The following is a 287558-nucleotide window of genomic DNA, read 5'->3' on the forward strand; positions in this document are numbered from 1 at the left end:
TCCCTCTTGTTCAACCTGTCAATTGGCGATTTGTCCTCGCTTGTTTTGTTTTTTTTCAGAGATGACAGGAAAAAAAACACGAGTGAGAAAGAGAGAAAAATGGAGAGACATGAGGAGAGAGTTTCCCTTTTTATGTGACAAATAAAGAAATCAATAAATCATTGCGGGCCTTTGACAGGTTGTGGTGAGGAGTGGCCGTTCGTTCCTCATGGACTATTTATGAAGCTGTCGCCGCCGTCTGTGTGTGTGGGTGTGTGTGTGTGTGTGTGTGTGCGTGTGTGTGTGTGTTTGTGTGTGTGTGTGTGTGTGTGTGGTGGCTGGTTGGTGAGCAAGAGTACAGTCTGAAATATTTAAATGTTTGCGTGCATTTCACACCAGACCTGTGGCCCTGCAGAGGGGCTGGTGGCTACATGGGGGGGAGGAGGAGGGTTACAGATTCAGTATGTTTGGTATTGATGCTTGAGACAGAGATTTATTGTCCATGACCACCAGCACTCATCCTGAAACATAGAAATACATATAACATAGTTGCTTGAACTTGAAAATTGTTCCTTCCTTTTTTCCTTTGTGTAGTAGCAAAGTTATTTTTCACATTGTTTTGTACGTCTGATATCGGCCTATTTTAACTCCTTAGAAAAGAGATGTATTAACGTCATATTCTTTAGATATTTCCTTAAGAACACAGTTTGGGGAAAAAGCACAGTGTGTTAGCCTATGCCTTGTTAGTGAAATATCAGGTATGATATGACGCAAGTTCAACTTGTTTTAAATTCTCAAAAGACCAGGAATAATTTCCATGATTCTTTAAAAAAGTCAACATCTCGTTAAAGTATAAAATGTGAATTAATCTGCTGGTTTCAAGGAAGATTATATAGGGTATATTTGTTTGTCATTATGAATAATTCAAGACTTTAGCAGGCTTGGGTTGTAAAGTCAAGACGGAAACAAGTTGATGATTTTTGTCTTTTCAGAAGATTTGCTGCCCATAAGAAAAATATAACAACAGCTTCCCCCTTTTAAATAAAGTTATGTGTGTTAGAGCAATGCCTTTCTGTGTTTAGACAGACACAGTGGGTTGAAGCTCCCTCTGTGAGAGCTCTGCTCCCTCGCGTCTCTTAGCAGGCCTTGAATGGGCATTATTTTATTAATGAATTAGAGTTTAGATCCAGAGGAGGTCTCTGCTGAAGAGTTCAGTCTCTTCAACCTGCTGTAATCCAGCTATTACAGGCAGATTATCCTCATTATTACATTAGTACAGGCTCACTAGGCCCTGAGCCCAAATTACCCAGAGGAGTTGGTTTAAAATGTGTCAGTTTTTACTTTGGAATAATCCCTAAATAGGAGTCATTATCCTGTAAAGCTGAACTGGATGTGGTAACTGTCTAAGGTGCCACCCTTTTTTTACAATGATGAAATTAAGTCTAGAGATGAGAGGTTAGAAATTGTCAGGTAACAAATTTGATGACAGATTTGGAGTTGCTGCTTTTCTCTTTTTCATATCAATATCATTTGAACATGTTTTCGATGTCTCATTAGACTCTGATGTTCACAACTGAAGTTCATAGTGTATTTTCTAAATCTCTCCTCAGTTTTTGTCCAATTTAATGCCAATCTTGGAGTTTTTTTTGTCTTCCTTTCTAATTTTTGCTTTATATATGGCCAGTAATACCCATGGCCATTTTTTCAGTGTGTTTTACAGTTAAACCAATATGGTTGGGTATGTGTAATGCTGTCTCTACTTGGCTACTATTCAGGAAGATAATATGATGATACATTTATTACTATGTTTTTATTCTTTTTACAAACTAAAGTAGTCAAAATTAGAAAGGAACACTCATTTTAATGCTTAAGGACTAATATAAAGCTTTAATATCTATCAATTACCACCATGCTAGAGTGTTACCATTATGATCCTTGTCCATCCTACGCAAACTTGCAAAGATGATCCCTGAAGACTTGTATGCTTTTTTTCTCCTTTATTTACAGGATACGCTGCTCTTACTGTACATTTGGCTACACTATTATGCACTCTGCGGCCCAATATATGTAGACTCTCTGTCCACTTTTGGTTTAGCCTTTAAGTTCCAATGAAGGGGGATGTTAAACCTATAGCACAGCCTGCAGCGACATCCAACTGTTCTAGTGTGCCTGAATGGGAGCAAATCCCTGCAACCAGGCGGTCAAGTCAGCAGTAGAGTCTGAAACTAGAAGAGTGGATAATTTAGATAATTCAGGTTTAACATAAAGGTGCAATTGGTGTGTATATTCTTCCCTTCCTATGAAGGTAGCAACTTAAAGCCATGCAAACTTCTGTAAAAACACCATCTTTCATACATTTGTGTAACCTATTGTACTTCTCACTTTAAGTGTGTCTGTAACTCTGAATCCCAATATGTGCAGTGTACAGTAAGAGTGTGTGTATGTGAGGTGAGAGAGAGATTGCAAACAGTAGATGAAGCAGTACGAGAGCTTGTGGCGATGCTGAGATTTAAACTCATTCTGTCTGCGGCTCCATCAGATAACGAGCTGAATCAGCACGCACCGTGGATATGCACAGTGGGCCACACACACACACACACACACACACACACACACACACACACACACACACACACACACACACACACACACACACACACACACACACACACACACACACACACACACACACACACACACACGCACACAGTTAAAGTTAGCATAAATGTGACATTCCTAGAGATACAGGAAGAAAGACAAAGACTTACACCAGGTGTTATAATGAGCAGAGTCCTTTTAGAGTCCTTTTTTTCATTGTTTTTTTCCTACACTTAACTCTCCCTCTTTGTCTCTCTTTAATCTTCTTCCTCTATAAAGTACTGGTTCTCGTCGTCGGGATGGGGAACCCAGATGAAGTCACAGGATCAATCAGACTGGTTACAAAATGGACTCATATTCTCTGTTTAGCTTTCCTAAAACCAAACAAAGGTATATTCGCATTCAAAGTTTCTCACCAAACATATAGTCTGTTTCCTTGAGGCGTAGAATACACAGTTTTTGTCATAAACACAAAGCATTGCAATTCTCTCAAAGTGAAATAATAAAAGCAGTTTAGATATGGTCACATATTTTTTTAGGATACAGGGTTGTTGGACAGTCGGCCCACCCTTGCTTGTAGTTTATTTGTTATTGTGACAAAACACATTTTAAATTTCTGCCTAAAACCAAGTTTAAATCCCTTTTCACTTTTATCATAATAAAAGTGCAATTTGGCCTTTTTGTATGAAACATTGGACCATTTTCTCACCTCTTCAGGAACTAAAAGCAATTCAAATAAGTGATCATAAGCCATAAAGTTCAAGCTCTAATGTTTCCCATCATCCATATAAACTCTCCTCTTCCAACCCTGCTCCTCACCTTCTCGCCTACCTCCCTCGTTTTCCTCCTACCTCCCCCGTCTTGTTTTGTGCCTCTCTGTTAGCGCTGCTGCTGGATCACTTTCAGAGCCCTGCTGTCAGTGCTAACCACAATGTGACCTCGCTGACCCCTCTTATATCCGCTGCCTTATCTCCTCCAACCCACCACAGCACCCTGCACCTCAGCCCTCACCAAATACACTGCTGCTACTGCTCCCTGAGGAGGAGGAGGAGGAGGAGGAGGAGGAGGAGGAGGAGGAGGAGGAGGAGGAGGAGGAGGTGGTCAGTGACGCGCTGAGATTCAGGCCTGTCCCTGCTCATTTCAGGTTAGCCCGTCTGCATTAGCACCAGTCAAAGTGACAGCTGTCAGCGCCACCGAGCGTGCTCCAGATGCTCCCCCTCCATCCGTCCTTGGAGCGTGGCCAGGGGAAAGGAGAGGACAGGAGAGGAGAGGAGAGGAGAGGAGAGAGGAAAGGAGAGGAGAGGAGAGGAGAGGAGGACCACAGACATTTAGGAAATAATATTATAACAGTAGAGGAGCAGAGATAAATGAAAAAGAGGAATAAGTATAAAGCAAAGGATAATGAAGAAGGGAGGAAAGAAAGGAAAATGTGAGGAGAGTAGAAGAAGTCAATGGCAAAGAGAAGAGAAAGAAAAAGGGAAAGAAAGGGAGATTAGGAAAAAAATTGAGGAAAGTTAACAGGAAAAGAGCTAAAGGAGAAGAGATGTAAAACAATAGAAAGGGAGAGGAGAATAAGAAATAAATGGTGAGAAAAAGAAAAGAGAGAGGGGACAGGGGGAGGAGAGCAAAGTAAGAAGCATGAAGGGAAAGAAAAAACAACTTGGAGGAGAGAGGAATTAGAGAAAAGTATGGAAAAGACTTGAAAGACAGGGAGAAAACAATGATGTTATGAAAGGAGAGGATAATGAAAAGGGGTGAGGAGGAAAGTAAGGATAGGAGATAAACAGGGAGAAAAATTATTTTAAAAAAGAGTAGAAAGGGAGAAGAAGTGAGGAGAGGAGGTACGATGCAAGAGAAGAGGAGGGGGTAAAGGAAACAAATTAAGAGTGGAGGAAAAAAGGATACTTAGTTTGAAGATGAAAGAAGAGGGAAAAAACGTTTATTAGGGAGTGCAGAAAACAAGAAAAAGGCAGAGGCAAATAGAAAGAAAATGAGACTAAGTACTAGCACAAAAAGGAAATAAAAAGTGATGAAGTGAGTGCACTTGGCAAACTGTTGTTGAGTTTGGACGTAGTTAAGTAATACTTTGTTAATAACCAAAGATGTGTGTTTGTTTTGTTTTACAGGACAGTTGTGACCTTATGGAGTGTGAATCTGTGGTTATTTGGCCCAGTTTTAGCCGGGTTTGTGTGCGAGCAGCGCCGCCTGCTGGCCGGAGGATGATCCGCAGCCCGGCGGGAGCAGCAGCATCACTCTGCCGCAGTGCTCGCTCTCTGCTCCGGTCTCATCTGAACATCACACCGCTGCTTTCTACACCGCACAGAGGAACACCAGAAGGAGACCAAATGTTTTGGTGAGACAAAAAACTGTTACTTTACTGTAAATGTGATCTCAAAGTATTTTAACGTGTATTTTCTGTCTTTGTGAGTTTAAAAAGATATGAAGAGAGTTTGAAAAATTAACCGAACATATATTACATTTGAGCACCGTTTTTTGGTAAACACAAATGAAACGTGCTATTCATGGATTATTTGTGATAAAGAGATGTCATGCCGGAAATATTGTATTTCAATAAATAATGTTTTCTGTCTCATCCTGGCCTGATGTAGCCTATGCAGTAGGCTTTTCAACGTTTGCATGTATAAATCAGTCAATCATTTAAAATAAGTGTAATTATTACCTCCAGCTATTATTTGTAATGCTTATTTAATTCAAAGTCGAATTAAGGTCCATCAGTATTTTAAGCTTGAAAAATAGTTAAAGTTTGTGACTTTCCCATTTAATCTTCAAACTTTGTAATTAAACTGATATCAAACAAAACCTGAACTTAATTTACAACATTATTATATATTGTTATATTTTAGAAATGTTTGGGCATGGCTGATGTCAGACGGGTTGTTTATTCTCACTTTTAAAGTAAAGTAGGTGGATGGTGTCATGTCCACCCCTACGGGTACAGAAGAGGTGCCAGACAATAAAGGACAATGAGTTTAGCCATAAAGGTATACCTTCAAGGCTAAAATCATGTACTATTATTCACATTTTCTTGAAATTGATTACTGCGCTGGGTATTCAATATGCCGACAACTTGTTTTTTTACTTAAGCATAATTTTATTCCTGCATTATCTTCACGAATTTCTCTGGTTCTCTATGTGCTGTTGGTTCACTGTTTCAATCAGCTTTTAATTTGAATGCAATGTTGAATATCTCTGATCCATAAAATAACGAAGGAGCAGACAGAGGAAATTGACCCGTTTAAATAGAAATCAAGTGCATACCCTTTCACATCCAATACATCATATATCCTGTGTTTGTCATTTTCTTTGCAAATTTTAGATGTGGTTTAAAGATGTAAATAGTGTGAGTTTGAAGGACTAATCCCGGGTTAGAGGTCAAGTTAATCAACATGAAGGGGACCCGAAACCTAAGGATAAAGCTGCAAAACATTCAGATTTCACTCAGCGTTTTACCGCTTCCCTTTGTGTCCAGTTAGTGAGTGATGCTGGCCACAGTATGCCTTTGAAACTCATGTGCATGAATACATAACACACACACATGTATACACACCACACAAACACATACAGAGAGATCGGCTGAGCAGGAGTGCGGGTGTCTTGATTCCCAGACAGACACACTCATGCACTTTTAATGGGATCCCTCTCTAAAACCATGGGATTCCTCTGCCAAGCTTGACCCTCTTTCACTGAGTGTGTATGTCAGTGAGTGCTTAGCAGTGTGGGTGGGTGTGTGTGTGTGTGTGTGCAGGAGGTGTGGATAAGGGTCATTCACCGGCCCTGGGGTGCGATTTCAGCTTGCCGGAGGGAGGGTAAGTGAGTGGTCCCAAGACCCCGAAAAACCCCAAGGCCTGATATGAACCTCATCGCACAAGTTCCACACTGACCAATGCCAACACGGCAGACAGAGATATCACTAAGCTCCTTTTTTGAAACAAAATACTTTTTTAATGTATGGAAGAAAGAACATGCATTTTGAGGGGTGTCACATTTATTTAGCCTTTGGTTTTCCCCTCAAATTGTACATCATGGTTCCTTAAATTAAGGGACTGTATTTTTGTATTGTATTATTTTACACTGTACAACAACACCACATATTCAGTGTGCTCTGTGTCTCCTTGTGCAAACCTTTAATCATTATGTTGTCATGTTATCATGAGATTTAAGGTTTTACCAAAGCATGCTGCAGCTAAAACAAAAGAATGTCATTTAAATCCTAATGAACCAAAGTGTCCAAAAATATGAAATACATCAGGTGGAAATTCGAAAGAATATTTCACTTTTTTGATGAATGCATCCATAGAAAATAGAGATTTTAAGAGGTTTGTGTCCAAATATACCTGGCAGATACTGGATACAGATATCAATATCTTATTCCTGGGCAGCAGAATACAGGTGTAATCCCATCTATTTTTACAAATATTATTTTTTAAATTCTAGAAAATGATTATGAGTAATTATCCATTTGGTCTCTTTAAATGCAGAAAAATGTTTTCTTTTTCCCACATACATGCTTGAATTAATTACCCCAACTCTCATCAAGATAAAATATTATTAGTTTTTTTATGTTTCAAATAACCGGTTAATCTTTCTATTTTTATATAATTGAAAAAAATAAAGAAAGTGGCAGTGCTGTAGACAGAATTTTAAAAATACTGAGGTCATGAATCCAACATTACCCAACATAATACACATTTGGGATACATATTTGACAAGATGACACAAAACTGTACAGGTTTAGCGTTATTAAAAGAAACATCATAATTACGGATTTTATTTATTAATTGAACTGTGAGGGTTTTCACTACCAGTGATTTAGCCTGATACAACATTTTATTTTAATTTATTCAATTTCCTGCCGAAAAAAACATGGTTATTTGGTCTAAAAATGTCAGTATCCTCTCTGTAATCACTCAATGACTTCTACCTGTCATTGAATTCCCCCAAATCCTCTAATATCGGCTGGAACCCTGGAAAATACAAACCACAGATTACCAGAGCCCAATACGTTTAAAATGTTCAGTTTGCAGAGAAATAAAATGGGGAAATGCAGCACATCCTCCCATTTCAAAAGCTGGACCTCATAATAACAACTTTTACAACTTTAAATCAATCCTCACAATCTTTCTAAATATTGTTTTTCCTCGTTTGACTCCTATTTCAGCTACTACTGGCTGCACGTTATGAGATTGCGATAATGGACCAGATTGAGAGTTGAAAATGTTAATCTCTTTTTGAATGTGTTTTATTGTTGTCTAGGTGTGTACCAAAGATGTCAGCTTTGAATAACTTATATTGTTCTTAAGGTAAAAAGATCACCCTGGATGTGTGAGTCTGTATATTTGTGAAATACTTTGGGAGAAGCCGATTAAATAAGAAATGAAATGATAAAGCAGCTGTTCCATATTTATTACATGGAAGGCACTTAAAGGCTGAACACAAGAGGAAATCTGTGCGTGTGTGTTGGCCATTGCGTTACATCTCTGAGCACGCAGGAGCAGTGTACCAAATGTTTGTGGTTCTTGCTTTTGCTTTATTTATTTATTCATATATTTATTTGTTCTCTTGTGAGCGGGATTACCTCTGAATTATGGAACAGTCCCCTTTCTCTCCTTAAGTAAAAAATAACATCTGTCCGGCAAATGGAGAGCTTAGTGTTTCTCTATAATTAATGGTAAAAGCCTCCAGAGCCGCACATAAAATATACATCCTCCATGCAGGACCCCCATAACAAAGAGAGCGAGAGAATACAGAGAGGAGGAGGAGGAGGAGGAGGAGGAGGAGGGCAGCAGGTCAGTGAGAGGAGAGGAAGAAAGAACTGAAAAGGAGAGAAGAAGAAATAAATCAGTGTCAGAAATTTGTTCACAGTCACACCTGACACAAAATAACAACATCATTGTTTGGCAATATTATATTATATATTGATATTCATGTGTAGATTTTCCTTTTTTTTTAATGCACTTTTAAAATAAAAAGTCGTATTCCTACCTCCCACTTAAATAAATAAATCGTTCTCAGATTTCTCAGATTTGTGTGTAAATCCTGGCAAATAGATGTACACCAACATGAATGTGATGTTCAGTCATCAAATGAGAAGTTATACTGAAAAGATATAGAGTCAGAACTGAGGTCTAAATCAACATTTTTGCTAGGGTTATTAATCATTTAAAGTAGTGAAATCTATTTTCAACTCAATTTGGAGACTTTGTCCCTTCCTTTGTGTTCTTATGCACAGCTCTTCAGGTGCAGATGACAATGTGAACTTCATTTGAGCCTGCATTGCAAAAAAACAAAGCAATAAATAAAGACATCAGCACCAGAAGACTGTACAAAACTATAACAAATTCAATGCAATTCAGTGTGAAATGTTTAGTGAGAATAATCGAGGTGTAGATCGGCTGACATGTGCACACATGAACAGCATGATCTGCTTCACAGTGAACATCTTGTCGCTTATTGATCAGTAATGAAAAATGATTGGCTTTGGAAAGTAAACACAGAAGCACTCAGAGGGTCATCAGGGAAACACACGTCATTACATTTACAGTCTGGTGTCTGTTAGTGCACACACACACACACACACACACACACACACACACACACACACACACACACCAAAACTGATTATACACAAAGGTGGGAAGTAACTAAGTACATTTACTCATGTACTGTACTTAAGTGCAATATTGAGATACTTGTATTTGACTTGAGTATTTACATTTTATGCTACTTTACTTCTACTCTACTTCTATTTGGATAGGAATCAGACTTTGGATACACCTGGTGTAAATTCACAAGCTACTATGCAGTATAAAAAGTCATTAAAACTAGCTGCACCTTTACCAGCTTTGATAACACTTTAATACATCAATAATTATAAGCAAAACATACGATATATAATATTCTGAAATGGACCAATCTGCATAAAAAAGTACTTTTGGTACTGTACTTTAAGTATATTTTGAGCCCAATGCTTTTGTATTTTTACAGGAGTAACATTTTGATTGCAGGACTTTAAATGTAACAGAGTATTCTACACTCTGTTAGTTGTACTTTTACTTAAGTGCAAGATCTGAGTAGGCCTACTTCTTCTATCTCTGAATACAAGACATGCACCTTTCCTACATTCATAATTGCCCCCTCTATGGTTTCTTGTCTCTTTTGTAGGGCTGAAACTTACGCTTATTAACATTTTTGATGAATCCTGGTGTCTTCTTGGGATGTCACACACACACATACACACACACACACACACACACACACACACACACACACACACACACACATACACACACACACACACACACACACACACACACACACACACACACACACACACACACACACACACACACACACACACACACACACACACACACACACACACACACACACACACACACCAAAAGGAAAAAGAGTAGCTCAACAGTAAGTGACTCTGGAAGGTGGAGCAGATTGTTTACTGTACTTATTTGCTCATTTATTTGTGTTGGTTGGGAAGAGTGACCTCCAGTGGTCTGAACGTGGACATCATCCAGCCAGTTGTTCATCATTCACTCTTGCTAAGGAATACTCTGAAAACCCCCCACAGTGTCCCTCAAAGTCATTATTAAATAAAGCAGAGAAAGACTAAACGTGTGTGAACAGACATGACTTTTTTCTTGGTCTGTTGTTCTTGATTTGGGCAACTATGACAACATGATATACACTATGGTATAAACTATTTGCTGTTTTTGTTCTGTTTCATTTCATGTTTTCATTTAATGTGAAATATAACAAAAACTTAAATCAGACTTTAGTTACACCTGGAGTAAATTCATAAGCTACCCTGCAGCATACAAAGTCATTAAAACTAGCTGCACCTTTACCAGCTTTGATAACAATTTCATGCATCAATAATTATAATCGAAAGCATGTCATATTTATTATTCTGAAACGGGACAATCTGTATAAGGAGTACTTTTACTTTTGGTACTTAAAGAATATTGTGATGCCTATATGTTTGTACTTGTACATGTTTAAACATTTCATTGCCTGACTTTTACTTGTAACAGAATATTCCTACACACTTTTACTCAAAGATCTGGCTATTTCTTCGATCACATTGAACAAATAAATGAAGCATCCTATCTTATCTCATCAGTGCTCTTCATTTGATGGTACCATGAGAAATAAATGAATAATTAAAACCTGGCGCCACAGCCACAGTAGTCTACCACCGTAATGTAAAAATGAATCACTGAACGGAACCTATGTTTGAAAGCAGCTTCCCGCCGGAGCACTTTAGATGTTGCAAGAAAGAGATGGAAAGATGGCGGCGGCTTTGGTACAAATGACATGTTTGTACCGGGGGATATTAGCGGTCAGGGTCCCTGGCATCAGGCCGCTGATCCCTGGGCTGGTCCCGTTGCAGTACCGAGCCTTCTCGGTGCGAAAGGAGCCGGAGCTGGAGGAGAACCCGTTCTTCAACAAGTACCAGGACAAGATCCAGAAGCTCCGCAGGTCATCAGCTAACAGCAGCAGCACAACACCTTCACCATGTCTCCGTTAGACAACTGTCATTTTATAAGAAGTTGTATACTGGACCAGTTTAAATACAATATAAACCAATGTCAAAAACGTAATGGAAATTCTGATCAACTAATGATGTTTTCGGGGTACCGGCAGTGTGATTTTGTATGACCAGAAGTCTATGGTAATGTTGAGAGGTTATGTGGGCTGGTTAGAGGGTCAAATATAAGGAATTTAAATAAACAAACAGTGCTTGGAACGCCAATTGTATGCCGGACATCTTACTAGGCTATTTAGATAAATAGGAGTATTGGAGGATGGATGTGCAACTTGTAGTACATTTATACAAATAATAAAACACCCAAACAAAAATCACATGATCACATTGGTGATTGTTCTACCTTAATCATTTGACCCCTTTGACTGAGTATTTCAGAACCATGATTTTCTAAATAAATGATGTTGCATTTAAAAAGCCAATGACTTGCATGTAAAACAATTGCCCCATTTCGCCACTGCAATAAATGCAATGTTCTTTTTTTTTTTAATGAAGACACGAACAGCAGGCACAACTTGTAATTGATAAATCAAAATAGGCCAAACTATCAATAAGATACCTTATCGAGCTGAAGCTTGAGTTAGTTAACAAGCTGTAAATGATTGCTGCGTTTTACCTTAACACAGAAATAAAGTTGATTTAGCGCATTTCTATCTTTCTCTTGTTTTACTGATTTGATGTCCGTCTTGTTTTCAGCACCAAACCACAGGAGTTCAAAGCCAAAGTGGAGACACGTCATGAGGCCAAAAAGGAATTGCTTGGACACTCAAAGCAGGCGGAGTTCGTCAAGCTCATGGAGCAGGAGGTGGAGTAACAGCCAGGCGCAGTAACAGAGCAGAACTGCATGAAACTATTCTGGAAGTTTTGAAATAGCAGTACAATAAATTCAGAAATGTAAACGCATTCTTTTTCTGGGCATTATCTGATGAATTTGTAACGATGTGCATTGAAATGTCTTCATAAATTGGACAAAACTTAACTCTTGTGCACCTATTTACATAATGGAGAGGAATTATAGAATATGTGTCTTTGGTTTTATTCATTTGATGTCCTTGGCAGTTGGATAAAAGGGACAAGATTGCTGCTTGCGAAGGAGAGTCAGGAGGTTTCACAAAGAACAAGGTGGGGAACATGCTGCAATTAAAATGTATTTTCCTGTAAAAATGTTTTATTTCCTACTAAATTTGGTGTTCAATCCACACGCACGAGCTAGCAAAGCATTACATAACTCTCATCAAAACATACCATCAAAGTTAACGTGAACAGCTGTTAAAAATATTTTTGTCTTTGAATTTATTGTAATACATTCAGATACAGTGATTTGACAAATAAAGTGTTATGTGTTGTTCTGCAGACGCTGAACTCCATCCTAAACCTGGAGAAGATCCGGGACATGACGGGTGAGGAGGTCGCAACGGTGAGTCGACCTCAGCTTCTGTCCTTCAGTGCAGCCTCGCTCCAGTTTAACCAAAGTCTGTTTCCTGTGACGGTTTGAACTGCATGTTCCTTGCTTGACCTTTTGTGTTCTTCTCTCAGCTTTGGATGCAATATTATTCCACTAAGGAGACGATCAGCGCTGTGATCCCGGTGAGTAGAACACCGGAGAACATGCTGATACATCAGAGTCTCTTTTTTTCATCTATGCTTGGTTTGAATTTATAAAGAATATTACTCCCCTTTTCCAAAGTCACATTTTACTTACTTTTTATATTTATTTATTTATTATTAAGATGTTAGTTTTCTTTTAAATTCCATACACGTTGATATATGACCTTATAACCTGTCTTTCTTTACTTTGCAGACGCAGATGTATGACTTAATTTCAAGCAGATCAGAGGCTTCCCCTATGGTGAGATCACTGCTGCCTACACTCAAAATGCTGATGTTAAGATGCAGATTCAAAAACAGAAACAACATTCTGCTATATTTCACACTTATGAAGCAGGCTTTTGGCCGAATGGCTACAGCCAAACTGTGCATCACATTTCTCATCTTTTATTTTTCTAACTCATGTCTCTCTGTGGTTTCCCTCTTCTCAGTTTCTGTACGCTCTGCCTCAGAGAGAGGGATACGAGTTCTTCTTGGGTCAGTGGTCCGGACACGAGCTCCACTTCACCTCCCTCATCAACGTCCAGGTAAGACTCTGACTTGACCCCTTCAGATGCTGCTGGGAAAGTCTAATGCTTATGCACACATTGCCATCAGTGCTCTAACTTTAATGTGCATAAAGCTATGAACTACACAGCTTTAACACCAACATAAACCATAATGTTTCTGTCTTTCTGAAGCAGTCAAACATGCTGTAATAATTTCAGTAGGGTTGCAAAAATATTTTCAGACTTTCACCTTTATTTGAAATAGTTCCAGGTTAAAGCTTTCATTCAGTTCTGGCATGTCTGTTTATATATTTTTTAATCTGGAAAAATAGTAGAGATGAGAAGTTTAAACACAACTCTTGAAATGTACTTTTCATTTATGGAAAACATAGGCATAACCTTGCATATATTCAGAGGGAAAATTAAGTCAAATGCTCTATCTATTAGCACAACTTTGAAAAGTCCATATTAAACCAGAGCTACTTAATGGTTTGCCATTACAAATAAAGTTGGATTTGTAGTCTTCTTTTCTTCTTGTCATTGTAAAGACTGTTAGTTCATATTAACTGGAGGTGTTAATTTTCTTCATATCCGTGTGCAGACGATGGGCGAGCATGCTCCCAGTCAGCTGATCCTCTACCACTACCCCGACCTTAAGGAGGAGAAGGGCATGGTCCTCATGACAGCAGAGATCGACCCCAAGTTCATAGTAAGTCCTTCACATGCTAAGGTTTACCTATATGTACTCACTGCTCGGAGCTACACAGTTATTAATGCACCTTACTGTTGCTTTTGCAGGGGTTTCATTACTATTTACAGATATATATGTATAGAATGTACACTATTCTGGATATTGCCACATAATTATGCACACATACTGTTCTGGCTCAATTTTTTGTGAAGGCTCTTATAGAAGCATGTTTTTGCTGATGTTATAGAATAACTAGAAGGGCACTTTAACAGTGCTGACCTCTGCCAAATCTGTTTTCATTAGTGCAAAATAATATACAGTGGGGCAAAAAAGTATTTAGTCAGCCACCAATTGTGCAAGTTCTCCCATTTAAAAAGATGAGAGAGGCCTGTAATTTTCATCATAGGTATACCTCAACTATGAGAGACAAAATGAGAAAAAAAAATCCAGAAAATCACAATGTCTGATTTTTAAAGAATTAATTTCAAATGATTGTGGAAAATAAGTATTTGGTCAATAACAAAAGTTCATCTCAATACTTTGTTATATACCCTTTGTTGGCAATGACAGAGGTCAAACGTTTTCTGTAAGTCTTCACAAGGTTTCCACACACTGTTGCTGGTATTTTGGCCCATTCCTCCATGCAGATCTCCTCTAAAGCAGTGATGTTTTGGGGCTGTTGCTGGGCAACACGGACTTTCAACTCCCTCCAAAGATTTTCTATGGGGTTGAGATCTGGAGACTGGCTAGGCCACTCCAGGACCTTGAAATGCTTCTTACGAAGCCACTCCTTCGTTGCCCTGGCGGTGTGTTTGGGATCATTGTCATGCTGAAAGACCCAGCCACGCTTCATCTTCAGTGCCCTTGCTGATGGAAGGAGGTTTTCACTCAAAATCTCACGATACATGGCCCCATTCATTCTTTCCTTTACACGGATCAGTCGTCCTGGTCCCTTTGCAGAAAAACAGCCCCAAAGCATGATGTTTCCACCCCCATGCTTCACAGTAGGTATGGTGTTCTTTGGAAGCAACTCTGCATTCTTTCTCCTCCAAACACGACGAGTTGAGTTTTTACCAAAAAGTTCTATTTTGGTTTCATCTGACCATATGACATTCTCCCAATCCTCTTCTGGATCATCCAAATGCCCTCTAGCAAACTTCAGACGGGCCTGGACATGTACTGGCTTAAGCAGGGGGACACGTCTGGAACTGCAGGATTTAAGTCCCTGGCGGCGTAGTGTGTTACTGATGGTAGCCTCTGTTACTTTGGTCCCAGCTCTCTGCAGGTCATTCACTAGGTCCCCCCGTGTGTTTCTGGGATTTTTGCTCACCGTTCTTGTGATCATTTTGACCCCACGGGGTGAGATCTTGCGTGGAGCCCCAGATCGAGGGAGATTAGCAGTGGTCTTGTATGTCTTCCAGTTTCTAATAATTGCTCCCACAGTTGATTTCTTCACACCAAGCTGCTTACCTATTGCAGATTCAGTTTTCCCAGCCTGGTGCAGGTCTACAATTTTGTCTCTGGTCTCCTTTGACAGCTCTTTGGTCTTGGCCATAGTGGAGTTTGGAGTATGACTGTTTGAGGTTGTGGACAGGTGTCTTTTATACTGATAACGAGTTCAAAAAGGTGCCATTAATACAGGTAACGAGTGGAGGACAGAGGAGCCTCTTAAAGAAGAACTTACAGGTCTGTGAGAGCCAGAAATCTTGCTTGTTTGTAGGTGACCAAATACTTATTTTACCGAGGAATTTACCAATAAATTCTTTAAAAATCCTACAATGTGATTTCCTGGATTTTTTTTCTCATTCTGTCTCTCATAGTTGAGGTGTACCTATGATAAAAATTACAGGCCTCTCTCATCTTTTTAAATGGGAGAACTTGCACAATTGGTGGCTGACTAAATACTTTTTTGCCCCACTGTATGTATATGCCGCGCATAACATTTTTTCCTAATCAGACAAACAAACCACTCAAAACGTAGGGAAATGCTCATATATGTATTAAATCATATATTGGCTACATGTCCAACTGTATTCCTTCCCCTCCACAGACAGTCCACCAGGCTCAGTGCTTGGCCAATCAGGTGCAGCTGTTCTACGGCTCGCAGAGGCAGGAGACGTTCCAATTGGTGGAGAACTTCAACCACCACCCTGCAGACTTCAAACACATGTCGGTGATCGCAGAGCTGGAACAGAGCGGCCTGGGGTCGGTGGGGGCCCCCATAGAGAGACAAGAGAGGGACTGAAGACGCTCTCCTGCAGTCGGCCCCCCAGGAACTTTTGTGTTTCTTTAAATCACAGAGAGAAATGTGCTTTTTCTTAAAACCTCTAAAAGAACCTTCGCATGAACTCTGTCAGAGATTTAATAATTTCCTCTGCCCCACATCTTTTCATTGTGCATACACGTGTAAGTAACCACAGGAGAATAATGTGGTATTGATCAGTTCTATGATAAATACATCCCACTACATCCCACCATCCGCATCCACAAGAACTTCATTAGCCCAGTGGTGATACTTGAAAACCAACTTGATATTTAATAAATCACCTTCAAAAACATAAATTTTGACTCTGATTATTTTAGTATTGACTGTCGGTATGTAAAGCAAATATAAATATAGTTAATAAACATTTGTTGTAAAGCTGACGGTCAATATGGATTTTTTTGCGGGTTGTACTTTGTGAACGCAGTGTCTCTCGTGTCCTGTATCAGTGGGACACGGGCGATAGAAATTTGTCACTGAATGTTTCAGGTGAAAATAACTATCCTTGTAGTTGATCATTTCAGTAATTTACTCACTGTGTTCAGGGAATACAACTCGTACAACCTACCCCATGTCTCTGTGCGCCCAGATCACAGTGTTGTTGATGCAAATACTGTTGTTTGTATCTTCAATCTCTACACATAAGAGTAGAGTGTGATGTTGTATTCAGCCAGCTGTAGTGACTAATGCAAGTCCAAGGCCTGGATGTGCCATGGTGAGTAAGTCCTTCATGATCAAAACTGCCCTTCACTCCGCTCAAAGGTAAGAATGCTTTCCAGTACACCTAATTATTACCAAGAAAGTGCCTTACAGTACGTTGGAATAAAATCACTGGCTAAAATCACCTGTAGGGCCTGAGCATTTGTCAGCATTAATTTATGTTTTACTGCCCTCTAGTGGACATACATTTAAAGAATGATAACTGCCGTAAAGTAATGTGGACCTTTTTAAATCTCTACTTGTATGGCAGCCATTCCATTCCAGTCTCTGTTGAATTCCAACACAGAGAAATGTTGTCAGCAGTTTTATAGAATAAATTCTACTCAACAACAAACCTATAAATAATAAAACCAGAGAAACTGAGAATGCTGCAGTAGTCTCTTAATTCTTTCCAGAGCTGTATGTTTAAAACGTAAATGTCAGATAACTAGGCTACTACTGATAGTAACCCACAACTAAAAAGTACTACTGTTAACAACTACTATTATATAATGTGACTTCAGTTTTATACACAATGGGCTTCAACGTTCTTCTTTTCTTTTTTTTACATTTCTGATTCAACCAAGATTCAAAACAATCCTCAAATGCAAATCTGCTCTTCCCTACGTGAACCATTGATCCAGAGAATCATCTGCTGTTTATTATTTGCATCAGTAATGCTGCCTAAACAAAAGGCAGGTGTTATGCTGTGTAAAAATACTGGACAGGGGCCAGTAAGATGGAGAAGAAGAACTCCAGCAGTAGTGAAAAGAAGGTGATGTTAAATAACCATAAACAAAGGTCATGTGATTTGAGGAGTACTGTATGAGAGTGAAATCAAAAAGCTATTTATGGCAGTATCTGAGCTATTGAGGAGTGAAACATGCAATATCAACCACGTTTTTTGGTCTCAATTGATATTAATTTAGCCCACATATGGAATATCCAACTATTATAATTGATTGATTGTCATGATTTCTTTTGTTTGTTTTTCCCCACAAGAGGGAGGAGTGAGCTCATATTAAATCAGATGCAGCTGATCGTTTTCATCATTCACTTTTATTGTTTTCCACATGAAAAAAATACTGTGCAAATCCCCAAATGCTGTTATTAAGGGATGGTCAGATATTCAGTTACAAACACCAACAAGGAACAGAATACTTTCACAATAATCTGGACAAACATTTACTCGCACACGCACACAGCACAGAAAGCGGAGTAGAAAAGATCGTACCAGGGTTTCTGAATACAGAAACACATCACAGAAGAATTGTGAAAACAAAGCGTGTGTTTGTTCCCTGTGGCTTTCTGTTCTCATCACTACGGACCGCCATGGCACAAACATGATACAAAAATAAACAAAAACTCACAGGCCATTAGAAAAAAAAACAGCCTGATTTTTTAAGCTGGACCAAACAGTTATGTGCTACAATTCTCACATTTCTAATCATAGCGCAGAAAAAATAACATTATTTCCCGCTAGCATCCTCATCTATTGTTCCTCATATTGGCGGACTGTAACATTACAGAGGCATTAAACATTAAGGGCACAACAACACAAAACTCACACGGGCAGGCTCAATAACATTTCATTTCCAATACACACATCCTCTATGTGTTCAATCGTCAGAACTACATTATTAACAACAGACTCAATCTTCACAGTGCATTTTAGAAATCCTAAAACTACAAAACATTACGTCTGAAGTGCTTTCAATCATCTAAAAATGACAAAACTAAACAAAAAAACATTTCTCCAAGAACATCCATAGTTCTTTCATACTTTTAACGTAAAGTACCGTGTGATATAACAGTGGGAGAAGTGAGAGCACTTCAGTGGTTACACAGGACAGAGACCACTTCAGGGTGATATAAGACACAAGAAAAAGAATACTTGCTTCTCCCTCTCGATTAGTTTTGTTTCAGTTCCATTATTGTAAAAATACAAAGATTTTGTAAAGAAGCTTTCAGCTTTCAGTAAAAATGTTCTTAATCTTCACAAGATGTTGAAGCCAAGATTTGACAACACAGGGAATGTGATGAAATTGCCAGCTTTTTTAAATTAAGTTAATATTCAAAAATATTATTTGTTTTTCCGTGGCTTCCTGTCTCCAAGAACAAACGTAACGGGTCAGCATTGTGCTTCAAAAATCACATGTGCATCATGGATTATGCCAGCCAAATCTCTGCACTTTGATTTCACAGAGCAGAAGCAACATGGCCTTCTGTACATTTCAAAACCCAGTCCTTTCTCCAAATTATTCTATATCATCCTGCATCTAGAATGTTCCTCAGGTTTTTTCCTCCAAGGCGGCTCACAGCACTGCACACATGAGTATAGAATTCTCCCTGTGGGCAGGATTCTTCAACTCTCCTGGACTGTTATAACAAAAAGAAGCCAAGGACAATTTCACCAGACTAACCTTGTGCTTTTTTTGTCAGATCCCCCCCGCCCCCCTGTCAGTCTTTAATGCCTTCCTGGTCGTGCTCCCCTATTGTGATTCCCTGAGTGCTTCCTCTGCAGCCGTGTCTCAGTACATGGCCTCAGGGTCTCGTATGCTTCCGAACGACAAACTGAAAGTGCTTCCTAGTCTCTTATTGGGCCCGCCTCCTTCCCGCTTCTTCTTCCTGTTCCAGTTCAACAAGGAGGCGGAGCTCTGGCCCTTGGCTCCGCCCAGCACTCGCTGCCGAGTGTTTTCCTTATCGCTGCTGTGGGACAGCGCAGTAGCCCTCCTCTCCACCTTAGGGTTATGACATAATGAATGAATACAGACTTTCAAATTCACACACAAAAACTTCAATAGACATTTGGTACAACCTCACCAAACACACACACACACACACACACACACACACACTGTCACGTTCCTACCTGTGTGTCGTGTGAGTGTAACGTGACCACGCTGAGCTCCACTCCTCGTTCACTACAACTCTTCAGCATGGCGACCACCTCGCCATGTTTGGCCCACTTACAGTCTTCTCCGTCCACAGCTACTATGTAGTCTCCTTCCCTTAGTCCCGCCTCCTGTGCCACACACACATTATGAGAAGAATGAAAATCCTTAACATTTGTGAAGCAGTCAATAGAAACGCCCCCTCCCTTACATGAGCCGTCATCCTGTCTCCTGATAAGACAACATGTCCTAAAGCCTTTCAGAGAGCAACGTCGATTACAATATGCTCTAAGGTCAATATGAACTGTTGGCCCAAAATGATTCTGCCTTCCCCGCCTTTTACGAGTGGATTTGTAATGATGCTGGTTATAAAGTCGATTCAACAGAAGTCTTACAGTAAAATGAAAATAGCCAGGGGCAGATTTAATTTAATTCAGTTTAAACTGATTTCCAGCTGGATTTTATGTCTGCTGAACAACGATTCAGTTTCCTGCTGGCCCCGGATATTGTTTACTGCATTTAGCACGGCTCAGACATTTTTCCAGCAACAGAAAAACATGAGAATTGAGATAAAACTCAACTAAGTATCATGGATTTAAAAAAGAAAGAAAGACTGCATGGAGGCGATGCATTTTCTTTGTAGTAACGTTTGTGTTTCTATCCACCTCATAGTGGACAGGTTGTGGGAGACACGAGCATGGGTGAGGGGGTTTGTCTTACCGCTGCACAGCCTCCAGGCACCACTCCAGCCACCAGGACGGGGGAGTCTCCTCTGAGCGTGAGACCCAGTCCCCCCTCCCCTTTCTGGAGGCAGATCACACGCACCGGACCCCAGCGAGCCCGCGCACAGAACACTGACAGAGGCCCCTGCAGAACGGGAGGGAGTCATCAGGAACAGCAGGTGGACAAGATGCATATCACGTATTTCTGATAATGTATATTTCTTACGAGTCTTTGGAAGATATCGGTGACTTGGACCGTAGAGAAGTTGGTTGGAGTGATTTCTGGTTTCTGATGGGTTTGAGCTGTCGAAAGAAGAAGCCTCAATCACTTCCTGTTACTAAATCATACTGTGGTTTCATATTACTGTGATTTAAACTCTTACACTGGATCTCTGGAGCCTCTGCGGTCTCATCGAAGTCGTCCTCTCTGTCCAGCTCTGAGTATTTGTCCAGCGAGCGCTTGTGTGTGAGGGACAGCACGTCCTGCAGGATGTCCATCTTTCTCAGGATCTTGCACAGACTGTGGACACGCATGGCCTCCTCGTGTCTGATCACCGCCCGCCGCAGGTGAGCTTTCCCTGCACGCATATAATCACGCATCATGTTAAAGATCACACATCAACATTTTCACTGTTCGGGACCTTAAATGTATGAAATGCCTACCAACCCCTAAAATGTGAAATAAGACCACCCAATCAGGTTTATTCGTAGGAATATAGGTATAGTGAGATAGACAGCATGAAAATATAATGCTTAGAGCATGTGAATATCTTAGTCATAGTGGAAACCCAAAACACAAATATGAAACTTAAAACCGTCATGATTTGTCCCCTTTAAAACATGTGAATACAACATCTACCTAGATTGGAAATCTAAAACCAGATGTTCAAAGTCAAAGGGACATCAGTTTAAACAAACAACATTGCTGTAGTACTAAAATATCATTTGTACAAATATTTGGACTATACACAAGTAATCTGTATCTGTATTAATATTAATATCTCCCCGTCTGTCCCACTCACATAGACACGTCAGTACGTCAGGTGTAAATATAAACCTATTCCTTGAACTCACCAAGCTTTCTTCTTTTCTCAGGGTCTCGCAGAACCTGGCTTAGCGGGGGCCCTGCAGGAACGTTGACGTAGAACTGGAGGAAAGCCTTCTCAGCCTCCTTGTCACCCTCGTCCTCCTCAACGGACACTACACAAGAATCATGTCAAGGTAACGTGAGTAGATGCAGTGGGATGTAAAGGTTGTGTTCTGTGCAGCACTTTGGTCAACGTGTTGTTTTTAAACTTGCTTTATAAATGAGTGTGAGTGATTGAAAGAACTGTTTTGGGTACGGGATGACTTTAGGGCTGAATCCTCAGACATACCATAATATTTGTAAAAGGTACTCATTGCAGAGGTTTTTACCTACAAATATTACAGAGACCCTATCATGCTTTTGAGGTTTTTTCCATTTCCTGTAGGGTGAAATATAGGTTTGTGTGTATGTTAATGGTCTGCAAAGGCTAAAATCCCAAAGAGTTTCTCTCCCACACACTCCCCCCCCCTGCCTGAAGCGCCTCAATTGGACTCCTTCATTTACTTCCGTAACATAATGAAGTTATAATGTAACAATCGCTCTTCTATTGGACAGTGCCCCTACACATTGTATGTAATAGGCTAAGGGGCGGGACATCTCTAATCGGTTGACAGAACCAGATATCCAGTCAGACTGGGCTCTGGTTTAAGACAGAGGGTGAAAAGAGGAGCTGCAGCACAGGCAGTATGAGAAGTATAAAGACAGATTTGACAGAACACAAATCCTGAAATTAGCATAATGTGTCCCCATTAAAATATTTGTGTGTGACTCACATGTGTGATCGCAGAGTGCGACAGCAGCGTAGTAGTGCGAGATGGCACGGAAGTGTTCAGATTTGACCTGAACCATGGACGCCCAAGAAAACGGCACGTAGTCCTTCATCAGGGGCTGCGCCATGGTCTGCAGCACCAGCAGGTAGACATCTGACACCTGCGGGACACACGTGCACGTACGGTGTGAGACTCACAGGATGTCAGCAGTTACATCACACCCAGAGTCGAGATCACTCACCCGTGCCGCCTCCTGAGCCAGGTGGAGTTGTGAAGTGAAGTGTGTGTCCTGAGTGGTGAGTGTGACGCGCTCAAACACACACTCCTGCACCTGGGCAACCATCAGACGAACCAGCATGCACAGCGAGGGACTGCTCATGTCCAGACTGGGAGCGTTGGAGAAATTCTCTTTAAGGTAATTAAATGCTCCTGAGAAACAGGACACAAATTATGAATTCATTTATAAAAAGACTTCCTAGGCTTTTATAAGTTCACCACACTATGACTTTATTCATGACTAATGTACGGCATACTGAACTATTACCTAATTCATGACATTGATGGAAAATATTGTATACTTCAAACGTAATAGCATTATTTACCATGCCTTTACGAGAAGGACCTTTTTAGCTTACTATACTGTCAAAGGGCACACAGCGAGGTTACTATTATAATGAATAAAATAATGGAGAGATTAAATGATGAGGAAAAAGATTAGTGCTACAGTGCTGTCTCCCTACCTGCAGCTCTTTGGAAGGCGTCTATAGCTCGGTCTATGCCAGCGGTGGCAGAGCGGTCCTGCCGGGCTCCGATCTGCGTGAACAGGGCCCCGAGGTTGAACAGCACGCTTCCCTTTTCAAATGCAAGCGTACGCTGACACGACGGGACGCCTGTCAGAGAGTCGTACCTAAGGGATGAAGGAAGAAAACAATTATCATATCAAATAAATGCTCATACTTTACATGAACTATGCAGGAGGTTTCTATGGCCTTGCCTGCTATTAGTTTACTATATTAAGTTTGACTTTTGTCTACGACATGCTTTACTATTATTATTATTTTACATTCGAGTCGTTCGGATTAAAAAGCAGGTCAGCAATAGTTTGAGAACAGCTCTCACTGCCAGAATGGTAAACACATGCCAGCACTGCGAGTTTAACCATGGGGTAGTAAATTATCATTCTACCTACAATTATGAGCGCCACCAATTTTGCAATAGCCAGCTAGATAGCCAAGATTTGCTAGCTAGCTTGTTAGAGAGGTAGCTAACACATGCTAGTTAACTAGCCGGATAGGGAACGTTACCTAGCATGAAAAATAGACAGCCAGCGTTCTCTGATGGATAGATGGCTGCTGTTTGCTAGTCAGCTTGTGAGATTGATATCCATCAGACAACCAGCTTGTTCTATAGCTTTTCTTATGGCGTAAAATACAATGACAGACAAAAAAATACATTATATTTATGACTATTTAGGACATTTTATGGCATACAATACCATGATTTTTTAGGAAAAACTCAAGTTTTCTACAATATTTTTATGGCATAATTTACTAAGGCTCTTGAATGACATTTAGCCAGCTGTGTTTTTGTCCTACATTTGTATTTTGATTCTGCTCAGTAGCAAATAATTAAGTTGTCTGCTTACACGCCTGAAGATTTTGTTTCCGAATTGTTTTAAATATTAAATAATTTTTTAAGGATTCAAGAACCTCCAGGATTGCACATGAGGAAAAGCTCATGTCCTACCAGTGGAAGTGTGCGCCCAGGGTCCTGTGAATAGGGAAGAAGCGCTGGTCCAGGTAGTACAGCTGGTTGTAGTACTCCATCAGCAGCTCCAGACCGGCCTGGTTACGACTGGGTGTTCGCATGGCCTGGCCCAAACAACATCACGTATTAAAATAAGTCAAATGTCCCATAACATTAAAGAGACTGCAATGGTTCAACATTGTTGAATTGAAAACACATTTTATTTGTATTTATGAACCTGTCTGAGATCCATTAGCTCTTTGATCTCCTTGTCGTAGAGGGAGCTGTCCTCTCCGTAGTGCTCACAGATGAAGTCCTGTTAGGGGAGACGGACGGTCATGAGGACAAATGAATTTGACAGGGAACTCTAATATCTAAATCATTTTTGAAGACTGGATTGAGCTTTCGGTGCCTCTGTGATCTTTCAACAATTATTTCATGCTAAAAAAAAAAGCCAACTTAAGAGTAAAAAAGTCTCTACAGATCATTGGCTTTGTGTTTTTCATATCAAAACGGTTGAATAATGAAATGTCATGTTCACCTGGATACAAACTGTGAAATCCACCTCCTTGGTTTCTTTTAAACCGAGAGGGATCATGGGAACGTTGATAGCCTCACTGTGAACAGAAATAATAACATCATATGTATATGTGTGTGTGTGTGTGTGTGTGTGTGTGTGTGTGTGTGTGTGTGTGTGTGTGTGTGTGTGTGTGTGTGTGTGTGTGTGTGTGTGTGTGTGTGTGTGTAGTCTTTCACAGGTAACACTGCTAGTAAACCACCCTGTGAACACAGAGCAGGATGGAGCAGTCAAGTCAACAATGCCATCTGCTAGTCTTCAAGCCCCACCGGCTAAAGCTGAGTATTAACCCTTGTGGCCCTGACACCCCCACCTCCCCCCCTGCCTCCCATTCACAATGAACCGAAACACGTACGCACTCCATGGGGCCATTAATGACACTCTAATCAGGGGATTTATCCTTCCCATGAACCCCGGCTGCAGAGGGAGAAACCTCGCTGTGAAGGACACACACACACACACACACACACACACACACACACACACACACACACACACACACACACACACACACACACACACACACACACACACACACACACACACACACACACACACACACACACACACACACACACACACACACACACACACACACACACACTTCCCTAGCCAGGAAACACTCAAAGAACATCACATGGGCCGGCCTGCAGGGAGGTGGACGAACCAACCATTTTTAATTCAAAATGAAAATAAATTTATTCACAAAGTTACTTTTCTTACTTTTAACGCAGTGCACTAGACTATATTAATAGACTACTAGAGCTTGTTTTTTTAAATCCCCCCTTCATTGGTCCCCACAAACATATAACACCAGACACACAGTGCACCCTGTGGATACACACATGTACTGTAATGGATGCTTGTTTTCTCCAATTATATTTCTCATTAGACTAATGAGTCTGGCCTGGAATTCATTCAGCAAATAATAAAAAAAGGGTCATGGTTTATAATTGGGCCATTGTTTTCTGTGTGTGTGTGTGTGTGTGTGTGTGTGTGTGTGTGTGTGTGTGTGTGTGTGTGTGTGTGTGTGTGTGAGAGCTGTGTACCTGTCTGTCTGGTAAACCTCCATGTTGCTGTTGAGCTCCTCCAGCTCCTCTTTGAGCAGCTGCAGGTTGGAGTTGACGAAGCTGAGCTCCAGAGCCACCGTCTCCTTCACCTTGTTGTTGGTTGTTGCTCTGTGGGGATCCACACACACATCAAATCTCCATCAAACCATCATATTACAGACTGTAACACACTTGCATTTCTAATGAAAGAAAAGTTGTTATTGTCTAGAATTTACTTGTCAACATACCAACAAATTTATAAGGCAAATGTGAGATATTGAAACTGGGTATGAGATGGTTGTGTTTCCAACATTACAGACACTCCTAAACTACATTTATTCCAGCTTTAAAATGTCTTTAAATAAGGCAACTAATCAAGACCGAGCACTATATAAATGAAAGTTATTATCATTATTATTATTATTATTATTATTATTATTAAGATTGGCTTTATGGTTAAACCCTTTGGCTCTGGGAACTTGTCATGGGCATATTAGCCTCTTTGCAGACATGTATAGACTAATTGATTAATCACAGACAATCAACTGTGAGTTGGAACCCTAAACGTTTTATTTGATGTTCTAGAATTGATAATATAACTCAACCCTTGTGTTGTGTTAGAAAGCTTATTCCGTTCATGGTGTTCGCGGGTCAATTTTGACCCATGATTTAACTCACTCAAAAACAATGAATAATCATCCAATATTAAGAAGAATCTTGATTGGGCCACATTTGACCCAGAGTCACCGACAACAATGCACTGCTGGGTCTTCCCGTTCCGAAAACCACATTTTTTTTTGCCGAGACCTTCACACTTGGCTAAAATTGTCGAACAGCGTTGTGTAGCGTTTATAAAGCAGTTGAGGAGGATATCATGAAGCCTTGTTCCAATAAAAAAAACTAAAGGGTAGCTTTTATATCATTTAACCCTTATATTGTGTACTGTCACAGGAGACCCAAACACAACATAAGGGTTAAGTAGATGATGTATAAACTGATCTTCATTGTTTTATCATTTTTTTTAAATACTGTGAATGAATAACCGGTTATGCATCTCCCTTCTTCTCAATGTGTTGCTTACAATAATGATCCTTCTCATTTGAGAATGGAAAACACAAAGATCTCGACCGAAATAAAACGTACCTTAGTTTTAAAAAAGACAGGGCGACAAGTCAGTTGAAATCGTCACTGTGTGTCTTCCTTTACCACACAGCTTAGTACCATAAATAACACATCGCACTGAAAATCTGCATTAAAGGACGTGAACATAATGAACCGTGCAGTTATCTCTGGCAAAAAGCCTCGTCTTTAATTTACGCAACCATCCTATCCCTCCTCCCTCTGCTCCTCACTTTAAGACTCTCCACTCCTCCAGTTATACGGGGAGGGTCTAAGTGCTGAGTAAGCCAGTTCACACTACTAGTGGTGGTGGTGGGGGGGTGGTTCCGAGGTCAACGTCACACAATGTTCCTGGAAGTCTGGGGCATCACTGGATTCCTCAGACTTCCGAGGAAAAGATAGATAGAAGTACTTATTGATCCCAATTTGGGAAATGTTTTTGTTGCAGCAGCATAAAAACAACACAATTAAAATAAAATAAAATAGCATTTAAAAAGAAAGTAGAACATATCCATTTGGGACAAAAAATGTACACAAATTATACAAAATTAACTAAATATAAAGCAGGATATTATGTACCCTAATTATGCCGTTATTGAATCCCGATGCTCAAGGACGAGACAGAGCTGTGTGCCTAATGGTGCGTTCACAGGTAATCTGTAAGCTAAAAACAAACTCATATTTGCCAGCAAGTGTGTTCATTTCTGGTGGGAAAGTAAACGGACCAATTACTGAATTTCATCACAAAAAGGATTGTGATTTAATTATGACTTTAAAAGATGAACCACTTATACATCCATTGTGAAATCTGTTGATGAAAATGATATTTGATCTGTAAAACCACGGTATCAGATACACACACACGATTGGCTGTATTTTCCCAGATGAATAGGTCAAAAGCTGTGTATCCAAGTCCTTTCAAATGTGTGTGACAGCGACTCCACAGTAATAAGCCGTCAATCGAGACGGTCTTTACCTGCTCGATTTGTAATCCTGCTGATAAACATTAACGCTGATGCTTGTGTCAATTGAAGAAAAAGTAACACTTTCCCCAAACAAAAGAAAGGGGTTGTGCGATTTTGTACATGACATGATAAACTGTACAAACCTAGCAGCCACTTGAGATAGGAGCAACGTATGACCCCTCCTGTTGACCCTGCTTATATAATGTTTACTTTTGATTCCCTGGCTTTTGGATATCTTCTAACTTGCATATTTATGTGCCTGCAGGATGTTTCCCTGGTTCATACTAGTACTGGAACTCACAGCTGCAGGAAAAGTTCTCTTATCAGTTTTATGAGTCAAATGTTCCAAAAGCAGTATTTTATAAATGATGGGATAACTGAGGGAAGATATACTCGCACACTTAGATCCATGAGGGGTTTCAGCTTATTTTCAGCCTTTGTTTTATAAAGACGAACAGACTAGCATTCTAGTAGATTGTTTTTGATAACATTTTTGCTATTGTTTGCTTTTGACTGGAGTAACTGGAGCCGAAAGTGGTTTGGCTTTAATGCACAATCAAAGCCCCTGCAGATAATATGTCCAATTGGACCACCTTACCTTCACCTTTCTCGTCACTGCCACACACACACACACACACACACACACACACACACACACACACACACACACACACACACACACACACACACACACACACACACACACACACACACACACACACACACACACACACACACACAGTATATCAGGGATCAGTCCATGGACAATCTGATTAGTCAGCTTTAAATGGGCTGCCAAATATCCCCCTCACACACACACCCACTTGCACGCACAGCATTCTGCAGCTTTAAAAAAGGAAAAAATAACTCCCTAATTCAGAGAGTCTGAACTGACTGGAAAACAGGAAGTATGAGAAGCTAAATGACTATATTTTTTTAGTAACCTATACGATCGTTTCATAAGAACTGACCAGCTGAATTCCATAGAGAAACAACCTGCAGCACATACAAATGACATCTTAATGAGCCAATCACAAAGTCTGATTAGTAACAACCCCTCTTTTATGTGTAATTAGCCCCGCCCCCCATTCCACAAAGTGTCTGAGGGAAGGGAAAGTGAGATGTTTTGTATGTGCCATCTACTCCAATTGACCGGAAAGGGGGAGGACAGGGAAGAAAAAAAGAAGGTCTGACAGCGCCAGACAACTAAGTGGGGGGGGGGGGGGATGAGCCTGCCGGGGCTCCATTTGGGATCTCTGCATGAGAACAGGACAGGAGGTGGACACAAAGTCGGCTGATTACAGGCCGGCAGGCTGTGTGGGGGGGCCCTCTTTGTCTCAGTGACCTATCGTCCCAATAGAAAGGGCAGGAGCGCTTGTTTTATTTCCCCTAAACTGAGTCATCAGCTTTTAGAATAACAGCCTAAATCCAGTCATAAGTGGAGGTGGGGGGGGGGGGGGGGAGATCCCCAAAAAAACAGGAAAAATCCCTACCTGTCCAGTCTGCCTGTCAGTGCCACATGAAACATTATAAGTGCAGTACCGTGTTACTTTATTTACTCAGCTCTTTATAATGCACATATTTCGTAGACCAAAAAAAGGTGCAATGTCCTCTTATCAAATATCACGCAGCCCTACTTCACCTTATTTCTGGTCTAATCAACAGTCCATAACCGGAATATATTCGGTTAATATTAAAAAAGTGTTAAATTGTTACATTTCAACAGATGAACAAGGTTGTGTTTTTCTTTGAAAAGTTATGACTCAAATAATTTCATCTTTAGATTTTTACCAGGGGTGTCCAAACTTTTTTCACTGCGGGCCACATGCAGAAAAACATACGAAGGGCTGGGCCCCTCACCCGATGTGAGGTATATTGCTGTATATGTTAGGTTCAGTTATAAGTTAGCAAAATCAATCAAATTATGCTTGAAACCTGAATATGCTTTAAGAAGCAAACAGCCTCCTTACAGCTCTGCGTAGGGGTTTACTTTATTTTGTTACAAAAAGTGTTGCAACTTATCCCTTCAATCAGAAGCCTCAGATTGCTTATGAGAAGAAGAAACAAGAAGGGTCTATTTCAAGCTTGGTATGTAAATAAGATTTTTTATCAACTAAGATTTTTTAGAAAACGTTTTCAGCTTTAATTGACTGAATTGATTTGAAAAAAGGGCTTATTAACCCATGAATACTACTGTGTTATATATGTTTACATACATATTTAAGAAGTACAATATAAGAAAAGCACAAGTTTCAGTTGTGGGCCATATTCCATTATCTTTTTGGATTGGCTGAGGGACGAATCAAACGCATTTGGCCCTCAGGCCGTAGTTTGGACCCCACTGTTTTAGACTATCATAGTAAAGCAAATATTTGAAGACGTCATCTTGAAATGTAGAATCGTACAAAGGAAATGTACACTTCTTTTGTCAACGTAAGTACTCAAATAGTAAAAGAGAGACTGCGGAATAACAAAACCAAATATAAGGAGGAGCAGCTGTGCTTCATCAGCTGTAGCAAACAAAGTCCTGGGATAAAAATAAGACCTTTGATTAATTTGGATTAAAAGACACTGTTGTTTTCTGTGTGGATCTTTGTAGATTCTGACACAGCAGCGGGAGGAAAACAAACTCCTTGCTTTAATTAAGAGGCTCTTCCTCCTCCTTCTCCTGCTCCTCTGCTTCGAAGTTGCATATTCAGGAGTGTGTTTTCAGAGAGTTTTGTAAAGTTCACTATTGTTGTTGTAAATGTTTTTATTAAAATCCTGATTCCAGCCTCTGCCGTGCTCTACCTTTAAGTGCATGAGAAACGTACGGAGCCTGAGAGCGAATGCACCGACACACGGCTGGGAGTTGGAGGGGATAAAGATGACACTAATATTCTCAGAATGAAGACTTTGATGCTATGCCACCATTTTTTTCTTTTTATTCCCACATTTCTACCCCAATAAGACTCTCGTGTGCAGTGGAAATGACAGCTAAAGAGCAGGCACAGTTCAGTTGGCTGATAAGCCATCATACAAAAAAAGTATTGGTGGCAAAAGAAGGGTGACTCGAACTGGCTCAACAACAACAAGCGGACATCAGTCACAGCGGACACAAACAGAGCCATAAAACTAGCTGGTGCTGGTATGTTTTTGGAGGGGAGTGATCTCTGACCTTTTCCCATCACAGGACAACGCTACAACTGTGACAGTTCCAACACGCTGACAAAGAGCAACCAACACAGAGGGAGAAGCAGACTCGCATTTATCATCCCATCTGAGAGGCAACGGTCTGGTGGAGAAGAAGGTTTGCCCTTTCAAAATAAAAGAAACACAGTGAACAAAAGGTCCGTGTGACTACGTTTGACACAACACGTACCTAAAACCCTTTTACTCGTGTTCTGTCTTGAAATTCATACTTATAAATGGGTAACACCATCGAAAAGTCCAGTTATTTCTGAACTAATTCACTTGTTAAATGTATCAGCTGGCGTTATCTTGACAGTGATATCACTTTTTTTCCCCTCGACAGACACAAACAAACTTGGGCAGCAGCTCACCTGAACAGGTTCTCCGCTCCGGCTCTCATGCGCATCTCCTTGTTGATCTGCTGGTTGATGCGGGATCGCCGGTGCTGCAGCTTACTGCGCTGAGTCTGAGCGAAGGGATCACATCCCTGCAGACGGAGAAAGAAATAAAGAAGAGGCCATGTTAGACGATGCAATCATTAATAAGGACTATTTTAAATCACTGAAATGTTTAATCGAGTGGTGCAGGAATGAATCCTTTGGTATGTAAATGAGTTAGCATTTCAGTACTTCTGGTTCCCTCATGTAGAAGTTAAGGGGTTTTTAACGTGTTTTGGGTTAGCTGCCTGAAATGAGCTAAAGAGACTTTAATTTGTGGAACACCCTGCCAGGAAATATCAGCGCGGCAGCATTTTTTTTAGCTTTTTATAGTGACACCCACCTTTACTGTAAATGGTCTTTTAGTCTTTATAATTGACCTACTTTTATATTGTTTTATTCATTTTATCGGTCTGAAAGGGTTTTAACTTTTATTATTTTTTGCAACATTTCGATCAAAGTTGGTCTTTTAATATTTTTACCCTTTATTATAATGATGAAGGCTGTCTAAAATGTCTAAAAACATCATTGTGCCAAAGTCAGACATTATTTAGAAGTTAGGTCATGTGACGTGTTGTAGTTTGTCTATAACCTAACGTAAGCCTCTGGCAATTGTATTTAAGTTTCAACAATGATAAAACGGTGGTAATATGTTGAGGTCACTAGCTGATAACACGTGTTAGCATCATAAATGTTTGTTTGCCACTGTTTTGGCCTATAATTAAAAAATGATGGAAAAATCCCATTGCCTTTTTGTAGAGGGAACTAGGGGGATGCTAACATCCTCCCTGCACAACTCTATAAAAAAAGGGTCTATGTCAGAGCTGTGTATCTGTCTGATGATTTAAAAGCCTCTAAATCTCGCTTCAATAGGCAGGTTGCCAGCGGAACCAAAACAGCTGATTGTTAAATGTCTGCTCTATCACACAATGCACCACTGTTTCACTACAAGGTAAACAGCCGCACGATAACATGACAGATGCGGCAGCTGTTCTGTAAACAGACCGATACTCGCTCCTTACCTCACCTTCTAATCCCCCCTCTAGTGAATGTATCCAGTATATGGACGTTTCTCATCTGCTCACTCTTTATCTTGCTGTTTCCCTCTCACCCAGTTAAGGTGTTTGTTTAGCATGCGCGCTTTAACTAATCCTCAGAGTGCCAGTGTGGATTACCATTCTGGCCGAGCTCCCACTCCTGCTCAACCATCAGGAAGGCTGGGAGGATGGATGCTGCTCAACATCAGTGCAGATAAAGCCTAAAAGCTTGTGTTGAAAACCTTCCCAGTGCAGGTGAGTTTCTCTAAGCAGACCATGTTTTTTAGTAACATGGACACTCGATTTCATCATCAATTAATCTGCCAATTATTTGGGGATTTTTCCATTAAATCGTATGGTTTTGAAAAGTCAGGAAACAATGAAAAAATCCATGCCAGTATCTCAAAGTCCAATGTTTAAATGTCTTGTTTTGTCCGCCCTAATCAATTCTGTTAAACACGATATATTAAGAGAAAAGCAGAACATTTCAATATTTGAGGGGCTGAAAATTACTATTGTCAAAATAATTATATATGATTTTTCTGTCAAGCAACTCATCCTTTAGTCAACTAGTTGTTTTAGCTGTTTAGGAAATGCCTTGTCAGTTATATTTTACCCATTCAAGGGATTAGATATAGGCTACCGTGGGAATGCAGACCGCCTGATTTACCTGATATCAGCGTTTGTACGAATGCAGGTGCCAACTCTTAAAAGTCTCTTAAGATAATAAAAGGGTGTGCTCAAAGAAATGACTAAATACATTTTCTCCATAACTTCTAGGGAGACAATTTCAGTTTTATATGTTTAGGTTTTTAGCTATATTTCTGGTGCTTAAATCAAATCAAATTAAATGTATCATCTCAGCTGTATCGTGTGTCTTTTTTCACTATGTGAAGTAAGGCCACATTGCTCTTAGTGCATGGTTTTGCCTGAGGGGTTCTTAAAGTGGTGTAAGTACATTTACTAAAAGTGAATTTATAGGTGTATTTCCATTTTGCAGTACTTTGTTATTCTACTCCAGTACAGTACAGAGGTAAATATTGGACGTTTACTCCACTAGATTACATAGTACCTTCAGTTACTTTGCAGAAGTGGATTAATGATAACAAATATAAATCAACACTTAAATAAGACTTTAGAAATGAAATTCAAATGCTACCCAGTAGTAAAAACAATTATTAAAAATGTATTCCACATTTACAAGCTTGATAAAAACATTAATGAATATAATGACAACATATGATTCTGAAATGGGTCAATCTGCATACCGAGTACTTTTACGTTTGGTACTTTAAGTATATTTAGGTGCCAATACATTTATACTTTTACTTGAGTAACATATTGAATACAGGAGTTTAACTTGTAATAGAGTATTCCTACACTTAGGTATTTCTAATTTTAAAAGTACAAGATTTGTCTATGATGGAAAAAAGTAAGAAAAACAACAGATGGAGGGTTTACAGAACGGTAATAGAAGTTATTCTTGTACACAGTTAAAGTAAAAGTCCTATTTAACATGTTACTCAAGTAAAAGTACAAAAGTATTTGCATCTTGATAGTACCAAAATAAAAATAAGTAAAAATACTCATGCATATTGGCCCAATACACAGTCCTATATATTATACTGTATATTTTGATTACAGTAATTGATGTATTAATTTGTTTATCAAGCTGGTAAAGTCAGAACTCATTTCAACTAATTGTGAATTAAATCCATGTGTATATAAAGTATTTTTTAGTAGCTAAAGGTACATAGGCCTACATGTAGTGGATTAAAAGAACAATGTTCACCTCTGAATTGTAGTTTGATTAGAAGTACAAAAGTAGCATAATATGGAAGTACCTTACAATTGTACTTAAGTACAGTTCTTCAGTAAATGTACTTAGTTACTTAATACCACTGCTCACATACCTAATGTGTGAGTAGGTGTGTGTGTTCAGGTGTCTCACCTTTCGGATGCTGCCACTGTGGCTGCCCTCTGCGGGTAAACTTAAGGGCATGTCGTCGTCCGAGGTACCGTCTGACAGCGACATCTCCAACTCTCTGTGGAGGGTAATCCTGTTATAATTCTACTCAAAAGTGTCAATATTTTTAACAGAATTGGCAAACATCACAATACATTTAAAACAGAACGCACAGCCCTTTAAAGATAATGGAATGCACAGTTTCAATATTATTTAACAGAAAACGTTTAGTAAGCTAACTAGTCATGGTTTTACTACTTGCCTTGTCGCAGGTTCCTCCATCGTGGGGCAACGACAAAGTCGGCCGAAGTTTCCCTACATTTCTCCCAACTTTGTATATTTCCAAGTAAACACTGAGCTCCAAGTTCAGCCAACAGTAGAGTGAAAAAAACAACTTTTTACTCCTCAAAACAACCCAGCTTCAACTCATTATATTATGCTAGCGCCTCCTCCGCTTGCTTTTTTTCTGACTAGTGTGCAGCTGCAAGAGCTTATTCATAGAGGCGGGCCGCAAATTGAGAAACCAGCCAATCACGTTTGGATTTGTAAAAGGGACTGTTGATCTGACAAATCAGAGGGCGGATTAGGGCCGAACAAGAGCCTGATCTGACCAATCACAAGTCGCTTCAAGCGTCGTCCCCCCCCCCTACTCAGCAGGCCGTTGCTACGGTAACGTCAGCACCGTGGCTTGTGTGTGGGCTCCGAAAAGATTGTAAAAGCTCCACCTCCTCCGTGGGAGTGAAAACATGAATATAAATGATTAAAACTTGTTTTTATGTTTTTGTTTAACCAATCTATACGAGTCGTCCATTCCAGGTATATAAAAGGGAACACTTAACGAAATTCATGCCACGTTTTTGAGTTTTAAAGTTTTGGGGGTTTTTTTCATGTTAAAAATATTTTTCAATTGCTGTGACATGACATAAAGGACACTTATTGAAACCAGCACCCACGGTGTAAAACCTCAGCTCAAGCTTTCAAAAAACCAAACACATGATCAGTTTGGCACCCCATTTGCAATTTAACAATGCACTTTTTGCAAAATACTGGACACAATTCTTTAAATAAAACAAAGGAATCTTACTTAAAGTTACTTGTTTGCCAGTTCAAGATGTTGGTAAGTGTACAGAAATATGTTAAGTTATAACATTTACTGCAATATTTTGCTATGATATCTGCCTATTAAATTGGAAGAATGAAATGGAATACAAATGTAAAGTATGTCCATCAGTTACAGCAAAAAAACAGACACAATTGACACTAGACATATTTACTATAACTTACTTATGACAAACTATTTTAACAATTATTTGTAGTGAAATATTATAATATTATCATTTTTTTAATATAATAAATTATTTTTGATGAAATACTATACAATCATGAAATACATCATTGTGTGCTTGGGTTGAACTATTTGTAATAAAAGGTCTTAATGAAGGTCTAACCCTGGCTAACCCTAACCCTTTGGCAGGGTTCCTTCCAAGTATTTGTGAGTGAACAAAAAAAAGAAGTGAAAAAACGAAAGGTCGGTGCCTTTTCTAGAAAGAGAGAGAGAAAAAAAAACACAGGTATGGCAGATTTGAAAAGTGAACAGGTTCAAAAAAGTGAAGCACTTTAAATGATAGACTATGTAATAAAGTCATTATAGTAGACTGTAGGATCACTTTTTTAAAGTGTCAAAAACTGGCTCATAGGCCATGGCAAATACGAGAAAGCCAACAACAGATGCAGGTACATTTAAGGTGAATTTATTGGAAAAAAGTATGTTCATCACTAAGAACAAAAAAGACCAAAATGTGCAGTTGCTGGCAGGGATGATCCAGGAGAAAGGAGGGAGCAGGTGAACCCTGCAGTGGAGCTTTTCCTCTGAGAAACCGGAACAGGTGCTCTGAATCTGGCAGCTCCTGTGACACCTTCAAAGACAAATGGAGAAAAGTGACCGGCAAAAGCATTCCTGATATCAGAGGTTAGGCAGGGCTCTCATAATGGCCTTTTCTACGACATGAGTTTAAAACGACGTACTGTATTATCTTTATTTATGGGATACTATACTATGATTATTTGGACAAACTATATTATACATTTTTATATGCGTTCGTAACTGTGACTGTTTACAGACAAAGTATATTATCAATCATTTTTGATATACTAAACATTTCAGGGCTAGTGCCTTTAATATAGAGAATGATTTGAAAGGGGGAGACAGAGGGGATGACACGTAGTACATGGTCCCATGCCGGATTCGATCCCGGGTCCTCTGCTTGGGGACCTAACCCCCAGTATACGATCTGTCAGCTCTACCAACTGAGCTAAACGACAACCCTATAATAGGACGTGTAAAATAAATACTGTAATATACTTTTGCATACTATACTTTGAATGACGTACTATATGATCAATTATTTTATGACATTTTATACAGTGACTTTTTTAGTGATATTTTTTATGACATACTATTATTAACTATTTTTTATGACTTTCAATTTCACTATTTAAAAACATAACACTTTTTTGATGGCATACTTTACTTAGACTTTTTTAGACCTACTTTTTTATCAATACATTTTTAAGGTATACTACGCAATGTCTATGAGATACTATAATGTGATGCTATTATTTATTTATGAAATAAGCAATTATTTGTTTGATGTACTTTATTATGGTTTCTCTAGGACATAGTATTATATAATTGTTATTTGTCTTTATTACTATATTATTGATACTGTATTATCGTGTTGTGCACTCCTGACCTCTAGTGGCGGGGTTATACTCCGGTTAATGGAATAGATTTAATAATAGATAACTGCTTTAATTCCTAAAATATTTAAAACCTACATCTTTGTATGTTCTAGATGCGTGCATGGGTGCATGTGTGTGCGTGCGTGTGTGCATGTGTTTGTGATACTGTTTCAGCAGTGCAGCTCTGTCTCCTGCAGGACGCTCACATCTCCTGGTTGAAGGGAGGGTCAGACATCCACGCCACCATCCTCTCCAACACTGCAGCAACTGCAACAGTTACAACTTAAAGGAATAAAACATGTTCAAACTTAACAACACACTACTGAAGAATAAAGAATGTAAAACTTATCAAAAAGTGAAATACTTAGCTACGTTCTAAATGATCTATGAACTTACAAGGAATTAAAATCAGATACTTAAAATGTAAATACTTCAACAAACAATCAAAAGTGCTTCAAACTTATCTAAAAACTACTAAGGAGTTAAAAATGTGTTTGTGTGTGTGTGTGTGTGTGTGTGTGTGTGTGTGTGTGTGTGTGTGTGTGTGTGTGTGTGTGTGTGTGTGTGTGTGTGTGTGTGTGTGTGTGTGTGTGTGTGAGGTACTGTTTCAGCAGCTCTGCACCAAGCCCTGTCTCCTGCAGGACGCTCACAACTCCCTGCTGAAGGGAGTGTGAGACATCCAGGCCATGATCCTCTCCGACACTGCATCAAAATCAGCGGGGGAGAGACCAGGGGGCTCGCACAGGTGGGGCAGGGCCGTGGCAGCATCAGGCTGGGGGCCCTCCACAGGCTCCTGAAGGGGTCCAGGCTGAACCTTTAGGAAACAAAGAGAGAGGCTTGGGGTCAGACAGCTACACTGATACCAAAACAAAAAGCAGGTGTTAAATGAAACATCTGGAGGACTCACCTCCAGCTGGACATCCTCCAGCATGGCCTGTGTGGGGTTGGAGGTGGAGGGCTGTGGGCTGGGGCTACCCTCACGGAGTCGTCTCTGCGGGGGCTCCTCAGGGCCTCTGCTCTCACTCCTCTTCCTCTTCCTGGCAGCCTGTTAGAGAGATTGTGTTGAGTGTGTTTTAGGTCATCTCAAGTGATCACGAGATGACGTGAACCTCGGCAGGCCTTTTCAATAATAACTGGAATCCGACTCGCAACTCTTCCACTCCACACTTCTCTTCACACAACCAGTCCCACTCGTCTCTCAGCACGCACCGACACACCACATTAACTGATTACTTAGCACGTACCAAGGAAGAATCAAAACGCAAGGCCGACAAAACATTAGGTCTTCATCCAGGCGGAGTATGAAGACCTTCAGGAGCATGAACGTCAGTGGGTCAGCTTCCTGCAGAACAAACAGCCAGAGAAACTGAAGACAGGCTGCTTCCAGCGGAGGGACACTTCGAGGGGAGGAGGCTAGACTGTCAGGATATCTGTGCATCTGCACCGGCCGAGGTGTCCAAGCTTCCAAAAAGACATCAGTCTTCATGTGTTTGAATCTCCTTTCAGGAGCTGCAGGTCTCTGTCTTCTCCCGGTAAGGGACATGATTTGCCTTTCCCTCATGTTACCAGTAGGGGGGGACAATTTTCTATCTTCACTGACTTTCAAGTCAATAGCAAATGTGCTGCTTTGTGCAGAATTACAAGGAAACGCCCGAGTATAATAAGTAAAGTTAAATAGGCAGAGGTCACATTTGCTCTCTCTGTTTCACGTTTACTACAATGCCAGTGAGGATTTCTTTCAAAGACACATCCAGAGTCTACTTTTGTTAGGTTAGTTAAGATGTAAAGGCGCATGGTTTCAGCTTTCACAATGTGGCAAACTGTTACTGTAAATGTGTATGCAGTCTTAAAATATTCATGGTCAGGTCGAATACAGTTAGAGTAATATACACTTCCTAGGTATAAAAGCAGTAAAAACTAAGTATAATATTCATTATAACATTTCAAAATGCAGAAACTTTTAATTAATCTACAGGATATACACTTTCAGGTGCAAAGTGTAGCCTACCTGGCGGGTGGTGGTGCGCTGTGAGCTGCTGGGCTCGGTCCTCCAGTAGTTGTGGTCGCAGAGATGAGACATCTGGAATGATTGACATATGTTTTGGGAATGAACTTAATTCAACACATCATATTTTAACTTTGATTAAATATGTGAATTCCTTTAACCTGCTGATATTAAGCTCACTGATGCTTTAACCAGCTAGTTTCTAAATGTCCGTTTCTTTTTGTTTCTTTAATTGTCTGCAATGTCACATTACAACTGAAAAAGTCAAACTGTTAAAATATTGATCACTTAATCATCAATAACGCGTTGAATATGGACAATATAATCAACAAAGATGTAATGATGAACCTGATGTCTTACAATAATTTGGTGTTTAGTGTAACTTATATTTACAAAAGGTAACTGCTTATGTTTCAATAATGCTAAATTGTATTTTCCAAAGAGCTAAAACAAGCTAGCGCTGCAACAAATAGCTTGAAAAGCAGCCATTTTTACAGAATTGATCGTTTATGTTGTCCCCATATTAAAGTTATTAACAGCAACAACTTAATTGGAATTAAATATATTTAATATTTTATACTTTAAGTGTTCCTTTATATGAGTCAGTTGATGGAGCTGCGGAGGTTTGACGGATCAAATCGTCAAATTAAACGGCCTGGAAAAAAGTCAATTACATAAAATATATAAAATTCTCACATTTGCCTCGATAACTTTTTAGTACAGTTTAACTGGGTTAATATGGGGTCGTTTTTTCAGTGATAGCTTGTTCAGTTTTGCAGAAATCGTCGAGTAACAGCTTTCTCCTCCAAAGTCTCAGAGTGAAATGGTGATTTTGGAATCGACCTTTTCGAATATAAACTGTACGCAGCTCCATAGCAACCTGCGTCATGCGTCAACGTAACGTGACTGGAAACTTTAAGTATTGATATCTTATTTAAATTTCGATGTGTTTATTGAAATTAAATCAATTTGGTATTTCCTGCTCGTTTTTAACCATTCATTTTTTGTACCAATGTATGCACCTGTTTTTTAATTGACATGCTTTATGGACCGCAATGAGTATTACTTCAGTTTCATCTTGATTAAAGAGTTCAATAGTTTCAAAGCAGAGATGATGTGAACATCAAATATACGTAGCATTAAAACATAGTTTAATAGTTGAATAATTGCTGAATGGTTAGATAGGCATTTTGGCAATCTATTTCTAATGAAGACACGTGTCTGAGATAAAGTAGTCCCCTGGTCTGACCGAAAAGCCCTATTTCACCAGTTTATTGAAAACATTCAATTTAAACGATGGTTTACATGACTGTTAGTCATACTTTATGCCACTCACGTACCTGCAATGACAGCAGGTGAATTGGGTCAAAGGACGTCAAACTGAGGTGAGAGGATGCATGAAGAGATTGAAAAGAGGATGAGAAAAATAAAAGAGTTACGCTTGGTTTGTCTTTCGCCTGCTGGTGAACTGCAATACAACAGCGACAACAATTTTAATAGTGTGTGAAATTTCACAAGCAGTGAAAATGAGATTTGTGAAGAGGGACTATTTCCTCAGTAGAAAGTTGTTCCAAACCTGCAGAGGAAGAACATATAACATTCCAAATTGTATTTATTTAAGAAACACCGTCTGTGTTACCTTAAATCAGGGGTGTCCAAACTTCGGCCCGTGGGCCAAATGCGGCCCGCAGGCCATTTTGAATCGGCCCTCAGCAAATTCTGAAAGTATAATTGAATATGGCCCACAAATTAAACTTTTGCTTGTCTTATATTGTACTTCTCAAATATATATGTTAACATATATTAATGAGCCCAATTTCAAATAAATTCAGTCATTTAGAATGTAAAACATTTTTTACCAAATCTTAGTTGATAAAAAAAAAAGCCCAATAACTTATTTCCATAACAAGCTTGAAATTTAACCTTCATATTTACTCTTATTATAAACAATCTGAGGCTTCTGTTTTAAGGAATGAGCTGCCAACAAAATTAATGAAACCCTAAAGAGAGATGGGATGTAGGCTGTTTTTTGCTTAAACCATTTGAAATGATCGCGCATTATTTGCCTACATTTGATTTGTTTTGCTAACTTGTAACTTAACTTATGAGGCAATATTCACCTCTATAAGTGGCCCAGCTCTCCGTGTATTTTTCTGTATGTGGCCCTCGGTGAAAAAAGTTTGGACACCCCTGCCTTAAATGATGGGGTTTGAAGTTCATTCTGGACTTTAGAAACATACATAGCTCACCATCACTGCTAAGCTGTTGTGGAGGAATATTTGGATTAGTCTTTTCGGTATTGTTTTTGGACAGTTTATTGATGCTGCTTTCAAAACTACAATGAACTTTTATATCAGAATGAATAATAACAGAGAACTATCTTTGATTCAGTCGTTCTATTCTGGGTCATTCAGGATGTAATGGTTTCCCTTGCCCACTAGGTGGAACTGTTTAGCCGGGTATGATTGATTATGCTGTGTACATTTTTATTGGGAGAAAGTTATCCATAGGGTTATAGTAAACAAAGTTTTAGGTTCCAAATCACTCAGTCAACCCACATTTATCAAACTATATACAAACACTATATTAAGTTGTTATATTTGTCATACAGATGGCAATGTGTGTGCAGTCTCTGATCCATACAGTAATGGACTTCTGAAGGGAAGACAAGTGAAACTCACAGCTCAGCTCTTGTGCACTCTTTGCTGAGAGCACTGCTCCAAAGGTAAGTGTGAATGTATTAACTGACTCTGCAGTTTTTTAGTTTGTAAGGCATTTGTTTATTTTTCCTCAGTTCCTCTGGGAACCCCATTAGACTGGTCTCCCAGAGGAACTGAGTAAAAATAACAGGGATGCATTTGATCTAATTCAGTAAGTCAAATAAAACGTCATATTCCCCTTGTGGCAACTCCAAATAAAACTTGATTTGCATTGAAAATAATAAAAAACAATCATAACTGACAGGTTTCTGTTTCTCTATCCTGAGAAAAACAAGCTTTTAATACTTAAACACACTGCTTTAAATGGTTTGTTAAAATAACTACTTTTTGCAGTAAAACCTCTGAGGCCAGTTTCACTGCACAGACCAATTTAATGTTGCCTCAGTTAACAGTCTGTCTGTCTGATTGTCTGTGTGTACATCCCGCCACTCCCATCATGTTGAGAGGGCTTTCTCCTGACAGCCTCCTCTCATAAAGAAGGGCTTGTCTGACTTTGAGGAGCTGTAATAGACCCTTAGATGACAGATGGATAGATGAGGTATGGAAAGAGGGAGGTGTAGATTAGATGTACACAGCAGACCTTTTTCTCTTCTAAGACATGCTGTCTTTTGGTCAGTCATGAGTGAACAAAAAACAAATGGTAAAGTCAGTCAGGAGTACTTAGGCTATGAGAGACAGGAGCAGTTACTGTTACAGAGAGGCAGAGGAATAAGAAGAGCAGGATTGAAATAACAGTGGAAAACCATGACGTTTTTTGAAGGCAGTACAAATACTGTCATTTTCACCTGAATGCCCCATGTTTAAGTCCCTAAAAAGAAATGCACACATGATTGAAAAGCTGGGAATCTTGTGGATCCAATGAGCCCATTTGCATTCATGTGTGATGATGTTAGTCCGCACAATAACCATTTGTTGTAGTGACACCATATTTTGAGCTGTTGTGACTTTTAGAATAATAACAGCCTCGCAAAACGTTACAAGCAGAAACTACAGGGCATTTAGAGGATGTAAAGCTTACCTAGATTTATTGTCAATAAGAGGGTTTCTTAGCATAAATATTCATCTATTCTGGAAAATTCCATGATTAATGTGTAAAAGTTTAGACCAAAGCACTGTTTTGTGCTCTAGTGAATCCTCAAATTAAATTCAAATCCCACGAGAAATGTACATTAGAGGGTGTTGAACATGTTTTCTTCAGTGATTGTAATGTTTCGTTAAATGGAGATTTTGAAAATGGAGCTTCAGTGATGCAAGAAAAATGTCCGACTTTTACAAATGAAGCATTATTGTTTCAATGATGCCCTGTCCCCCTTCCCTCGAAAAATAAATAAATGGTTAACGTACTGACTTTAACACAGTTAAACACAGACTTTGCTATTTTATTTTAAACATTGTTTATTCCCCGAATTTGAGTTGATTGACCAGTGTTTCGGAAAACTATTTTGATGCATATTCAGCTTAAAAGATTAGATTTTGCTTTTAGAGACTTGATGAAGCTGTTGTGGTGCTAGATTGGCTCTCAGGTTGTCTCCCTCACATTCACACACAAACACAGAGCCATAATCTTTCCCCATGCTGATCAATATATCTAATAAGAACTTCATCTTGCCAGCCGGCAGTGACTAATGGCTGACCCCAGAGGGTGGAGAGTGCTGTCTGTGTTTGAGGGAGACCGAGAACGTAAGGGTGACTAACCATGGATAGGTGTGTGTGTGTGTGTGTGTGTGTGTGTGTGTGTGTGTGTGTGTGTGTGTGTGTGTGTATGTTGTTCTGTGGGATGGTGGTACCTGTGGTCGGTACACACAAAGAGACATTTTAACAAAAGTCAGGGAGAGATTGAGTCACCATTTACTCACAGTAGCTCCACTCATATTCCATGTACTGAATTACCATAATAATAACACTAATAATAGTGGTCCTGTCTTTTAAACTGGAATCACAGACACTTGTCATTTGCAAAAACTTATAATTGAGTGCTACAGACTTTAATGTTAACTAATAGTGAACAAAAATCATGATGTGATCAACAAAAAAACGAAATGCAGTATAGATGAGGGTAAAATAGCATTATATTTTGTTAGGCTACCCCAGCACCGTTGCGTCCTGTTCCAGCTTTTGGTAAGCCCTTTGAACATGTCATTGCGAACTGTGTTGGTCCACTGCCGAAGACCAAGGCTGGTAATCAGCTCTTCCTAACTGTAATGTGTGTCTCTACCCACAGCGGCTCTTCTTCCTCTGCAGGCTGCGGAAGTTCAACATGGACTCCAGGATACTCTGTAACTTCTACAGGTGCACCATCGAGAGTATCCTGACTGACTGCATCACCGCCTGGTATGGCAGTTGCACCGCCCTCCACCTTAAGACTCTACAGAGGGTGGTGAAAACTGCTCAGCACATCACCAGGACGGAGCTGCCATCCATGGAGGACCTCTACACCCAGCGGTGTAGGAAGAAGGCCGGTAGGATATTAAAGGACCCCCATCACCCCAGCAACAATCTGTTCTGTCTGCTGCCGTCTGGCAGACGGTACCGCAGCATCCGGACAAAGACTACCAGACTCAGAGACAGTTTTATACCACAGGCTATAAGACTGCTGAACTCCTGAGCTGTGTGAATGTCTACTCACATCTGTTCATAGTACACACATACATATATATATATATATATATATATATATTATACACATCTGCCATACATATCTGTTTATAGTACACATATCTATATATTATACATATCTGCCATATACATCTGTTATACGTAATATATGCATCTGTCCATACCTCCTCATTCAACAGTGTAAAGTATTTAAATACTTTCAATGTATTCCACATATGTATATATTTCACATCCTTAAATCTTTATTGTTGTTATTGTAAATATTCTTCTCTCTTTTTGCACTATTTTATTTATCTTATTTGCACCATGTATGTTGAGTTGTTGGAGGAGCAAGGGACCTAAGATTTTCATTGCCAACATATACGTTGTATATGCTGTGCATATGACCAATAAAACCTTGAAACCTTGAGAACATTTCATAGCGTAAAATCACTACAGCAGCTACAGGTTCTTCTGCGTCTACATCCCTGAGGACCTGACATGGACTCATCACACAAACACCATCACCAAAACAGCTTGACAGCGGTTTTTCTTCCTCTGCAGGTTGCAGAGGTTCAACATGGACTCCAGGATACTCTGCATCACGGCATGGTACGGCAGTTGCACTGCCCTCAGCCGTAAGGCTCTACAGGGTGTGGTGAAAATTGCACAGCACATCACCAGGACAGAGCTGCCATGCATTGAGGACCTTTACACCCAGCAGCTCAGGAAAAAAGTCCAGAGGATTATTAAAGACCCCTAGCAACCACCCTAGCAACACACTGTTCTATAAGCCTATTCAACACCCAAGCTTGCACTATTTTTTATTGTTGTTGTTGTTTTTTTCTCTGTTGAACCTGAGATCTGCGTGTTTTGTGTTATAATAATAAACCTTTGAATCTTGAATCTACACCTGCCATCACTAAAGTGTTGACCACATTTGGGTTACTGAAAGTTGTGTAGACTGATCAGTAAGCTAACTTCCTCCCCACAGGCTTTAGACAGACTTTTTCGGTGGTTGGGTGTTTCTCCTTCAGTCTCTAGTGCCAAGCATCCAGAGACACAAGGTCGCTTGAGCGTTGGCATCAAGCATTGAAATCAATGCTTGGAAAAGACTTGGGGGAGGGCTTCCCACTTTTACCTACAGTGGGGCAAAAAAGTATTTAGTCAGCCACCAATTGTGCAAGTTCTCCCTTTTAAAAAGATGAGAGAGGCCTGTAATTTTCATCATAGGTATACCTCAACTATGAGAGACAAAATGAGAAAAAAAATCCAGGAAATCACATTGTAGGATTTTTAATGAATTAATTATAAATTCCTCGGTAAAATAAGTATTTGGTCACCTACAAACAAGCAAGATTTCTGGCTCTCACAGACCTGTAACTTCTTCTTTAAGAGGCTCCTCTGTCCTCCACTCGTTACCTGTATTAATGGCACCTTTTTGAACTCGTTATCAGTATAAAAGACACCTGTCCACAACCTCAAACAGTCATACTCCAAACTCCACTATGGCCAAGACCAAAGAGCTGTCAAAGGAGACCAGAGACTAAATTGTAGACCTGCACCAGGCTGGGAAAACTGAATCTGCAATAGGTAAGCAGCTTGGTGTGAAGAAATCAACTGTGGGAGCAATTATTAGAAAATGGAAGACATACAAGACCACTGCTAATCTCCCTCGATCTGGGGCTCCACGCAAGATCTCACCCTGTGGGGTCAAAATGATCACAAGAACGGTGAGCAAAAATCCCAGAACCACACGGGGGGGCCTAGTGAATGACCTGCAGAGAGCTGGGACCAAAGTAACAGAGGCTACCATCAGTAACACACTACGCCGCCAGGGACTTAAATCCTGCAGTTCCAGACGTGTCCCCCTGCTTAAGCCAGTACATGTCCAGGCCCGTCTGAAGTTTGCTAGAGGGCATTTGGATGATCCAGAAGAGGATTGGGAGAATGTCATATGGTCAGATGAAACCAAAATAGAACTTTTTGGTAAAAACTCAACTCGTCGTGTTTGGAGGAGAAAGAATGCAGAGTTGCATCCAAAGAACACCATACCTACTGTGAAGCATGGGGGTGGAAACATCATGCTTTGGGGCTGTTTTTCTGCAAAGGGACCAGGACGACTGATCCGTGTAAAGGAAAGAATGAATGGGGCCATGTATCGTGAGATTTTGAGTGAAAACCTCCTTCCATCAGCAAGGGCACTGAAGATGAAGCATGGCTGGGTCTTTCAGCATGACAATGATCCCAAACACACCGCCAGGGCAACGAAGGAGTGGCTTCATAAGAAGCATTTCAAGGTCCTGGAGTGGCCTAGCCAGTCTCCAGATCTCAACCCCATAGAAAATCTTTGGAGGGAGTTGAAAGTCCGTGTTGCCCAGCGACAGCCCCATAACATCACTGCTTTAGAGGAGATCTGCATGGAGGAATGGGCCAAAATACCAGCAACAGTGTGTGAAAACCTTGTGAAGACTTACAGAAAACGTTTGACCTCTGTCATTGCCAACAAAGGGTATATAACAAAGTATTGAGATGAACTTTTGTTATTGACCAAATACTTATTTTCCACAATAATTTGAAAATAAATTCATTAAAAATCCTACATTGTGATTTTCTGGATTTCTTTTCTCATTCTGTCTCTCATAGTTGAGGTATACCTATGATAGAAATTACAGGCCTCTCTCATCTTTTTAAATGGGAGAACTTGCACAATTGGTGGCTGACTAAATACTTTTTTGCCCCACTGTATATGCTATTTGTGATGCAAAGCAAAAGCTCCTTGGTTCAGCCTGAGTGCATTATGACTTGTTTAGGACAAAAAACTCAAAGTTTCTGACTTTGGAGATGACTTCAGACTGGCTTATACCCTCCTCTTGGTAACAGGAAATCTTATCTTTGATTCCTTTTTACACATTTATCCGCCTCTTCATCTGTGTTTCCAGTCATCCAGCAATCATTACACGTCTGTTCCCATCTCCGCATCAGTTTGACATTCACCCCCTCATCTCCTGTTTCATCTCGGTGAGCTGACTATCTTCTCTTTGTCTGGGCGGCAGGAACCATGTGGAGGAAGAGAGAGGATATTAAATATTTACCTCATTGCCTCCCACTCCAAATGGGGCTTATATCTCACAATCACGAAGAACATGTAATTATTTATTTTCATGCCGCTCAATAAACAAACCTACCCAAGAGCTCATTTACTTTGTTCGTTGTGTCTGATTGCTTAGCTAAATTGCCTTTCAAATCTCAGTATGCTTGTTATATATATCATTATAACATGATCAGAATGTATTCACGTCTTATAAGGTGTCATATAGGCCTATCTAATTGTTTTTGGGGACTTTTAAACTCCACACTGTCTTAAGAAAGAAATGCTGCAAGGTGAAGGGCAGTGAAGTTGGGTTCATGATACTTTTTTTTTGTTAATGTAAAGCTAGAAACTTAAAAAAGTAAATCATGCGCAGAAAGGTGTTTAACATGGAGGAAGAGGAGGGAGCAGGGTTATTGGGTGGAGTTGCTTATGATGAAAAATGTTGATCCAACATGTGCAAAGTATGAAAAACTAGGACATTAAAAAACTAATATCTTCACGGCAGATTTATATATTTTTTATTTCTATCCTCACTAGGGATCAAATCTCACCCCTGAACAGAGGTGGAAGGAGTACTCAGTTATCGTACTACGTAAAAGTAGAAGTACCAGAGTGTAAGAATACTCTGAAACAAGTAAAAGTCCTGCATTCAAAATGCACACCTGTTCAACTGCTCCTTAACGCAAATATCTAATCAGCCAATCACAGGGCAGCACCTCAATGCATTTAGGCAGGTTGGTCAGGATGACCAGAATAAAATATGATTGTTATTACCAAATGACCAATGCACTTAAATTGAGTAATATCTTATTCAACAAAACTAATAATTTGAAAACATAAAAAAAAAGGAAAAAAGATTTGACTTATTTTAATTGGATTGAAATGTAATGGGTAGTGCTTGGGACATCGCAAAACAGCATTCTTCCTATTATATAAAACTGAAAAGTAAGGCATTTTAATACAGAAAACTTATGACTACTTAACCTTTAAACTAATATTATGTTTATTTTTTGATAAGATAACATAGCAACTTGATGATGTATGTACAGGACACCAAAAGGTACCCTACAGTGAGAATCCCCCCCATATATTTAGTTTCACTGAGTAATATGCAAAACAACGGAGCTAAAGAGTCTCTAACTGCAATCTTACTAAGACTTTGGGCCAATGGTGACCAGGGGCTGATTATGTTGTCATAAAAAAACAGCTTTACTGATTTTAAACATACAGCTTAGTTTAACTGGCTCTAAAAGTTTGAAAAAGTAATCCTGCTGATTTCACAGAGATTTATTGGGATTATCCCTATGAGTTATGCCAATGAGAGGCTCAATCTTGGCTCATCACTTCTGCAAGAAGAGTCCGCACTTTAGTTGTGATTGATCATGATTCACGGTTCACGATTCATGGTTCGTAAGTCTGAAGGAGAACCTGGGTCTGCAGCTTCTACAGCCTCATGAATCCTGATGTACAACACAAAGAGGTTTTAGCAGATGTTGAAAAGGATGAAAACAACACACAATATCTTGAGTCTGAGGGGAGTCAACCTTAAGACGGTCAGATTCTGGGGAAGAGGAAGAGGAGACCAAATGGAGAGTGGTGGATCATAGAAGGACAAAAAGTTAAAGACAACCAGCCGACACGGAAGAAGGAAAGAAAACACGACCAGCAGCCTCACGCAGCTTCACCTGGTAAAGCTAAGAAATCAGACACGCAACCTGCACCATCAATCAGTCAGAAGACAAAGAAACATAACAAAAATACAAGAGGAGGAACCACAGGGGAGGTGATTCACACGACTCAAGCAGAGCCGTTTGAGCAGCAGAAGGAAGAGGGGGAAGAGGTACAGTCCAGCACTTTGGTGTTTTCACACAGGAAAACTAGGCATTTTAGCTCCAAAACGGCCCTAATTATTATTTTATTAATACAAATAATTACGACAAAATAAATAAAGCCATTATACTCCAAGAGCATTCAGATGTTTTCCATTTTTCAACTCCAGAGTATGACATCATGTGAAAGAGGGATTTTAATCTCATCCTCAAGCAATAATGTCAGGAGTTTCCATTTAAAGTTCTGCTCTCTTCTATTATCTTTATTCATTTTTTCCCAGAACACAATTTGTTTTGTTGAGTTTTAGTAAGTTGTTTTGAAACTGATGAACTGTGTTTACTGCAACACTTGAAAATGGTGTTCATGTTTCTGGGGAATATTCCACACATTAGCCAAGAAACTAATTTCGGGGAAATGTAATACAGAGAGTTGTTCAAACAAAGCTAGACTTCATCAAGGCTGGCCTCACACGCGGTGATTTATCATGCATAGAAGCCTAGATTCCTCTGTGGAGAATGAATAAATGCACCACGTCTGAATCATTAAACATTGACAGGACCTTTGTGTCTTAGCTGATTGGCTGCTCAGGAAGTCGGGTCAATAAACATCCTCATCACGCTGTCCTGTCTCCATTCTTGGACCCTACCTCCGTTTTATTCCGGGCGGGCTTCAGCTCAACTCCACAGAGCAACAAACAAGAGGCCGGCGACACTCAGAGACGCCAAGAGGAAGAGCAGGATTTCCATGAATTAGGACAAACACAGATGAATTAAACATCAGAGCAGCTTCTAATTTTTAATTCCCGCCATCGCCATCTCTCAGTGTTTGGTTCTATGCAAAACAGACGATCAAACAGAGACAGGACACCACACAAGGGCCTGACTATACCGAACACACAGATTCAAAGGAAACCAACAAGGATATAAGACAGTAAGTGTGGTGACCACTGTCACAGATGAGATGAGGGAATGATAGTAAGGAATGAATGAAGCCCTTTTTCTACACAGAGTGAAAAAAAGTCACATAGATCTTTAAAAAGACAAAAAAAGCGATGATTAGATCTATTTTTCGTTTAAAAAGATTACAGTCATAACAAGAGTTATTACATCCCCACTTGAAAAAAAGATACATAAGGAAACAAAAAAAAATCATTGATTCACTTTGATTTGTGTAGCATATTTTCATCACATAAAATAATTAAAGATTTCATTTGCAGCAGTTTTTAGGATATAAATCGCTAAATGTCCCAGGTTTGCTTAAGCGGGCCATTTGTGGCTAAGAAAAGCTTTCATGTGCAGTGTTTACCTTCCTTCATTCATCATAATTGTTGGAACTATTACACAAAAACAAAAGATTAAACAACATAAACAATACAATCATTTTTTTTCTTTCATCAAATTAATCCAAGGCATCTACATAACACAAATGGCCATAACTAGATTCTATGACTGAATATCAAAATAAATCACTTTCCTTCATTTGTTTTGAGCAAAACCCAATTTGCATATTCACAGATTTGTAAAAAAAACAACATTTCCATAAAATATACAGCACTGTTCCTTCATCAGAAAATACAATAGAAATCTACTTTAGTGGTGTAGCGGCTGCTCTCATTGTCTTAGAAATGCATTCAGATTATTTTCTTTCCTCTGGCGCCGTCTGAGCAACCTTTCATTTTATTGCGCTCACCCTCTGACTAAATGTCAGTTTAATGACTGTTTACTCATTATCTCTGACACACTTCCTCATCACCTGAATCCTGAAAACAACCTTATTGTCGCTTCAAATACAAGTCGGATTCAGGTGACACACGGACACATCCTCTTTTTAGTTTCAAGTCCATGAAAACACAACATGAACTGAACATTTCTGACAAAGTTGGACAATTTTTGGTTGATCAATGGGATATTTGTGGTTCACACTGGTGTAAAATGGGCTTAGTTGAGAAAAAAGGCAACATGTACTTTCTATCAACATCATTTGAGTCAAATCAACAACATTGTCAATTCAATGTGATCAAATCGGAGCTTTTGACTGTTCAAATCTTTATTAATAACACTTCAGGATGTTTTTTCAAACTTGATTGTTGCAGATTTAGTCATAAACACCTAATGGTATTAGAATGCAAGAACAAATTGAAGTAGGTTTTCAGGGGCTTTGAGATAAGTACAACACAACTGAAGCCTAAAAGTAAAATACAAAAAAAATATTTTTAAAAAGGTGACTCGGTCTATATTTTGGTTTATAAAAAGTTTCCACTCATGTCCCACAGATATTAAAGGGCCAATTACTTTGAATCATTTTCCCACTTATCCAGAAATGCAAATGATTTCATCTTGAAACATCTGCCGCCCTGATATGGTGGAGATACCTATATTGAGTTTGGGCTCCTAAAAGCACTAAAACATGACATTTGAAAAACTCAGCAGAGTGATTTCACAAAAGACCCCTCTGTACAATCCACAGACAGCTTTAGTTTACTAAAGACTTAAGGTAAAATTTATAATTGTCTAAAAAAGGTCTTAAGAAGTCGGTTTGATGCGTAGGGGGCGCCAGCTGTTTTGTTACAGCTTTAAATTAAAGGGGATACTTGTGGTATGTAAGAGGGAGTCAGAGAGACAAAGCTTCCTTTCTCTTACAGAGTCCAGCCACATTCCTCTCATACTGCTCACCATGACCTGACCGCAACTACAGCTGGCTCTGTGTCCCTCTCAGTGTCTTCTGGGAACTTTCGCCCTTTTATTTTGAAGTCAGGAAATCCTTACGAGGACACAGCGGTCACTCACAGAGGCCACTTGAGGATCTCACAGAAAAAAATGATTCTTTTTAGAGTTCGAGATTAGGGATTTGTGTCCTTGCTCGGCACGTGCCTTCCATAAAGTGAATCCTAATAAAAACGCACTAATGCTCTGATAATGGTGTTAAAAAAATACATCATTTCAATAAAAAAAACATTACAGGTCCTCTAACAGACGCACAATGATTAAGTAGAGGCAGAACATGCAGCAGCAGGTTATTTAGTGTTAATATCAGCTCACCTTTAAGCTGCTGAACACCTGACTGGTGAGTCGGAAAAGTCCAAAATATCACAAACATGCCTGTGAATTGCTATTCAATATTTGAAATCCTCTGACTTTGGTTTTAACTTTTCTATTAAGTGAAAATTAAGGAGAAAAATAATATATTCCTCATGAAATATTGCTTCCTTTCCACTCAAAACAATATGACAAAAACAAGTTGTCTGACCGAGCCACTAATTTCTGTCTTTGGTCTGTCACTTAGTGATTAAAGACACCTCTTTCATCTCTCTGTCGACAGCTCATTATCTTCTCTGGTTCTTTTGCTCGAAAACAGCTTTTCAGCTGCCCGGCTATCCTTTCATCCAGACTCTGTCAGGTTTTGGGGGTGTAATAAGAGTCTACTTTCAGTTCATAAAATTAAAGAAAAGTCAGCAGAAATGAAGCCTGAAAGTAATTTTCATTTTGGAACAGAGATGCGCTCATTTGAATACTTTCAATCTGGCCCCACAAATTGCTCAATTTTGACCGAACCAATACGCTCATTAAATACGGGGTCCAGGGCAAAAAAAGCTGCCTCATTTTTTATTGTAATATTCCAGCAGCACACAATACCAACATTTTCTTTGTGAATTAGTATTGGTTTCCTTCATTCATCTCATGCTGTTGCCAGGGAGCACTGTTTAATCCAAATCCAGCAAAAAGCAATGCATTTCCAAAAAACTACTACATCTTATAGGGTCTTATATTGCGTGGTATTGGCACTCATTTTCTTTTGTTTGCTGGTCGAGATTCTTACTTGCTGGGAGCTTTAAAAAAAAAGGTCATTTTCAGGATCACAGCCAGAGTCCAGCGTAGGAGGTAAATCTGTATAACCCCTTCTGGACAAATAGGGGGATATATTATTTAACATGAATAAAGCTACAGTACGGGTCAAAAGTCTCCCAGTCCTGACAAACTCTGAGAAACTGCTGCAAGACATTTGGTTCAGAATGAACTGAAAGTGAAGCCACCCCCCCCAACCTTTCCATCTTAAACACATACACACTCCATGAGCCTCTCCATCTGTTTTCCCTCTTTTTGCCTTCATGCTAGAAATTACACTGACGTAAATCTGCTTTAACTTATATTTATATTGAATGTTTGTAATTGTTTTTTATAGGAGAAGCTTATGTAGAATATGGACTTACAGTGTGACCATTATGAGGCAAATATCCCTTTTAAAATGAATGGCATGGTACTATAATAACTTAATACATTCTTTAAAAGTCATAATGTTTGTCAGAATTAAGTTGTTTTACTTATTCCGCCCATTAAAGGGATATTTCCTTACTTTTAATTATCTGATATTTCTAAATTAATAAAGCAGAGGTTACATGATATACAACTTTGGAAGCGTTAAAACACTAAATATATTTTGATAAAATGAACCCTTAATATATTTTATAGTTTGAAATGTTAAATTAGGTATTTCCTCTGCACCATAACGAACCTCACCCCCACAACATTTTCTCTCTTACTATTCATTCATCACCCGCTGCTGGTCGGCTTCTTATCATCAGGAATGAGCTTGCAGTGTCTGGAGTGTCTCGGTAAAAAGTTCCTAAAGTTCCGGCCCGTGTCCATTCCCTTTCCCTAAAGCAAACCCTGGAGAAGGAAGTATTTCCAAGTGGCAGTGAATGTTTGATCCGCAGTACTCAATCAGTCAGTTTGAATTACCTCTTAAGTTGAAATGAAGAGCAAAAACTCTTGAGACATACTGATCTGGAATCTGGCTTGTTACTCAAACGACAGCAGGTCAGGGTGGGGCTCCGAGTCTTCAGCGCCTTTACTGCAGGGGGCGCCGTTCCCCAGCAGGATGTCCTCACCCAGGCTGATGCGGCAGGAGGTTTTCCCTGAGGGGGTGGAGGCCAGACGGGACTCGGGGCCCGACGCCTTCTGCCAGACATCGCAAGGCTTGGCTCTTGGCTCCAACATCGGGGGGTCTTTGTTGATGAGGTCCGGCACAGAGAGCTGCAGCTGGGGCTGATGTTCCTCCTCGCCTCCTTCACTGCTCCCATTTTCCACCTCATTTTCTCCACCACCTATGACTCCATCGACTTCGCCGTTGCTTCCCGTCTTCTCCCAGCGATCAGCATTCTTCTCTGCCGGGCCCGGCAGGATCTCCTCTGACCTGTCATCCTCCTTTTCGTCCCGCTCCTGCTCCTCACTGTTCCTCGGCTCCTCTGGGCCGATGAGAGGCGACTTCTCGGGAGAAGAGAGGAAGGAGGAAGAGTCAGCGGGGTCTGGTGAGGAGACCACGGGGTCAGAGGAGATCATCATGTCCTGGGTGGTTTTCAGCGCCCGAGGGAGGCGCTTCCTCCCTGTTGGCGGTGGTGGGTCCAGCCGGGGGAAGGAGTCAAAGGAAGAGATGTGACTGGGGGAGAAAAATTGATACAGACATATTAGCAGTTAGACAAACAGTATAAAAAGTGAGCAAAGTAATCCAGAAAAGTTATTTTTTTAAGGGACAATTGGATAAAACGTAAGCTTGAAGTGTGGATTTGATTTGAATGACTTGGACTTGAGACAGACAAAGTCACACATTTGAGGACTTTAGACTGGGTTTGAGACAATCAGTAAAGGCCTGCAACCCAACTTGGACTTTTAAAGAGTCTTAACTCGTATTGGACTTGAGCTTTTTTGAAAGATACTTCCACCATAGATACATTCCATCAAGCCCAAATATGACTTGGGCTCTAACTTTGAAATGCTTTGCTAGTCAAGTTAATTTTTTTTCTTAATTTCATTCAGAATTTTTGTCGGGTCTGCAGTGCTGATGTAGTCTTATAGTTTTTTAACATGCTATCAACAATTCTGGAATAAACAACATGATGGGATGAATGAGGTCATGCTATAAAAGACACTCTTACATGTTCTGGGCTGGAGTATGGCGCATATTTTATCCCATGTATTTAGGTTTTTAAGAATAATTGAAAAATAGATTCACCCCCTCAGGCCAGTAAAAACCAAGTCTATTCACAGAGCTGCTCAAACATCACTTCTACTTGAATGATTTTCAGTAAGAGAGACAAAAGATCAATACTTCTGGAACAAATCCTTAAATATGATCTGCAACACAACCAGGAAATTAATACACAGTTAAAGGCATTACCATTTTGATTAGTAAGAAGCTGAATACTTCACTGTTATATAATTTCAGACTTCTCACTGGTGACTTTGTTGTCTTTATTCATTTTATAACCCAACACCATCCATCCATCCATCTTCTCCGGCTTTTCCGTCAGGGTTGCGGAGGTAACAGCTCCAGCAGAGAGCCCCAAACTTTCCTTTCCCTGGCCACATCAACCAGCTCTGACTGGGGATTCCAAGGCGCTCCCAGGCCAGCGAAGAGATATAATCCCTCCACCTGGTCCTAGGTCTACCCCTCGGTCTCTTCCCAGCTGGACGTGCCTGGAACACCTCCCTAGGGAGGCGCCCAGGTGGCATCCTTACTAGGTGCCCGAACCACCTCAACTGGCTCCTTTCAACGCGAAGGAGCGGCAGTTCTACTCCGAGTCCCTCCCGGATGACTGAACTTATCACCTTATCCCTAAGGGAGATGCCAGCCACCCTGCAGAAAAATCCCATTTCGGATTTGGAGCTTACAAATAAACAACTTAACTTTCTGATAATAAAAACACATGAATGACATGGAAAACAAATTATTTTTTTACTACACTGCGCATTGAATAGTTTTAGTAGTAGTTTTTCATTCAATGTGTGCGGCCAAAAATAATTCACAAGTGGAGCAAAGCGCTCGCAGCCCCACTGAAACATCATCTCATAAGTCAGAGCTGATTGGCTGTAAGTAAGTGTGCGAAAAGTGTAGTTATGCAGAGGAGATGACAGGGCTTAGACTACATCACCAGCGGTAAATAATACAAACAGAACATAAAAGAAGTTGACCATCTACTGGAGCTTTGGTGAGCGGAAGTATAGTTTATGTATCGATGGATCGATTGCTATTGTAACCACGGTGACGAGTGTCTGTGTTTTCCTACAGTCTGATGTTTTCATGCTGAGGCATCACGGTTGTTGTTATTGTTAAGTTTTGCTTTGTGATAGCGCTCTTTACTCCATGTATTAAGGTACAAAAAGCCTTTATAGATCTAAGTTGTTCGTGCCCCACCAGTTTTGTACAATTGCTACAATGATGATTGCATGATGCAATGATGACATGTTAGGTGCGCGTAACCAATCCAAGCTACAAGGACTAATGCAGTTCAGAGCCCAGACCACCGCTCTGACACTTTTAAAGCAACTTTGAGATTTTAAAAGTATCAGGGAATTACGGCCATGGTGGCCGTAAGACGTACAATTATTTTCGGGGCATCATGGCCAGACCGAGGGGCAGTGAAGGCCATGGCTGTCATGGCCGCCGTGAAATTCCCACCCTGGTCATGACCCATCCTTCATGACCATAGGTGAGGGTAGGAATGAAGATGGCCCGGTAGACAGAGAGCTTTGCCTTCTGACTCAGCTCTCTTTTCGTCACAATGGTGCGGTAAAGTGACTGCAGTACCGCTCCCACTGCTCCGATTCTCCGGCCCATCTCACGCTACATTGTTCCCTCATTCGAGAACAAGACCCCGAGATACTTGAACTCCTTCACTTGGGGTAAGGCCTCATTCCCTCATTCTTAACCCAATTTCAGTGGAAAAATAATAAATCCTTCAGCTTTTCTGCCTTATTTACAGTTATAGACACTGCTATCAGTAAAGTGCATTTCTTATTTTATGAGAACAGAAAATATGTCTTTCAGTGGTTTAATCAATAATAATTGAATGCATGGCCTTGGAAGATTTTTCTTTTTTTAAACATATTTATCCACAAAAAAGGAATACATAGAGTGCAATAAAATAAGCTTTTATATGGTCTTCTGAAAAAAAAACAAAAAACTGTCTTATTGAATATGTGAATCAAACCACCAACCTGTGAGGGACGAGTCTGTTAACCACTTTGTGATTGTCTGAAGTTCAGGATTAAAGTTTAAATTAAGTTTGAGAAGTTTAAACTGACCAAGAAGAAGTACCTTCCTCAACACCAATACAAAAAGAGAAATATTTAAGTGTGTGTGTGTGTGTGTGTGTGTGTGTGTGTGTGTGTGTGTGTGTGTGTGTTTACCTATTAGCAGTGGTCTGATTGAGCTGCTCCATACAGCTCCACACCGCATCAACGTTCTTGTTGACCTCTGTGACCCCAATGTCCCCCAGGTGGCTGGACTCCTTTCTTCTTAACAAGTCATTGACCTGAAAGAAGGAAAGAAAGAGAGCGAGAAAAAGAGGGGGCAAATATTGACAAACAGACAGAAAATAGAGAGCGAGGAAGAAGAAAGAAAGTCAGAGACAAAAAATACACCTGATACAGCAGTAAAGAAATTACCCAAATATCAAGCGTCTAAAGAATAAATGAGGTCTAAAGAACTTAATCATTGTGCCAAGCTCACCTTTGCCCCGACAGCCTTGCCCAGGTTTATGGCATTCTTAAGCCTCTGCTGTCCTCCGGAGGAAGGAGAGTCGACGGAGCTAGACCCCAGGTTGTTATTAGCTGATGCTGGGGCGCGTCGGGCCGAGGGCGGGCCCTGCCTGGAAGTCTGAGGACTCTGCTGCTGGGCAACGGAGTTCTCAAACATACTTTGATCAACTGGAAAAAAAAGAGGGAAGGAAAACGGATAGATTAATACACAACAGGAGTTAACAGAAGATGTGCATCTGTATTAACAGAACATGCTGCAGACCCTCAAGCATTAGACAATACAAATGGGATGTTTGCTTTGAACTTGAGATAACAAAATCAGTTCTTGGAGGGCAGAGACAGAAATACTCCACTGAAAATGCAGATGATGGGTTACTGGTACTGATTTATTGCTTATATATAGATGCTGTTCTCCATTAAAAAAAAGCACTTTTCAAAATGTTAAAAAAGCCACCTCTTGAACCTAGAGGGGAACAAGAACTTGATATGTGAAGGGTACACTTTTGGTGGAGCATTCCAGTGACCACCTCAAGTTACTCTGGTGTCACTGTGTAGGTTTGCACCAAATAAACCGACGTTGCATCATCACAGCAGTTTCAAGGATATTTCGTGAGAATGCATAATGAGGGCCAGACAGTAACAAGGTATGGAATAATCACAGAAAAATATCTTTAAAAAAATAAAGAAAACGGCAATGACATGCACAAAAAAACTACAACACATGAAAATGAAGCAGAAATTGAATACAATGCAGGATCAGGAACATAAAAGGTGAACTCAGGTGTTAGTCATTATACTTTATCTTACCTCATGGAGAGAAACGGTTCTCGGAAGGCATTTAATGAAACATAGAATTATCAAATTCGAGATCAATCTTCTCCAAAAGATGCACATTATTGAGCTTTTACTGCTGAAAACAAGTCAGGGGAGGTAATGAGTAGGAGTGCCGCCTTAGCTTGCTTACACATACAGTATCTGAAAGGTACATTGTCTTGGACAGATAAATGGAGAGAAACTATCGCCATTTGGAATCAGATAGAGCGTCAAACTCTGGCCTGAACAGCTAACCTTGACTTCACTTTGCACACACGCATTTTACTACACTTACTGTACCAATCAAGAGATCTACCAAAGCACATTAGCCAGGGGCCAGAGAAAATGTGAACCGATATTATTAATCAGCGGGAAACAAGAGGGCATTCACGGTAACATAGAGAGAGAGCAGAAGAAGAACAGAAAGCAAAATAAACATTTCCTTCACAGCATGCAGTTATTAAGCGACCTTGGGTACCATGAAAGGCGCTATATAAGTTTAAGTTATTATTATTATTAATACAGGTCATCAAAGCAATAGCAACAGCACAGAGGTGAAAGGTATAACACAGTGGATCTTGCAATTCATTTAATTATACTATGGAGTAGATTGTGTGTGTGTAGGCACATAGCCACTCAGACCTGTTCTAATATCTGTTCGCATTTGAGATTGTGTCTTAGAGTGCCCTCCCACTACCTCAATGCAGCCGCTTCTTTTTAGCAGTACTTAACATCCCCTAGGCCACAATATTTGACTGCCTTATATCTCATACTTGTGGTCTATTACTATTCAATCTTGTGCTATGTGTGCACATAGTTGTGATCTAGATGGGCATTAGCAATTGATGGATGAATGTCTCTGTGGTCTTTTTTTATTGTTGTATTGCTGGGATTTAAAATTGTGGACACTGTGATGTTCAAAGCAAATTTCCCACTGGGATAATAAAGTCTATCTTATCTTAAACTGATGTATGCAGGAACATGGCCTTAGTGCAATTTGAATAGTGGGAAGTAGCACTGCATTTTAAAAATGCCAACTGCATTAGTGTGGAGGTAAGAATAATACATCCATTCGTTTGATGTCAAAACACTGCAGAAAAGGTTACAAATATAACAAGGCAGCTATAATAGGAATGGAAAATGGAACTTGAGGATTCAAATCAAATCCTCTTTAATCTTCAAAACATGGAATGTACACAGCACACAGAGACACACAGAAAAGTTTAGATTTTGCCTGCTGGCACCTTGCTTAAGGGCACCTTGGCAACGAGATGAAAAGGCACCTCTCAAAATACAAGTCTGTACTTTTGGGACTCCAGTTCCCAAGTTCTGACAGACTGAACTACAGCCAAAATGTATGTCTAAGCACTGATGTAAACCAATAATGTTGGTGGTATCCTCCCCAAGACTGTCAATTTATGATTCATATTGAAATGACGCAATACAGTGAAAAGAACCTCAGAGAGTTATTATGACTGACTTGTGCTATTTGGCTAACGTGTTAGCTTGACAGCTGGAGTTAACTCTGGTTACAAACAGTCTTTACATTCTAAAATACTTTGATAAGTGGCTAAAATAAATGTTGTTGTTCTGGTGTTTCTTTTTCTGTGATTGGCTTCATAAAATGTTGTCTTACTTTGCTACACGTCCTTGTGAGCTGGCACAGCTGTAAGCTAGGATAGCTGTTAGCAAGTATAAATATATTTGCCACGTCTCAGCTGTTTCTGATGGATAAAGGTCTCATTAAAATGTGACTTTTATTAATTAAAATCTTCTTTTCTTTTAGCAATACAGTGATAAAACAAAGCATTCAATAGCCATACATGTTTTCATCAGATTTTTCCTGCTTAGCACAAAGAAAGCATATGGTATTTAACTAAATACCTTTTCATATTTTGATCGTGTGATTCAAAAGGCACTTAATTAACATGCTTTGTTCAATGTTCTGCCTTTCTGTCAAGGTCTTCTAGGGTGTAGTGACTGTATACCGAGGTCATTGAGCAATCTCAGGATCAATAGTTTCGCATTGCACAGGCCATAAAACATCCTTATTGATCCCACCAGACAATGAGACCACATACTGTATTCCCCGTATTTTAAGTCCTAATGGAAATGTAATGGATGGAATCTGTAATGTATTGCCCCCTTGGAAGGCTTTGTGAAGGACACTGGAAGGGGAAGATGTAGGTCCGACATGCCTAACAATGTGCTCTAGAAAATGTATGCATAAATATAAACATGATGGCTGCTTATCTCTCAAAACTATCAACCCATGCTATTGAAAGGGTGGAATCTGCTGTTGGAAATGAGCCCAGGTGTCTCAGTCTGGCTCACTTACACACAGATATGATTTATCTTTCACTATTTATGATCATTTCTCTGCTGGGCTGTCCCTGAGCCAGCTCTCAAACTCTCAGCTCTTAAGGTTTCTGTATACTCCAAACAAATGCAAATCTGTTTTCCTCCCAATGTTGGTTGAGTTAAGTGCTACGAGCATGTTCCAGTAAACTCAAATTGACTGGAGTTGAGCCTGTCCTCACCAAAGTGAGTTCCAGTAAAAGAGTTGAGTTTTGAAATATACATTTATGAAATCCAGAAAAACAGAAGTATGATATACGGCTAATTTCACAGACAGAAGATGATAATTTAGATATCGCACCAACAACTTTAAACTGTTTGGTTACTGCTGAAATATTTATTTACACTCTACAGTCTTTTAAAAAGTTGCACTTACCCACACTGTAGTTGTCCCACATTCAGGTGTGTGAATATTTTTAAAGATTCAGACACAAAATGTAAGGAAGGAAGGGGAATAAGGGATGAGATTCAACAAATATCAAACAAGGGATTTAAGAATTACATGGCATGTGTTTTTGCCAATCGACTGGGCTGTCCCAGTTACATATTTTTTAAAATAATAACCAAAAACGCTTTCTATCAAATTGAAAAAACCCAACCCATGTTTCCTTCAATCCTTTCCAGTTAAAGGAACTTATTTAAAGTCTGACTACACGCGATCAGTGGTAAGGACTGTGTTAGTATAAGTGATCAGAGTTTAGCATCAGCAATTCCCAGAGAGCCACTGGGATATTTAAAAAGTAAAACTACTATTAAAGCTTGATTGTAAAGTTCCTTTTTACCCCCCTCCGGCAGTTAGAGTAATTACCATATGAAAGAGACGATAGTGACTGAGCAGCAGTTAGAAATGTGGTGACGGCTTTGTTGGAAAATCCTAAAAATGCTGCAAATAAAAAAGAAACTTGGCATTCAGAGGAAATAAAGTAAAATATTAAGTCTAAAGCTTTGTGTGAAATCATTTAGTAAGAGCTTGGATATAATCGACATTCATATACTGTACATTTAATAGTCCAGCAATCCAGTTTTAACGACTATTAGTGAATTATTTATTTCAGTTTTACACAGAAAGACCGAGCAATTATCCTATTTCAATCCCATGATTCAGCCAAAATTGCTTTAGAGAAGACGTAAATTGTTCTTTTTTTGTGACTAAAGGGCAGAGGTAAGGAAACAGAGAGGCACATCAAGAAAACAAATCCCTCTCTTTTAGGTTGAGTCATTAATGAAGCCAATCCTCTCTAAAGATAAAAGTATTTCAATACCCAGAAATTGAAAGATCTAATGTTACTGAGTTCCATTTCATACTGACGGTACGCTTATTCACTGCTGTTTGATTTGTTACTTCCTGTGTGGAGAATTCCCAGCAGCGCCTGTACCTCACAAGTGGGGATTTCATTTGGCAAACAGTTAATCTATGTCCTCCCAATTTGTGGAGATGGGACATCCCTCTGTGCTGCAGCCCCGCTGTGATTTAGTCTAATGACTAATGTGGATTTTTTCTACAAATCTAGCCTACCGAAGCAATACAATTAGAGAACTAACTGTTAAATCACCCCACACTGCAACTTCAGCAGAGGTAATATTTCATAAAGACTGTTCAAAACCAACCTGTGCCTTGCATATATTAGCTTCACCGTGTCATATTTTTCTTTTTAAACAAGGCAAGGAATGTGACTTAAATGAAGTATTATTAATGGAAGGTTGTTTATAGCAATGAAAGGGCTCTGTGTCCTGGTTTTATTAAATATACCAAAAGATACTCATCTTTTCAGTGAGTTTGAAAATGAGGAACACCTAAAAAATGGGGCGAAGCCTGCAAGCTAGTTCAGGCAGTCAACTCGAGCACCAATGATACATTCACGTATAACGCCCCTCGCCACTCTTGCGACCAACCAAACATAATCCCCTGAATCTGGCGCTCTATTTAAGCTGTCAGATCTGCCTACCTCTGCCTCGCTAAAGCTGCTGCTGCTGTTTCCATACTGCTAATGCGTTCACCTCGCTGCTGCTGCATTCACGTTTTCGATACTCGCCTGCCCCACGACCACCCCAGCTTCCTCCCCAGGGGTTTAGTTCTCTAATCATCACTCAACGTTCTATGTAAATATGTGGAGTGATGAAGCCCGAGCCTAGACGCCAAACTCATATACTGCTTCTAATACACATATTAATAAAACACGTGAGTGGTCTGATTGAAATACCAATATGCACTTCAAAATGTGTTGATTTCTGAATGCAGTGATAATGGTGTGGTTGCACCTCATAAAAAAATGGGGGACTAGTTCAAAAAACAGGAAACAAAAACATGTCAGATAAAATATTTGCATAGAAACTGCCAAAACAGTGAACTGTCAGTATTACTACAAACTAAAATAGAGGTATTCAATGTCTGACACTCCCACCTCGATATCTGAAAACTGAACCCCAAACCCAGAAAGTTCATTGTTGCCATGATCACAAATAGTTAGATAAGGCTTCAACTTGGAAGCAGTTCTTTAACGTTTTGAAAAAACACATTATTTTCTCATAATAAACTTTTCCTCTTTCACTTTTACATCATGCATAGTCATTGTTTCAAGAAGCTACAATCAGAATGAACACAAAAGCCCCAAAGGACTTTCACTACAGAGCACTTCTGCAGCTTGTTTGTTTACTTCTGTGTAGCACTGTGTATGTGTGTGTGTGTGTGTGTGTGTGTGTGTGTGTGTGTGTGTGTGTGTGTGTGCGTGTGTTTTGGTTTTGTTGTTAGTCTTTTAAGTACAAGATGCCAGAAGGTATCCATCTGTAATAATTATCGTTCATTAAATGAGGATTTTTGTATTTCTGCTTTTCTTCAGGAACATTTGTGGATTAACTGCATAATTCAAACAATTGCAAGATCAGAAACAAATACAGACACCAACTGTCTGAAAAAAAAAAAAATAATGTAATTAATTACCTGAATCCCTTGTGTTTCAAATGATGATGAGGTACATTAGGCCAAAATCCTGTATAAAAGATGAGGGCTTCTAAAAAAACCTAAAGACCTGATTGGCTTATGTTTGTCATGGACAAAGCAGGGTCTTGGGTAATAGCAGAGTAAAGACATATGTCTTTGCAACAGATGAGCTAGCAGAGCTGCAGCTGACCTTTAGACAAGGGAAAATATCAAGCACTTATCTCTCTATCGCTCGCCCTCTCTCGAAAGGCATTTCTTATTTCAGGGTGGAATTGTATATCAGCCACAGCAACAGCAGAATAACATACATTATTCACTCCGGGGTCATTTTCTCTATCTTAATAAGGAATAATGATGAATCACGACATAATTATGATTACAATTGCATTCATGTGGAACTGGTAATTGACCAAATCAGCTCCAAACAGCCTCTCTGTGGCTTCGGCTCACTCAGCTAGACAGCAAGCCAGCGCAAGGTTGTAATTAGCTCAGCTCTGGCATCACCGATCAAAGTGCCAAACTCTAAACTTTGTTCTGAGCTGAGGGTAACCCACTTCTGTCAGCGAGACGGAGCACACACACGGAGCCCTGCCCGCCTGCAAACAACCACATTCACACTAGCTTTTTTTATTTTATTGATTTGTACTGTATAATTAAGTTTATTTTTTTTGTTCCCAACATTGTATTTTCCTACAAATCTGCAAATGGAGTGAACTACTTGCACAGATTTACAATGAAAGTTCAGGACCTCTTAGGAACTTTGATGTAAAACATGAAATGTTCTGATGTGAAAAAGCGAGTGTTTTGAACTTGAGTTTTCCCCTTCTAGAGACCCTGGGAAATATCTTCTGCACACAAACAAGTGGGACAATGGGTGTGCTCCAATACCCATTCTAACATAGTATTTATTACGCAATAACGTATTTTAGTATGTTCCAATACCTGGTTTGTCAAGCGCAGTATGCGAAAAAACAACAACATGCTTTTCTGGCTATACTGACCCACAATTCTTTGCACAGTAGATAAATGAGCAAGAGGGTATACATTCAAGGCATCATTATGGCAAATTCTAAAGGTTATGAATACTACATGCAACAGTACATACTATTTTAGGGCACCTGCTGTTTCCAAGGTCAAAAGTCAGGCTCAATCTTTGAGTCCATATGAGAAGTACAATGAGAGTTCCATGGCAACTGGGGAACATTAAAAACCTTGCCAACCTTTCTTTTTCTGACTTCAGTTCAGCAAAGATACATCCTTAATTTCCCTTCCTCTATGTCCCTTCCAGAGACCTGTAGAGACTGTTCTGCTTACAAAAAATGTAGACAATTTTTGTCTTCCAATAGCCATACTTTTATACTTAGTATGCAAGGAAGCATCTGTGCCAGCACATGCTTTTAATAAATGAAATATGCTTTGCAAGGGCAGCTTCATTACCTAATAAAATAAATTGTATGCTATTAAACCATTGTTGCTTTGCTGTAGAAGTTATAAAACATATTTGAGAATCAAAGAATATTTTCGATCCCTCCATGCTGATGATCATCCAATTTTTGCGGTATTCAACTAAATTCCTTATGTTTTAGCAATATTTCCCTCCATTAAAACTCTGAATCGATTCATCCCTTGAATGTTGACCGAACAGCAAGGCGTAGTGATGTTGTGAGAATAGGAAGAAGCTGCATCAGAGCGAGACGCTGTGAGGGCAGAAAGTATGAGAGAACAGTGACCTTAAACACACTCACTTGAACACACAAACACACTAATCCTCAGGCCAGACAGGGTCTTTATCACTGAAGTATTAAATTAGCACACTCACACAGACACACACCTACACACGGAGAGGTAGAGCTGCTCATCAATTTTTCACCCGGGTTCATTATAACATAAATTATTAAAGTAAGTGGGCTCTGGCGGGGGTCTGAGTCTGACTGAAGAGGGACCGGATTAAAGGAAGAAGTTTCTGATTTATCAGACTGACACGCTGCATTTCGCATCACAACTTTGTGCCGGCTTTTAGACATTTTCTGCTCAGAAAGTGGGACGTGTCTAGATTTAAATTTTATGGAGGATAAGATGTAACATTTATGACTTTCTGCACTTAGGAAACTTAGTGTGGAGTGCTTTTTCTCAGTATTGAATAACCTAATACTGTAGATTGTACTTTCAGAAATTTGATGGTTTTATAAGAAATGATGTGAACATGTATCCTGTAGGATACAAACTGTATGTACACAGGTTACTGTATACAAGGGGTGGGCGATACTGCAAAATTTGGTATTGATCCGATACTAAGTACATACAGGGCCAGTATTGCAGATACTGATACTTTTTACTTAGAAAAACAGCTACTCTACTTTTGTGAAGGGGACAGCAATGTGTCATCAATATGCAAATTTGAATGAAAATTAAGTTCTCTTTAGGGTGTTTTCAGGTGTTTGTCACAGTATCTTATTTTTTTTCTGCAAACATCGCAGCTTGCAGTGTTTTGATCTGCAACTAAATAAAACCAAACAGCGCTCCTCTCCCTCTCTGCCATCATGCAGCCATCAGTGCACTGCTGGGTCAGGTGACTGCACGGCGACAACACTCACAGTATAGCAGGGGAGGGGCAGAGGGAGATGAGCGGTGTTTGCACATGCAAAACCACTAAGATACAAAGGGAGAAGTCTACTGAATCTAGAGAAGAGAAGCTGAAACTAAAGTATCGATGGAATCGCGCAAGTATTGATTGATACTGATACCAACGCTGGTATCGATACATTGATATTTTAGATCGATCCGCCGAACACTAGTTTATACTGTATGGGTTTCAGGAGACTGGGTGCAAACCACAATCTCTGGTCTCAAAGTCAGTTGCTTTTTACAGCCCACCACCTCCTTAAAACTTCCCTATTATGATCATTTTCAGCTTTCATTATTTTATTTTCTGCTTATACTGTGGCATTTTCTCTCTGCCTGTGCTGCAGCACCTCTTTTCACCCTCTGTTTCAAACCAGAGCCAAGTCTGCTCTGATTTGTTAGCAGGCCAGCTCTGTTAAGATTGGCCAACAGCTTAGAATAGTCCAACCCCTTAGGCTATCACATACAAACTGTCGGAGTGCTAGCCATAGAATCACGAGTGTTACAAGATGATGTCACTATGTTACGGAAGTAAACAAAGGGGTCCAATGGAAGCAATCCAGTCGCGTGTTTGGTGAAAAAATCCTCTAAACACATATTTAAAAAAAACATCTTATTATAATTAATATCGTAGAAATGTATAATAGTCCCATTTAATTATATATATGTCACTGCAAGTTTCTTTTGCAGTTAAGACTTTCCCACAGTTTCAATCCACATCAAGATGCTTGAATATAGAATTTGTAAGAAAGACAAACGGCTGTCTCTCTTTAACCTCTGTTAACTTGTAAAAGAGCAAAATGGTTAGCTTGTAATTACCATGTTTGCCTCTCTGGCCAACATTTACACCACTGTAGTGTAAATGACTTTGTTGACTACAGTCTGTCTCTGTGCCCTTTGACTTAGCTCCCCCTTTCCCCTCCCTCTTTGTTTTAGTATCCTGTAATGTAGAATTTGATTGGCTGTTCCCCTTCTTCTTTCCCTTTAACAATCTGGTTTAAGGTTTGATCGGGGTCAGATACTACTTTAGTTGTGCAGGTTATCTGGCCTCCAGCTGGAGTATGATTCTGTTATATGCTCTACTTTTAATTAAATAACACAACTTTGATTTGAAGCTTGAAGATTTTTTCTTTTCTTACCAGAAGGTGATTAACTGTGGAATTTCCACAACAATTAAAATATAATATTTAGATAATTCCCGCATGACTGTAAATGTTCTTTTGATTTAATTGATTGTTTTATCTTCAGAACTCAGACAAATGTATCTACAAACCTTTCAAACTCACTACAACTTTCAAGTGAATCTAATAATTAAACTTTAAAACAAGCCTTTAAAACTCTCCATCATAACTAATACAACAAAGCTCTACTATAGAATCTTAACTATGCGATGATTGATCCCACATTATCTTCATTGAATGCAATACTGATTACATTTTTGTAAACAGATTGAGGTGAGCCGACCTGTGCTGATTGTTCAATAGAAGAGCAATTACTGCAGCAGACCTCAGCCTCAGCCTTTTGCCTTCAAATCATCTTTAAGGCTCTTCAGACAGCGGCTGCTACAGATCCCCATCGCAAAAACAGTTTTCATTCTTTAGTGCTAAGTATTTTTGTTAAAGTAGGAAGATCGCGACAATTCTTTTCAAGCCTGTGTATCTTCCTTACTTGCATGGACCACACAAATGCTTGCCTAATTTCCAAAGTAAATTACTGTTAAACTCTTACTGAAGAGGTTAACTTTCCCATTGTTTGTTTGTATTTTTCCAGGGCCCTCATTAATCATCATGAATGGCCCATGCGTCCAGTAACTGTTGGTATCAAACGACCTTACAACACTTCCAGAAAACATTGAAGAACGGTGATTTAAATGGCCACTTAGATGGTCTACTTATCATGTACTATAACTTCCTCGTTCCCTTCAGCGTTACAGCTTCTAATGTTTTGCTTAACATTGAAGCCTCTTTCCTACTGCTTACAAACAATAGAACTCTTGTCCTGTCTTGATCTTGCAGACCCCATTAGATACCCGAGATACACTTCCTCCGTTTATAAAAAATGAGATTAAATTATGTTGCAATTCTCTACAAAAGGAAAAGGGCGACTAGCGTATCCTCGTATCTCACTAATGTGACGCTCAATGACAAAAATATGGAGGCTGGCTAAAGTGTGTCCTCTAGACGACAAGTCGGCCATTCAGGTTAAAAAGGACAGAGCAGAAGATGGAATAGGGAAAGACAGATATGTTATCTACGCAATTGAGCAAAAACATTCCATGGACTCATCTTCAATACTTGGGCATTTGTTGAACTATGGCTAAGAAATACAGTCAGGATGCATATATTATATACAGTGCTACTGGACAAAAGTCAACTCTCCAGGATTTACAGAAACTGAGAATGTAAGGTTACATATTAATTAATAAGACTTAGAGGGTGAGATTTGATATTTGACAGCATTCAAACTAAAAGATTGATGGTGTGAGGACACAATCGTTTTATGGGAATCATAAATGTCTGTAGAAAATGTTGCTCCAAGCCAGGATAAGTGAAAGGTTTTAGGAGCTGGTATCACTAAATGATGGTATCAAGGCAGTACGATTCACCCTTCAGGCCTTATAGGTATATGTCCCAAAATTCATGGTTATCCATTCAATAGCTGGTAGTTTTTCCTTACATGCAATGTGAAGTAATCCGTCAAGCGTCAGTCAAATAGTGCGTGTGCAGAAGCATCAACAGTAAATGTCAGTTTTATTGACATTCCTTTCCGACTTACTACTTTTTCAAAAATAAATGACACATCGAGAAAACCCGTACATAAAGAGGCCGCACAAACTCCTCTACTTACTTTGCCCTCAACACACCACATTGCATTTCTGCCACAACACGTTATGCTCTAATTAAAGAGAACCCTCTCTTCTACTTCAATAAAGATAATATCATGCGCTCCCTCTCCACATGTTTAAACCCACAGCCACATGGCATGAGTTCACTCCATTTGCTGGCACTAGTTCATACAACATCCTGCGAAAACCTTCATAAGAAAATAAAACTTGAAACATATTCAACATGTCAATCGAAGTGATTTTTTCAGACCACAGAACACTGTTTATCGGCATTGATATCCAAATAAATGCAATTTATAATAATTATGTTGAAAATGCTAAAGTTGGGCAGAGTTGTAGGACCCACAAAACGGGAGAGCAGAAAAACAGCATAACTACACACTGCAGGTGTGCAAGCCAGACATGTTTGGGTGGCCTCAGCCTTCTCCCTATGAAAGCCATCAAATCAATAATTCATTTAGCCATTTGCCATATCACGGTCAGTCTGACCCAAAGGCTCCCCGGAGTGCGAGCGTCTGAGACACAGGAGTACATGTAGCTATGAATGTAGATGGAAGGGAAACGAGACAACTGGAAAATAATACGTCTCTCGCTCCGGACACTCTGCCTTTGTCTTCCCTGATTCTCTCTGTGTCCGTCAGTGTCTTTATGTCTTTGTTCTTGCACTTTGCTTGTAAAAAAGCTAGCACTTGGTTTTTCCTAAGGCAGAATTCAGAATTTGGAACATGGATTTAATCGAGCAAGTATTATATTTATGGTAAGGGTTTATGTATATTTTATGTCACAAATTATGTGATAAGTCATAATTCAATATGCTATTATTAAACCAGGTGCCTTCAGGTGTTGTCTCATCTGTTCTGGTTTAAGTTTTTTTTCCCAAGAACATTTTTGTAATTTATGCTCCCATTCAGCCAGAAGAGGTTGGCCACTAATGTTAGGGCCTAAGGGTTATAAGGTGTTGAATGGGATTAAGGTCAATTTCTTCCACACCAAACTGGGAAAATAAGTTCTAGCTAATGCTGGCTTTGGGCATTGGTGCATTATCACGTTGAACCAGGAAAAAGAGGAACGTTGTTGAAAGAAAGTTGGAAGAAGACTTTTGTCAAGAATATTATTCTTTGATACAACATTAACATTTCCCTCCATTAAAACTAACGAGTTTGGCTCTAACCATATAAATGTCTCCACTTGGAAAAAACGTACACGCAATGTGGGTGAGTGTATGTGTCCTCCTATTTTTGGGCAGTAAAGCAGTTTATCGAAGGCATCACATCAAGTGATGCGTGTTTTTTTGTGGGTTCAACACTATGTCAATCACTTTGCTCTTAACAATTTCATCAGGGTATCTTCTATGTGCCTGAGTCTTAATACGACACATCAAACAGTAAAGAGCAGAAATACTACTGACTGAAAGCTCAAATTGATCAAAGGCGTCTCTTGTCCTTCCCCTTCAGTTCCTTCTTCTTTCAGTGGGAGTTCTATAGAAGCCTTTTTAGACTGACATCCACCTACATTTTGAATTAAGCAAGTGTCAGCTTTCTTTTGTCAGCGCACATGGAAAGAAGTAACACAAAGGAAGCAGTGAAAAAAAGGGGAGAAAAGGGACAAGACAAACGGGTAGACAGACAGATGTGGATGAGACAGGCCTTCAGCTGCGCCGCGATTCAAAACCATTTTGCTCTTTTAGCCTTTTTACATCTGGAAACCACATGTTCTGGATTAAGTACCGAGTCAGGCCACCGCTCAGCATGGCCTCTAGCTCCACATCATGGGAACATCAAAGCAGATTGCCACCACCTCCAGATGTTGACGCACAGCAGAAATCTAGTCAGAACATGAGCACAGCTTTGAGTCCCTTGTGCCTCTAAATGTGTATACATATTTGTTTGAAATTTGAAGATAATACAAGAAAAGCGCAAACACGAGGAACTGTTATCCGACTCAAATGGAATGCCCCAATGGGAAACTGCGGTCAAAAATTGTGGTTCTAATGCTGTAAAGGGTAGCAATCACTAATATAGTATAAAGGATAGCATAATTTGCCTTCACTATCATTTCCATTATCGATTCCTCTGTCAATAATGTTTTGATTAAACTATTATTTGGTAAAAGCAATGAAATGAGAACAAAACATTTTCACAATAACCATCACAAAGCCAAAGTTTCAAACTGCTTGTTTTGTCCAAATTGTATAAAACTGAGAAAAAAAACATGAAATAATAGGGATTTTAGTCAGTAAATAACTAAGTATGCAGCCTTAAAGTATACCGAAAGCTGAGGAATACACAGTTACTGAAGGTTAAGATTTTCCAGATGCAAATGAAATATAAAGACATTTAAACTAATATACAGATTATAAAATTGTTATTTTGTTCATGTGAATCATGGCTGTTTGTTGGAGTTTTCTTTTGTGGAACATTGATCCTCAGATGAGAGGATTAATTGCTCCTGTATTGCCTCTGCTCTTCTGGTGCAGACATGGTCATTAATTTGCACATGGTGAAGGTCTGTGTTTGTTTGTACGTGACCCGCTACCTCCCTGTGTCTCTGTCAGCACTAGTTCAGCCTAACAAAACAACCTCAGCCAACTCTTCACAAACACAGGTCACACTAAGTTAAAACTAAGTAGCAGTTTGTGAAGTGCTTGTTTTTTCAAGCAGTACACCTTGAGTAGTGGTCAAAACAAGACATTATAAAATGCCTTTTTAGGTTTCGTTAAATACTGTTCAACATTGTTAACACGTTTTTAAAATTGGATTAATTATAACAGTAAAGAGTGGGGGGCTATTCAACATTGGAAAACGTTTGTTTTCAGCATTAAAATACATAATCAGCCAGACTGACATCCTGTGACTTACTCAAACCAGTGAATAACAAATTGGCCCCTAAAACATCCTTGGTTTCCATATGTGTTTAGGGTCATTATCCTGCAGACATGTCCTTAAAATGGGTGAATGTGTTGGAAAAAGTCCCTAAACCCAACAGGGATGTAACACCCTCAAACGATTTTACTGTAAACTTTCTATCATTGTAAAGTTACCAAATACCAAATATAATTGCTGGAGGGCAAGAACCAAAGCAACACAATTGTTCATCTGTTTTCTTCCTTCAGAAAGGAACCTGTCATAACCACATATGTGTAGGTATGTCAGACAATGGTTGCCTAGGTCTGAGCTAGGCATGTGCGTGTGTTTACAAATGTGTCCTTGCAGGTGACAGACTGAGCTTGTAAAGAGGCATATTGATTTGCGCTGCTCCCTCACTGTCCCAGTCATTAACCCCAGTTTCAACAACACATGCCTGTGATGAGGAGATCGATACAAGTCACTAAAGCCAGCTTTGCTTGGTTGGACTGGTTGGCAACGTGGCCCTCAGATGGCAATGCCAAGCCCCATCAGACAATTGATTAATGCTGAGAGGAGGGAGGAAACCACGGAGTGTGTGAGACAGACAAACGGACACAGAGATAAAGGCTTCAGATGGGACTGGAGTCAGCAATTCAGCAGTATAAAGGATTGCGTCTGACACCGGACAGAAGTGAGAGAAAGACATTTAATGATTTTAAGGCCTTTCTACAGATCGAATACAAGGTAAACTCAAAGAACAAGTAAAATGAGAGAGCACAATTTTTTAAAATAAATGAGGCTCTTTGTAGAGGCTATAATTTGTTGATGGTGGCCAATTCAAAGGCTGAAATGAATCCCTTATCAACTGATTTCTAAAGTGGCACAAAAAAAAAAAGGTGCACTGTCACACTCATGATATAAGCAAAATAAACATTAAAATCAAATAACCAGGACATGCTCTTAAAGAGGTTCAAGTAAGATGAAATTGCCACTTACTGAAGCCCGTCAAATTTGTACGACATTGCCATTGGCCAGTATTATTATGGCTTTGTACTGTGATTGACAAAGCGATTCCACAGCGTCACCTCCAGTAATACTAGGTTCTAGAAACATATTTTTCTGAGAGATTGGGCTCAGTAATGCTGAAAAAAAAAAATAGAAAAGCATGTGAAAGCATCCTTAAAAAAAGTAAAGGCAGGATTTCAAATTGTACCAACCTCTAGTGCAAAAGTACCAAATAATCTTACAGTATTAAGTATGTGGGTTAGCTTTTCAGATGAACAAGAGCAAACCCATTGATTTCCAAAAGCAATGGAGGCGCTCTGCTTGTTGCTACCCAATAGCCCAGGACAACAAATATGTCTGCTGTGAATGAATCCCCTAAATTCATAATCGCTATTATTTAAAGATGCAGGAATGATTTCAACATTTCCAACGTTATTAAATCTGCCACACAAATAACCTGTCTGCTCAGCGTGTGATGCCACTACAAACCCCTGAACACGGGCCCTTCACATGGGGATTACAGACCTTCAGCATCACTGTCAAGTTAAAAGGCAGAGGGCTGTACCAACTTTGGCAACTACACAGCAGGAATCGCTAATAGACACATCAGCAACAAGAGACCCTTTAGAAAAACCTGCACCTGACATTTTGAAGAGGTCGGAGGAAGATCTGCGTTCAAGAGATGACAGGAGAATAAGGTTAAGGTTAAACACGTGAGAGAAATGAAGAGAGTTTTTACCCCAGGTTTATAACAAGTTTCGAGAGTAGGCTGGGAACGGAAAGGAAAGGTTCAGAGAAAAAGAATGCAAAGCCTTTCAAATGATGGTACATGATTATGTATGGTGATTGTGCAAAATGCAAAAAAGGTAATGGATACAAATTTCACGTAGGAACAATGAGCTCCATTACCCCCCCCCAAAAAGAAGAAAATTATGCTTACCGGCTATTTGCATTTAATGGATAGAAAGCAAAAATATTATTTTGGGTTCACCCAATTTGACTCCAAAAGGTGATGGATCATGAGTTTCAGTAAAGCAGCAGCACATTTAAATCCGGCAACATTTTAAGGAGCTTACAGGGTGCTCGCCCCTCAGCATGTGGTGATGACTAAGAAAAACTACATAACTGAATGTGCACTAGGTTAATTAAGAAATTATTCCAAAATCACTCCATTACTTAAATGATATTGACCCCAATTTCAATCTTGTAACGTCTCTGAAATGCCCTTGGTGATACTAAAAACAGCAACCGCAGACTTTCTTTCTGTGTTTAAAATTGTCACATTTTTGGTTCGAGGTCACAAATAGGAGGAGATAAGTAATAACAATAAAAAACGGACTGATAGCACATGCAAATCATCTCTTTTATAATGCCATTCTACAGTCACGCCCTCGTCTCTACTAGGCTTCCGGGTCACCTCTCTCTGCATAAGTCAAAAATGTGATTAAGCCTGATATTAAAGTCATTTCTTACCTGATAATGTAAGAACATTCTACCATTAAATCAAGAGACTTGAAAAAAAGTTTACATTTCACCTTTGAGATATGTTTAACTGCCGAGTCATCTGAACATCTGAGCTGTTTTATTACATTTGAGATCATCATATTATCTGATGTGTTATGAATCAGTTGCTGGACGGGGATTTAAATGCATTTTTAAAGTTCAAAGATGCCGGTTGAGGATGAAACATCTGTTTATTTAATCACGTAGCCCTGAGCTACTTCTTATTTTTGCCCAAATCGTAAGCTGACACACCTGCCTCTCTAAACATAGTTATGGTAATGCCATGGAGATGATAACCATCTTATATTAAACATATTTAAAGAAAAGAAACAAGAGAAAAGAAAAGAGGGGAAAGGGTAGATGTTAAGAATAGAGAAAATGTCGGGGTGAGCATGTCAAACAGAACACATCCTTCACTCTGACATACCCGTCTGATCTTTGTCTTTCCTGTCATCCGGGTCAAAAGAGAAGCGGACACTTCATGGACGCTCACAAATACTTTCTGATGGCCACAGAAAGAGAGCGAATGCATAGTACGGTGAATGTCAATGCGGGGGATTTTTGATTGTTTGAGATGAAAAGAAAAACCCTTACAGTTGAAAATGGAATCCATTATCCACCTGCCGCTGTTCATTTCTGTAAATTCTGTTATAAAAACCATAATAAGAAGGAGTCAGGACAAATCAAATTTCTGATAAGTGTATAGTGGGTTCCTATTTTACTTCCCCAGTTCTAATCAAAGCAAATGCCAACTCTAATGGGATGGTGCGTTGCAGGTGAAGCACATATCTTTTGATGCCTTTCCACTCTGGTCGAAGGCTGGTCGTCAGTTTGTGGAGCGTCAGGGTAATATTGATGTTGGTGTTCTGCCTGGATTCAGGATCCTGCCTCGTTATCCTCGGGTCCCTTACAGATTGAGTCCTTTCTCATTTTTTATTGTAATTAATTTATGCTCCCTGGGGGGAGGTTTTCCATGGATTAATTTCACATCCAAATTTCAGACCCATGAGGACATAAACCTTGGAATAAATGTATCCTTAAATAGCGCTCATACGTCTCTGAATATAGACGATAAACCCACTCATTCCAACACTCTTGACTGAGACTGATTTAGAAAAGTTGGTACAAATTTCCAGTCAAACTTTTGGAAAAACTCTGATTGAATCTCTGTATCCTGTAATGCAAGCATGTCCAGATAGCGAGTGGCTAACTGGGAGTTAGTTTACCGGACTCTCACTAGATTGGTTTGATCCTATCATGCTAAAGCTCTTTATAAAAGATAGCAAGGCCTCCGAGAACTAGCCTGAATCTCTGCAGCATGAACCTTTGCCAAACATAGGCAGTCTGCACCCGTTTGACAGGAGTGCTGTGATAAACTGGCTGAAAGAAAACTCAGTGGCTTCGAAACAAAAATGAACACTTTAATACTGCATTGTGCTTGGAGGCCATACACAGAGCTGGGTTAAAAACAAATGAGATCGATTTTGGCTGTCATCCGTTAGCTGCTGTTCTGGCACGAGGGGAAAGTTTTTGTTTACGAGATGAATAAAAGAAACAAATAGCGTTCCTCGAGGTCCAACTAATCCTGGCTTTACATAAATTAAAAAGCCGGGGGGGAGATGTGTGGACACGTGAAAAGAGTGCAAACATGCTCCGACTACCAAGTCAACAGACTGTGAGGAGACAAAAAGGGGGCTGCCTGCAGGGTTCAAGGATGGAGCAAGTCTGCGGGATGACATAGAAAACATAGTTCGAACATATAGTACAGATCCAGAATTTTGTCTAAAAATAGTCTTTGAATTAAGAGCTCAAGAAAGGACTCTCCCTCTCCAAACATGGAGACAGTGATAAAGTTCCTCCCAGGTTTTGGTTGAAGTGTTCATCTTTGCTCGACGGAAGAGTCACTTTTCACTCCAGCAAGGACACGAGCTCATCCGTCTCTCAGTTCGCAAACCCTGTCGTCTTGTTCCTGACAGCTCCGCTCCCAGGCCTGACAAATTGGAAGCTTGCCCCTGAACTCACCTTAACTTTTGGTTTGATTTCATGTTAGAATCCTGACATCTTCATGGTAAGACTTACAGTTACCATTGGTTTCATGAAATAATTAAAGACCTTTTAAGGTAAACTCCCTGAATTTTCTCATATACATCCCAAACCTCAGAATTTAAATTCAGCAACAGAGAGCTGGGAGGAGAATTTGGGAGTGTGGGTTTGATTTATGGATAAAAACCTGTTTTCATAAAGTTATGCGAGTGAAATACAGAGAAAAAGGATATAGAAAAGGAAGGAATCAAGATTTTAAAGAATAGGTGTGTATGCATGAGTATGCATATAGATCAGAAATTAGATCAACACAGCTGCCTCTGCAGACAGAGACAGGTGTGAAAAATAGGAGATACTTAAGCCATACAATAAAAGGGACAGTTTCAGAAACATGCCTGTAAGTGTGACAGCTTGGACTAATTTAACACAGTCCAGACACAACTATGACAGAGTAATAATAAATAATTTAATAAATAAAATATATTTATCTTTAAGGAGGAGTATTTCAAAACAGACACACTAGAGGAAAGGTAGGTCCTAGCAAATTAATCAGTAAAATAAATGATTAAATAAATATATGTGACCCATAGTGTCAGAACGGAACGCATAGCAGCCCAGTCAGAAAATATTTAATTTAACAGGGTTAGTATTCTGCAATGAAAGTCACCAAATATTTTTCAAAGTAATTAAGATTGCTTTTTCGTCGTCGAGTTAAAATGTTATTGTTTCCACGCCTGAGTGGTTGATATGTTCAGGATCCCTATGATAGCCAACTAAACTAATGTAGTTCTACTGTTTTCCTACAGTGAATTTTCCTTTAATTATTTGACTCATTCCTTCCACTTATACACCAATATATCGGTGTAAGTACTGTTTATATAACTGTGCATGTCTGATGGAGGTTAGTTTGCTACATGGTTATCGTACAGGGTAGTTTGAGACATAATAAAGGTAAAATCGTTGGTTCCTTAGGGGGGCAGGTTAGTGCGTTACACAGCTATTTCATCTCCCAGACAGTCAGGAGTTCCCTGACTGTTGAGAACATTGAGCAGCCTCAGCGTCTCCTCGTCCCTCCCCCAGCCAAAGATCTCCATCCCCTCCTCATCATCCTCCCCCTCGTCCTCATTGTCGTCACTGTCGTCCGTATTTGACTCGTACTCCGAGGCGATGCCCGACTCGCGAAACTTCGCCGCAAAGTCCAGGCAGCTCAGAGATTGGACATCATGGGACAGCATGCCCTCTGATGCCTCTTGGACTTTGCTCTCCGGCCTGTTGGCCTTGAGCAGCGAGGGAGGCGAGGGGAGTTGAGGAGGCGGAGGCCCAGGGAGGAAACGGAAACAATCCAGTTTGAGAAGACACCTGTCCCTACCTAGGGGGCTTCCCAGATTCCCGTTGGAAGAAGTGAAGGCGTTCCCGTCAGTGGAGCCCAGCCCGGGCAGGTTGAGGGTCGACACATCGGGTTTGGGCGTCGTGGCGTCGCAGATCACCGGAGGAACCATCGATCGGAAAGTGATCTCCAGAAGACTGTCCTGAGATCCCACTGGAGAGGAGGAGGGACAGAAAAAAGAAAAGTGAAGAATGAGCAAAGGGAGGTAGAGACAAGAGCTAAACGACCGATAAAATATTTTATACTACTGCACCATGATATAAATTCATCTGCTATTGCCCTTTCTGTTGGATCATGGCGGAAGAATAATGCTTGAGATATACATATCTGTAAGTGGTGGCCGATAGCAGCTCCTTGAAAACTCTAACAAAATCAATCATTCAGTGACAAATAAATGCGTTTTGTATTGGGAAAGCAGGCATAAAAAAAACATATTTCTAAGCATTTCATCACCTCGCAGGCACACAAACATGTTTTGCCTCTTTCTTTATGAACACAGACTGCATCTTTTCAAATGCAAACTCCTCGTACGCATGAACGATGACTTTGAAAAGTTTGTAATTTGTTCCTTTGTGGAGGACAACAGCGGCAGTCAGTTTGGATTCACAGCAGTTACCACGTCCATAAATATCCATAGAAACTTTTCAAATCTTCTCCTGCAGTATCATTTGCCTCCTCTCTGTTGTGCGACTGAAATGTAAAGTCTGGGAACAGCTGGAGTAAAATCTGTGGCACTGTTTTGTTGGACACACATGGAGCGTGAAAGACGCCAGTCAGGTTGAAAGAGCGAGTGAGAGAGAGAACTAATTAAAAGATACATTACAAAGTTAGTGGGCGATTCGAAACTGAAAGCAGCTCGGGGGCTGCGTTGGTGGGGGCGTGTTCTTTAAAGTACCAGTGAGACAATGAAATATGATCCAGGAAGTCCAGCTGGAGTAACAGATTTGAGTGTTTAATGGCTCATCAGACGCAATACCCACAGAAAGAATTGTACCACATCTTGGAGCTCAAAACATATCTTTTTATGGTATCCCTTCAAGAGATTTCTATTCAAGCAATGAACTGTGCTTTAACCGTCAGCAAGGGATCCCCACCTCTTCTCATCTTCAGCCAGAACAATTTCCAAGCTGTAAAATTCTACTACAAGCTGTGAAATTCACTTTTTTTTTATCCTGGTAGACATTGTGATTGGAGGAAAGGCAAACTAATAATATGAATAAAGGCTTGTTCAAATAAAACGTGTCAATTGCAGATGCTGGTGAGGTAGTGTCTACAAACTCACCCTGCGGTTGAACTGCAGCCATAACTGATGTTAATCGTTTTTTTTTTAAAAACGTGTCATAACTACGGTTTTTATCTTGCAATTCATGATGAAGGTCTTTTACGATTTCATTGTATATTCTATAGTGTTCATTAAAAATGTCCAGCACGCAGAGTTGTCAGTGACTCGTATATCCCCTGCTGGATTTGTGAAATGTTGGCTGATAAGCTAACAGATTGCTTCTCGCTGGGTGACAATTGGAGGGCAGGCTGAACTGCAGAGGAGACTGTCCCTTTCTGAATAGCCAATACGAAAGGTTTATAAATGTGAGAAGCTGTGGGGATGGTGAAGACAGATTGGAACGATGACCAGAACATGTGTGGAGCATAATAAATCCGTTTCATATATCGGTGCTCAGAGGATTTAATGTGGGATTTTGCACGTAGAAGCCTGTGTATGTCTGAATCCACACAGTTGCTCTCTTGGTGTAGGTCAAGGTGAGTATGGATGCGTGTGTAGCTGGATGTTTGCTCTTGACACATGCAAGGATTAAACCTAACAGTGGTCAAGTTTGTTGACGTAGGCGGCTGTGTAAAATGGAACATTTCTATATCTTTTGTCCTGCCATGTCCAATCCAACGTCCAGTGTGTACGTGCATGAGTTTGTTTTAAGTGATAAACTTACTGGAGTTTGGTCCGGCCATCTTGGTCTCTAGCTCCTGGATCTGTTTAACAAGCAGGGAGATGTGCTGCAGCAGGTCTTTGTTCTGCAGCAGCAGCTGGTGCACTCGAGCCTGGGCCTCCAGCCGAGCCGTGGCCTCCGCACTAAGCTGGTCCTTCAACAGGTGGACCTGGGTATGGGCAGAGGGTTAGAGAAGATGCTCAGTGCAGGGTATACAAACATATTCCCCAGGTCAACAATTCCTCAAACACAAGCCACTACACTTGACTTTGTTGACCCTTCGAGCACACTTTGATGCCGGGGAAATCAAATGTGAGTGCTGTTTGCTTCAAATTAGAGCTAGGGTTAAAAAAATAACACCAGCAACCAAATGCGATAGGTCACGGTATCCACTAAGCTTTAAACACATTGATAATACGGACACTTACAAACTCATCACTTGAGTCGCAATTGATACGTTTGTTGCATACCCTAATGTAAGTTATTGTTTGAAGTTGGCTCATTTCCATCAGTTTTGACCTTAATGAGGTGTTGGCTCAATTAATTTAAGAGTTTGTTTCTTAAAGCAAATCGAATGTGATTAAATGTTAAATGATAATTTATTGAGCCATATCTTTATCATTGGTGCAGTATTTGTCTTCCAGTATGTGAGATGTATCTGTTGCATCTCATATATGGGAGAATATTTAGTAATTACAGTATTATTAAATAAAGTGACACATTTTCCATCTCAAAAACCTTTTATTTTATTTTAACAAATAGCCCTTTTTGAGACCTTCACAGATGAACAACACTGATCCAGAGATGGGAGGCTTTAGGATGTGGCTGATTCAATCCTCTAAATGGTAGCGATTGATCAATAACACTGATTTCTTTACTCTCTGGTAATTAATCAAAGCAACGCTGAAGAAAAACTGCAAAACTCCAGAGTGTTTTTCCAGTTGTTGAGAGATCAATCAGTGTAAATCTGTCGGGATTGAGAGAGGCGCAGAGTGTGGGTTGTGATGGAAGTTTGATAATCACCATCTGGCATCATGTTTCATGTACATCATTAAGTCTAAAAAATAAAGATAAAGATAACATATGTTGCTGAGCAGATGAGTGAATACATCGAAATATATAGGCTTAAAATGTTTTGGGGACTTAATGATAAGATGATTGTGGTTGTTTCTGGTTGGATCCTGTAAAGCACTTTGAACTTTGATTTGAAAAGTGTTTTATACATCAAACGCATTACGGACATTATAAGAACAACATTTGACTATTTTGATAGTTGATACAATTTCAAGGGCAGGCCTGTAGAATATTTCGACAGTAATGTGTACTTCAAAAAGTGTATTTTTAAATGTGTACATGTTTTTGTGAATGGCATGCTTTGAAATGTGTGTGCTTTATTTATTTACTCATTGTCTTTTAAGACATGCCTGTTTTTTTTCTGCAGCAACAAAATCAATCCTGACCTTTGTTGATTGAACTACTTTTCAAGCAAAAATGCAAATGCTTTTCTTCATCTTATATCATGTTATCTCTGAGGAGATGTTGTGGACACTTTTTTTAAGCTTTTCTTTCATATACGAAAAATACAATCTGCTGATTATTTTTTTATAAATATAAAAAAATAATCAGCAGATTTCTTTTTTTTAAAAAAGTTGTATCTCTCCGTGTACACTTGCAAATACCTCCACTTAGACAGGCTCCAAAGTACTGAAAAAACCTTGGAAAGATTATAAAGGCATTATATCCTTCTATTACATATTTATTACAGGAGTAACAGAGCTCCAGTGACTGCTCTGATCCTCGTGTAACCTTAGTGCCGCAGTGTGCTGCGGTCTGCAAGATTAAAGCATAAACTCTATTTCAATTTAGGACCGAGAGTCTTAGTCTTCTATAACACTCTGAATCATTTATATATAGTAGAGAGAGGAGCGAGGGGAGGGAGATACACTCTGTTCACTCAGTGCACACATGTCATAATACACACACTCTTGCAGCTTTTGTAACAGCAATGACTCCTCGTTTCATTTCAAAGTACTCTCCAAATCAAATGTTAGTGGCCCCACCTCCCACCCATCTACTATCCTGAGCATATAATTGCTTTCAACAATTTCAAAAGAGGAATTCTCAAGGTTTCAAATCATAAGAATGGTTGAGAAAAAGCTCATAGTGTTGAATGAGCCCGCTTACTAATGACTTTCTGACAGGAGGGCCTCTCAGTAGTATGATGAAGCATTACCCTGGAGTTTGAACATGGGCCAGTGGGACTTCAAATGTCAGCTGTGTAATAGGCAAAGAGCTACTGGAGGAAAGAGTGTCAAAAATGCTTTTCTCCAACAACACATGTTTCCCCGAATGGCTTCTTGTCAAATAACATATCCACTCTTTTGTGAAGAAATAAAGGGCTTAATCAATCCTGAAGTGTGCCTGAACAGGTGCCCAAAAAATGTCTAGAAGGCAGCAGCAACAGGGCCTTGTCTGAAGGTAAGAGTCATTGAAACTTGTGATAGCTCCCTGGTTTCTCATTGCAATCTGATGAGGTAACCGTGGGTACCACATAGGCACATGGCTTTAGATGTCAATGGTGACACAAATCAAATGAAAAAGTAGTAAAAAGTTTTAATGCACTGCGGAAAGAGCTCCACATAGTCCTTGAGTGTTTCATGAGGGGTCTGCAAATCAACGCTAAGATGAGGTTGACTCTAGATGTTTAATGTCCATTTTTTTAGTAAATTCAAGTCATAAAAAAACAAAACAACCGGTGACACAATTAAATCAGATCTTCATACATTCAAATGCACACTGGTTAATACTTAATTACCTGTAAAACATACACCTCTTATTACAATTGGAGTAATTCTTTGTTGTTTGTTATTTTTTAATTGAAATATCTAATTATTTGGCTGTACATTATCATAACAAATTCAAAACTTTCCATCATCAGTTTCTAGATGGTGAATAAATGTATACTATTCAAATCTCTTTTTTTCAAGAACATTTGTCCAGTAACTGACTTACAAAACGTTAGTTATTGTAATGTATTCATATTAGCATAACTTTTTTAATCAACTAATAATTTCAGCAGTCCAGAAGTCTCCAAAAATGTGAATTGGTATATTTAAAAGATAAAGACCTGAATTTCAAGCACAAGTCAATATGGGGCTGGGCAACATGTTGATCCTGAATTGATAATGTGTTATATTTAGTAGATAATAATAATATGGCATGTGCTGTCTTCCCTTGGTTTATTTGACTTACTTTACCGCATATTTACCGTACAGTAGAATGATTTATTTTCTGAAATAAACATACTGTTTTAGTTGATATAACAAATGATTATTTCTCAAACTATTATTTAAACATTTTGTGAAAGCACCAAAAGCCAATCCCACTATATTCTTGCAATATTGACATCAAGGTATTTCCTTTAAAATATTGGATGTTCTACACATCTCCCAGCCCTTCAGCAATATCAGTATAATTTAACTGAATACAAACACAAAATTATTTTAGGGAGAAAAAATGGATATTCATATTGTTTAAATAAGGGATTGATTCAGTTTACTCTATTTTTTACAATCATTTGACTTGCTTTTCTAAAGTCATCTCCACAGTCCCCTTTTTCCTCTCCTTTTTTAGAAATAGGGAAAGTTTTCAGTATTTCTCTTCAGTCCATCCTCACGCTAACAAGGAGCCAATGAGGCGGAGAAACACGAGATGAAGTCGCAGTCTCCGTCCCAAGGCCTTCATATCGCCTCTTCTTTAACATCTCCCCAACAGAAAAGCAAGTTTTGAGTAAGAGTCAGCCACTTCCATAGTACGTGCAGTTGGCAACACATAGAGGTGATCCCAGATTATGTTGGGGCCAGGCTGACTCTGCAGAGCTCATTTGTAAAGACTGACACCCTGATGATGACTCATTTGTGGCTGACAGGACCTGGTCTTGAGCTATGGAAGAGCACAGCTTGACATTGACATAATGCTGCCCTGTTGACAACTCTAATAGCACATCAGCCACTCCTGCATGGTCTGCACAGCGGCAGTGAGGGCAAGTGTCACATTTGTGCTGAAGCTGAACTTCTCACTCAGCTGCATTGCCAGGTCAGAGGACAACAAACCAAAGCAGAAACCCTAGTGTTCAAAATAAGATTAGAAATCTAGAAAATAAATACATTTTAAAAGTCAGACCTTGGCTTTGTTGTCTGAATATCTGATCAAAGATAGCAAATCGTTATGTTGGGATGCAGCCACACAAGGTTTCATTTGGTTTCATTTGGCAGATGATCCCCTTTCTTTGGAAACAGTGGCATGGATACAATCTAATGAAAAATAGATGAGATGAGAGTTAATAAGTATCAAATGATTAAAGTCTGATCTCCAGAGGCTGATTCCTTTTGTACACAAGTACGTCTGTCAGAGGCCCTTGACCTGTACTGATTCAAGTTCAACATTTTGGGCGATAAACCCAATGACAGAATGTGCTTGTCCCTGCCCTGTAGAACAACACATGGAAGAGTTTTCTCATATGATGCCCCTACTAGAAAACACATGTATTTTCCTCCTACCTAGGGACACTCATTTGTTAATAGCGTGTGATTGTTAATTTATTTTTATAACTCTTACATGTTGGTGATGAGATTGTTTAATATTTCCTTTATCTTCCAACATCTTAGGACCATTATGGATATAAGTGGTTTTACTTTTACCATTTATCCTTTGGAAACTTTATTTTTAGTCTGATAGTCCATAAAATCTACCAATCAATCAATCAATCAATCAATCAATCAATCAATCAATCAATCAATCAATCAATCAATCAATCAATCAATCAATCAATCAATCAATCAATCAATCAATCAATCAATCAGTTTATTGTTGGTGATCTTTGTTAGTGAATGTTTCATTGTTTTATGCATTATTGTCTCCTTGAAAGCTATAAGCAATGTTACAGAAGACACAGTACTGCACCAACGCTTAATGTTTGCACGAATATTGCAAAAAGTAGTAGTACGTACATTTAGACCTAAAATGATCAAGATTCAATAATGTATTGTCATAACTCATTTTTACGTGGATATGTAGCCCTGTGATGCTTCTTACACTCCATTGACCACATTATCTAACCCATTGTCTATGGAGGTGTACATCAGTGCTGCACCAGATTGGTATCAACACTAACACAATCGAATTGCTCATCTAAAGATAACATTGTAAATGCACATAAAGGAAGAATGAACACACTCAAACCGAACAGACCAGCATGACAATCCAGTAGAAACAGCATGGTTGTTATTCCTTCTAAAACTTGAAGAGAGACGTTCTGAAAGCTTTTACTAAAAGTAGAAACCGAGACAAAGGGCCAATTAAAAAGGTGCTCTAGTGCTGCGCTGCGGTGGTCCCCTGGTAGTAAACCTGCTGCTACCCAATATTTTCTGCTCTCTTATCGGAGTGTTGTGAAATTGAAGGAGCTCCAAGCGAACAAAATGGCTCCTTAATGCTCTAATTAGGCGGCAGCATCTCTCTCCCTTTTTATTGCTTTCTTTTGTTCAAAACTGCTCCCCAGAACAGAGCGGCACCCGAAGACAAATTTCTTCCCAATGTTAAGATGGTTCGTACCTTCCAGTGAGTTTTAGGAGTGAATAATGTAAAAATAAATCTGCACATCAAAAAACTAAATATATTATAACGTAAACAAAACAGTGTAAGAGTTGTATGAACTTTTATACTCATTTTAATTAATTGCAGTGTTGAAATGTAACTTAGTACATACTGTATTGAGGTTACAAAATGAAGTAGATGTATTTTACTTTGTATTATCACAACATGCTACTTCATACTTCTATTCGACTACATCTTGTAGGCAAATGTTTAACTTTTTACTCCAGTACATTTATTTTAAGGCTTTACTTACTAGCTACTTTGCAGATTTAGATTATCAATACAAACAAAATCAACTAACACATTATTACATATTATTATGGGTTAAGCTTGCCAGCAGTATACAACGTGATTCAAATAAATCACATTTTTAACAAGTGCCACATTGAAGTGATGAAGACAGTAATTTAAAACGTGTAGTACATTAATGGGCTATTCTCCAGAATGAGTACTATTACTTTACTTTTGTACTTTTACTAAATTACATTTAATGCGGTGCAGTAATTTTTCCATCACTGCTTTATTGACATTTTTCCTTCCTCTTTTAATTTAGTTCTTCAAATATTTGAAAACACGGACGCATTAGAGCTTAGAAAAATAAACTAAAAGTTAAGGTACTTTATCAAATGTTTTTTTAATATTATTTGTATTAACTGTTAGTAGTACAAAATGTTTCCATAAGCTCTGCCTTGTAAAATCTGCACACCGGCTTTTAGTGTATGATCCATGTATTGAATGCAAATGTAACTCTTGTTTTGGAATTGCAGAAATGTTTTAAGATCAAGACTAAATTTAAAGACAAAATGATGTGCGTTGTCTTGGGCATTTCAGCCTAATCTTAAAATGCAAATATGATAACAACTGTGTGACAAGGCTTTTTTAAAACATACCAGTTCCCTTTCAGACACATTTGAAAAACAGCGACACTCCCACTGGGAACGTAAAGGGATTAGGCTTGCTGTTTCTCCACAGGGTTGGTTGGCGAGGGTGTACTCTTCACACAGGATTACCATCATCACATTCCTGCCCACGCCAGGCCTCTTTGATTTGGGAGCGTTTGAAGCCCCTCCAACACTTGTTTTTTCTCTATTTTTATCTCACTTTTGAAGGAGAAAACGAAAAGGGGGGAATGATCATTTTGCTGGTGCAATGATAAGGAAATGTTTAGAAAGGCACTTATTATGGTATGATGGGGATATAGTGATTGAGGTGGTGAGAGGGAATCAGACAAAAGTCCAAGGGAAGGGACGGTGTGGGAGGGAGAATCAATGCGTAGGGACAAAAAGAAGAAAGAAGAAAACGGAGAAGGACAAATTAAGGACAGGCTGGTGAATCAACTAAGAAAAAGAAGGACGGAAGGAAGTTGTAGGTGGCAAGGGGGGAGAAAGAAATGTTGCAGGGAGGACAGGAAGGGGATCAAAAGGAGATGGGGAGATACAAAAAAAAGGAAGTATCTCATAAACGAAAGAGAGGATGAATGGGAGGAAAAGGAGTGAGGATGAATGGGAGGAAAAGGAGTGAAGATGAATGGGAGGAAAAGGAGTAAGGAGGGAATGAGGGAAACAGATCATTTTTGTCCTTTCATTTCCCCGACTTCATTAAACGTTTCCACATCCTCAGTTAGCTATGATTATAATTGGCCTGTTATATAATTTACCGCCATTTACTGTGCCCTCTGCCCGGCCTCTGCATAGTTTGCTGATTTTGGCAAAAAGTCCCAACACTTTCATCAGCATAAGGTCAGAAGTGAAAGTCAAACGCACTTTTGTCCCTTCCAAATGAGCAGAAACTCATGCTGCCAGATTGCAAAATGAACTTTAAATAAAGCTGCTGAGATTATAAAACAAAGATTTATATTACTGACATTTCAATATTAATAAAGAAAAGGGGAATTCAAAATATATATGGCTATTGCATAACAAGGATTAAACTTCATTGTACTCTTAAGGGTCATACATCTAAATCAAGAAGTCTTACTGATGTTCCAAATAAAAAATAAGTTTTTCCCAACTGAAATGGTGTGTGTTGTCTCAAAATCACATTATTATGACAGATCTGCCAACACTTGACAACTCTGAAAAATCAGCGGGGGCTTGCTGTTGCCAGTATTACAATAGCAATATCTGTTTTTAAAATAACTAAATTGGATGCTTTGGGATCCTCTGACAAGTTTGAAACAAAGAGTTTCCCCACTCAAATGTTCTGGTGTCACACTGAAGCAAAGACACCAGGGAAGTCCTTTTTGTTTGAGGGTGAAAACAAGTGTTTTACTTTTGATACTCTCTTCTTCTATGTGCGTTATCTGGGCGGGGCTGATCATGTTGTTACTGTCTGCTGTTTGAACATCAGTGGTGGAGTAAGTGCTCCTCCCTCATTACAGCGGGTTAAGAGCCTCAGGCAAGTGTAGTCTCACCTGTCATAGGGAGTTTTGGTCTGAGAGGGTGAGGGAGAAATGGGAAGGGTATAGAAACAGAGAATCTTTCTTTTTCTGTAGCCAATCTATTGTTTTTTTCCCTTTCCTTAAAATATTATATATATTTTCGGAATTTTCACCATTTACTGGGCAGAGAACTATATAGTGGTTGATCATTTGCATACTTCATATATTTTTTTGACAATAGACTAGTTGAATGATGATACAAATGATAATTAGGAACTACTATTACTGGCTTAGATGACAGCAGGGCTGACCAATATATGGATGTTATATCAATTTTGTGATATGTAACAAACTATTTTCAAAGTTTTAGGATATTATAATAAATAAGTGTTGTCTTTGCCTGGTTTCAAAACAACCCTAACCCTCTTATTCTTTTCAAGGTTTTTCCCTTTCCTGTAGTGTGTGATATAGGTTTTTATGCATGTACTGTATATGGCATGCAAAATCCTAAAGTTTCTCTCCCACCCAATCCCCCCATGCCTGAAACACCTCCATTGGAGAGCTTTGTTTACTTCTGCAACATAATGACATCAATATGTAACACTTGTGCTTGTATTGGCTGGCGCTCCAACACATTGTACCTGATAGGCTATGTGGCAGAACATCTCTAAGTGGTTGATCACTCACAACAGAGCCGGCGAGCTAACAATCAGAGCAGACTGGGCTCTGGTTTCAGACAGAGGGTGAAAAGAGGTGCTGCAGCACAGGCAGTATGAGAGAAATAAAGAGCTTTCTGATCTGAACATTAAAGCATGGAAACATGTCACAGTATCGGGACAAAATACACATTTGAACCCTGCAAATGAGAATTATAGGGCCCCTTTAAAGGCTGCGTTACAGTAAAGTAAAACATTGGAAGAAGAGCCGGGGTCAGGTGGAACCATCTCACGATAGCTCATCCTCATTTGAAATACTCCACATTAAAGTACCTCCTTTCGTGTGCCAAAGCATAACTCATTTAAAAAATACACACCAGTGTCTCTGCAGCGACCTCTGACTTCATCAAGGTATTATTAAAGGCATTTATGTCTGGGCACGCTCAATCCAAACGCATGAACTACGACCAGTGGATCCTTCTCTGGGAGAACTCATGCATCTGTATTTACCAGTCTGAGACACTTCTCAGTCAGGAGTGTGTGTGTGAGTTGCATTTTCAAGTCTTGAGGCTTTATTGCAAGCAGGCTGACAAACAGTGTGTGTGTGTGTTTTCATCCAGCGTAAAGCTATTGGTGTCACTAGCCGGTTCTCTGGCTGCAGCCACTCAAGCTGGGTGATTGATGGCTGATGCTGTGTGCACTCGGATCTAACTCAGATTGGATTGCAGGCGGGTGATGATCTCTTTCCCTCTGCCAATGATCCTTGAGTGTTTCTAATTGATCAAATAAGTAGTTTCCCTTGGTAGTGTTGTTAAGCAAAGATTGTGTCAATCACTGCTTTTGAAGTCAGATCAAACCGTCAAACTAAGCATTGCTGATCAGAACATATTCAAGTATAGCGTTTAGCTGTTGAAAGAGAACGTTTGGGACCCAGACACAATATTGTAAACTGTTGAGCTAAAACTGAACACTGCCTACCGGTCAGATTACGTTTTCTTATCAAATTAAGGGTGGGTTTGTGTGCGAAAAACATACCTGTGCCACCGCGACTTGTGTCTGCTGCTGTTGCTGCTGGAGCTGTTGGTTGAGCAGTTGGATTTGGTGGTGGGTCGACAGGGGGCCACCTGGAGGCAGTGTGCCCGATGCAGGGAGCAGCATCCTGGGGCTGGCAATCAGGAGCGAGGCCTCCTCTGAAGCCTGCAACCAGGGAGAGAAGAGAGACATGTTGTTAATACTGAGTGACAAAACTAAAAACATTGAATGAGCATCCAGAAAGTAATACGCAATATTCGACACAAGTTTGGCACAAGCTTATTGACGCCTGGTAGTGTATTATTGCTCTCAGTGGTAGTCAATTAGATACACTTTCATACATGATGTATATATTTAATCAACTTTTGTTTGATTTTAAGTAAACTGAGTCAAACATACGAATACATTGTTTTCAAAGTTCTCAGGATTGAGGATGCAGATACATGGAAAATGGAAAATAACACACTAATGAATAAATACACATAACCAGGACAAGCAGCAACATCAATAAAAAGCCTTGGAGAAAAAATGTGTCATCAAAACAAGACTCTGTTGTGGAACTGCTGATTAGTTGCACCAGTGTGGGATGAGCTGTTCTGAGAATGAAAATCAGCAGCACTGAGACTCCGACTATAATGAGCTTTGGGACTCTTTCCCTCTGACAAGTGACACTATCAAGCATCCTAATTGTTTCAAAGCTATAGTAACAAGTGACAAATGCCCTCTCCAATATCTAACCAATCAGAAATATGTCTTGTTATGCAGATATAGTGCCTTAATAACAATATGGTTCAAATAAAGCATCTGCATCATTAGGTATTTGAGGGTGATGATGACATTTAAGCCAATAACCTGGAATTGAGGGAGAACCACGTATTACTAAATACAATAAAAGGGCTACTAAATGGACACTTTAATTTGTTACAACTTCCTGCCAGTTTTCAGTGAAAAGAAGACTGTATTGAGGAACATCCATACTTCCTTTCAAATTTGCTTGTCCTTGTTACGTGCACTAGAAGGCTGTAGTAATACTTGTTATAATAGGAATTTTCCACCAGAGCTTAGACCAGGGGTGTCCACACTTTTATCACTGAGGGCCACTTACAGAAAAAAACAAGTTATAAGTTAGCAACATCAATCAAATGTAGGTCAATTATGATTGATACTTGAATATGCTTATCCCTTAAACAGAAGCCTCAGATTGCTTATAATAAGGGGGAATATGAAGGGTGCATTTCAAGTTTGTTATGTAAATAAGTTATTGGGCGTTTTTTTATTAACTAAGATTTGTTAGAAAATGTTTTCAACTTTAATTTACTGAATGTATTTGAAAAGTAGGCTTGTGAACATGTGAATACTACGGTGCAATATCTGTTTACATATATATTTAAGAAGTACAACATAAGGCAAGCTCAAGTTTCAGGTATGGGCCATATTCCATTATACTTTTAGAAGTTGCTGAGTACCAATTAAAAATGGACCCTGGGTCGCATTTGGCCCTGGGCTGTAGTTTGGACACCCCTGGCTTCGACCATTTCATGTTTTTAATCCACGCAGGAGGTTTGACTATTGGTGGTTTGTGGTCAAATGTTATTATACCGTCCAACCGTAATATATTTACATTTGCATTTGCACTTATCAAAAAACACTATACACTGACTTATACTTAAGCATTTCATTCTTCAATCCATCAAATAGTTAAATCAGAGAATGGGTCATCAGTAAGCAAGTATGCTGTGTATTAGTCACAGAGTGGAAGCAAGCAATGGAATCCAATCCAACCTTGTTCAACAGGCAACGAGTTGATGCAACAACAAGAAACCCTCAGATTAAAAGAGGCGGTTATGAATGTAGATTATATGGTACAGTTCATTGATTGAACATGGCACAATTCCTTTTTTCTCTAATGTTGGCTGGCTAGATCTTGCAGCTCAGTAGTCTTTTATTCAAACACACAATGAAAGAAAGACTACATGTTTTCTTACTTTATACGTGATTGCTTGTAAAACTCTGAGCTTAATCGGTTTCTGTTGGTGTCACCTCTCTTTCCTTTTCAAAGCAGCCATGTTTGAACAATTAGGTAGCTGAGTGAATACAAACTATGTCACACCTCTAATGGGCAACACAAGGTGCTTCAAAGGGACTGGAGTCACAATGCCAAATAACGGTCAGCAAACAAGTTGGCACCTGATTAGATTGGACCTGGACCTTCCTTAAGGGACCCACGCCAAAACACTTTACCATCTGTCACACCTACTGGTGTCAACGAGACAATGATGCACACACACACACACACACACACACACACACACACACACACACACACACACACACACACACACACACACACACACACACAGTGGAATATGTGACTGATGGCCTGTCTTAGCCAGATCTCTTGGGTTAATGAGAGCAAAGGATCTAAGATGACAGGTGTTTTGGTGACATCACATAATGAATAGCAGGCAGAAGAGTGTGTGTGGAGGGCCGGACCAATGTGCTGCCCTAGGCAAGAATAGTTTGGATACTGCATGAAAACAGACACTTTTTTCGCCTTTTTTATTTCATATAAGCTACTTTCAGAAAGCTGAGGCAACACTCTGCCTCTAAGAAAAGGATGTAAAACAAGACTACTGTTTTGTAACAGCGACTGTTGTCGGACAAATAGAGAGTGGGAGGCACTGAAGAGCAAATAAGATGATTCAGCAGTCAAACTAACAGAGAGGATAACTTGTTATACGTTTGGCCTTCAAGCACTGTGGGTAGAACTTTTCTCATCTTTCGAGAAATAGAAAAATAAGACAAGAATTAAACTGACTCAGCTGCAGCAGAATAAGAAGCTACACAGATGGAAAAATAAATCCGGTTGAACATTAGACCATTGAAACGTGTCTATGTATGGTGTGTGTGAGTTTTTGGTATGCTGAATGGGACCAAAGGACGTTTTGTATGGAAAAGAAAAAACTTCAACAACATGTTGTCAGATAATGTCGGATATCGAAAGGGTTTAAATTGCACATGCAAAGTTGAAGGTCGAGTGAAGAGCCAGTTTAAACAGCGCACACATTCAGTCTCTCCAGGAAAAGCAATTATGGCATTGCATGCACTTGTTTGTGTGGAAAGTTACAAAAAGAGAGCTGAGAGATGAGAGATGAGTTCAAAGCCCGGTTGCTCTATCGCCTCCACACAGCAAACAATCACGTAAAGTGTGTATATGTCAGAATGTCGGGTTTCAGAAGTTGCAGAAATGGCCGGACACACCTAATACGATTTTGTAAAGGCGTGAGGAAAAGGGGGTTTCCAGGCAATTGACTTGTCTGACAAGCAGTTCTGAAAAACACACTGTCAGCATCTAGAAAAACACTGTTAGATCCACTGAGAACTACCACACCACGACTCTGTGCAGCTTTATGCCTCTTTTAGCCGTTCATTAGGAGTTTGACAGTATGGTTGAGTCCCACGGACCTCATCAACAACCCTATATGACATTGTCAGCAGCTGTTTCAGCAAAAAAAGCTGAACCAGCTCAGTATATGACCATTCCTGAAGGAAAGCATTAGAGAAAACATAGCTATCCATAATCCCCACTTCAGCAGCTAGATGCAAAGACCACTATGTTGATAAAATGGCCTGACATTTTTTTCACTTTACTCATTTGAATCACTCAATTTATTCAAGACGATTGGAAGCAGGCAGGTACAACCTAAGCAGAACTTAAAGGCTATTGAATTTTGGGCTTTAAAAAGGCAACCAACAAATATAAAGAGTTAACTAAATGGGAAGGCAACAGGGAATATTTTCCAGTTTAGTGCCAAACTGAATTTGTTATTGAAATATGTCACCTTGTTTTGAGCTGTTACTTGTTACTTCCTCTTGAGCCAATTACTGTTAACAATATGGACGTTTGAGGGGTTTAATGCATAAAGATTAGTGAGAAACACCACAGTAATAATCTGGTCGGGAACATCTATTCATAAAAATGCTTCAGTAGCGGTGACATCCATCATCTTTAGAGATGGTTCCATGGAAGACAGATGACTGAGTGATTTACTTAGATGACGGATGGATGGATGACAATGATCCACGGTGACTAATTTTCAAGACAAGCACAGAATCCAATATGAATGCAGAAGTACATTCACGCCAACACACTTTCCAATACAGAGTAAGCAGTTGGCTGAGTGAATACTTGCATATTCAAACACTGTTGAAGCCTGGCCTGGAAGCTTGTTTAAAGCAGCCAAAGTCAATTACAGAAGACAGTAGAGTGGAATATTCAAACTATTGCGTAGGAAGTAAGAGAGGTTGGAGAAAAAACAGCTAAATCTGAAATTCCTCATGATAACAGCTCGAGACTGACCTGCCAGACAAAAGTTATCCCTATTACTAGGGATGCACCGATCCAACTTTTTTGATTTCGATACCGATTCCGATATCTGGGTTTTGCATATCGGTCGATACCCGATACCGATCCGATACCATTGTTGAATTAAACAAATGTATACCTCACTATGTAGAAGAGACTTAAGGCTTCAGGTTTGACTTTAACATTACTTTATAAAATAAACTTTACTTTCCTAACATCAAAAAGCACATATAAATATAATGAACCATTATTTATTTGTTATTTAAAAAATAAACTGTTGTGCACCACCAGCAAATTCTAAATAAAATGAAATCAGTCTTCCATAACATGGAAACAAACTTAAATATAAATTCAAATAAATAAAATACAGCAGCTGAAACAGAATAAGTAACTTCTCCAAACATTCTTCAATCACTAATCAAACATTGTAGTCAAACTTATTTGTAAATATTTAGTGCAAACTCTAACTATAAATACAGTAACTATAAATATATTACATGACAAAATATAGCAGCTGAACCTGAGAGTAAACAAGTAAATTGCTCAAACTAACAAACAGTAAGCATTTGTAAACATTTAGTCGCACACCACTCATAACCTCTGATTGGTCTGAATGCTCACAGTAGCAATGGCAGATTATTTTTCGTGATAACAAGCATTTCTACTCTCTCTGCTGTCAGTCTGTTTCTCTTCTCATCCAAGATGTCGGAAACTGTGCTAAACAGTCTCTCACTGTGTCTTGTTGACACCCCAGTACTGGTATGGGTTGTCTGAGGTAGCGATTGTTTTCTCGGTAAAAAATCCTTGCAGCTCGACAGCAGGGCTTGACCTGCTTGCTGCATCAGGATCCTCACACTCCTCCAGTATTAGGTCAAATTCTTTCATGAAACTGCTCTTGCTTGATGATGGTGCTGCTGCTTCCATCCGAGAGGCCTTTTTCTAGTGGCTCTGCAGCCCCTGAAGCTCCAGCTTCAGCTGTGCTGCTCCTCAAGTCTTCGTCCTCAAGTTCCTTCAACAGTGCATCTTTTGCATGCTTTGCAGAGTCTGCAATTGTAAAGTATCTGAAACTGAAATAAAACATTGCTTAAAACCTCATGGGAACTTCTTTGATTTGACACTAAAACTTGAAACTCCTGGTTGATCAATGTAGTAAACTAATTAATAGGTAAACAGAATGATAATCATATATCAATTACCATTTAAAATGTTCTACATAAATGTACATCATAGCATCTTATCACATTCATTGCACAGTACTATTGGTACTATTATGGAGAGACGGAAGGATTCTATACAGGCCTACAATAATAGGTTAGTTTACAATCTTACCTGTCTTTGTATCTCGGGTCCAACAAGGTGGCAAATGTATATAGGGGTTTATCTTCCACAGTGCGTCTGTCGAGAGCTGGAAGCAGGGTCCTTTTCATTGTTTTAATGCCAGTATCTGCATTGCCTTTGCTGGCCAGCATACGTCTGAGGACAGTAACAGCTGGAATGACATCGGCTGTGGAGGCGGCGGATGAGCTCACCTTCCTCGTTAGCTCTTCAAATGGTGTTGTTCAATGTTAGTTGTTTCCAGCAGGGCCCACTGGTTAGCAGTCAGTATTGTTGGCAGGTCATCATGGTCAGCAATGTAGGCACAGAGGGCTCGTTTCTGTTCCAGAAGGCTTTGTATCATTAAATAGGTGCTATTCCACCTTGTTCTGACGTCTTGTTGCAGGCGTTTAGGCGCATTTGGAGCTGAATGTCTTGCAGGTGTGAATATGCAAGTTGAGAATGTTTAAAATGCCCCACAATTTGTCGACAGCAGGCTATGGTATCACTCATACTCCGTTGTGACAATAGTACCTCGTTAACTACGAGCTGTAACATATACGCAAAGCAGCCTAAGTTGCGCACGCCCATGTTGGCCATAGCCTTTTTCATATTTCTAGCGTTGTCTGTCAGAATGACGTGCACTTTGCTCAACGGAATATGCCACTGAGCAAGCATTTCCTTTAAGGCAGTCGAAATCGTGGCGCCGGTGTGTGAACCATGAAAATGTTTGGTTTGGAATATCGCATTCTGAGGTTTACAACTCGTGTCCAACCAGTGAACAGTTAAACATAAGAGAGACATAGGACACACGCCAGAGCTCGAGATATCAGTGGTGAAACTCATTGCGTTAACATTTTTCATCTCTTTTGAGATGTGTTCGCACACTTTCTTGTTCTGGCAGTGCGGTCTCAGAAAAAATACTTTCGTGAAGCCCACGTTTTCTACCACTGACAAAGGTTGGCCATCCAAAACAATAAATTACATAACTTTCTCCGATATCTTTGTGGCTTTCACACTGTTTGGTGGACATTTCTCCCGTCTCTGCAGTGATTCTGACAGAGTTAACTTTGTCTCCTGCTCCTTTACTTTTGCTTAGCTGCAGGAATTCTGCGTGCTCCTTACCATGGTACTTCTGGAGATGCTTGATCATATTTGTGGTATTATATTTAGCGGTGCTACCACCACCCCTTGCAACATTACTTTGACATATATTGCAACCAGCCGTAGGACTATTTGGTGTAGCCAAGGTGAAGTACCGACTACAGCCGACATACAGCCGACTCTTTAGTTCGCTCCATGATGGTAGCGATTGTTGTCACTTAACCAGCGTGCTGTGCATGTGCTGCGGACACATGCCATAAGACGTCGCAAATCAACAAAGTTAATGGATCGGCCAAAGGATCGGCTAAACTTTCTGATAACAGATCCAGCTATTTTGTCAATATCGGGACTGATATCCGATCCTAATATCGGATCGGTGCATCCCTACCTATTACCATCTAATTCCCACACATGCACATGCTAATACTGGCTCTTAGCAGGCAGCTGGGTCCTTGTGTATCTTTTAGAATCTTTTATAGTCATTGAAGGGAAGCAAGAGGTGAGGGAACAGCCAGAGAAGTGAAAAAGGGTTTAAAAACAGCAAGGTGAAAGTGAGACAGAAAGGGAAGATGGATGGACTGGAATAAAGGAAGTCTTTATTTCCTGTCCTCCAGCTGGGATTATGCTTGCTGCCTTCTCTCTGTCAAACACTCTGTCCTTCACCACACACATGTACACACACAATAAAACACCACAATGTTAGACACTGTCTGGCTTCCTTCACTGCTGACAGCCTCCGCTACAGATTTACAACTTTATAAATGGCTCTTGAGAAAAACCCTGCGGGATCACTCTACTGAGGCACTGCATGTAATATCAGACTGCACCATCAACTGTAACATCATTAGTAGTAAAAGTAGTGGAGAGGAACTTGGGAATAAGTTCTTGTTAACCCTTAGGTGTCCCTGTTTATATGAATAAATCAGTTAGCAGAACGCAAGACTCAGAGACTACATTTCAATGATAAGAGCAGGTGCTGCTACCTCATTGAGACGAGTGACATCCAGCTGTGCATTTTATATGCATGATGTTTAACATGGAATTTTTCTTGTAGCGACAAACCCACAGGGAGTTATCACAAGACTCTGCAGATCTCTTCTCTACAAAGCACTTCAATGACTTTCAACATATTCAGTGTAATATGGTAATTCAGTTTTTGCTGAAGAAACTCCTAAAATCTACTGTAGACATAAGACGAACAAACTTGGCGCCTAGTTGTTAAATAAAGTGAAACATTTAGCAGCTCAAGAGACACCTTTTTTCCTCAGGAGATGGTGGAAATCAGCTCCAGAGGTTGAACTTTTAATATGTATTATATTATAATTGTTTAATTTACCTGGTACACAGACTGTTGGAGCCGTAATGCATCATGTTTTTATTTTATCTACACAAGTTCATTAACCTGCAGTTCTGACATTTGACCACAAGATAGAGCATCCATTGCAAAGTGCATAAATGTAATCACCTGTTAATCAGAGTCAGGTGTGTGCGGGACGGGAAAGCAAACTGTCGAGACAGTGTCGTGGAGTAGAGTCGAAACCTGTGTAAGTGTATATACCAGAGACATTATTCACTGAATGGAAACAGGCCGAGCAAGGTTGCTGATTATGCTGAATTACAAATAAATGGATCGAGAGATTCAAAGACACATGCTGATTGGACATTGTTTGGTTGGACTGGAGCACGCGTCCGAAGAATTTCTCCCGTTCGCATTCCTCAGTGCCTTAAAGTATAGATCATACTTAAAGGGCCCTACACAGACTCTTAATCGATGCTAATGTGTTTCTCGGTCTGTTAGATGTGTCAGGAGGCACATTTGCTAACTCAAGTGTGAATGTAGTGTTACATTCACAGTTTATTTCATGTGTGTCCGAGGGGCAAAGAAAAGGAAAATGCATTATGGCTAAAGATTGATAAATGCATTTCACTTCATGAGTGTCATTGTTAATTTGGTAAGTTGAGACATCAAACAAGTGGTAACCAAGAGCTTCCAAATCTTCTCCCAATTATTTTCAACAAGAAGGCTTTTGACTTGAGATGTTCTATGTAGCACAGATAACTTTGCTTTCCGAGTTAACCAGTTTGGTACGTCCAAAGAGCTACAGCAACTCATAGATTTGTTATTAATTCAAAATCAGAATGGGCTTTATTACCAAGTAGGTTTACACATACATGTACGAGGAACTTGCTTTGGTATATGTGGTGCATACAAAGCCAAACACAATAGAAATAGAACTGTTATTTTAAGACTATTATAACAAAATATCAATATTAACAATATTAAGCATTCATTACTTAGTGCATTTGTCAAAACCTTTCTTTTGATAAACCTATACATCAGGTAGGTCTGAAACTTTGGGTTGTATATGACAAAAGCATAATCAGCAAGATTCTAAGTTAAATCCAACAGCCATAGAAAAAACACAAACATCTTGTGGCTGCTCACAACATGTTCTTCAACTTTAGATTACATTGCCATTAGGAGCATGCTGTCAATTAACAACTTCATCATTCATTCATATGATTTGTGAATTTTCTCAAGTTTTTTAGTATTGAAAGGAGCAATATGACTTTTTTATCAACTTGTTTTAATGAAGGAGACTCTTAAAGGTCAACTCTCTTTTTAACCTTGTGAGGTAATTTACATCAGTTTGGGTTTTTATAAAGATGAGGGGTGGATTCTGATAAAGTTCAAATGTTGGTTTACTTGGTCAGAGCAGGTATCAACAAGATGTTAAAAAGAAAAAAATATAAAAAGCATCTCTTTAGATTCCCCGGTGCGAGCTGGCCTTTTTGGTCAAACTAAGTCAAACATTCAGTCGCCAACAATCTGCCACACTAAAAATACCAGGTTTGCGTGACCTTTCCATTTCCTTTTTTTCAGGGAGGGTGGACACACATAGCTTGTTAATGAATACTTGCACCTGTACAACACAATTGAGGATGTCTGTGCCCTTACTATCACAGCTGCCTCTTCACCACACCAATTTCATTCTAAATTCTTGTTTTCTTAGCTGAATGTTGCCTCATTAATTGCTTCAGATGCCAAGAAGTCACAGTTTCCATTCAAGCTAGTATTTAGAGGTCTGATTAGCACTGAATAAGAACCACATACCACATATTACAACCTGTTTAATTCCGATTTGTAAATACGCCTTCTTAGCAGCACATCTTCCTAGCAGGCCGCCAATTTACTATTTCTGAAGGCTCTGATGGAAAAGGGTCCTTTCAGTTAAAGTCAATATATGTATACAGTATATATATTGCTGCTTTTGAGTGGAGACTTCATTTAGCCATTGGTGACCGGTAGTTAAATAGCAGCAGTACTATTTATTAAAATGGTAATTTAATGTATACATCTTCAACGAGATATTGGTAGCGTTCCATTTGCAAATTGACAATGGTTGTTTGAACAAAAACAAAATGGTTTTGTTACTTTGCAACATCCTGACATCATTTATTTCCCCAGCTCATTGTTTTTCCAAGAGGATCTTCTATCACACTTTGAGTTAGTTTTTCCAACACTCTTCATATAGGAGTGAATCTGTGACTAGACAGAGTTTAAAGTCCTCGGTAATTCATCATTTTTATATTTGGTTTTTATTAACAAAGAAATGCTGCTGACTCATTCGGAAGCAGATGGTTTCCCAGAGTGAAGAAACACAACCAGAATAAAACCAAGCCTGGTGAATAAACCCAGATTCCAGGTCTCCCTCATAACTGTTACAGGTGCTGTGTGTATATATTCTGGCATTAGCAGGTGAAAATTGACACCAGCAATATAGATGGGCACATGCGCTTGTTTGACCACAGTCTTTCTCTTAAATGATATCCCTATTGAAGGACACAAACCATCTTTGTTTAAACAGAATGTTGATATCAGACAAAACTCAGTAATGTGTCCTTCAAATGTGTACCCACCATTTCTGATGCCTCATCCTATTTGCATGCCTACTCATTTGTCACCCTCTGTTTTTAAAAAGTGTTATGCCATCTATAACAGCAGCTGCTGTAAGTATCCCACAGTTTAACAACTAAACACATGTGGAGGGTAAACTGTGAAATATGTTCATGACTCTTGGTTTGTGCGGTGGAACATGAGTGCATGAATCTTCTGCATTGAATACTGGAACAATCCTGGTATAATATATTGAAAGTCAGCACAACATGCAGGCTAATGGAGTGGAAAGTCAAATGACAGAGGCATGGTGAGAGAGACAGAAGGGAGAAACAAGGACTTTGTGTGGAGGTAAAAGTGTGTTACGATTGTCTTTTAACCAGCCCCATGAAATATTTGTGTTGACTTTAATGACAACATTCAGGCTGATTCAAACCCGTAAAAAACATGATTGATCCTGGACTGACTCAGCTCTGCCTTTAGATCAAAAGGTCACTGTTGTATTACATTGCTAAATATGCATGTAAGATAGCAGAAGTGGACAGAAACACATAAGAATGCTAAAATGTGAATTTATTAAATACTCCGGTCAATAAAATCAAAGGGTATTCTTTGACTACCGGCCTTCGTATCAGATCTTTACTCAACTTCACAAGAGAACACCTACACACAAAACAACTTCATCAGACTGCAGGGCTATCACGACAAGTGGCTTTGACTCTGTATCATCAATGTAACTGGAACAAGTTAAACCCACTGACAAGTTTACCATCCGCTGAGAGGATGCATTTATATTGCCTTTTTGTGCATGAGGGCTATTGAGAAAATGAGTCTGTTTTTCCACAAAAATATTGTGTGTGTCAGTATTGTGAGTTATGAGAAGCCATGGTTATTTGCGATATGTACTGCTAGGGTGCTGTGTGTTGCAGGGGCTGGGACCAAACCGAGTCTAATTTAAAATATCCAGTTTTTAAATTATACGGAATTAATATGCTTTGAATACCATTTTCTGTCTAAGATTGGTTGTGCTTTCCTTCATTAGTATCTATGAATATGCAAATGATTTGGAAAAAGGATGCTCGTACTTCACCAGGACATTAATTGTCTCCAGTGTATGTGCACCACTGCCAACATTCTTCATCTGAGTTTTCTTGGCACCTTTTTTCTAGATCGGTGGCTGCAAAATGTGAGTCAACACACATCCATTTCCAAGCCACACTAAAAGGGAAAGTTTTGATTTCTACCTTTTCAGGTTAAACTCAACTCCCTCCTACACAGGGTCTTCAAGTCATCGTCATTCAGGATGATACGACCTCCCTGGATAAAAGCAACGACTACCTACTGTCAGCTTTAAACAGTGAGGGACCATAACACTTCCACCGGTAATTGAGAGCTTAAAGAAGCGCACTGTAAAAGTACTGACATGATCAACCCTTAGGATATGATTTACACTACAAAAAAGGGTCTTTCAGTTTTGACATTTTACCTGTGATGCAAGTACAAAAACTGCATACTCAATAGTAATGAGACAGCTCACTGATCCGTCCTTGTTAGGTGGTGCTTGTTCGAAAAAACAACTGAATCACTCTGATGTTGGGACAAGAGAGAAAAGAGCAAGAGAGTGAGCCGTGAGCGGAGGGCTGCCTGTAGCTCTCATGGATCAGAGTGTTTACCTGACAGCATCTGAAAGTGGGCCAAAGGCAAAACCTCTATCAAAGCGTTTGTTGTACTGCCTCACTTCAAAGCATATAACACACACACACACACACACACACACACACACACACACACACACACACACACACACACACACACACACACACACACACACACACACACACACACACACACACACACACACACACACACACACACACACACACACACACACACACACACACACACACACACACAATTTAATTCACATACAAAGAAACCAGCTTATACTTAACCCAAAAACAACAGCAACAACTTGTAAAATTATGACTTTCCAATTTGTCTTGTAGTGACACTCCCTCTGATCCTGGAGGCAAGCCCCTTCAAAAGTTAACGTCCTGACCCAACCACATGCACATAAACCCGGAGGTAGGATTGATGTGCGCTCTGCGAGTCCTGCGGGAGCGTTTGAACGCAGAGTGCAGAGGGATTTGTCAGTCTAACGGGAGCTGACAAGAGGAGAATGAACTTTAACACTCGCAGGCTGCTTCCCCTTTCATGAGCTTCCAGGGAAACCCTGTCGAGAATGAAATCCCTCCGCTCCGGAGAATACACATGCTGTCGTGTAATAAAAAAAACGCACAGGTTCTAAAGCAATGGCACACGCATCTTATTCCACCCATTTATCCCTGTGCTTACTCCATTTGATCTTTCAAGTTGTTAAGAGTGATTAATGTGTTGGATTAAAAAACAGTAAACAAGAAGACATACAGTAGTGTACGTGGAAAAGCATCTATACACACACTTCCTCCAATGACCTGCGAGCAGGGGTCAATGCTGAGATCTCGTTGTTTCAGTGATTTCACGCCGTGTTGCTTTCAATCAGTGGCTGCAATGAAAGGTCTTATACCTCTAACGCTAATGGGGCCGCCAGCCTGTTAAACAGCTGAATAGCTTGGCTTTGTAACTGACTTAGGACCCAAAATGGCGCAAAAAGCCATGCTCTGGTGAGAAAACTTAACATGTCTCAGTTGGCTTGGGGCCTAAGGTGACATAACATCTGGGATAAAAAACCTCTGCACTGTTGCCTGCCTGTTAATTATTTTGCCATTATTTGAGACTGCCTAACTTTTTCTGTAGGGGGGTATTTTGACACCTTAAAGTTAGGAAGTGAAAAATAGCATACACAAATAAAATCCTGAGAGTTTAATGAGTCTGCTCTGTAACTGAGTATAGCAGCAACAGAACAAGACATTTTGTTGGTTGAGCTGGCAGATATGCCCCCTGGGATAATTGCTTGGCTAAAAAGCTGCAACTTTGTCCCAAAAATTGGAAACTTGGCAGGCAGTTCTCTTAAAAATGGGCAGAGATTATTTGTGGTGGGTATTTTGCCTTATTGTGATAAGAAAGCAGCTGCCTTGATGAGTAACCCCATCTGACATGACATCTGTTTTTATTTAAATTCAATACCTCCGCCAACATGAAGGCGGCATTGGCATTGGTGGAGGTCTGCGCTTTCAGTGTCATGCTATTTATCTATAATTTAGTTGAATTATTTAAAGAAAAGAAGACACACTATAAGAATTTAAATAAAATAAACACTACCTCGGATAAAACTAACAGAGTAGCCCATAAATTCAAACACGTGTGAGGTCAGATAACGATCAGCCAAAACACATTCGTACAGCACTTATCTTCTTACTTGATGCATAGGGAAATAATCCTTTTTGCTGTACAAGGAGCAGAACTTTGGTGCTGTAGTGAAGCAACTCCTGCTGGTTTCACACTAACTATGTCATTGAACATGTCATACTGCCCTTTCTGAATGCAAGTGATAGCCTTTTACTCAAAGGCTAGGCAAACTGCCAAGGCTGGCAGCTCTGATATATTTAAAAAAAAAATCAGTTCAACTGAAGTCTCAATGTTTTATATCAAACAAATGTAATAACTTTAAAAATGATGAAATAAAGCATTTTATACTGATTAATTCTGAATATTGTACTGGAAAATAACAGCACTTCATGTAATAATCATAATGTAACTCACTTCTGTAGAATTAGGTAACTTTATGAAGTGGCTATGACCCGTGGTTGACAATCAGCGTTATGAAGGGGGTGTCTTTGATGACGTGCCGTAAAAAAATCACAAGCAGTGCACAGTGATGGGGGGGAAGTGACATCCAAAAACAAACCTGCAATTAGCACGTATCAACACAGGTGCAGCCATGGAATCGCAATCCCATTGGGATTGGAACTCTAAGAGAAGCTCAAACCCTACTCTTGTAAATATGCACATCTGGTAAATGGCTATTTAAAATGGTTTGCACTGTGTATGTGTTTCAGAAAGGTGAAGGGTTTTTTGGGTAGTTTTTGGACAGTCCAACAAGCACCTTATTTAACAGTTGTGCTAAAACCCGTTGATAAGCTTATGAAAACAGTATGACTTATGCTACAAGTTAGCGTTGATCTTTTCTTGGAGTTGCCAGGATAAAATAATGACATGTATCTATAGCGAATGTTGTGTTGGCTCTTTAAAACTTGAAAAGCAATAATTTCTCCAATTGGTTTGTGAACAAACAAGAATGTTGACTAAACTGCAGAAAGCCAGAAAACAGGCCCATTTGCTTGTCCAATACCTCACTTACCAAAGCAAGACGGTTGGAAGTTATACAAAACAAAAACATAGTCAAAGGATTAACATACAACTACAGCAGAGCCCAAAGTTATCAAGGCTAAAAGTAGTGTAATAAACATCACGCTACACTCACTCTCTGCCCTCGTCCCCCCACAGTAGCATTGGTTGCACCTGTGATTACAACTGTAAATCCAGACAACAGATACTATGCTGCTCTGAAAGCAGAGCCAAACAGCTGCTCCTCCAGACAGGAACGATTCCTTGGTTATATATAGACTACTACTGTTGTCATGTTTCGACAGGACGACGTGCAGGCAGTTTGAGCTAGCTGTATTAAATCTCAGACACTATGACAACGTACAAACACGTAAACTCTATGACTAGCATATTAGCGTTGGAGCTCAACATACTGCTGACAGCTTCCAAATAGAACATCCAATAGTGCAGGTTATTTCTCACACATACAAAGACACTACTGGTGGTTAATACAGGCACGTATATTCAAATCACAGGGAAAATAGTTCCAATACTCAAGGAGATCTTGTGAATTAACCTTAAAGAAACACAACTAGAATATCTGAAAGCTTGTGCAAACGTTGGATATCCTTTGTTACACTAAGGGGTCAAACTGACCCGGGGCGACAGGATGGATGTTTAATTTCCTCCCAAGTTTTCAAGCCATAACCGTGACCAGACTGTATTGTAGTTTCTCTTTTTTGAACTTTCTTTCCTAAACCTCTGGGCCACTAATGCACTTTCATTCTTATTTTTGTTCTCCCTTGTTTGGTGAAGTTAACTGGGCAGAAAAGTCAGCCATAAAACATTAACATAATTGCCAACAATAAAACATCTTGGACAATTTTTAAACTGAACTGAAAAAAGTTCCTGAACTACCAAGTTTTGCACAGTTTTAGGTGTGTAGCACTTTCTGGTTTTGTAATTTGTAAAAAGCTCCTGCAGTACCATGTTGCTGCCACACATGGAGAGAAATCCTTAGAAATTTTGAAAAGAGCTGCATACAGATACACAAATATAATCTCAAACTCTGGAGGATTTACCTTAGTCTCTGCTTGGTTCAGCTCAGGTGTCTTGGCTGTGGCGTCTAAATCGGTCACCCCTCTATTGGGGTTCAACTCCTCCGCTGACGGCACCTGTGCCGGCTCTTCCGCATCGATATCTGTCTCCTCTGCGACAATTTCCGTCGTCTCCACGGCCGTTATCTCCCGAGCTGGGCCGAGGAAAGTACACACACATACAGGTGGATAAGCACGCACGCCTGCATACACACATGTAGGTATGAGCATGGCCACACGCACACATGGGCGGACACACATGAATACATACAGTAAGAAACATTATCCACAGAATTGCAGTATACTCTTTGCATGATTATGTGCTTGAATAATATTGCAGGCTTCATATATTCTCTTAATGTTCACAGGTAAAACTGCAGCAATTGAGAGATTGAATACAACACGTGGCCTGCATTCTTGTCACCAGGGAGTTTTCATTTTGAGTTTTAACAGCACTCATTACTGTTAATAGATTTTTAATGGGATAAATTGGACCAGATTGGACCAGATTGGACACAGGTCCCTTTTTCACTAAAGCAGAGATCATTAAAGAGGACCTATTATGCTCTTGGTGTTTTCCTCTTCCATTTCCTGTATAGTGTTGTATAGGTTTTTTCCATGTACATTTTCTGCAAAGGCTAAAATCCAAAAGGAGTTTCTCTGCCACACACTCCCCACCAGCCTGAAACGCCTCGATTGGTCTCCTTTATTTCCTTTGGTAAAATAATAACATCACTACGTAACACTCATACTTCTGTCAGCTAACGCTAAAAGATATAATAGGCTTAGGGGGTAGGAGGTTTCCAACACATGTCAATCACAACAGAGCTGGCAAGCTAACCAATCAGAGCAGACTGGGCTCTGGTTTCTGACAGAGGGTGAAAAGAGGTGTTGCAGCACAGGCAGTATGAGAACACTAAAGAGCTCTTTGAACATTAAGCATGGAAACATGTCACAGTAGAGGCAAAAAATACACACATGAACCTGAAAATAAGCATATGTCATCTTTAAGAATGACAACAGCTATTGTAAATGGAACAGACAAAGGCAGTAGAATTGTCTTTCTATTATTCTTTTTCACTCCATACTTGTTTATTGGAATGTTTTGGAAAAATCTCTAAGACAAATCAGGTAAAACTTGCGGTCAAAATCTGCTGCAATGAGCAACAAACTATATCAATTACATTCATAAATGGAAATAAGAGTCTCTAGGAGACTGCACATTGAGAAAACAGTGAGATTCATTTGACAAACAAAGTCTGAGATCCAACACAAAGGTCCAATGTTAATTTGACTAAATAGATCCTGAATAACCCTCTCAAAACTTAAGAGTGTTTTCTTTCTTCAGCAGACTGAATCTTGTTGAATAGGAGATAAAATCAATGCAGTCGAGCATTCTTGCTCTTCTTCTTCTGCCCTGTGATAAGAGTTTTGAATAATCTCTCGCCGTAGAGACATTCATTCAGTTCAGTAAAACATGCCGTTTGTACCAGATCGATCCATTAAATTCCCTACATTATTCATTAAACTTTAGTCTACAAATGGAGTTATCTGACATTTACAGCACCACATAACAACACAGAAAATTCTAACAGTCTCATGTTGATTTCTCTAAATAGATGCTGAAAACCTTCCAAGTGTTTTTTACTTCAGCACTCTGAATATTTTACTATTTCTATTTAGATGTTCCTTACGAAGCAATCCACTAGGAAAAACAACTGTAATACTGATTGTCACAGTTGGAAACGTTTCTCCCCCCTGACTACAGAGCCTGAGGTTGTTTATCATAAGCACACTCAATTCAAAGTAAATTGTGCAACAGGGGAGATGTATAGGTGCCATGGGGTTGGTTATGATTCGTTTTCTAGTTTGAGCACAGTTATTGACAACGGCCCACTGGATAGAATTGCGTTTGCTTCCTGGCAACTCGGCTGTACTAGAAATAATGTATGATTGCATTCACAGCCGTTGGGAGAGCGCTCGCTTCAGTGGTGAAAATATTTCCACAGAGAATAGATGGCAGTGACTAACAACCACTCAAGGCTGCCTCTCACAAGGCAAGTTTCATTAAAAAAGCAATCATCTGTAACCAACAAAGAAAGCATTTAAGTGGGTATCATTACTGACTTAATCTGCTAATTGTTATGGGTTTATTTATGAAAACGACAAAATCATATATTCAATTGAAGTACTGTACAGAGCATTTAATAACAGCTAACAGTCTCCACCAAATTTAGTTCAGTAACTCTTGGCTGCAACATTTTTCCGAAACACAATGGAACATGATACTGGGGTAACAAGTAAATACATTTGGATGTATTGCAATACTGTTAACTAAGCGATTCGCAATATTTGAAAAATCTTATATTAGGAAAACTGTTGTTGAATAAAGAACACATGTCTATATGTATACAATCTGGTGATTCATTATTTTTTTTAAGCCGTCAGAATAGTACAGAATAACACACAATATGAAAGCACAAGGGCACACAATGATGGCAAATAAAATTAGTTAAATCTTTATCATTTAATGTGTGAATCCTCATGATTGATTGGTGGGAACGTGTTTTGTGAGGCCACAACTCCCTCTGACCACCAGATTCCTGTCAGTTCATATTTTAGTCCAAGTGTTTTTTGCCAAGATTGAAAAAAGTCCCTCTTGGCATACCTGGAATATTTACATCAATAGCATGGGATGCATTTGATGTTAAAGGTGGCCTTTACCTTTGAACATGAATACATATATTCAGTTAATCCCCCAGGTGGAATTTCCTCCACCGAAATATCCAGTTTACACAAAATCAGACAAACAGGGCATACAACCTGGCAACATATGCCTTTGGCCACAACTCTTGCAGCTGTAATGGCATGAAACAGCTTGGTCAGTCCTTTAAAACATATTGGTTGTATCTTGTTTGTTTCACCAATAAACATCCGAAAGGTAAATGCAACAGTTTGTGGTTGTAGGGGGAGTTCAACCTTGGAACTACTTTCTTAAAAACAAAGGTTTGACCATCCGCCCAACTCCTGTACGCACCATCTACACTGGGAGTAATGTTTTACATGTCAAATTATTCAATGTTGGATTGTCCTTGGTATGTTTTTTTTTCAAGCATATACATTCCATTGACTGTATTTGGAGTTATCTCTTTTCAATATTTTGAACTGTGCCATGTCTGTCTATTTTTGTCCGGCCGCACCTTTGATTAAACTTTGTTGGAGATAAACTCTGATCAAGTTTTCACAGTACACTTCTGCCCGCATTCAGTTGTTTCTTCCACCTCCACTCCTTGCTTTTAAGTCTTCCCTCCTAAATGCCGCTTCACCGCTCCTGGCCTTCAACTGTTCACTTCCACTGTCCGTCCCACGTCCCTGTTCATGCTCACCCATCTCTTTTTCCGTTTAAACTCTCGCTTCTTCCTCCTGTGCACCCTGCTATTAGGGCTGTCCTCCCACCTCCACTTAAATGTCACACTTGACAACCTGCTGCCAGCACTACCCTCACCTCTTTCTCCATTAGCACTCCCCTTCCTCATTCTTTCTACTCGGCTATCAGAGCTTTGCAGCGCTGCCCTTCCTCCCGCCCTCTGCTGTCGACAGGTTTTTCTCTTGTTGTCTTCCTTTTCTTCTCACTTGTATTCTCAGGTAAAAGGTTTTTTTTCAAAACAAAGGTCAGAAGATAATGAACCAGTTCCTTTCTGCAGTGACTTATTTTGCTACATGGCAGTTACACATTTAAAGATATTCAAATCAATCTTTTATTTAAGGCTTTTGTTAATGCAAGGTTTTTTCACAATTCTAAGCGTTGTGTTCTTATGTTGCTGGGTCTGGCGACGTCATGAATCCTATAAAGTGTTTTTGACGTCAGGCCTTCATTACTGGGTTATGTATCACATGTATGCTCTTGTTTCTGGTGCATCGCTTAATTTGAGTGAAACCAACATGGGTAGAAAAAATGTGTATTACAAACGTCAATATTATAATGTTAGAATAACTTATATCTGCAATATTATATAGTTTATAACAGATCCAGTTTACCATTATTATGAGTATCAGCTGCAGTGATGTAAGCCATTTTTACACAGATATTAAAGTATGATGTTAAAAGATTGAACTGCTCATTGGTGTTGTAGCACTCTGTACAGCTGTTCTGAATTGCAAATGAACTTTCCTTTAAGAACAAAACGTCACTTTCTGTCTCTCCTTTCTGCTCGCTTCCATTTCTTTAGACTTTAGGCAGAATCCATGTCCTCTTTTTCTCTCCAATGAATTTCTACATTTCCTCTGTCCTTGCTCGGTCTCATCGTCCATGATCTGAAGTCGCTTTTTTCCCTTATTATCCATCTCTTCTTTCTCCTCTCTTCTTCCATGCATTCTTCCATTTCCATCTCTCTAATTCCTCTATCTCCTCAATTCCATCCCTCCTCATGATAATTAGTTCTCCAGATAAGCTCATTGGTTTTGCCTGACGGCTCTCGTGTTGCTTAACTCACCGTGACAGTGAGTGTGTGTGTAGGCCTGAGTTTGTATGCACGTGGGGTCCACCTAAAACGTGTGGGCGTACAGTTATAGTGAGTGGGTGATCTGTAGGCTCATCAGCATGTGAAAGAAAGCTCCTCTCGGGAGGGCTGGAGGGGGACGTGGAGATATCTGTATCCTAGTATGGCGCTATTAGATCTGGTTGGGGAGAGTATCTGATGCTGGCTGCAGTAAAGACTGGAACGAGTGTGTGGAACAGCTTTTAATGTGGGCTCTCCAGCGGCTGAATTCCCATGTGTGTGCTCACAGAGCCACGTGTCCCTGGGCAGAGTGAAGTCCACCCTGGCCAGGCACGAGGCAGAGGATAATAGCAGCTAAGCCCACCAGTGTGGCCTTCTTTCTTTGGGTTGACTCATATGCAGCATTCACTCCAGCACTGCCCTCTCCTGCTGGCCAACTCAGGCACAAGGCAGGCGGAATTAATCACATCTGTCTGTGGAGTGTGTCTACGAAACAATCTGAAGACATATGTGAAAAGTGTAGGTGTGTGCACTGGGGATTGTTCTGTCCACGCTTTGCTTTTACATTATCACTTAATAATCAATTTCCACCTTTTTCGGACAGGATTCCTTAAGCTTTGTTAGGGTTTTAGGCTCCACTCTTGGCATCAAATGTGATGCCAGTAGTATGCCTCAAAAGAGGCCCCCTAAAAGATGGGGTTCTACTATAATCAAATTTGGTTATTAACAATTGTTAATGATGATTAATATTATACAAATCAGCCAGGGTTAAGGGCACTTGCGAGTGGAGACACGGAAAGTGGTTTTGGATTTTCAAAATGAAAGAAGATCATGTGAAAATAAGATCCATGACTGATTTGCCAAAAAAGGAAGACCCAACCCCTTCTGGAACTCCAACCTCCTCTCTGTCCTGAACTCAAAACCTACAACCATCACTTAAAGGAGCCCTATTCTGCTCATTTTCAGGTTTCATATTTGTATTTTGTGCCTCTACAGTGATACGTTTACATGCTTTAATGTTCAAAAAGCTCTTATTTTCTCACACTTCCTTTGCTGCAGCTCCTATTTTCACCCTCTGTTTGAAACCAGAGTTTTTGCCCCCAGTATATCACGTACAATGTGTTGTAGTGCTAGCCAGTAGTAGTGAGCGTTTTACATAATGATGATATTATATGACGGAACTAAACAAAGGAGTCCAATGGAGACGTTTCAGGCAGGGGGGGGGGGGGGAGAGTGTGTGGGAGAGAAAATCCATTTGGAGGGAACTTTGGGTGCTTTTTTAATTCCTTAAAGGTTTACTACAGTTTAATACAGCTTATTTGTTCACAATTTTATCTGTAATGATGACATTCTTTAACAAAACAATTGCTGTGATTATCATTTGTGGTGACGCTAAGATAGAAGTTCAATGACATGACAAATATGAGCTGTCAGACAATAAGACAAGTGTTTTTCATTGCCATCAGTACACTACACCTACGTCCCCCTGACTCCGTAATCGTTCTATAATTGAGCATGTCCATAAAGCATGAATCACCAGCTGTTTTGTTTAAGAGAAGGGTTAAGAGATGTTGCTGTGCACAATGAAATGCATAATTTCTGCCTTTAGAAATATTGTTTGACCCTCCACATCTGAAATATGCATCAGTGTTTAGCGAGAGTCCAGTAATACAAGAACTGACAACTTTGGATATAGGTAAAACAACAAACAAACCATTATAGATGTTTTTTTCCTCTCTTTCTTCACTACACTGACTTTGATAAAATGGCAGCGATTCTCCTAGAAACATTCGCCCTGAACTATGTTGTCTTTATGTTAATGTCCCATTGTGATTCTTCACAAGAGAACAAGCCATAAGGGCTTCATCTTTTGTTAAAGGCAAACACGTTTCATAGTTTTCAACAAGTAATGGAGGGCTCTGCGGCAGTGCTTAACATTTAAACACAATGCAGGCTAGTGAGAATGTGTGAGTGTTTGTGTACCTGTGATGGAGGAGTCGTTGCCGTTCTTCTCGCTGTGGCAGTCCTCCTGTCCGTCTACATTAGGCAGTGTGTGATGCAGACTCAGTTTATGACAAACTTCAAATGCCTGGCCGACTGTCCGAACAATACGCATGGCCTGACTCTGTGTGGGAGAGAAAGAACACATTCTAATATAATTGCCAGAACACAAATTGAATCACTTACTACATGTTGCCATTTGGTTTGAAAACACCCATTTCTGTGCACTGTTTTTTTACAATGTTTTTACATTTCTGTCAATTTAGGGGCGGCAGCAGCTCAAGGGACTGGCTTAGGAACAGTTGAGCCACTGGTTCCTATTGGACCCAACATACAGAGTGTGGACTGGTAGCTGGAGAAGTGCCAGTTCTCTTTGTTAGCACTGCCGAGGTGCCTATGAGCAAGGCATTGAACCCCAAACAGATCCCTGGCACTGGGACACTGGCAGCCCGTTCACTCTGCCATCTCTCCATTAGTGCTTGTCTATAGTTCCTATTTGTGCCTGTGTGTGTATTGCGTGCCTATGTGTATAATTGTATATTTGTATTAAATGATATTGTACACTATAATTGTATTTCCCCACGCAGATTAATAAAGGTGCCCTAAATCTTAGTCTTATTTTCATTGGATTTCCTCGACTAAGTTTGAGTTTCTGTAGGCAGTGCTCTTTTCTTTCATTTATTCAGTTTAATGCAACCAAGATTTAAAAAAAGAAACCAGACAGGTAAGCGTATCATTTTTTTATGTACCAGGGAATTTTTACAGGAAAGTTAGAGTCCAGATGTTTTCCACTAGTGTTGAATGCAAATTGAAAGTAGATATGCCCCAGAAATATTTGCATCTTGTATCAAATAATATGCAGGAAATGCAGTTTCAGAGGATATATTTCATTCACAGAGACCAACAAAGTATACTACACAGACCAGGTTGTCTGTGTGCAAACTTAGTGGAACATCATTCCCTTTTTTTATCTGGAATTTCCCTTTGTCCTCAGGAGCAAAAAGCTGACTGTGTCTGCTTATCTCTTTCCGCCATGCTCCGAAGAGGCAGGTCAAGTGTAAACAACTGTGCTTACTTCTGTCTGCTATCAGTCCTCTCTTGTGTTGCTTGTCGCAGAGAGGTATAGAGGCAGAACAGATGTGATTTTATAGCACCGAAGCCTAGCCGCCAAAGCACCGCTCGTCCTCAGCTGAATGAGCAGAACAGATGTAGTCTGATCTAAAAGCCAGAACAAAATGAAGACTTTGCCAAAAGGACATCCAATCCTTATTTTGCACAGTTCAACTTTGGCCAGGTCTGAAGTCTCAGTGCTGATTGGATCAGGACATTATGTGACCCTAGGCTCAGTGTCAGAGGAGAAATATAACTTATCAGGAACATTTTGGCGTAATACTACATTAAAAACTCAAACTGATTATGGTATTCAAGTGCTGGGCCTTGGCTTAAGTCCTCATACGTTTATGGTTTTGGGATTAGAAAAATACACTACATCACTGTGCGATAGGGAGGTTTGGTAGTAGTGTGATTCAATTAAAACATGGTGCTTCAGCTTCAGTTACTGCCTATGGTGTTTCCATAGTGACTAGCCAGCAGCTGCCCATCTCAACAGAACACAAGTCATGATCTAAAAATGTGCCCACACCGAACCTACTCGAGGTTTTCCACCCCTGGTGTTTAGTCACCTCGGTAAAGTCACTGACAGCACGTAGTACTTGTATTTTACATGATTATTCCCAACCCTAACCCACCAATCTAAGAGGGGATATTATTCCCAAATGGTTCCTTTATGTGATGACAATTACATCCAATGCATGTCAGGTTGTTTGAATCAACTTATTCATTGATTATTAAAAATTGTTAGAGGTACCAACTGACCTGTGGAGCTCCTGTACCAGACAGTGTAACACATCAGTGTTAAATTACACAAATTCAAACACTTTGAAACCGTACAAACTCTGACCTCACAAACATCGTAATGACAGCAAACTACATATTGAGCATTAGCATGGGAGAGTCTAACCAAAACAAATACATACAGATAGACATCAAATCTAAATTAATTCTACACCAACTTCAGACCAAACCATCTGGTTCTTAACTTGTATCCCTCTGACATCTTTCTTTTCTCTTTTCTAATTTACCGCAAAGCATTAATTTCCTGAAACAGATAAGACCGGTCGCTTTACCAGCATTAAAAAAAGCAAGATTAATCATCGTCACTTATAAACTCTTGTTGAAATATCAAATCAGGCTTTAGCTAACAGAAAAAAAGATAGTGTTGGAGATCATAACACCGAGGCAATCAGAGATGGCTACCTGCAATAAAACTGATAGAGGTATCATACATCAGAAGGAAGCCTTATATAATCATCTCTTGTTCTTTTTCTCTTCAGATTCATTTCCTCTCCATTCTCCCCCATCCGTCAATCACCCCCAATCCTCCCTCTCTGTGGACCCCCTGTTCATGTCTCTTGACTCTTTGCTGGTACTTAGTGTGACAGTAAACACTTGTGTTCCTTTGAATAGTTTCCAGAAGGCAGTAAAACAGGGGATGAGGACAAATGCTGGTGTAATTGAACACCAAAGGATCAAGCTCCCCTGGCTCATACACTCGCTAATGGACGAAGAACATCAAACATAAAGCCATGCAGGGTTTTCTTTCCCTCAGCACTCTTTATGACTCCCTTTCTCTTCTCAGTTTGATTGAATTAGTCAAAGGCCAGTAATGTAACTAGTAACACAACATCAAACATACATTGTTTTGCTCAAAACAAACCTTTTGCTTGGCTGAGAAATAGTTGAATGCTCAATAGACCTACTATGTTGGCAAGGTGTTGATGAAATTAAATACTCTCAGAAACACTTTGCTGATGGATTGCTTTGCAATTCCAAGATTTACTTAGGAGATCATCACAAATGAAAGGACCCGTGCTTTTAAGCCTTTCCAGAGTGGTTCAACCTTACATTGTTGAGGTCTATGCAGTGTTTGTTTTTTATTTGATACGCATTCAAGTTTATGGATCTGTTACTCAAATTGGATTAAGTAGATCATATTTTAAATGTCTCACTGGTATTTCAAGCAACACACCAGACCAATGCAGTCATTTGTCTTTTTAATGTTAGGGATTTTAATGGTCTGAACAGCTACACTACTTATGTCAAGAAAGCATGCAACTTTGACAGCAACAGTCAACACAGGTAACATATAACCAAGTTAACATCCTTGCACCTTACCCCTTAAAGTGACCACAATGATCTTTTAACAACAATCAGTTGTTTTAGTTGGTTAGACTTTACCACATCTTAACCAATGAGGTGACTGGAGTACAAACAAAAGTTATGTTTTGAAACAGCTATACTGCTATAAAAGATACAAAAAAAAACTGTTTAGTTTTGGTGGCATATTTATTGTAAATCCTTTCCAAACGTGGAGCAGATGAATAAACAACACAGAAAGGCAAAATCCTTGCCTGTGACGCTTATATGTGTAGAGCGCTTGTTGTGGAAGCTATTACCAGAATCAGTTAAACTGTTCTTTGCTGCCATTGTCAAGTTTGAAAAGGGGACTAAATTATGACTCTGGACTAAAGAGCCAGCATGTCATTGTTTTATAATAATCCTAAAGTTAACCTGTTCTGCAAACACAGTTGGTAAATATTGATATGCATATCTATCAAATTAGTCCTCTGATGTGTAATGGCATTAATAGGCAACCACTATTCCTTTATAAAAGTGCCTGTCGGAGTCTTCAATGTAATTTGATACTTTTGTTGAAAGGACAGTCCCTTCAAACACAATAATCTTTCTTCAGTTCACTCACTTTTTATCGGTACAGTTGTCCTGTATCTGGACATGTTATGCCCTGAGCCAATTCTCTAATGGATCTCCAAATTTGGCAGCTGACATGCCTTTGAAGAGATTTGTCACTCAAACTCAAAGCCTGTCTATCTGGCTGTAAAGACAGAAACTAGTTCTTAAGTTGGACATATGTCACCATCTCTGTCTAGCCCCCTTTCTCTGTCTCTATCAAAGTCCCTATAACGTTTTCTCTATGTCAATTTAACTGAGCAAAATGACATTCTCTGTATCTTAGGCAGTCTATCTCTATCTTCTCTATACATCAGGCTGCCAATGAGCTGGATCCCTGCAACAGTCAGTGGCTTTAGGATAGGGCTGATCCCAAAGAGCGATGCATTATTTACCCTCAGATGTTCAGCAGTGCATTCACTGTCCTCTAGGAAATCTTGGCACAAGCAAAGACACGGGACAAAGGGAATATAATGCAATCTAGAAAAAAGAGCAGGGTAAACAATGACGATGGCAGGGGAGTTACTTCTGATTAAAGCCTTGCTTAAATCTCGTGGATGAGCTCATTAATTATATTTTCCTGCGCTAACATATTGACCACATCCCTCAAAAAATGTACACACTCGTGACAAACAAGGTATTTGCAGTATAGACATAATATATATAATTTGCCTTAACCTGGACTTATTGATCCACAGTTAAATACACTGATTATTGGGGGCAGATTAACGTGATGTTCACAGAACAGTTAATTTGCCTTGTGGAATAGCGAGGAAGAAAAACACAGAGGGGCATTTCACAAAGACTGGATTGCACATGACATTTTCCCATCTGAAGTTCCTTATCACAATGTATACTGCACTAATGAAATTCTAAACAAACATTGCCCTAAAGTTTTGGAGCTGAGGATAATTCAGCCATCTTTTGCAGAGGGGTAAGGGAGGAGTTATTATGAAATGTGTTAACAAATAACATTTTGCTTTAGTCATTTATTTTACATGATCTGCTGTCATTGCTTCCTGTCACTGTATCCCAAAATAAATGAGTTTGTAATGGAGCATGACGATGCCTTCACCTGGCTTCAATCAATGCTGCCATGATCACTGGAAAGTCTGGGCGCACCACTCCCTATAAATGGGATTCATTTACCACCAAACTCCTGAATTCAAAATTTGATATGGCTATACGCGCTGATCTTTGTAAATTAGAATGTTGTAATAAAGCTAATTTGCAAAGCAATGTTGTGTCAAAGGTGAGCACATAACTTAATTTAGAATCATGCAAACTGTACAAGCGCACCAAGTGGCCATGGCAGCACAGATAGGCTGCATTGCAATTTCCATGGACTATTTTTGTTGTGCTGTGCCTTAAAGCTAAACATAAAAAAAGAGGTTTTCTGAATTGGTCCCTTTTTCCGCTAGAGCAATCCATGCGGGTATTAGTAGGCCATATTAAGTACTAATCAATGACGAGGTTCGAGAGCAACTGCAAGGGTGAATGAGTGTGAGAGCATGAAGTAAGTGGAGTGTGATAATATTAAGTTATGATGCCTCAGTGACTCTTCAGGGCCATTAGCTCACTTTCCAGTCGGTGCACAAAGCAATGGTTCATTGTTAAACCACACCAACATTTGCACACTCCAACACCATGCTAAAGCTAGGAATCAAACCCAAATGTTGTGTAGAACTGAAATGTGTTTATCTTTGGGTATGAAATAGTAGGTCAGATTCTCATTTGCTCTACTTTATTTGACTAGAACATTCTTTTTTTGTTTGTTGGGGGGTTAAAACCCTCATGCAAAATCGGCACATTTTGTGAAAACATAAGGGTTCAATAAACATCAAATTCATACAGCATTCACAGCAGAACATCACTCTACTGAACAAACATTGGGCCCATATTTATATATGACAGCTGTCAAAGGGTAATATGTGGTTGTCACTGTTAGCAGAGACTCCACTCTGCAGTTTGGTCCATACACTAAGAACCAAACTACACAGAATTGGTTGAATCATAACCAAATAACAGTTTATTTCTAATTGTGTTTGAGTGTCCTTTTTTGGTTTCAATGGTATTTAAACTCAAATGCCTGTTTGTGCTTTTCTTTGTGTGGAAATAGCAATTTTTTTAACACATGCATGGGTTTATGTGTTTTTGTTTCTTTCACATCCACATCAATGCACACTTTATGAATGTTGATCTGTCCATAAGAAATGCAGGTATAGCAAATGATGGTGCTTTTCAACTGTTGTCGTTATAGAAAGGGTTCAGGTGTAGCTACACAGGCGACTAAACAGGCGTCAGGTCAAATTGTGTCCCAGTTTACAGGCTGGATAAGGACACAGTTCACAAATGTTTGTCCTGCAGTAGCCCTGAATGTCAGACAGCAGCTGCCTCCCAAACTCAGATGGAATAGTCTAGAATAACAGAAACCAAAACTGCAATGTGTTGGTTTCATGATACCACCGTTCACAGTGAGAGTTGTAAATAATCACAGCAGGAGACATAAACACTGGAGCAAGGGAGTGTGTGTGAGACAGAGCCAATGGTGTACTTGATGTAGAAAATAAACCATATCTTGTTTAATAAAATGGCACACCATATTGACTTCGGTCTGTGTTTGCATCTCAGCACTGGCATCCGATGATTAATACATCACACCTATGTATGCTGTAGCTGAAAAGAAGCAATCCAAACACACACCACCTACACTATGGAAACAATCACTTGTTCTACTGTAGGTTATTTCTGCCTCTGCTCTAAACGCACCTCAGCATTTACAGAAAGTTAAACAATAAACTTGATCAAGAGAGTAAGAAAGAGAAGGTGAGACAATAAAGTTCTAGACAGACGAATCATTTCAGTGAGATATGGATATTTAATAAAAAAAGTTCTGAAAGGCTATTAAATCCACTTATTTCAACCAAGCCGAGTTGAGAATTACTATTGACTTTACCATTGATGTGACGATTGATCCTCAGTGAAATTGTGGAGCTTTATCCAGGCCAACTATATTTAAACACCAATGCCCATGTTGAGATATAAATACCACACTTCTTTTTTCTTATAACATCCTTTCAGACAACAATAAACTCCTTGAAACAAGTTTAGTTTATGCTGAAGCTTAATCAGTCCTCCTCAATGCAACTACTTATGAACAGATTTTTCTAAAAATATTGTATATGCATATCAGGGATATTTGGACTTTCCAATCATACTTGAAATCAACTAGCAGCGATTACCTGACACTGAATGATGCCACACGATTGAGAGAAGTGAATTAACACTTGACACAACCAACACAACGCTCCCTTTTTTTCATCACCTAGCTGGGAACGAGATAAGTTGTTTACCCATCATAACCCAATGAATACATAAACAACCTTCAAAAACATTTTCTTTCCACCCACATAGGTCCATTATTTGTTGCATTTGTCATCTGCAAAGTGTTAAGTGCAATTGCATTAACTTTTCTTTCCTGGAAAACAAAAAGAATCATGCGGCCTATCAGTATAAGTATAGCAATAACAACATAAAAATGCTCAGCTGCCAGCTTTAAGATTTCCATTTAGCAGCCATAATGGGAAGTGTCGGGATGGAGTACATTAGCAGGTTTAAAAGACCATAACCAGGTTTTATGCACCATCTTTATTATCTTCATGCATGTCTTTCTTTAGGCTTGGATTGGTAATATGCTACTGCCTCACTGGTGATGATATGGGAGATTGCACAGATGGGGTAATGGTACCATCAAACAACAGAACCCAAACCCATCTCGGAAAATGGTCTGTTGAACAAAATCCATGAAGTTATTATTTTCTTAAACATCTTAGTTAAGGTTCCTTCTAAACAAAAAGGGTTGTACAAACATCCCTTGCAGTTCTCCTTAAGTTTTTCTTACGATAAAGTTTTTTTTTCTCACAAAACTCACTTAATTTAAAGTTGAAGTAAGTGGAAATGTTTACTTAAGTATTAACATTATTTGCCAAATCCTGATCCGATAATAAATGAATCCCAAAAGGAAAATAAAAATAAAATAACTCAAGGTAAATTTGAGTTTAGGGAAATAAATGTAAAACAATAATAATGCATCCCCGGAACAGGAGAACCCAATGCATATGCAAAATAAGCAATCGATTACACACTGGATTATGAAATAAAATACCCACTATCTCTTTTTGGTTTTCTTTCATTTTTTCTTTTCATTGTGTTCACGATTTGACAACTGAGAAGACAACAGGTAAGTGGTAGCCAAGCAACTGTCTCTGTGGTAACTGTAGATTGTTACCGCTGTAAAATGTCTTTCATTGAAGTAAATGCCTTAATGTTTGTATTTAATGCATTTACTGCAACGCTCTTATATAAGTAAGGAGAAAACAAGGCTTCAGTGTTATACTCAAGGAGAAAACGTCAGTTTGTTTGTGTAACCTCCTGGACCTCATCCCTTCCCTGACCCTACGCTCTGACCGTTTCTCCCCTAAAACTGTCTCTTCTATTTAGACAAAAGCCACCAAAAATAAACATGTTTCAGACACACACACACACACACACACACACACACACACACACACACACACACACACACACACACACACACACACACACACACACACACACACACACACACACACACACACACACAACACACACACACACACACACACACACACACACACACACACACACACACACACACACACACACACACACACACACACACACACACACGTTGACCTCTTAGCAGCATTCGGTATTCCATGAACACTTTCCAGGCTCTGCTCTATCACTCTCACTTCAATTCTACATAATAGAGGCCGGGTCATTCATTAGCCCCCTTCAAACCATCAATCATGAAGAAGGGGGGGAAAGGGAGAGAGTATGAGTCAGAATGGGAGAGAGAGAAACACACACAGCCCGTCCCCGTGTTAAAACTGATAGGCTACTAAAGCCTTTTTATGTGACTGTGATCTAAAGCGCGGCCATTCTTTCACTGCTGGTAGTTAAGAGGGATATAAAGTCTGCTTAATCTTCTCCCTGCAACCTTCCACATGTCAAAAGACACAAAACAAAACTGCTTCAGATGACGTTTTTATGACATGCTTGATTTGTATAAGCCTGTTCTTTTTTTCATTAGAGTGTTTCATTCCGTTTTTGTCCTGTTTAATCTTCTATGTCTTTCTACGCTGTCTTTGTGTAGCCTTTTTTCTATACTCTTGAAATCACCCACTACAAAAGCTTTATTGGGTAGTCAGATGGCTGAGGGGTCTTTCTTGTGTTTCAGTTGAAGAAAGTCCTCTTTACAAATATTTTTTGTATAAAGGGGTTTGTATCGTAGCTGGAATACAAACTACGGTATGATGTTTCAGACAGATTGGCAACTCAAACGGGAAGAAGGAGACAAACGTACCTCTGAGCATCAGTTGAAAAAAGAATAAAAGAAATAGCAAGTCATAGGTAAAAACAAACCGGAGGCTTAGCATCAAAATATGGTTGAAATAAGAACAGCTTCCTGTTTCAGTGTCAAGTGCACAATATGCTTCTGATAACAGGCAATCTGTTGCTATAGGTATTATGCTTCACATAACCAATAGAAAGTTAATCTAGAAATATAATTTAGCTATACAACATAACCACTGCAGTGTATCTGCTGAAATAAATTAACCCCCAAAAATACTTTGGGTCCAATTACATTGTGTGGTTCAATAATGAACCAAATTCATGCAACACTGTGGGGAAGTTTAAAGCATTTCATTCTTCCTATTATGGGCAAAAACATGCTAAAAGTCAACAATATTTTTGATGGCTTAATTGCTTTTGTGGAGGAAATTCTACAGAAATCAACCTCTTTGGTAGGAAATTAACAAATAAAAGGAGTTTAAAGCAACATTTTGTTGTTTAACAAAGTCCAAAAACTCAAAGCATTTTACAGAGTTAATCTATTTCAGCTGAAAGGAGAGCAAGGTAGTAAAAGATCTGACGAAATTACAACAGAACATACAAGTACTGCATACACTTAACAACAAATAGTCTAGACGGATTTCAGAAAAAAGGCCTTTTATAAGAAGTAAGGAGCATTTATGGGTACAAGTCGGGAACCGGCCTACCTTACATATTTCAAGGGTGCTGAGTCCAAAAAAAACCGGTACCCGGGTGAAATTTTGAGGTTTTGACCTTCTAATTTGCATATTAAAATGGCAGCCAAATTGCCCATCTTGCACAGTTATTGGACCATTTCCTCCTAGTTTTTTTTGTAAGTAGGCAATCAAGATGAGGAAATTAAGTTTCTAGATCGATAGTCAAGGGTCAAACAAGGATATAGTGGAGGCTCAGTGCCTTTTTTATGTATATATATATGCAAAATACCAACTTTTAAGGTGAAATTAAGCATTATTTGTGTCATTTTTTAAGGCCGACATAAATATTAAATAAAAGTTACTCTGAAATTTTCCCTGTTGATATGACATATGATGTACACCATATTATATGATAACAAAGAAAAAAATCCATTGCAAGTTGTCTGAGATTTCATGTTTTTTTTTTTTTTTTTTTTTTGCAAATTAAGCATTTGTTCTCTAAATTCTAAGATGGGAAAAACCCAGGTGAATAGGGAAAAATATTCAAAAAGAGACCACCATGAAACGTACCAAGTTGAATATTTAGATCAGTACATAGCATGGTCAGTCCCATCGCTGAGGACCCTTTGCCTGAGGTGAATTAACAGCAAAGAGGATCGTAACAGTTTCACACGCTTTGGTAAGTTTCCTGCTTTTTGATTTTTTTAGACAAAAAATGTCAATATTCCTTAGTTATTGATTGAGCTTGTTAACCCTATTTATCCAAAATGATACTTTTTCAACCATAGTGGGTCAAAATTGTGTATTTCAATGATATTGAGATGGCTAGCAACTGGGAGAAAACTAGCTAACAGTTAGCCGTACACTGGTTGTGCCAGATGTCCTGGAGAACCTGCACCACGTCAATGTACATTCTGCCACAAGCAAGCCAGTATTCACATCACATGTTAACAAGACCTGGTTTACCAGACCTAAAGGAGACAGTGAGTGTGTGAAACAAGCACAAGCAACAGACATGGCTTTCTTCCTGCGACGTCAGGATTCTGAACCCAAACCTTCTTGGACCGTTTTCAATCAGTCAGTCTCGTCAAAGGAACCAGAGCAGACAGCAGTAGGATATTTGCCAATAGTCCTTGCTCCAGCTCATGAGTATGATACGCTCAATACAGTTGTGAAGAGGTGCATGGCAATATCATCACATTTGGCCAGGAGCATACAGTCATAACAGTGGACCAAGCTCTTTACTGCAAGCTCATGGAACTGAAGTGGTGTGTTGAGGAATATCAGGGCAAGTTAATCCCTCGGCTTGGTGGACTTCATATTGCAATGAACTTCCTAAAGACTATCGGAGATCACATGGCTGGGTCTGGTCTAGCTGAAGTGTGGCTGGAGAGTGGATTGCTGGGGGAGGGTGCTGTCATGCTTGTCATGTCAGGGAAAGCATACAACAAGGGTATGAGAGCTCACAAACTGACCTTGCAGGCCCTATGGCAGCTTTTGTTGCCAACATTCCTCGCGTTTGCTGCAGAATCAAACAAGGAATGCCATGATGAGATCTCTGCTATGGCTGCTGATGAAAATCCTGAAATGATTCCTCAGTTGATAACATATCTGAAGCAGGAACAGTTTGACAGTCTCCTCAAAGATTTCATCGCAAGTAAATCTGAAGATGTCAACTTTGTCTTCTGGTGGAACTACATGGATATGGTCTCAACACTGTTGCAGTTTACACGAGCTCAGCGTGATGGACTCTGGGAGCTTCATCTTCACTCCTTCAGCTGGATGTTGCCGTACTTCATGCGATATGACCACCTGAACTATGCAAGATGGGGGCCAGTGTATATTGCTGAGATGCACCTACTCCCAGAACCTGTACTATCTGAGTTCCAAAGAGGCAACTTTGTTGTGAAGCGGTCCGATCAACGATTCAACCAGGTCGATCCAGACCAAGCAATGGAGTGGATCAACGGAACAGGGAAAAAAGGAGGGGGGATCATTGGCATTACTAAGACACCTTCAGCCCTTTCCAGATGGACACTCTCCTACAACATGAGGTCCCATGTAGCAGAAGAGACACATTTGATGTTCAGCAACACACCTGAGAAAACCTACGTCCACAATGAAGCTACCAAATCCCGTGAAAAGAGAGACAACAGAGACGAAATGGCATTGGTTTTAGTCTTCAAAGGGTTCAAGGTGTTTGATTCAGTCTCCTCAGGCTCATTGCAAAATCTCGCCACGAAAGACGTTGCCACAGAGGCTATCCAAAGCTCATTACTTTCTGCCAAAGACCTAGGACAAGAAAAAGTGAATTCATTCATTGAGAAAAGGATGATTGTTCCTGAGGACAAAGATAAACCAGAGGTCCCAATCCATGCAACCCTACATAAGAGCAAAGCTAAAACATTTGCATCTCTGTATGAAGTGGCCAAAAATCCTAAAATCAAAGACAACAGAACTGTCATAAAGGCTGACCGAAACATTCTCAAACGCCTTGTTACGGCCTATGAGGCAGGTCGTCCAGTTGACTTACCAGCTGTCCTAAAACACGAGCTTCTGCCAGTTCCCATATCCCTTGCTGAAATGAATGGGACACTTCGCACTGGAAACAAGTCTGTATTAGTAAATAAGTTAACTGAAGACATAGTCTGTCCTGAGGCTATTGAACTTCCCGACATGTCATCTTGTCTCATCATAGATGGACAGGCACTTGTGGTTGCCCTTGGAAAGCCAGACAAAGCAGTAACATTTGGGGATCTGGCCGACACATTTGTCAGAGCAGTGTTGAAAGCAGGATGTTACTATAAAAGGATAGACGTTGTGTTTGACAGATACAGAGAAGAGACCATCAAGGGTGCTACCAGGACACGACGCACAAAAGCAGCTCAACCAATCAGACGACTTGTTGAGGGTCGTGATGTGCCTCTTCCAAAAAACTGGACCAATTTCCTGTCCCTCCCTGACAACAAAGCTGATCTTGCCAATCTACTCTCTGAAGAACTATGTGCTCAGGCACCGGATGATAAAGAGATAGTAGTTGCTGGTGGGTTCAGAGACGAAGAGACGGAGGTTAGGTCATCAAAAGCAACAACCAACCTGACTCATCTGAGAGCCACACACGAAGAGGCAGATACCCGATTGGTATTACATGCAGTGCACTGCCAGTCAGACACAGTAGTCGTGTCATCTAGAGACACTGATGTACTTGTGATTCTCGTTTCCCATTTCCCACACGTAGCATGTAAAAAACTCTGGCTGTTGTCTGGTACCACAAGGAAGCCACAATATATACCAATTGATGCTGTTTTTAACAAACTGCCAAAGGATTCAGCACCAAGCCTTGTAGCATTTCATGCACTAACTGGTTGTGATACCACATCATACATTGCAAGTCACACCAAAAGTACATCATGGAAAGTCTGGAAAATGCACCATCAATTGCTCAGCAACCTCGGAATTGGTGATCTCACGGAGGAGACTCAAAGATCTTCAGAGGCTTTTGTCTGCAGAATATATGATGTGCATAAAACAGACTCTGTTGATGCAGCAAGGCATATACTTTTCTCCAGGACAGGTAAACCAGAAGCAATGCCGCCTACAAGCGATGCGCTCCACTTCCATCTGCTGAGAGTACACTACCAGGCAATGGTTTGGAGAAATGCTCACTATGCCACACCTGAGCTTCCTTCACCCTTGGACATGGGATGGAAAGATGGTGATTCAGGACTACAGCCCATTCTTATGTCACAGAACCCAATACCTGAAAGTTGCCTGGAAATGATCAGGTGTGCCTGTAAAAAACAATGCACAACACGCCAGTGCAAATGCCGAAAATCGGGGCTGTTATGCACTGCAATGTGTACATGTCAGAGTGATGACCAATGTCCTTGTTTAAATGTGGAGTTGTAGTCCTCAAGCATACCAAGGCAATGGGTAACCAAAGAACTTGGAAAAGGACTGCAGAAAGAAATACTAATCAAAATGAAATTCCAAAGACAAATGGCACACAAGCAAACTAGAAAGGTATAAAAACAATTTACCAAAACAAGTGACCTATGGAACTTACAGAAGACAGATGAAAGCAAAGCAATTCAGCTAGAAACATGAAAGAAAATATACAGAAACAAGATGTGATCTGTAGAACTGTTCAAGGGAAGTTTCATGTTTTTTTTTTTCCCTATTCACTTGGGTTTTTCGATGTTTGAATTAAGAGCATTATGCTTTGTTTGCATAAAAAAATGAATTCTCAGACAACTTGCAATGGTGTTTTTCTTAGTTATTATGTAATATGGAATACATCACATATCATATATACACTGGGAACATTTAAGAGTGATATTGACTGAATATTTATGTCGGCCTTAAAAAATGACACAAATAATGCTTAATTTCACCTTAAAAGTTGGTATTTTGCATATATATATACATAAAAAAGGCACTGAGCCTCCACTATATCCTTGCTCTGACCCCAGACTATAGATCTAGACACTTAATTCATCATCTTTGATTGCCTACTTACAAAAAAACTTGGGGAAAATGGTCCAACGACTGAGCAAGATAGGGAGTTTGGCGGCCATTTTGATATGCAAATTAGAAGGTCAAAAACTCAAAATTTCGCTCGGGTACCGGTTTTTTTGGATTCAGCACCCTTGAAATATGTAAAGTAGGCCGGTTCCCAACTTGTACCCATAAATGCTCCTTACATTCACTTTTTGGGTACATCCCGTCTAGTCTAAAAGGAAAGGGGAAGGTCTCAGCTAGGGAATTTACATTACAGGCTATTGAAATGTTGGCCAGACGGGCGACACTTGCATAAATGGTTATTACAAACCTAACATCAATCTTAACAATGGTCTCTCTAAGGAAATGGACATTTAGTAGCTAGATGTGAATTCAAACTGTGGGAAAATCAAACCAGGTGATTTAAAAGAGAAGGAATTGCTTTAAAGAATAAATGACTAAGAGCCAGTAATATATATATATATATATATATATATAATATATATATATATATATAATTAAATGAGACTTGCAATACAAATCCAACAAGAAATAATCTCTATAGCTATAAGAATAAACTATATATAATCTCTTATATAGCTTGTATTCTTTGTTAGTGACTAAAGCAGGTGTATTCTAGCTGGGTTTTGGTCAACATAAACAAAGACATTTTTTGTCCATACTTATAACTGATACAGTATAAGAAGGTTATCCAGATGCTGAACATATTTAATTAGATTTTAACTGTCAAATATAAGGGTGATCTCATGGAAAAAGAAAATAAATGTTGCCCAGAAATCCTCCCAGCCACCTATGAACACACACACACACACACACACACACACACACACACACACACACACACACACACACACACACACACACACACACACACACACACACACACACACACACACACACACACACACACACACACACACACACACACACACACACACACACACACACACACACACACACACACACACACATCCAGCCTAATGGCCTCTAATGGTCATGGTTGCCGCAGAGCATTTTTGGTATGTGTCACTTTCCAGTTTGTCTCCGGAACAGAATGTGTGTGTGTGTTGATAGGTCCGTCTCTCTGTAACAGATAATGAGGCTGTGTGTGCTTCACCCTGGGAAACTGCTAGCACATTTTATGACTGACTTTGTCACATGGCTGGACTGTTTTGACGCTCTGCCCCGCTCAGCTCTGCGGCAACACTTCCACCCCGAATGGGTTACCAAACCATTCCTCAGACCTCAACAATGACAAGCCTGTGTCGCTGGGTGGAGTTATTGCTGCCCGACAGCCGTGTTTCTGTTTATTGGATGTTGTCAGTCTGTGACTCGGACAGATGATTTAAAAGATGAGAAGGAATTGCTTTAAATAATAAATGACTAATAGCCAGTAAAATATAGAAGTTTGATGAATTTGCAACTCATGCGGAACACAACCAAAGTCCATCATTTTTCTCATACATTTTAATGTGGCATATCTAATTTAGTTTTTACCTGTTCACACAAAGCCCTAATAACGCCAATAAGAATGAGATTTATTCTTGTTATTTTATAATAAAATAAAGTCTAGATTTTGTTATGTCAACAAAAAACAACATCAGTGTGATTTACTAACTCAATAGCTTATTTAACACAAGAGCAGTGAGAGAATCGCTGAGTTTTCTTTTAGATAAACTGAATGCGTTGCCCTTTTTTCAAAATAAGTTGGAAATTGGTTTAAAATTCCCAAATGTTTAACAGAGTTTGTATAGGGTGCAGAAGGCAGCTCAAAGCTCTCTTTTCACACATGGAAGCCTCCTGTAGAACAGCAATCGAGCTGGTCTCCTATCCACACATTTTCAGAGGTATTTTAACTTAAAAGTCTGAAACTTTTAAAACATGCTCACTGTTTTTCTTACCTTCTTCTTGGACTTGAAGACGTTGCAGCGGAAAACATTACTCTGTCCGTCTCTGGCGATGTAGCTGAATATCTTCAGATCCTGCGAGTCATGAGAGACGTAGAATATCCTGAAAGACAAAATAAAATAGGTCAGAAGATTTTTTTAAAGGAATGTGAATACGATGCAGAACAGAATCGAAGCCTGGCAGCGTTTCTAAATGCATCCTCAGATGCAGAACAGGCACTCAGCCCATTTCTCTGGGGTTTCAATGTGACAACGATAAATACTTTTTTAAGCTTATTTTTAATCCAAAAGCATAAACACGAAATCAGGCTAGAAAAAGGAGTAAATAAATCAAATAAAGGGAAGTGTATTTTGAATACAATTAACTGGCTGGTGCCGACTTCCTCATAATTTCTTTGAGTCAGTGACACACATTGAAAGTAAACTTTTGTTCTAAGTAAAAAAAAATAATACATCCAGTGACAACAGTGACAAGGAGACAGAGGAGGTAATACAATCACAACACAAATATCCTGTGTGCGGCTGAAGGGGGAAACTAAGATAGAGACAATAATAGAGTTCTGCTGGCAGCCAGAGAGTGTGTGCAGCCTCAGCAGAGAGACGTACAATATCCTGCACAGCGGGTAAATATGAAGGAATAAGTCGTGGAGCAAAGGGGAGCGCAAAAGAGATAATATAGTATAACCTTCAGGAGAGAGAACATTTTATGAGTCAAGCGCTACACTGGATCTAATTTATGTAGAGAAAAGAACACTTCTGGAGGGTAAAGCTTTGCAGTAATGGACCAAAAGCAACCAATCTGGAAAATGTTCGCTCACTACAAAAAAGATGCTTAAAAAGGACAGGGTGTTTTTGGTTTCATTCAACAAAGAACAAATCCTGAACTAATGCACTTTCTTTAATGTTCTAAAGATGAATGCCTTTTCTATAATATCTTCTTTTCAATGATATTTGCCAGCGCAGTGCTCTTCCAATTCCAGTTCCACAGGAGGAGGTTGAACATTGTAGCATTGTGCTTCCTCGTCAGATTTGAAGTTAAAGTTCCCTTTTGTTCATCTAGTCACAGTTCACTTTCAATATCCATATGATTTTTTCCCGAACACTAGCTCAACATAACCCAAAAAAAAAAACACATTTTAGTGTTCAGCAAAGCCTGGAGTGGATTCCGGATTGTGTGTTTTATTGTATTTATTGTTCGTTATTCCAATTAGTTATTTTTGTTTGAGAGCGACTTGATAACAAACCATATCAATAGCTTTTTGTTTTGTACTTTCCTCGGCATCATTATCACATCATCATCAAAATGTTTGTTTAATTAATACAAATATTTGAAGTTTGCAGAACTATCTTATTTGCATACTGTTATTCTTAGTTAATGCACAGTTTCAAATCAAATTAATCAATATATAGCTTATGCGCCGTATAATCAACTTATAATTATGAGAATTGCAGACTCCATCACAGTGTCAATTCACACAACAACCGAAAAGAGGGCTGCCTCATGGAAAGTATTTCAAATATTCATCGTGATGATATTAATCTCTATTCATGTTGTATCTCTGTTAAATCATTAATAAGTTGTGGCTGTAAACAAACATATTTTTCAAATTGTGCAACCTATTTGCTTTCTCCTGATCATTATGAATCCTGGAGGATTTTTCAGATAGTACAAGTGACTGCAGACCACATCACTACCTGGGGATGAGGGATTTAATGAGTGAAAAAGAAAAACAGTTTGTTATAAACCTTTATAAATTAGAAAAGCATTTATTCTTTTGTGTTTTGGCTGTCCACAAAACCTTAATAATTACCAAAATATGTTACCTCTTCACAAGGAACACTGCACTTCCTTTTTGTTTTGTCAAAATAAAGGTTAATTAGTTGTTGGTGTTGCTAAATATAATTCAACTTGAAATATCAACTGGTTCAGAGAAGAACCAGAAAGATACCTCAGGCAAAGCTTTGTAATTGGCCAATTATCTCCATATTAAAGGGCTTGGTGGTTTTGGGTAATTTATCACAGCTTGACAAGGGCAAAACCAGGCAAAACCACAAATGAGTTGTAAACTATGCAAATGTTGTCTCTATTAACAATGTGTCTCTGGGTGTGTTTGTGTGCATGCCTGTTTGGTATATATGTGCCTGTTTGTGTGAAGTGTTATCAGGGGTCTCTTCTATCCCCTCAGTGACATTTCTGTGGTATTTGTGTTGTCCTTTACTGTAGGAGCCAGACTGGCTGAGGTCTTGTGGTAAAGAAGATGCTGTCTTTCTCGACCCTGCTTCACAGACTTCCAAAATGCCACACACTGCTACCTGTGGTGACTCATACATCACAAACACACACACTGCTGCTGCAAAACTATAAGAAGAATATATTCCTGCTTGCACCAGAGCAAGTATATATTCTTCTTATACCAGATTGCTTTTGGCAACCAATTATTGGCATTTGATTTCCATCATGGTCCACAACTTTAACATATAAAACAGAGAAAACATACAGAAAAAATGTTCACGCCTAAATGTATGTATTCAAATAATTATTTAAATAGTGCTGATATATGTGAGAGATGATTCAGCAGAATCAGGACAGATTGGAGGTCATAGAGACAATGGACTGTGTGATGTTGGGGTCACTTGAAGGAGCCAAAACCAACACTTTGATTCTGAAGGGCCAACAGTGGAGGGTATCAGCACCAAGGCCCAGAACACCAACATGGTTATTGTATAACCTCATTTTAAGGCTCATATATGTATTTTGTGCCTCTACTGTGACATGTTTCCATGCTTTAATGTTCAAAACGGCCTTTACTTTTCTCATACTGCCTGTGCTGCAGCACCTCATTTCACTCTCTGTCTGAAACCAGACCCCCTGCCTGCTGATTGGTTAGCTGGTCAGCTCAGTTGTGATTGGTCAACCCTTGAGTGATGTCATGCCCTTCAGCCTATCAAGTCCAATGTGTTGAAGCGCTAGCCAATAGAAGCCTGAGTCTTACTTAATGATGTCACTATGCTACAGAAGTTAACAAAGAGTCAAATGAGGCATTTCAGGCAGAGGGGAGAGAAACTCCCTCTCAAGGGAACTTCGGGATTTTAGCCTACGGAGTCCATTCCCAAGCACAAAACTTATACAACACGCTACAGGAAAAGAAAAACCCCCCAAAAGTATAAAAGGACCCTTTAAGATTTAAATTATGTAAGGTATCAGATACAACACAAACTATAAAGCTTAGTTTGGGTATTGCAGTTAAGCTGTTACTATTGTTTTACAATGTTTTATTGTTAAGTTGATGTAGAACTGCATGGAACCCTAACTACTCATGATATAAACTCAGCCTTGCAACATTTCAAAGTGAGAGTTAGCATCAATAGCTAAATCCACGACAATCACAGATAATGAGCTGCTCAGAAACTTTTACTTATTTCTGAGCATTTCTTAAAAAAGGCGGCATTATGCACCCGGATGTTAGTGAGGTTTGAGATGTTGCTGGGGGTTAATGAGGTTAGCAGAAACATTGCGACATATGTTTATGTCAACAAACACAGAGGGCTAGCAGGGTCTCTATTATCGAGCCGTGTCATCTGCTGAAGGGAAATTGGACCGCTCCCATCCGGCTGTAGAAACCTTTAAGTTGTCTCCCCTTTCAACTCTTCCTCTAAAACTACCCTCAGACCCAGAGTCACTGTGATAAAAATCAGTGTCCCGAAAGATTTCTTTCTTTGACATCTAAAGCAGGGGGAAAGATCGTGTGTTCTGTTTAAAAATAACTGCATCTTATTCAAACCATGTAGGCAATGATAAAAGAAAAAAAGAAGGATACCACGCTGCCAGACAAGTAAGGCCCAGCCAAGAGAGAGTAAGAGTGAGCTTAGCAGACAAATCCCCAAACAGCACAGTGATGAAAGCTCAGATACATCTCCATCAACTTCCCCAGTGGAGAAATGCCAAACATCGAGGTGAGGACGCGTCAGATGAATAAGATCTCAGAATACTAAAGCCAGGCTCAACATAAAAGCCCCCTAATTGTAAAGGGCTGAATAAATCAGACAGCAAGTACGGAGGAGTTGCATTTCCTGTTTAACGTTCCAATCTACGACATTTTCAAATGAATGAGTCGGTAGAGTTGAACAGATTACTTTTTTATCCTTGTTACGACTCTACCCTTTTTGAGTGTTCTCCTCTTTTTTGTTGCTCTCGTGATATTGATCTGTCCTCTTCCCCGATATTTAGAGAAAAGTTGAAGGAGGCTTTACTTTTTTTTTTTTGTGTCCAGACCCAGAAGTCCTTTGACAACCTTTGTTTGGTTTATTTGCTCTTTTTTTTTGTCGTTTTTTTTGTTAGTTTCATTTGAAGATGGAGGTCCTAGGGCCCAAAAGTCCAGCATCCTTTGTTACCATTGGCCAGTTTCCGACTCTCATTGTTTTGACTTAATTAAAGGTTATCATAATGGAAAGAAAACAAGGTTCAGAGATCTGATCAAATATTTGGACACAAAGTTTTTATTTTATCCTTGAGGCCATAACAATCCTTTAATGCAAGCGGAAATATATCTGTAATCGTTTAATCTATGGCCAGAAAAAACAAATTCAGCAAAGACATAGATGATCACAACACAGAACTTGTTGATAAGCCATAAAAGGAATAATGGTTCTTTGAAAGTGCAAGGAGTCAGACATAACTCAGAATGACTCTGTTAAATATGTTCTCGCTCTGTAGCAATCAATATCTATCCATTTTACATTAAAACAAACATTTAAAAAAACATGTACACCCATGATTTAACATCAGGATGAAGAGGTGCCTCTCTGTTGACATTTTGCAGAAACAGTTAAGAGTTCCGACAGTTAAATGCTGGACAGACAAAGTTTCTCCACCAGAAGTCCGATTAATTATTCATGTTATCACACAATGGAGACATCAGAGGCAAAAATCAATCCAGTTAGATTTTCTGTAGTGTTTGATAACTTGGTTTGGACATAATAGTAAGGACACTGTGGTCATATCCTGTACACGTTGGGACATGTTGTACTATACAGCTAACATCCAACACTAGGGGGATATTTTATAGGCTGGGTGCAAGTCAGTACTTAAGTAGGATTTTTGGGTGCTTGTACTTAAATTCAATATTAGGGTTTCTTCTAACAGTATAATTACAAACGAAATATGAAAGGCGTGTCAAATAAACGGCATACATAGGTTTATTTTCACAGAGCTCCGAAAAAATGGGGGGTCGACGTCTGGTGGCTCTGCCGGTGGAAAAGTTGGCAGGCAGCAGGCTTACACTGAAACTGTGATTTCTGAATTAGATGGTTTCTTTTACTTTCCTTTTTCCTGTAGAGAAAATAAAGAAACCACCACTCAGGATTTTGTTGTTGTTTGAGATGCAAAATATGACTCAGCATCTTAAGAAGACATTAAGAAAATATTATTTTCTGCTTCGCTATTATCCATTATTTTCACCTGAAAGTGGGCAGGCCCGTTATTTTGGCTGGAAGTTACGTTAGTGTCATCATACTATATTTTCTAGAAAACCCCCTGAATATTAAGCAATTTTATACTTCTACTCCACTACCTTTTATAAGCCAAGATTTCACTTTTTACTTACACTTATTTGAGTAAAATTAATTAGGTACATAACGTAATTAGATTATGAAATAATACAAAATGTCAATAAACGAATAAATAAGCTATGTTATATAATTATAGGTTAATATATGGAGCAGCATTTTATAAAGTAAGTTAAATTAGGACAAACTTTACCAGTTGAGATGAACACATTAATGCATCAAATAATAATCTAGTAATTTAATTCATAATGATTCTCAAATGGGTATTAAAGTTTATGTTGATGTCCATAATTAGTAAGTTTTGAGTGTCACCAGGATTGTATTCCTGGCCATGAAGAGATAAAAAAAAGTGATGTTTTATATATGTTAATATAAATATGTCAATCTGGGAAATTTAAAGTGTGCTGATGTAAATATATATATATTACTATATTTTCCTTAAATTGTTTACAACTTGGGCTTAATTAGCACGTTTCCTACTTAATTTCTGACATTAATTTATGTTGCTTATAAGCCATCATGACTGTCGCCTGGTATTAATTTATAGTTACAAGTTATCATGTGATAAAGATTGCAGAGTTTGGTGTTGTGAAATAAAGAGATAAAAAGCCCAGAAAAGCGTGAGAAAAACACAGTGATGGACAATCAAAGTAAACGAGTGTGTGAAGGACTATAAAGGAATATCTAAAAGGAGAGAGACGGCTAGACGGCGGCAGCAAAGCAGATGATTCATGACTCATCGGTGAGTTAAAGTTCAGCGGTGCATTAAGAGTTTGACAAATTGACGGTTCCTTAAAATTCACCTGCAGCAAAAAGTAAAAGTGCACGAATAAACCCACGTTTGAAACCAACATAAGTGAAATGGAATTATAAGTCGTTATTTTATAAGACTCTCAGTAGCCATATACACACAGGCTGCTAATAAGCCCTTCTTGTTAACAGTCGGAGTCTATCGTGCGGAAGGCTGTGATGTGATGTCTGAGTGATGAAGCGGGCTTGTTTTAGAAGGCCACTCTCATTTTTCCTTTGATAAATGGCAGTCTGTGAATCGTAACCGCTATAAATCAGATGCTTAAAGGCAAAGCAGCACACACACACAGCATCGACAATCACACACTCAAAGAAAATCAATACAATAAGGCACCTGTGCCAGATCAGGATCTACTGTATGTCTGTGTGAGTGGGCCTATTTTAAGCAAGAGCATCATGTTCGGGAATAACAACCAAATGTGTCTGCATTAAGATACTCATCCAGCATTTGTTGTCTTCTTATTGGATATCTACAAATGCTCCAGTTTCAGCTAGAGGAACATGAAACTTACACGGGTATAGCAGTGTGTCACCCTGAAAATATTGACTCCTGGATCAATTTCTTAAGGAGTCTTGAAACGCACCAAGCTTGTTTCTGTCTACAAGAAAATTGTATTATCAAATGAATTATTTTTCAATTTCATAATTCTTGCAAATGTGGTCCAACTAAGGGCGGTGCTGTTGGACCTCTTAAGTAAGTTAAAGGCTTTATAATGTCTTCTCAATTGGGCATACATTTGGATGAAAACTCAATGTCATCTGTATGAACGTCTAGGTTTGAGGGACAGGTTAAGAAAAGGTTGAAATTACAGCCTTTGAAAAAGCAATCTTTTGACGAGAAATGATAGCATTTTTTTTCACATTAAGTTAATTGGTGTTGTTATATGAGGATACATAGCCAGGATTTTCCCTTTATTTGAGGGAGTGCATTAAGGTGGAACTTTTTATTAGGGGTTCAACTCAGTTTTTAAAGCAAATCTTTAGTTATCAACTTTAGAATGCCATTTAATGTCTTGGAGGTCAGTGGCTTGCTGTATGATCTACCTAAGGAATTTCACAATGTTCAGTGCATTTTAATCCATATGTGAGAACGTGTTAGAAAACCAAAATTCAAAGAAATACATTTGCCTATTCTGTTGGGTTGAAAAAGCTATTCATGTTATCAGACTGGCCTTTACTTCTGTGTTTCTTACATTCTCATGAACGGTTGATCGTTCTTCATTGAGAGTAACCTTGTTTAGTAATCACCTTGGTTGTGTTCCCCTCTTAAATCACAATCCCAAATGTTTTGTCTTTCAACTTGTGTTAATCAAACACTATCTGGTGATGTGCTTTCCTGTTTTAGCACAGATAATTGTTGCTTTGTGGGATTTTGGCAGTCCCCATACAACAGTCTTTCACAAAGAGTGGTCCGTGAGTATTTTGGTAAAATGTCACATTTGAAATTAATATATTATAAGTTTAAAGTGTTTCTCAAACTGTCTTAAAATGACTAGTATAGAGTGTAGCATAGATGTAGCGTAGCTACGTAGCTACGTAGTTTACGATCTTACGTCATAAATGATTTGCGCGGTCGATTTGAGCTGTCAACTGACAAGATGGATCGATGGCTAAAGACAGGGTCAGTTAAAAGAAAATTAAATGACAAATCTGACGTGACAGTCAAGGTGCAGGAGATCCAGCAACTACAAGTGGTCCAGCCGCAGCGACACGTGATTTTGTGTGCGTTACTGAGTCCCAGGAGAGCGGTTCGCCGTCTAACCACCACCCGGCTGAAAGCTGTGAAACTCGGCTTGATCGCGGAAAGTCCAGCGCTAAAGTGAAGAGAAAATATCGCAGCGACTACATAAAATTCGGATTTTTCTGGACTGGAGATGAAGAGGATCCCAATCCCCACAGTGTTTTGTGCTACGAGTCGTTGGCTAACGAGGCTATGAAACCCGCCAAGCTCAAGCGTCATTTTGAGAGCAAACACAAGGATTACATCGGGAAACCTTTAGCATTGTTTGAGAGAAAACGTGATGAACTTAAAAAACACATGACGAAGGCGCCTTCACATTTTTTTGCGACGGGGGAAAATGCGAAGGCTACATAGACATCATACAGGGTATCACACTGCAACTGGACGAGTCAACTGATATCGTGAATGAGGCAAATCTGCTGTGTTTTGTAAGGTACATTTATGATGGCGGTGTGCAGGATGAATTTCTGTTTTGTCGTTCCCTGCCGACCAACACCACAGGGGAAGCCATTTTTGACTCAGTCAACGATTTCATCCTGCAGAATAATATCGACTGGACACGATGTGTTGGTATTTGCACAGATGGTGCAACTGCAATGACTGGGAAACACAAGGGACTGGCACTGCGCGCATACGCGCAGTTGCACCTTGCGCCACAGCAACACACTGTTGCATTCACAGAGAACAGCTGGCTGTGAAAAAAATGCCACCATGCCTCAAATCAGTACTGGACGAGTCTGTGAAAATTGTTAATACAATAAAAACCAAAGCACTGAACACACGTCTTTTTAAAGCTCTGTGTGATGAAATGGGAAGTGAACACACAAAACTGCTTTTCCATACTGAAGTTCGCTGGCTGTCGCGTGGGAAAGTTCTCACCCGTCTATTTGAACTGCGCGATGAGGTGATGTTATTCTTGCATCATACTGATGAACTGTATAACAGACTGCATGATTTCCAGTGGCTCTCAAAATTGGCATACCTGGCCGATGTCTTTAGCGCTGCAGGGAAAAGCCGTCACGACCTTCAATGTGCAGGACAAAATTAAAGCCGCACGCCTCAAGATGGAATTGTGGTATGTCTGTCTGGATCGCCAGGAGTTTGACTGTTTTCCGACGCTTGTGGATTTTCTCCTCGCTGCAGATGAAGAGCTGGACAGCGGCACAGTTGCAGCCTTCAAGGAACATCTGCAAGGCCTTCACTTTCAGCTGGGAAGATATTTCCCAGAGCTAGATGCAGGCTATGAGTGGATCAGGAATCCATTGGGGGACAAAACGCACATCGAACACGTCAGTTCCAAGCTCCCATCAAGACAGGTTGACAGCCTTGTGGACATCGCATCTGATGGGACACTGAGGACGACTTTCAGAGAGAAAAGCTTGACGGACTTTTGGGTCCACGTCCAGCCTGAGCACCCAGAGCTGGCTGACGCTGCTCTGAAACTGTTGATGCCGTTTCCAACCACCTACAACTGAGAAGTTGGTTTTTCTACACTTGTTGGTCTGAAAACAAAGCAGCGTAACAGGATCAATGTGGACTGTGATATGAGACTAAAACTCTCCAGTTTGGATCCAGACATTGTTTCACTGATGTCTCAGCACAAGCAGCACCTTTCCTCCCATTAGGTAGCAACAGAGACACGCAGTGTATGAGTGAGTAAACAATGCTATTTGTAAATGTAACAGTGTAAATAATTACCTTGTGTTTATTGTTAAATTCTTGTTAAACTTGGGCCTGCAACCATAGTTTTACTGTATTTTATTTTTGAAAATACACAGCAGAAGTTTGTGTCGTACTAAATGCGGTGCATTTTGCGTATCTCTCTGTTTGCTCGGACATACACTCAGTAATAAATGTAGTCTATGTTTCATATGATGTGTAAAATCTCGTTTAAATCGCATGTGAACGAAATGCTTGTAGAATCCATAGTTGTATTTGTATTGTTGATTTAATGTGTGAACGAGCGATATAGAGAAGGGCACATAAAGCCGTTATTATTAGGCTGTAATTTGTAGCATACTGTTGGAGTAGTAAGCAGGCCTATTGTATTTATTCTAGTATATATTTAGTTATATTTGGTGTATATTTGGTGTATATTTAGTGTATATTTCTCCTTCCTTCTTTGTATTGAACTGTTGCACCTCAATTTCCCTTCGGGATTAATAAAGCTTCTTGAATCTTGAATCTTGTTTTGGGATATTGGGGGAGTTAGGTGGTCCGTGAGTATTTTTTTATTGGTTAAGTGGTCCTTGGTCTGAAAAAGTTTGAGAAACACTGTTCTAAGGCTATTACCCTTAACATTACTCATCCCAGTTTTAATTTGGAGGAGGAACTCTCACTGTCTATCACTTTCGGTAACTCTCTCTTCTGATGGTCTATTAGGTTTTTTTTTACTGCTGAATATGTTTTACATTTTGACAGCAACAACAAAGCAGCCTGTCAGCAACACTACCGAGCTTCAAGTTTGCTTTTGTCTTTTCCATTCTTTACAATTCCTCAAAGCGCTTTTACTACAAGTCAGCACTCACCCATTCGCACATTGGCAGAGGACGCCATACAAGATGCCGCCTGATTAAGACACTAACAGGGGCTGGAATCGAACCCCCCCACTACCTCAGAGCCACAGTCACCCAAACCTCAGTTAAATGCGTCTTTGCTCGTAACTGCAACAGCTGCAGTCTTTAAGTGATGTTATCACCTTAAACAAAAGAACCACTAAAGAGGTTACATGAAGCATTTTAACAATGTCACACTAAAACCAGTTCAGCAAGAGAAACACTAACAAGTCCTGGTCTGGTTCAAGGTCTGGTTTGGCATTGCAAAGATAAACCAGACTTAAATAAACAGCATACTGATCAGGCATTATGTTGATTAAAAGTGACTATAAAAGGAAGGGTGAAAAGGTAGACGTTCATTATGAGAAAAAGCTGTTGTGTCAGCTCAAACTCTGCATGCCCACATAAAGAAAACCCATGAAATTATACAGCTTTAGAAACTCAGAAGGCAACACATCAAAACAGACTTACCATAAGCATCTAGCAGCAAGGTAATTTCCTCCTACACTGGTTAAAGTCAAGGTGAGAAGGAAGCAACTCCACATCATTTATATTCTTTGATGCATTATTTATATTTTAAAAAAGGTAAGCGCAGTTTGTGCATGTATATGAACACAATTTGGGGTCTCTATGGGAAGTGAAGTCACAAGGCCAATATCTCATGCCATGCAATAAACTGAGCCCAGCTGACAGAAATGAAATAAAAGAACTTTTTCTTCCACAACTTCAAAAACAAATCAAAATTGTTTAAATATTAATTTGGTATTCTGCCACAGGGCAGCAGAACTCTGAGGAAGGTTGCTTTTTTGGCCATATGCATACGTTGCTGTGTATGATAATGTGTGGATATGTGCCATAGAGATGGATATTGTAGCTACAGGATACAGGAAAGAACATTTTGAAGACAAATGTGACAAACCTAATATAAATATTGTTTAAGAATAAGACAAATGCAATTCCTCTCTTTTCCTCATATTAATACAACTGTATATCTCTCTTCCAAATACATTGCTCTCATTACAATTTGAAAGCAACACAAGACTCGGGATAAAGTATTAAGAGTTAATCTGTCAAATTTAATCTGAGAAAATCTGCCTTTCCTCCCATATCCTTTGGATTTCTGCAAAATCATAAATACAAAACGTATACATTTTTTTTAGTTCTAAACAGGTACAATCCTCTCAGCAATTACCTCATTGCAATCTGTAGTATAATTGGAGATGGTGTTTGATTGAAATGGTTTACCTTGTTTAGAATGAATAATAAACAATCAACATCCAGCAAAGAAATGAAAATGACTTCAGGGACTGTTGTTCCAAAGCCTGCTTGTTCAGCTCCTCATTTAAACGTTTCTCGATGAATACTTATTCTCCCATCCTCTATGTAGAGGGTATTTGAAGTCCTTGCTGCAGAAATATTTACTCAATGGAACAAGAACATGAAGAAAGAGGCAAGCTCCTGAGCTCCTACTAACTGTTCACACATATATTGAAATGAGAATTCGGCACTTTATGCATTAATAGCAGGGTGACTGAACGGATTGGATGTGCGATGGTAGTTTTATAAACACAGAGCAGATGATGCAGGGCTCTGGTTTGTCTATTATTCTGAGTTCTCAAGAGAACTTCAGAAAGAGGACATGGAAAAGACGGAGAAACAAAACAAATCTAATAAAACAGTTTACACTGCCTGGGAAGAAAACTGAATACAAAACAAACCAAGTGAATAAAAAGAGAATAGAAAGCACAAACGAAGCTCATACATATGAGATCAAACACTGCCTGATTGAGAACGAGTTCGAAATTCAGACTTTTTCCACAACAAACAAATATTTTATCTTCTAATGAGTGTATAACTGTATATTGTTGATTATTTACTAGTAGAGTTGGACTAAATGATTGTATATATAATGCAACAGCAGAAATGTATTAATTTGTTGAGATTCTGCAATACCGTTTTGATACTGTGCAGGGATGACGTTTTTCTGTAGGCCAAACCCTAACCCTAACCCGGGTGTTAGCAGTGCAAGGGCTCCCCTCGTAAAAAAGTAAATGGGATTTTTATTTGATCTTTTAAATAATAATCTGCAGAGAAAAAATAAATAAAAATTGGACTGATTCAGTTAAACTCAGATGCACCTCAGCACCAAACCAGTAGCACTCCTCCATTTATTCCCTCTTTCTCCCTTTCTACTCCTTCTGCCCTCCCATACAATCAATCAGTGTCATTCTAAAACACACTGAACAACTGGGATTCCAGTGATGGCTGTAATGGAACAGAAGGCCTATTTTTGTTGAGATACAATTGTTTTGTGATGTGCATCTATGTTATGTAGAAATTAGAGATGGAGAGTAGAAGTTGTTTTTCAAGGAAAGAAATGCAGCCTTGCCATTTTGTTGTCATTACTTTCCCCACACTCACCTTCCCCCAGGCACAAATTGACAATAAACTTTCCCCTTGCTTTGTTGATGGTAAGCCAACTTTATTCACCCAAGGCCAGTGAAGCTATAAGGGTATGAGCTGCATTCCCAAGCAGACAGGTAAAGATACTTTGGCTTTTAATACAATAATAATATATAAACTTGTTTGAATACAATTTGTAGTTCCATCCATCCATCCATCTTCTCCCGCTTTTCCGTCAGGGTCGCGGAGGTAACAGCTCCAGCAGAGAGCCCCAAACTTCTCTTTCCCTGGCAACATCAACCAGCTCTGACTGGGGGATTCCAAGGCGCTCCCAGGCCAGCGAAGAGATATAATCCCTCTACCTGGTCCTAGGTCTACCCCTCGGTCTCTTCCAAGCTGGACGTGCCTGGAACACCTCCCTAGGGAGGCGCCTAGGTGGCATCCTCACTAGGTGCCCGAACCACCTCAACTGGCTCCTTTCAACGCGAAGGAGCAGCGGTTCTACTCCGAGTCCCTCCCGGATGACTGAACTTCTCACCTTATCCCTAAGGGAGATGCCAGCCACCCTGCGGAAAAATCCCATTTCGGCCGCTTGTATCCGCGATCTCGTTCTTTCGGTCATGACCATCCTTCATGATCATAGGTGAGGGTAGGAACGAAAATGGCCTGGTAGACAGAGAGCTTTGCCTTCTGGCTCAGCTCTCTTTTCGTCACAACGGTGCGGTAAAGCGACTGCAGCACTGCTCCCGCTGCTCCGATTCTCCGGCCCATCTCACGCTCCATTGTTCCTTCACTCGAGAACAAGACCCCGAGATACTTGAACTCCTTCACTTGGGGTAAGGCTTCATTCCCTACCTGGAGCGGACAGTCCATTGGTTTCCTACTGAGAACCATGGCCTCAGATTTGGAGGTGCTGATCCTCATCCCAGCCGCTTCACACTCGGCCGCGAACCGATCCAGTGAGTGCTGCAGGTCACAGACCAATGAAGCCATTAGGACCACATCATCTGCAAAAAGCAGTGGTGCAATCCTTAGCCCACCGAACTGCAGACCCCCTCCCCCACAACTATGCGTCGAAATCCTGTCCATGAATATCACAAACAGGATTGGTGACAAAGCGCAGCCCTGGCGGAGGCCAACCCTCACCGGAAATTGGTCCGACGTGCTACCGAGGACCCGGACACAGCTCTCGCTTTGGGAGTACAGAGATTGGATGGCCCTGAGTAGAGACCCCCCTCACCACATACTCCGGCACCTCCTACAGTATCTCCCTGGGAACCCGGTCATACGCCTTGTCCAAATCCACAAAGCACATGTAGATCAGATGAGTGTACTCCCAGGCCCCCTCCAGGATCCTTGCAAGAGTGAAAAGCTGGTTCGTCGTTCCACAGCCAGGACGAAAACCACATTGTTCCTCCTCAATCTGAGGTTCGACAATCGGCAATTTGTAGTTGAACATTAAAAAAGTAAAGTGCTTCTGGATCGATTAATACTGGCTTAGAAAAAAAAATTGAGTTTATCATTCCCTTCAAATGGGGCGAAGCCTGCAAGCTAGTTCAGGCAGTCAACTCGATGAGCAATGAACCAATCACAGTCTCCTAAATCTGCCGCTCTATTTAAGCTGTCAGATCTGCCTACCTCTGCCTCGCTAATGCTGCTGCTGCTTCCATGCTGCTAATGCGTTCACCTCACTGCTGCTGCTGCATCCACATTGGCAAAGCTTGTCTGCCCCACCACCACCCCAGCTTCCACCTGTACGCTCGGGGGGTTAGTTCTCTAATCATCACTCAATGTTATATGTTAATATGTGAGTGATGAGGCCCTAGCCTAGATGCCAAACTCAAACTATATACTGCTTCTAATAAACAAATCAAAGAAACATAGTTGTCTGACTGAATTGTCTATATCCAATCGCCAACTGAAAAGAAGTCTACAACTCAAACGTCCATTTTATTTTTTAGCAAAAAACAGTATCCATTTGTGAACAGCAAACCACTTAGAAAACTAAACATTACTATATGACATAATAGTAACCACCTGTTTTTAACCAAAAGCTTTTTCTTCTTGTTGCTTGATGAAAGAAGACAAAACTGTCAACTAAATAATTCTCTCATGCTAGTCCTGCAGTTTCAGTATAAATATTGCACTTTCTGTGGCCCAGAAAAAATAATAATCTCAGAAACTAAAAACAAACTCATCTTGAAAATTCTAGGTAGTTATTTCGAAATATAGTTATATTTATTAAGTAGAAAATAAGTGTGTAATAATTAGGAAAACAGAAAGAGGCAGCATAAACGCAGCGCCAAAGATAGCCCTTACTCTCGGATACAGATCACCTTTCCCTGTCTGTATACTGATCAGTGTGTGTGTGTGTGTGTGTGTCTGTGTGTGTGTTTGTGAGTTCCATAGCCAGCCATCACACCTACCCACAGGAGACTAAGGTGTTCTGATAGAGACACACAACAAAAGGTCAAACCCACATACCTACACACTCTAACAATACAGACACACACACAATCAAACGACACACAATGCCCGAGCGGAGGCAGCGGAAAGCTTTGAGTGGGCTAAGAGAAGGAAAACAACAACTGAACCGTCTTCATCTTAATTTACATTCAATTGGGGGAGCTTTATAGCAGCAGCTGCAGTCATGGAGGGTTGAATCAGTGAGGAAGAAATAAATAAATGCAGGCACACAAGCTGTGTACTCAGGAAATGCAATATTTTTAAGTGTTAGCAACGGCAATAACACAGCACTATTCCCTCTGAAGCTTTTTAATCCAGCTGATGAATGGTATGATCAATATACCCAATGAGTCAAAAATACACTGGGTTAGAAGATAGAATGAAACCCTCTTTATTGTCACATACATGCACACAGCAGAGCACACAGTGAAATTTGTCCTCTGCATTTAACCCATCCTAGTGCTAGGAGCAGTGGGCAGCTATTGCGCAGCGCCCGGGGAGCAATGGGAAGGGGGGATTGGAGGTGTCCAGTGCCTTGCTCAAGGGCACCACAGCAGGGCCTAGGAGGTGAACTGGGACCTCTCCAAGTAGCAGTCCACTTTCCATATTTTTTAAAGTCTGTTCGGGGACTTGAACCGGCGACCCTACAATTCCCAGCCCAAGCTGGCTGAGCCACTGCTGGACACAAAAACGTATGCCCCGTGTGAGGGTTGCTTCCTTGTTCGAGGAAAGTGAAAAATAAGAGAAGGTCAAATTAAAATGCCACTGTATTTTAAGATAATAGGAGGTTGGCAAAGGAACTGGTGATAACTTGCGAGATATTTGTTCTTTACTTGGAATTGAGAGGACAGTAGATCTAATAACAGTGGCTGCTCTCTGGGCATTTTCTCCAGTTAGTGCCTCTAGAGAGCTGCAGTCAACACTTAAAGGTCATTTTTCAGAAACATAAGAGGCCTGCAGAACTAATGTTCTGCCTTTTTGCTGCCACTTACCTCTTTCCAAACAACTCATTTAGTGTTACAGTTCAATTCTAGGGTTATCATTGTTTCTAATAAGGTAAAGGTACCTATTGAGTGGGGAGATACATTCCTGTATACTTTGTTATTTTCAGTCTATCTGGAGACGAAAGACATACTTAGAGATAGAATAAGTCACAATGACCTAGACCTATGTGCACTAAATTATAATCACTTCATTCTTCAGTCCAAGTGGTTGTTTGTGCAACATTTGGAAAGAAAAATAGTTCACAACAATTGGACAGATTGAACAACAACCAGAAAATGTAATGCCTCACATAAATATGAACATTGAAACCAGGGCATTAAAACAGCTATTGAACAGAACAACACTAACGGAAGTTCTAAAACTATAAAACATGCCAAAAAGAATAACTGAAGACACAGTTTGAATTGAGAAGGAGTCTTTGTCCTTTGAATTAAACGTGTATAAGAATTCAGAAATCCAAAGAACTTGATTATCAATGAAAGTATTTGTGGTGTCGAGTCATTAAAGCAGGTATTTAATAAGTTCTTGTGACAACATTTAAAAAAGTCAGCCAAAAGCAGGAGTTGGAGGAATAAACCTGGACCCCAAAGCAGCTGTAAAGCCACAACCCGGTGCTGTACAGACGTTTTGTTTGAAGATATTTATTTGTTTTAACTCCGCATTGATGAATTCCACTGGGAGAAGAAGGATCTGGTTGAGCAGTGGGGAACCCTTTCATGTGTTGAAACTGTCAATGATTAAGACCGGTTACAGTTTTTCTTAGTATTTTTGGATGAAGCCCAGCACTGTAACAATGCAGAGAGCCACTGATTAGGGTCTGTTGGACATTACAGAAATGTTTAAAAGCCTGCAATGTATCCGATCAGAGGATTCAAATAACAAATATGATTACATAATGGTTTTAGTTTAAGCAACATTGTAGATAATCAGTTGTTGAAATCAATTTAAGGGGGTGTGCGTTGCTTATTTTACTGAAAGTTTCAATGAGCCATTTATGTCTAGGAAGCTTCTAAGGGGCTTATTTCAGTTTCATGTTGTTTAACCAATAATATAGGCTGTGGGTTGGAAACTCATCAAAAATGTACCATTGTCATAAAAAAAAAAGAAGAAAGATTCACAAACTGCTTCTTGTCTTAAATGTTGTTAGAAACACACTTTAGGTGTGGTAAGTTTAATATTTTATCAGGACATCAGTCAATAGAAATGTCGTGGCTTCTACAAAAGTGTCAATCATTATTTCCCCATGTCAATACTTGAGGATGTACCCATGTGATTTTCACTTTCACTATTCTCTTTAGTATCAAGTTTGCCAATGAACACAATGTATTGTCCATGGCATCAACATTATGTAACATCTGGTAATATTCTGCAAATATCTAATTGTATTTTCAATCTCTTGGATATACGTGTCTGTCATTTTTGTCATTTCTTCAATCTGAATACAATGAAGGGAAATGTAATGTTGTCTGCTGTTTTCAAACAAACACTTTCATTCACACGAAACGTTTCTGCTTTTCCTCAATATTTAAATAATCCTTATGAATATTTACAGTGACTTTGTGCATTATATATTCTAAACTAACAAGGAAATGCTGTTACATTTTTCAAATGTATTGAGCGGACACATCAAATTTCCTTCACAACTATAACATTCAAGCTTTGTCAGAAGCTATAAAGGCAGGTATCTGAAAAAATAACCTGCATGAGCAATTCTTTTGTAATTTGAGGGAACTGACCCTTCAAATATTACCGGCTATATTTCGACAAGTTCCTGTCTGAGGGAAATTGTCCATTTTATTTATTTTCCCTTTTGGGGGAGTGAGCACACCATCACATTTGACTGGACAGTCCATTAGCTTAGAGCACAGAGGAATAGGATGCTGCTGAGACGGAGACCTAAAAAAGGACTGAATAAGGTTGTGAGAAACTTTATGGGCTTTCAAATGTGTGTAGTACTGTGCACAAACAGTGACAGTGTGTTATCAGCATGTCATGAGAACACTGCAATTTCAGATCAAAATGTGTGTGTACAATCCTTATCAGAGCTTGCTTTCCATATCACATAATCAGGGTGTTTCCAGAACACACAAACATGAGATCCACTTTAATTGGATTTGTGTGAACTTCCCACTGGAGGGGTGGGAATTAAAAATAGAGGGCCAGAGCCAAACACTTCTCATACAGACTATTACACGGAAGTCAGCGAGGGCTTTCTACTTCTCAAGAGGATGACAGCAATTACCGTGGTTGAAGAGCGGAGAGGTTAGAACCAGAGACAGATACTCTGTGTATACATACACATCTACAATACACAGTGTCACTACTTTCCTTTCGTGCAGATACACTTCACTAGTTTTGTGAAACTTCTTACATAAAGTTACTCTTAGTGCTTAGACTGGCAACCATTCTCATAAATGGCATGTGTATCTCATGGATTGAGGCCGACATTTTCAGGCCGTGGCTCTCAAAGGCCACTTAACATCTAGATGTGGTGGCAAAAGTATGTTATCGGAGGATAAAATTTAATCGGATGTAAAAAAAAAATGCAGAAAAGGTATATCAAAGCAACTTAACAGTGCCTTTCTTCACTAAAACATTCCAACAGGTGAAACATATAAAGAATGAAAATATACAGATGCAAACAATCAGTCTCTATTTTGTTGGGAAGTTAAATGAGGTCAGAATTCCCTTATTTTTCATGCAAACAACTTTGAAATTAAAGTTTACCGCCAAAACATCTTTTAAGATATCCTTTGAACCAATTGTGATAAGGTGGTATTTGAATTGGCCCAATACAAATTTCTAACTAACGTGTTTCTCTACACTACTCGCACTCCTTTTCTAGCAGTTCTCTGATTGGTGCTCATGGTAAAAACCTAACAAATACACGATAGGTTAAAATATTGTAAAAAGCAAAGTGGCGATGCTAGTCCATCATAAAGTGTGGTGAAATTGAGATCGCCATCAAAGAAACAAAACCCATCAACAGCAGCGCTTTTTGCAAGAAGCTATCCTGCTACTGGGAACAACGGCTCCCTAGCGGTTTCCTGCTGGACAGAACTTGCACACACCTCAGAAGATAAATGGCCAGTGAGTCAGGCAGACTAGGCAAACAATTCAACTGAAAAACATCTTCGCCCCTGCACTCCCTCCACTTCTACAAGTTGGAGAGGGGGTTAAGAGGGGGTTAACAAGGGGAAGGATAGGGGTAACACACCTCTTGGAAGCAAAATCTCCTCCTGTATCAAGTGTAAAATAGTTCCTTGTTTCCGGAGAGTTTGCCAAACCCCAAAAATATCTTCTTTCCAGAAATATATAATCCCCAACTTGAACAAGAATCTTACAATGTGTCTGGAATGACCTGATGAAACCTTCTATAACCAGAAATGACAATATAGATTTAGTTTAATACCATTAGATTGAACAAACCTGTGTGAGAAGTAAATGTGCACATTTGGTTTCCACACGCAGACCTCCTTATATGAAAAGCAAACTGTCTAGAATCAACCTCTGAGGTACCGTAACCCCCAACTCTCCTCTACTCAAAGCAAATATAAAATACCCAAAGTAAATATTATACAAACTGCTGCAATTGCATGTGACCCATAATAGGTTGTGGAAAAAATAGTTATCTTTTCATCTATGGATCTTTTCTACATCAGTATTGTTTGAAGTCATTGAGTCAACAGCGCTAACCAAAGATAGAATAATGATAACGTCTAGAAGGGCACTGGGGGATGGAGCAGACCTCCACCAAGGCTGTCTCCATTGCTGAAAAATATGCTGTGTATGCACCCGGGGATTCAGATCTGGTTTTAACATTTAATGAGTTCTTCCTTCCACCAACTTTCATGAAAATCTGGCCAGTAGTTTTTCTGTAATTGTGTAGCCAAAAAGTCAAACAAACTAAAGAATCAAAACAAAAACATAACCTATAGAACCTGTGAAATAAGCATGCATGCAACGTACTAAGTAAATGAAGGATACAGTATGAGGTATTTAGTACTCAGAACATGTGCTGTTGTTTTACCCCTCCAAGGTCTTTATGCTCCCAGCCCTCCAGCAATGAAATCGTGGGTGGCCACAAGTGAGCACAAGTGTGTACACTATGTGGACTTGAGAGACAAATAAAGATTTGGTGTGTGACTTTTTAAAATTGGACGTTGCCTTGTGTGTATGTGGATGTTTGTGTTGGTCTAGAACTGTGCCAGCACGGCTGAAAAAAGTGTTCCGGCTGCCAGTTTGATGCGTGTGGGTGGGTTTATGCGGCTGATCTGTGGGATTCTGATATACTCCTGACCGAGTTGGTCTACTGCTTTTGCCCCGAGGCTGCGGCTCTCTCTGGCAGGTGGAATCTCAGATACACACATATACAGTACGCACACACCTTGTCTGTGTGTGTTAGGCAGAAAGATCCACACCTGGAAATATTAAGTGAGAACAGCGAAGGGACTAAAACTTCACTGGCTGAGCACCCACCATCAACTGCTGTAATGTATATGCACAGCGACCAACGTTCCTTAGTAATTATTTATGTATCGATAAAGGCAATTGAGCATTGCATTAACTGGGTCGTATGAAAACACATGAGGAAGCTGCACACTCATAACTCTGAAGTGTTCATTCATTTTAACTTGTGATTTACGAAAAGTCTCACTTGGAGTGCCTCAATTCTTTATCACTGAACTAGCATCTTAATAAATTGGTGTTGCTTTGCTTTGACAGTGTTATATCCATCGTGTATTGACTGCATGGCTTTGAGACGACACAAGTTACTAAAACAAGGATTTTACAGGATGTGGCTCTGTAGTGCACTGATCTTCGGATCAGGGGGGCACTAGTTCAAATTCCACTGCAGTCGGCATGTCGTTGTAGATTGCCCACAGTATTGAATATACAGTAGTTTAGTCGCTTTGGATGAAAGCAAGTGAGATTTAATTTAATGCAATGTAAAATGGGAGATTGCTAGAGACATGATTGTTTTTCTACTGGACTTGTAGCATTGATGGAATCACTAAACCTTTGGTATGGACATGGGAACTTGCCAGAATCTTGTGCGATTGATTGAGTATTAAAGGATGTTGTAATTGACTGAATTAATTTAACTTGAATATGGTCTCTCCAGTATCACTAACTCAGGTATTGGCCCCTTGATAGCAGCTCCACAGATTAACTGACAGATCAGTTCATATTAAAAATGCAGATCACTGCATTGATCATTTTAGCTGACTGACAATATGATTACCTACTGAACCATATTCATTAAATACTGTGATTAAAGGAAAACAATTATATGTCTAAACCTGATTTAAAGATCCATATCTTCTATTGGAGCATCTGATGAGTCGTGATCATGCAATGTTTCTGTAGATGTACAGATGAATATTAAGAAACAGATGGTTAACGAACCCAAGGTGACATTCCCTAAGATGGATAATTGGATTTGATCTCTAAAGCGATTTATGGCCGCATGAACCTTTTCTGCAGCTGCAGATTTGGTCTTAAATTGCTCAACATAATTTTGCTCACTCTAATGGAAAATATACAAAGAGAAGAGTACATGGGGGTGTATTCTATCACCCGGAGCAGCGTGTTGCTCTGAGTCGGGCTTTAACTCTATTGAAAAAAAACATTTTCTAGGACATTTCCAATGACAGAGTAATATGTTCCTTTTTGTAGCCTAATTTAAAAAAGAGTAGGAGACACTTCAGACATTATGGGCCATTAGGGCGGCTGCATAACCCCGAAACAGGTGTGATTCATAGGTATGCGCCAAAGACATGCATGAACATACAACTGACCACTTTATTATATTAGCATATTAAACTATGATTTCTTACTGAAGCAATCCTTTCCTCTCAGCAAATCTCATGAAACAAAGGGTTGGATGCATTTGTGGGCCAAGGTACAGTTAATACTAATAATAGTTCTGTAAATGAAGGCCAATCAAATTTGAACATAATACAATCGGACTGTCGGACAAGTGCTTGATTGAGTAGTAATGAAAAGGACACAAGGTCCCTCAAGTACCCTGAAGAGAATGGATATGAAGGTGACGCCATTATTTAATTAGAAGTTGGTTGGAAAAAAGCATATCCACCAATGGACCAGAAACTATTTTTATATTGGCAGTGATGGCTGAAAGTACGACCTTTTTCATCTCTCACTGCACAAGCTTGAGTTATCACAGGATCAACACCATGATCAACAACGGTTCCACTCTTTAGAAGTGACACGAGTACTGGGATTGGCAGCTGTTGGATGGCACAGACAGCTGTAAGCATTTGATTACAGCTCTTCTTGGGCTGCTTTTCACTTTAAGAAGAGGAACACAGGTTTGCAACGTGACTTTATAGCCATTTGAAAGCCACAGCAGTTCTGTCCATCAGCATCATCTTAGAAAGCTACAGTATAGACAGCCATAGACCCGTCTCCTCTGATTCAGATTTTGTATTTTTGGAGCGGTGGTGCGAACTTGTATAATTCTGTGTTAAGTATTATTTGCTCGTATAATATCCAAAAAGCTTGTTTTATAGAACTGTACATACAATATTCAAGTCTGTGCACACTGTGTGAAGCGTCTATGTGTACATGATTCTGAGAAGCTACTTATTGGATGTAATCTTGCATATGTTAATATTTGCACATGGGTTTTAGAGTCACCATCAGAGTGAAGAAATGATGTTGACTGTATCTCAATTTAGAGTGTTTTATTTGCCGTTTGTTACAGGCTCACAGTGAAAGGCACAAAAACCTTGAACAAAAAATAGGTTCAAAGACTGGAGTGAAACAAATTCTTTGTAAAACCAACAAACTCTCTGAAAAGCAGCAAGCATTGTGGCGTCTTTGGGTACTGTTTATTCTGACTACAAAGGCAAACAAGATGGCAACATAACTTTTGAACTTTATACAAAACAAACTGACGGATGTTCATGAATCTTTGTCGAAGATGTAGCTTGGACCACGAAAGAAGCAATTACTTTTTCGAAAAACAGGTTGTATGAATTAAATATTTCACATTGCTAGATATTTCGAGTGAAAACCCCCTCAAGTGGTAACAACAACTCGTAAACAGCAATGTGTTGTTCCAACTGTTTGAGAAATAAAATAAAACACATCTTCAAATTGTCTATGTAGTTTCCAAATGACAACTTAAAGCTAACGAGCATAAGATAGTGTGATGTATGGCTTCCCAATTTGGGAAATGGGACAATCCATGAAGCTTGCTAATGCAAATTCTAGTTTATTGTCTAGTGTTTTTGTTGGTTCATCTGCTGTTGTGTTTCTCTGTGAGTACAATATACTATACTGTAACCTGAACAATTAACATTTAATTAAACTGTATTATTCCCTCCAATGGGCTAAATCAATTTTAAAGTTAGGATTTGTAAAGCATTATCACTAAATGATTGAAATACTATATTACAACCAGTGTCCTCGGAAATGTACAAGAAAATGTGTAAATGCGACCCCTGCCAGTGCTGATGCATGGTAGACAGCCTCGGTGGCAGTGAGCCAGCAGCTCCAGCTAGAAAGCAGCTGAAGATGAAAAGGAATGCACAGAAGAAATGCAAAGCGCTCAGCTAAATCCTCCCCAATGATTTAGACACGCAGCGTCCAGCCACTGTGAATCTCAGAAACCCACACAGGGGCATTTAAAAAACAGTTTGATGAGCACTTTCCCTCCCTGCATTTAGAAAAGAAGGATATGAATATATCTCGCTATATCTTATGGAGTGCATTAATTCAAACATGTCATCAAAGGGTTACATACACACCGTATTTTCACACACAGTGATTTTCAGTGGCCAAGGGAAGCCTTCTAATTTACACTTTAATGATAGGAAGCTGACACAAATGCAAAATCTTTCTACATTTACAGGCTAATCTCTCTCATCCTTAAGGACTAGACAGCACACTGCATGGGGTCAAATAAAAATTGGATTCACGATGCTCACTCTGAGAGATATGACCTGCACTTCTTGCATATTGATAACAAATTAACATTTGAAAGTAGCCAAGGACATTGGACTGTCCCAACAGTTTGGTTCTGAAGAGGCCTTTGGGAAACGTAACATGTATTCATATCCGAATGTGGCCGATTATTAATTGAATTGTATCAGTCAAGGCCACTGGAGGGTACACTGACTGATTATAGAACAAGGTCAATTGACTGAATGCTACTTTTATCAGGTATGACTCAGGGTATTACACAGAGGTTAGACAGAACTGAATTAACACCTGCTTGGGGTGCAGGTGGGTATTGGGACTGTATTGGAGTGGGGCCAGGATATACCCCTCAACGGAGAAAGACTGCCTGCAACCCATTACTCTCCCAGGATACAAATTGCATTAATATGTTTTCAAATCAAATAAAACAGATTGGCCCTATCCTATAAATGATATGCATTACTATACTATTATTATAAAGAGTGCATATATCTCAATGCATGTTTATTGATTAAAATATAGCAGACAACAGCAGGTTTCTCTATGGTTTACAAAAATACTAACAGACTTAAATGCTTAGGTGAATGTTGTAGTAACTGTGAGTTTACTATACAGCTAACTAGCTAGCAAATGGTTTTCCACTCCAAGTTAAAGGCCGGCTGACATCCAACTGACAGCCAAATGCCTCATTATTCCCAGACACCGGTAGTCTGTAACCTGCCAGTGGTTTTCAGACTCTCACAATGTAACTGGCTGAACAAGTGGAGTCAGAGTAAACAAGCAACTTTTCTCATTGTTAACAATTCTGCTCCAGGAAGGGCTTGACCGACAGTTAAAAGAGGAAACCGTGATTCCATTGCAAAGCAGCAAAAGGAAGTGTTATGGTTGTATACGGACAACTTTTTAGATTGTATCATAGCTTTAAGGAAAACAGATGGGATGTTTTGTGATGGCTGGATTTTTTATCAAAAATGGTGTCAACTTTTTATTTTATTTGGGGCAATATAACAATTCACACCAGTTAATTGATCGACAAAATCAATAAAATGTAAACATAACCAAACCTAGTGTCTGATAACTTCAAAATATCCACATACTTGCAAGTAGAACACGTAGAGGTACCATTTTACAAAGAAAATATTAAATATTCAAGGGATTACACTAAGTTTAAACCATAATTTTATACTAAGTTAAACAGAAGAATGAGATGTCAACATGGATCTGTCAAACTCGAATCAGCTCAGCAGAAGACAGTGAGTGATTGATCTTCCTGCGGGGTAACTTTGTGACTGCATTGTCAGATAAGTGTGCACAGGGCTCCGATGAGCGGGACAAGCTGACACACATCCCACCAAACCAAATCATTCCACATTTCAAAGCTCAGAGATGCTCACGAAAACAGCCGGGCAAAATCCATCTTTCTGACAGAGTCATTTCCAAAGCCTGAAGCTCCAACGGGGCTCCTGGATGCACTTCTGAGTGTTGCCCGCCTGGGAGTAAGCGTGTCAATGTGTGTGTGTGTGTGTGTGTGTGTGTGTGTGTGTGTGTGTGTGTGTGTGTGTGTGTGTGTGAAAGGTATCGAGCTTAAGAAGATAGAGTGTGACTCATGTAATACAAAATATAAAACGGTGTGTTGGTTGTTTCTGCTTTCTTTAAGCTATGCAATAGAACAAGAGTGTTACTTAGCTATTTAGTCATGCACCCTTTGGTTTCACTAGGTGTCTATGTGCCGGCTCGTATGAGTCTGTGCCCAGTGTTTGTGTGTGTAAAGGATAAGATTACTGGTGTGGACACATGAAAGTGTTTTTCATATTTCTCCACAAATACAACGATTCAAACAAGTCGCCTCTCAGCACTATGTGGGTGTGTGAGTGTGTGTGTGTGTGTGTGTAGCATCTCTCCTAAAAAATACAAAAAACAGACAGCATGGTACAATTTGAATCCAAGGATTATAACCTGAGGCAAATTGACTGACTGAACTGGACCGTATGGTAACAATCCTGTGAGTGCAGGGATGACACCCCAGATCTAACAAAAATACGCTTGCTCTCTCATACTCACAAATCTCGTTGATTATGTCCCCATGAGGTTTCTCCATTGTACATTCATTCCCTTTTTCAGCACAAGCCGTGTCACTTATTCTGATCTTGCATCTAAACCAAGGCTTGTATCACCAACTGTAGAAGTTTTGTTCCATGTTTCAGCCAACTCAGCCATATTGTTGGCATTTGTAGCCAGCCTTCAGTTAATAGTTGTTAAACAGGTTCATAAAGACCAACATTCTCCATGTTGGGACGATAAGTTGTTTCAAAGAATTGGACAATTTTGGTAAATGATAATACATGAGATTTCCTGAAACAAAACAAGTTGATATGAAACATACACAAAAAGCCAATGCTGTGTTGAATTGATTTAAGATGGTATAAGAAGTCTAGCTTTTAATGTAATGGATGGTTTTTAGTGTCCACCGGAAAGAAGCAGGCACGTAACAACATAGTCATGATAACAAGGGACGGAGATCTCTGAAAAGAAGCATTCCTCAATAGGCTCATAACATATTCTAAAGAAACAGGTACCTAAAAGAGTGACCCAGAACTACTAAAAAGACTTTTGATTGCCGAATGATGGCTAGGTAAAGAAGCGACCACCCCTACACAAGCCAACTGTGCAAATGCAGGAAGAGTGGGGTCACAGAGCTTTGAAACCATTTGGAGCAAAATGAGGTGCTTCAGCATGAAACTTTTCCTCCAGTTATAAAATGTTGATGAGTTAAAACTAATTTCTTGAGACCTTCAAAAGAAGTTGAGGATAGGATCAACTTGTCTGGTGTTTTGATCATTCAACTAATGAGCCGTGGAGATGGTAGTTTAGTATTAAAACAAAAACATTTTGTGTCACAATTGGAAAGCTAACAAAAGCACTTTTCATTTTAACAAGATGTTTCATCTTAATTGCTCTGCTCAGTTATAACAGGCATTAATTATTCATATGCAAAATTGCCTTTATTGAAGTTTTAGCAGAATAGATTTTTAGTGTAATATTAAAAATGAATTGAAAGTAATAGACCTCGACTCCAAATATCTGTACTGAATGTTTATGTAAGAACTTTTTTTCGAAAAGGTTCTTGCAATCGTGTCCTTGAGTCAATAAAAGTTTTCATCACCAAAGTACAATTTCAATCTTTCTCCAAAATCTCAACGCTTGCAGTGATAGAGACAAAGGATTCTCCTTTTCTGAGACTGAATTTAGTGAAGTTTGGATTAAAACTTGTTCGGAAAAAAAAACCCAATCAGCCATAAGGAATAAAATAGCATTTATAAATGGGTAAGAAATATGACATTTTATATTTGAAATAAACCTTGTGCTCTGCTTACCTGTAAATGGGATCCTGCATCACCATCATCTTGCTCTCATCCCATGTCCACTCCTTCTTCTGTAGAAACGGAAACAAAATGGAAAATGTAAACCAAGTTTAAGATTGTAAATAAGTAAGCCAAAGACTGAAGGAATGGAATACAACTCATTCTATTAGATGAACATTGAATCAGAAACTGTAAATTATTTCTGCCCCTTGTCTCGTAATCAAAAGTGAACTAAGATTATGTCTATGTGTGTAGATAACGTAACATTTATTTATATTTCTACTTTGCTCTGGCCATCGGTTTCAATTTACCTTCCAGTTTAATGTCATGATCAAAATGTCAACACATGAGCAGTGCGCGGTATTATTCATATTGATTTCTATCTCCACAGAGCTTTGTTGATTCAATCAGTCAATCACTCTCATCGCTGGTCTTTCTTCGCCTCTGAGGCTCTCAGAGATGTAAATAGATTGCTGACCGTCAATCTTGACATTTCAGCTTCTGGGCCAGCAAGACAAATGAGACGAGAAAACAGGCAAAGACAAAACATCCTTCAATCGACCGGCCTTTCATTCAAGACCGCCGCTTAATTTGACACTGAGTCTTCGGTGATGGCTTTAATATGTACCTCATCAGCCAGTACAAGATAGAAGGGACATTCGTATAAATCACTTCCTACCAATCATGTCTCTATCGGTAATTTTGAAAAGGAGGAAAGTAGAGGTTGGATGAATGCTGGTTCCTTAACTTTCCTCAATGTTAATCCCAATTTCAATCTTTTGTTTAATTATACCTTGAATGTTGGCATGGTTTGGCAGGTCAATTTGGCTGTCAGTATGCGATCTGAGTGAAGTACAGATGAATGACACATGCATAGACTTCAATACGAGATGCAAGTCAAGTATGAAGGCAAATAGAATATAAAATGTACGTCTTCCTATGTTTTTTTCAGTTGGTCTCACACCTATGTAAGTGTTAGTTGATATTCTGTCTTGTAAGCCAGTGTCACTGTGTTAAATTTGCGCTGCTTTTGGCTTGCTCTCCAACACATTATACTTGATAGGCTAAGGGTGAGAAATCTCTAACCAATCACGGCAGACCATTTAACTCTGTCCCTGATAGAGGGTTTAAAGAGGTGCTGCAGCAGAGGCAGTATGAAAAAAGTAAAGCATGTACACATGTCACAATAGAGGCACAAAATGTGAAACTGAAATGTGTAATATAGGGCCCCCAACACTGTGTAAGACAGGATGTAAGACATCACCCAAGCGCGAAATACGTTTTGATGTGAGTCCTTTCTCAAAATACATGTAGGATGTTATGCTAAATATGACAGATGGCAAAAAATGCAAAACCCATGAGCCTCAGCTGTCAGAGAGGGTAATGGTATGAGGTCGTAACAATAATCCACATACTTCATATATCATGTACTATCCACCAACATTACTGGTCACACACAAAAGTTGGCAAACACACACTTACATCACTGAGCATGTATAATGGTGTAATGAATAAGCCACTCCTGAGAGGACCATTTAGACAACTCAATTAAGACTCCTTTTAATGAGACCCTAATGTATGTCTGTGTTGTACATTGGTGTGCAATTACAAGAGAAGTTCAAAACATAGTCTTAGTCCTTTGTTACATACATTCGAAAAGACAATACAGGGACAAGGTGGAGTCGAACTACAAGGGCTCCAACGCCAGAAATATGTGGTCTGGACTAAAAACAATAACAGACTACAAAAGGACAACGAGTGGTGCTGAGGAAGTGTCTGCATCTCTCCCAGATGAACTGAACACATTTTATGCACGCTTTGAGAAGCCCCCGGCTGTGGAGGCACAAAAGGCCCAGGATCCCTGCTCACTGGTTTTAACCAGTGCAGATGTGTGTAGATCTCTGAAAAGGATCAACACACACAGGGCTCCAGGACCTGATGGCATCCCTGGCCGTGCTCTCAAGGTGTGTGCAGTTCAGCTGGCAGATGTGTTCACAGACATTTTCAATAGGTCACTGCTCCAGTCTGTAGTCCCCACATGTTTTAAAGAGTCCATCATTGTCCCTGTCCCCAAAAAGACAAAACCCATCTGCCTCAATGACTACCGCCCAGTTGCACTCACCTCCATCATCATGAAGTGCTTTGAGCGGTTAGTCAAAACTTTTATCACCTCCTCCCTCCCTGACTCACTGGACCCCCTGCAGTTTGCCTACAGAGCAAACAGGTCCACGGATGATGCCATCTCCCTCACCCTCCACACTGCCCTCTCCCACCTGGACCAGAGGAACACTTATGTGAGAATGCTGTTCATTGACTACAGTTCAGCATTCAACACCATTGTGCCCTCCAAGCTCATCATTAAGCTCAGGGACCTTGGGCTCAACAGCGCCCTCTGTGACTGGATCATGAGCTTCCTGACGGGCAGATCCCAGGCAGTGCGGATGGGGAACATCACATCCTCCACCTTGACCCTCAACACCGGAGCCCCTCAGGGTTGTGTGCTCAGCCCTCTCCTCTACTCCCTGTTCACGCACGACTGCGTGGCCACACACAGCTCCAACACCATCATCAAGTTTGCTGACGACACGACCGTCATCGGCCTGATCACAGACGGCGACGAGACGGCGTACAGAGAGGAGGTCAGAGCCCTGACATCTTGGTGCCAGGACAACAACCTCCATCTCAACGTCAGCAAAACAAAGGAGCTGATTGTGGACTACAGGAAGAGGCAGAGAGAGGCACACACACCCATCACCATCGACGGGACTCCTGTGGAGAGAGTCAGCAGCTTCAGGTTCCTCGGGGTAAACATCAGTGAGGACCTGACATGGACACATCACACCAGGGTCATATCCAAGACAGCTCGACAGCGGCTCTTCTTCCTCCGCAGGCTGCGGAAGTTCAACATGGACTCCAGGATACTCTGCAACTTCTACAGGTGCACCATCGAGAGTATCCTGACTGGCTGCATCACCACCTGGTATGGCAGTTGCACCGCCCTCAACCGTAAGACTCTACAGAGGGTGGTGAAAACTGCTCAGCACATCACCAGGACGGAGCTGCCATCCATGGAGGACCTCTACACCCAGCGGTGTAGGAAGAAGGCCGGTAGGATATTAAAGGACCCCCATCACCCCAGCAACAATCTGTTCTGTCTGCTGCCGTCTGGCAGACGGTACCGCAGCATCCGGACCAAGACCACCAGACTCAGAGACAGTTTTATACCACAGGCTATAAGACTACTGAACTCCTGAGCTGTGTGAATGTCTACTCACATCTGTTTATAGTACACACATACATATATATTATACACATCTGCCATACATATCTGTTTATAGTACACATATCTATATATTGTACATATCTGCCATATACATCTGCTATACATAATATATGCATCTGTCCATACCTCCTCATTCAACAGTGTAAAGTATTTAAATACTTTCAATGTATTCCACATATGTATATATTTCACATCCTCAAATCTTTATTGTTAATATTGTAAATATTCTTCTCTCTTTTTGCACTACTTTATTTATCTTTTGCACCATGCATGTTGAGTTGTTGGAGGAGCACGCGACATAAGATTTTCATTGCCAACATATACGCTGTATCTGCTGTGCATATGACAAATAAAACCTTGAAACCTTGAAACCTTCAATAGAGAAGTCGTTGATGATCCAATTGTTTCGTTTCTCTTTGTTAATTAGCCAGTTAGATAATAGAGAATAACTAAAGTCTTTTTATGACCTTTTCAACAGATGTCGTTCAAACCACAGCAATAAAATGAAAATAAATGATTTGAAATAGTCGCTTATAAAAGTGACTACTTCAGTCAGTTCTGTCAAGGTAATACGTTTATCATTTTAGGAGAAAACTGGTGGAGCTGATGGAGCATATTTGTACGGAATTTAGAGGGAACACTCTTTTCATCTGAACACGGCATGCAATGAAGAGAGAATATCAACAAATCAGAAGGAGTCTATTCAAGTTTTATTCCACCAACAAACCAGTATAATTTGACTTCTGAAAGGGAGAAATAATCTGCTGACCTTTTCGCACCAATTTTTCATCAGCCAATCAGATGTTTTAGCTATTCCTATAAATATTAAATCTGGTAAAACAACTCAATGAGAGTCTCTGTCCCGGCAGATTGTTATCTGTCAGAACACTTCTCACACAAGATGATGGTTGACAGTCATTGCTCATTGTATTAATATTAAATACATTTTAAAAAGACTCCAGCTGAGTCCAGCAGAGCAGCATAGAACCTTGAAGGACAGTGAATGGTTTCAAGTCTGGATCAATGAAGATGAAAAGCTGAAGGCTTGGTGAGGAGAGTGGACGGCAATCCTAAGGGACTTCTGTTTGTTTCCATCCACCTGTCAGACTCTCAAAGATTCTCAAAGCCTGTTTGTCTCTGAGCATTAGAGCTGTCACCACCAGGAAACACAGATCCACTTGTCTCAGCACTGTTCTCCTTCGGCTTCTTCAGGTTTATATTTGCTCTTTCTTCTCATCTTTAAACTCTTCCTTCTCTTTTCATCCCGTCTCTTTGCTTTTCAGGACCTCTCCATTTCTTTATCTTCCCCAATCCTTTCAATTCCTCTCAGGCCCTTTCTCCTACCTTTCGAAGCCTCTGTTCTCACCTCTGTCTGCCAAGTACAAGAGGAGGATTGATCACCACCTCCTGCCACTAACAGGATGCAGGCAATGAATGTGGATTGGCACAAGAAACCCTAAGGCATGAAACAATATTTCCCCCGATTATACCAACTTCATGTATTTATTGCTCTTGACAAAAGCATTTCATGGCCACATCTAAACTGTCACAACGTTACACAGCTGTCACACACATTGCTGTCTTCAATGTTATTGAGTTTACTGCAAGAGCTCATGGTTTTGGTAAAAACGATTAACTGAATTCTTGCGAGAACATGACGCCTGTATGCAAGGTGGCGCCGCAGAGTTTAACAACAATGTGCTGTCGGTGCACAAAGCTGCCTATGCCGTATGAAGCTCTATTTGACACGATTTCTATATTTTGGGAGTAATCATACATTTTTTGATGAACAGAAATATTGTTTTCTGGCATTACTTTAAAATGTTACGGGGAAAATTTGCATTTTAGTATGAAGGTGCACGCCTAAAGTAAGAGGGCGCGCGTTACCTGGTTTATACAAAACCCTGAGATTTGTCTTCATCTTAAAAGAATACTCTTTTATAGGACTTGAGGATGGAAACCTCCTGCTTTTAAATTTGAAAGAATACTACCAAAATGTGTCTAATTCACCACAGAAGAAGAACCTTAAATAGTGGAGAAGGAATATACAGTTCAATAAAAAAATGTTCACTCACTTTTTTCTTTTTCCTCAGACCCACTCTCACACCGTCGACAGACACCACGATGTTGACTTTTTTCTTCTTGATGTTTTTCACTTTAAACTCATACTGTGGAAAGAAAACAGACAGTGATCCGTGAGTATTTGTTGGCGGTTAAAATCTAGACAGTGAAGCTGCTAAAGACTCAGATATAAAACAAATGGGTTGATCTTTTCGTTGAGTCATGTGCGGATGCAGAAAAAAAAAAACATTGAATAACTTGAGAATAGTATCAGAAAAAATGTGGAAGCAACGTTCTTAATCTTTAGCAAGTAACTTTCACCATCCATCTTTACATGTAGCTATGGTCATGACCTTTTGAGTTAAAGGGATTTTACACCAACAGATGATTTCCATTTCAATCAGAAAGTGATCTAGGACTTGATAAGAAACAGATTTCCTGTAGCATGAGAAACGAGAATAACTCTTTAAGATAACCAATGAATACAAATGACAACTTTGTAAAAATGGTTTCCAGGTGATAGTTTTTCTCGCCACTTGCACTGTCAGTTATCAGGCTTTAAAATCGGAAAGGTTGTTAAATATTGATGCCTAAGTTTGCTAACTTTCTCTTAAAAGCTTGGAAAATGTAAATGTTATTATCATTATTATTATAATTATTATAATTATTATTATTATTATTATTATTATTATTATTATTATTATTATTATTATTATCTAAAATTGCCATATCATATTTTGAATAAGTTGTAAAATAGAGAATGATTAGACGACTTAAAGATTGGTCAATCAACAGAAAATAATTGTGAATTATTTGGATGATCATTGTATCACTTTAATTCCTGAAAAAAAAGGCAATGGCTGTTTTCAACAAAACAAATATAACTGTTACATGCCAAGCATTTATATGGCACCTTTCTGTAGTTAGAGTTTTCTCCAATCCTTGCTGTTTAAAACATACTGAGGCTCAAAATCCTACCGTGTAAGTACTGAGGAGGGATCATTTAAAGTTGGCAAGAAAAAGTCAATGCGCATAAGACTCCGTTGACGAAGGTACTTGACCCCGACCAAGGGCTTGAGTTAAGCTGCTATGAGGCTAATAGCAGAGAAAAAGTCCACCATTTAATTTGTGTAAAGTAACATTTAAACAGTGACTTATTGAGTTGAACTTCTTTCACATTGCCATTGAAGAAACAAAATAAAGCAGTCATTCCTCTCCACTCCAATTCAACTGTTGACTTGTATGGTGAATAGATTTGTCACAGAAATTGAGAAATAACCCTGCCGAATGAACACAGCGTGGCATGCAGACCTCTGTCAAAGCCAATTTACACACCAAAAATCAGACAACCGCCATCATCGCAACTGTCTCTAACAGAGCTGTGAGCACTGTCAGCGTTTGCATATCAATACATGGCATGTTTAAAAAGGGGCTTTAATGTTTTAGAAGACTACTGCGCTAGTATTCAAATCCAAGGACATATGCAAACCCTGCCCACCTCCCCTGCGCAATCCTCTGCATGCTGATGTTGTTCTGAATGAGTAGGGTATAATTGAATTGTATAGAAGCACCTGTAACGCTAGCCAGGATAGACATTAGCTCCAAGTACCATCTGAAATATCTATTTCTGTCTTTCAGCACTCTGAAGGAGTTGGCTAGTTGGCGTGTCCTGCTGGGTGATACATTACGATGCTTCTAAAAGTGGAGTGGACGCTCATTAAAACTTCACTTGCCAGCCATTTTTATGTAAAAAAAGGCAAGCCTGGGTCATAAAAGTCTTCCATCCCTGAGATGATGCTAGATTCACCTCATTTGCTTGAATTAAATTCTGTTCGCAGGTATCGATGCTCGTGGGAAATCTACTCGGTGCAAGGAAGTGAGAAATTGAAACCTAAGGTGGCAAGGAAATGGCAGCAGGAACAAGATAGCACTTTGTTCAGACAAGCTGACAAACGTCCCTATCTGTAGCCTACATTCAGCTGACTGATGCCACCACAGGTTTTTTAAAGCTGTTTGAACTTTGGCAGCTTCAGGTGTTCAAGGTTGCTTTTAAAAGTTTCTGGCATTACTGGTTAAAGAAAACCTGCAGGGTCACACTGCTGTTGCAGATACACTTCGGATGGTGTGTATTCTTTCTGCGTGTTCACTGAATCAGCAACACAAATTGAATGGAAGTGCATCTTGTAATGTTATTGGTGGTTTTTCCCCAGCTATTTGCCATCAATCAATAAGTCAATATGAATCTGTCAGTCAGTCACACTCTCTGTCAGAACAATGTCCTTTGCTGTCCTCTCACTCTGGTCTTTTTAAGGTCTCGATTTTATCTAATGTTGTTGCATTTTAAAAGACGAGAGTCCACATGAGAGCAGTGAAGTAGTTTTATAGCAGCATTAAAACATTCTGTTTTTGTAACAGAAAATCAGGTTTCTTAAGTATCTCTTTATCTGTAGAGCACACTCTAAGATGTTAACTTTTAATATGTCTGTTTACCACTGCTGGGATCATGAGCGCAAATTAAAATCAGACTCTGTTTGTAAAAAAGGGATAACGGCCAGCTGGTGTTCAGCCAGTAAAAAGATACACAGCCCTAGCTGTGTGGGTGTTTTTTTGGTTTTCTGATGGACCAAAACAATGCAAGGTTTGACAAGGGTCCTTTGAGGGACCCCTCTATTTGAATGTTCCAGCAGCTCCTGACCTGCTTTGGAAAGTTGTGTGCAGTCAGGTGTTCAAAGCTGAGTAATACATTGTTTAGAAGAAAAAAAAAATGGATTTTAGAGTTTGTAACTTCAATTATTTTATAGATAAAAAATAAATGACTCAAATGCTCAAAGTGGCCAATTTTTACTTCATATTGGTATTTCGAGAAACTCCCTCTGGAGGGAATTTTGGGATTTAAGCCCTTGCAGACCATTTTACATGCACAAAAACCTTTGTATTACACCCGAAAGGGAAAAAGCCCAAAAGTATAATAACTAAAGTCCTTAAATTAAAAAGGAAGAAATGTAAGATAAGCTGGTTTTCCATCAGAACATTAGCTGTAATGGTTGTATTAGATCGTTTAATGCACAGTCAGTGGTGGCTAAAGTTCATAGATATTTCACCTAAGTAATAGTAGTAATAGCACAGAGCAGAATGTGTCTGTCGAAGGTAGAAAACTTAAGTTGAAGTACAACAATATGGGCATCAAAATACAATTAAAAAAACAGTAGCCCTCAAGAAGTAAAATTACCACCTCACAATATCATTCACCCTCATATGCATACACAACACAGATTACTATAATGATGATTAATAATAATTAGCATTTTATGTGTCAATTTTACACAATTAAGCGTGAAGGTCTATAAAATGACACACAGCAACAAACACAGCCGGCACAAGGGAAGTCAGCAGGGCAGTTGACTTTTATTTTTTTGCATCCAATTACTGTTTGGAGGAGTGGACTGAAATAATGATGATTTACTTCACACAGCATTATTAGCATCATCTTTCAACCACTATACTCAACAACCGGTAGATACCTTCATTAAAAGGACAGGAGATGCATATACACTCCGTAGAGTATATTAGAGAGAGTTGGAGCACTTCAACCCTTATTTTCTTGTCTCGAAGTGTGTTAGTGTTTAAGTGTCTTGACATTTATGAGCATTTTTATGGGAATGTTTTAATCAGCTGTAATGTTGACTGTGCTGCTTGTGCCAGATTTAAACGTGGGTATGCCCGATGGACGGCCTGATTGACCTCCGTGGAGATGATTATAGATGCAATCAAACAGACTTTATGCAGGCTATGACTGTATGCAGCACCATACGACGGAAAGCACCTCACTATAATACGTTTGTCTAGTTCTGTCTGAAAGGGCCCCGTTATTAGATCCACACACCGATACAGATACAGCAGCGATATGATTTATAAACTCAGCGCTGCATCTATCTGTGTTACATAAGGATTTAAATGGATGCATTTAAAATACTGGCATAACATAAAGTGCTGCACTTAAGGAATCGCACAGGCATTTATTTTACAAAACCGGTCATTTATTTAGTCTGAGTTCCCTAAATGCAGCACCTCTCCACCAGACGGGGTGGGGAAGGTGTTTTAATGAGCTCACATAACAGCTCACAACACAGTTAGGATTTGTTTAGGATAATCTGTAATGTCGCTGATAAATGACACTCCTGAATGTGCACCTAAAATGCTAATACATTTGACAGTTTTTGAAAACATTTTAAATGCAAGCTCAATCATCTTTGACAGAGAAGAAAAAACAAATGGGGGGGAAAGCTAGGGCCCAGATGCTGACTGATGTCCTCTATACATTAAGTTCTTTATTTAACTCACTCAAAGCACGTTGTGTTACTGCAAGGCTGTGGTCCTTCGTAATAGTATAATGTTTCACACATTTTCCAGATGATATTTAACATTATTTTCTACACGTTATTTCAAACTTGTTTCACTTACTTTTTTTGGTAAAATTACTTGCATGTATTTCAGACATTATACAATTCACGCCAATGTAGATGGCATACATTTGGGTCAGTATTTATTTATTTTTTTAACATTAAGAAACTGACCTGAACAGAAATGAAATAATTGAGGGTGAACGGGAAATTGATTTTCGTTCTTGGCTTTGGCTAACACCATGCAATGGAGACGGAAATGTTTAGCAGATCCAGTCAAGTCAAGTTAGGTTTGTTTATCAAATTACCAGATTAATTAAAGATGAATTGATTACAAAAAAATATGTGTTGAGGCAGTTATGGTTCAGTTTGAACTTTTACATTTGACAATAATGAAAAGCTGTATTAAAAACCCAGTAAACCCAGGTATAACTGGTATTGTGCAAACATGGACTTTTTCCTGTGTTTGGCTGCACTGGGTTACAGTAAACAGGATTTCCTTGTGTACAGCAGTGTATAGACGAATCACTTCTGTATGCGAAGCAGTGGCAGGATATTAGCGTCCATGTAAACAAACGGAAATTAAATGAAAATTGAAGTCCAAGAATAGGCCCATCCATCATGCAAATAAGACTGTCTCAAATATGCAGCCACCATTTCCTGATAAACTGGACATTATTTCCTAAAGGTCCTTTTCCTGCTGTTTCCAGTATAATCCATCATATTGGCAACAAAGACGCTAAACAGCCACAATAACGTCCTCAGCCAGCGGTGCTATTTACACTAGCAGAAATATCAACTGGGAGCCCGCAGGGCACAATAAAAGTCTTTGTGGATGATCACAGTTTGTTGAGGGAGGCTGAATGTAAGAGGGGTGAAATAAAACATTCAAATAAACATTCAGACACATACAAAGCTCAGCTGAGGTCAACTAACGGCGGTCAATGTGAGTGGTCAATGATCTCAGCAGGGCAGCAGAGAGTTTTCTCCGAGCTAAAGGGCGTCTGGACTGCTCCAATGCAGGCTGTTTATTTGGCTTATTGACAAAACACTTTCTGAAATGATTATGGTGTTGTTGTTGTTGTTGTCCAACTTACTGTCCATATGTTGTATAGAAATATGTTTAAAAGATGGACAAATACAGTTACTGCTGGGGTGGCTATGCTAAGTCATGCAAAGACCAACATACACTCGGACTGGGCAAGACCTCAATATTATATTGTTATCATGAAGTGAGACTAGTTATTGTGTAAGCTTATGGGTATCATAATAACAGATTCAGAACACTTTTATATTTTTTATCTGGGTGAAAAAGCATTGCTCCATTTTAGAATGAGATAAAATAGTAGACTAAAAAGGGATAAGGAATGAACATTGATTAAAGAACTTTTGAAGATAAATGCAATACAATAAAAAAGACCACATTTAGAAATATATATTTCTGTATAAACAAGAAATTAAGTGAAATGTCCAATCGTTTTCTGTAAAAAACATATACAACATATAAACAACAGAGGTTAAAATAATAATTTTCCAGAAAATATAACAGTCATATTAAAGTAAAAGTGATTAAAATGGCTTGAATATATAGCCTTTTGTAGCTGCATTAATATCAAGTCATGTCATTTTGTACCATTATATCATTACAGCCACATTACTAATGATTTTGTATCAAAATGTGTAGTAGTTGAGTGAATATCTTTTTCTAAAGCAACATTAGTCAATGCTACGATATTGTCACAATATTAAAATATCAACGTATTTGGTCAAAAAGATCACAAACTAAAAACATGATTAAATACATTAAATATGGCCGTCGTATAGCTCAGTGTGTGGAGCTGGCGGCCATATGCTGGTGTCATCCCCTCTGTCTCCGCATTTCTGAACTGCACTATATTAAAGGCACTAGTTGCCCAACAAATTCGTAAAAAAGAATATATATATATATATTAAATATGATTAAAAAAATATACAGCATTGCCCTATTTCAGCCCCCGGGCCAATTATGGGCATTGAATTAAACTCAATTTCTATATCTAGAGAGAAAAGGATAAAGAGCAGTGTAAAGAATGTTAAAAAGGAGAAAAAAATAGAGGAATTGAGACAAAGAGCGAGAAGGGTGAGATGGTTGAGGGAGAAACGATAATTTACTGAGTTTATGAAGTTTAATTAACAACGCAAATCATTAAGCTCATAATTACAAAAAATGGAAAGTCAAGGTCGTAAACGTGCAAACTGTCGTGCTGTCATTAGGTGCTTGATGAACTGAAAAGCATGTGGGTTTAACCTTCTCAGTGACCCTCAATTTACTGCTCTGACTCAGGACTATCTTCCCCTCATATCCATAGGATGATTTTTCAAGTAGCATGCTACATTAATCCTTCAGCCAGTAGAACGTTTATAATGAGGTCGCTGGTCTCCCTGTGGTGGGTTGAGTTGTTTTAAAACATTTCATGTAGCCTAAATCAGTAGGGGATCTCTGGAAGAGCTAATGATCTGCTACTAACTTGTGGGATATCCTATATAGATGATAGTGTAACTGAGGGGTTCATTACACTGATCTTCTTGTAAATCTTAAAGGACACCTTTCACAGAAGTACTTTTGAAATATATGATGAATTATATTATCATTTTACAACAGCTACTAAAACAAAAAGCTGGAGTTCTTAAACACTACCTGCTCTCAGAAACAAATCAAACAAAAATTAAAGTTCAGAAATGAAAGTTTCCTGACTTTTACCTTGAAAAGTTATACGAGGTGTGACTCAAACAGCATCAGATATTCTTTCGCTTTGATATGTTGGTTTGGGTAGTTGTATAATTAAAGACACCCCAGGCAGCTGTCATTTATACACTGCATCAAAAGAAAGCCAGATTACTGGAGTCACTGGACTGACTGCAGGTACACCTGAGAACCGTGAGCCAATCAGAGCGAACCTTAAATCACCAGGAAAGAGGAAGCAGACAACAATACCACCAACACTTCCCCCAGGACTATGACTGCCAGACGGAGATGGAAAAAAACAACAATCAGAGCTGTTAGAGGAAGAGCAACATGAAAGGTTTACTTTCTCCAGTTTTAACCACAGGAAGAAAGTAGTGCACCCCTGTTTTCATTAGTTCAGTTTTACCTCCCTATAGCCCTTAGACATATTGTATATAGACATAATTGTTCCACTGCAGCATGTACAGCAGAAAAAAACAACCATTGCATTTAAAAGGAACATTAACAAGTATAAAAATAACAGCATGACATAATGTGATTAATTTTACGACATTATAACAAACCATAAAATAAAGGCTGTATTTGGTTTTTGTTTTTCAGTATTGCAACATTAGTTTATTCAAATACTTTGCAGTCAAAATGTGTTCATTTGTCATGTTACATAAAAACTACATTCTAGCTATAAATAAATAATAATTGTAAAAATGCATACAATCACAATCTCAATATTTTGATCGTCATTTTAGTCATAATCCCAAATCCCCTAGCCCATAACAGATAAATCATTTAAAATAAAATACTGTAAGCATTTATATAATAAATAACAATAGAAGGTATAACAAAGTAATTCAAATGTATGTTGACGATGATCAGCATTGCACATATTCTCTGAATTACCCTACCTATGATCATGAAACCTAAAGCCCTGTATGGGTGAGCTTGAACAATTACACTTTAAAATATCAGAAATGGAGCCAATTTTTTTTTTTTTAAGAAAATTGATTTTCTACAGCCAGTGTTGCATATCCACTCATCTGTGAAGAGCTCCTGCTGTATCTTCCTATTAGATCACACTCAAATTCAGTCCCAAGAGACACCGTCTTTCTAAACCTTCTTTCTTACAAACCAAAACACGTTCATCCCTTTCTCTGGGCTATACACTCACCCCCTTGAATTATTTGTATCATCTATCATAATAGTATTTCTTTAATGCTGATCACTGTATATGCATCTATGTATGTTCATGTCATTTTTTACTCCCATTCCCACCGCCATATTGATAGAACATCGGCCAAATGTAGTGCTACTCTGTACCTTTATCATATTCTTTCTTCTCTTTTACACTCCCTCACTCTACACACTGTCTCCTGCACTCTTATATTTCTATTCCACATCACCCCCCCCCCCTCCACAGACCGCTGGCTGATTCAATCTCAAGCAATGTTGTTTATAAAAAGGCATTCCATTTTCCAAACCCATTTGCGTTTAAGACACTTTAGGGTCCATCATGATTCATCAATCTCAGCAACACAACTATTTATTTGAACTGAAGCCAAACATGTCAATCGAATATGTGAGTATGGTAGGAACACACACACACGCACACGCACACGCACGTGCACACGCACGCGCACACACACAGACACACACACACACACACACGCACACACGCACACACACACACACACACACACACACACACACACACACACATCCAAAACTCGCTTACCCGCTTTACATTTTCTTCTGAGCATATCCTTCAATATAGGGACATATGAAAAAAGCAAGAGTCTAAACAGCTATGAAAACTGAGCAACCTACATGCTGAGGAAGATCTTGTGATACGAAAATATGTCCGTGTTTTACTCAGTTGCACTTCACGATAAAGATTAAACTTCAAATTTCCAAAAATACATACAATACAAATAATGTTTGTATAGCCACAAATCTGCCACTTTACCTGTTTATAATCTTCAAATGTGTTTTGTTGACCTGGACATCTACAAAGTCAAAATATGGACACTCCTTAACAGAACAAATCCCAAATGCAAAAATGTAAGTTCATAAGGAAATGGTTTTCACAGTGTATGGATTTCACTGGTCAATATATCCATGCAATCCTAAAAAAAATGGGATTAACCAAAGTTTGAGCCTTGCCTTTTTCCAACAACAATGGCCTACCTTAGTAGTGCCTTCTTGGATGAATTGGAAAACAGTTCTGCTGCTGAGATACAACATTTTATAGCGAACCTTCGAAGAAGAGTTGATGCTTTTATATCTGCAGATTAATGGCCACGGTTTTCGATTAAAATATTTTATTGGGGTGTCCCCACACTTTGTGCCATGGTACATATACTTTTGGCAATATCGTATATGGTATAACAGTATCCAGTAGGTTTGTTGGGGGGAAAGAATAATCAAAAGAACAAATGGCTCCATCTCAAGCCTTTGACAATGTGACGCAAACAGTGGATGGAACGTGGAGCTGATGCTGAAGGCTGCTCAAAGCCAAATTACACTTCTGAAAGTGGTAGCTGATATAATCGAGGGTCAGTTGTTCAACACCTGTTCACTGAATTAATGAGCATGTTTTGTCGCACAAAAAAAAAAGACATTAGGACTGTCAGTCAACAACAAACAAACACGTTTCTCTTTGCCAACAAAATAAGTTACTTCCATTGTTGCTAATGCACCATTAATACATCAAAGCAACATTATGGACTGCATCCATTTTAGATGGCATTATAACATCTGGACTGTCACCAGTATTAAAAAAAAAATCATCTCATGTAGGGAAGTGTAGTCTTCATGATTGATAAATGAGCCTATCCAAAGTCGTTGGCACAGATTCCTGTTGTGCTATAGGAAGGAATGGAAATCAATTTTTCTGATGACTGTCAAGGTGTTAATGCAAAGTTAAAGACTTTCTCCCCTGATACTTCGTCACTGTCTCACTTTCTCGCTTCCTAGATTCTGCAACCCATCTCACTGATAGACATCTATACCGATGTTGAATGGATTCGTACATAGATAAGCTTCAAAGACAACAGATGGTTATCATGACATCTAAAGAATCACATCAAGCATCTCTCTGTTTCACTGAAGAGTGAGTGAGATTCCAGTAAGCCCGATCAATACCCGCCTGACTCGCTGGCTAAAGCGCAAGATGATGAAATTACAGCTTCTTTCATGAGAAATCTCTTTAGATCATCTGTCTCCTACCTTTGTTACAATGGATGTAGCGTTTTTCAGTTAGCGGGGTTTCTATGATATTAATCAATATTCTGCTTGTTTGTGGGAAAGTTGAACATCTTCCAGAAAAATATGATGGATTCCAAAATAATATAAATGGCATAGGTGAAAGTAAGCCGCTATGGTCATTTCAGCCCTTCCATCAGTCTTTCCCATCAGCTCCTACCTTTTCAACTATCAGTTTTCCTCCAATGGTCATCAGAGCAGGAGCAGGGAGAAGAATAGTTCCAGTTGTCTTTGCTCTTATTGAACTATGTCGGAGGAGAAATCCCTCTCTTTCCCAAAAGGCTACAAAGACAAACTCAATTTAGATGCAGTTGGTGTATCGACAAATCACTTCTAGGGTGCTTTCATTTTCAGGGCCCTGCTGTATAAAAGCTAAAGGAGCTAATGGCCCCTTATTGGTTAGAGATATTACAGCTTTCTTCCATTCAGAATAGATTTCAGTTGATGATGAACACGTCAAATGAAAGTGGAAGCACTTCAGACCATCATTTTAATTGGTGTTCTCTCTTGATGGTGGTACAGCATGAAGGGAACACCATATTATATTATTAACCTCAATAACAGCCAATTGATGCCATAACATTCTCTGTTCTGGTCGGTTTGGAAAGAAAAGAAAGAAAGCTCTTTGACTCAGATGAGGGTAAAAAATGAACTGAAACTAAGACCCTGTAAAAGAGTCATGCAGGGGATGGCAAAGTATATCATGAATGACACTAGTTGTAAGGCTCCGTGCAAGAAGTTTACATTATCGTTAGCTTTTGATCAAAGAAAAGACGAGGAACAGAGGAGCATCGTTCATTTCGTAAGACTTTTACTCTTGTGTATAGGGTTTGGAAAGGATAATAAAGTTCTTTCAAAGTATGGGTCTAACTAGAGTACATCCATATTGCTTTGGCATGGTAAGAAATCTAAAGCTTGACACATCTGTGCCTATTTTAAGTTGTTAAGCTACAGTAGGATTGGACAATAGCTTTGGGGCACGGTAAAGCAAATGATCAGTTATGTAAAAAAAAAGTCAGTATCAAACATGAACGTGTCGTCCTTCAGGTCTACATACAGTATTTCCTTTCATATCAATAACACATTATAACAGTGTCGCTACTTGTGTTTTATTCGAAGTGCCAAATCAAAATGCCACAATACCTTGGAAAATGTGGAAGCCAAAGAATCACTGCAAAAAAAACAAAGTAGCATTTTTTGAGACAAACTTCCTTTTTGCATGCCGAAATGATACTGAGTGGAGTTTGAAGTGACACTCAAGTACCCACATCAGTATCAATGTGTCCTGTTGAGTAGCACAACAGGATGAGAAGCCTGAAGGGCCAGAAAGTAGGTTATGGAAACTTTCTTTCTTATTTTTCTGAACTCAATTCACTCAAACACAGCGTGATATCAAAAGGAATGGAAAACAAATTATCTCTGCATTTAATTATATCTGTGCCACTTTTGTCTGTAAATACATCAGATCTGAGATCAGCAGTGCTTATTTATTTCTTTGTACTTTTCCCGTGGATTAGACTAGTCCCAACAAACAACAAAACCAAGGCTCTGAGTGCAAATGGGTGGGATGGTAAGTCTCGGTTGGAACCAGAGATGATTGGGAAGTAAAGAAAAAATAAACTTGAATTAATACAGTTGGTTAAGAGAAACTGTTTCCTAGAAAGAGATGGAATTGATACCTTAAACATCCTAATAAAAAACACTATGTAAAAGGCAAAATGATTCTGTGTTGAAGGACATGGCAATTATTGCTCTGTTTTTGTTGTGTATCATTGTATTAAATTAATATCAACAATTGTGGAATAAACGTGTATCTACCACCATCTTTGGTTTTGTGACATACCTAGAGGAGAGTAAACTGAAACAACTTAAGGATTTGAGAGAAAATTAAGAAATTATTTTGATTCATTTATTTTTTGTTTGCAGTTTGTGAATCAAAATACCATTGTGGGTGAACCAGGCAGCACGAGGCGAATTAGTGTGAATATATTCTGCAATTAGGAGAGATAGTAATGATTTAAATCTCTCTTTATCTAAACTAACCTTTTGTGTAAAGATTCCCTGTCAGTGAACATATGGCCCAATGAGACACACTCATTACCATGTCAAAGGCTACCAGTCAGTCATACTCTAAATTCCTCAGTGACACATGCCAAATGACGCTGACGCTGTGTGCGTGTTTTAGTGTGTGTTCCTGACTACAGTAGCTTTAATGCGGTGTGGCTCTTAGTCTCAGTGGACATTAAGTGCTTTTTTTTCTGCGCTGCGTGGCAAGGTTTGATTCTTTCACCATGAAGCTAAAAAGAAGGTCTTTTATTCTAGAATAGGGACCATTTATTCCACAAAGTCTAATGGTCTCAAGGCACTTTCTGTGGTCTTAATATAGAAGAAAGGCAAAAAAAGAAGATGAAAAGAAGGTATTTCCAACTAAAGGGGTCAGACCTGGTTGGTTAGCAAGAGAAAATTGCATTGTCATAATCAGCAGCTGTATTTAGTTTTTTTAAAAAGGTAGAATATACCAGGAATAATTTGAGGCAGAATAAATTGCTTCTGAAAGAATAATGTTTGTCTTTTTCTTGAAGTCCTTATGAGGATTTTGTAAGTTATTATTTAGCAATCAAAAAAAGTTTCAAAAATAATAAATACACTTAAGAGTGTTTGTGGATTTCATTCTTCTACAGCTAAGAAAAGCTGTGAAAAATGACTTTTTTTAGTTTTGTATTTAAGATAGCACCTTCAGTTTACTGTTTGAACTCTGTGTTAATTTTAGGGACTGTGGTCTCTTTTAGAAAAAACTAGGAAGTTACCAGCAGTCTCTGGCTTGACATGGGAACATAAACATGGGTCATTCCTAGGTCATGTTTGAGCAAATGGCCAAAGGTGACGTCTTGCTGGTGAGGATAGTCTCCAGGAAAACAAATGTCAAAGTACTTATTGTAAATATTCTTCTCTCTTTTTCACTATTTTATTTATCTTTTGCACCATGTATGTTGAGTTGTTGGAGGAGCACGCGACATAAGATTTTCATTGCCAACATATACGCTGTATCTGCTGTGCATATGACAAATAAAAACCTTGAAACCTTGAAACCTTCTGGACTTGTGTTGTTGGTTCAGAAATGCTCTGCTTCCTGTAGACCCACTGTTGTAAAAGCCAAGTTGTCAGGCCGCGCTTCCCCTGTGGCTAACATTCCTTGATACCACAGACACACACCGCGCATCACATTGGAATGGAAACTACATCAAAGGGTCCAGCCAGCGAAGAGCTGAGACATTTTCACATCTCTAGAACAGCAGATAACAATGCACGAAGCAAACATAAAACAACACCCGCCAAATCTCTGTCACCAAGGCACCCACAGCAGCTCTGATCTCTACACCACAGTCAGAAACACACATGTAGGGAGACACAAAAATCACAAACTGGTGACGAAAAAGCAACACCACCAGATAACCAATTAGATTACTAACAGCGGGGGCCGAGCAGTTACTGGCTGTCACGATAAAGCCCTTCAGAAGACACTGCAAAGGATTATCGGCTCTTACAGCTTTAATTGGCAGTATAATGAAGTCGCCCACCATGTATCAGACACGAGTTAAAGGCGGACATCCTGTTTGTTAATCATCAAATACACCTTGGGGCGAGATATTACTCTCACGAGGGACTGCAAGGCTTTCATTAGCAGAGATCCTGTTTAATAAATCCTTCAAAGTCGATCTGTGTCATGTAACTTCTTCACTTTTATAAATTGTAAAATGTGTTTTACAAGGGCAATTAGCACCGGATTAAGGGAATGCAGTTGCTTTGAGGAAGAGTCAGCTTCCACTTTGGCTGACAAATGCTATTTGTACAGTAATATTTCAAGTTTTACAAGTAAAGTATTAGTTAGGGATTATAAACAGTGGCACCTGCCAACATGGGTGGTCTGAAGAATACCCAGAGGCAGATGCATTGCAGCTTAATGAGGAGATTATACAGTGTAATAGCAGTAAGTAAATAAAGCTTTTAAATCTGTAAGGGGTTTCAATAAGAGTAGATTTTATGAAATGTGTACTTGAAAGATACATTTCCTTGAAGAAGCGGAACAAATATTCTAGTTTGTGTGGAGCATTTGAACTAATCTGTTTTAATAAGGTCTCAAGTTAATATTTTCAGTTATGTATAAAGCTTCAAACTCCAGTAATGATATGTCTGGCTCAGCTTGGCACACTTGGATTTGGGGATTTTCACACATTGCCACTCAAGGATTTGCTCTAGCTCCGAATGTCTGTGAGCTGATATCTGTTAGCTATTATACACTATTATTTTCAGGGGGCTTGAAGTTTCTCACAAACTTTAGCACATAATCCTTAGTGGCCTTAAACATCTTGAAGTCCCCCTAGTGTTGATGTATGGTTAGGGTCATCAATAGACTGAATACCTTTACTAAAGCATTGGACATGCTTTTAGTTATTCGTCTAACAGAGATATGCATATACAAGGATGAAGTGTAGCTCTTGCTCCGACATGGTTTGAATGCACGTATGTTTTGCTTTGGACTACAGCATCTACCAAATAGATGTGAGGTTATTTTTTGTAGAAGTTTATTTCGACTGGGGATGTTATTATTTGATACGTTAACATATTCTCCCTCTGTGTTACATTGGAAAAAAAAATATAGCCAATTCTAGTTCAAACAAAAACAAATCAAAGGTTTGTTTTTTTAAAGAGATGTTGGTAAGGTGTGTAAATGCAATTTACCACTTTGGGCAATCGTACAGCAGGCAACTTATCAACAAAATAACTGAAATTGTACACAGTCAGACTGACTATACCAAATATTCTCTGGTACATCTTCAGCAGAATGATGGAGGAGTTATTCCTCTCGATACAAAGACAGTTTTGTTTGTATCACAATCCACTTGAGGACCAATTGTTTGTCCTGGCAAAGACCGGTTCCAGATTATCAGCCATTAGGGTTGTTCGGATTTGACACTGTCTAATTTTTCTGTCCAGACACGTCTGCAAATGTGAAAATGCCTGTTATGTAACTGCCAGTTGCTAACCACTAGTGCATTTTACAGCTTTGCGGTATCATCTGCTATGATTCACCAGCAGTGCTGTAGTTGGAGCTGTGTAGAGCCAGGAGCCGCAGTTAACGGTTCAGATTTGTACTCCCCCTGGAGCAATTCTTACTCGAAATGTTACTCAATCAGGCTGATGTAAGACATTTTGGATGAGAGATGTCACCAAGTGGTTATACATCCAGGATTAGAGACGAAAGAACGAATATCTCTTCTACCAGATCTTTACACAATGTCTCTTCAAGTAAACGTCCATCATCCATTGTGAACTAAAGGGTGGTGTATCTCGACAGGGGACAGTCCTTCTGCTCTGTCTACAAGAATCCTTAAACAGAAATGTGGGCATCAGACTGATGACTACAGCATTTATGTTCCCCAAAGAGCCAAGAATATTCACTTGTTATGGTTTTTGATGGCCACTGTTGCTACAAACTCACATACCAGACCAAAACACAAACCTCAGTGGTAAAATAAACCCTGCTTACTATGGGACTTTACACACTATTATGAACGCTAGCAGGCATTTACATACATTGGAAACAGAAACCAAACAATATTACCCTGCCAGCTTTCTGGTACAAAGTCTGTGTAATGTCAACTGTCCAACTGAGCCCGAGACATTCACGTTCAAAAGATTTCTGCGCAAATTAAAAATTACATTTAAATGATACCAGCGCAGGACCAAAAGAAAAATAAATGTCAGAAGGAGAAACAGAAGGTTAACGTGCCAGGCTACATCATCTAATGTAAATCAATGCATTTCGTTCCTCATTCACAATCTACCAATGCCCCAACCTAATGATAATCTCCTGGTTGTCTCCTGTGCAACGTGTGAAAGGGAAACCACTTGAATGTGTGGACCTGATTATCCCCGGTTGACTGGAGTTAATATGAGAAAAAACTGTGGTAGAGAAAAACACAATGGCATACAAACGGGAATCGTACACTAGGAAGAATTTTTTTTACAGATAAATGTTTTCACTCACATACATTAACTTTAAGGGTATGTTACAGTATACACTTTTTCCCGGCAGTTATTCCTTCTCCATTGAGATTATTCCACCAAAGAAACCAAATAAAGCCTGTAACTACTCGACAAAGGAAGAACTTCACAGTGAGCCGGAGGGGGGATGGGGTAAGGGTCTCTTGTGTGGTTGACTGATATTCATGACACAAGAGGCAGAAGAGTACTTCTGTTTTCCTCTGATATCTTATCTCATGGCATTGCCGTTTGAGGAGGCACCAACAGCCTTTATTTGCCTTCATCTACACAGAAAGTAAAGAGAACCTGTGATCACCGGAGCTGTGGTGAGATATGGCCGGAGGCTCCATGTTCAACAATGTTGTCAGCTGTACCACCAGTTTCCCAGCAGGGAAAAGATAGGAAAGGAATGCTCCAGGGAAGACAGAGAGACTTCCTTTCTGTACCACCATCATCCAAAATGGAATAACAAAAAAAAATCTAAATAAAAGACAGACAATGAGGCGTATGTTCAATACCAATTGAGCTGTTGACTGTTTTGTCTGACTCTTTAAGAGCATGACACCTCTGTTTATTCTGCAAGTGAACATTTTCAAATTCCAATTTTAAAAACAGCTTTTTTTATTTGAAGAGAAAAAAGCTATGTTTTTGGCATGGCAAATTGTTCATTAAATGTGTCACCAATTGTTTAATGCTGCCATTGATGAATTTGGTCAGTAAGTAATATTGTTCGAGATATTTTGGACTTGTTCTGCTGCATCAACATCTATTCTCAGATCAACAATCGATCAAATCAACTGTGTAGAAGGGGTCACTGGTAGTGACAAACCAAAATGACTACCCAAGCTAATAGGACAGTTTTAGTGTTTTTCAGATCATTGATTTGGTGGAACTTGTCGTGACTGAATTTGGTTAAGTTTCACGAGAATGAATATTGGACTAATTAAGAACTGAGGTGATTTAAGTCTGTACAGCTGGATTATGTGGTATGAGAAATTAATTCATGCTGATTTAGTATAATTCATCTTTGATACTTTTTCTGTAATTAACTTTCCATATTTCTTTGTATAATTGTTTTTGATAACACCTAGAAACCTAGTCTTTCCAACAAAGACTGTAAACACACAACTTCCTGTGTGTTTCTCGAGACAAACCACAACCTATTAAACCATCTTGTTATAAACTTGCCTTACCAGGCTTTAACTCCAAGTATTTTATAATTGTTGAAAAACATTGTCTTATTAAAACTGCTCCGCAAACATACTATTTATTTGTAGACATTTTTACCCAATTCAAACTTTAATGGGAATCTGAAGTGCAATTGGTTATCTTTGAATGGAATGCAGCCACAGCCCTATTGTGGTCAAAAAATGTCCAGGGAGACAGATAAGTAGCTGTTTATCCTTTTGGACACAGACCCCTCAGACCACAGATAAAGGGACTTCCAATGACCTATGATTACCCTGAGTATTTTGACTTTTAGAAAAGATTACGGTTATTTCCGCAAATTTTGATTCAAAGTAACCTTTGTCACTTAAATTTATTTTTTATGTTCTTATCCCCAGCAATGTAAAGCCAAATATTCAGAGGAATGGAACATTTCTCATCTTAAAGTGCTTTCAAACCTGACCTAAAGTCACACTCCAATTCACTTCCAGGCCCATTTCAATCTGTTTATTTTAACGTACTTAGAGCTTTGCAAAAAAGGCTGTATAAGTAACAAGAAGGTTTTCAATTATAGAATCCAAAGCTCATAATTCATGCCTTGCCTCATTGTCATGAATTATTATGCCCTTTCCTAGTTTTTAACGGTTTATTTAGCCAATTTCTCTTTTCAGACCAATCATATCTGAGCACTTCAATTTGCATTCCGACACGGCACCTTGTAGATATCCAGATCGGTAAAGCAATCAGGGGAATCCTCTGCCTCGTCTCACTTCCACAACATACCATTTACCCTGGACTCGATGAAAATGCCCCTACCGCTTTGTTCCTCCTCTCCATAGGTTGGCCAAAATTGGATTTCCAGTACCACACTTGCTGGTGAATTTAAATAGCTATGGAGATCTTTTTTCGAAACTATATTAGGGGGTGCTAGATATAGGGAGCAAGAATAAAAAGGTCCAGCACTCAGCAGCGTGACTATTGAATAGTACAAGGAAAACAGAGCCTAATGTGGTAGGAGATTGAGAAACGAACATGAGAAAGATGCACAGGCAAAAAGAAAAAAAGCCAGGTTTCTCTCGTCTTGTCAGCATTGCTTCTTCACCACTGTCAGGTATTATTAGATATGAAATAGTGAATATTGCTTTAGAGACAGTGATCCATTCCATTAATGCAGGAGCCAACTTTAGAGAAAAATGGTTTTTCAACATGATTCATACAATATAGGGAAATGAAAGATAAAGTTTGGACGGAGAAACGATGCTCTGCTCTCCATATCGCTCGTCATCATCTTGACAAAGCAAGTGGGTTATCATTTTTTTTCTCACGAGCAAACATCAAACATTCTATGGAGGCATTTCCATTGGCAAAAGGCAACATACATTTCCCCCGTCCATGTTCTTTCTGATTAAAAAGGCCATGATTGGGAGCCTTTGTGCAAATTAAAAATTCATTATTATTATTCATCTGCTCCAGAGAGAATAGAGGGATCTAATGTTCACTTATTGAAAAAGGGATTCAGGGTTTAAATCCTCCGTGCGTTCGAATCCATCACAGGGGTCAAATACATCTCTAGCGCATCTGGCGATAACAGACAATAACAGGGTTAGGTTAGGGGTGTTAAGTCGCAGTGGGGCAGCTGCATTGTGGATTCTGGTTTGAACCCAGCTATCCTGTTTATCCAATAAAATGGTTGGTTGCCCCGCAAACAACACTTTATTTGTCTGAAATGAAATGCACATTTGCAGCATCCTTTTTCAGATACAAAATGCTTTGTTTGTATTTAAGGTTTGTTAAAAATCCCACACAGTGTCTAACCCAAAGTGAGATGAGGATAAAAGGCTATAAAAGGGCTAATTTATCTGACTTTTGTGAACACGAGGATGAAGGTACATGTTTAGGAGAATTATAAGGATGCAGCTCCTTCCAGGGTTCAGTTCCTGTAGATTCAGTAGACCAGTGGCAAATGCTGTCACAGTGTTACAATGGCTTTTGGGGACACTTTGATGTGGGGCCAGCCTGGACTCAGTGCATGCTCAGCAGACCAGGGAAAAAACAGCAGAGGGAAGCAGCGGCCGAGGCTGACTGGCAGCTTGCTTTGCTCCTCAAATTTGTTTCAACTTCAGGGAGTTAAAGTAGAGTAACACGAAAGAAAATCAGCACAGAAGAGCGAGAGAATGCTGCCCACATATCTTAGTAAAGCTGCAGCCGCTGTTTGGGTGGTTGTGTCAAAAATCATATATGAAGTTTTTAGTATTAAAGCAAACCATTGTGTTTTAAAACATTGAAGTTGTTCAATTATAATGGGTGGGCAATATGCCCTCAAATAACTATATTCTTATTTATATTTTTGGATTGACAATTATGTAATGGAATATACCTTAAGAAGGGAAAACTTGTATTTCCATTGACATCAAAATGAGGTATGTGTTGACAAGTGTTTAGTGAGGAATACCCTTCTCCATAATGTGGTTTAAAAAGTCAAATGTTATTGACTCTCAGTGTGGGGTGTTTTGATTTCTGATCAGTATTGCTGGGCAATCTGGATCTGTGCATTAAAGAATATAAAGTGAACGGTTCTCAGCTAAATTGGTTCACAACTGATTATTTTAACAGCTGGCAATTTAAATCATGTCATTTAAACACACATCTGTTGTACAAAAGACATTGTTTGGCACAACCAAAGGAAAACAATACTAAAGCAGAAGAAATGTTAATGCAAAAATGCAGAAAACCTTGTCTTCCCCCCCCCCCATCATCTGTTCTGCATACGGGTACAACTGGGCAGCTATCAGACGCCCTCTGCAGCACTCCCATTCTGTCAGCAAATACTCTGACACATCACCAAAGTTAGACTGGGCCTCCCTCGCACTTTTGAAACACACGCTTTCAATCATGCACGCACTCACGCAGGTACAACCATTGTCAGACAGCTCTCTTGAACTCATACAATAAAAAAAACAGTTGGCCAGGCTTACGCAGTGATGCAGGCTTCAATTTGCCAGGCAAAGTCCATGTAATTGGAGTGTCTTTCCAACCCTTAGCATCTCCAAGAAAAAATTGTCTCAAAGTTGACAGCATCTTCTACAATTCCCTTTGCCGAGTTCACGAGCCGATACAACGCTTTTTCGCCACAAAACTGCCAACTCAGAGCTGCACTGAACAATGCAATATTTAGTTTTTACTTCCAGCATCATTTTATACAAAGTAGACCCAAAGAAACAAACAATTTGCAGCTGATATACCTCAGTAGAAACGCTGGATGCATTTCAACCACATGTTAAGTATTTTAAAAGTATACATTTAAATAGATTGGTCTTCCAGGGAGGTAACCTATTATATTGTTGTTTTTCAGTCAAAATAATTCAAGACTCTTAAAGACTTAAAAAAGGAAAGCATTTATTTTTTCGCTTTCAACTAAGAGTTTGTGAGGTAATTCCTTTAATGTTAAAAAGGTTGTAAGTCAAGTATGCCAGCCCAATATGTAATAAAATATAATATAAAGGTGCACTATTTCCTATGAGATGGAATAGTAAAGCTATGTGAATCAGAAATGTGTTCCACTCAAGCTTACCTGCTACACTTATTGAAAAGACACACTGATGGCAACTCGTCATGGCTGATCACATCAGTGTTACTCATTAAACCCATGCTTCTGGAACCTCTGGTTTGAGCCTCAACAGGGCAGGAGCCAAACCTCTGGTGAGGCACCACAAGACAGTAATGCTAATATGACTTAATGAGCCAGACAAGTTCAGGAGCTCACTACATGTACAAAAAAGGGATGCGTGACTTACTTCACTTTCTTAACTTCTTCTGTTCTTTCCTGGCTGATAAGTTTCAACGTTAGCATTATTTTAAAAGATAAATCCAGTGACTCTGTACTACAAAATAAGATGATTTATAATACTTACTCTAAATTTGTGACAATAGCTATTTCGCAAAACGTTTTGGCACAGTCAGGGTCTCAACCTTCAATCGACAGTTTCCTGTCAATTGTTGAAGCAGCAAACAAAAGGATTGTTGCTAGCTTCAATTAAACAAGCTAATCGATTAATAATGCAAAGGTGGGCTTTTTGCATTGTGTTCCATCTTCTCACCAGTGCCTGTAGAACACATGAGGCCTCAGAAACAGAGGTAGTAATGAAACGTCTACATTTCAAAAAACAGTATCAAGCTGAGAGCCTTTTCCGGATTTCTTTTTGCCAAACTCTATCATCTTTTTGATCATATGATTATATCTTAAAAAGACCCATGAAACAGTTGACTGTGTGTCGAGGGCAATACTGTACTTGTTTTCATTATTACCTATTTATTTAAATGCAAACACAGCCCACATCAAAAAAAAAGTTGATATTATTTCTCAGTAGCTTGCCCCTCATCATCTTATTTCTTCTCCACCTCAGCTGCTCTCTCTCCGTCTCCGTTCCCTCTACTCAATTACACGTCTATCCTCCTACAGCTCCAGCTGTTACCCTTAAGTGACTAGCATGGTGGCTATGGTAACGCACCCCACAAAACCTGACTCTCGTTCTGTTATTATCATACACCGATGTGGATGTTGAGACTGTGGGACCTTTCCCAATCTTCTGATACTGGCCTGATTTGCATAATATGAAGAAAGACGTTAATGCTGAGCGGGGGACAAGCTGGCTGAGTTTCATGCCTGAGAGAAAACGATCAGCAGATGTGAAACTTAGTAATTGAAAAAGAAAAAACATTATCACTGGAAAGGAGAGAGCGTGCATGTGTGTCTTGTTAGCTTCTCAGGGGTTTTTCCAGCTCCTCCTGAGGATCAGTTCTGACGGATACGCTTTTTGTTTCTTCATCTGTTGTAGGTGTGAGCAACCGCCTGTGTGTGTTTGCCCTTTGATGACCTAGAGAAGTATTCCCTTTCCACTTCACGCTTCACTGTATCCCAGGACGCTGCCATTGGCAGCCAGAGCCAAAAGGTAACAGTTGAGCTTGTAAGGAACAATGTACACCAAGTCCTAGGTTTCCAATCTTGAAGCAAAGATTGGAGAGGTTATATGGCCCAAGGTGTCCAATGTGTTTTTCTATTATCTTTCATTTGACAAGGTACACTCATTGTGATTGCTTTTTAAGAACCGGGTCCAAGAACACTGCTGAAAAATCTCCAAGGGAAACGATGAATGTATGCACACAAATTCTGACGAGAAACAGTCCTCTCAAATCTCCCCTAGGGGCCAACAATTTATTACGCGTGATACATAGCAGAAGACTGGGATTACAAGAGGAAATGCTTGGCATGCTGGTCTATATACAGCATACGCACAGCAGACGTGAGCGTGCCTAAATCTGATCCTACACATCCTGTTAATAGCCCATATTCCAAACCTTGCGTGATAAACTATAGCTTCTGAATGCCTGTTTTCTTTGGTGACAATTGGTCCTATTTGATATTTAACATTTATTTTAAACAAAGGAAAATAATTAACATTAACATGGCACTATTTGGTTAAATTTTAATCTGGATATACGTGGTTTTGTAATGTTTCATTTAACAATGTTTTGTAAGCATTCTTTGTTAGCCTTTATCCGTGTGCTACTGCCGGTATAAGGTCACCCAACATCCAGCAGGTGTTACACCAATGAGGGCCAAAGCACAGGGCCGTATACTCAGCTGCACACAACACCGTACTTCTGCATCATTTGCTGGGGTATCATAAGATTGTAATCACAACCTGTTTGCTGAAACCTCAAACTGACTTTACTACAGCAACAAATCCAAAGCCAAAATCACTTCTCTAAAACCAGAAGTAAGAAAAGGTTTGGAAACATAAAAAAGGGATAAAGCAAAAAAAAGAAAGCAGATGCAACCTGTTTTCTATAACCTGTTTTTAAATCCAAATATTTTGGTAGATCGTAGTAGATAGTAGTGGGATAGTTTATTGTTTTAATACATGTAAATTATTATTTCTGGGATTGCCAAGTTAGAGTGCCAAACAAAAGTTGTATCATGGTACAATATTATATACATTTTGGGGAGAATGACATTATGCTGATTGTATTACATTTAAGTGTATATTTAAAGATATAAGTTACATTTAAACCAAAAAAATGAACTGGTCAAGTGTGTAACTGGTCTCTGTATGAGGTGGGTGCACCTAGACAGAATGTATGACACCGGCATGCCATTGGAATGTTTAAATAAAGGCACATTTTTAAGATTATGGTATCGCTGTTTTAGAGTTTAATATTGGATTTACGATAATCAAATTGATAGATTGATCCAAATTAATGGAACGTTACACTCTGCCTGCCAACAGCCTGACTTCCACAACCTGCACTTTAGAGTGCACTATAGTCTACAACTTGACACCAAAGGTGCATGGGTTCACTTGTTTAGCCATAGGTCAGTGCATCAACACAGGCCCTAAAAACAAACTTGTCTGGCTTTTGAGACGACGACTGTGCACCCCATATTTTTTGTCCAAATGGGGAATGATCACTTCTTTGCGGGCAGAGTGAATGTCCACTTAATGTCAGTTTAGCTACCAGTTTTCAGGATGTATGAAGCATGGACAGATGGTGTGACACAGAAGGGTAGACACAATCCTTGACATCAAAAGCGATAAAAAGTGATGCATCTTCACACGGTGTGCTGCCAAATGTCCATTATGATTCTCAAGTGCAGTCAGTCCAAGAAACCCAAGTCGATACCTGTGGAGGACAATCCTCTCAAACTGAATCTGTAAGAAGAAACTTTGAGTAGTGTTCACTAACTTTGAAAAGTACTATCTGACATTTCAATCACAGACACATAGGTCTTTTTTTTCTTTTCATCATCTGGTTTTATACTAAAGAAACCATCATTGTCTTCTATTATCCATGTGGAAAAAATATACTTCTTTGAGATACTCAATATATTCATTCTTGAAATAAAGTTCCTTTTCATCGCAACACGGAACACTTCTTGTGGTAGGGGATCCGTTTCGTTTGTGCTTGTTTGATACTGACCAATCACAACCCTCACCATCTGCTTTCTCTTTGACATTTAACCTAATTTACATCATCACGTCACCCCTTTCCCAAACTATCTCTGTATCTTCCCAGGTCTTTTCCCTCATGTATAAACGCCATCCCATACATTTTAAGTATCTTAGAGAAAACTTTGAAACAACCTGACTTCTAATTAACACCCGTGAGGAATACCCTACTCACTCACCTTACTTTTCCCATTAGTTCACTGCCGTTATCTTGATCATTAGCTAGCTATGGTATGCAGAGTACCTCCAGATCGTCCCTGACGTGCCTCTCTGTCAAATTAGCACTCAGTTCCTGCAGTGTGGTTGATGTATGAAGCCAGTTAATACTCCAGCCTAGGAAAAGTGTTATGGCCATCCCATTCTAAAGAGCACATCCTTTCTGATATGACTGCCAGGCTCACCCTGATGACGCCTGTTCTGATGGATGGACTCAGGCCTATGGAAAGTTATGGCAATTAGACAGGGAGCGGAGAACTGCATTAGCTACAGATAACTTTTTCATAAAGTAACGGTTCAAATTACAGTTCAAAACAAATGAGCTCAGAACGGTGTGACAGAGAGTGACGAGTTAGTCCTAAGTGGGTGTGATAGGAGTCCAAGTAGATTTCTTGTATGAGGAAGTTGCCTGCGTGGTTGGACCGGCGGGTAACAAAACCCATCTGACAGTTACAGAATTACATTTCTCAATTTAGGCACAAACTAACAGAGATTTAAGGGGAATGACCGACATATTGACCTAATGCTAGGAGTGAAAAAAACATATTTTAGTATGACTTTGCTCAAAACACGGAAATATTTATGAAAAATAGCAGTTTTTTTGTCAAATCACAGCACACATACAACACTTGTTGAACTAAATACAACTCATATCTTTCTATGGTAGGTGAAAACATAAAGCATAGATCATTTTTCACCTTACATATTCATTCATCTTGAACCACTGAAACATTTGTGCAATCCCTGTTGATTCACTCCGAACAGCTAAAGTAACCTTGCAGAGTTTTTAGCTGAAGCTAGGAAAAGACGCAATGACATACAAAGTTAAAAGATTCATACGTTGCTGATGTGTCTCTGCAACGATCCTTTTATAATGTATTGGCATTTTTTTGGTCAGCAATCCGATCACAGATTAGGGCGCTGAATGTTTCCTGACCAAGCTGAAGTGAGTTGGTACTCGGATTGAGTTCACAGAATGAAAATAGAAACATAATGAACAAAATGCAATGCTATACTTAGAAGTTCATTATTATGAGTTTAGAAAAATCCATTTTACTGCAGGTTGTGTGCAAGTGGATAGAGTTAAAACGCTGATACCACTTGAACCAACGCCTGAGAGGCTTATTGATCGGTGAGGTCAGGTGTAATTCATTTGTATTCCATCCCTAGCTATAATATTTATAGTTAATCACGTCATTAGGCAAATAAATGTAGGCTGGGGAAGCTAAAACCACAGAGAGGAACTGTGTTTTCTTCCACTCAAATACACCGTTGGCTCCTTGCCCAATGACAGGTCAACATCCACACAGCTCATATACACTCCTACGGTATCTAATGAGCACAGCTGCATACACACACTCCTACAGAGAGCTGGCTTTTCAAGATTTATTGGAGCATTTCAACACAAATTCTATCTCCAGTCCAAACTGATAAACATTCCTTTTTTATTATCTCAAAAGGGGTTTGAGCTCAAAAAATTCACAGCCTCACTAACATCAGATAAGTCGGAAGCTGCTAATATCATCACAGTACTGTAATTTCCGGACTATAAGCCGCTACTTTTTGCACAAGCTTTGAACCCTGCGGCTTATAGTCCGGTGCGGCTTTTCTATGGATTTTTCATGATTTTTGTGATATCGTAAGAGGTTTTGTTTTGGTTTGTTCCGCTGTTGTACGGCACTACTTTGCCTGGCGGAAGGGCATGTGATCAGACACACAGTCACGGGGGAAAAGAGTGGTTTGTTGGTCACATGTCCGTCCGCCAGGCAAAGTAGTGCCGTACGAATTAGCGCGAAAAAGAGACTAGATTAGCAAGAGCAAGACGAGTATTACAGGAGCAAAGGAAGCTTTCATCCACAAACCCTCATTATGGCAAACAAAAGAAATGCATATGATACAGCTTTTAAATTAAAGGCAGTCGATTTGGCTCTCAACGAGGGAAATAGAGCTGCTGCACGTACCCTTGGTATAAACAAATCAATGGTGAGACGTTGGAGACGCCAGCGTGAAGAACTGGCTCAGTCAAAAAGACGAAAAAAGCTTTCAGAGGTAATAAAAGCAGATCGCCCAAACTTGAAGACTTTATTGAAGACTTTATTGAAGACTGGGTGAACACACAGAGAGCAAACGGGCGAGGTGTTTCAACTGTGCAGATCCGACTGAAAGCCAAAACAGTCGCCACCGAAATGAAGATAGAAAATTTCAGAGGTGGACCATCCTGGTGTCACAGATTTATGAAACAAAAAGGACTGTCCATCAGGGCTCGGACGACTGCGTGTCAGCAACTCCCTCCCGACTACGCGGAAAAAATAACAAACTTCCGCAAATTCACACTAAGATATACAGTGGGGCAAAAAAGTATTTAGTCAGCCACCAATTGTGAAAGTTCTCCCATTTAAAAAGATGAGAGAGGCCTGTAATTTGTATCATAGGTATACCTCAACTATGAGAGACAAAATGAGAAAAAGAAATCCAGAAAATCACATTGTAGGATTTAAAAAAAATGTATTTTCAAATTATTGTGGAAAATAAGTATTTGGTCAATAACAAAAGTTCATCTCAATACTTTGTTATATACCCTTTGTTGGCAATGACAGAGGTCAAACGTTTTCTGTAAGTCTTCACAAGGTTTTCCCACACTGTTGCTGGTATTTTGGCCCATTCCTCCATGCAGATCTCCTCTAAAGCAGTGATGTTTTGGGGCTGTCGCTAGGCAACACGGACTTTCAACTCCCTCCAAAGATTTTCTATGGGGTTGAGATCTGGAGACTGGCTAGGCCACTCCAGGACCTTGAAATGCTTCTTACGAAGCCACTCCTTCGTTGCCCTGGCGGTGTGTTTGGGATCATTGTCATGCTGAAAGACCCAGCCACGCTTCATCTTCAGTGCCCTTGCTGATGGAAGGAGGTTTTCACTCAAAATCTCACGATACATGGACCCAATCATTCTTTCCTTTACACGGATCAGTCGTCCTGGTCCCTTTGCAGAAAAACAGCCCCAAAGCATGATGTTTCCACCCCCATGCTTCACAGTAGGTATGGTGTTCTTTGGATGCAACTCTGCATTCTTTCTCCTCCAAACACAACGAGTTGAGTTTTTACCAAAAAGTTCTATTTTGGTTTCATCTGACCATATGACATTCTCCCAATCCTCTTCTGGATCATCCAAATGCCCTCTAGCAAACTTCAGACGGGCCTGGACATGTACTGGCTTGAGCAGGGGGACACGTCTGGAACTGCAGGATTTAAGTCCCTGGCGGCGTAGTGTGTTACTGATGGTAGTCTCTGTTACTTTGGTCCCAGCTCTCTGCAGGTCATTCACTAGGTCCCCCCGTGTGGTTCTGGGATTTTTGCTCACCGTTCTTGTGATCATTTTGACCCCACGGGGTGAGATCTTGCGTGGAGCCCCAGATCGAGGGAGAGTAGCAGTGGTCTTGTATGTCTTCCATTTTCTAATAATTGCTCCCACAGTTGATTTCTTCACACCAAGCTGCTTACCTATGGCAGATTCAGTTTTCCCAGCCTGGTGCAGGTCTACAATTGTGTCTCTGGTCTCCTTTGACAGCTCTTTGGTCTTGGCCATAGTGGAGTTTGGAGTATGACTGTTTGAGGTTGTGGACAGGTGTCTTTTATACTAATAACAAGTTCAAAAATGTGCCATTAATACAGGTAACGAGTGGAGGACAGAGGAGCCTCTTAAAGAAGAAGTTACAGGTCTGTGAGAGCCAGAAATCTTGCTTGTTTGTAGGTGACCAAATACTTATTTTACCGAATTTACCAATTAATTCATTAAAAATCCTACGATGTGATTTCCTGGATTGTTTCCCCTCTCATAGTTGAAATGTACCTATGATGAAAATTACAGGCATCTCTCATCTTTTTAAATGGGAGAACTTGCACAATTGGTGGCTGACTAAATACTGTTTTGCCCCACTGTATGCATATTCTCCTACATATGGTAATTAAACATTAAAACACCTGCGGCTTTTAGTCTGGTGCGGCTAATGTATGAACAAAACAGGATTTTCCCCTAATTTTAGCTTGTGCGGCTAATATTCAGGTGTGCCTTGTAGTCCGGAAAATACGGTACACTGCTGGCTATTGAGCAGTTGAAGGAAATGCTTTTATTGAAGGAAACTACATTGACCTCTTGTGAAAAAAGGAGTGTTGCTCCTCTTATTTTCCCCCTTAAAGATTCATGTTTCCAAAGGATTTTAACCTGGATCCCATCAAACACTTCTCCAACCTGTAGGCTTCTAATTATCCCCGCTCACATTGATCGGAGGCTCAGCTCCCTTTCATTTTCCTTCCACAGTTCGCTTGAGCCTATGGGCGCATTTAACATTTTTATTCTAACAAAATTAGCAATGCAAATAGATCCACGTCTTTAATCTATTACCCGCGGTGTGATAAACACAAGAGACGAAACGGATTTGCGCAGGAAAAAAAAAAAAAGGGTTAATTTCAAAACCTCTTAATTATTTCAGCATCACTGGTGACATCTACTTCAATTAGCATGATCAGGAGCTGTATCAAATAAACAGGGAAAAGGAGGACTACAAATGACGAGTGAGAAAATGTTCTCGTTTCTCCGGCCTCAACTATAGCATCCTTAAGGAGAAGAGATGGGAGGGCAAAGTGAAGCAAATGTAGGAGAGAATCAAGGTGAAATGGGAGTTTGGGGTGTGTTTGGAGTGAGTGCTATAGCTGCAAAGTAATTATTGTATCTTACAGAACACTTACAAGTCACTTAACTGAGTTGGCCCCTTTCATCTGTCTCTGAAATGAAAAAGGCTTCATCCAGGGGTCGATGTTTTACTCCTGTCCTTAATACTTAGGCAAGCAGCCCGTGTCACTGTCATCAGTACAAGTTTAGCCAGACAGATCCATCTCAATAAAGTGTTCAAGTGGCTGCTAGCATCATGCCGTTGATCAGCTCCGCATGACACTTGCCTGGGGAACAAGACAACCCAGACGGGACGCTTAGTTTCATTTCCCCAATTGGATTCCATTTAGCCTCATGTTGCGCTTAAACAGGGCTGAAATGAGTGAGGACATGCTCTGCCAGACATAACAAATCAAATGAGAAATATCCTGAGGTTGGGGACTGAAAAACCTCAAAGAAAACCAACATTCAGCGGGCATAAGCATACTTATCACCATCAAATCTGATTCCTCTCAGACAGAAAAGTTTGTCTTGTGGTCATAATGATACGTTGTTAGTGGTGGGGGTGTATTGGTACACAAAATGCTTTTTTTAGGGGAAAAATACAAACATTTAATACTCATTGACCCTCACTGATGAAATAATGTATCTATGAGGCCAAGCCGCAAGTTTTCACAACAAGGCCTCCCTCAACCAAAGCCAATGTGATTTTGACATATTGCAATAAATACAAGAGCTTTGGCTAACACACATTTATGATAAAAAAAAAAAAAAAAGCTGGTTTGATCACAGGGACTACTGAAAGAATGTTGCATTTCAAATAAAACACCCTACTCAGCCATTTGAGTCATAGCTTTGCAGATTTGAAAAGAAAGCCATGCCCTGTATGCATGGGAGATGTTTCCTGCCTCGAAATAGTGAAAACAACTCAGCTGGCAGAATTAAGTGTGTCCCTGCCTACTGTGTACAGTAGGTCTTGCTAAGTGGGTGATCAAACAAGAAGGGAACACATACACTTCCCTATCCAAATAGAGTTATCATTTCTCTTGTTAGACAGACTGAAGAACAGAACATTGACAAACTATTCTTCTGAAAATATTTGCTTCATAATGGAAACATAGTCGTGTGACCTGGAAATAGATTATGATAGATTTTAACATTCTATCACCTAGGATACTGCCAGCTGTAGTTAACAGTGTTCCAGGCCACAGCCTACGCAGTTATGGAGTTTTGTATGTAATGCAGTGGGTGATATATGTCATGGTTTTAATTACATCTGGATTTCATTCTCATAGCTCATTCAAATGTTAGGTGTGAGACGTTGGCTAACACTGTTGCCGTTGAGACGGGGCCTATTTCTAAAAGTGAATACCAGGAATTAAATTAACAAATTCATAAAGGTTCTCTGCTGTTCACTGAACTGCAGGGAGTTGGAGACTTTAGCGTTTTTAGCATGGCAGCTGAGGAAAGTGTACAAAGAAAATAATCAGAGAACGAGGAGGCATCCAAAGTTTATTAGAAATGCGGTCTTAATTTTGAGGAAGGGAAAAAAAATTGCTTTAATAATGTTTTCATGCACTGAGAGCAAGATGATTCACCTATTCATGTGTAAAAATGTTCAGCCAAAGCTAACTGGAGCAACATTCAGAGCTCATTTGAAAGCCCTCTGACAGTTCGGGAGCATTCAGAGATGGAATTATTCTGCTGCTCGTCTGATTATCTGCCATAGTCATGAGCTAGACAGCACTATTCAACACTGTAGTGTTACACCATATGAATGATAACAAGGTACAGTCATTCTATATCGAGTTATGGTATCATGTTTTACAATATGGAAAAAATCGTGTCGATGTGAAGCACATGCTTAAAATGTTAACGTGAGGATTATCCTATAATCAAGAAGCTTAATTACAGGGCTACCAAATCAGTAACATTAAGCAAGAACATTCAGGCAAATCTACAGAAACATTAACAGCATTGCTATGCGCAAAGGTCCTTACTTAAGGCTGCTATAATAACCATTCATGGTGGCACATTCTTCAGCAGCCATATGACCATGACTATTTTCATTAAGACTTCAAATTTGGATTCAAGGAGTCTTTTTAAATTCCTACTTGAGGTTAAGTTCAAGGAAAAAAATAAAAGAGAAAAAACATCTGAATCCAAGATAGATTTCTTTCAAATGAAATATTGAGAGAACTCTCGTCTCCACCTTTCATAATAAATGCAGGGAGCCCCTTGAACCTGCATCTTACAGTGTGTTGCTACCTCGTCTAGTATCACACTAGACGACATTTCAAAGCAACTCTGTGTGATGAAAAAGTTGAATTTATTTCATGCTGGATACCAACCAAGAAGAGCATCAAAAGGCAGGAGAGCTAACAGCAAATAAAAAAAACCACACTTTTCAGCGCTAGCTAACTTGTGACCAGCTGCATTACATATGCCTGAATGAAAACTCAAATTGATCCCAATCTATTTTCAATCTTTGGTTGCCCTTAATGACTGAAAATATACAGGTGAGCAGCGGTGAATGATTATGCGAAACAACCAAGCTATCACAGCTCACTGCTTCGGACAATTTATCATCTTCAGGGTGGCGGTTATTGGAGCAAATCCCATCCCCCCCATATTAGCACACGATCAATGTTTAATAGAATGGCTAAAGACGAAGTAAAGCAAAGAAAGTCCAGCAAAGTGAGCAGTCCTGCATGACAAATGAGATGAGATGCCAACTGAAGGATTTCATCTTGGTGAAAGGAAGGTCCCAAAAATATATTTTTCTTGCAAATAGCTTTTACTTTTTACATCAGCTGCATCAATAACTTCATGTGTACTTTGCTGCAGGCCACACAGCAATTATATGACATGTGACAACATCAAAAATAAATATAGTGCATCTACCATCTACTTTTTTTAGTAATCAATATGTTTACATGGGTGGGGGGGGGTTGGAGAAACATTGGTTGAGAGCAGTGGTTCTCAACTGGTGGGTCGCAACCCACATTTTGAGTGGGTCGCAGATAGGCAAGTCAAAGAAAAAGTTGAGAAGGCCAGAATTTCTAAAGCTGCGCATGCACTAGCGGTTTGACTGGAAATGTCGGAGACTAGAAACAGTTTTGAAAACTGCTGTCAGGTAATGATCATCTTCTCAATAAAACATCTTTGCTGATGCTTCTCGAGTCTTCTGGCCAATCAGAATCAAGATTACAGTGTGTTGCTGTAAATCCCCACGGACAATAAATTTGTGGTAGAACTACTCTTCATACATCCATGTCATTTACCGTTTTTTTTTTATAATAACGGAAACAATGTGTAAGCTGTCTTTCATTTTGACCCACAATTTAAAGTAATTCATACAGCTTCTCCTCTCTCCTCTTCTCTCTGTGAAGAGCAGCAGCTTCAGCTGGCAGAACAAAGTAACACAAGATAAATGGCATTAAATATGATTAAATATGCCGGGTAAAATAAATGCATTTGTTTTCTTCTCAGAGTGTGAATGTGTGTGTGTGTGTGTGTGTGTGTGTGTGTGTGTGTGTGTGTGTGTGTGTGTGTGTGTGTGTGTGTGTGTGTGTGTGTGTGTGTGTGTGTGTGTGTGTGTGCGGGCATGTGACCATAATGCGTAGATTACATGTTAGTCTTTTTTATTTCATAAAGTTAAATTCTGATTCTGCAGAACGTAATGACCATCACCAGTTTCAACTTTTTTTTAAAGTATCTATACTTAATTCTGTAAAGGGATATAACGTACCTTGCATGGCGCATATAGCCTACTGTATATATATAGTTGAACGGATAGTGCATGCCAGCATTATAAATTCCGGCTTATATACATATATATACAGTGGGGCAAAAAAGTATTTAGTCAGCCACCAATTGTGCAAGTTCTCCCATTTAAAAAGATGAGAGAGGCCTGTCATTTTTATCATAGGTATACCTCAACTATGAGAGACAAAATGAGAAAAAAAAATCCAGGAAATCACATTGTAGGATTTTTAATGAATTAATTGGTAAATTCCTCGGTAAAATAAGTATTTGGTCACCTACAAACAAGCAAGATTTCTGGCTCTCACAGACCTGTAACTTCTTCTTTAAGAGGCTCCTCTGTCCTCCACTCGTTACCTGTATTAATGGCACCTTTTTGAACTCGTTATCAGTATAAAAGACACCTGTCCACAACCTCAAACAGTCATACTCCAAACTCCACTATGGCCAAGACCAAAGAGCTGTCAAAGGAGACCAGAGACACAATTGTAGACCTGCACCAGGCTGGGAAAAGTGAATCTGCAATAGGTAAGCAGCTTGGTGTGAAGAAATCAACTGTGGGAGCAATTATTAGAAAATGGAAGACATACAAGACCACTGCTAATCTCCCTCCATCTGGGGCTCCACGCAAGATCTCACCCCGTGGGGTCAAAATGATCACAAGAACGGTGAGCAAAAATCCCAGACCCACACGGGGGGACCTAGTGAATGACCTGCAGAGAGCTTGGACCAAAGTCACAGAGGCTACCATCAGTAACACACTACGCCGCCAGGGACTTAAATCCTGCAGGTCCAGACGTGTCCCCCTGCTTAAGCCAGTACATGTCCAGGCCCGTCTGAAGTTTGCTAGAGGGCATTTGGATGATCCAGAAGAGGATTGGGAGAATGTCATATGGTCAGATGAAACCAAAATAGAACTTTTTGGTAAAAACTCAACTCGTCGTGTTTGGAGGAGAAAGAACGCAGAGTTGCATCCAAAGAACACCATACCTACTGTGAAGCATGGGGGTGGAAACATCGTGCTTTGGGGCTGTTTTTCTGCAAAGGGACCAGGACGACTGATCCGTGTAAAGGAAAGAATGAATGGGGCCATGTATCGTGAGATTTTGAGTGAAAACCTCCTTCCATCAGCAAGGGCACTGAAGATGAAGCGTGGCTGGGTCTTTCAGCATGACAATGATCCCAAACACACCGCCAGGGCAACGAAGGAGTGGCTTCGTAAGAAGCATTTCAAGGTCCTGGAGTGGCCTAGCCAGTCTCCAGATCTCAACCCCATAGAAAATCTTTGGAGGGAGTTGAAAGTCCGTGTTGCCCAGCGACAGCCCCAAAACATCACTGCTTTAGAGGAGATCTGCATGGAGGAATGGGCCAAAATACCAGCAACAGTGTGAAAACCTTGTGAAGACTTACAGAAAACGTTTGACCTCTGTCATTGCCAACAAAGGGTATATAACAAAGTATTGAGATGAACTTTTGTTATTGACCAAATACTTATTTTCCACAATCATTTGAAAATAAATTCTTTAAAAATCCTACAATGTGATTTCCTGGATTTTTTTTTCTCATTCTGTCTCTCATAGTTGAGGTATACCTATGATAAAAATGACAGGCCTCTCTCATCTTTTTAAATGGGAGAACTTGCACAATTAGTGGCTGACTAAATACTTTTTTGCCCCACTGTATATACATATTCAAAACTTTGGGTCGTGATTTATTGATGAAGGAAAAAGTGGGTCCTAAGGCTTGACCAGTTGAGAACCACTGGTTTAGAGGATGCATCAGGATTCAATGATTGCTTCTAGAGGGCAACATAGTTGCCCGACTGGGAGTCTAACCACCCTTTCATTATGAAGAGTGCAGCATATACATTAATAAAGCTTTGAATTGTAGCCACACAAATAAATTGTCAACTTGGTCACGCTCCTTTTGTCAAATAATCGCATTCGAGAGTGCCGTGACATCAGCCAGGGATCCCCTTCTTGCCAAGGATACGGGGAATACAAATGCCATTGTTGGGTTTCAAACAGGAACAGGATACGCAGCATGTTTTAAACAGCAGCCTCTTTCTTCATGTAAAATTCTGCCACAGGTGCCGGCACACTTCAAAGCTCTATGATAAGAGGGGCTTATGAATATTTTAGTAAGGGGCTACAATAGAATGTTAAGCTCAGAGGATGTGCTATCAAACTTTAAAACTCTACACCACCTAGGAGCTCTTAATGAATATGCCACGGCTAAATTAACGATGACAGCGAGCTGCGATCCAAGAAATGAAATGTTACTAATATAACCATAAACATCAACTGTGAGATTTTACAGCTCATTTTGTATTTTCTTGTCTTGATTTTTCTAGTAAAACCAAATTCCGGTAAAGGGATGTTTTGTAGTTCTTAAAGATAACAAATATTAAAGCTATGCCGTTTTATCATTATTATATATTACTTGACTTAAGGACATGTGTAAAATTGCTGTTCAATTTCACAATTTCCAGTGCTTGGAATTTCTAAGGATTATACTGGCATATGATCTTTTAATGTACAGAGATAAATCATCGATTCATGCATCTGTTTATCGGGCTGACATTATGAGATGACTATAAATGTGCCTGTGGGGTGTAAATTTAGAAGCCACCAGGATTAACAGCTTTACTGTTACCTCGTGGAGATTAAAGAAAGACATAGTGAGGACCATTGCCAAAGGAGGAAGAGGGGCTGAAATGCAGATGTTTATCTGGAAGAAAATTCTGAAGAGTTATTCAGTAGATTAACATCTGTTGTCGTAGGAAAAAAAGAAAATTGCTGCCTGCGGATTTTCCAACAAGCTGGTTATAAACCATGTTGCAGTTCACATTTTGCTTGTTTTATAAAAACACACAAATATTGAAATGTAAACCTATTGTCTTCCTTTTTGGTCATAAGTATTTAGAGCAAAACCAGTGTATCTGCAAGTAACATAAGTATACAGAGAATTCAGAAAGGACACGAGCCAAGATTCAAACACAAGGCAAACTTGATGCTAGTTTACAGTAGATCAATTCAGTAATTAATATTGTTTCTAAAATCATTCTACAACAAACTACTCGATGATGCATTGTAATAAATGGTTGTATACAAAGTTATTAATGGTTTCCAATACTAAATATTGTGATTAAAAAGGGGAAATGATTCAGGATTTTCAAATTAGTAATTTTTTTCAGGCCACACAGTTTTTGCTGATGTTGTTGATACAGTACCCAAAGAAAAAGGGTCTGTCAGCATAATACAGGACCCTGAGCCATCATTTGGCTTTTTTGTATTATGAATATATGCAAAACAATGTAAATATGACAATAACCCTGCAGTGCTAGCTGTTTGTGGACAATATCTCATTAGCTGCTAATTTCCACTTTGGAAATGTACATTACTTAAGGCTTTTCACATGCATCTATAGGGGGCTAATTGGAGATATCCATCAGCAGTCAGCACTTTCTACATCCCAAGATCCAGCGAGTCTAACCCAAACTTAAAGCATTTTGTGCACAGTGACGTTTAACCAATACCTCAGCAGGTCCTTTGCACAATTCATTTGTTCAACCTCAGATAATTGAATTTCAGGTCAGCTAGGACCCGACATCAAGACATTCAATCTACAAAACAATTAGAATGTTTCAAAGTGGGAAGAGCTTAACAAGGAAGCGAGACAATGAAGCTGATTAGGGGGCAATCTAACACCAATTCAACTCTGACCCTTTGATTAAAGGAAAAGAAGAAAATTAAACTGGACATACATCTTCTGGCCTCACACCACATCTCCCCCTAACAGTTACGCACTGTGTCCACTCAAGGGGGCATAGACACCATCACTATGAAAAGGCAATAGAGATGCTTTAAAATAAGACAGAATGAAAGCATCACAAGAGATCCAATGAGTCCTAAAACACGTACAATTTTGGTTAGCATTTTAACATGTCCAGTTTGTGCCCTATCAATGCTGTTTAGAAACATGAGGCCTTTGTTTAACCCAAGCTTAACGCAGCGTACACACGGTTCCGTTGCGTTGACGCTTGCCGGTGGGCTTGTCTGGCACTTGGAGTTAACGCGACCAACAACCAATCACATTAAATCTCCCGCCCCGGACACACATACACGCGATTTGATTGGCTAGCACTTGTACTGGCATATTTGCATACGCAGGATTTAATTGGCTGACGCTGCAGTCGACGCTTGAAAAGTTGAACTTTTCTCAATTTTCACCGCGGGACAATGCAGCCAAAGCGAAGCAATGGAACCACAATGCAGTTTGGCAACGCTTGACGTCACCCCATTCAAAGTGAATGGGAAGGTGCGTCAAGCGTCAATGCAACGGAACCGTGTGGACGGGCCGTGAGATATTTTACGCATTGTTCCTTGATATAAAATGCCAGAAAATACTCCACTTGTGAATTCCTAAAGTGTCTATGTTGCTAACAGGCAGTTACACGACACTAGCACTTTCAGCTCATCGGAAATCCCAAGAAACAAGTATACAACTCCAGTCATCGGTTAATCATCCAGCCAGCCTCCCTGCTGCTTTGAATCCAGCAGTCAAGAGTTCACACAGATCTGTGGCATGGGAGGGTCGCAGAGGGTGGCCATTTTCTCTGGCTGATCTGATATGTGCAGTGGCCGGAAGGTAATCCCTCATTGGGACCAATTACCTTAAGTCCCTTGTGAGATGGCAAATTAGACCAGCTCCAAGGATCCTACGGTAACCACTGACATTCCGTAGGCTCATTTCTACGACAGCTCTGAACCATTGAAGTGATGTTTTAGACGATTTGAAGAAAAAAATCACATCCTTTAAGGAAACTCAAAGTACAGATATAGTAAAAAGAAGAGGTCCAAAGAAAAAACATATAAAATAAACATATTGATCAAAGACACTACAGTCAGTATCTAGCTATGTTTGGCCTCAGCTTTTATTCACATTTTTCACTGCTTCCTTTCTTTCACCCTTCAAAGTCCATTACTTGTTGTGTTTCTTTTTATATTAGAATGAAAGAAGAAAACACTGCAAAAGTTGGCAGGATTCTCAAGATATTTAATCCTTTATTTTTACCCTCCGTCGGACCCTGCGACCGTTCATTCTTGACGTGGTGGAAACACTTGGGTCAAGGGCTAACATAACACAGGAGCCAGTTGCTATGGAAAAAAAATATTAGTCGTGTTGGACAAAAGATTGTCGTTTGCGTCACTGCCCCACTGACCAGACTGTGCTACACTGAAGCCAGAGGTATTGTTCTTTGTTTCCGCTCCATAAAAATGTCCTTCCTGAAACCAACTTCCACTACACACAAAGACACACACACAGTAACAAACTGGCCAACTCCATTAAAGCTAGGCCAGCTTTTAAACAGTAGGGAGGGTAAGTGGAAATGTTGACATTACACACATCCGGAGCAATATTACAACAGGTCTACCTGCACTCCAGTACCCATAACAGACCCTCCCTCAACACATACACACACACATTCCCAATGGATCTTGTTATGTGTACAGTACATCCTGCCCTGAGCTGGGATTTGCTCAGCGTCCCATGCAAGTATCAATTTTTCGACATCTTGTTTTATTCATGCTGCATAAACACCACGTAACATAGGTCTATTGATCTCTGTTGATTTATGGTAATACTCTGACATGCTGTTATGCTGGCTTACTTTCAGCATGTTTTGTTTTCCCATCTGTTTATTTGGGACTTGTCTATGGGGTAAATACAACACCAAAGGGTCTGCTAGAATGGAACAATGATATTTAGTTTTGTTCAATGCTGACAGACAGAGAGAGAGTTTTTGACACTAAAGTGGGGTGCTTAGTTGATGTAGTGTTTATATAAAACAACAGGATACAGTTTACATAACCAGTGTTATATCTGTGCCCACTGATCTTCCCATGGGGCTAAAATGTGCCTATTTGTGGGGGGGTGTTCTGGATTATTTATTTGTTCGGCCTCAATGGTATCATCTGACAGCACAGATTCGAAAATACGCTTTTCTTATTTAGGGACGTCATGATGCCAGAAATTAAGTAGTTGATGCTAACACCAGTCAATTCCAATGATTTAATTCTGACTGATTTCTTTGAAAACACTTTAAGGTTTGTGTACAACAATGAAAAGTACTGCACGTTCTTGGCATCATCTGTAGGAAAAGTACAATGATTAAAAATAACCGTGCAGAAATCAAAGAGAAAACAATCAGACACAAATATTTAATGGTATCAAAAATATAAGAGGACCCTTTATAGTTTGTTGCACCTAGGTGAGTGATATTAGAAAATGTAATTTGATTTCCCCTTTTGCCATCTTTTTCAGTCATAAACTTCTTAATGGATTCCCTTCGTGAAGCAATGATCTGCCCTCTAACCAACTATTTTCAGCACAACCAGCTAATGAGAGAAAAAAATCCACATCACTGAAACAAGCAGCCTTGATCAGTGAAAGCAAGCCAGACACAGAGACGCAGAGGTCATACATGTGTTAAATGATTGATTGTGCGTGTTCCTTGTGTGCATGTGTGCTGCCAGGACTCTCTGAAGTTGCCTTATCAACACAGCAGCTGGCCTCTGAGGACTCAAAAATCCACAGCACAACTTCATTCATTAGACCCAGTTTTGGAAAACTTTGCAGGGGTTCACCGAGTGCAGTCGGGGTCTGAGGCTGCCTGTGCAGTCATTCTGGTTCCATGACAGAATGCAGGGGCTGGGAGAAATCCTGAAGGAATGTCATCATGCTGCTTTGCAAGGGAGTTTGTGTGTCAAAGTCTGAGTTTGAAGAGTCTAAGCAGACCCAGAAAATCATTTCCACTTTAGACAGATTTTGTCTTTCTAAAAACCTGTGGGATGGAAAGGGAGCAATCTTGCTGGATTTGTGTTTAAGATTCTCCGACGTGCAGCAAGTAATGAAAGTTAAACCAAACACCAGTTTCATGATGTCAATGTCTTTACTGTTTTTCACACCAGATCTGTCAAATCAACTGTCTTGAGAACGTTGCTATTTGAAAAAAATGACATAAATGCTTTCCCGCATTCATTATATTTGTTTGTTATATGAAGGAAATGATTAGTGTCCAAATTAAACCTGCTGCAAACCAAAAGCAGTGAGTAGGATGAGTTTTGTGATTATATATCTGGATGCCTTGTGATAATCTCAACTCAAAGTCACACAGGAGCTTGTTAACACGAAATAATTCTGACCTCCTGAACTCGTGGAGTCAATATCCAGCATATCTCCAGAAAGGGGATATTAAAGTATCGAGAAAAGATAGAGAAGTCGAGCAAAGGATTCGAAATCACCTGATGCATAAAAAGGAGTTATACAAAAATGACTGCCTGAATAATTGCTTACAGCTCAGTAGATTGTGGTTTTATGGATCTTATGTTATAGAGGTCAATGCCTTCATATCTCTTATTTATGGAAGTTTTTATTACATTTCTGCAATGGATGCTGGAATGCCATCATAGGATTTGTGTTTTCTCTCGAAGGATATTTATAATTAGCAGGGTTGGGAAGCGAGAACAAATTAGATTCCAAAGGAAAAATGTAAATGTTGTTTCTGCCAAACCGTTCCTAAACCGACTGCCAACTACAAGCTTAACCTATGATTTTATTGTTATACAGAAATATGTTTCGATTGAGCTAAAAAAAAAAAACAGTACTTTCCAGATAATTTGGTGCAAGAATGAGTTATGATAAATGCTGGAAAGACGGCAGGTAGGAAAAGGTGAGTGGTGAACTTTAATATTAACCCATTTAGTTAGAATAATATTTAGAATGATACCATAGAACTTGTGCTGAAAATCTAATTTCTGTTATTTCCACAAATCATTTATATAACATTTAACAATGAAAGACCTGGATGATTCTACAGTTTTGCATCTCTCTGTGACATGAAAATATTTGAAAAAACGTCTTGTTTAACGAAGGGTCAAACACCATAAAAGGTTTATTTTTAAAAGTCCCTTCCCTGGGTCATTGCTTTCTCATACTATAACCAAGCAAACAAACTTAGTCAATACTTCTTAATACAAAGGATGCACTGTGAAATTCACATGATCAAGGGTGATAATTAAGACACTAATTTAGCATATTAACACCTCATCGCTCAGTAATTTCTTTGTCAACGTACACGTGTTTTCCGTGTTAGCACTTGTTGTGACAGTATTGTCAATATGTATATTTCTTCAAAAGGCCAACCAGAATAGATTGCCATCGTTTAAAAAAAAAAAAAATCTCTTACTTTTTACGCATTTTGTACTTTTCCTAAAGGTTTTGATGGGGGCAAGAGACTCAATTTGCAGCCAGTTGTGCTTTGAAGTAGACTCAGGCAGACACAGTATTGGTGAGTTTGAAGCTGCGTCATTTATTTTCAGTTTCCTATCAGATCGAGACGTTTCAGGAGTAGAATTTGTATCAAAGAAGTATGCGTTTATCTACGATAATACCATTTAAAAATAAAATGTAAAAAGTAATGTACCAGTAACTGACGCCGAGTATCGATATTTTATTATATAAACTAGTGATATTGCAAAATAAAGATTTGGGTAACAATTGCTTTTTCAATCCACTAAATGGTGCTGACCTTTTTCTCGTGCAGTCATGGGTAAAGTCAGTGGGATTGGCAGGAAGTTAGTCAAAACAAAGATGGAGTCAGCAGAGAAAGAAATCAGAAATGCGCCATATCCTAATTTATCGTATCGCAATACTTCACATATTATAGAATTGCAATACTTAGGCTACTCACTTACTCCAAGAGCGGACACACACAGCAGACATTAGAATGTGTAGATATATTGTAGAGGAACAGACGGGGTTCATGCATCTTTACTATCATCTGAGTCACTGACAGCCCTCTATCATTCTCTGCAGCTCACACCCTCATCTCTAAACAACACAGGCTGTAAACGTCTGTCGATAAATTCACTCTATATGGACCTGTGAAGTCTGACACCATAATGTAAGGCTGGCATGAGTCCCTGCCTGGCCGCTTCCCAGCACTTACTCCGTTTGTCAAACTCAATGTTTCAAGGATAACGAATTGTGAGCGATTCTATAAGGGACAGGGTGAAAAAGCTGAAAAGGGTTGACTTTAAGGATATAAATTATTCAGATGTTTACAGAACAACCTTTGTTGTTGGAGTGTGGCCTGGCTGAATGGACAGAAAGTTAGCTGAATCTCCAAGGTTAGGAGAATGTTATAATTGGACTGTCAGGATCATTCAAACTGCACAATCCATCTCTCCACAAGGTTCTCTCAGGGTGGTGGATAGAGAAGAGTGTAGGTGTAGACATATGAAATAATAATAATAATAATAATAATAATAATATAAAATAGAAGCCCTTATCACAGATAACCCAAGTTCAAATATCGACCATGGACCTTTGCAAAATGTCATTCCCTCTGTACAACCTCTTTCCAATCTGTCTCTCAATAACAAAGCACAAAAGGGCCAATCTAAAAGAAGAAAAAACTATTAAACATAGTGTTAGAGCAATGTGAATGAATCACTTACTGATTGTGGTTTCTTAGTGAAACACACATGCGGCAGAAAAAGATAAAACTTGCAAAGAGTCGGCCAGATTCAGTTGTTTAAATGGCCATTAAAATGTCATTCATATTAGTATGCTTTAATACTCCATGCTGTCTGTTAGGGCTCTGACATGATCAGCTACTTGCTGTATGCTGTAGGATTAAATCTACTCTACTGCCCAATATATCCCTCCCCAAACTCAAACCAAGAGACTCACATTTATTACATCGTTACTTGGATGTACAGTATGTGTAGCATCAAAGGGCTGTAGGGTAACTTGTCCGTCAAACACATATTTAAAAGCTCTACAGACTATTTAAAACGGAGAGTATACAAGATGTAGATGGGCTGGCAGGACTGCAAAGGAAGGGGTTGGATTTTGTGTTTTACACCTCTTAACTTTGAGCCTGTTTTTCATCTTTTCTACCTCCAGCATCGGGCTGATGGGTGATGATGACAGTGATGGATGGCCTCCTTGCTACTTCACCCCTCCTAGACTAAACTACAATCAATTAAGAGGCGCGCCATCCTCTGATCTGTAAATGAGACAATATACATCATCTTCTCCCCGCACCCCCTCTGACACCGCGTACGGCAGGAAAAACGACGGGGCGTCAGCTGATGGTGAAAAGTGAAGTGAAGAGCAGACAGCGAGAACACGGCATCACAGAGGGAAGGGTAGGGGTGGATGTCTCGAGCTGATCGTGCAGTCACTGTCATCCATCATTACAATGGAGATAGTGCTCCAAGGGGGATTTGTTTTATTATGGGTTAATCCAACTGTTTCTTTCCTTTTTTGTTGATTAAATGATTATTGGTGTAGATTGATGAAATGTCAGAAAACAGTATAAAAAGAAAGGAAGAGTTGCCAACGTTCCCTGAACCCAGAGTTGGTTCCAAAAATATTTAATATGTAGTGATAAAAAACAGAGAATATCAGCAAAATCTTCACATTCTAGGAGCTTGAGCCAGCAAAAGATCAGCTTTTTTGTTTGGTAGAGGACTAAAACCATAAATGGATTAGCCAAAGTGCTGCCGATTAGGCTAATTAATCAAGTTTAAGTTTTATGTTTGTTTACCGACGGTATTCATTATAGAACTGATTAACAACACAAACACCAGCATGCGATGGTAATGATGGATGCTGAATACATTTCTCTTTATAGATGCATCAATCTTTTGTTCCTTTGTTGGCATATAATTATTTGTATTACTGGCAATGGTTGTAGTATTAAGAGTTGAAACTGGGACACAAATGTCCTGTGGTTTAAATTGTATGGAGGCCTATTCTAAATGAAAGAAATACTGCTTTGGATTTAAAGATGCCATTTTAATTGCATAATTAACTCTGATATATATTTGTTTGAATTAAATTTGATCACAATATGATCACAAAGATTAATCAGTTGAGTTGAAAAAATGAATCAGTTGCCAACTTTTTTGTTAATCGGTTAATTTCAAAACAAGACAAATAATCGAAATCAAGTTGTAGCTATGATTAAATCATGAATTAAAATATTTTTTCAGAATAATACAACATATCTCAATATGTTAAATGTAAAAGATGCAGATTGTTTTGTTTGTATGTGCGAAAAAGACAGAAAAACCTCAGTGATGAATAAATAAAGACAGAAACAAGCATGAGAGTGTGAGAGAGGGCAGAAAGCAATTGAGACAAAAGAAATAAAACAAAAAATGATGGAAGAAGAATATTTGTGGGGTCGAGGCTTTCTGAGGATGGGTTTGTTCACACAGTGGTTGTGGGCAAAACAGGGCTGACAGCAGCAGCCTGCAGCTTTAATGAAAGTGTCTGTGGAGGGGTAAGGGTTCCATTAAAACCATATTGGAGGGCAACCTCATTTCATCATTCCAGCCCACACACACACACAAACACAGCCTCAAACACACACTGTGGAGAGCCCACAATCTCTGTAACCTCCCAATCATCCAATTTCCTTGACTACATTTCATCTGTGCTGATCCAAAAGCCAGGGGAATCATTGAAGCAATGCTAGGCGGATGTGCTCTGATACTCGCCTCAGCTTGTACAATTTTATTGTGCATATGGAAAATGACAACACATGAGAATGCAATTACAGCCAAGGGGAAAACTTTACAGGAAAAGAACTAAGACTACAAGACAGCTGTATCGCATTGAATATTGTGTCGCTGACGTACCGGAGATGATGGTGTTAATACTGCTATAAACCCCCGCTGTCAAACTGTTATTTCCTAAACTTCCCGCTAAACAAGCATCTGTGACATTTGAAAAGGATTAATGGAGTGTTTTTTCTTTTCTGGAATATGGGAAATGCAATTGGACTGAAGGTGGTAGCATTAAATCAAGTACAGAGGGGTGCATGAACTGGGGGCACCAAAATACAACTTAGGTTGGAAGAGGTTTTTAGCGGGCTGCTGGAATAATTAAATACAGCAAAGTGAAGGAGATGAAGGAAGGGCCAACTGCAGGATTGAGACACAGCCGTAGAGAGGAGATAGGCGGAGGGATGGTTGCTGTGGCGAGATAATGTCAGGGCCCGGAGCTGATAGATGAGGACAGCTCCAAGGTCAGCCAGGGAGCGGCAGATGACTCCATACCATTATCACTCAGCACCGTGCCACTGGCTGCTCTCATATATCCATGTCTGTGAGTGATGAACCAGAGTGAATATGTAAGCATTGTAAACAAAATGTGCTTTATCTATGTTTTTCAGGAATATTTATCCATCAAAGTTCCACAGAAAGCGAGCAGTGGAAAGGCCTATACACTAAGGGCCCTTTCGTATTCTACCAAGCTACGCGGACGCAGTTGTAAACGCAAGGTTCCCGCGCATATTTTTAGTACATACAGAACGCGCGTCAGTTGCTGCGCTGTGCCTTGTCAGACGCGATACACCGCCCTCCCAACAGGAGGTAGCAGAGTCTCCGGTGACTTGTCTGTCTGGTAGAAAAAAATGAAAATGGCTACAGAAGAGGAGTGCCTCATTTTGCTTTTCCTGAATCGCCGGCAGCCAACCGAGACGAGAAAGTATTGCGGGGTAGCCAAAACTCAGCTGCCCCGCGCCACTTTTTACTGCCTGCTTACATACATCTAGGTCCAGCGCTATTTCTCGCCATGCATTTTCAACTGCGTTTCCATCTGAATGTGAAGCGCTCGCAGTGTCATAAAGATGCTGGTGCACACACAGAGACGCTCCTCGTTGTCAGCCATGGTTGCTATAGAACTTCTTCTGTTGATAGCGATTTAGTACAGTACAATACAGTAATTCTCATCAGCGCCCCTATCGGAAACGCGTGAAACGGCAGTCGCGCTTGCGTCGCGTTACAAAAATCTGGACTGCACATTTTACTATGCAATTACGCGTCAAACCCTCCTTGCGTAGCTCGATGCGTTCGCGTCCGCGTAGCTTGCGTAGACTATGAAAGGGCCCTAACTCAGGTGAGTACGGGAAGTCAAAATATCACCCTTACTGCCATGACTTTAAAAAAAGCATTCTAATGCACACTGTCCTAAAATATGTACAATTTACCTTGTATGCAACTTTTGACAATGATGTCTTTTTCATGAAGAACCTGTGCAGGTCTCAGCTGCCTAACCTAGCACGGTGATACAAGGATTTATCACTGCTAAGCTAGCTAACGTTAGTGGGCTAATACAGATGTTCCTAAAAACTCAATGAAGAAAATATAATGTTGGTGATTCTAACTATTCCAACTAAATGACCACAACTACATATCCCATATCATTGTCGTCTGCTAACCACATTTACCAGTAACTGTCAGGCAAATGCTCATCAAAGCCTTTCGCTTGATTAAATCAATTTTAAATTCCAAAACTATCGCCTTACCACTTACGCAAGTCAACAGTTATTATGGTTAGAAACTTAGTTACTACAACGTGCCACCGTCGTTATGGCAGCGCAGGTCAATGGCTGCAAAGAGGTCACTTGATTTTTGTGGAGTAGTGTTAGGGTCCTGTTTGTGCTTCAGTTTTTAAGAACCAGTGTTTGCCAAATTGCTTAATTGGATGTGTGTTTTCATTAAAATAATTACATTTTACTTCACAGAATGGAACATTTGGAAAACAGCCATTGTAATTCTTCAAAGAGATAAGGAATGACCGCATCACTTGTCTGACCAGAACTTGAAAAAAATCTTCTTTTTAGCCAAATATACAACAGGAACAATATGCGAGACGAGAAACTAAATATTACCAATACTTAACTGAATTGAATGGGTTGAACCTTTGTAAAAACATTACAACAGCTGATAAATCGACAGAAAATACAGAAATGCATTTGGACACAATTTTGATGAAGATTTGTTGCTTTTCTGTGAAAATATCCCCTATGGCATTAAGTCCATTAATTAGTCCCCAACTGTTTTCCAATCCATGTCATAAAACACCAATTAGCTAACTAATAAATGTAGCTTCATTTAACAGAGAAATGGGCACATGTTCTTTGTGTAGAAGGGGAGAGTCCCCTTCGCTGAGAGCTGAACTATGAAGACAATGCTAAGGATGCAGGAAAGGCCATTCTGTCCAACAATGATGGAAATTACACTGGGGGGGAGGCAGAAGAGGTGGCAGGGGAGCATAATGTAGAGAAATAGAGTGAGATGAAGGTACGTAGGGGGGTGAATGATGAGGGAGGAAGGACCAAAGGAGAATGAAGAGGAGAGGGACAGGAACAAGAGGCAAAGCCATAAGAATACAAAGGGGAGGAGTAGAGGGGGAAGGGGGAGAGAATGAAGAAGTAGAGGGAGGAGGAGGGCAGGGAGGGATTAGGGTGAAAAGAGGAGGTAAAAGAGATAAAGTGGAGGAAGTGGAAGAGGAGAAGGACATCTAAAAATGGTAGTCACGGGAGAGGAAAAGAGATCACAGGAGAGAAAATCTAGGGAAGTAAAGAAGAAAGAATAATAAAGTGCATGCTAAAGAGGATGAGCCAGAGGGAAACTTTTACTGGATGTTTTGATTCATTACCTGTTCCTGAAGGCAATTGCAAATAGTCTACTTTCAACTGTAAAGTGGATGGTGAGCAGAAAAATAAGAGAAAGAAAGTGGAGAGGAATATTCCTCGGAGGGAAAGGGAGCATTGAGGCTGAAAAGCTCACTGAGGGAGCAATCGCGGCTCTATATTTGAAGGCATTCGTGTCAGTGAGCGACTTGTAATCCTGTAGAACTGTTGCTTGAGGAGTTGAAACGTCATTGTAATCTTCCTTGTTTGACTGCCTTGTTTTTCTTCAATGGTGCCTCTTACACAAGCTACACTTTACAAAAATGGGCTGAATAAATACAGAAGATAAACTGGATTGAGTTTGAAGCTCTTGATTCAAAACGAAGGATCAGGTTTGAGGTCACGCAATACCAAAAATCACGAGAGACAAGGTGACAGACGAGAGAGAAAGGTGACAACCCCCGAACGGACAATCAAACAGCTATCCAGACAACATTTAAACAGCAGCCATCAGATGTCTCCTCTGGCTCCTGTGGTCTGCCAGAAACACACACACAGACACACACACACACACACACACACACACACACCTTCGACCACCATTGTTACTGACAGGACAGTTGAAGGACAAACTCTCTACAGGAGTTGAAGTACCACTGTTGTTGTTTTTTTTGTAAAAAGGCTGCAAGGTTGTCTCTAAAAATGTGTGTTTTGCCCGATCCCAAAGCAGAAAATAAACATTTTTAATAATTCAAAAGCACCTGTGTTTAACAGACATATGCATATTGGTTATTGTTAATAAGATGTTCCACATGAGCAAGCATAGAGAAATTACTAATCCTCCTAATCATCAAAGTCAAGAAATGCAGAAAATGTGTATATTTCACTAGCAGGAGTCAAGAAATATTTCACAATACTGCTTAAGGCAGTTAACCTATGGTATTATACACTACTAAATAATTGTCTTATCTAGCTTAATAAGCAATTAATCTAACTTGCTCAACACTTGTTGCTTAAGGGAAGGTGGTGTATCTGATACTTACAGACATGTAGAGTAATAATCAAACCCTAACCCTAACAGGTCATCAAAAAAGGCTCTTACCTAGACCTGCTCACTTAGTTTGAATGGGATATCAGTATTGTTGCAGTTCTACAAATTTGAAATCTGTTGAGTATTTAGTTGGTTACGGTTGAGGAACCTCTGTTCTATAACCTCTTGCTATCCAAAGAAAGTTGTACACATGAAATGTGTTGGCAGCTGTTAAAAGGCAGGTCCATGTGATATTTCCTCACATGGAATATATTTACTGACTCCGGTCCGAAATAAAACCAGCCATGGGCAACTTGACCATATGAAAAGGAACTAAGGATTTAAACGAATCATTGTAGTCCTAACAGGTATTTTATGTCTGGCAGCTGATTGAAAACACAGTGATGTTCCTGAAGCTGACGTTTGCTCTACTTCTGAAAGTTCCCCGCTCCGCCCGGCACAGCATCATTCTCACCGCATCATCCCTTGTTGATGCTGCGGGGCAACTATGTCAAAGTTTGCAACGGACTCAACAGCAACCTCTGAAAATCTCCTAGATCACCGCCATCTCGCCGCTTGGCTCAGGGCACAATCCCCGACTCTTTCCCTTCATTGAGTGCTGACATTTACAGGAGGGGGGTGCAGAGTCAGGTGATGTTCTCGTCTCTGTGTGGGGTTGGGTGTGGGGAAAAAAAAGATTCTAAATGAAAACGCTGGGAGGGGACTGCAGCATCTGTGTGTTATTACATTACATTATCTTGTCGGAGGAAGAGAGCGGACAAGCAAAGCGGTGGGTTGTGAACGGCGGCATCGAAGCGTTGGAGAAGTACAAAGGAAAAATGAAAAGATGGAGGGAGGGATCAGGGGAAGTAAAGATGTAATTGGAGTGCAGTTAATACTGCTGACAACTCAGTTTGAGACTGTTTGCCTAGTTTGTCATTGCTAGCCTGGGGGCTATGAGGGTGAGTTTTACTGAAACAGGAGGATATCTTCATCATGCGCAAACATTCCAAAACACTGCGTCAGGATCAATTCCCTTTAAAAACTAGCAGTTTATAGTGTAGGTTGTATCTATACAAAGGTGTTCTATAAAACCCATTTGTAAAGGTTAAATTGTAAATATTTATGTGATTTACCAGCTTTTATTTGTTGCTTATGCATGGTTGAAATAAATAAGAATTGAAATGTCTCCTTTTTTAATTTATGACGGCGACAGTATTAGCTGCACAATTCTCGAACAACCAGGAGCAAATTTTAGGACCTAGTTCTTGGATATCCATCTCCAGGTTATTTAATGTTCTCCGGGATTAAAAAGTTAATAAAAAATCCACGGCATGAGATATGTTTCTGTGACACGGTGGACATTTATTATGAGAAGGGATGGATCAAATTAAGTCGCTGTCTCCATTAGTTACAGCAGGGAGTGACAAAGCTCCCCTCCCGTTTCTCAGAAAAAGAACCCGTGAATCAGCCAAAGTATTTCTCGGCCTCTGATGAGGGGCAGGGCGATGTGAAGGACTAAACGGATTGTTTCTGAGGAAAAAAGACTGTGTGGGGGGATGGAAAGAAGGCCGGCCACTGATGAAAAGTTGGGATTGGAGAGAAAAAAGATACGGGACAAGATGAATAGACTTTGAGTGTGGGTAGAGAGAACTAGATCAGTCAAAAACGAAATGTATTGCTGCTAGATTTACAGCCCTTTGCTTCACTAGGGAACTCACGCAGGAAGTAAACGGTAAATATGGTTATATGATGAACATGTCACACAAACTGTTTGTAAAGCATAGGATTAGCCTGACATCTGCCTATGTGTCTGGTCTTTGTTATGTTGTATTGGACCTTGAGGCTTTGTTAGCCAGCATACATGTTGTTATTATAGTGCTAAAGAAAGTAAGCCTGAAGGTAAATTTACATGCCAATCGATATTCCAAACATCATGATGTAAAACTAAATTAAAGAAAATAAGATATAAGCTTCCACATCCCATGTTGATTGGCCTTTAAAGGCTCACACCTAAAGAGAGAGAATTAAGTAAAAAAACAAAACAACAATCATTTGTGGTAAAGGCTTTGGTGGGAAACATGGGTTTTTAGACATCTCCGTCTGGAGGTATTCCAAGCAGGTACAACAGGGAAGACACCCCAGGGCAGACTAAGAATACAGCAAAGAATAATTTAAATCTAATTAAGTCTGAGCAGACTTTGGTATGCCCAAGAGAAGTGTAAAGAAGTGGCTGGGGACAAAGGTTTTTGGGCTCCCGGGCTTAGCCTACTTTTCAAAGCAACAAGGACCCAGTGAAATGGGATATAAGGGAAGGGGTGGTTTTGAAATATTGATTCTTGGGCAGACAATTGGTTACCACCAAACTGGCACTGCATGGTTGAAATAAATTTGGTTACGTTTTCCACATAAACAGAAGGCCATATGCAGCTTTAGTGTGAATGTTGATGTTCTCCTCTCAGCTATTGGATCTTTTTTAACCATTTTGTGGTATTTTAAGATTTCAGTCGGTAGGAGATAAAAGGTCATTGCAAAAGAGCAAAAAGAATAATTGTTTCCTGAACTATTCCTGGGCTATAAAAGGAAATCATATATCACAATATGTTTTACCTGCATATTGATATTGTGACGAGCGATAGAGTTGACCATTGATGCTTTCATTGTTAGGGAATATTTTGTGTAAGCTTGTAAATCTTTAGCTCATTTGCATCTCTTCTCTCTGTCCTCCTTCAACCTGGCTCTACGGCCTTGCAGGTGCTCTTATTTTCATTAAGGAGGGGCAGCCTGGGCTTTCGAAGCGTTGCTGTTCCCACAGTGGGTACAAGCTCATGCTGACCTAAGATTGGCTTTATTGTTAAGGCACAGATCCAGATGCCCCGGTAAACACCTTATTTGTGACCGAGATGACAGTTTAAGTCAGACGTATTGTCCTACATTGTTTAGTCTGCTGCTCTAAGAATGTTGATTACCCATTTGGAACTAGTTAAAACCTCTTCCTATCCCTGCGATCTTCAGAATTGGTTTGGCAACCGCTATGGCAACTTGTGTCTACTGCAAATGTCTTGTCAATTCTCCGGCCGTAACTCCGAATATATCGAACAGTGTTTTGCCATCAAGTTCCTGCTCTCTAGCGTCTCTCTGTTTCGCCTCCATTGCTTCAGAGGTTTCCACCACATTCACATAATGAGAATATATCAGGTTATGGATACAATGATAAATGACCCAGTTGTACTTGAACATTTCATTTTATTCACACATTTTCAATATTGTATTTTATATGCATCACATCAGATCTTGTGTTGGGTATATTTAACTAAATGCCATGGCTGATTATAATTCACATGCAGTTGAATAAATCATTACTCTCTTTACCATTGAGTTACTTAACGTTTCTTAAGTAAGCCTTGCATCGTTGTGCCTTCAGCTATAAGCGATTTGCATAATGCATCTTGTAATAGGCTGCAGATTCATGGGAAGCTAAATAATAGACGAGTTTCACTTCGACTCACACTCTCTCAGGCGGTGTGCATGGAGGGTCTGAATAGTCTGCGCCTCATCAACTCATTTACTCTCTGGAGAACAATAAAGCTAGTTAAGCATTAGCCACTTTTTAGAGACACTCCGCTTATGTGACATTTAGAGCCTGACTCTCGTGTTAGAACAGTAGAAAGCGGCAGCAGTCTAGATTAACGTGACAATGAGCAAACTGAGCTACACAAATACCCATCATGCTAAACTGACCCGTCAATCCAATCACTTCCAGTGCAGAAAACCAGAAGTTAAGGATGAGGAAGAGTAATGGGAGGAAGGGTAATGAGCCATGCATTATCAGCTCACTTTTTGACCTTTCAGCTGCGACCTTAAGTTAGAAAAAAATTCCCTTTGAACAATACACCTAAACGAAAGAGTAAAAGTTAGAAGACTACAAAGAGAAGCTTTACAATAACGCTCAAAGATATTCATACATATGTACCCATAAAAGTTGAATATTTACCCATTTCGAAACAGCAGAAAGGAGGACAAACATAATATAGTCTTCAAATGTTAGGTAATCTTCCTCCATACCAATCCGTTACCATTTCCTTAGTCCATGCTATAAAATTGTTTTGTTTACTTAAATAAAACACTTTTTTCACAGTGTACACAGGCGCTGGACATATTTCACTATTTTCATAGCCTGAAACTAACTATTTTGTTGCAGCCCTAACAAATAAAATCAAGAAAAACAGTTTAAATCTTTTGGAGTTTCTTCATCTTGTGGTTTATAATGTGATAAGGTTAACATGGATAAGTACATGTGTGTGTGAGGCAGGTGACAGAATGAAGCAGCACATTTCCTCTGAGCTGACATGACTGTGGTGATTCTGCAGGATTTGTTTTGGCCTCATCTGTCCCTCAGTTGTGTTTACGGGACAGAGCGGGTGCTCCGCTGTTGCCTTAGTGAGCCAAGATGCAGGCATGTATGGAGAAGGGCAGCCAAATTTGCTAAGCTCTTAATAAACCAGGATTGGCTGTGTTCCCATTTGGTTTACGGCCACATTAGTTGGATTTTTCACAGTAAATGTTGTTTTCTTAAAGGGAGATTTGTCAGCTTCTTTAAATGGATGAAGCCATTTCTCAGATTTACACTGTGCACACATGATAACGCCGTGAACACATGATGTCCATTAAAAGGAACATACAGAGTTCTCTTTTACTGTAAATCCTTTCTGTAATGGATTATCATAAGAAAGTTACAGAGAATGACAGAAGTGTGTGCTTATTTATCACGGAGGACAGAAAGCCCTGCATTCTTAGTGTATTAATAACCAGAATATGAAATATTTTTTCCCAAAGCAAGACATCTCTGCTGAGACGCACCTGTTTTAATCCGGTTCGATTAATTACACAGAATCTAGATCTCGTGAACGTCAATCAAACTGAGGCATCTAACCCCAGCATGCATCATTAAAAAAAAAGTGAGACGACTGACAAAATAAATCAACTGCTAATGTAATTATCACGTCATCACTCCTCTTAATGTCTGTGGGATTAACTTTCATTTTCATCATCAACCACTGGTTATAGGATAAAAACATATTTGTTTATTGACAAAGGATGCTATTCTAAATCCAGACAAAGTCATGACAAGGGAGTGATGGGAAATAAATATACCATCCATCCATCCTCTGTGTGCAAACAGCCCATATAGTCTAAGTCAGAGGGACTGGGAACCATGTAATTACTCAAATGTAGCTGTCACAGGTAATATTAGTGTCTCACTTGATGGATCCCAGCAGGGATAAATTACCATGATGGATTAATTAGGTCGCCATTGAAATTTCTTGTTTGTATTTTGTCAGTGTTTGGCCAAACAGTGGAATTCATGACATGATGAAAAACAATGCAAAAGTATATTGTCACGCTGCTGAAAACAATTACTCTATTTAATGAATAATGAACAATAAATAGGCGAAGGTGAGAATCATTTAATCTAGTAAAAACACAAAATATTTGATTGTTAGAGTATTTAAAATGTGCAGATTCATTAAAAAGATATATTTTCAACACGTCTATATTAATAATCTGTGAAAAGTTGCTCATAAAATCACACTCATTCACTAAACATTCATGAATTTTGAAATGTTATAGACTTATCAATTAGAATTTATAGAATTATGTCATGATAATTACCGTAATATTTCAGTAATGTTTAATAATATTGCATCGACAGCCTTCTTTATCATCGTACCAATTGCCAATCCCGCTCATCCCAAAGCATAAAAAGTTTTTTGGTTTTTTTTATCTGAATTTGAAATGTTTTGTTTTAAAAAGATACTTGTTGGCAGCTAGGTGTATCCTGTTCCCCACATCTCCACACCACCACTGCTCTTTCAGTCTCCTCAGACTCTTCTTATCTTCTCGTCCCATGCTGCTCTATCTTCCTCCACTCAGTTAACCCAGCAAAAACAGATTAATGGGAACTTAATCCCTTTTAATTCAATGCAAAGGTCTCTTTTAACCAGATTAGCTGTTACCCAGACGTTGCCAGATAATGATAGTACATTTAATTTGTGAAGGCTTTAATAATACGCAGCATGTTCATCTGAGCGTCTGAGATAAGATGGCTTTATGGTATACGTTGCTAAGCTCATTCAATCCCTATCAGATGGTTTATAAACCTTTCTTGGTTAAAACATGAATTAATTGGTCAATAGAAATTATCGACAGTCTTGGTAATAAATTCACATCGACATATATACACTATGTGTACAATATGTAAAGGGACATGCCGATGAAATAAGCATCTACTCAGAACTGCATATTAGTCCATTTAGTTATTAACCGAATGATCAGCGTTGATAAGTAGTTAAATTAAAAGCTATAGAGCATGGCTGCCCAATTTGGGGCCCGCGGGCCGAACTTGGCCTGCGACCGATTACATTTGGCCAGCGCCTTGCCCACTGTCCTATTTTTCCCGCCGTCAGCGCTCGGAATCCCTCTGTGAATATAATTTATTGGTGCACTTCCAAAGAATACCATTGTGAGATACATTGATGGTAGGGTGGCGCCGTTGACCTCCTGCCAACTCCAATCCGATGACGCCCAAGACCAGTGAGTGAGAGGATGCAAGGATGGAGCGTGTTAGAAAGTGGCACACAGACAAACGAAAATTCAAAAAAAGTTGGGAACACGATTATCTTTTTACCTAGGTCGATTCCACCGCAGTGTGTCTGGAATGTAAGCAAAGGGTCGCTGTTTCAAAGGAGTACATCATTCGTCGTCACTATGAAACTAAGCATTCTGAGTTTGCAAAATACACAGGAGGGCATTGCAAGTTGAAGGTAGCAGACTTGCTAACGAAGCTAACCACCCAGCAGCGAACAGTGCTTCAATTATTTTTCTAATTTAAAGAAGCCAGATTGATGTTCAGTAATTTTATGAACATAAATGTGAAGCACAATAAACAGTGTCCTTTTTTTCAGTGTACATTTTTCAAAATAACTTTGTGATAGTGTTTATTTTGCACACCTATGCTTACCTTAATGTACTGCACACGTATTTAACTTAATGTACTGCAAAATTTTGGCCCACGAACCTCACCCCACATTCAATTTTGGCCCTCCACTGGGAAGTATTTGGGCACCCCTGCTATGGAGCATCGATGTCCTTTTATTTAGCGGGTGGAGGAGTGGTAGGCTAACACTTAAACTGGGATTTCCTAGGTTTGTCAGTGTTTTATATTTTTATTGCAGCATTTAAAGTCACTATTTTGACTTTCAACATTACAAATGTTTACTTTGACAACTGACGTTCACCAGAAAATCTTAACTTTGGTTCCTTTTTTGACATGCAATATCGACCTTTAAAAATCAGAAAGGTTTTACACTTGGTGCCAATTCTTTGTTTTCACCGGAAAGGGGTTTGGGCCTTCGTTTCGTAAGGTAGTGCTGCCTTCATCTATTCTGACTTTGTATAGACTAAATGATTACTTTATCTGCAAATATTTGCACTTTAAAAAAAATAAAACAAACAAGGCAATACATACTGAGAAAAATAGTAAGTTGCAGCCCTAAACAGAAGAGGGAAGAATATAAATTACACTTAACCAAATAGACAACAAGTAAATTAAACGTTCCCAGAAATACATTAAGCTTTGCTTTCTCACTTATTCTGGGATGTATAATTAATCATTCCAGAATAACATGGACAACAAAGTGGTTGTGTGTGCGTGCGTGCGTTAGTGTATAAGGGTGTGTGTCGAACGAACTACTCCAGATACTACAGTGCTGCACGTATTGCTGCCCTGTAGGTGGCTGTTTTTTGTTTTGCCTGGTCATTAGTTTGTTATCAGCTACTGGCTTACAGGTGACTCATGCACACAATGAACAATGACACCATATATCAAGCGGTCGCCAGGCAACCAGCATTGCTCAGTCTGACAGTGAAGAAAGACGAGGCTGTTAGAAATCTTGGAGAAGACCATATGCTGTGGGGAGCATCGTTTTAGCGAGCGTTCTTTTAGAAACTCCACAAGGCATCCAAAGTTATAAAAAAGCGCATCTTAGAAACTAGGGGAGTCTGTCCTTGCCTTGTTGTCCCTGAAGTACTTTGCAAAAGCAAAAGCAGAGAATGTTACTTGCTGCAGCTAAAAGCAATGTCAGAGTTTAAGAAACAAAACCAGAACACCTTTGTGTGTCTAGATAAAGCCTTTAACAGAAGAAAGGACAGCTAGAGTCATGCGTGGAAAGGCAGTGAAAATGATTTTCCTGCCTATTCAACAGCCTCTGAAATCTTTCTTTACCATGCTTTGTTTGCAAACACCTCCCAAACACTTTCTCGGGCAGCTTTAAGTGATAACATCCATTTTTAGGGAGCAAAAATGTTAATTTGTCATACTGAAACATCTCTATCAATGTTTCTTCATTCCTGTATGAATCAAGATCATGATAATCTTTCAAATGTTTTGGTTTAATAGTGTACACAAATGTGACCAGTCATTGCGGGAATTTTAGAAAGATGTAAGAAATGCAGGAATCTTGATGACGCTGCAGTACAGCAGAGGGATTTTGATCTACTTAAGTCATAGTCATAATACTAAGCAAGAAATGATTTTGTGTGTCCAAATCAAGTCTAAACCAATTACCTTTTTTTTTTCTTTCTATTTTTTCTTGAAATGATAAATAACAAAATATAGACATATTTGGTCGGTCAAGTAGTCAAAAACTACAAAACGACAACTTAACAGTCAGATATTTTTGATGGCGTAAGCATAAATCAATATAATAACCCCATCTTCAGTCAAACAGCTCAAAAGTCTCTGCAAACAAGTCGATCGCTGTTCACTTGCAGAAACAACTTGTGCACCCCATGAAGTATTAATCTTGTCTTTATAGTTAAGTTTAAGTTTGGATACCCAAGTAAAACAAATGCCTTAATCGCTTCTCAAGTAGTCCCATGCTGTCCAGAGTGTCCTCTCTTCCAAGCTAGATACCTGTGGTTTCCCTCTATTGTGTTGTCAAGCCAGTGTCGCACCATTTTCACACTAAAGGAGCCAAACCAAAGACTTTTCTCCAGCCAACAACCACAGCTGCCAAGGCAGCAACATTGGGAGGTCCACTTTAAAGGAGCGAGTTACTTCTGTGAAAAGGGCAATAAGAACATTTTGCACCTTGTGCTCAGCTGTACGAGAACACATGTATCCAACTGGCATTTTCACTAAGCTAAGGTGAACTTTAAAGATGGAAGTTATTTGCTCTCAAAATCGTTTAAAATTCTGAGTAATAACAAAATGTGTGCTTGTTTTTGACTGTGAAGCCTTACGTCTGTGTGCCTGTGAGGGTGGTTTTGAAGGTATCATCGATTAATCACAGCACACCTACAAGTTCATCACCATAATCCTCAAATACCTCTACACCACTGGCACAGCCTATTAGGTTGCTAAGCCAACTGCTGCCAAGCTGACAGACACACTGATTAAGATTAAGTCTGGTTTCTGGAGCTGAAAAAGCTGTAAATCTTAAATTTACACAGCACAAAGGGGGGGGGGGGGGGGGGGGGGGGGGGGAGATCACACTCCATTGCATTGCTTCAAAAGAAACTTCAAAACAGTGACAGAGCACATGGGAGACCAAGCCTCCCAGCAGGTCATGCCGAAATAAGCCTGGGCGGTTCAAATTCTGCACATTTAGACTCCAAGGTGCTTTCATAACTGGTAGTCTATTTCTGAATGATACCACTCTAGTTAGTGTGTCCAATTGTCTGTTTCACACCACGTTATGCCTCAATTTGGTGATTTGTTAAGCTATTCTCCAGTAGGAAAGGTCACCAAGTTGTCTAATACTTATGCAATAATGTTTCCACAATTTTCTCTATCAGGGGTAGTGTGACATTTCAGTAATAATGCAATTAACATAACTCAATCGGCTCAAGTTCCCAAAGCCTGGAAAGTCTTCCATCATAATTGACTTCACAAGGAAGGACAGATGACAGTTTAAAAAGTTGACCCACTTCCTGACAGGTTGCTGTTTGGTCATTCATACACATACACATGCCGATATACGGCATTGGGAAAGAGTCAATCTTAAACACCCTATGTGGTATCTTACCAGTCATGATATTCATGGGAAACATGTGTAACATTTGTTATCGAGTTTTATTAAGATTGCACTAACCCGTATTCTTCTCATCGCAGCTACTATCTCCACTCTGCTGCTCGGCCGCGTCACATCCAGACTGCCGATGTACTGTTGCCAGGAAGGTGAAATATGACAGGTACAACACATTAATGAAACCATAGTTGGCATTCACCTGTATTTTATTCAGTCAAACAGTTCAAGTGTCCACTTTGCTTAATAAATAACTCCACTGAAGTCTCTCAACTAGCTAACAATTAACTTTACGTAGGTTAGCTAACTTTAGTTAGCAAACGTCTCTTGGGGTAGATTTACCAAGAGAGGCGCTTCACTTTATGAGTGAGCTTTTAGCAGTTTGAAAACAACTCCTTCCCAGAGCACTACAGTGGTGGCTGTTTAGACAGGTTGAATTACAAAAACAACGAAAACATACATTACATTCGAGACGCTAACATAACACTTCCCAGTTGTTAGTACATTTACCTTTGCCTCGAAGTTGATCCCATGCTGGAACGCTTCCTCGTTGTGCAAAGGGATCCTTAAATCATGCCCATCATCAACGAGGTTGTACTTGGTTTTTGCAGGCATTTTGAAAGTATTCACCACTCCACACTGACAGTAAAACCAGGACAAAATGAACGATAAACGAACCCGGTGAGTTAAATGGGGAGTAATCCAAGACAAAAAACACAATTCCAAATCCGGTTAGTGCAAGCCCTCCATCGCAGCGAACCGTCCCAGCGCTGCCACGCTAATACACCGCCCTCAACAGCGGCCAAGTGGCGGTAACTCCTTCACCAGCGCTCCGGCGCACCGTTCCCCTGCTAAAATCAACCGGAACAGCTTTGAAAACACATGCAGAAATGCAGAAACAGCGGCATGCGGGGACAGATGTGTTTTCCTGACTTTTCCTGTGTGAGTATGGAAGTTGGTTGGGTCCTGCCCCGCACTCTCCCCCCCCTCGCACAGAGGTAGGATGTGATTGGAGGAGGCCGGGGATCCCACCTGCTTCCATTGGAACAGAGGCGAACCGTGGCTCCGAGGAGGAGGGGCTCAAAGGCTGGTACCTGCCCCCTCCCTTCCCTCCACACACACACACACACACACACACACACACACGCACACGAACACGAACACGCACATACACAAACACACACACGCACACACTCGTGGGAATAACCTGAATGTCTCTTATGCAAACAAAGGAGTGGTGTAGACAGTATATAAATACACATCTTTATACTTTGGCTTTGTTATTAACTGACATAATGCATCTATTTTATGCAGAATATGCACACTAGAGATAATACCAGTTGGCCAATCCATAAGGAATGGTATGTCAGATGTGGGTTAATAAGCAAATGTAAGAAATGATTAAATATACTGACTTTAAAATAAGATGGTCATGTATGGGAATTCAATTTGTTGTGTTATAAGGAGGACAAGACATGTTAAAATTGATTTACAGATGTGGCTGATATGTAGTAAATAAAAAACCTCTGCCTATGAATGACATAAAAAAGAGCAAGGCTGCCAACTAGTGGCCACATCTGCAAGAATATGATAGAGATATCATTAAAACTAAATACTAAGAATACAATGTGATGTGATTTCTTTCTATCTGTTGTTGTATATTTTCTCGTACACAAATTAAACAACTATTATGAATGCATGAGTTGTTTAACTCAAGACTTGTATACATTATTATTAATGCATGACTAAAATGTCTTTTACAAAATGTAGTAAATCAACAGTGTCCTTTTTTAGTTTTTTCTCGATTACTTCTCAATTATACTCATTTATATACTTGTAATGAAAATGTTCCTTAAAAATCATAATTTCTTTTCTTGTGTTTTGTTTTTGTATAATTTTTGAACAAACTGTTTTAATAATCACAAGTGAGGATACACTAAGAAACACAACATCTAAATCCTCACTCTTTAGGCTTTAATGGAGAGTGCTCACCTTATTCTTAAAATGGAAACGTTTGGGATCAAGGACATTTATTGAGAACTTATTAACCACATGAAAAAAACTGTCCATATTCTATAAAACTGCATAGATAAATAGATAAGCTGTGTCTTTAACCTTCTGCAAGCCCAGTTACAACGACATGAGAAATGAGGGGTTCATAATTACAGTAAAAGGGGTCAAAACATATCATGTCAAAACATGTCAACAACAGAAGCTAAAGTCTAAAATAGCTCAATCTCAAATATAATCAGCCATAACACAATCTGATCATTTGAGACATATATTTAATGATAATATTTGTTGGTGATAATTCAAAGAAGGTTCTTCCCATTTTGCATCATCAACACAGTCTGTTTTAAAAGCATCTGGACAAACAAGAGAGATGTTCCTTATTTGGTCAGCAGACACAGCAGAGTTGCGTTCATATTTAATGCAGTAATCATGTTGTATAATGCACACACCATCTGTGTCACCCTGGGAGTAGAGATGCTGCTCTCCCCTTAAGGTGGTCCCAGGCGTGGAGAGAAGGGGAAGTGGGGCAGCAATAATTCACATTCTCACCACCTCTTTGGAAATATATAGTGAACTGCAGCTAATGGTGTCCTGCGGGCTTATACAGTAGGAGGAAGATGTTGCATGCTGGATTTTCTGGATGTAATGGATTCAAAACTGGCCTTAACATTTGATATATATAACCATTCATCTTTATTATGTTTTTGCTTAAATGGAGTCAGTTTTAAAGGGGCTATGCTAATTTCCCTGTTCATATATGTATTTTGTCCTTAAACTGTGATATGTTTACATGCTTTAATTTTTTTAAAAGTGCTTTATTTTTCTCTTATTGCCTGTGCTGTAGCACCTCTTTTCACCCTCTGTCTGAAACCAGAGCCCAGTCTGCTCTGAATGGTTAGCTGGTCAGCTCTGTTGTGATTATCCTATCATGTGCAATGTGTTGAAGCACTAGCCTATAGAAGTGCGAGTGTTACATAGTGATGTCACTATTTTACAGAAGTAAACAAAGGAGTCCAATCGAGGGGATTCAGGCACGGGTAGGGTGTTGGACAGTGTTGGGATTTTCGCATCTGCAGACCATTCACTACAGGAAAGGAAAACCCCCAAAAAGCATAATGTGACCCCTTCAATATCATGATTCCTAAAAATCTTTTCCCTACGTGTTATTTTTTTGAATAATTTAAAGATAAGATAATATTAATATTTTAAATGAGTAAGCTTGATATTGAAGCCGACACAAGCCTCTATTGCTATACTATACAAGGAAAAGGGGTTTTATTACTCTGAATATAACCATTCCTCTCTCTTGGACCCATGTTGTGCTCATTAAAACTCTTTAAAAAGGAGAGCCTCTAAATCCCTGCTGGGTTTTTAAATGTTGATCTGATAATAAGGGTTTTGGATTTTAAACCATATGCTCCTTACATGAAGTAGATTTTAAAGATCATTGCACAAAAACTCCATGGTTACACTTCAAAACCAAAAAGAAACATGATAGGATTTCACAACCACACAGCAAAAAATAAAAAATAAAATAGGCTAGTCTACAGAGAACTGACTGAATTGTTGAGCTATCCCATACAAAATATCCCCGTCTGTTGCTGTGTACAGAATACCAGTCATCCTACATGTGTGTTACAGGTGTAATCATGTGCTTTCCTTCTGGTGAGCATGTGGTCAAATTGGAACAGTTTGAGGTGAGCTGTTTAGGCTTGATTTTTGTGACCTGTATTGGGTGAACACCAACTCCTGCCCAATGCATAAGCATTTCCATACAAAATGGTTTAGAAAATCAATGCATGGCAGCAGATCTAAAGGTAATTTTCACAGATGTTTGTGTTTCCGAGGAACATAATCCCAATGTGGCAGAATGTATAACACTATAATGGTTCCACGGTATGTACTAATTGGAAAAAGCCACCATGACCTCCCATGTGGACTATGGTTTTGGTATATTGATGGTCACAATCTTTTGAAAACAGAAGTAATAACAAGAGGACGACAGGGTGACTAAAGTGTCTCTTCAGTGGATTAATAAGAACACACTGGCGGCGTGTTTCAGTGTGAAACAGAGCTGGTTTTCTTTTGGTGCCAACACCATTCAGTGTGAGGTCAGTGTGTCAGCAGGAGCCCTGAAGCTTGGTTATTCTCTCTTTATTATGCCTGGGCACACATATGCACATATCAATGGACACACACACAGAGCTTAACACATCTTGAGGGCCTCTTAAGATGAATTAATAATGGCGATTTCAAAGAATTTGGGGCAACGCAAGGAGTAGATCCACTTCTCCGAGGAGAGTTTCAGAGAGGAACACAGACAAGTAGGGAACAAATGATGACAATTATGACAGAACATTGCTAATTGTGCCTGAAGCTGTGTTACAACATTTACCGAGACAAAGGAAGCACAGCTCCCACTCAGGGGTAGATTAGGACGGAATAAATCTGCGTCTGACTCACAAACAAAGACTTGGGATCTGACAAAAGCCATAATCTGTGTATATTCAAGGCTCCTACAACCCAATGCTGCAATTAAAGGTTTGTTTGGGCACCGAATAGGAAGTTGGATGAAGCTTCATATCTTTTTTCCCCTGTAGTAATGTATTTAATGCAGTGTTTGAATGGCTTAGATATTTGGTAAAGAGGATTCCTGCAAAGAAATGTTTGGCTCGATTAGGCTTTCAATCCTTCAGCGACTCAGCAATTACTTTTTAGAAGTTGCACAATGTCTACAAGGACAATCATCATCCTCTTTGTTTAGCATGTTGGCATGGTAACATTTCCAAACAAGCAATAAACAGAAAGTACATGAGGGGCTGATGTGAGTGTGTCATTTGCTTTGTGGGGATTTAGTCATAAACCAAAGTACTTGACAAGTAAAATATTGAACAGATGTATTGAGGATGGAAAATGACATACGTTTGAATAAAGAAAATGTATAAATAAACACAGACATAAATGAATACCTATGGAATACATAAATACAGGAGTAAATCTATAAAAGAATAATGAAATGCTGATATAAATATATGTTGAAATCAATGCAGGGATAAATACGTAATTTAATAAGTTAATAAATATATTCTGGAATAAATATGAACATGAATAAACATTATAAATAAATACAACATTTTAAAAATAACAATACCAAGACATCTACCAATAGATGGATATAGTTAATGTATTTCTACATTTACATGAATCACGTACATGTATTCCTTTTACATCATGTATATTTATATATATATATTTATTTATGTATTTATTTAGTTTTTATTTATTTAGTTTGTTAGTTAGTTATTCATTTATTTGATGTGGGCCCTACTCTTAGTTTAAGGAACTGTTTGAGGGGTCGGGATCAAAGGTGTCATTACAGCTGGGCTCATGTTAGGAGCCGTTGTAGAGCTCTTTTTGGGAGTCGCTGCTTCCTCTATCAGAGGGATGGCACTCTGGGTGTGTGAGAGTCCAAAGGGCTGAGGCAGTAAATCAAACAGGTGGACGATGTTGGACTTCTGTTTACATCTCCTGCACATGCCTTTGTTTTCTATCCTCACTGGCAAGAAGCACCTTGTTCAAAAAGGTGTTCTTCGCATCTGAACGTTCAAAACTCCCCTGGCTTATGTCGATGTACTCCTTGCTCATGTGAGGTACATCGTCAAAAGCTTCTCTGCTTGGCAAGTTAATGCAGCCCTCTCAGACATCTGTATGTTCAGGATCCTGACCTCATCTGAGTTCTCCTGTCAACAAAGGCTACCAGTTTGCTTTGGAAATAAAACACAACAAAATGCAGTTGAGCTTATATTGTTTGACTCACTTCCTGAACAATATTATAATATTTTTTTAAGATGCAAGAGAAGTTTACATAGCAATAACTCGCTCTGCATATAGACCTTCTGGTATCAACAGATTAAAGGCCAGAGATTGGTTGAGTTAATTGCTTTCACCACTGTAATTGCCATTCCTTTGTAAACACACTGTTATGGATGGGGGGAAATGACCCAGATGCAGAACTGATAGAGGAGGCAGGGGTACAAAAGTGTAACAAAAGGCAAGCTTTTATTCATAGAAATTATGAACGCAGGAAATGGTACAACACAGGAAAATCAAATCATCAAATGAAAACTCGGACAACCGGTGGAAAAGGGAGGGCAGAAAACGGAGTGCTGAAAAGATCGATCCAAGACATCACAGGGAACAGGCAAACAATGACGACACGACAAAAAACATACAGGGAAGACAAGACTCAATACAGAGGAGGGTAATCACAAGACAAGACACGGCTGGGAAGGGGAGGCGAAACACAGGGGCAACAGGTGAGCACAATCAGACAAGGCAAAGACAAGGTGGGAAACTAAAGACAGGAAGTAATCTAGATAAGACAGGAAGTAAGACAAAACAAGATTCACTTCAAAATACAACAGTAAACTATAAACACAAAAACTGAGATCCTAACACAGACTTATGTTGTCTGCAAGTAGAATAAAATGTGAGTGTATTCTCTCAGTGAGATCAGTTTGTGACTGAAAGATTCTTCAGTTAGTGCATACAGTGTAAGAAGAAAGTAAGAAAGAAAGATGATGCATTCTCTATGGGCAATTATGATCAAAAGCCCACATTCAAAGCATGAATAACATCAAAGGTGTATACAAAGTGCAAATCATGAAGTTTTTATTTAATAATCATATTATTAATTCATTTCTATATTTATTCATTTATTTCAGTATGTATTTATACTTTCATTTGTGCATTTATTAATCCATACTTCAATTTCAGAGAGAATGCTAGATGAAAAATCACCAACGTTTACATTTCAATCCAATAGTTGTTGTGATATTTTAATATGGACCAAAGTATTGGAATGATCAGACGACATCCCTGGAGCAATACTAGTAAAAAACTCAATAATGAAACCGAGCAGTTTCAGGAGCCACACAAGCCCTCATAAGCTGAAGGGAGAAATCATGTCATAAAATGGCTTTCTAACAGCTCAGGAGCATTAGAAATATCAGAGATTCCCAACATTGCTGACACATAATGATTTTGAATGAAATAATGTCTTGTTGAAATCAAAGGTTATGGCCTGAAATGTTACAAACCTCAAGACATAAAAGTATCCAATGTTTATCAAGAAAACATAAAATATTGATGAGAAAAACCAAAAATGATGACCCCCAACCTTTAATTCCCCTTAATCAGATTAATACAGCAGGTACATAAGTGGAAATAGAAGTAAGGGGGCCACCATGTGGACACATAGCAAAATGCTGAAAGCCTCTTTGTTTATCAAAGAAATGAAAGAAAAACCTATTTATATAAATACAAATATGCACAATTATATATCTAATAATGATTCATTTCTATTTTCTAACCATTTTATTAGTAATTCCTTTTTTAAGTATTACATGATATACTTTTATTTTATTGTGGCCAGTAAACACATTTTAAGTAAGACTGATGACATAGAGTATGTATATCCTCATCCCAAGGCATTCCTCTTTAACTACTTGCCATATTATTCAATTAAATATGAACATTTAATAGAATGTGAAACCTTCATTTACTCATTAGAAATGGATGAAAGTGGCTCTCTGTTGCACTAACTGTAATTAAACTCACTCAGAGGGCAAAGTCAAGATTACAGCACTGCACTTATGTATGAGATGCTGCTACTTTGTGACTTCAGTTTTATTTTCATTGGAGCGCTCCGTGTTGTGTGACTTTTGTTGCTTGGCAGCCAGAGGGCTCTTTTATGAATGAGTAAATCACATTTGTATTCAGCCTGCCTCCCCTATAGACTCATTGAGTTCCAACAGTTTTGTTCTGCTGCTGAGCTCTTTCACATTCTTTCAGAGCCCTCGAGACACATTGTCTTCTTCAGCTTTAATGGGCCTATGAAACTGTCTCCACACATTCCATTAATGCTATTCAGTTGCAGTGCCTATTGACTCCACTGCCATTGAGTCCAGTGCCTAACACACTGCAGTAAACCTATCAAGGACAGGAGGTGTGATTAATTTCAGGCTAATATATAACGGCCAAGAAGAAAAGTCTCTACAGTTGCGATAAGATGAGGTGTCGGCACTAACACAAAGGGATTGATTCAGATAAACACTTTATAACTCCAGCATTTAACCATGTCACTTGTTAATTTCGATTCCTTTGTTTTTTTGTTTTGTTTTATGGTAGTAAGACAAACAAGAGGAACTGAACAGTATGACTATTAACATTACTGAAGACTCAAAAGGCCTTTTGGATTTAATTTAGTATTATGATTATTTATTTTTTTTCCTGGTTTAAAAAGCCAATGTGATTAAGTGTTCTAGTTTAAAATGTATAGTATATAATTTGTATATACTTTATTATTAATATTTTTAAAAATAATTACAAATGTATTAATTACTCATCATGATGTATTGTGTGTGTTAGTTTTAAAACATGAGAAGCTTTTCTTTTCAACCTCATTTAACATGCTTCCTAACACAACAGACATAGTATACTGCAATTGAATAAAGTAATTTAGTAAAGTGAACATCTAGTGCGCAATGGTCCCTTGTGTACGCATTAATATTAATATGAACTAATCCTGTACCAAGCCATGAACTGCTAAATGCATATTTCTATAGGCTTGTGTGATGCTTGGTAGCAAATACACTAAATGTGGTAGGTAAAACCTACACAATGTCTCTGCTCGAGCAAAAGTGTAACATAGCTCAATGTTGTATATTTTAATTTAGCTAATTTGTGGGAGCCTCCCGCAATTCTACGGCTGTGTTGTGTATTCTGTATATCGCAGCAATTATGAACTTTGGATAAAATCACGTTGTCGAGGACTTAAAAACACTGCCATGCCTCGGATTCGAACCGGGGTTGCTGCAGGCACAACGCAGAGTACTGACCACTATACGTTCACGGCGAACAATTGGAGCCACCAGCGAACGGCAAGACAGTCAAAAGTAGCGTCAGCTGTAAGTGTCGCCCTCTTACAGTTTTTTCCTTTGTCTTGGTTATGTTAAATTGAGCTAAAATGACTCATCTCAGTGTTCGTGACTAATTTGACCTTTTTGTTCGTTGCAAAATATATGTAGTTGTTGGTTATGACTTTTGATATTAATTTATTTGGTTGCGGCATAACGTAAGACCTTATGTATGGTAAAAACCTTAGGGTAATTTCTTGAAATTCCATTAATAGCAATATGCCTGTTGGTCCCTTCAACAGTGCTGAATAAATTATACTGAGTGTTAAAAAGATGACAAAATGATATTTAGTGTTGGGATGTTCAAAATAAAATAAAAACTGCTCCTGTGGCAGCTGACCAATAGAGGGGGCAATTGCTGCACCTTACTATAAGCTGAATTAAACGTCATACTAATAACAACAACAACAACAACAACAACAACAACAACAACAACAACGATAATGATAATAATAATAATAATAATAATAATAATAATAATAATAATAATAATAATAATAATAATAATAATAACAACAATAAAGTCAGAATAGTCAGGAAGCCTATTGTATTTAATATAGTTTTAACTTTTAAAGGTTTGAAACCAAAAAACCTAAGTTAATATACATGTTTTTGTCATTTATTTCACTTTGGATTTTAATCAAGCTTTAGGTTTTGGAACTGTGTTTCACATAATGCTACGGGAGATGTAAACAGGAAATATAATGCTGCAAGCTGCTTGCTACAACCTGCCACATGTTTTTGTTAACAGTTTAGCAATTTTCCATTTTAAATACTATTGAAATTTGAACTGAACTGTTAAAACTATCACTGAATTACTTTACTATTGAAAAAACATTGTCTTTTTATGAGCTTCTAAGGGTATTCATGGAGGTTTACTGACAGATGTCTACAAAGTCTCTTTGTACACTCTGGTTAGTAACACAACCAATAAGTTGTTGTTTTTTAAAAATCACCAAGGAACACTCATCAGATATACGTGTATTTGCATAATCTTCTAACTAGTTCCCATATTATGTGATAAGTGGATTTGTTACTATGTAAATGAATGGATGAATCAACAAAATCTTATTATTTACAAGGATCATTCACAATTCACAATTTCATGGCTTTCTTAACTAATTACAACAAGCAGGGCACATGTAGATTTAAAACTGATCAATGATCAACTGGTTCCAGCCAATCAGAGCTTGAGTCTGTCCAAGCCCAGATTGTGTCTGTATGGGCCGGGGCAGGAGCTGGCTGCTGGGGAAGATCGGATAGGCGCAGGATGATCCACCAGAGTCCCAAGGGAGCCCCGAGGCCTGGACACAGTGACGTCTGAGCTGGTCGTGACTGATTGCATGTGCTCGTGGGGGTGCAGGTGTGTATGGTTGTCGTGCTGATGCTCTCCGTGCACACCGTCTGATTTTACATGGGCCTTCTCCGCCACAACTGCTGCCTAGAGGGGAAGAGAACAGAGACAGAGAAAAGTATGCATTACTATTTCAGTTTCTACTGTTCTTAGGAACATATAGAGTATACAACATGGTATTTTTTCAACACTATTTACACTGTATTTATAACCATAAGAAACGCTCTCTAAAAGCCTTCGTGAAACAAAATACCAAACAAAAGGCCAGATTGGTTAGAATAATTAGTACATTTTTATGCCCTTTTAAAATGTGTAAGTGTAAGTCATATTGTCCACATGTGGATCAATATTCATCAATGCAGTTAAAGCACCTGAGGTTCGTAGATCTCACATGTCACGTCGACAGCCTTTCGGTTCTGAAAGGAGCTGTCCTTTTTTCCCACAGGGAGTCTGATTTGGAACTGTTCCTCATGGTCCAAGTGTGAGCCCAAACAGAAGCCTCTGTGCTGAGAGAGAAGACATAATATTTTAGCCTGGATTTACAACTGTGTCACCGCATGACAGGACTCCAAAAGGGTCCAAGAGTAAGTAAACCGTGTATTTAATGTCTTAATATGTGTGTGTGTGTGTGTGTGTGTGTGTGTGTGTGTGTGTGTGTGTGTGTGTGTGTGTGTGTGTGTGTGTGTGTGTGTGTGTGTTTGTGTGTGTGTGTGTGTGTGTGTGTGTGTGTGTGTGTGTGTGTGTGTGTGTGTGTGTGTGTGTGTGTGTGTGTGTGTGTGTGTGAGACTCACTGCAAACTGACAGTCCATCGGTGGACAGTGACCTAATTCAGTGGCTTCCGTTTTCTTTGAACACACCGTCTCCACGATGGTGAACTCCACGAAGTAGGCTGGACCAACAACCCACTGACAAAGCACACAAACACATGATGCTTACACACTTACGCAAAGTTCAAAATGTAAAATCTTACTTAGGGAAACGTTACAAAAGCATTGGCATATAATGCAAGTACAAAACGTAAAAGTAAAATGAAACGTAAAAATATATCATAATATTGGATACGAATTGTTGATGTGTTCACATGTTCATTACTCTAACGTTGAAGCTGATGAATTGTGGGTGTTTTTTAAGTGTTTAAAACTGCCCATTTACTCCTCATCAAATAAATGTAGCTGTTAGGGTTAAAAAAAAAAATCTGAAATGTAGTGGAGAATTCTATGAAGTAGAACAAAATGTACTGAATAACAGTGTTTGTGTATACTTAGTTACTTCACACCACTGCTACATGCACGTGTAACTATACTGCACACGTTAGTAACACAACAAAAAGTCAAATAGATTGGAAGTTAGTAGAGTCACGATTTTTAAACAAATTCTTTCTCAGTTGAAAGAGTTTCACATATAACCTTGAAACTCATCCCTGATGCTTTTATAAGTAACTTTATTATTTAGTTGTGGTTTTTTATTTACCTGTGAACTAGCTCTTGTAATGTTCTCTAGTGTAAAATAGTTGGCCAGGCTACTCTCTTCATTGAACCTCTGGAGGGAGAGATTGGCTGTCTCCTTGACAACGGGCTCGTTCAGGTTGTCCGCTGTGGGACAGTCCGGACACACACTAACCACAGCAGTGGGGGGAACTAAACACAAGAATTAACAAGGTCATAGAACAAAGAAAGTGGAGAGAAGGTTTGTTGGAGATGTAACCCGGGCCCTTTGTGCTGTTACTATTCTCCATCCAGCTTTTATAGATAAATACTTTAATGTATGTCAGTGTCTTCAATTAATACAACTTAAAACTTCATTACACAATCAAAGCACCAACAAAATAAACTATCAAAATACCTAATCAGTTTAATGTGTCTCTCGATTTACCTTCACGAATTGCACAGGAGTAGTTTTGAAGTTTGACTTGAGAGTCAACGGTAGCAGATACCTCACACTCTCCATACACCTGAAGGACACACCCAAAAACAGATATACAGCTCAGTATATATATATACAGTACATATAACCAAACTGGTTAGGTCAACATATGCAACACATGCAGATTTTACAGAAAGCATATCTTTGGCATAAGAATAAAGCATATTGAGTTTTAGATTGGCTTTTGAGTTCAGTTTTTTTTTACTTCATAAATGAGATAAATGACCCAAAAGTATCTGAGTGGCAGCCAAGATAAAAACTGTTGAAACTCTCTAAATGATAAGGAAAGGAGTTCAATGATTCCTATCTTATATCCTTAAGTATATGTTACATTTGTCCACCCTGTACCAAAGTCAAGGAAATAATGCATCAAGTGCAGCCACTGTTATATTTGTACGTGTAAAATTATAGTATTTTCTTTTAAAGGTTGAGTTTGATTTTGGATAAAATCCTACATTGAATTTATATATATATATATATATATATATATATACTGTATATACAGTATGTAGCAAAGAAAAAAATTAAATAACACAAAAATAATCAGTGGTTGTATAATGCTGTAGCCTACTGTAAGATAAATTGGAGTCCTTTTAAACTCTTTGTCTTTTCAAGATATGAGTTTCCTCAAGATCAAGTAACAGTCGTTAAGAAAATACATAATTATTCCAAGTATTGGATTGCTACCTAGTCTTGCTGTACCTCACAAAAAAACCTCTCTCAATGTGTTGATCTGACAAATTGAGGTCATCACTGTGTGGTACTTACAGGGACATCACCAATATCCCTGACTTCACATTGTTTCCATGGTTTCCTGCTGGTGATGTGGCATTTGGTCTCCATGACGTCAATGGTCAGTTTGTAGAGTGACACACCTTTCTCCTGCGAACACACACACACACACACACACACACACACACACACACACACACACACATGCTAGCACACACATATGCAAACAAATACCTATTGTAGTCTTCCTGTCATTTTATGGTTACTGGTCTGCCATCTTTCTACTTGTACTGTTGCATCTCTATATCTGTTGATCCCTGTACACATTTTTGTTGTGTGTAGATGTGAGTGTTCACCCTCACCTTATCAGGAGTTTGTGTGAGGTCGTACAGTCTGTTCAGGCTCAGGATGTATCCGTTTGTCCGGTCCTGGTTGATCTGCTCCAGTGCCTCTTCCGCCACCCTCACCGCCTCAGCGTTATTGCAGCCTGGGGGATCTGCCCTGGCTCTTCCCCCCTGCTGCAGCAAAGCCAGACATAGGACCAGCAGGTACCCACTCATCCTTTAAAACACATACACACACCCAGACACACTCAGATCTGGCCACACAAAAGCCCTAATCGAATAAATGAATCCTATCCTGGTAGGTAATTTAACAATTAGGCTAAAACAGGCCCTTGTTTGTAAATCTTCCTTGCAAGACCTGTAATCCTACTTTTTCCAGACAGGGTTTGGACAGACACTTGGGAGGTGCACGATGGACTTTCTCCTCTTACCTAATGGAAGAGCAAACAGCTGCTATCTGCTGCTCCATAGGCCAATGGCTGGCACAGACTGACAGAAGGGTCATAGTGCACTTGGGAACAGGCGAAATAAAACCAGTTAATAACAAAGTTACAAAAATCTAATTACATTTCATTAATGTGACACTATCATTGTAGACAATTTGAGAGAGCCTAAAGAACACCCCTGAAAACATACAGTATGCTTTTTGTAAGTACATAATGAAGGTTTGAAGCCAACTTTGTATCTCTGTAGTATGGCAGATGCTGTAATCTTGGAGTCACAACAGCAGCAAAAATAACTTCTACACATGGTACAAAAGAAGGATAAAATGTAGACATTGGCAACATTTTCCTAATAAACCCTGGTAACTCCTTTTGATTCTAGCGCTTTTGGGTGTTTACATTTGTCAGAATTAGCTGCTTACAATAAGTGCAAACAGCTAAACGCACTAGCAACAAATGCAACCAGATAATGTGCTATAGATGATGGAGCATGTCTTTTATAGCAGATAGGCTAAATCATTGTTCTCTTTTAGGGTTTACTTTTCATTTCTTCTCCCTCTGTGCCAAAGCATCAAAGGCAACATTTTATTTTGAGTCACTTAGTGTTTAATTTAGTGAACACTTACAAGCACAATACTAGAAAATAAATTGGTTTCTTCCATAGGTTTCTTTTTTTTAATACTGTAGGATGATCATCTTGTTGTCTTTTGACAACATTTGTCAAAATATAAAATTTGAGATGAGCATTTCAGAACAGCAATGTGGCATACAGTAGGAGGTTTCCAGGGATGTATTGAGACTTCCTTTAAGTCTTTGGAGAATTTCTTAAAAAATACAAAACACAATTGTACTATTACTGCTGTCATCACACCATAACCTTTATGAAGTAATGTTAAGTAAACAGTACACAATCTATAAAATAAATGATGACCATTATTGATAGTTCAGTTAAATGAAATGTTTTTAATTGGAAAATTAGGTTTGTATCAACTGTAAGAACAAAACATAAAATCGCAGAAAACACAACATGCTAAAATCCCGATTACACACCAGTTTTATTGTGAAGTTTAGAAGCAATAATTAATAATGTGCAAAATCAACATGTTAAAAAATATGAAAAATGTACACAAGCTCAATTGTTTTAAACTATATTTGAAGTCTTTAGCCTATACGATCCTGAACTTAACAAAATGTGTGATGTGGTTAAGCGTGGGTTGTGTTTAAGGTCAAGATAACACAGATAAGAGCTGTTTGCGGATTGTGCAAAGCTGATTTAGGCAATACGTTTATGTCCGCATATAATGAAAACAGAGTGAGCGAGTTTAGTTTACCATGGTAGCTAATTTGCTTTGTGAAAGCTACGAAAATGTTAACAAATATGTCTGCCTCTGATGTTCTTTTTCTACTAGGAGGATCTCATATAGAACTTTAGCATCCAGTCTGCACCCAATATGTATGATATTTTTGGAACTCCTTAATATCTCATGGAGTTTTCATATAATTGTTTATCAATATCCTATAAATATGCTTGGTCTATTCCATGTATAAAGCCATACTTTTTAAAGATGCTATACCATTGCATTGTTAATCCCAAAGTAATTACATACATAATTCAGTTTATAACAGTGTTTAGATATTTAAAAAAATACCACGTGAACTCCGATGCAGATCCAGATAAATATGTATTTTCAAAAGTTTTACATTATTTTAATGACACATCAAGAGCAATCTGTGGACCATGAAGGTCTGCACTATATCAGGGCTAATCTAGTTTTGCTTGTTCTTATGGCTGTTGGGCTTCAGCTCAACTTAGTTTGGACAGACAATTCAAACTTTATTACATGCGCTAAAGAAAAGAACAGTTCTAAATATGTTACATACATGATTTAAGTGCACATATACTTGGTAATTATCAGATAAAGTACTCGGCACGGTGAGCGTGTCGCAATAAATAGGCCGCCAGCCCTATTTTTATTGACGTATTTTGATGTACTTCAGTATTTTTTAGTAAATTAACAAAATAGCAACTTGTGTCATTGTGAAAACACATCGGCTGCTTGTCACATACCCATGAACATTTTAGGATTAATTCATGCTGTTTTGTTTGACGCCATTGGCAATGAGATCAGTGGCAGGAAACACAGTAAGGCAGGGGGTACTGTAGGCGCCCTGAATCAACACAAAATGGATTAACTTGGTTTTAAACAATAACAAAACAAACACTGGATGGTTATTTGTCGAAGCTTTTATTATGTTGTGCAGTCAAAAATGCCATGTTTACCGGTTTTCTTAAACAGCGACTCATTATTAAGATCTTTGAAGTTGATCATTCCTTCATGTTAATGTTACCATTTTGTTTAAACAATTCTGTCATCTTCAAGGATTGTAAAAAGGAAATGACCAGTTGAGTGATTTTAGTATCGATGACCATTTTACTCACCAAAATGGGAGGAAAATGGTGCTTTAATGTGCATGTAGTGTTTTTTATCCTCTTGGCCTTTAGTAGATGGTTAAACAAAAGAGAGACAGAAAAGTTACATGTAATGTGTTTATATTAAAACATCATGTCGCCCAAAGACGCTATAGGAAGCAGTCATGGCGTGTCTGAAGCAAATGTGATCAATGTTTTTCTGTCTTCTCTTCACTCTGTGTCTTTGTGTGATTTTTTTTCAGTTCCTATGTGACTCCCAATGGCCGGCTTATGCTCTCTTGAACTGGGGGTCCTCAGCGAAGAGTTTCTCCACCAGGGTCGTTGCAACTGCTGCATGGACACACTGAGCAGAGTATGCGGTGGGGTAGGCCTCAATGGTGGGTTCTGATTGTCCGGGAATCTGGGGGTCGGGCTTGAGGTTCAGGGTGACTCCCACCTCACCAGGGGGAACTTCGGGGAAAATAGGCATGATCATGGGCTGGTCCACTGCGGGTATCATCTTCACCATGCCCTCTGGATGGTCGTGGGGTGCATCCTCGTGGACGTGTTCGTGGTGATGGTGATGGTGCTCGTGGTCGTGCAGGTGGGCGTGTTTGTGGTTGTGATCCAGAGCCAACTCATGGTCGTGCTCGTGGGTGTGCTCGCCGGCGGCGTGCTGGTAGTTGTGGTGCTGGTTAGGCACGTCGTCGCTATGGTTGTGCGCCATGCTGTGGTGAGTGTGCACATGGTCATGGCCATGCCCGTGGTCGTGGGAGTGGTCATGAGCGTGCCTGTGGCCGTCGTGGTCATGCGTGTGGTGGTGGTCGCTGTTGTTTGCGTGCTGCTTGGTTTTGTCGTGATGGTCGTGGCTCTTGGTGTGGTCGTGAACGTGGTCGTGTGTGTGTGCGTCGTCGACAGCGTGTGCATGGTCATGGTCGTGGCTGTGTGGGTGTTTGTCTGTGTGGCTGTGGTCGGTCTCTCCGCCCAGCTGGTGGTTTTTCTTCTCTCTTTCAGACGCCTGGAGAACACATAAAAGATTAAATGAGGAATGTGAGGGACAAAGAAAAGTTAAGATCTATTCATCTATTGTAGATTTCTTATCAGTAATTTATACATTAAGACATTTCATTTTATTTTAAATATAATTTCAAATTTAGTTTGTTACTCTTTTCTATTCTATATCTATGTTCCTTGGTTTTTTTCTGTTTTTACATGCTTTTATTTGTAATATTGTTTCCTTGTCCATCTTATGGGAAGTGTTCTTATACCTAAAAAACCTACTTTGCATTCAGCCAGATTTCCTTCTAATTTGTGTTCTAAAGATAAAACAACAAGTCTGTAAGCTGATGAGCTGCATGTTGATGCAAATTGTGAAGCAGAACTTGCATTTTACTACAGCTTTTATGTTGAAAGAAAAGAGGTGCTGCCGCATAGTCAGTGTAAGAAAACTAAAGCATTTTTTGAACATTAAATATTAATATGATCCTGAAAATAAGCATAATAGGTGCCCTTTAAATAATTATGATGAACTTGTGCTTTTTCCTTTTCCCAACGAAAGACTTTATAAAATGAAATCAATGTGACACTTTGTATTTGGTCCGGCTTTAAACTTACCTCTGGCTCATAGATCTGACAATCTGCACTTGGCAAAGCTTCCCCAGTGGGAGAATAGAAAAGGCTGGCCTTACAGAAACCCTTGTGCTGAGGAGAGAACATCAACAGAATGAAGTTGGAGAATTGTAATAGTTTAAAAGAGAAGTTGTTACGCAAAACGTACTGATCCAGATATTAACGTGAAAAAAGGAAAATTCATCTGGAGTGTTTAAAATCTTTCAAAGAATCCTGATTTATTACAATTAAACTTGATTTAACTTAAAACAAAACAAATGAAATAAACAATCCCTATGACTAAGATACAGAGGAAGTTGAAAAAGACAGTTCTTCATGACTCACAGCGAACTCGCAATCCATGAGGGGGCACTTATCAGAAGCTGAAGAGCTCCTGGGGCAGGTGGTCTCCTGGATTATGTATTCCGCATTGTAATACATTGAAGTGGCCATCTGGTGACAAACACACACCCAGGACAGAAAAAGTTGGTCAAGTCGCAAGTGAATGCATTACAGTAAGATGGTTGTTCAAAGCGATGAGGATAGAGAGGGAAGATGTGCATTTAGTCAGATTTTGGAAACCATATGACTCTTTTTTACATTAAACATTTGGATTAAAAACAGAGTGCTTTCACTGGATGATTAGATGATAATTTAGTGGTGGACATTTGAATCAATTGTTGACATAAATTCAAGCTGACAACAAGATTAAACTGTTTATAATGTCTGTCAGAACGATTCTTATAAAACATTGGCCTGATTGTCAAGTAACCTTGTGGAAGACTGCAACATTAACCAAAGAAAGACCTGTTACATTCTGGATCATACATGCATTATTCACTTTTGCTACCATTGCATGATAGGACATTTAGCCTTGGTGCATGTGCTCTCCGAGTGAACTTTTAGTATTACGTTTTTAAAACGTACCCCAGATTTAGCGCGGGTGATCTTGAGCAGAGCGAAACGATTGGACAGCCCGCTCATGCTGTTGAACTTCTCCAGGGAAAGAGACACAGTCTTCTTAATCTCAGCATCCTCCATGTCCGTATGAGCAGGACAGTCAGGACATTGCTCTGCCACACGAGCTGAAGGAACTAAGCAGAGAGAAAAATCAAGAAAATGTCACTGGACTGTTTTGCACTGAACAAAATATCAGGCACATTTTACCACATTTTGAGGCTTATAGATTAACTTCTGTTTAGAAATATGGCAAACTCCTTAACATTCCAACATGTACAACTTAACTGAAAACCAAATAGTCAGAATTTTCAAAATGTCAGTTTTCTCTTTAATTTTTAAAAAAGAAACAAGGGGAAAAAAAGGGCGATTACAAGTATTCATATTTGCTTTTGTTCCTAAAATGATATTTACCTGGTCTGACGACACACTGGTATTTGTAGAGACGCACAACCCTGTGCACCTTGCTGATGTAAATGGCAACTTTGCACTGTCCATACACCTGCAAAGACCAATACAGCAATAAGAACATAGTATAATGCAATAACAAAGAAAACTCAATTTATATGGAGATTTTGTTGTATTATAATCCCTTAAAGTCTCGTAATATAATCACCACTTCTTATGGAGCAACAGGAAATTATAATGTGAGACAAAAAGACTTGACATACTGTAAAGAAAAACTGATAAAACAAGGCTGATTACTACACACCACTTACACGAATGTGTTATACCTCTTCAGTGGTAGAAAGTTAAAAAGTACAAGTACTCAAGACATATTTGTTCTTAAGATTTCAATTTATTGCTGCGCTATACTTTTACTCCCCTTCATTTCACACGTGAATATCATACTTTTTATGTATTTTAACACTCACAGTCAGTAGTGACTGGGTACACATATTAACACATATGGGCTGATTTTACACAGTCTCTTATTTGGTCCACATGAACCAACAGCAACACTAAAATGCTTTTATATTTACACAAACTGGATAAAATAGTAATAACATAATACTGTGAAAGAAGAAGAAGAAAAAGAAGAAGAAGAAGAAAAAGAAGAAGAAGAAGAAGGATGTGAGTACTTCTTTCAACACGGTCCCTGATTAGGGTAGGGGTGTGCATGTAAAGTGTTTTCTAACCGGTGTGTCGTGGTCAGGACGAACTTCACAGGATTTCCAGTCGTTCCTGCTCAGAACACTGCAGTTTGTCTCCACAACATCCAGAGTCAGGTAGAAAACCACTCCGTTCTCTCCCTGTGACAAACACACACATAACTCATTGTAAGAACATCCTGATGCAAATGATTTCCCACTGGTTAGGAGATGTGTCATATCAATCATGGCTGATACTAAACCCCCTGAAAAGGTGTTCTTTATCAGATTCCGATGTTACCATGACAACTTAATCCATCAAATAACCTTAGTATCAACTATCTTTCACACAATCAAAATCTGTCTACTACAACACAGCAGGCACATCATTTATTTTTGGATTAAATGTCTGATGTCTGAAGTTATGAGAGCAGTAAGTAATTGCTCTCATAACTCATTTATAATGAATATAAATACATAAGGAAAATTAAGAATTCTTATCATCTGAGTCTTTTATTAAGTGCTAGAGGTTATCAGATTCAGGGGTAATCTGAAAGATAAGCTTCTTGGTTTTTCTCTAAAATATCTCCTTTAACCATTTTTCTTTTAATCCTCTCTTTTGATTTTTCCTTGCCTCAACATTGCATTTATTGTTAATTATAATAAGATATCTCTTAGCACATGTTTGAAGACAGTTAGAAGAAAGATCCCTCTTTGATTTGAGGGTATATTCATTATTTAATTGTCAACGTAATTGTAGAAAGATACTCTATTACCATTGCCATCAGACATGATTGCAAACATATCTAAAGGAATACAATTCATTTGTATAGATATGATTTTCAAATGAAGTATTGAAATGATGGAGTACCGACTTGTACTCACAAAGTTTTTTCCTGGTAATGTACATTAACATGTAAATGTTAATGATTTGCCTTGTTTAAAAACAAACTTAAAAATGTAAAAAGTAAAGAGATTGCTTTCGATTGTGCCTCTACATTACACCAAATACATTTTGAGTGGTTAAAGGATTTTACCAATGAAAACAACCTGATAATATAAGCATCTGTTCACTTATTATATCTTCATATGGACTCACATGTTTGGTCATGTGCACGTTGGACAGGCGGTGAAGAGCGAAGATGTAGCCTTCCTGCCGGTCCTGGTTGATCTTCGTGATGGCGAGTCCTGCAGCCCCCTTCACCGATGCGTCTTCACACGAACCCTCCTCCATGCCAACATTCTCCACCGGTGCAGCGCGGACACACCCCAATGCCAAGAGCAGCGACAACAGCACAAAGTGCTTCATGGTTAATGCCTGGTCAATAAACACGCAACGGTTGGTGGGAGAGATGAGGGGAGGCCTTTTATATCCTGCTACTGCTCACTGTAAGAACACCCTCACTCACACACACACACAAAACCACCGCCTCTTGTGTCATTTCAGGTAAACATAACCATTGAACCCTTAAACACATGGTCATATCTTGGATCCTGCATCAGTTGATGTATATCCCAACCAATCAGCTACTCTGGTGACTTGCAAAGTGGTGCTTATCATATGTGTTAGATAATAGACCCTGCAGTCCCGCCACTTTGGATCAACAGGGACAGTGAGGGGGCACTTGATACAATCTTGGCCCACAAGATTTGATCACACAGTGGTCATAATCTAGAAGTTGAATAATGAAAATAATCAAACTGAGTATTTAGTTCATGCAAACACATTCAGCAGCTGTAGTAGATATTGTATCAGGTCACAATTGTCTTAAAATGCTTTCACACCTCAGGGGCAGTTAGGCCATGATTGTATCGCAGTATTATAGCCTATCACATCTGTCTAGTCTTGTATTTCAGTGGCATCTGTAGCTCTGACGTTTAGATCTAACATTGAAGAGGATGATGTTAGTTCCCCCTTTTTATGTATTCATACAGCATGCAAAAGAAAACAGGTTTTGCTTTACTTTCATAAATATTTGACCACAAGAGTTTTCAATTGTATAGGATGAAGACTTTTCACATAGCCAAGTGTAGACACTGTTATAATAATTATTTGTCTAAAAAAAACACAAGACTCAATTTTAACTAGAGTTTCAGAAATTAAAACTTTGGTTTAAAGCATCATTCTCTTTCCAAATCACTTTTTAGACTATTTATTGGAAGCTGTGGGGATAAAATGCAGAGGACAACAGAAGGAAGAGAAGTATTTTGCTTCGGCTCTTTCCTGAAGATTTTGGTCCTCCAATATCAACTGTAGTATTGGTTGGTTAACTCTCTGCTGTGATAGTGAAACATTTGACCTTTGTCATAACAAAATAAACAATCTATGGAATCTCACGACTAAAAATCAATAGTTCTCGTGCAGCTGCTGTGTTGCAACTTCTATAAGATACACTTACGTAAGATACAGAATAGTTGGGACACCCATACCGTGCATGTCATTCTAAATAGGATAAGAAAAAAACAAGTGCAAAAATGTTAAGGACAAGCAGCCGAGAGAAGAGAAACTTACATGCACAGAATTTTGTGTTTCAAAGCAGAGGTCATCATGCCAAAGGGCACTAATCTCATTTTTGAGTTCTCTGATTCAATATGCTGTTTTGTGTCAGAGAAAAACAAACACAACATGGTTCTGTTTCACGCTGGCAGCTTTAATACAAATACAAAATATTTGAGATTATGCAAGGGAAGTAACTGTCTGGTTATGCTGTTAGGGCGAGGTGACAATAAAACTGCAACCACAGTTAAAATGGTTTGACCTCAAGACAGTAGAGGTGTACTACTGTATTATTCAAATTCAGGATATTTACATATTAATTGCCAAAAGGGCCTTGAAGTTACTTTACAATACTCTCAAGATGGGAAAATTGGAATGCATTGGGATCATTTCATTGGGGATTAGCGTTACATTGTACAGCCTGGTGTATTTAGTTGTATTTGTGAGGCTTTGCTTAGTCAGTCAGTAATGACTCTGAGGGCATTGACCCAGATCACTGGAACTCAGCAAAAACCAGTACAAAGCTAAAGATGAGAATTAAGACGTGTGGATCCAAGAGCCTTCACTGTTCTGGTTTAAAAGGAACTAAATCTACTGATAATATTGCATGGTAATTCCCTGTGATATGCAAACAGAGAACACACAGACAGACTACAACTAGTTTGCATACAGACATTTTATGGGGCAAGGGTGAAAATGTAGAAAGAGGGACCTCTACACTTTACAGGTTTGTATTACCTTTAGGGTTAGGTTTCAACCACGCTGGGGATTGTTGGTCAATCTGTTGGCTTAAAAGTTTGGTCCATTGGTCCAAAGCGAAGAGTGTCAAGCAATGGTGAAAAGTAGCTGAGTACATTTACTCACAGACGGGACTCAAGAACAACTCTGAATACTTCTATTTATACTATTTCTACACCACAAGATTTCAGAGAGAAATTTGACTTTACACCATTTACTTGACAATTATATTTATTGGACAAATAAAGAAAAGCTCCTGCTGCTTACTGAATACTTGAATACGTTTCATACCACCACTTATAAACAGCTTTTGCAAGGTATAATGCTAATGGTCTCCCATAAAATCCTTCTGAGTTGCTGTTTTTTTAAAAATGTTGTATTTAGCTTTACAACATTTTTAACAATTCCACATGTCCTGCACTTCAGTTCATGACAGGATCCGAGTAAAAGGTAATCACTAAATTCCCTTCAGCCTTGGAGTATAATGTTGTATTTTAGATGTCTGAGCACGATACCATGTTATGTTTCGAAGTTAAAGAGACAAACCACTCATTGTTCAACAAATTTCAAATAAAATGTCTGAGGAATTGCTCTTTAGACAGGCAGTTATGTAATATTCCCTGTATTTTACAAGTGCATTCAACATCTATAGGAAAAGGAATTCATGTCACCATAATTAATGAGAAAGTAACTCAGGTGACATCCCTTGAGGATCTCTGCCTCTCTGATATGTTGGACTGCATAGCATGAGCAAGCTATCAACAAAACATGCTAAACATTCATACATGTACTTCAAGGTTCAAAGTTCAAGGGTTTTTGTTATCATGTAAGACAGTAGCTACCGTTTAGTTCCGGAGCTCCTCCAACAATGCGACATATTATAAAAGGACATAAGACAAAATTATAATAAAATAGGAATAATAAAATTAAAATAAAACAATTTAAAATGAAACTAATTTAAATTAAAGGAAAATAGTGAATAGAATATAAACACAATAAGCTAAATTATACATGGACAGTTGAAAGTAATCAAATATATGCAGGGTTCTATGTACATGTAGGAGAAATATACAATAACAGAATGTAAGAGTTAAGATTAAATATTTTACACTGAAGTACAATTAAATACTGTATGTTCTGCTAACATTAGGGTGTTATAAAATGCCAGCTGTGAACCAGGACAGATCAATTCAGTTTAATTAACAAATAATTGACTTTTTTTTATAATGTAGGCGCATGTCATTTTGCTTTTTGCCCATGAAGCAGTAAGACGTTAAGGATAACAAAGCAGTTGGATTTACCAAGTGTTGCTCAAAGACAAGTCCTGGTTGAAAATATGTTATATGTTAAAAGAGGACTTTGACACTCAGTTATTATGACAGAGGTGTTTGTTTGCTTTTAAACCTCTATCATCATCTTTTCAAGGTAAAAATAAAAAAGTAAGCATTATGTCTTAGTTTCAAACCAAGAAAGCATATTGCTTGGCCTTTGAGCGCACCATCAGCTGCAGAATACAGATCCATATACCAAAACATGTGTATATATACAGTATATATACATACATATGACAACGTGTGACTAGTACATAAAGATAAGTTAATAACCAGGTGAAATATTCATTGACAGATTTCCTTCTAGTACACTGTCATACATAAAACACAAGGGGGTGCTACAGTATATTATATCAGACCAACAACTTGCTTTCACACACACATAGACATTTCTAATATGTTCTTTTCAAGTCTGAGGTAATGCTACAATGAAAGCTGCCTCAGACATGGATTATTTCAGTCTCACTTGCTATTATTTGTCAGATCGTGCGAGAGGAAGGTTACTGTTTTCAATTATCCGAAGATGAAAGAAGAATACACAAACTGTTCGTATTTGATCAATCATCATTTACCCACCCCACTGCCCTGTTTGGCTTTGCACAACAAGTGTGTGATTTTTAAATATTGTTTTACTTGCCCCAAAATGTAAATAAGGTAATAGACTGATAAAAGTAGATATTAAAATATTAAGACATTCCTCTTGTTTTTTTTTCTTCTATTAATTGTACTTCAAGTCAATTGTATACATTTTAATACCAGACATAGGTTTATTGCTCACCTGTTTCCCAAGCAAATAATAATATATGATTTATAATTATTGATAAATACACACACACACACACACACACACACACACACACACACACACACACACACACACACACACACACACACACACACACACACACACACACACACACACACACACACACACAGAAAACATAACAATAGCAGTATTGAAATCAGCAATAGTGACTGTTAGATGATTTTAAACACGTTTCTATTTAACATATATTGTAATCATGGGAAGGAACACATGCATATCATATTATATAGAGAATACTCACTTAACATATGAGTTAACTAGCATCAGCACACTCCTACTGCTACGTAAATGATGACACATGATGAGGTGCAGACAATAATAAACAAAATGGAGGTAAAGTAAAAACTGTCCTTTTGTTTGTACATTAAGGACACTTAAAAGTACACTGTTTCAAATATAGGACAAACCAAAAAAATATTAAAGTAATTTTTAATTTATAGGTTTTTATTGTAAGTGATGATGTGGGGTAGGTGTCTGTTTAACACCTACCCCACCATTTGTGATGTTAAAGAAAATAGCAATGCGTAATATTGGATCAATGTTGGTTTATTTTTTAAAAAGCTGAGCTTTACATTAGATTACAGTTGATGTTTCCCATCGCTGCTCTGTGCTGCTGACCCTCTGGGATCAAGTGTTCACTTTGCTGGTGGGCTAGTCCTCCCTCGAGGACATACAGCCCAGTTCAATCTATACAGTATGTCAAAACCATCCATTACACACAAACACACATGTATGCCTGCACACACACAGCGCTGATGGGTGGTCCTTTCTTTATTTGTGAGTGAAAGATGTGTATGAGAATGTACTGTATCTGCGATGTCATGCGGACGTCTTCCTTTACTCCTCAGTATCAAAACAACTGCTGTGACATTTAATATGTAGCCAGACATTATGTTACTGGTATCCTGTCATGAACTAAATTACAGAAGGCAATTGAGTTTTTTACTACATTTATGTGATGAACGACCATAAACAATTCAATAATGTAGCTGTATTTGCATTAAAACCATCTTTTAAATAGAACAACCACAAATCTTATTTGATTTAATCACACCAATCATATGAACCCCGGTTGTAGTACAAGCAGGCAGCCACAAGGATCTGGAGCAGACCAAACCAGAACTAAAGGAGTGAATCTGTGACTCATCAGTAAAACATATTAAGGTTTATTCCCCTAGTGGAAAAATACAGATTTATGCTCTTTTTACCTGTTAAAAGTGAACTCATACAGATGTCATTTCCCACATTGAATACTTCTTAAATGACCATTTAAGTACTGTACATTATACACTGCCCGGCCAAAACAAGCCTGTGGGGGCCGTGTTATGATCTGGGGTTGCTGCAGTTGGTCTGGTCTAGGTTCAGCAACGTTATGTGCCTAAAGAATGAGGTCAGCTGACTACCTGAATATACTGAATGACCAGGTTATTCCATCAATGGATTTTTTCTTCCCTGATGGCATGGGCATGCTCCAAGATGACAATGCCAGGATCCATCGGGCTCAAATTGTGAAAAAAGAGTGGTTCAGGGAGCATGAGACATCATTTTCACACATGGATTGGCCACCACAGAGTCCAGACCTGAACCCGATTGAGGATCTTTGGGATGTGCTGGAGAAGACTTTGCGCAGTGGTCCGAATCTCCCGTCATCTATACAAGATAAAAATGTTTTTAATGCAAGACAGAAATAAATGTTGTGACATTGCAGAAACTTGTGGACATGATGCCACAGCGAATGTGTGCTGTAATCAAAGCTAAAGGCGGTCCAACAAATATTGAGTGTGTGACCTTTTTTTTGGCCGGGCAGTGTATTACTAACAGTTATCCACTTCAAATAAAGTACACTTTAAACGCAGCACTATCCTTGTCTTGCGGTATTTTGTTTCATTGGTGGTGCTTTCAAATCAAGGATTGATTCAAAGATTTGAGTTATTTTTTCACATCTGAATGTTTCAAATCCTAAATATCAGTGAAGCTGTTACTGCCACATTGCATTCCCTTTAAGGGATGTACCTGCTGAAGTGGAGGAATGATTTTAATGAACCTTGTAAAAAAAAACAGTACGTTTTGTTACCAACTGCCCAGAGCCTGATTCATGGGGGTTGGCAAATATATACTTGTTGACTCAAAACAAAGAAATCATATTCTGCTTCCTCAAATAACACATGAGCAATTCTAAGGTGTGAGCCCGAATATAAATACATCTTGAATCTGAAGACTGTCATTCGTTTGGTAAGAGTACTGTTTATAAAGTCATAGGGAAATAGAATTATTACGTTTCAACAAAACAAAGACGTTCACAAAGCTTTCTTCTGCAGAACACAGTTAGGATCTGTGGGTAATAATAGGATAAAGACAGTGTTAAACATTATTGTATTTTACCCATTTCTGAGAGTTTTACATCTCAAAGTGTACGCCCAAATTAAGTCTTAGCTGTTCTTTGTGCGAAAGTATGTGGACGGAAAACTGTTCGGAGGGAAAGATCTGTAATAGAATTTTCCGTGACAAAGAAAGGCAAACAAAATCACTGAGTGTGTCCTAATGTCCTACATCACACACCTCATGTCTGGCTAATTGAAGACACTGTGTGACCATTTTTTAATGGAAATGAATGGACAGACGACACAAATGTGCTGTTTGGCACATATGCACGTCAACACACTGCAGTTATTGTCCCATTAGTGACAGTGACTGCAGGTAGTTCACCAACTGGCCCCGAGAGTAGCCCCTACGCTTCTAGCACTTCCCTATCAGTGAGGCCGCATTAATGGACTTTGCTTTGCCATTTCCTGATGTGACCTTGCCTACTCAAAAATCCTGCTTTTGAAAAATCTTGAAAAGTGTAGAATAGGAAAATGACCTTCCTATGATAGTAGAAAAAAATTAAGTCAATCATGAACTAGAACATTATATTGTGAGTTACCAAAAAAGCTACCAAATGAGACTGAAACTTACAAAACATACCTTATCTTTTGACTATTACACACACTATTGCTTTGGTATTTTTCTAGCCTGATTCGTTGTAGCATACATAGAGACAGCACAATCACACGGATAAATATCCTTTTGGAGGAAGAAGACATTTTTAGATGTCATTTTTCCACCATAAGTATCAACTCTGTCTGGCATATTTGGTGATACAATGACGACGTATTTTTGTAGGCTGACCCGGAAGTTAGTATTGCATTGATACCTTTGACAGGAACCCAATGGATTTTTTTTAGTTGGATTTTGGATTATTGCAGAAAGTAAGCTACTCTTAGGATTTGTTAAGTGTAAAAGTAAAAAGCTGACAGCTTGGTCACAAAACCCATGTCACCACGAATAAGCCAAATCAGTGTTTGGTGAGACTTTGTGATGTTACTATAATCTTCAAAATTCAAGTGCAGTACTAACTGATGTATTTTGTGTGGTATCTCAAAATCCATTTAAAAACGATTATATTTGAGAAGCAGAAGTCCATAATGGGAACTAATTACCAGGTTTAAGGACCCATCCAAGCAGCATTTTATTGTCTTTGAAGATTATTTTGCTTTTATTGTACCTACAACTCGTGTTGTAGAAACCAAGTTTGTAGAAATCCAATGTATCATATGGATTAGAGGCTAGGTAATTGCCACTCTCAGGTCATGCTGCAAACAACATCATTACAGCCACCATGAGTAGTTGCATTTCTTTCAAGGATGCAGGTGATATATCCTACTGATAATTTACACTGGAAATCAGAAAAATAAGATCAGACAGCTTCTCTGCCCGTATTATAAACACTTTGGATGTGTAATAAATCATATGGACTGAGACATAACTACAATAAGCAGATGTTCTGTTGTTATGAGCCTCTAACTCTGTTATTACACAGACCATCCTCCTGCACAACAGATGTGGCCTGTGACTACGACATTATGACAAACAAAAACACTTACAGTCTTAATGTTTGTCTCTAGAGGGGCCTGTGGTCCATCTGGTATGGACAGTGCTTATATGACATGACCACATATGTAAAAATATTTATGGAAGTGTGGTGTCTGTGTATATGTCTACAATCATACAGCAGTGACTTCTTTATGAACTGGCTGGCGATTCTGACCAGCAGAGCTCAATTTGTGAAATACAATAATATAATCATGACTTAATCATAATGGCTGGTTTAAAATCACAAACAAAAAACACACGATAGGAGCAATTTCTGGTTCTAAAATTGGCATCCTTGGGCGGTTATTTTGACATTTCAATAACTGATAAAAGGCGTTGTGGTGAAAGCACGATCCAGTGACAACAACAGAGCCAAGTCAGAAAAAGATTGTCTGTCATTATTTAAAATTAGAGGAATGATTGAAAGTCGAAATTATTTCATTTTCAAATAGGGCATGGAACATCATGATGAAGTAAACAACTGTTTTTTTTAAACTCCGCTTAGCCTCTGCTTTTTTTCAATTTACCTATTTCTGCATTAATGTAGGCAGCAAAACTTTATCAATCATCCAATTTGTTTTGATAATCTGTCAACAGTAACGGCAGCGGCTTGGCATTTGTAAGGTTGAGGTATTATTTTAATTCAACCATCAAGCCAAAAAAGGAAAAGTGTTGCATTGTGTGCAGGCATCTATCAGTGTGACGTCATTTATAAAATGGTCTACCAATACACCAGGTGTTCAAGTCTTCTAGACAAGGACAAAAAACACTGTGGTGCATGTAATCCCCTTCCATGACCACACAAAAGGGGCCAAGCACATAAACATGCAACCGATTTAAGCATGAACACAAACACACACAACTTATCCATCAACGCAACATCAGATCAAAGCTTTGAATATGGCCATCAAGCAAAAGCAGTTCCGATAAGGGATCTAAACATGCATGCTGTTCCACACGTACCCTCATCACAGCTCATTATGTCCTGCCATGACCGGCTCACTGCAGAGGCCAATAAACAATCACCTTTTCTCTCTTCCTCGGCACAAGCACCGGGAGTGCTGCACCACGGATCATTAGGCTGAAGCTGGAAATGTTTTCTTGTTTGTTTGGGTTCCACACGCTAACGGTCACAGCTGAGGGCGCTTAATGAGAGCGTTCTTCGCGGTGATCCCAGAGCAACGTTTTGTTATCGGAGCCTGCCAGTGTTTAAAACTGTCATGCCAGACAAAAACTCCCAATGTTTCATAAGAAAACTCTTCCAGTCCTGGTTAGGTTCTTATATGGAGATGTTTAAGGTGGAGGAGCCTGCTAGGATTCGTGTGATCTCATTTATATAGCAGGTGGTTTTGATTATACAGGTGATAGAATTTTTGAAAAGCCTATGGCTGTTTATGTAAGGGCCAACCGGAACTCATACAGAATGAGATGTCCGGATCACTTAATGTGGGAACGTTTCCTTTCTTTTTTTTAATACAATGTGCTGTGTTATACACTCCCCGGCCAAAAAAAAGGTCACACACCTTAATATTCATTGGACTGCCTTTAGCTTTGATCACGGCATGCCTTCGCTGTGGGATCGTTTCCACAAGCTTCTGCAACATCACAACATTTATTTCTGTCTTGCATTAAAAAAAAATGTATCTTGTATTGATGACGGAAGATTCGGATCACTGCGCAAAGTCTTCTCCAGCCCATCCCAAAGATCCTCAATCGGGTTCAGGTCTGGACTCTGTGGTGGCCAATCCATGTGTGAAAATGATGTCTCATGCTCCCTGAACCACTCTTTCACAATTTGAGCCCGATGGATCCTGGCATTGTCATCTTGGAACATGCCCGTGCCATCAGGGAAGAAAAAATCCATTGATGGAATAACCTGGTCATTCAGTGTATTCAGGTAGTCAGCTGACCTCATTCTTTGGGCACATTGTTGAACCTAGACCAGACCAACTGCAGCAACCTCAGATGATAGCACTGTGGGATGATTAAGGGTACATTCTTTTTCTTCTTCTTTCTAGTCAAGTAATGTATTTCCTGCAGTTGGAACAAGAGTTTTATTGGATAGGAGAAGTCAAATAGTCACCAGCTTCCAATGACCAGTACATTTCTTCTTTGTTCTTTTTATTTTCCATTTCTTATCACAAGGAAGTTGAAGGTGTGGGATGGGAAGATGTATTGACTATGTCAAAAGTGGAGATGTCTTAAATGGGAGGATAGCAGAGGTGAATGGATTTCACCATCCTATTTCAAATAACCAAATTGAGGTTATATCCTACATTTTAAAATTGCTATGAAAAGTGCAGTGATGCAGCTATGAAGTGAATCATGAAAACTGCCAAGCCAAAATGGAATAGTGATGTTTGACTGAGATCGCTAGCTGCCCTCCTTTTAATTCCACAGCCTGCCTGACGGATTTTCCCGTCACGTTGAGTGTCTCTCACCATGACAGCCGCAGCTCTTCACCGTATGAAAGATGACGCTATCCTCTGCTAGCTGTCGTCTGCTTTACAAAAGGAAATGAATAGATGGCTTACGGATAGCTCCGTCTTTCTTCCTCTAAGGAGCTGGGAGATCAGTGGAGATGAGGAGAGGCCTGAACGAGATAATTTATTGAGACTCAGCCACTTTAAGAAGACTATTCCCTGTCACCCGATGTGTTTTATGAAGGTCCATATGTGCAGATCTGATGCTGCCTTGTCTCATTTTGACCTTTGGAACCAATATAAATGTTGTACTTGTGATGTGGCCCCCACCTGCATGCATTAAATCCACTTTATTTTAAGCTCTGCTGTTACTGAACTGTTAGCTGCAGCTGATATGCTGCTCATCTCATGAGGTATCTTATTTTGGTCAAAACAACACGTGGGAAAGCCTTATCAGCTGGGATGTTGTGCTTTGGAAACAACATGCTGGACACCTCAAAAACATCATCAGCACTTCAGGCTATTTCCCATACCATGACCTACAGTCAGGGGAATTCCGAAGTATCAATTAAAGCATCCCTCATGTTTTCATATTAACACACCTTGTATGACAAGGTGTATAGTAATTGCTGACTTAAAATGACCCATATTGTATGGTAATGTAAGTTAATATGTTCCAGTAGTTTGATTATATCATGTCTCTTCGAATATTGAGCTTCTCCATTACACCCATGAGGTAAAGTTGCCGCATTACAACTTTTGTTAATTTTCTCTGGCTAATTGTCTCTTTTCTCTGTTCTGTAATTCCCCCGGGAGCATTTTGGTTGTAATTGACATATTTTCAAGAAACTCTCACAAATTGAAATAAAATAAATTCTGGATAGACATATTGAGACACGAAATAAGAAGTAAGGTTGCAGTTTTGAACACATAGTATATGTTGTAAATTGACTAAAAAATAAAACACAAAATGACTTGGTTTGTGAAAACGTTGTGTTTTTGTTACATTACGGAAATACATTTGAAAAAGCCAATGTTGGTTTTTAGTTTCACATGACTCACAACATTTAGGTGAACTATGACTAAAAATGTATTTGTGGTTTTCTCAAAAGAAATAGGCTTTCTTCCTGAAAGGCCTTAATAACACAGTTTTGGTGTATGATAACGAAATAAAGGGTTCTTGGTCGATAAACGATACTGACTTAGATGAGCCCCTGACTTTACCTCCAACATTGCTATGTGTTTTAGGTTTCAATTGAGGAAAATGAATATTTTCAGAAACAATTGTATGCCAAAGAAACGTACAGAATCCTTTCTAGATTGTGGACATGATACTTAATCTATAGTACTGTCTCCTTTGAGTTTGAATCTGGATTGCTTTTAATTTTTTCAACAATGTAATTCATGCTTGAATCTGTATTCTTGGCATTTATCTGTATATTTGTTGCTTTTTATCAAAAGATCTTCTACAGAGATGGACTTTGGGGATTTGCAAAAGCCCTGTTGAGAGATCCAGAAGGTTTCTCAGGTCTGATGTGAATATATTGAAAACACACGCATCCTCACCTTGCTGCTCAGATCCTGTGTGGATGAGTACCTCTCAGCAACAGGAGAACGTGAGGTTACATAATCCCTTGAACACTTGTCGACGGTAACCGAATAAACCTACCACACTGTTGAAACTCCAACAGAAACCAATTTCTATTCTGTGAAGCATACATAAGAGGAAAACCACTTGCCAAATGATGACCTTTTCACTGATTGTAGTCATTTCTTTTGGAGATTGGCCACATGGATAGAATTCATTCTTCATTGGGCAGGAATCCATTGCTTTAACTACCTACATATGGTGGCTACATATCAAAAAGTTGCATTTTTGCCTCAGCTGCTCTTTGGACACTTTGAGAAAAGACTCCCAGCTGTTTTCAGATAAAAGGAAATCTGTTCTAGGCTGCAGATTTAGATATGATGCCATGGAGACAGGGAAGTACAGGGGGAGGTAATGCTTTTTTTCATGCTGGCATTTTCTCTGAGGCTGCAATCTCATGTCTTTATTACCTGAGAGTAAGGCTGCAGATGTTGAATCAGTTTGTCCTCTCCAGTCAAGATGAAGGAGCAGATTAAAGCACTCTGCATTGGTCGTTTTCACTCAGAGGCCTCATCGTCTCTCACTGCAGACGTTGCAGAGAAGTGACAAAAGATGATAATCTGAGTGTATATATATAACTGTAGGTCTGAATTGTCTATTATATGTCCATAAAGCTGCTACAATTGCAAGCTGTGGAACTATACAGTATGTTAGTTAGACAGCGGACACAATGTAATTTGTTGTTAATTTACAGTACTTCATCATGCTTGAGTTTCATGACATAGCAAAAAAGACCTCAAACCAATGTATATGCACTTTTGAAAATAATAATGTGTCAGTGCCTCTTTCAAAAATGATTTATCTCAGTGTGTATTCAAGCCCATTTTCTTTTGCATTGATTTTGCATTTGGCTGTAATTACTGCCCATGGCCCTTTAGTTACACTATTCAAATAAAAAGGGTGTTTTTTTCTGCAAGTATTTTTGTCTGGTTTATTTCAAAGTAGACTTTTTTTCATTTACATCCAAATCTTACTTGACAAAAAGTGTTGTTGGACCATATGTAATACTTCATGAGCATTAACTTTTTAGAGAGGCTTTGAATCAAATCTTATATCTTCCTTTGCAGATGTAGTTTACTCAGTTGCCATGGTGTTAGCTCAGTTGTCTTCAAATATCCGCTAATGATAATTCAGCAAACTGATGAAGGCAGTTGCAAGTTCCAGAAAAAGCCTAGAAGTGATCCTTGAATCAATAGTTGCTTCTCTTTTTTTCTGTCGCATAACAGGTTTTAAATTAGTCTCAAATGGCCCCGCTTTTTTTTGAAAATGAGTCATACAACTTTTACCACTTAATGAGGTGAACAAAATTAGACCTTCCATCTTCCACAGAGAATGATCTGCAAAGTTTAAATAAAAGAAATGTAAAGTACATATTAAAACCCACCAGCTCTAAAAGTGTCAGTTAAATAAAATGTAATCTAATATAGTTTATGTAGACTGGAGTAGCTGAAAATCAGTATGAGTAAAACAGGAAGTTAAATAAATATCACTACATTTTACAGAAAGGTTAAATTGTCAATGCTATTTAAAAGTTTCCTTTCTTATCTCATGCACAACCTTTATTTGCATGCAATGTGTCATTACGGCAGAACAGAAATATATATATTTTTTATTAAATACGAAGTTAGAAACAAAGAGGTTTTATTTGGGGCACAACTTTCAAGTGTCAGAATTCCAACAATGCACTGCAATTCACTGTCTGTCTGTCAATGCCAATCACATCCTGAGGTTTATGCCTGGATTAGATTTTTTACTATCTGTGTTTTTCCACACAGAGATGGCTTTGGTCATTCATCAGTAGACAACACCTTTTGTTTTGGTTACAAAGACCTGCAGAACATTTTCATCTGATGTCCCTCTCTCGCTCTCAGCTTAGAATCCCTCTCTTCCTGTCTCTTCTGATTGGTCAGTTTGCTGTCAGTGGTTGCATCCTGGAGGTATAAAGCCCTTGCAGGGGGTGGAGACAGCAGCCGTCTGCCGTCTCATATTGAAAACACTGCTGCTTGAATTCACACCACTGTGCTCGTCATTGAAAACAACAGAGCTGACTTTGGATCAGTAACGTTCCAACATGTGTAGAGGACTTGCTACGCTTCCCGCAACATGCTTAAAAAGGTAAGAATAATAAAGTCTAAGCAACAACTGGATAGGAGTGTTAGTATATTTCTTATTACCTGAATAAAATGTTATTCTAAAAATCTGAATTTGTGTAGATGCTGACTTTTAAGAGCCTATATATTTGGTATTTTATATAAAATGTTATTTTAGCCAAGTGAATAAAACAACAGCTCAATATAAAATGAAAGATATCTGTTGCTAATCATTTGTTTACACACAGCAGATTCTACTTGTAGATGTTTATTGGTGCAAATAAATGGAAATCTTCTCAAATGCATTTCACTCACTCTCCTCTCCTCTGCCTCCCAACAGCGCCAAAGACATCAAATATAAAATATCCTTCTTACTCCAGAAGCCGGAGCCCCAAACGTCTCAGAGTCAGATAAAAGTGAAGAGCGATGTTGCAAAGAGGTCAGAGGAACTATCTCTTTGTTCAAATCATGAATCTTTAACATATATGTTTGTTTTTGTCACATTTCACATCAAACTGCTCATCCAGGAGTGTGTCTTCTTTATGAATACTAACACAGGGATTATAATTGAAGCAGACAATGCTAGATTTACTCTTGAGAGAAGAACATTTTCTGTTAAAACGAGCTCATTAACTGCATTTCCACTTGAAAACATTAGACAGGGAAATACTTGGGAAACATGATGGAGCTACATAGGAGGATTCATGTCCCCAGTTATAAAAGATGATACTGCTTTGGCACATACAATATGTGTTTGATTTATTCTAGGAACACTGTGGGAGTTAATATCTTGAGTTTCAAGGTACATTTACAGATATGAATTTTGTGTGTATTCACCTTGCCAAGAAGAATAAAAGGTTTTGACTACATGTGAGCTTTCATTGACCAGGTCAAAAAGGGAAATCAAGAACAGTCACTGGATGTTTGTTATTGAGCCCCTCCTTCTTTGTCTTAATCTCGCTTTTATGGCCATTTCGCTTCTCCATCAGGCAGCCTCCTACTATCCTCTATGAGCAACACACAAACTCTGACCTTATCTTTAAGCAACATGCAACCCCCTCAGCGACAGCTCTAGGAGACAAATATTGATCATCCGTCATTACATAGCACTGGTTTCATTCACAGTATCTTAGCATGTTAGAGCTTCAGTGACATGCAGTGTTCAAGTGGTGTTTAACAATGAAGATAACAGTTTTCAAATCAGGGTTAGCTGTTTCCGGGGATAAAGGGGGTATTTTTGTGCTGGAGGTTTGGCTGGGTAAATGTCAGATGACGCAGGCAGGTGTAATTACATTTTCTGCTGTTATTGATCAGTTTATTGGTGCAGTAAGAAGTCCTCCCTAGAAAGCTGCCTTAACACAAAGGAGATGTTTATTGCTAGCCATTGCGAGTGACACAGGGATGACACATTTTGTAGTCTAACATGGAAGTTAGCATCGCGCTGGTCCCCTTGACAAAAGTTAAATGGTCAATGCTTAATGACATTAATTCTCATTTAGCAACATGTACTGTAGCAACCGCTGTTTTGAAGACACATACAAATTTCAAAAATTCATGGGGTATTTAATCCATTTTACCATAACCATATAAACTAAATATTGAATGAGGGGACCGAAGAAATGAATGCTAACTCAGTTTCAGGACTCATTACTGCACAACTATATACTCTTTGTATTACTGTAGACACACTTCTGATACAATATCTCGCATTCAGTGTTCTGTATTTGTTTGAGTTGAATGACAGGACCCAGTTGTAAGGTTTCTACCTGATCAACTGTAGACAAAAGTGGCCTGAAATACCTTAATTATTTCCACAATATATATGGTTTTATGTGAAATTCACACCCTGAACGCAATCTGTGTAATTTAATGTATTTTTTCTACATTGAAATAGCTACACCCATATTGCAGGTTGACTTTAAAAACACCCCACCCAAAAAGTATTTGCAACCTTTTAAATACATCCCTCCATCTTTGTTTCAGTGGGCCAACTGCAGCTGAGTTGAAGAACTGGAAGGAGTCTTTCAACCATGTGTTGACCAGTGAGAGTAAGTATAACACTAATGCTTCATGCCTTTCTAACCTGAACTAGTCCAGGTTAGGTTGCATGTCCAAAGCAAACTTAAAGAGCTTCCACCCTCCTTTCTCATCGTCTGATGCCAACAATACTGGCAATTACTGCCATGGAGATGGTTGACTCATTGGTTTTACCAGCAATGTCTCTCTAAGGGCTTACAAAAAAAACCTTCAAACCTAAACACTATCATTCTCATGTGACATGATCGTGCTATATTCATGGGAAAATTATCAGGCAAGACCTTCACATTCCTTGCAAATGGCTGCTAGTAAAGTTTTGGCAGGTCAAAACTAATCACTATCTTGATGCTTTTAATGGCATAAATTGTAAATTAAATACATGTTGCACAGACAGTGTTGGTTAGGCAGTGTTAATTAGGTAGCAACAGATCATGATGATTGTCAATATGTAAGGAAACTCGGCAAGGTCACACAAACTTGAGCAAATTTAACCGACTTAAGCACAGACGCAAACAGGCGCTCTCCAACACATTCTCAGGCTCTGCTCTTCTGCTACGTGTCTCTAGGCACTACTCAATGGCCCCTCAGGCCGTGCTCACCAGTGCAGAGTGTACAAGTGTTTGTGTGTGTGTGTATGCATAAGTCAACTGAGAATTACACTGTGTGAGTGCGCAAACACAAAAAGGGAGCAATGGCCTTCCGGGAACCCGTTGGGTTCTGACCTGCTCCGTTCCATGACCTCATCCACTGACCTCCCAACATCGTCATCCCCCCTTCTGCTTTTATTGGTTCTATTTGGGTTCCGTTTATCTTATCCTGGCCCCAATGGTCTCTGTGCTGTCATCGTAGTCATGTAGTATTTCTGAAGCAGTAGAGCTGTAAGGGTTTGAGGTGTTGCTTTCCATTGTTTTTTTGAAAATACTTGTGTTGTGCATCTTAAAAGAAAGGATGAAATTATTGCTGCCAGGATTTAATGATCTTTTCTGTGAGATGTTATAACTCAGTGTAATTACGCTGCTGTCACGCTTCCTAGCTTTGCCTGTAAAGTGCTTTTTTCTCTTGATGATGAAGATGAACAAGTTTTTTTTGTGACTGCAAGGGGAGACAATCCTCCTATTTGATGTCATTCACTTCCCAAGCAATTTGGAGACAATTTAAACTAATACAGTTTAAAATAGCTTTCAGATTGGGAAATGGAAGTTAGAAGCATTTCGTCAAATATTGGCACTTTAAATTGTACCAATGATTCTGATTCTTCTGGATCGTTCAACACAAATGTAACCCTTTAAGATTTTGATCATTTTGATATCTGTATATCAAGGCTATATTTTCTTTTTTGTTCATAGGATCATCAATATATAACATAACCTCATTTAATGATACTTCAGCCTTTCCAATGTGTGTACTCATATGTCTGTAAAACGCAGTGGATATTAAAATACACTTTTTTTCTCTGTGTTAGTGGGTCGTACCGTTTTTGGCAACTTCCTGAAGTCAGAGTTCAGCAAGGAGAATCTGGACTTCTGGGTCGCCTGCGAAGCCTACAAGAAGACTGCACCTTCTAAGATGGCGACCAGAGCCATGCAGATCTACCAGCAACATGTTGAGGCTGATGCGCCCAATGAGGTAACCATTTTTATCAAAAATAAATAAAATGTCAATCAGAGAGCTTGATCAGCATGTTATGACGAAAAATGTAACAGTACCTGAGCTTATTTTACCTGGAGGTATTCTAGACAGAGAATCTGAAAACAGCAAAGAAAATAAAAAAGAAGGAATTAATGTTGTTTCAAAAGCCTGAAACACACTTCACAAGCATTAGATACATCTTATGAATCTGCACATCTCCTTCAGGAAAGTGAATACTTGAAGCTGATGTGACTGAAGACTTGTGAATATGCTCACTCACAATGCTGCTTTACCAAAAAACCTTTCAGTCACTATCAGAATCAAAGAAGGCATTTTAGAACACTTCAGTTCAGTAATTTGGGCTGACTCTTAATAAGATAAATTGGAAAAAATCAACTGAGAATATACATTTGCAACTGCTTTGTTCTGCTTTTCCTGAAAGCTTGTCATTTGCCTTAGGAAACATTTTTTGAGATGTTTTGGGATTTTACTATACTATGTATATGTATAGTATATATAAAAAACAACTTTCAAAAAGCTTACCTTACGTTTGATAGCTTTGATTAGCTTCCCAAATGATGGTTCTGTATATCATAATAAAAAAGAAACATTCTGTCTGTAGTTTTATTCAATATGTCGTAACAAAGTTTTGAAATCCTGTTAAATCTCAACCCTCTTCCTCTATTCATTAAAGGTGAACTTGGACGCGGCCACCAGAGAGGAAACGAGGAAGAACGTAGAGAACCCCTGTCCCTCTTGTTTCGACGAGGCCCAGCAGATGATCTACACCTTGATGGAGAAAGACTCCTACAGGCGCTTCCTCAACTCCAAACTGATCCAGGATCTGTGTAACACAAAGACCACTGCTGCTCAGGAGAAGAAGGAAAAGAACAGTGGCAAGAATGGGCAGCCCCTAACCGGTGGTGCCTAAACAGCAGAGTGAACACTTAAGACTAGAAGAAGAATGTGGCAAAGACTGAACAAGTATGGGGAAGTTAACACTGGTAAAGATTGGTTTGTTTTTTCTTAATGTACAAAAAAGTGGTTTTGAATGTGACATTCATTCATGACTTTATTTCTGTTTGATACTCTGAAGTTATTGTTTCAAAATAACAAAGGTGGTTGAATATATTTTAACCACTATGTTTAAATGTTTGCAGCCTGCTTTTCAAGTCATGGCCAGGTTATATTGATACTCACAACAGAAAACAATCTACCTCCACCGAACAGACACACCTTCATACAACAACTGCTAGTGGAGCCTCTTGTGAGAAGGATTGTTTTATTTGACACACAACACATTGTTAGTTCTTTAACTGACCCAATTTAACTGTAAATGATGAGCGCATAGAGACTAAGATCATACTCTGGGCAATATTCTGTGAAAGCTCTATAAATGTGAGGATGACTAACAGTATTTTAAAACATTTATTTAATTGTATTATGATCTTGGTCAGTAGTCCAGTATGTTATAGTGGGTATCTTACCTGAACATGTTTACATGCTTTAAAGTACAAAAAACACATTCATTTTTGTACATTGTCCAACTGAAAAAAACCTGTATTCAATCTCTGTTTGAAACACTTTGTTTTAGCGCCTGTCTTTATTAGGCCTCTCTGTCAGAAAAACAGACTCTTCTTGTTGTTTAGGAGAAAAAACATCCTTTGAAACCTATATTTTCTCACCAAGGCAGCCTAAACAAATCTGACACAGTCTTCTATTCTTGTTTTTGGGTCGGTAACCCAAAATTAGCTTTACATTACGTACATGTTCTTCTTCATTTCCTACTTAATATTCATCATGCAAGCACAGCAGCAGACATATCATATTGATGCCTATGTTCTCATCAACTGGAGGAAGTTATTGATCTAAAACTGCTAACAACTGCCCGTGCTGTGATGCAAATATTGGCTTTGTCTAATGGGAAGTTTAAGCATGATTTAATATTGTAGTATTGATCTTCTCCTGGATGTTTGGTACTTAAACAAAGCATAGAAGGTCAAATTGTGACTCATTCTATTGATTTTCCCCGGTTCCCCTGTCAAACGGCTATGTTCGGGTGTTTATGACTATCATTTGAACAGGGTACTGCATGGTGTGTTCACTTAAATTAAATGTAGTTATGTGGCCTTGCATAGGAACATGTGTTATCAAAATGTATACTGTGATAATAGAACACTAGATACTGTGTGTTGATATTTATTAAATTATGTTGTTGTCCTATTTATATATCACATCTGTGACCGTTCACAAATAAAAATATGTATTGAATGATCAGAACTTTGTGTGTGAATAGTCTGGTTTAAGTTGGATTTGAGAGTTGCTAGAAACTCTTTGATATTTTCACATTATCTTACCTTTTCATTACTGTCAGGCACACATGTACCTAATTTAGCAATGCTAAGGAAATGGCTTGGTAAGGTACTTTCACTCCAGCTATGCGTGAAGATTTATTTAAACACAAATCACTACAGCAATGCCATCAAGAACTTTGAGGGGTTCAATGTGAACCATCAATATGTGTTGTTAAGTTTCAGAATGCTCAAAATCAACTGTTTCCAGAAAATAAAAGAGCAAAGAAGTCTATCTGCTAAAATGAGGTCTGCAATGGTGAAATAGGGTGCAGTTCTCTCCCACTCTCAAGTGCTAAAGAAAGGGTGTGGTCACACTCTGATTGGCCAAGGTGGGAAATGCACCAAGCTGATCTCAGTTGCTTAATTAGGAGTCAGTTCCCACAGCCTCAGCAACAGGTGATCTGGATAACTGTCCAATCAGCTCAGGGACTGTAGCATTCAGCTGAAACACATTGAGAAATTAATCAAATGATTAATGTCTGCGAGACTGCTTGATTTGATTAAAAACTTGTTTGAGGATTGTAAAAATGTTAGGTGATTTCCAGTATCATTCAATGCTGTCTTCATTCTCCTGCATTCCTTTTCAAATGACATGATCGTGACATCAAACTTTACTTCTCAAGGTGATTATCTCACATGAAATACCAAAATCATGAACTCAAGAACTGTAATAAATGTTTTCATGACCTCACCATTACTCAGACTGTCACATTACAATCGCACAGTAATCATCTATAATAAGAAGACATTAGCCTGGAATCTGTTGCGTCATGTCTGCAGATTAAGTGATTACCGCATCAGCATTTCTATCAAATAATCAACAGGAGACATTTTGGGCACAAGAGAGAATGCTTTTTATATCATGATCCTTCTATGGTGGTACCTTTTTAGTTTAGAAAGACTTCTGTTTCATTTAACTTTAAATCTGGCCAAATATTCCCATGTGAAGCAGCATTCCTATTAGCTGAATGGTTGTTTAGTCCCCACTCAGATTGATTTGCTGTGTTAAGTGTTTATTTTCAACAATCAGGACCCAGCATGCAACGCTGAAAAACAAATCTAAATCTTGGCAAGACGTGTTGAAAACCAAAGAGTTTGTTTAAAGTGTTGAGTGCAAAAGAGTTATCAAAACCCTTTAAATCCTATAGAAAACATTTTTTTGACTACTATAATCTCCAATCTCTAATAACCCAAATTTCATTTTCATCGACAATCGGCAAGCATCTCTCAGCGTTTGAAACTAGTTTGCTTACAAGGCACTGATCTGGCAGTAGGCAGATAGCATGAGTGTCGCAAACTGCGGTAAAAACCTTTATTGAACCAAATGTGCAGAAAGCTCATAAACCAGAATATTCTATATGTACCTCACGTCTTAATCTGAATATGCTACTTTCAAATAAGTCCACGTCATATTTGGATGATCAGGAATAGTAGCATTTGGACACAGTCAATGATTTTGATTAGTTAATAATTTGGATTTGTCCTCAGAGTTAAGGTCTCCTCTGTGTCTAAGAATGGTTTATCCTGAGGGCATAACTGACGCGATTTACCTCCAATGCTTACTAAACTGTATTCCCAGTCTAACTCCATGCCTATTTAAGGCCAACACATTTAAGGCCATTTACAGTAAACAAGCTTGCTTGAATTTGGTCTCCAGTAAACCTCACTTTAGAGAAAGTGTGACGAGGTAAACAGGTCTAAATATTTACAGACAGTTAATACCATCTGCCTGCTTTGCTACTTAATAAAAGCCCCTAAAATAGTATAACAAATGCCTGGTGGGGTTTTTTTTAAGAGACAGCATCTGTAATAGTGCTTTATTTTCGTTTTTAGTTTAGATTCACCAACAACTGCAAGCCATCACAAGTATGTTAGTCCTCCATGAGCTTTTCCTGAGCTAGAGATAAAAAGGTGTGATTACACAGACACACATTCTCCTTATTATGTGATCTACTGCTGTCCTTCATGTATAATATACTGATGCATCAGCCTTAGTGTGTAAATGAGAGTCTAGGAGTATTTAGGAGTACTGTGAAAGGGGGGTCAGCACATAGAATTTGGACCAACATATTCACATTTAGGACTGGATCTAAAAAAAGATCAACGTTTAAATCCAATATGCTGTTGCTACCAGTGACCTAAACAGTAACATGGCAGGCTGTAAAAAACAAAACATTGAGCTGAAGAAGCAAACAGGCTTTGTAAGTAAGACTGCAGAGTTTGGTCACAGTTTTGTGAGTTTTGGTACTACAAATTACTCCTTTGACCTTCCATTTACTCTTCTGATAGTTTGTTAATATACTGTAAAATAACAACTACATGCCGCATAAATGTGTGGAAAGATAATCTTCAAAGTTTAAAAAGAAACAATTAAAGTCAAGTAGTAGTTGATTAGAGATAGGACTAGGACAGTATAATCCTTCAGATGATTTTTGCATGCTAATTTTACAGTCACATTACAAATAACGTCACTATAGTGAGCCCAGTTTACATTTGATTTGACTTGTTCGCAACTGTAAGTGCTGAATGTGAAAAATGCTTTTGGCTGCTTCCATTTTTACACCTAAAGTCTTCAGATAAGAATACATGTCTTTGTGATCAAATGGATTATGTTATTTGGTGCAAAGTGCCAAGTCAAAACATGTGTTTCTACTTCCTGTTTTGAACTAAATATCTAATGCAGTAATATTAATGGTGAGAGAGTTCGCTCTTCCGGTGATGTCAACACAATTGGTTTGAAGCATTTTTTAAACAAAAGACTTCAGATTTTATTTTGGTGAGGACAATCTATGACAGACTGAATATTAAAAGGTCCCTTGTGAACTAGGGCCCTTATTGTTCTATCTCGAAGTTAATAAAAATGCTGCAGTGCAACGAGGGAAAACGTTAAACAGGACGCTTGTAAAGCCGAGTAAGACAGCAAATAGAATGTTTTGACCGTGTGTAACCATATCTGTGCTTTCTGTACAACTGCTATTCCTTTCCCGAGTTAAATTAATTGCTGTGAGCTGTGGAGCTCGTCTGGTTTTTATCCATTCAGACAGCGCACAGTTAGCAGCTGCACAGAAACAGTATCCTTACAGAGCCTTTGGTTTTGCCAGCAGAATGCTCACAATGTGCTTTTTAAAATTCTAATCGCGTCTATAGTTAAAAGACAAATCAAATCACATTCATTTAAGGGATCATGTTTCAAGCCAACGTGCTTAGAAGATCATAACAATTAGCACTTTACACAGGTTTCCATCTTCATTTCATTTTGTAGTGAGTCATAATGATGTATTTTTGCTTGACTTTGTTGACGATGTTTCTTAACTTGGATATTAACAATAATTGCAGCTTTTTTTTATTGAACCTAAACCTCGGGCTGATAATTATTGGAATGATTATTGGAGTTTTTGGTTGGAACAAACCTCTTATACCCATTTCGACCTACTTTTATTCAATGTCCACTGATGGATTACAGTTAAATCAACGTCAAAGTTAAAACAAAAACATTGCCAATCATAAATATCCTTGAAATGGGACAGAAGGTATAGAAGCTACTGTAACCAAAGGGAGAATGATCACACTACTTTACAAACAGTTGGTGTTAAAATCAGATGTTGAAGAACAGAGGAAGTCTGTCTTAAACAGCAGGAAACAGGAAAAACATCGCAGTAAGGAAGTATCATTTGCCCAGCTCTGGTATGAACGGATGTATTTAACATACAGAACACAGGACATGACATTTCAAATGTGCAAACATATTCAATGCATGTCATGTAGGGGTTATGTTATACAACACTTGTTTTTGTGTGCTTTTCTTCGTCCGCAGCTGTAATACTATCCAGAGTCAGGCCTGATCAGCGCTTCATTCAGCGCTAACCTGCTTATCGCTGGATGTTCTCCCCTGCCTTCCCAACACCAAGCAGCTGTAAGGCCTACTAATTAAACCCTGACAGGACGATCTGGTGCTCTAATGTCATCATGCATGCAGGGAAGCACGTACACTGAGACATGCACGCGCGAAGCCACTTATCTCCTCCACACGAACACGCGCTTACATATAGTACATACATCCCTGGGGCGGCATGTCTGGTTCTCTGGTTTATCGTCTTGATACGTTTTTGGAATAAACACTGAGTGATTCAAATCACTGTAGACTTTTGTTATTGTATTACAACATCTGTTCAACGCTTAAATAGCAGGTTTTTGACAACCTTGTGATATGATTTGACATGTCCATTCAGGGATAATATCTGTATTAAGCATTTATAGGAAATGTGTATTGTTCTATTGATTTAAGAAATAAAAGTCCATGCCTGTAAGTTAACTTCTATTTTTTCTGTGTGCACTACGCTGATTAGTAGTGCTCTTTTGCCGTTGTATTAATGGCGTTGTTCCCAACAGCAATAATTACATTATTTCAAAAGTGTGCACCTAATTAATTTTTGTTGTTCACAATATAAACTGCTACTGACAATGAGAAATAAAAAAGCAATGGCAGGGAAACACATCCACACCAAACACATGCTTAATGTTAAACATCAAACATGCTATGACACAAGCTGGCAGATCTAGAGAACTCATCTCAAATCAGCAATATATTCAAAAGTTATATGAAAGCTTCTTAATCTGTGATTGTACAATTGCGGCTTTTACACAGCTGCTCCGATTTACATCTGTTTAAATGTTATAATAACACAAATCACACGGTAAGAGGAACTTCATGGCTTAGGATCAGGGATTGTCCTTCAGGGTATTTTCCTTTTTTTTCCATATCTATTTTTGATGGAAAAAAATATTGAAGTATTTATGTGCAGATGAGCAGGGAGGACTTTTACAAGAGAACTTCATGTCCACAATAAAGAAAGTAAATATTTATTGCAAGACAGCTTTTAAAATCTTCTGAACATGCCACATTTATTTTGAAATCACATCCATCATGATGAATAGTGACTTGGGGGATGTAAAGTGCTGTATCAGCAATTAATAATCATTTAGACTGGAACTCTTGTCTGCATTGTGGAGGCAAAACAAAAATAGACGACAAAAACATCGTTCTGACTAATGCCAAAATGACAATTCCCTCCAATTAATGTCATTTGGTAGGTAACCTCATTATCAGTAATTATGGTAAATAGCAAATAGCGGGCCTGAAAAAGAAAAGGGGCCTGAGGTAATCCATTACACTTACAATCTGTGCAAGTGCTATTTATTTTAATAAAGATTGGAAGTTTGATTTAGAAGAAATGACCAGCACATTTTCCATAGTGAGGAAAATATTTGTACACATGAGTGTGTAGAAAGTACAGAGATAGCTCTAACATGAGTCTGTTGAGTGAGTGTATAAACAGGAAGCTGGATATATAGATGAGGTGCAGCTGAACATGCAGGAGGATTATCTGATAATGAGCAGGTGTGACGGCCAGAGAGGGAAGTTGGTGATCAGGTGAGAGATGACTGGAAAAGAAGGAGCTTCCCTTTTCACTAGAGCCTCACATGCTCCATTTTGAGTCAGACATCCTTACTGTGACACTGCACTCTATAGACAGAAAAGGAATAATAATACAATCATCCATCACCATAGATACGGATTGATTCTTGCATTGAGTGTTACCTTAGTAGGATTTAGGGTTAGGGTTAGGGTTTGTGTAATTTGTTTAGCTGTATATGCATGTACACTTGTTTATATACATAATTAATCAAACACTACATGCACCAACAAACCACTATGGACACATTTCAAGGTAGGGTTTTTCAAACAATAAACAAAACGCCGCCATGAAATACTGAATTTAAAGATATGAAACGTACAAGAAGCACAGAGAATGACTGGTATTGTATGAAACTCTGAAGTGATACAATTACACTTCTTGAAAAACACATTAATATAACAGCTAATACGTCATTAATCTTTCATAGGTAAAAAAGGCGTCAACTTTATATACCAGGGAGCCCCTGGCCCAATGCTCCTCAGCTTTTTGTAAATCGGTCAACATTTGTATCTCTTCTGTTAATAACCATAGAGTAAAGAATGAGCTCATGTTGTACTACTTTCTTCAGCAGGTTGAGGAAATTAAAGCAGTAGAGGCAATATTTTTGACGTAAGATGAAGACATTCAACAAATGGGCTTATAAATGTGTTTAGGAAAAAATTATACAAAATAGTAATAAAAGTCTATTTTTATTATATTACGTCCTTACAAATGTGCACCATATGTTGGCTGAAGGGAGCACTTACCATTGTTTGTCAGTGTGGGGAAATGTTAGAGTAGACTTCACAGGTTATTGTATTTGTAAGAGGTGGAGTTCATTTCCTGGCTGGGTATTCTGGAAAGTGCCACCGCTCAGTTAGGTTTGTAGTTTTAGTCTTCTCACCTTCGTTCTCTCTCCCAACAAAGGAAACCTTCTGACCCAATATTTAATAATGCAGCTGTGTAAACAGTCGTCTGCTCTCAAGATTTAATTCACAGCTGTACACTGAAACAATTTAACGTTGACGTTGTCTGTCAACAGGTTCCACATATACACACTTTATTTTAGGTTATCTGAAAGCAATAACATTAAGTTGAACCTATTTTTATTTTTTTATTGAAACTTAATATTATAGTTTTCAACTGACCTAATAAAAATATCTGTTCTCTGTCTACACACAACATTTATTTAAGTCAAAGTTTACATCTTGTTTTTCATTTCTCTTGTATGTATCAATCTTCACTTGGCCAACAATTATGTTGGCCTCTGTTTATTTGGGATGTAGGGATTAAAAATAAATCCTATTCATTGCATTGACAAGGTTTGTCATTCTAAAGTAGATACCACTAAATCGATACACACAGGGCTTGAGTTATCTAATAACCTGAGCTTTGTGAGGGTTGTTGGCACCGCTGTAGGCCTGTTTAATGAGGATGTTCCCTGTAGTCATTCCAATTTGAAAATTCCTTTTTTGGCCATGTATCATTCTGCTAATATTAACCATGAATTGAGAAGACTCTCCACTAGATACTTGGTTGGACAGAAAGTCCATTTTTGTTTGCAATCACTTGGAAACATGTTTTTCACCACTTGGATGCCAAACACAACGTGGAATCAGAAAAACAACATCACTTGATGCCAGTATGATTGTGATGTGAAAATAATTGGCAGCTTTTAAAGCAGGGAAGTTACCTTTAGTCTTAGGCAAACAATTCATGCTGTCAGTTGTGTTGACAGCCTGACCGACTCAGCGGACTGTAGACTGATTGAAACCCCGTGGGTGTAGCAGTGCCAGCCACAGATATCACCAGGGAAATGATAAAATGTTCTTTCATTTAATGAAGCATGAAAATAATGCATTTTTCTTTAATACGTTGATAGCGTATTAAAAGCCCTGAAGGCATGAGAACCTTCAATGTTGACATCTTCCCTGAGGAACTATGCGAGCAATCGGCTTGCCATGTACTTACCGATCTGGCTGTGCCCACGCAGCTGCCTTATAATAAAGCTTAAGTAAATATAAAAACAGCATTGAATGGTTTTATGGTCCTAAAGACTGTTTTAAGCTCTGGGGACAATACATGTGTTTTTCTCAAGCGTTCTGTAAGCTTCATCTTTAAAAAAAAAAATCGTGGGTGTCTTAACCATTGGTTGAAGCTCAATCTCCCAAACAAATGAACACATTTAAAGTTGCATTCAGATATAGTAATATATTGGTAGGTATAGTAATATGTGGTTTCCTATCTGAAGTCTAATCATTGTTTTGGCAGCAGATGTGAAAACATATGTGGGTCTGGTTGTGCTTAGAGCGCTAATCATTACTCCTGGCAAAAGAGAAAGAATGAATCATTCCACGCAAACTTTTTCAGGAGTAATTAATCAGGCAATCCTGTCAAAGTGAACTTCTTCTACTGCACATTTGGAGGGAAATCAAGTCACGAATCAAGTGAAATGCCCAAAGCAGGCTCTTAGGCTGTAAGACTTATAAGGCAGACTAATACAGCATCATCAGTGATTTTTATTAGGATTTTTATCAGCTTAAATTACCTTAAATGTCTATGATTTCTTAAAACTGTTTTAGGAGATATTTACAGCTTTTGGCATGACATATATTCAGCTTTAGCTTGTTATGTTACAGTGTACCAAACATGTAAAAGCAGTGAATTCGACAAAACAAAATGTTTGTTAGAAATGTCACCAACCTCCTTTTGGGACACAAGGAATTTTGACCTTTTCCATCTAATTCTAGGAACAGCAATAGTAACAGATGTGTCCTTGCAAGCTTTTGACGCTGCTTCTGTTGACAACCAGTTCTTTAGCCGCATCTGTTTCTGGCGTCTTTGTCCTTCCACTCTGATGTTTTTTAATTGGTTTACTCTGTTTACTTAAAGCTATTTTTGCCGGTTAACTCCTGTTTGCTTGGTAGTTCTAAAGCAACATTTACATTTTTTGAAATGTAAAGCCCTGAGCCAATGCCAAAATTGGTGTGAGCCAATGAGGAATCTGTCCAGGCTAGTCCATTACAGCAGCTGTAGCAGCATCTCACTCGAGCGTCTTAGCATTCTAACAGTAGTACTTTCTTGTGAGTGTTTTAACAATTAGTTTCATGGGGAAATATGGACCACTAGTACTGCAAGTGGGCTGTTCTTTTATGAGTGGTTCCCAATAATGTTATCTAAGTGGCGGTATTAAGTCAATATATACTGCAATGCAAAGGGAATGGTAGAAGAAGACTGCTAGCCTAAAATATTGACATAAAAAATGTAAATACTTAAAAAAAACTACTTTGCAAATGCTTTGTGTAGGATGAAAATGCGCTCAACATGTTTGTTAGAGCTAATTGACACACAGCATTAGAACATCTGAATGTAAATCCACTTTCGTTGTTGGTTAACATAACTCAAAAAGCTTGAAATGGATCTTGTGGCATGGGCTAGAAGAAATAGTTGGTTGTTCTTTTTCATTTTTGTCGTAACAGACTCAATCATGAAGTACTCCATTAATGAATGATAAAGACATTTTGTGATTGGGTATAACATGAAGAGAAAAGAAAGTGACAATTGAAAGTCAGGTGTTTCCTTTTTTATGACAGTGAAAAGATTCTAGGAAGTATTTGCCAGCTCTCCATTCAAAGAACCACGGATTCCATTTTTGCACTAAAGAATAAGTTAAACACAATCGATTGTGTAAAAGTTGATATTTACATGTCAAAATAAATACATCTTCAGGAATTGAATGCATATATTTCTTTTTATGTGGATGACTACAGCAATTACATGCAAGGCAACATCAAATAATACATACTCAGCATTGTCAAAGCCCGTATTGATTTTTCTGAAACATTAACCTGTATGAGGCATAAGGTAACGACACCAGACTGGCTAATCTGTGCCATAATAAACCATTGTCAATACTAATTTTGCTGTATACCGTTGGTATTTCCAATGCCCTTTTAGGTAGAACATTTAAAAATATAATTCATAAATTGAAAAAATGAAAAAAATCCGATTAATCCATTTTTTCTCATCAGTTGAGCTTGATTTTGAATAGTTGCATTAAAAAATAAACAATACGGACTTACAAAAGGCTGAATATCTAGAAAACATATATTTGTGATGGTTAAGACATAATGCTTTTGTTTATATGAAAAAGCATTAGAGAGTAAATATAATCACACTTTGTGAACGCTACATTCAATTACTGTAATGATAACATTTAGGACACCCAATCATTGCACTCCAACACCAAACCCACCATCACATCCGTATACGTCTCAGCTTGGTGAAATGTATGTGAATACCAGTGTTTTCTTACAGCATGAGGTGAGTAATAACTTGTGTTTTTAAAGTGTTAACCTTTGAAATAACAAAAGTGAGAAGTACATATGAAGTCAGTTTTATGAACTGTGACTATGTTTTGTATACTTGTATCATTGAAATAACTCCCTATCGTTTTTATTTATAACTTTAGATCTACATTTAGTCTGTTACAATAACCAGTGCTGAAAATCTGCAATTTCAGTCCCCCATGTTTTTCCCTTGTATTATCACTGAGATAAGGTGTTGTCAGTGACTCTGCATGCTTGCATACATATTTGACATTATCGCATGGGAAAAGGACTTTTCTTTGTTAAAACCGCTGCTCTCTTCCCTTTTTCTTTTTAGATTCCCTCCTACTTGATTTTCCCATCTTAGCAACATGCATTTAGTGGTAGCCAAGGAGCTCAACCACTGAGCCAACTAGCCAGCACTGTTCTCAAGGATGTCTCTCACAGGATGCATCGCAACCAAAAGGGGAGTGTGGTGACAATCTGACCTTACCCTATGTCTATGTGAGTGTAAGAGTGTGAAAGAGACAAAAACTAAGTTATGTCATAATTGTAATTAATGCACTGGTATGAGAAGAGAGTCTATGTTAAAATGTCTTTAAATGAAATGACAAAATAGTGGGTTGTTGTTGGAAATGATTTAATGTGTTCATTTATTCAAAACAGCCAAATGTGTAACTCTATGTATATGAAGGGTTTCCAGATGCTTTCCTCTTGAAAAGGCACAATATCTTTTGGGGGAAATACAATATGTTCTGATGTCTGTATGAGTAAGATGTTTAGGTCTGTGGCAAAATAATATATATTTTAGAATGTATATATATATTATTTGGATTTTTTTACAATGTGCCCCTTATTTTCCTTTTTCTTTGGGAAACATTTAATGCAACACTTAACATCAGTTTGACTTTAAGACATTTGAAGGCATGGGTGAGTGTTATACTAAAGACATGACACAAACTGAAATTTGAGTCGAATAAAATTAATGTTTAATTTTGTCAGTTGAATTTTGAAATAGATCACCAAAATGATCACTTACTGCTCAGCATTTAGACTCGATATCATAAAGTCTTTGGAGTATTCTACAGAATGCATGACAGTCAACAAAGCCAAACTCATATCTGTCAAGTCTAGCAAAGCTTCATCTACACGTTGGGGAACAAGTGATAGTAAAACAAGGGATAATCGAATTAGAAAAGTTTGAGCATGTATCCAAAAATTGGAGAACTGACTTTTGTGGTCCTTATAGAAACACATTGGTGTCTGTTTGGATGGGGGTCTGAGTCTGTTGATGTGGATGCTCTTGTACTTCTTCCTTAGTGTGAGAACCAATCAGGATTTGGACCAGCTTGTTGAATTTGGGAGACCCTCACTTCTTTGCGAAGTTTGGGATTAATTGTTGAATTAAATGGAAGCTCCAAACTACCATAGAAGTTCAAAAACATGCGTGTGTATGTGTGTGTGTGTGTGTGTGTGTGTGTGTGTGTGTGTGTGTGTGTGTAAATTGGGGAGGTTGGGTAATTACAAAATGCAGTCTCTCCCTTTAGTTACACTCAAATTATAATTTGGAAAATTAATGATAGTTTTTAACTTTTTTTTTCCAAGTTAGAGGTTTCAATTGTAGCTACAAATAGTAGAAGATTAAACGTATTTAATCCAACAAATGTTTTTCTAATTATTTCAATGTTAACTGACTGCTGTTTGAAACCCAACACCCCCAACCTACATGAACTCCTCCAGCTTAGTTGACCAGGAGCTCCTGGTACTGCTCAGAGCGGAGGAAACGCCCGAAGGAGTCTTTCTCCATCAGGGCAAAAATCCTCTTCTGGGCCAGGTCAAAGGTCGCAGGGGACAGAGAAACCAGGTTTCTCAGTGTCACATCCTTGGTGAAGTGGTCAATATTCACCTGTGGTGAGAGGAAGGAGGACAGAACATGCTGTCAGAAACAATCACAATGCAATTGATGCAGATGAACAGAAATGGTAAGTAATAAATGTTAACATGAATAACTTAGCAAGATTGTAATGTGTCTATAATAGAAGACTCAAGTGAAGTCCACAAATGCATAACAATTTTGAAAAACTGAGTTTTACTTGCTAGTACCAAAAACACTTCCTATCTACACAAGCAAGCGCTTCATAAATTCAAAAACACAATTAGTCTAGTCCAAATACGACAGTGTTATTTTTTGATAGCAAACCCTGAAAACAGAGTTTCTGAAAACCATAATCCTTTTTACAAAAGCTTGAACACATTGTGCCTGTAGACACAAGGCCAAAGTACCTGTGCAAATGTGGAATACGCCTCAGAGAGAGTAGCCATTTTGGTCATACTGTTTATTTATTCTTTGTCTATTTCAATTTGCCAGTTGTTATGTTTATTCCAAATAAAATATTAACCAGATAAATTAAGCCCTGACTGCCAGGAGCTGATTTAAGACCTACCAGAGGCCTGATGTTTATGACAACCAGTTCATAACAGTCCCAGATTGATTGTAACTATATGCAATAAAGCAAACACACACATACTTTACTTACAAACTGTTCCTTTGTTATTATTATTACCAATTATATTACCGAGAAGAAGAATCAGATAGTGTGTAGATCAGAACAAGGCATTGTATTTTGCTCTAAAAAGCAAAAATCACGTCCTCTAACCCAAGATGGAAATACTTAAGTCAATGTGTTTGTGTGTGTGTGTGTGTGTGTGTGTGTGTGTGTGTGTGTGTGTGTGTGTGTGTGTGTGTGTGTGTGTGTGTGTGTGTGTGTGTGTGTGGTGTGTGTATGTGTGTGTTTATTACCTATGTGTGCGTGTTCCCATGCCTGAACAGTTCACTGGCATGTCTCAGTACATTCTCTCTCTTTGACCTCATCTGTTTACACTTATACAGGCCTGTATTTCTCATCTACACTACTGATTACATAAAGAGTCCAACGTTTTGAAATGTTTGCACATTTCTTTTAAACTTTCTCTTTAACAATAACTTCTATTTCAGCATGAATAACCTTTTCAGGAGTGAGGTGTATTTTAGTAAATGCCATATTACTCATTACCCTGTTGACAAAATCCCTGTTTTATTGCCAACTTACTGAAAGCAACTTTCAGCAATTGTACTTTTAGCAGGACTAACTTCTTATTGGATCATCTTTTGGAATGCGACTGCTGCCAAGTGAGAGCTCATTGTTGAAATGTTGGTGCAGATTACGCAAAGCATGCTACATTTATTTATTAAACCATGGGGTGTTGAGTGCATTAAAAGGGGTAATCAGAGAAGTTCCTGACCTCTCTTGGCCCCTCAGACTGGATGAAGTCTTCATAAATCTTCTTAGCCTTGGCTGCCATCTTCACGGGGTTCTTGATCTTCTTGAATTCCTCGCAGGTCACCCAGAACTCGATGTTCTCATCACTGAACTCAGACTGGAGGAAGCTGCGGAAAGCAGAAAGACCATCTGATCGGAAAAAATAAGAAAGAGATGTGTATTAACAAGCAGCATAATACATTATGGAATACTTGATAAATACATGAATGAAACATCAAAAGACTTACTTAGAAGTAGTTATATACATCATCAAAATAATTAGCTAAACTAAAGTTGTATTGACCAAATCAGAAAACTTTTTTTTTTGAAGAAAACCAAAAAAGTATCAACAATAGAAAGAAAGCTCTCTTTGGACAAATGCAAAAGCACAGTAGTTATTCCAAGATAACCATCCAAATATGAAACTAAATAAAACATTGACTTCTTTCAGTGAGGACCATTGTGGTTCAACATAATGGCTGTTAAAAGTTCCCATTGTCTGATCCAGCATGTGCTGCAGATGATAAGCTTTCTATTATGGCCTCAGGTTTTTATCTGCAATCTAAATGACTAGTTTGGTTCAAAATAGCACGGAGTCGCAATCAAGCTGCAGCCCTTTTAATGACCTTTAGTACAAGGACACACAAAGACAGAAGCACAAACACACTGGCACTGATGACAATTTACGGATGTTTGTATCAGAGCAGCAACAACTGGCAGAAGGTGCATGTCATGTTTAGGCTTAGGGTTTTTTTTTTTGTATATTTATGATTTTTACAACATTTTACTTCCGTACCACATTATGCCAGAACAAATGACATATCAGTTTCAATTAACTTCACTGACCCGTCATTGTTAAACAAGCTGCATAATCTTTCAAACAAACAAAACCATGACAAATTAATGTAAACAAAAACACCACCGATATCAACAATGAAATTGGATGAAACAGAGTATCCCAGAACATTAATTTCCTGGTTTATAATATACATTACATAAGGAAGGAAGGAAGGGGGGGGGGGGCGGAATAACTGAGAGGAAATAACTCAGAGAGAATCCCATGGGAATAAACAGGAGTGGAGCCATAAAGAATAATGTTAATGTAAAAGCTGATGTAGATGAATCATCAGACTGCAGCAGTTTGCAGCAACTGTGCAATAAATCAACTTGTGTGTAATCATTTAGACTTCTCTCTTGAGACGTTATCATAACGCACACAGCTCCAACGGATGGATACACACTCAGATGCATGTACACATTCATGCAGGCATGCAAACATACATCCCTCTGCCCTACACTCTGCTGAAGGAGACACTTAAGAAGTTATTCCACCAACCACTGAGCTCTGCAGAGGAAATGCTGCTCCCTACACATGCATCAGCTGGTCAGTAACATCTGTCTGTGGATCTGTGTTGATGCACAGGGGCAAATTAAGTGACTTATTAGCAGGAGAGTTTACACGTAGCGCTAACGACTGTTAACCATTAGAGTTAATCATCCGTCTTGCTGGCTCTCAGGCTTTCTGTGCACTTTAGAAGGTAAACACCCCAGCCAGTGGTTGCTTTCAGGTATACATGGAGGTTTAAAATGTGTTTTTCTTACATAATGCTTTGGCAATGTTACATTAGTTCTTTATTTTCTGTTGCCCAAATAGTTTTAAGCGAACTTTAGAAGAAAAAAAAAAGAAAAGAATACAATTTAGGCTTAAATAACTCAGGCAAAGACAAAGTGAACTTCTGTCAGAAGTTGGTGATGTATGCTACACTTCATGCATGGCTATAAAAACAAAATAAACTCTATAAACAGAGTCAAATAATTTAAGTTAGAAAATTGGACATGGACAGAGGTCTTTTATGATCTATTACTGATAGGGCAACATTTAACCATCTTTATGCAAGCTTTTATTAGGCATCTTCACTTTGTTTGGAGACAAAGATAATTGAATGCATTTGGTTCTAATCCATGAGCAATTGCAGCAGACAGCAAAACAGGTGATCAGTTATGGAAGTTTAATGTTTGCTACTTCACTGAACCACCAAACACTTGCATAAAAAGGTTTAATTTAAGAAAGTTTAATTTATTAGCCTTTCCAGATTTGCAAAATACAATTGTTTTTAACAAACCTATCTTTTGTAAATTAGGATTTATTAACATTTTGGTAGTTGAAAGGTATCCCTGAGTGACCAGAATCAGATTAAGACATAGTTGCATAGTGCCTGGAAAAGCAATGTCTGAATCTAAAATTAGGTAGTGATTAAAAATACTACATACAACAGTACGCTTCAAATTAACTTGAACTAAACAGTGGGGTAGGGTAAACTACTCTAGAAAAGTTTTGTTTGGTGTGAGGGAGACGCACAAAATATGATTAATAAACTACGTAAGGATTGTGTACAGATATGCCATTAACAATAATCTCTGCCTGAAGACATATTTGTTATTCATTTAATTTGCAATTGTAAAAAACTTGTGGTTGCAGTATTTATTTGCAAGAGGCCAAAGAAACCACCTCATTATCTTCATCATTCAATTGAACAAATGCTCAAATGGAAATCCTACACATAATTTAAATAAAGAAGCACACACGCTAAAACCAACCCAGGCTAGGTTTGCTGTACCTGCAAACGGTCTTCTTGACAGAAACCAGACATTGTGTAAGACATGTATTTCTACTTGTGAAACCGTGGTGCCAGCTGTTACAGAATGAAGATGGTAGCAGCTCTGGTAAGTGTGAAATGATGGTGCTTTCAGTCTTAGCTTTAGAGGACATCAACAAAGCAGAGATGCTGCAAAACAGAACGTAATAGGCTAACCAATCTTCTGAAATGTGTTATTTTTTTCGGGAGATAATTGTTGTTGGAAAATAACCAAGCATCAGCCAGCTAAGGGGAAAGATGGTGTGCACAAATGGCATCATTATTAGACCAAAACGTTTTGCAACGGTATAGCTACATGAGTTTATTTTATATTCTTTCCTCTATTTTGACATTTGAAGCCATGTTTTTGTAATGTTGAGTTATGGAGGAGTCAAAGTTTTTGTCAAGTTTTTGTTGTTTTGAAAGATCCTAGATATTGCTATACAGAAACAAACCCCTTAGAATGTTACCAGCCACATCAAACCATGGCAGAATACATTCAATGTGTGTTTCTACCACTCCTGAATTGTGGTATATATAATCTGGAAGACATTAAGCAGTTCAAATCCAACAGTGACTCTTTATTTAAGTAACTCACCTTTTTTTTTTCTCCCTAAACTGGCAATTAGAGAGAATTTAATTTTAAGCTGTCAGGAAATGCTTCCCTGGCTTCAGCTTAGTGCATGTGAGAGAGAGAACAATTTAGTAATTACAGTGAGAAAGCGTAAACTTACAGCTGTTGTTCAGGACTCTGTCCAGACCCTCACGCCACTGAGCAGCCTCATCAGGAGTCGGCCTGCACACAAAATACACCAGTTCAGTCCACAAAGTAGGCAAACAGTAAATTAATATCATATAAAATAGAACTTTACTGCTGCTATAAATGAGTCTTCATCACTATATATGTTTACACTACACATGAGATGTGTGTTCAGTGATGTCTGTATTTGTGATTCGGGAAAACATCTGTACTGAGATTAGATTTGTGGTAAGCTTTTTGACTTTCTCCCGAATCTCTGTACTATTTCAAGGAAGAGTTGTGGTTTTGGAACTGCATGAACATTTCCAAGGAAGCTGATACATTCTATTAGCCGGAAGCACCAATGACAAGCCAGTGAATGATTTGTAAAGCCAATTAAGGTCCTTAGTAAAAGGGCAGAACGATCATCCATCATCTAATAAACGGACGTTTTAATATGAGCAAGCTTGCTTATGTTCCAGTTTAACATTGTGGGGTGTAAAATGTGGAACCCATCTGCAGTATTTATGACTTTAATCAAAATCAGAGAGAGATAAGATACAGTTGGGTGACAGCACATGCGTTTACAAGGCCATCATTCAAAGAGCAAATAAAGAGGAGGATTGCAGATTATCAATATGAGTGGCAGTGGCAAGAGGGATATAAAAAGTTCTGTATGACTCTAAAGGGAACTAAGAAGAGTAAACAGATCAAATCAGCCAAAGCCGCACTGACTTTGTGGACTAGTTTCTGGTTAAAAAGGATGCCATGGTTAAAATAATCACTTTATCCAACTTGAACAATTAAAGGATATGCTCAATCTGTTACCCCTACAAGATTGCTATATAGCAAGAAATAAACGAAAAGTAGTTCAACATCTTATACATAAATCCTCTCCAACTCAATATTTTCAAGGTGATGCGGAATCAAATGAAAGCATCTAAATCTGTTTACCATCTAACAGGTACACTTGAGCAGAGACATTGTCTGGAGAGCTGTACGGTCCTTTGATCTCTACATATTGTCCCTGCTCAGGGCTCTGCTTGGACACATAAGCATAATGTATCTTGTTACCAATCCAACATGCTTTCCCTACCTCCTAACACGTTAATCTCAGGGGCAGAGACTGTTGAAAAAAAATGCTCACTTCTGCTGCTTCTCCGGCTTCTTCTCAGTCTTCTCAGGGTAGGGGATGATGAGGTCAATGGCATTTTCCGGCTTCTGCAGTAAAACGCCCAATTTTGACTTGATCTCCTTCGCCCTGGAAGACAAAAAGCAGACGGCTTCTGTGACAAAGTCTTTGCTGTGACTTCTTGGACATGAAAGCAATAATAATCCAGTCACAATGTTTATACAAGCCTATCATCCTCTCTCCAACATGACTCTGGTGTATTGTATTTATAAAAGACTAGAAATGTAAAAGCATGTCAGCTGATTCAAATTCAACACTTTTTGGTGGGAATTATGTTTTACAAAGAGGTCCAATGTTTTGAAGAAAAAAGTAGCAGTTAAGTCTTTAATAATAAAACTAAATAGAAAATATTGTTACGATAAATACAACTCTTTACTTTGAATTACGATTTTAGGTCGACCTTTGTCTGTTGAATACTTGGTTCTAAAATGCTCATACTCAGTGCATTATGGCCTTTATTCAAGTTAAAGTTACCTTACACATTATCATTAGGATACAATGTCTCACTACTTTTCTAAAGGTGAAAATGTTTTTTGACCAGTATAAACTTTTACTTTTCTACTCCTTTTGCTTAGAAACCTTTCTGTCCTCATCATTTGAGTCCGTAGCAACACACAACATTGAACTGCCCTATGTAAAATGCATAAGAAGTTGAATAAAAAGGAAAAAAACATTCAGGTTAGGATTGAAAATATTCTGAGGTCATTATTCAGGTCAAAAAGGTCTGTTCCTCAAGGATGTGAAGAAACATAAATCCCTTTCTGAAAGAAAAAAGTTCAAGATGATGAACTTCACTTAACCTTTAAGTTCTGTCAGATGTAAACTGTTGTCCTGAGACGACGGCAACTTGGATTTACAATTCATGTTTTACAAAATATCTATTTTAACACACCATGATGTATTAAACATAATACATTTTAAATACTGTATAATCAAACTTTCTTTTGGATCCAAACCAGATCAGATAGGAAAAAACACAATATATGGAAGGTAAAAGGAAGAGTGATGAAGCAGGTCTCACCTCTCCAGGCAGGTTTGGGGCAAGGCAGCTAATCCTTTACACATTTTCCGGCGCTCTCAGTTGCAGTATTAAGGTAAATTCGATCTTTCTGTTAGCTCCTGTTAGTCTTAGATTGTTTTTTGCTGTCTGTGTCTGGTTTTCAGCTCATGGGGAGTTTTATATGGACACTCTTTGGGCTTTGGGCCAACAGCTCAGCCAATCAGGCTGGAATGTGTGCAGTTGAGGTGCCGGGCTGAGGAAGGGCGGGATTTCAGACTGGAAAGCTCTGTTTGCTTTCAGGTTTCAATTAACCAACAGATCCTGAGCCAGTGAGCAGGAGGCTGCAGGACTGTGTTTGGCATCAATATAAGCTTGTTAGGAAAAGTTATTAAAGACTTTGTTGCTATGTACCACTTTGTGAATTACATTGTATGATGTTATGTTATATTTGCATTAATACATTAATATTTTACATGTTTTTCGATTCAGCAATTTCATTTAGAGTCACATTTAGTTATTTCCTGTTTGTTCTTTTTTTTTACAACTAACCTTTACCCAAACCCTCACCCAATGGTTTACCATTTAACTACTTATTGTTTAATTTCTTTAATCTAAAACAAATACACTGCATCTACACAGATACACACTCAATGATCATACGCAAAGGGTAATAATCAAACTTTGCAATGCAAATTCAGGTCATGTGTTATTAAAAAGTTATCTTTACTCAAGGTCTCAGTCTCTTAAGCAAACATCCAGCCATTAAACACTGGAGAAAAGACATTTGCATTATAAAAAAAGAAACATATTGCTGCTCTAATAGTTACTGATAAAATCGATTTTTGATTCAGGCACAACATGTAAATTACAACTTCAGTACAGTTAAATCCAGGTCTGTAATGGTTGTTTTACAAGCAAGAATGTTTTAGACAACCTCTGGAACTACTCAAACTGCAAGACAGCTTAAGAAAGCTTTTTTTGGAGGGGGTATTGTAACGTCTTTATAATAGTTTTTGACAGTAGGGAGATGACAGGAAATAGAGGGAAAGCAACAGAGGTCCCTGGGCTAACCAGAGACCTTGTGGTTAACCAAATGCCCCCGGCCAACCAGTCCGTCTCATTTCCAGTTTGTAATTTTGTAATGGTCCCTTTGTGTCTGATACTGACCCAAAAGGAATAGTTTTGTTGCCTTAAGTGAGGCCAAGGTTTCTCAAATTTGTTAAAAAGTGATGCCAAATGGTCTTGTCAAAGCATCCATATGTCTAAGTTATTTACAGTGTTATTCTACTCATGCATTATAAATCCAACCATTCAATCTGGCTTTGTACCCAAAGGTTTTGTGGAGGTTTACAAAGTCCTTCTACATCAATGTACCTTTGAAAGAGCACAATTAAAGTAATATGCGAGATTGCTTGAGAAAAAATGTGTTTACACATTGTAGGTTGTTGTGAAAATGTTAACCTAGGACCACTGTTCTGCTGGATCAACGTGACCACTGAAAGAAAGAAAAGGTTTTTTTGATGTGAACACGGTCTACAGTTATTGTTCTGTCTAAAAGCCTTGTGGGGAAACAATATTTATATATTTAACTGTCCTGCTTTATTATGGACCGAGCTGCAGACTGGAGGTTTTGTATGTTTCATGGTTGCAGCCTGGTAAATACTCCTTATTACTGTCAAATAAAGCCATATAACTGGAGGAGGCAGCTTTCCAGAGAGACGGCTGGTTTTATTAAGCCTTATAGTGAGTCCAAGGTTAAACAAATCCCAGTCTAATGATGACAAACACATCACATTCAGACAAGCTTTGCGTTGAAAACTAAAGAGTTTATAACGTTAAATTCAGAATGTTTTTATTTATTTAAAGGTTATTGAATTAAAATGTGAAGGCCTAACTGTGGTGAGGCAGGTTTACTGGAAAGTCTCAGTGAAACAGAAAGCCAAGGACGGCTTTTTTGTTATTGTGAGCTGTATGCTCTCATTAATGCAATACGTAATACTAACAGAAGGCAAAGGGTTCACAGCTAAGCTTGCCAACTCTTAACAATATTGTATTGAATTTAAAATGCCAAAACAGTTATACCACAGCACACATGCTTAATGTGGACATTGGTGTGCTTGTTTTACTTGATTAACTGTCAACTGATTAACTTTTCATTAGGAATGCTACGATTTAATGTTGGGGCCCATTGCTTGGCCGTGTTGGCCATTTGCCCCTATTATCTTTCTTATGACTTGGTTGCCTTACATTTCCTCCAAGTGTCTATGATCCCTAGCAGAAGTTAATGAAAAGTCATTTTGATGCACCACAACATAAAGTGATTGAACAGAATGCAAAAAGCAACAACCACCAATGTTGATGCTGCCTAAATTATCTTTATTATCATTATAACAAGGACATGTTCTCAATCACCCAGATAATTCAATTAGCCAGGCTCCAAACTGGAAGCAAGTACAAATGTTGTGATTTCTTACCACACTCTTAATTTGTGACTTTTTAATACATAACTTCAAGAGTAAATTGAGGGAACTTCTTTCAATTGGGTAATTAATAAATCCATAGTGGGCAATTTGAGTACAGAACTTTGAAAGTAAACAAACATGAACCCCCAAAGAAGTGCTCCATGAGAGAAAGCCAAGATACATGAGCCGGGGTGGGAAAATGGAAAATTGTAACTTCACACAGTTAAATTCTACTAAGAAACAGAAAATCAGTCTGTGTGACGGAGTGTTCAGAAAACACACGTTGTTATTAACGCCCTTCTTGCAGCCAGATAGTAGAGGTCTGGCGGTTACGTAAGTTCATCACTTATCAAAATCGAAAAATCAAGCTGTTCTGGTATCAGTGTTTCTATTTTAGGACTAATAACAAAGTCTGGTTTAGAGCTGTTTGGTTAAAAATAAATGCAAACTGAAATAAAAAGCAAAGTCCCTGTAAGCTTGAATAAAGATCTCCCCCAGTTCTCCATATGGTACTTTTGACTAACAAGCTTGTTCTGAAAGTTTAGCCTTAAATAACTGGTGTAAACTGGGTGATTTTTCACCTTGGTTAAAATATTTTTCATACATTATAAGCAACAAATACATCATCTTATTAAAAGATATATTTACATTTTACATCAAGGTAAGGACATATCGTCTGGAGGCTTTAAACAATGCTTTTGTTTTTGTTTATTCTTAACGGTACAGCTCCAATATCGCCTGTGCACAAAGCTTCATAGGAGGTTTGCTTTCCCAGAATTTCCCAGAAGCCAAAGTTCAGAGAGGGTCCTTTAAGTGGTTGTGTACATAGGCCAACTGCAATAGAAAGACTGTTTAAATAAACTGGCAGCAGTTGTAGATGCTGCCCTAAGCTCTACGCTCAATTTACAAATCTAATGGCCATGAGGAAGCTCAGGCAACACCATAAAAAACTGCTTTCCAAAAGGTAATGCTCACCAAATGGTACAATAAAGATATATATTGCATCAAAAAGCTGTTGATTGCAAATGACAAATATGTAATATGCAGTAATCACACATTTTGGAGTGTTTCCAGTAGCTGTAAAGAGCTTCTGCTCAATATGCTTGGCTTTTATATTCAACGCCGTAACAGATGTAATTCATCCATAGTCGACTGTACTTCAACACCTAGTTTTAATTTGCACGTATCACCTTGTATTATGTGCTATCATTATTTTATCCACCACAGGGCGTTGTTTGCTGTATTTGCTGTCTTTGAAACAAGAAAATAAGGTAACTGGCATAAAAAGCAAACAGGAAGGCGAGTGCAATTTCTGCCTGACATTATACCAGAAATACCAGCAAGTCTGAACTAAGTGCTAATCTCTGAGCTTTGTTTTGGCTCCTTTGGCTCAGATTATAGAGATGCAGAGAGCTCTCCTGACATTTCACTCAACTCACTTCCCCTCTGCTAAAGGTCAACATTGGGAGCTCACTGCTAAGCAAGGATGTTCTTCAGGAGACTGCCTATGTGTGCAGTATGAGAGAAAACAAGTCTCACGGTGATGTCAAAAGGTCAACAGCAGGGGTTCTCTGTCGTAAACACATAATAGGGCCTTACTGTTTCCATTTCCTTTTATGAACCTAGTCCTAAAATGCCTCAATCCGGAGAATGCCTGATACCTCACGCTAGAATGTTTGGCTGTCACAAAGGAGGTAAACTCTTTCTTATAAACTTCTCATTACTACTAATCATGTAGATTATAATGAGTTGCACTCACTGTTCTTCAGAGAGGTCTTGACTCTTTCCAAGCTACAAAACTATCAAAAAAAGACCTCATATGTAGAGCAAGTATACCTGAATTGTTATCCAGAGGTTGTGCAATCAAGAGTCATTGTTATTGCCAGTTTGGGTGGGAAAAAACTGAAATACATTGCTGATTTTCATGGTTTGCATCTGGCAAAACTCCAATACTAATCTCAAGTGCTTATGACCAAATGTGTCAGCTAGCGACAAAAGGAACAAGACCAGTGTGAATGTTTCTCCTTTGGCTCGTTTAAGTTAGCTGAAGGACTTTCAAAGGCTGAAGAGCCAAGCTGAGGAGGTCACTTTTGATCCTGACCAGTTGGCTAAAGCTTAGGTTTGCTAGTTAGCTTACTGGTACCTGACACTGTACATGAAATATGCAGGCATCAAACTGGCTACAAAACTTAAAGATAGTCATATGCTGCTTCTCCACTGCATGGTACAGCAAGGCTCTAGTCAACTTGACTTCCGTCAGTTAAAGCTGCGGTTAGTACCTGGTATCTTTTTGGTGCCAACTTGGTGCAGGTTCCAAACCAGCTCAGCCTTAAGGAGTTCAAACATGGCCTGTATCTCACCTACTGCATTCCAGGATACTCTCAGGCCTTAAAGACCATAAACAGGACCAATAGGTATTAGGAATTGTTAGATGGTTAATATGTTTCTAAGCAAATGTATTAGGTGTGACACAAACAACAGATAGAAGATAGACCCTACAATAATGTTGGCTCTGTCTTGCTTTTTCTTTATAAACATCCTTGACCTTAAAATATAATATATTCAAATGCAGCAACATGGCAAACATTGGCCTAAGATATGCGTAATTATTTTCATAAAAGGATTTATTGTTACTGTTCCTTCTGTAATACCTTTCAGATAAAGCATTGCTGTGATGATTTGTTGTATTGTGAAAAGAAAACAGATGTAAGGAAGCTTATTAAAATAAAATATTGAATTTGTTTTCTGATGCACATGATACAGGAAATGTGTATGATAAGAGAAAGGGAGAAAAGGAGGTCACAGATGTCATTGCTGACAGATTTTCAGTGGATGTTTTAACATTATCAGCCTCATCAATTTCCCTTTATAGTTTGAAGATTGAATACAAATTGCACCCTTTTTTATGTCCCTGTTCTCACTTTGTGGCTCTTGCGGTCGTGCAGAACCTCAGGCATAAGGCAGGGTGATTAAAAAGGTGTCTAGTTTCTCAATGTTCTGTCAACAGAGGAAATTAAATTGCATTTCCCACAGCATCATTAATTGTTTTCTTTAAGTTGTTTATTTGCAAAGGATTTACGATGAACATGCCGCTTACAGGAGGGAGCGGAAGCTCTACAATGACTGTTTTCTCTTGAATTACGACAGATTTGTCAGTTTCTGAATCATGACCTCAGCACTTGGGGGGGAAGAAACTCAAGGATAAATACAAATGCATTCGTTATCATTCCTGTCTTAGAGAAATAAATTGCATTCTTTGTTTGGAGAAAAAAATGGATTTTCCGTTTGAAAGGTCAGTGCTTAATGGTAACAATGGATCTATTGCTGGACTGCTTTTTATGTAACAGATTACACAAGCTAAATGAATGGAAAATATGATTTGCAGCATCTTGGTTAGCTTTATGAACCTTTTGCAGGACTACATGCACATTCATAAATAGAATCTGATTTCATTCCAGCTTTTGCTGACAGTTTCAATGACAGTAGTGTAAACAATATACTAAGGAAATGCAAGTGCACAACATTTTACAACCATTAGCAATTCTTATGTGTTTTTAGAAAGAAATATAACTGCAACAATTATCTATTTAAGATCTGATAACAACTGTTATCCATGAGCCAATACAGTTAACCATGAGCCAATACATTTAGGCCTGTAGTCTAAGTTTGTTTGTTTTTCGAAGACCTGAACACAAATCAAAACCTAAAATCAGCGATATCCCAAAAAGTCAAACCAAACATGACCAGTAAAGCTAAGCCAGGATATCAGAAACATCAACAGTTTAGTTGATAATTAGACTGATGTTAAGTGAAATGAAGATTTGTCAAGACACATGATGGAAACAGCCAGTTCACGATGGAGATCATGTACATTATGTTTGTCATGTTCGCATTAAAGGGGCTTAAATGCACTGAGGAGGTTCTGTCTGGCAACTGTCTCAGCTGTCCGATCAACATGACATCAGCCCAGAAGTATGTATTTTACTTTATCTTAAATGGAAACTCAAACCACCGATGCAGTCTTACACAGAGAGGACCTGTTGCAAAGCATCATTTTACAACTCACTGGTCTTAATGTGTCCTCCTTCATTAAAATGGGACATAAAATAGTTGGCAAGACAATCTATTAAAGAGTGGAGCAAGCATGAGACCTGGACATTAGTTAGCATTTCAAAGATTACTGGTTCCCTTGTCT

At 39.0% G+C, this 287558-nt stretch overlaps 7 protein-coding genes across 9 annotated transcripts; 2 read left to right on the forward strand and 5 right to left on the reverse strand.

Annotated features, from left to right (window-relative positions):
• Window positions 1-10873: 10873 nt before the first annotated feature.
• Window positions 10874-16510, forward strand: atpaf1 (ATP synthase mitochondrial F1 complex assembly factor 1). The gene is made up of 9 exons (XM_063890548.1): window positions 10874-11094; window positions 11858-11966; window positions 12221-12283; window positions 12516-12578; window positions 12698-12748; window positions 12963-13010; window positions 13201-13296; window positions 13859-13966; window positions 15999-16510. Exons 1-9 carry the CDS (start codon window positions 10880-10882, stop codon window positions 16191-16193), a joined length of 948 nt encoding a protein of 315 aa, XP_063746618.1. The 5' UTR covers window positions 10874-10879; the 3' UTR covers window positions 16194-16510.
• Window positions 16511-17950: 1440 nt separating this feature from the next.
• Window positions 17951-34913, reverse strand: rhpn1 (rhophilin, Rho GTPase binding protein 1). Its single transcript, XM_063890607.1, has 16 exons — window positions 34713-34913; window positions 34436-34529; window positions 31382-31497; window positions 25756-25884; window positions 24671-24746; window positions 24368-24445; window positions 24130-24254; window positions 23124-23290; window positions 22625-22812; window positions 22387-22543; window positions 21601-21726; window positions 20910-21104; window positions 20753-20829; window positions 20525-20671; window positions 19783-19935; window positions 17951-19651 (listed from the first exon to the last, which is right to left on the reverse strand). The coding sequence occupies exons 1-16, from the start codon at window positions 34730-34732 to the stop codon at window positions 19442-19444; spliced, it is 2058 nt and encodes a 685-aa protein (XP_063746677.1). The 5' UTR covers window positions 34733-34913; the 3' UTR covers window positions 17951-19441.
• A 15292-nt stretch (window positions 34914-50205) lies between these two features.
• Window positions 50206-221851, reverse strand: LOC134869590 (carboxyl-terminal PDZ ligand of neuronal nitric oxide synthase protein-like). Of its 3 annotated transcripts, XM_063891347.1 has the most exons (14): window positions 221425-221851; window positions 220981-221052; window positions 162063-162155; window positions 156717-156775; window positions 128842-128950; window positions 112521-112662; window positions 106024-106241; window positions 89997-90158; window positions 80277-80442; window positions 78313-78483; window positions 57942-58138; window positions 57620-57744; window positions 54214-54869; window positions 50206-54100 (listed from the first exon to the last, which is right to left on the reverse strand). In XM_063891347.1, the coding sequence occupies exons 1-13, from the start codon at window positions 221527-221529 to the stop codon at window positions 54233-54235; spliced, it is 2256 nt and encodes a 751-aa protein (XP_063747417.1). In that variant the 5' UTR covers window positions 221530-221851; the 3' UTR covers window positions 50206-54100; window positions 54214-54232. The 3 variants fall into 3 exon arrangements, with proteins under 3 accessions (XP_063747417.1, XP_063747418.1, XP_063747416.1); XM_063891348.1 differs by having other exon boundaries at window positions 50206-54869; window positions 106024-106193; XM_063891346.1 differs by having other exon boundaries at window positions 50206-54869.
• An 8583-nt stretch (window positions 221852-230434) lies between these two features.
• On the reverse strand, window positions 230435-234699 carry si:ch211-284e20.8 (uncharacterized protein LOC563738 homolog). The gene is made up of 7 exons (XM_063890817.1): window positions 234276-234699; window positions 233950-234063; window positions 233131-233209; window positions 232729-232895; window positions 232050-232163; window positions 231630-231764; window positions 230435-231345 (listed from the first exon to the last, which is right to left on the reverse strand). Exons 1-7 carry the CDS (start codon window positions 234471-234473, stop codon window positions 231088-231090), a joined length of 1065 nt encoding a protein of 354 aa, XP_063746887.1. The 5' UTR covers window positions 234474-234699; the 3' UTR covers window positions 230435-231087.
• Window positions 234700-236930: 2231 nt separating this feature from the next.
• fetub (fetuin B) lies at window positions 236931-242185 on the reverse strand. Its single transcript, XM_063891930.1, has 7 exons — window positions 241866-242185; window positions 240815-240928; window positions 240090-240177; window positions 239646-239812; window positions 239064-239171; window positions 238725-238811; window positions 236931-238128 (listed from the first exon to the last, which is right to left on the reverse strand). The coding sequence occupies exons 1-7, from the start codon at window positions 242073-242075 to the stop codon at window positions 237400-237402; spliced, it is 1503 nt and encodes a 500-aa protein (XP_063748000.1). The 5' UTR covers window positions 242076-242185; the 3' UTR covers window positions 236931-237399.
• Window positions 242186-256051: 13866 nt separating this feature from the next.
• LOC134869955 (regulator of G-protein signaling 4-like) lies at window positions 256052-262170 on the forward strand. The gene is made up of 5 exons (XM_063891931.1): window positions 256052-256256; window positions 256572-256670; window positions 258215-258279; window positions 259731-259894; window positions 260592-262170. Exons 1-5 carry the CDS (start codon window positions 256213-256215, stop codon window positions 260826-260828), a joined length of 609 nt encoding a protein of 202 aa, XP_063748001.1. The 5' UTR covers window positions 256052-256212; the 3' UTR covers window positions 260829-262170.
• Window positions 262171-271439: 9269 nt separating this feature from the next.
• LOC134869399 (regulator of G-protein signaling 5-like) lies at window positions 271440-281086 on the reverse strand. The gene is made up of 5 exons (XM_063890988.1): window positions 280923-281086; window positions 279857-279970; window positions 278705-278766; window positions 275318-275484; window positions 271440-273941 (listed from the first exon to the last, which is right to left on the reverse strand). Exons 1-5 carry the CDS (start codon window positions 280964-280966, stop codon window positions 273777-273779), a joined length of 552 nt encoding a protein of 183 aa, XP_063747058.1. The 5' UTR covers window positions 280967-281086; the 3' UTR covers window positions 271440-273776.
• Window positions 281087-287558: the final 6472 nt, after the last annotated feature.

Source organism: Eleginops maclovinus, chromosome 9 (genome assembly GCF_036324505.1).
Source record: "Eleginops maclovinus isolate JMC-PN-2008 ecotype Puerto Natales chromosome 9, JC_Emac_rtc_rv5, whole genome shotgun sequence".
Lineage (NCBI taxonomy): Eukaryota > Metazoa > Chordata > Actinopteri > Perciformes > Eleginopidae > Eleginops > Eleginops maclovinus.

Bases quoted from the DNA above. Each gene is read 5' to 3' on its own strand.
- LOC134869399 (XM_063890988.1), bottom strand. From the start codon at position 280,966: ATGTGTAAAGGATTAGCTGCCTTGCCCCAAACCTGCCTGGAGAG. The intron at 279,971-280,922 runs GTGAGACCTGCT...TTTGTCTTCCAG, and splicing joins CCCCAAACCTGCCTGGAGAG to GGCGAAGGAGATCAAGTCAA. The intron at 275,485-278,704 runs GTAAGTTTACGC...TTTTCCGATCAG, and splicing joins CAGAGTCCTGAACAACAGCT to ATGGTCTTTCTGCTTTCCGC.
- LOC134869590 (XM_063891347.1), bottom strand. From the start codon at position 221,529: ATGCCTGCAAAAACCAAGTACAACCTCGTTGATGATGGGCATGATTTA. The intron at 90,159-106,023 runs GTAAATCCTCCA...CCCTGGTTGCAG, and splicing joins TGAACCAAGCAGAGACTAAG to GCTTCAGAGGAGGCCTCGCT. The intron at 80,443-89,996 runs GTATGTTTTTCG...GCCCATACCCAG, and splicing joins CACAAGTCGCGGTGGCACAG to GTCCACCTGTTGAAGGACCA.
- si:ch211-284e20.8 (XM_063890817.1), bottom strand. From the start codon at position 234,473: ATGAGTGGGTACCTGCTGGTCCTATGTCTGGCTTTGCTGCAGCAGGGG. The intron at 234,064-234,275 runs GTGAGGGTGAAC...GTGTGTTCGCAG, and splicing joins TCACACAAACTCCTGATAAG to GAGAAAGGTGTGTCACTCTA. The intron at 233,210-233,949 runs GTAAGTACCACA...TGTGTCCTTCAG, and splicing joins GGGATATTGGTGATGTCCCT to GTGTATGGAGAGTGTGAGGT.
- atpaf1 (XM_063890548.1), top strand. From the start codon at position 10,880: ATGTTGCAAGAAAGAGATGGAAAGATGGCGGCGGCTTTGGTACAAATG. The intron at 11,095-11,857 runs GTCATCAGCTAA...TCTTGTTTTCAG, and splicing joins AAGATCCAGAAGCTCCGCAG to CACCAAACCACAGGAGTTCA. The intron at 13,297-13,858 runs GTAAGACTCTGA...ATCCGTGTGCAG, and splicing joins CCTCCCTCATCAACGTCCAG to ACGATGGGCGAGCATGCTCC.
- fetub (XM_063891930.1), bottom strand. From the start codon at position 242,075: ATGAAGCACTTTGTGCTGTTGTCGCTGCTCTTGGCATTGGGGTGTGTC. The intron at 240,178-240,814 runs GTTAGAAAACAC...TGGTCTTTGCAG, and splicing joins GTCCTGACCACGACACACCG to GTGTATGGACAGTGCAAAGT. The intron at 238,812-239,063 runs GTGAGTCATGAA...TTCTCTCCTCAG, and splicing joins TCATGGATTGCGAGTTCGCT to CACAAGGGTTTCTGTAAGGC.
- rhpn1 (XM_063890607.1), bottom strand. From the start codon at position 34,732: ATGGAGGAACCTGCGACAAG. The intron at 24,255-24,367 runs GTTCATAAATAC...TGTTTGGGCCAG, and splicing joins AGCTAATGGATCTCAGACAG to GCCATGCGAACACCCAGTCG. The intron at 21,727-22,386 runs GTGAGTCACACA...ATTCTTGTGTAG, and splicing joins CGCACTCTGCGATCACACAT to TGTCCGTTGAGGAGGACGAG.
- LOC134869955 (XM_063891931.1), top strand. From the start codon at position 256,213: ATGTGTAGAGGACTTGCTACGCTTCCCGCAACATGCTTAAAAAG. The intron at 258,280-259,730 runs GTAAGTATAACA...TCTCTGTGTTAG, and splicing joins CCATGTGTTGACCAGTGAGA to TGGGTCGTACCGTTTTTGGC. The intron at 259,895-260,591 runs GTAACCATTTTT...TATTCATTAAAG, and splicing joins AGGCTGATGCGCCCAATGAG to GTGAACTTGGACGCGGCCAC.